The 288358-nt window shown below is 43.4% G+C and overlaps 14 protein-coding genes across 31 annotated transcripts in view; 7 read left to right on the top strand and 7 right to left on the bottom strand.

Moving 5' to 3' along the window:
* LOC125761255 (protein serrate) overlaps positions 1-55130 on the bottom strand; it is a 104642-nt gene extending 49512 nt beyond the window's left edge. The window contains exons 1-7 of the mRNA XM_049422208.1: positions 52997-55130; positions 31139-31256; positions 30735-30982; positions 4510-4564; positions 3601-3706; positions 3349-3497; positions 2351-2411 (exon numbers count right to left, since the gene is read on the bottom strand). Of these exons, the coding sequence (XP_049278165.1) occupies positions 2351-2411; positions 3349-3497; positions 3601-3706; positions 4510-4564; positions 30735-30982; positions 31139-31256; positions 52997-53062 (803 nt within the window). The 5' untranslated portion in view covers positions 53063-55130. The remainder of the gene's footprint in view (positions 1-2350; positions 2412-3348; positions 3498-3600; positions 3707-4509; positions 4565-30734; positions 30983-31138; positions 31257-52996) is intronic.
* Positions 55131-101176: 46046 nt separating this feature from the next.
* Positions 101177-106857, top strand: LOC125761277 (synaptic vesicle glycoprotein 2B-like). Of its 3 annotated transcripts, XM_049422265.1 has the most exons (6): positions 101177-101594; positions 101657-101741; positions 105349-105548; positions 105626-106040; positions 106106-106510; positions 106582-106857. In XM_049422265.1, exons 1-6 carry the CDS (start codon positions 101312-101314, stop codon positions 106748-106750), a joined length of 1557 nt encoding a protein of 518 aa, XP_049278222.1. In that variant the 5' UTR covers positions 101177-101311; the 3' UTR covers positions 106751-106857. The 3 variants fall into 3 exon arrangements, with proteins under 3 accessions (XP_049278222.1, XP_049278221.1, XP_049278220.1); XM_049422264.1 differs by lacking the exon at positions 105349-105548 and having other exon boundaries at positions 101179-101594; positions 101657-101941; positions 106582-106854; XM_049422263.1 differs by lacking the exons at positions 105349-105548; positions 105626-106040; positions 106106-106510; positions 106582-106857 and adding exons at positions 102019-102433; positions 102504-102920; positions 103007-103395 and having other exon boundaries at positions 101193-101594; positions 101657-101941.
* A 1584-nt stretch (positions 106858-108441) lies between these two features.
* Positions 108442-109358, top strand: LOC125761306 (uridine diphosphate glucose pyrophosphatase NUDT14-like). The gene is made up of 2 exons (XM_049422301.1): positions 108442-108750; positions 108819-109358. Exons 1-2 carry the CDS (start codon positions 108450-108452, stop codon positions 109259-109261), a joined length of 744 nt encoding a protein of 247 aa, XP_049278258.1. The 5' UTR covers positions 108442-108449; the 3' UTR covers positions 109262-109358.
* LOC125761267 (NADP-dependent malic enzyme) lies at positions 109343-114175 on the bottom strand. 2 transcript variants are annotated; one of them, XM_049422240.1, is made up of 4 exons: positions 113850-114175; positions 110567-111968; positions 110195-110489; positions 109343-110122 (listed from the first exon to the last, which is right to left on the bottom strand). In XM_049422240.1, the coding sequence occupies exons 1-4, from the start codon at positions 113867-113869 to the stop codon at positions 109959-109961; spliced, it is 1881 nt and encodes a 626-aa protein (XP_049278197.1). In that variant the 5' UTR covers positions 113870-114175; the 3' UTR covers positions 109343-109958. The 2 variants fall into 2 exon arrangements, with proteins under 2 accessions (XP_049278197.1, XP_049278196.1); XM_049422239.1 differs by lacking the exon at positions 113850-114175 and adding an exon at positions 113293-113336.
* A 2773-nt stretch (positions 114176-116948) lies between these two features.
* LOC125761287 (suppressor of lurcher protein 1) lies at positions 116949-137210 on the bottom strand. Of its 5 annotated transcripts, none has more exons than XR_007418092.1 (10): positions 137055-137210; positions 135141-135739; positions 121030-121178; positions 120725-120900; positions 119393-119558; positions 119114-119231; positions 118606-118695; positions 118187-118461; positions 117271-117403; positions 116949-117194 (listed from the first exon to the last, which is right to left on the bottom strand). XR_007418092.1 is itself a non-coding variant. In XM_049422281.1 (10 exons), the coding sequence occupies exons 2-9, from the start codon at positions 135364-135366 to the stop codon at positions 117288-117290; spliced, it is 1212 nt and encodes a 403-aa protein (XP_049278238.1). In that variant the 5' UTR covers positions 135367-135739; positions 137055-137207; the 3' UTR covers positions 116949-117194; positions 117271-117287. The 5 variants fall into 5 exon arrangements, 2 of the variants coding, with proteins under 2 accessions (XP_049278238.1, XP_049278237.1); XM_049422281.1 differs by having other exon boundaries at positions 120829-120900; positions 137055-137207; XR_007418093.1 differs by lacking the exon at positions 137055-137210 and having other exon boundaries at positions 135141-135851.
* LOC125761325 (uncharacterized) lies at positions 123025-129399 on the top strand. The gene is made up of 4 exons (XM_049422330.1): positions 123025-123160; positions 126998-127124; positions 127208-127389; positions 128093-129399. Exons 2-4 carry the CDS (start codon positions 127034-127036, stop codon positions 128096-128098), a joined length of 279 nt encoding a protein of 92 aa, XP_049278287.1. The 5' UTR covers positions 123025-123160; positions 126998-127033; the 3' UTR covers positions 128099-129399.
* A 6659-nt stretch (positions 137211-143869) lies between the features above and the next one.
* Positions 143870-145866, bottom strand: LOC125761321 (myosin regulatory light chain 2, smooth muscle minor isoform). The gene is made up of 3 exons (XM_049422327.1): positions 145677-145866; positions 144773-144909; positions 143870-144389 (listed from the first exon to the last, which is right to left on the bottom strand). Exons 1-3 carry the CDS (start codon positions 145845-145847, stop codon positions 144206-144208), a joined length of 492 nt encoding a protein of 163 aa, XP_049278284.1. The 5' UTR covers positions 145848-145866; the 3' UTR covers positions 143870-144205.
* Positions 145867-146264: 398 nt separating this feature from the next.
* LOC125761312 (uncharacterized) lies at positions 146265-147052 on the bottom strand. Its single transcript, XM_049422308.1, has one exon. It carries the CDS (start codon positions 146980-146982, stop codon positions 146269-146271), a length of 714 nt encoding a protein of 237 aa, XP_049278265.1. The 5' UTR covers positions 146983-147052; the 3' UTR covers positions 146265-146268.
* Positions 147053-148104: 1052 nt separating this feature from the next.
* On the bottom strand, positions 148105-151927 carry LOC125761314 (glutathione S-transferase D7). Of its 2 annotated transcripts, XM_049422315.1 has the most exons (5): positions 151681-151927; positions 151024-151622; positions 150493-150702; positions 148646-148787; positions 148105-148562 (listed from the first exon to the last, which is right to left on the bottom strand). In XM_049422315.1, the coding sequence occupies exons 3-5, from the start codon at positions 150690-150692 to the stop codon at positions 148248-148250; spliced, it is 657 nt and encodes a 218-aa protein (XP_049278272.1). In that variant the 5' UTR covers positions 150693-150702; positions 151024-151622; positions 151681-151927; the 3' UTR covers positions 148105-148247. The 2 variants fall into 2 exon arrangements, with proteins under 2 accessions (XP_049278272.1, XP_049278271.1); XM_049422314.1 differs by having other exon boundaries at positions 151024-151927.
* A 3639-nt stretch (positions 151928-155566) lies between these two features.
* LOC125761313 (glutathione S-transferase 1) lies at positions 155567-159818 on the top strand. Of its 4 annotated transcripts, none has more exons than XM_049422312.1 (3): positions 155567-155723; positions 155943-156100; positions 159223-159818. In XM_049422312.1, exons 2-3 carry the CDS (start codon positions 155966-155968, stop codon positions 159715-159717), a joined length of 630 nt encoding a protein of 209 aa, XP_049278269.1. In that variant the 5' UTR covers positions 155567-155723; positions 155943-155965; the 3' UTR covers positions 159718-159818. The 4 variants fall into 4 exon arrangements, with proteins under 4 accessions (XP_049278269.1, XP_049278267.1, XP_049278268.1 ...); XM_049422310.1 differs by lacking the exon at positions 159223-159818 and adding an exon at positions 158576-159165; XM_049422311.1 differs by lacking the exon at positions 159223-159818 and adding an exon at positions 157875-158458.
* Positions 159819-161437: 1619 nt separating this feature from the next.
* LOC125761308 (glutathione S-transferase 2-like) lies at positions 161438-162223 on the top strand. The gene has a single exon (XM_049422303.1). The coding sequence runs from the start codon at positions 161453-161455 to the stop codon at positions 162182-162184; it is 732 nt and encodes a 243-aa protein (XP_049278260.1). The 5' UTR covers positions 161438-161452; the 3' UTR covers positions 162185-162223.
* LOC125761252 (cadherin-89D) lies at positions 162203-192971 on the bottom strand. Of its 3 annotated transcripts, XM_049422204.1 has the most exons (11): positions 192079-192971; positions 169402-169718; positions 168762-169208; positions 168432-168685; positions 168112-168244; positions 164264-168043; positions 163814-164184; positions 163660-163728; positions 163388-163594; positions 162576-162866; positions 162203-162499 (listed from the first exon to the last, which is right to left on the bottom strand). In XM_049422204.1, exons 1-11 carry the CDS (start codon positions 192146-192148, stop codon positions 162445-162447), a joined length of 5994 nt encoding a protein of 1997 aa, XP_049278161.1. In that variant the 5' UTR covers positions 192149-192971; the 3' UTR covers positions 162203-162444. The 3 variants fall into 3 exon arrangements, with proteins under 3 accessions (XP_049278161.1, XP_049278162.1, XP_049278163.1); XM_049422205.1 differs by lacking the exon at positions 162203-162499 and having other exon boundaries at positions 162759-163287; XM_049422206.1 differs by lacking the exon at positions 162203-162499 and having other exon boundaries at positions 162763-162866; positions 163452-163594.
* Positions 182057-183476, top strand: LOC125761290 (uncharacterized). The gene is made up of 2 exons (XM_049422284.1): positions 182057-182234; positions 182305-183476. The coding sequence occupies exons 1-2, from the start codon at positions 182193-182195 to the stop codon at positions 183406-183408; spliced, it is 1146 nt and encodes a 381-aa protein (XP_049278241.1). The 5' UTR covers positions 182057-182192; the 3' UTR covers positions 183409-183476.
* Positions 192972-202976: 10005 nt separating the features above from the next.
* Positions 202977-286061, top strand: LOC125761263 (collagen alpha chain CG42342-like). Of its 5 annotated transcripts, none has more exons than XM_049422232.1 (16): positions 202977-204098; positions 242194-242273; positions 245707-245742; positions 246216-246251; positions 258398-258433; positions 258805-258876; positions 264363-264416; positions 266110-266289; positions 266365-266470; positions 266580-266668; positions 273956-274303; positions 274375-274578; positions 274660-274722; positions 283315-283395; positions 284572-284772; positions 284901-286061. In XM_049422232.1, the coding sequence occupies exons 1-16, from the start codon at positions 203444-203446 to the stop codon at positions 285057-285059; spliced, it is 2400 nt and encodes a 799-aa protein (XP_049278189.1). In that variant the 5' UTR covers positions 202977-203443; the 3' UTR covers positions 285060-286061. The 5 variants fall into 5 exon arrangements, with proteins under 5 accessions (XP_049278189.1, XP_049278186.1, XP_049278188.1 ...); XM_049422229.1 differs by having other exon boundaries at positions 274372-274578; XM_049422231.1 differs by lacking the exon at positions 264363-264416 and adding an exon at positions 261750-261818.
* The last annotated feature ends 2297 nt before the right edge of the window (positions 286062-288358 follow it).

Below are 288358 nucleotides of genomic sequence, written 5' to 3'. Positions count from 1 at the left end.
TAAATTAGCCAGAGCCAGGTCGACAAGCGAAGGTGCTGCTCTTTTTTCCCAGTGTTTATTTACGCGTGCGTGTACAACACATCCACAAGTGGTGTAACGCTGTGCTACCGGTACGACCTGTTTTATTAGCCAACAACAAGCGAACCATCCTCCACTCTCATCCTCGCGGCTGCTTCTTCAGCTACCTATTTAGCGCTTCATTCTCTAGCCCTATGCATCGCCTATTTGTAGCGTGTAAAATATTTACTAGGGCTATTGGATGTAATTTATGTTTCGGTACCACCCGCTTGAAACCCCTTCTGCTGCTACAGCTGCTAGTGAGAGAGTGCGGAGATGGGGCTGGAGCTTTTTTGAGTTAGTTTCATGTGAGGTACACGGTGTGTTTAAGCTGTATTCACCAAGGAATCACGGAATTTTCTGGTGTTCCTCTACCACAATTCCTCCACCCATGGTACGATCGCAGAAGATCATTTGTTTGCCGTTTCGAAAATTTACAACCATTTCGAACTATCGATTCATGGGTTTCATGGTACGGCAGGATCCTCCCTTCTTGGCTCTCCACCGGTAGGATACAATTGCCTACTGGTACCAGTAATTTCGAAAACCCAAGGAGACATATTCCGGTACACGATCAAACGACCGGTACAGCGCCATCGAGCGGTAGCGGCACGAGAATCGCGTACGGTAGTTGTGACCGTCGTGTCGTTCGGGTGTAGTATTTGTTTTTAAACTGTGCGAATTTAGATCGGCAACAACAAAAAAAAGCAAATATGCAAAACCGATCGGTACAAAACGGATTTTTCACCGAAACGCGTTAAACCATCTTCGAATATAATGCGAAGTAACGGAGAAGAGGACAAAATGGGGTAGAAGGCGCTGGTAGAGCTAACAAATCGTTGCTCGATTGTAATAAAATAGAAGAAAGAGCTAATTAGGGGAGAGGTACTATTTGCTACAAGCCGTTTTCGCTTGTTCGTTTGAGAAACAAAACACATCCCCGTCGATCACCCCGTTCGCAAGCAAAGCATTTCAAACGGGTTTTGAAAAACAATTCACAGTGCGATCACGACCGAGCTTTTTGTTTTTGTTTCTTTTTCTGGTCTACCACCGTCAATGCAAAAGGAGCCCACAACTGACCGGCCCATCCGTGCTCACAAGCCCTTTCGGATGGGATCGAAACATCGGCTAGGATTCAACGGTAATTCGCGTTCATTGGTTACGGCAGCTCATGGGGTGCCGACACGATCGCCATTCCGGCCCTACTTTGTTCTACTTAGGATCGCACCTCGACGACGCGATCGTGTCCCGATGGGGCATACGGTCTGGTATTGGTTATTTTTCACCCTGGACTGGAAGGTACCGGGTGCACGACCGATGATTGGTTCGAGGTTTTAAGGAGGTTGTTTTGAGTTTGAGAAACCCTCCTACGAGTGCATTCTTTCGTGTGGGAGTGGTGGTTAGACTTTGCATCGAACGGAAAATGGTACATTTGTTGCAAGCATTTGGTGTCGCAAAATTGCAAATGATAGAAATCGCCAACTGGAAAAGACGCTCTTAGAGGGATTGTATTGCAAGGTAATGCTTGAGAAAATATCATGCAATCAGAGTTATATTTGAATTTGAACGTAAGCCTGCGTTTCAGAATGTAATCTTGTTGATTAGTGAAGGATACCGATGTTTGTCGAAAGTTAAAAATAATCTTTCTTGAACAATTCCTCAGCGACCTAGCGACGGCTGTATCAAATGGAGATGAAGAAGTATTATTGCCTTTCGGAGTAGTCTTCAATTTTTTGTTAGAAGGAATGTATTGAGAAATCACTACAATCAGGAGCCCTGTGAGTTGTAGTATGAACTCACTACCTTCTTATTCTTCAAGGCTCCGGTCATGTCATTCGAATGGCATTGCACGACATCCTTTTTGGTCGGCCTCGTGGACTGAGATAGAGTGATGGCGTTGATACGTCTGGGTCTCAAGCGGCCGAAATCGATTAACTCTTCCACATAATAAAGTCTATCATGTCCAAGAAACCTCTGCACTATTTAATCAAATATGAGCTTAGGTTTTTGATGCGTTTGAGTGACAAGAAGTCTAACTTCCCGGGATAACGACGGGATGTCGTTATCTTTAGTTTTACGGCGAAGTCTGTTGTATGGCGTTTGAAACTAGACTTCTGTTCGACGTTCTGATCAGTTATCGCTCCGGTGTAGTTTTTGCAATTCGAACAAATCTTCGAATGCATCATAAACGAAGCAATACCGGGTTCACCCCAATAACTCGTATAAAAAATCGCTAATATCAGTCAACATTTTTATTTTAATTCATATGTTATAACATTCAAGTGGTACTTACTCGCATTCACCCGGCTGGTCACATTTGCCGTGTATTTGATCACATCCTGGCTTGCAGATTGCTGAAAGTGGCATAAGTCACATAAGAAAATGTAAGTATTGTGTTAAAGGGGAAACTTGGCGACCATACATCAACAGAAATAAAAAACGTAACGTATAAAACAAATCAGCGCAAGTGAAAGGAAAAACCTCAAACGTATCTGGTACGTGAAAATGAACCGCCCGTCTGTCTGGTGTGGTACTGGCCAGTGGAGCGATAACGCAGGAAAATGAAAGTAAAATAAAATACAATATAAAACCAGTGCCGGCCATCACTGAGTGACGTGCTGTAAGACAATGCGTGCAAGTAGAAAACATCACTGTTTTGAAACAAATAAAACCCCAGCGATCGGATAAGATAAGGCAGAGTAATGAAGAAATAAAATTCCAAACGTAAAGAAAAACAAAACCCCAAAATCGAATTTTCACCGGCGTTGGTAAACTTTAGTAACATTCGGTTTGGAGGTCGTTATTTGTTTGATTTTTTTTTGTTAAGTTCATTCCGGCGCATTCGGTTTCCCTTCAAAGTTCCATTAGTCTAATCTCGTGAACGTTGTCTTATCCACCATGCGAAAGAGAAGTTCCAAACCAAACGCACGTAAACGATTCGTTAAAAAAAGCTCGACTCTCGATCACGCGCTGGCGCTTGAATGCATCTTCATCGAAACGATCCTCGAACGATCGGTTACATAAATTGACCTTTCACATTGGACTGTTGCTACCGCGTTTTCTGTGAGATTTAGACATTGTATGGGTGCTCTCTTTTGGGGTTGGGTGATTCGTTAATCGTTCCATGACTTAATCTTGTGTAAATGATAACATCAAGCCGGTATGCAGGTTGGAACGTTTGTCACAGAAAAAAACGCTTTACGTATTCGAGATCTTCCTTAACACGACTGATGCTATGGTTTCGTGAATTATTTTGGACCTTAGTAGAGGTAAGTAAGTAGCTGTACATACCTTTTTCACAGTTTGCTCCCTGCCAGCCGGGAAGACACACTTTATTGCCCTGCTTTCCACAGGTATAATGCCCGAACTGGTCGTTCCTGGGCCGGCAGAACGTTGTACAGGTCGTGTTGTAGTAGTTGTCTGCGCACTGTACTCGTACACTGTAAAGGAAACAACAAAACGTTTACACATTATTATGCTGTGATTTATGATTTCGGTGAAAGTATTTTGGAGTTGATAAATTCGTCTGATTTCGCTACTTACCGGTACGTTATTCGTGCGCTCTTTCCTATATGGTCTAATGTATTCCAATCGTGCGACGGTAGAATAACGCCAGAAAATGATGTTTCATCAATAAGTCGCTCGGAAACTGAAACAAAAAAACAAAGCAAAACCAAAGGAAACGTAAACCACGGAAGGTTGGATGGGGTCAAATAGAAAAAGCAGCTTTATGTTTTTAATTAGCATTGTTGATACTTTGGTATAGTTGATGCACAAGTTACGCTGCCTTGAACCAGGAAAGGGTAGTATGCCTTCATTCTTAGTGGTAGTAGCCATTATTCAGCTCGACACAAAAGCGTCAGAAATCACAGCAAAGTGTGCACCAGAGAAAGAAAATGATAGCAAATGTATGGCACGATCCTTTGCTAAACATGGACTGTTACAAATTGTTAAATTGTGTGATTTTTTTTCTACAGCGATCGTGTAGTGATGGTAGCCAGGAATGGTTGGAGAATTGAAAAAAAAAAAACAGTCTACAACAACAAACAAAAGTGAAAGATCGTTATGCTAATTTTTAGTTAACGTCTGACGTAGTGCATGTGGGGGTAACACCACTCAAAGACCTCGATTAAAAGCTACCGTGCAGTTCGTACGGTAGCCCACAAACCAGGGATGTGGTTGAAGGTCCATCACTTGCACCTAACGTTCGTCGTTTGAGTTAATTCACACGAATCGACGGAACCGGCCTGCAAGGGTGGTGTGTTGTTTCACACATGTTTGAAGTACTGGTCCAGTCCAGTTATCATCCTCATGCAATCTATCGTTGTTTTACTTCGGCCAAGCAACAATTAATTTTAAAAAGGTCTTGGTAGAAATCCATCGCACCAAGGGATAAAGGGGCCAAAGTATCGAACCATTTTATATCAGGGGTCGTGTTTAGTGTATACTTACTTGAGTATGACTCGTTGTACATATCTAAAGCTTGTAGGATAAGTGTGAACGATTTCTGAAAGCAAAAAAAAAGAGAAAAGAATAAGAACTATTTAACAGATGAAACATGAAGTAGCGAAGCAAGCGTGAAATGTTTCCGAATCCGTGCGATCATTTTCAGCCACCTTTTCAGTCAGTCGCCTTCCAAAAACTATTCGGCGTTCCTACCGTGCTCCGAAAGACACGGACCCGCTGCAAGCACTTGACCGAAGTAGACCGACCGGAATGAGAATGTTTACGCACTTAATCGGGACGTTCTAGACGAGCCATTCAGCGAATGTGTAATGTTGGCGTACCAGGGTACGAAAAGATCGTGAGAATTTTTACATTAATGAGATTGCCACACATAATTCTCACACTGCCACCGGGGTGGACACCGGGCGTACAGACGGATCGGATGGAAAATATTTTCAGGCCGGACCCGGGCTTTTCTTTCGGGCACCGTCACTGCATTGCCATCATTAGAGCAGAAAAGAGACGAATTGAAACGGTTATGCTCTCGTTTTTCTTACCGTTTTGGTTGTTGTTATTTTACACTCCGGTTCCTATTTTGGTGATTTCACACTTTTCGACAATTGTTATTGTTACGACCGACCGGGCGTACATCGGTTCGCCCTCCCCGGACCCTGATGAATTACAAATCAGGCTGATGGCGAACCAAATCGAGGGAATCGAGAATGGTGAAACATGTTGAAGTGCTTCTGGAATTCTTGATCAACCTATGGATCCTGTCGAGTGGGGTCACTGACACACCGACGACAGTGGTACGGTGCGCCATCTTTTTTCTCTCTCCAAACTTTCCCTTTAGCCCGTTTCTCAAATGTTTCAGCTCGACGTTTGACCCAGACTCGTGTGCGGAGATACGACGACCGGCCATGCTCGAAGATCCTTGTTAGATGATAGCGACATCACGCACGGATGCGGAATGGTTTCGGAGGGCAAAACGGAGGGTGTCGAATTAATGTGATATTTAGAAAACATGAAACACTGTTCGCTCTGTTCCCCTACAGCTGTCGGTGTCCAAATCTCGATGGTATCAAATCGAACGATCACTCCGAACATCGATTGATCCGTCAAAAGTGGGGTGTTAATTTAAGAGCGTGGCTCATAAAAAAGAAAGATCGGGTAGCGTTTTTGAGAAATTCAACAAATTGACAAACAAGCGTGATCGATAAAAATCTTTCCAACGTTTTGTCCGCACGGGTTTATCATTTCTCGGCCGATGTCGTCGTGGTCGCACATACAAAACGGTTCAGCCCCGCCAAAAACCGATCGGTGAAACGTGCGGCGAGCTTAAACGATGGTGGCGAAGGCGTGCGGAAAACATATGCGAGATCATCATAAAGATTCATTCATAAAACGTTACCGAGGCGAGTACAGCGCATCGTGCGGCGCGGGCCAATGGCCGTCCATCGTTCATTAGATGCCGGTGCTCATTCGACGGAGCAGCTTCAGATGGGAGCACGGGGTGCTGGGTGCGAACTATGCGAACGACCGTGATCGGGTGAGATCGTCGTTTCCGCTCGTTATGGCACGTAGTATTCACACATAATAACTCAACACCCCGGCTTGCTTCACCGTGTGTAGACGTTGCACACCGTGGATCAAATCGCGACACCTTGGCTAATGTGTCACCGGCACAAGCTGGTAATCACCGGTACGCGTTCCGAGTTGTTGGAACTGGTGGAATGGTAGTGCAAAAAAAAAAAACAATACACTTAAATATGGTTGTCTACTTCATCAAACTACACCCCACCCCCAAAACAGATGGTTCCGCTTTGCCGTGAACCATGCTCTCCGGGGAACTCCATTTATGTCTAAAGAGTTGTCTCCACAGTGTCTCATCGCGTGATCTCTCACTTAATATGTCCGAGAAACCGGAGCGTACTAAGGGGGGTAAGGTGTGTGTAAACACGGTGACAGAACATCCGATTCGTCACCCATCCCGTGCACCCATTTCATCCCTTCATTCAGCCAAAGCATGCCGTTCTTCCTTCACCTGCACGAATGCGATCGGTTGCAGCGTAGGGTAAACCGCAATTTACATATCTTGTTCCGAGCGATACTTCATTCATACCGAAACCCCGGTGCCGTAGATCCGCGATGCCACCGGCGGTGTGCCATGTGATACACACTGGCTCATACACAAAAATGTCCGGAAAATGTAATTTAATTTGAATATAATATCTGCCCTTCCCGGCGCAGACCCCAACAAATACCTCAAACGCGTTCTATCCCTCCCGTTAAGTCACCATTTGGAAGGGTCACGTAAACGTTCCATCCCGCTTTATACAATGATCGTTTCGGAAGGCAAGGCGAACGAGGAAGATGCGGTTAGGATACCCTTTCTCGTTTCGTTTTGAATCGTTACGTCTCGCGGCACACGATAGCATCTAAGCGAGACCGATCTGGGTCTCGCAAGGAGCTTTTATTATGATTGAATTAAAACGGTTGATAACAATAACAAAAGTATTCTATTCTTTCACCTTCCTACAGCTCTTCGGGCGGCGCGTGTTCCCAGGGATTCTTTCGCGGGTTCTTCCCCATTTCCGTAGGGTTTTAGCTTGTGATCACTTGCCCTGTCATCATCATCATCGTCGTCGTCGGCGTCGTCGTCGTCTTCGTCGGGCGCATCGTAGAAATGGAAGGTAGTCTAGATTAATTTATCCAGCTCTATCTACCTTCCCCCGTTTTGGTGAGCTCGTGGTACATCGAAATGCCACTGGAGCGGATGTGCGAGCCTGTCGCACCGTACAAACATTATGACACTCGGGTGGCGGTCCGAGCTTAACGAGAGTATTAATTTATGCTTCCGCGCACGCACGACCGCACAATTAGTGCGTGCGCGCCCTTCCTTCGGGTGTGTGTGTGTGTGTTAGTGTGGTTTTTTTTCACTCTCCTGCAATGTAATGGAACCTTCCATTTTTTGGTGGTTAATTTTTGGTTGTTGCTGCTTCCTTTACGGGGGCACAAGGTAAGGTTCGACCCTGTTTGCATTTCATTACTGTAAAGCGTACTTTAAATAATTGGACTGTTATTGAATTGTTGAATCGAGCAGAAGCCGGATGCATTCTTTGAAGAGAATTTTCATTCGGTGTTCGGGCAGCATGAACAAACCCGAAAAGAAATGCATATATAGCAGGTGACGGAAGCACAATTTGTTTAGCATTTGCTTGAAAGGTTGTCCGTTTTTTTGGGGTTGCATCGTGTTTGGATAAAGTAAATGTTTTTTTTTCTTCTTCTGTCCAATCGTTGAAACATAAAAGAATTAAAAACATTCATAGTCAACGTTTGTAGTGATCTTCAAAAATTTGACCTGGATGTGGTCACTGACCACAAATTCTTGCTTCTCCCCCCCGGCTAATTTTCATCGTTGGTAGCTTCTGCTGCCAACATGAAGTGATAGCATTTGCGTCGAAAGAGGCTCGACGCAACATTTTGCAGCTCATGACGCACAACAACGGTTGTGAGTTGCGATATACAATCGTGCAACCGTTCTTTAACAACTACGGGAACGGACAGCTAATGTTTGACGTACAGCACAGCAAACGCGAACCGCCATCACCGATAAACGTGGTCTACCGAACGATCTATGAGCGCGTTTACCTAACGCCGAACGCTTTATCTCCCGCAGTGCGCGGATCTCGCATTTTATGCTGTGAAGTTAATTGGAAATCAAATGGCGTCCAAAGCGTCCCGAAAAACCGACTCCCCCCATCCCTTTCCCGAACCAAGACGATCAGTGTTGGGTGTGTCGTGGGGAGTATGGAGAGCATTCCGGGGTAGGACAAAAGGGAAACCGGGCGGTACGGTGGGTTGGATAGGCGTATCGTAAAAATAAAAGCTTAACCCGTCCACCCAGCATCAGGGCAAGATCTAGGATGATGAGGTTCTGGTTTTCATCATCATCATCGTTTTCCAATTCAACTGGCAGAAGAGATCCATCACCGGCGAGCGATCCAAACTGGACTCTGTGCACGACGGGCGGTAAACTGCCGCGCACAAACAAAGAACCCGTTTGTTTCCGTATGTTGTCTATGTCTTCCTGCGTTGCGTTTGCTATAGCTTCCTCCGCATCCGATGAGACGACACGATTGAGCATTAGAAAATCTCTTAATCAGCCCCAGAAACCAAAAACCAAGGCAGCGGGGCCCCACGTTCTATCAAGACCCGTAGGGGAATGGGGTTTGGGCTGTGTTCGATTCCGGGCTCACCCCCCGGGATGGGTGTCGTTTATATGGTTTTGTTTTCCAATCTACGTTGCGTAGCGTGTGGTTTGTGCGTTCGGAAAAGAGGGAGCAATAAAAAATGGGAGTACAATCACGATCCCGAAACACACGTTCGGACACGTTCGCAAACTATTGTGTGACCATAATTGAAGAAGTGTGGCCCGATCTCTAATCTTCATTGTTTGGTTTCGTACCGGCATGATCCGGATCTTTGTGTGGAGGGTAGTGGGGGACCGGACCGAATATCATCCCAAAACCGTTGAAAAGAGTAGAGCTTGGTCGGTGAGGTGCAAGCGTTTATGGGAAATTAATTATCGGACAACCAATTTCTGATCAGTTTATTTTCAACTTTTTCGATCAGTTGAAAATCACACTTCTTTTTCAAGCATCCAAATACGAAGAATTCCTAGCTTTTTTCTTGCTTAAAGGTACTTAAAAGTCTAAAAGCTTGATGTATAGCACACCGTGAGGTCTGGTGCTCGAACTGCTTGAGGACACTTGATCTGGCGTAGAGTAAAGAATCGAAATAATAAAATGCCGATCAAGCAGTACTCGCACTAATTTCCAACCAGAGCACGAACGTAAGCTTTTTTTAGAAACTTTAAAATAACTTCTCAGCCGGGCTCTCCCAATCGGAACGCTCTTGTATGTTTGAAGATTTTTGATAGCTGTTATTCACACTACCTTTGTTTGAAGGAGATTCTTTCACCCAAAAGTTTCGATGTTCTCCTTCTCCTCCGTACGTCGCACTGTCAGGGATGTTTATCTAAGGGCCCGTTTTGTTTTCAAGCGCCCTTTGAAGCTGTTTGGATTTCACTTTACGGTTGCTACGTGAGTCGATAGTCGAACGTCGGCCTAGCTGAATGTGTTGCCTATGAAGCACAGTACCGCAACCGTGTGCTTCACACTGCTATGGGTTTTGATTTATTAATCCGATGAATGAAAACGCATTCATAATGGTGATTTGACTAGCTTTTTATGAGTTTGATGAAGCCCCTAGGTTCGAAATTCCCCAAACGAAGCTCGGTTCAGTGATCTCAACAGTGGCATTATTATTCTACGCAAAGCACGCACATTCCACGCTAAAGTGTAATAAATGCTTATAACCTTATCGGCTGCCAGTGTTAAACTGGTCGAAATGTAAAACATAACTTTGTACAGTTTATGTTCAAAAATGGAACGTGCACAACGTCCACGCGGCTACCTTTGTCGTCGGTAGCGCTCCATAACTTGTCATTTTCAGTGTTGGGACACAACTAGATTTGGAGGGCAGATTCATGTGCTGTCAAATCGCAAGCGCAAAAAAAAAATGGCCGTACCTTTTTCCTCATCCCTAATGACAACCATTCTTGGACTTTGGAACGAGATTCCGGAAGGAGGTCACAAGAATGCCATCACTTGTCAACACTTTTAGGGCCACAATATGCTTCACCACAAATATGGATGGTTTTCCTTCGGTACTATTGCTCTTGCTACCGTTTCCTATCGACTGCAACATTTAACGGTTGTTGTGACCAGGTTGGAAAGTGTACGTACGTATGTTTGTGAAATGATTTATCTTTAATTGATATGTTCCGACGGGCGTTTTTCGGAAGGAACACAAGATGATGCGAAGATGATTCTTCTTGGAGACGGAGTCGTGAATGGCCGTAATGGCAGTTATGTACAAAATGGGCCAACGTATTGGTTTTGGAAGTGATAATTGAAGCCAGAAACCCATGCCAACCGAGATCCTTACGTGGATGCGTGAAATGTGCCCGCTGGTGTTGGATTGAACATGGTGTCGATGATTGGCGATAGTTTGTGTTTTGTCTGTGGGTTTGGTTTTGATGGTTGTAGCAAGGCCAACTTTAGCCTATCGGCATCGATCGCAAACATGATGGATTGGCCGTCGCGAAAAGCTGAAACCGTTCCGATAAAGGAAAGTTGGGCTGGCATCCCGCTGTGTTCCGTGCGCGCGCGCGCTTCGTTACGTCTTGTGCGCAGCCAAGTTAATGAGTTAATTAGCTGGTCACCGCAAAGTACTGCCGCGGTACGGTAAGTCACGTTCCTGGGCAAAAGTTTTCGATTGGCGTATCGCGTGATTTTAGATCTCGTTTTGATCGACGATCAAGAAGAAAGGTAGTGAACGAAGTACACACACAACAACAAAAAAACATTACTTCTCTTGCACCTAATGATAGAGCACATTAAGGAGGACCTTTCGGAGAAGCGATTGGATGAGAAATTCGGATGGCAAACCGGTGGGAGCTGCTAATTAACCTTTTTTTCACTCAACAACTGGTGTTGGTACATTATTCTTGTCACGATTCTCAACGAATTCGCCGTCGATCGAATCAGGACTATAAAGCGCACGAAGACGGATAATCCAGCTAGCTGCGTGTGAGCGAGCGCACACTGACGTCGATCATTACGCTCCGGTAACATTGGAGCTAAATCATAGACGCCGACGTACAGCCGCAGGAAGCCTTGAGCTTCCGGGCGAACTAGAAAGAAGTCGATGGGCGCACTATCCCTGAAGAGGAAAACCCGAAACCCATCGTTCCGAATGGACACGATTCTGTAAAGATCAGTGCAATTCCGCAAAGCGCCAAAGGGAGGTCCCATTAATGATCGGTTATTTATGAGCGACCACCGCGCGATCAATTCGAGTCCCCGCGCGTTCCTGTGGGACAGATGTTACCTAGGCCGGAATGAAGACGGGACGGACGGTGAGTAGCGAGAGACTTGAGATAAATCTTCAATTTGATCGAAGGCCGAATTCTGAGGCCTGTCGAGCCAGCGTAAAGAGCATCGATTACGAAACGATAATGATGGGCGTCTTTTTGGTGGTTTCTTTTCGTACGATTCCGATACCTTGCTAGACTATGGTCGGCTATCTTGTTAGTGGTATTCGACAGGGGTTATAAACAAGGGGGTTTTCCGTGTTTTCTCCTTCAACAGCAACCATCCTTGCGATGCAACCAAAGAAAGAAGCAATTTGAACAGGGAAAGTAAACCAACCAGTCTGAAGTCTCCGCTAGTAGCGAGATGTATCCCAATAATTATGATGCCTTATCTGAGCCGGTATCGTGCCCCAAAAATTCAAACTCCAAGCCAGGGTTGTGGGTGAGCGTCAATCGTTTGCGGTGGGAAAATAGTTGCAGTTTCGTAACGTAAACTGTTGATTGAAAATATAAAACAAAAACGTGCCAACAGCAAGGCGACCAAGCGGCACAATCGGACACCATTGTTGGTTGTGATTCAAACTTTCCGATAGCGCACAGAGTGAGGTTGGTAGAAAAGGGCTAAGCATACACCGCGTAGGGTAAGTGTGACACCCACCCCTTTGGGGTGGGAATCGATGAAACAAATGCAAAAGACATAAGGCTGGACCACAATCAAACTGTGCTAGAAATAAAGAAAAAAAACATCAACACAAAAATGAAATACTACAAATACAGCCGAATGTCAACAACATCCATCAGCGGTGACGCCGATACCACGCAATATCTTTTGTTTTGTGGTAAATGTCAATGCAAATCAATTTGGCGTCGGCGGACTTTTTAAACGTTCGTCGTCGGTTTTGAAGCGCTCGATCACACGGAATCTGCATCGATGTTTGGTACTGATTGTGTTCGTACTTTGTGCGATTGTGTTGCAAAAAGGGTGCTTCGCTGCCATTCGGTGTGGCGTTTTGCAGGGCGGAAGAAAAAACAGACATCCAATACGAGTACGGGTGGCAATAAATTAAACAAAAAAAAAACGGGTCGCATGCACTATGAAGACCTCGAAGCGGAAGAAGGAAGAATTATGCACGCCATCATTGACCCGGCTGTGTGTCACCGAGGCAATATGAATCGTATGTCTCCCTTTCGCGTCTAATCCCGCACCCGACGGTAATGTGAGAATGGCTAGAATGTTGCTATAAAGATCGGGTGAATGGTTTTTTGGGTGGTTTTCACGAATGTTTTCCATCCGTTCCATGCTCAGGAACATATTTTGTGTCGTGGTGGTTTTTATGTAGCGTTTTGTTTTTTATTTTCTTTTTTGCAAAGTGTTAAAAATAAAGATCTGTTTCGTAACGTTTTACCACCAACAGTCCAATTGGGCTGAAAGTGGTACCCGCTGCTTAGGAATGAAACTCATGCCGGGAAACAGAAAACCAGAACACACCGGTATAGAGTCAAGATACTGATGAACCGAACGCGTTTTGGGATACGTTGAAAGAAAACCGAAAGGAGTCGCATAAAATTTATACATAATTCCCGAAACGAATTTTCTACAAAAAAAACTTCCATAATGAGAACTCTTCTCCAAACGATATGGTTATGTGGTGGTGATTTTGGTGGTCCATCCCCGGTTATACGCACACCCGGTTGACAAATGGGTCAGTTTTGTGTGTGTTTTTGTTGTTGTTTGGTTGGGTGGAGAATGCATCTTAATTAAATGTGTATTGTTGAAAGCACCGAAATGGAAGAGATGGAGAAAAAAGAAACAGATCACCCGCAACGGGTCGAAACGGGATGAGATAGGATAGCGAGATGAACATAAAACAAAGAATACAGAACCATCGTCAAAGGAATTTGAACCAGCAGCGCGCTTTTTATCCATCATTATCGTCGTCCGTTATCGCGTTTCCCGAAGAAAGCCGAATCGGACGTTTCCCGTGCAACGAGGCGAGATTTCAATCTGTGAATCTCGCCCCGAAAATCGGTCGCCACAATCCGAACAGTCTCGCGCTGTTACTTTGCATGGTGGTGTTCCTTTTAGTTGCTCAGTTTTCTCTGGCTCTGAATTAAGCTTTAGTTTTTATTTTTATTCCGACGGTTGCCGTCGTTTATCTTCTGCTCGTAGGCACCTTATTGATTTATGTAAATTATCGCGATCGCCAAAAATCGGACACTTGACAGCAGCGGTTCCTTCCAGCCTTCTCCACGATGGCAACCGCCGGAAAGAGCAGCCACCGAAGGTAGCGAATTCGCAAAAGAATCATTTTAATTAACGCGAAACATTCTCCAGCGAGCTAATCTCTTGGGCAATGTTGGAGGTTTTTTTTTCGGAGATGGTAAGATTTTGAGTCTGCCCTCAGATCGTTTATTAAACGGCTCTTGGCGAACTTGATCGTGATGGAGGGCTCACTGGTGGTTTTGACGCTCGTTTCTGATCTCCGTTTGTGAAGCATGTGAACCAACCGAAAAGGTTGAAAGAGATTGAACGATCCCTTTTCCATTAGTGTTCCTGTGTGTAAAGGGCACGGGGTGTGTTTCAGTAGTATCGACCACTGGACAAACACCTTCAGTAGACAGGTCAATAATTTCTGCACATATACGCATTCCATTAAGCGGATCATGGTGTTGTCGTTTCTTAAGCTTTTTATTTGCAAGACAGACTCTCTACGGTGCGAATGAACAGCACACGGGAGCCAAATTGGGAACTGAACAAACCCAAACTAGTTTTCTCTCACGTAACCACCGTTCGCGCTCTAATCCTCCAATAATACCATTTAAATTCGTGATTAGAATACTATTATCCCAAATCAGACAGCCTTTTTGTGTTCGCATTTCGAATCGTTAATCGACGACGTTCTGGTTCTGGAGCTCTGAATAATCCAGCTCGCCGTTGATGAGCCCCGTTCATGGTTGTGAAATTTTGGGATGAAGAAAGGGGTAAACGAGAAGCGAGACAAAAGGCTGGGACCACCGAATAAAAGAACAGACGGAGCAAGAAGTCGGCGCTTAGAATCACTGTTCAACGGTTCTGCGTTGAGTTGGGGCATTGGGAGGGTTTTTTTCTGGATTGAAGTAGCAAGGAACGACGGTGCTAGAAAAAAAGCCCGAGTACTGGTAGTGGTAGTCGAAAGCCACCAAATTGGTGTATAATTTGATTTCTTTCACTCAGTCCTTCAATGACTGGCGAGAGTTACTTCCTGCCAATGGCCAAGTCTGGAGATGATTTTTTCATCCTTTTTTTTTGGTTTAGCGAACACAGTGAGAGAAGGTCTCCAAATCATGAAAAGGCGAACGGGTATAATGTGTTCGCATTATTCCTTGAAATTTGATTAATTCCCGATGCGTGTGTGAAATCGTTAATACGACACGATGGCTGCGAAAGGGAAGTGGTCTAAATTGGTGAGCACTGTTTTTGTGCACCGCTGCTTTTACGAAACGTTCCAGAACGGAACAGTTATTCTAGAGTCAGAAATGGTTCAATTAGAAACTAAACAGCAACGGGATCAAAATAGTGTGGCTTCACTTTGTTGAAGGTTCTGGGAATATTGGGCAATTGGTGGCCAAATGTGTGTGGTTTTTTGCTCCCTTCGCGTGTGTGGTACTTTCCAACTGTTTGTAGTCCAAAAAAAGGAAACAAATATTTTCCAAATTGCATCGCTTTCGATGCAACACAAAACTGGTAGGAAGTTGCAACAGACTAAAGTTTTTTTTTTGGGCTTTTCTTTTCACTACACATGCTGCGGTTTGGGAATCAATAAATTGCGCTTCTAAACGATAATTAACCGAAAAATTTGTTCCTGTGCCAATAATGAACCTTAAAGTGAGTGGTGAATAACAATAAGCACATCGCAGAAAGAGAAGGAGTAGATGCGAGCGTTGCAAGATCGGACACGATCTCATCACGATCGCACAAGACAGCATCTCCAGAAAGCGACCATTGGGCATTACGCGGGAAAAGCACACATTTGGGTGTTGGGTTGTGTTTCCCATTTTTTTTTGGTTACTTATTTTACTTTCTGTACTCCACCCTTTGCTTTCATGCACATCCGCCCGCAATGTGCGTTTCCTTCTTCCGCGAGAAAAAGCAGGAAAAGCATTTTACTTTGAGCCACATTTAGTGCCACAGTGCACGGCCATCCCCCCCCCCCCCCCCCCCAGTTCCTTCCTCAGCCGGATCAAATCCAGGCGCATAATGTATGCGATGGTAATTGCCACTAGAAGCCGTGCTGCCACTAACTGCATCGAAAACGCAGCATAATGTAAGCACCTTTCGCGCAGTGTATGCCATTTAGATGCCGTACGTTACCGTACTCTGTTTTGCGCTATGCTACGCTACGATTTCGCATAAAAACGAAGCAAATAAAGCAACCGCAGAGGGTGAGCAGGTTGGAAGGGTTGGTGCACGATGGATGGATGGTGAAAATATTAAAACACCATTTGGATTCGGTAACGGAGATCGTCCAGGTCGGGTAATACACCATAACCTGACGACTGACTGACGGACGGACGGACTTGCTGACTGGACCGGGCTGTCTGCGCAAGTTTTGCCCGCTTCCAACGGAATGGAATGATATTTATTTGAAAAATGATTGCTCTTTTGCGTGGCTCCCAGAGTGGCTTCCTCGTGCGCGAACGATGTAGTCACCATATCAAACCGCTATCGGCGCACTGATGCTGCTGCTCTGAAGCAAAGCTGTTGGTGTGATTGCGAAGTGGTGGCTAAGCAGCAGCATCCTTTCCAACGAACTTCCTTCGTGTGGATATATTCTGCACAAAATTAACCGTATTTACCGTGCAATTACAAGCGATTCACGACTTTCGCCTCGTTTGTTTGCGGACAAAAGCGAAGACTTTTGCGTGAAGCAGAACGACATCCGTAGAAAGCAATATCGGTATGACGGCCATTGGACACTAGTGTGTCTGGGAAGTTAGGGAGAACACACATGCCACAGTTTCTCGACACACATTTCGCGTCGAGTGGTTGCATGCAAACGGTCAGTATTTCATGGCACCGTGCAACTACACTTCAGCAGTGTTTGTTGTAATGAGCTAAGAAACAAGCATGTACAAACTTATAAACACTTCGCATCGAGTACGCTGCTTCCTTCACTCCAAACGCGGTAGTTCGTAATAACACGCGCCGTGATTGAAAGGAACGCTTTCTTCCAGTGTGGCTCCCTTTTTTTTGGATCAGGTCGAGACGGACGAACAGCAGTATGTGAGCAAAGCCAACCAACCATCATCTTCATCCTGATCCGGTACGTATTAATTACCGTAACGTAATCGTTCGTCTGTGTGTATGATCCTTCCCAATACCCTTGCGGATCGTGCGCTCGTGACAGGCAGCAAGATCAGGCACGCATAAGGAACGGTGCTGCGTGCTTCGTTCTTGGTGATCGTCCAAGGCTAAAGGATCCTCCCCTCCCGGGCGACGAACATTTCCGGACCATTGCCCGTAGTTTGCGTCCGGCGGCTGGGCGATCTGCTGGAAGGAGATCATCGCCACTTGTTTTCTGCGAGGCGGAGCTCACGCGATGTCGAAGAAGCCGACGGCAAATTGCTGCAAACCATTGCTTCTGGTCGAACCAGCGGCATATGGCACGACAAGAGTTGATTAGCTGTGTGTATGCGTGTGTGTTTGTATGTGTGTGTAATACATCCTCTCATTGAGGTTCTGGGTGATATCATGAATACTTAATGATCCTTACGCGGGATCGTGAGAATAGCCAGCCGCCCGAAGACGGAAGAGAATAATTGGTTGTCTGATTTACTTCGGGCTCGGTTTCGCACCAGATGCATTCCCTTTATTTGCACTGTTTCGATGTGTAGGTAAGCGTTTGGTTCATTTTTTTTTCTGCGTATGTATTAGCTACAAGAAGAGGCTACAGAATTTGCTAACCCAATCTCATCAGAAGATAGAAGACTTCAATGCGACTGCACACAACGAATGCGTCAGGAACTAACGTGAGGAGGATGTCTCGCGAATCAGGCAGGTTCCATTTAAGGGCAGTGGCATAAGTCGCAACCCAAATGGTTCCCCCTACCGAAGCCTTACCGGTGGAAAGTGTCAGTGATCTAGCGTGCGAAGGATATAAAGCTAACATGCGCGCGCACCCGGCGAAATGCAAATTTCTTTCGGCGCTACTTCTAAACACCTTCGCGTGCTAGCTCATGAATATGCACGATGCCGTGCTGTCGTCGATTGGCCCCCGGGGTTGCACCCGGGGCAGAACAAAACACTTGCAGCACTAGCGCTTTCTTTGTCCGCCCGAAACTCAGCTTTATCGAGTTCGGCAGGATCGCATCGTCAGAGTTGTCGCTTTGCAAATGGGAGGATGGAGTTACGGGATGATACATTCCGGTATCCGAACAGGAGGGTGGAGAGGGGAAAAAAGCGGTGGCAATGAAGGGTGGAACGTGATGCGCGTGCAGTTGCAGCTTGTCCGTGCGGGTTCAAAGGTAGCCCACGTCGCGCCCGGTATGACGACGTGTTCTTCGTGACGGTTGCCCTCGACGTTTGGAGCTGTTTGCTGATAGGGCAGCAGCCACCGTGCACGATCGCATGCAAGTGGGCGAATCATCAAAAAACCGTCACCGGGCCGGGATCGGGTGGAAGTTCCACTGGAGAAGGTTAGTAGCGAGCATGTAAAGAAAGCCGTCAGCAGGAAAGAACCATTCTGCAGAACGGGAATGATGTTTCCCGTTGTTGCATTATCCTTGCGTCAACCACTTTTCTTCTTCTTGCGGTTGTTATTGCCATTCTTTCGTACCGTTTGCTCAATCCCGAATGGTCACATTTGACCGCGTTTTTTGGGTTTTGTTTTTATTCCCCGCCAGACAGGCTTTCCACGGTGTATGATGGGAAAATAAATTTCTGTTAATCGTCTTGAACCATACTGCGCCAAGGAAAAGTGTAGTAAAAATTTTCTTCCTCACGAGTTTGGGGATGACATGTGTGTGTGCTTGTCTTTCGTTCAAACCATTCTTATATTGGGTTGAGATGTGGCGGCAGCATTACAAAAAAGATCCGCTACACAAAAGCGACAAACGAGCAAACAAACGCGAAAGAAAATGCAACTGCAAAAATTCTTCCAATTGCAAACGGCCAAACCGTGCCGATGCCCGGTTGCACGGAACACCGAATCATTGTGGCCATTGATACGCCAGATGTATTGTTTTTCCACGTGCTTTTATTTTGTGCTGGAACTGTTTTTTTTTCTTACGGAATCCCGAATGGAAAAACCACACCACAGGCATGAAGGCATAGAACAATTGAATGTAAGAAAACCGAAAACAACGATCGAGCATGTGTACTTGTTGCAAAACAGAGCAATGATTGGGAATGGCAGATCGGGAAACAATTCCACAAAAAAAAAAAATTCCGAACTCTGAGGCAGTTCAAAACATGCCATAAAATATAATAACACGGTTTAGTGCGGCTTCGTAAGGCATTGGTTATGTAGTCCTTTCTGGAGGGAGTAGATCATGATATTATTGTAACATCTTCATGGTCAATGTGGATTCAGAGAGCGGATTGAGGTTTCTTTTGTTTATTGCACCCCTGAGCTTACTTTTAATTTTAGCAATTTGATGGTATATTTTTGTAGTATATTTGTGAACTTTTAATTACATTGAGCTTACAGTAAATATTTTCTATTCATTTTGGACGCATTTGCTTTATAAACATAAGTTGTTATATTTAATTTTGTTTATCAAATATTTGGTCTGCATGTGCCAACGTTTGGTTTTTACAAAATAAAATATTAATGATCATTATTCACGGTTAACGTATTACAAATACGATATATATTTCAATGCCACTAGCCGTTTGTATCGAACTGTCCAATATTTAGGAATAAAGGTGAGAAAAGGATAATTAAAATGACCATCATTAGGAGCGAACGTAATCAGTTTCATGTGATTTTTCTTTCGAAAATTCCACCGCCGCAAAGAAGTAAAAGTGTGGTGTGGTTGATGTTGGCATTTTGGTCACTTTTCCCATTTCGGATCGATTGGAAGTCGAACCAAAGTCGAAAACGAGCAGAGGAAGTAAAAGTAAAGGATCGCACCGAACAGTGCTGTGAGGGAAATATTTTCAAATTGATTAGTATTGGTGTTGTGTTTGACTCGTACAACCCGTACCAACCGAGGCGGATGAGTTCGGCGACGGAAAGCTAAGACTTCTTGTAACGTTTTGTTGTTTGTCATTTCGTTCTCGTTGTCGTCCTTCGCCACTGCCACGGTGCGCGATCGCGTTAAAGATCGCGTCGCCACCGTCCGCCTACCGGTTGAAAGCATTAAATTGAAGCCAATTAAGTGAATCGAGTTAATTTATTCGGTTTCCTCCAAAATTTTACTCCCAGAAGTTCGTTTCTGTACACACACGCACATACACATACTACTCCACTTCACCGGCTGGGCTATTGGGCACATTGAGCGATTGAGTACACTGTTCGATTCTCGAATTCGAATGGTATGGCGATGGAATGAGAACAGTGTGTCCAGCATTTGCGCGGCTTAAAAGGAAGCAGTGGCCCGCAAGGATATGTGGCCGGGTGTGGGTGGCGAGGAAATGTGTGTTTGAATGCACTCTTCACAGAATGGAGCGTTTGGGTCGTTTTGGTACACTTTCTGTTGCTTATGCTAACATTGGCAGGACCTTTCTCACACTCAAGGCCTTCCCAATGACTGTGTTTGTGTGTACATACGATTGGGTTTCCCTTTGTATCTTTCACTTTGTGGTTCATGTTCAACTGAAACCATCGTGTTCGATGATTTGCAACACCGTCCCTTGCGTGCAGCACCTGTGCTCGGTTCTTTGGGGCATTGTGCTTCTTGAGCATTCCCGTTCGCATGTCAGTCAATCAGCCGACGACGACGACGACGACGTCGTCTTCGTCGGTAGTCGTCTGTCTTTGATGAAACGATCTCAGCCTCTCAGGTTTGGTTGCACCCGCGCGCCTGGGTTGGTATCTGCAAGCCCTTCAAAGCTTGCCGCTTGCTCTCTATCGGCAGGAGGCTGCAGCAGCTACCGCAACAACCAGCATCCGCTTCGCATCGGTTTCGGTGAGCTGAATTGTGAATCAATATGGAACACGCAAAGCGCAAACGAGTACAAATCAGACAGAACCGATCGGACGGGAGTCCCATTGTGTACAGGCATTTCTGCACCCCCGTTGCGTCGCTGCGCCTTTCACCCTAGCCCACAGCCAGGCGCTCTTCGGTGCAGTTCGGGTTTTTGGTGGACGTGTGTTTCGATTTAATTAAAAATCCATCTCCACAAGCGTACGGCGAATTGTGGCAAACATTTGAATGAATCTCAGCGACGGTTGGTTTATTTTTTTTTTGATAACCATCATTCCTTGGAATAAGTGAATCCCGAAACATAACCGCTCGTTCGGAATGGCCGTGTGAGTAACGCGCGTGTGAGTTTAGTCCCTAGAGTGAACCGTACAATCTGGTTGACGTGATTGACGTGTGAGATATTGATTTTGAAAACCCTATAATTGCCCGCTTCCCCATGTGAAGCTAGCGATCCGTGCGAACCCGGCCCCGAATGGTAGGGAGTGCTTTAATTTGCTCTGTGCGTTTTTTTTTCAACTCTTTACTTTATTACGGCAAACCGAGTGCAACGCCCACCAAACGGAGCAGGGCCGCGTTGGTGTCCTAGCCGCAGCGTGGGTACGTTTGATGTTTAGATGTGGGGATACTTTTTTTCTACTTCTCATGTCAGTGCGTTGCCCGATGTTTAGAAGAACAAACTCGGCCGCTGATTGACAGCTGTCACTTTGGGCAATCGGTAACTTAATCATAACCGTCAAAAGCTTTCCAATTAAAATCGGACCAGCAATGCGAATGCGGCGGTGGAAATTGCATCGTAATCTCGAGCGGTTGTGAATTTTCAAGATTGTGAAAGATTTCCACACTGGTTGCACTTTTACCCGATACAAGTTCAATTATCGCCACTCCGATTGCACTGGACAATTGCACAACGTGTTGCGATCCGTACGTCTGTGGTGTATCTATTGGGACGGTGAAATTTATTGGTGTGGAAGAAAGCTTAGCGTACGGTTTTGCTTACTTTTGCTCAATACGCACGTAAAATAGAAGAAGAAAAAAGAGAGATAAGTCTGCTTGTTTTCCAATCAAACGATTCCCTTCGGACCCATTTACTGGGCAATGCGAAACATTCGACATTCGGGAGTTTCACGCAAACGCCGACGGTGGTAAGGATAAGGGTACACATTATCATTTCCACTCACCTCATAAAGCTTCGAATGCCATCACACATCCGTGGTGTAATGCGATATCGACAGTATGATAGCGAGATACCGCCTGTAGCTGCCGTATCTCTCAGGTAGTGGTACGCGATAAAACAGGAAAAGAAATCCACATACATCCACAATGCAACCTGTACAGATTCATCTTTAATTTATACACACATATATATCTTCTGGATGGTTGCGGGTTGCGCACATTTTGCCCTTCTCCCTGTCCGATCGTCCGATGCGAGAAAATGCAATTAAACATTGCACCGTGCGATGTGATAAAATTATGCCTCCGCGGTTTGCCATTGCACGCCAGCTGGCGCGACCAGACGGCGCTCACACTGGCGACGCAAACCACCTGCATCCAGAGTGTGTGTGTGTGCGGAGTAGTAATAAGAAAAAAATTACTATCAACCAACATCGGGCAGTGTGCGGGAAGGGAGCGAGTTTTCTATGCTGGACTGGTAACAAACAATTATGCTTCGAACGATCGAACTGATCGATCACGTTCCCGAATCCCGATTGCCGGGCCAGTACGTGCATCGTGGTGGCGGTACCGATCCAGTACCAGTAGTTTCCTGTTACATATTTGTCCGCATTTGCCGTGTCAGTGTGTTGTTTTGTGTAACTGGCAAAGCTTCCAACATTGTGCGGTATTTAAAGGTATGGTGCCTGTTAGCAAAAAGGGCAGCGAGATACACGGTTCCACAATTGATAGGATAGGAGCGCGTAAACTTTGCAGGTGGTGTTAGAAAGTCAGCAATTTTGATTCGTAGAAGTTGTAATTTGACAGCTCAATAAATCGATTAAATTTAATTATTAAGTTTAATTTAAAAAAATATTCCAATAAATTTGTTCCACTTTAATGTTGAAGTTCAAGCTATTTGCAACTTTCAAAATTAAACGATAATTGCACTTTAATTCGACATTAAAATTAATTTTAATTCTAAAGTAATTAAAGAACCTTTCCGGCCTTGAGATTAATAGTATATCTCAGCGACTACTTACATATTAAATCACAACAAATAAATATGAATATAAATATATCATCGTGGCAATTTGTACTGGAAAACAATCGATTTGTGGTTGTTATTTGGGAGATGTTATCATTTATTTTGTATCTTTTGATTCCAAACTTTTAAAAATCAGTTTTAATGAAGCATTTGGTTATTAAAGTTTTGCTGAACATTTTTTTAAATTTACTTATTGGTAAATCATTTTACTAAAAATTTCGTAAATTGTTTAATAACAACAACATCCATCGAATGTATGAACGGTCACTAAACTGTGCAATTGGATCAGATTTTAAATCCACAAAGTGATTCGTTTTGCGCTTTTCAGTTCAGTATGTTCCCTGTATCCTATCTGTTGCAGAACGCTGTGTAACATTTACACCAATCGCCAACCGGATCGTCCTTTCACGTATCTCCTGGTTAACACAACGCACTCATATCAGTGTAATCGATAACGCAAGCGATCTGATAACCTTCGTTTCGGGACTGTTTTGTTGATGCAACTGTGCCATTTTACGTGTAGTTGTCTCATGTTCCAGCATGTTTCGCAGGATACATTTTGTGCCGTGAATCGGTTTTGTTGTGCGCCACTAAGTACGAACTCGAACAAAAAAACGAAGAAAACAAAAAAACACTTCACACTAACCTTCCCAAAAACCATCCCGCCCCAAAACTCGTGCCTTTCCGGTCAACTGGAGAGTGTAAATCTGTGCCCTGCTTTTTTTTATCTTGTGTCCACTTCATTCCATTTGGCTTCGATTGCGCGACCAGCGCGGGACGAAGAAAATCGTGCATGGAGACGACGTTCCCGGTCTGGAAGCGGGAAGAAACGGTCCGTTCTCGGGCGAAGGTTATTTCATACATTTATAAAATATCGATTTCGTTTCCGCTGTGCGCATTGCGCATCGATCGGATGATTTATCCACGCCGTGGTGCATATTGCCGCCGATCTTGCTGCTGCTGCTGCTGCCATGTCTTCGAGCGAGCAACCGGCAGAAGATCATCGAGCAGCAGCAGCAGCAGTGACCGGTGCCGGGTTTGCGTTGCAAGATCGCGAAATCGCTTACCGTCTTCCGTCCCGCTCCCGTCTGCCATTTTCAATTGCTTTTTGTTCCATTTATAAAATCATAAATAATGGACGATACAATGAAATGGTAATAACATTTACTCTCCCATTCCTGTTTATCACGGGCTTATGGGTTTGGAAACCTGGGGATGCTTTTCACCGTGGATCAGGCCCAGTGTGAGCCTGGCCGGACGGGTTTGGTCATCATCGAGGAAATGATCGTTTACTGGAGCTGGAGGGGGTGGGTTGAAAAGTTAGTAGAAAGAAAGCGGCGGAAATCACGCGGCCACAGAACAGCAAAGATATTGGATAATAACATTGATAGATCTAATAATCCACTCGCTTCGTTGCCGTTGTTGCGGCTGGCAACGGTTAGCAAACTGGAGGATTCTTCCGTTTTCACCGGGTACTACCAGGATAGGGACGACACCACGACGACAGTTTCCGTGCAACGAGAGTTTCGTGCACGGCCAACGGTCAAACGCCGCTGCATCGGCACGGTATGATCGTTCGTATTTTATTCACATCGTTCCGATTGGGTAAAGATTTAAATGGGAAGTAAATTACATCTTTTACTAGATCGTTTTCCCTCCCCGTTGTTCGTTTCGTTTAGTACTTTATTTTAATTAGAAAATAGTATAGTAGTCAAACGATTTCAATTTTTCCCAAGCGAATTGAATTCTCAGGATACACCAAATTTGTAATACATGGATTTTTAGAAAAGTGATTTATGAAATTTAGTAACAAAATGAGCCTATTGCATAAAATGTTAAACAAATAAGAAATAAATTGTTAAAAATTCATATTTGATTTATGTGGAAATTAGGGATATGAAAAAGTTTTTTCACTGTCAACTAAGGAAATAATAGAATTGGGTCTAATAACCTTTAAGCGAAGGTTGTGAGTGATCGAAAGCCTGTCAAACACCTTCGAGCCAATTGTTTGTTGGAGTCAGACGTGAAAGTGTCTCCAAAAGCTCCGTGTGCTTTACATGTGAGCTGACCTGTTTCTTTGTGTTTGTAAGCGTGGAAAAGCGATTTAGGATGATTTCGGAATCGCGTCCGGAGATAAATTTCAGTTGTGAGGAATTTTAATGAGACGAAATGTTTCGCTTCGTTCTCCTATCCAGAATGGCGGTGTGCGTCATCGGTCTTTACGCAAAAAAAAAACGTTTTCTCCTTATGCTTCCTTTCTATCACTCTTTACGCTACGACTCTTTCCTTCCAAGGTATGCTTCCAAGCACACGGGCACAACTCGACGCGATATTTTCGCGTCCATCGTTCGTCCGCTTTTTGCAATCTGTTCCTTCAGTGTTTCGCGATATTCGCCAGTTTTATCTGCATGAGAATTTTTGGCTTTTTGTCGATTTATTTTTCACCGTCCTACCGTCGTCGTCTAACCCGATCTGATGCTCCATCCGTACATTTGATAGCGTGAATGCACATGTGAAGTATATTCTCTCTCTTTATCTCTTGTTCTCTGTTTGTGGAATCGCGAGTCCAAATCAATGGCACATACCAACACTGTCAAGAACTGAAGGAAGCCTGCTTGTTAATTCTTTTTATTTTGGGGGGAATTAATCGAATGAAAAAAAACGCCCAGACACACCGATTCCCTTTCGATTTTTGTTCTCTTCGCACAGGTGATTGGATGGACAGGATAAGGGGAAAATGCAAGTCGAATTCCTGGTGCCGGCCCGGTTGATGTAGTGGCTGCCGTAGCACTGGAAAGTACCGAAACGAGAACTACGGAGAGGAAGTATATAAATATGTATTACCAAAGGAACCGATTTTCTCACCGAAAGCGAAACCATTTCGGGGCCGGGTAGTTAGCGTCGAGTGCTGCTACGGCCCCATTATATGGTAATGAGATTGCACAGTTGCAAATGCGAAGGGTAATAAAACCGATTCGCTCCAAAATAAACACCCGAGCGCGGCTTGAGATGCACGCCTTGGAGCATCTTCATTTTGCGGATCCGCGCACGTTCCCGTTGTGTTCGGTGCACGGAACATCCGCGATGCTGGAGCCAAATAAAACACTTATTAAAATCCATTTGCGATTGTCTTTATTGTCTTCGCCTGGTTCGAGTGTCGCGGGTTTGCAAAAAAAGGCGAACTACATGAGATATTGCCCAAATTAGGAACGAATTGAATTGTAATGCGCTGACAGTGTAATTTGTGTGACTTCTGTGTGAACTTTTCCCGAACAATCGAGTCCCGATGAATTGATGAATGTTCAGTCCACGCTCATTATCGATTTGATGACGATTGAATGATGAAGGATGATTGCATCCCTCATCGCACAGCAGGTGTTTGTAAGTGAAGATGGCATATTCGTAAACCATTCAACACGATCAAACACAACGTAAAGCACTCAAAAAAGATGCCACTCTCATTAGTCAGCAAAAGCGGAAGCATACCCATAGCCGGAGGGCAAACGAAGAAGCAGAAGGTATGGTTAGTTTTTTTTAAGGCAGGAAAACGAACACTGAAAGAATGTATTTCCTCCCGGGTTATTGCTGATGCTGTAATGATGTGACAAATGCTTATCAAAATCGTTGTATCGCGCGTGTTGCGGAAGGTTCCCGGCAATAAATTTGCTTCCAGTTTCCTTCCAGGCCGGTGTAAAGGATATACTTAATAGAAATATCTTGCTTAAGCTTATATGGACACACGGGCTCGTTCCGTAACGGTGGTATGGTTTGCGGTAAATTTAGAGATCTATCTTCGATCAAGCATGCCAAGCCAAGCGACCATACGGGGTAGGCAAATGGGATGTGCTTTTTTTTGTCTTGTTGCCAATGCCGGGTTGGAAGACGGGCACCACACACCGCACCATAGCCTGCGCAATAAGAAGGGATTTAATTAACTTCGCAAAGCTGCAGCTAGGTTGATTGCGGTGCAGTGGAAGTTTGTTTTTGCTGTTGTGCTATTTTGTTTGCGTTGCTTTGTTATGCCAGCACCAGCACGCGAAGGAAATTGAGATGTCGACGCGATGGTCGTATAATAGAAAATTTCCACACACACAAAAAAACAATCTCCCCGAAGCGGGTCCAACACAATCAATTGATCTACATTCGACGCTAGATCGTAGGGCGACGCTTGGTTGATGCTGATACTGATCATCGGTCGAGCTGGTTTTTGTCTTGAGGGGTGGTTTGAAGCAACCCGTGTATAATGTTGGGAAGCATTTAGCTAGCCGTTTATCGTTTGTAATTTTGTGCTGAGCTATGAGCTCTTTCGTTTGGGGGGCCAAGAATAAAATTATGTCCCCTGAATGGATTAGCCGGGCCCCGTTGGGATGATAGTATCGCTTCGATAGATGGCAAGTATCTACAGTGAAAAAAGAAGGTAAAGACGGCAAGAAAACTGTTGTGTTTTTATCTTTCTAATTACGCCTCACGGTGCATTTTCTTCTGGCGAGCTTATTGTTCCGTTAAATGGGCAAGCTCAATTTAGACCTTTCCGCTATTTAGTCGATCGCGCATAAATCATGCAACTTTTGTCAGCAGAAAAACAGCAGTATCCGTGAGGAGCAAATAAGAGCTGAACAAAAAGCGACCAGCACAAAACACTAGCTAAACAGGGTGGTTGTAGATATCAAACAACCGGCACCATCATCCGCTTCACAAGAAAGACTTCAACGGGTGGTATAGCGACGAAAAAAAAAGACGAATTGAAGCATAAAATATAGTTGCACAAAATGTGCTCAATCTGTTATCCGTCCCTTTTGCGGGTGATCTTTGGTAAAAACGGCTTTTGTCTTATCCGAACCACCCCTCGGGGTGTGCAACTGCAGTTGGCCCCAAGCACTTGGATGTAGGTGCTTGTATCCTACCACCGCAAAAAAGGCACTTCCTACCCTGTGGACTCTGTCGTTGTGCTTCTGTTGTTTGCTAATGCCATTCGTGATGAGAACCGCCGACCATCGTTTGATGAGTTGCGAGGTTAGAGAGCGAAGAAAAACGAGCACTCCGGATAAATTAGCTAGCCAGTCGATCAACGTTTCCCTTTGCCAGCAGCTCCAGCTACACCCGGAGGGATTGCGTTGCTTGCCAACCGATCGGGTCTCCCATCGGGCACAATGGCAAAACATTCTAAAGTAATCGCAAAAGAAACTCCACCCGTCTGTGGCGAGTTTTGCTTTCATTCGTATTCCGTTGTCGATTTGCAGCGTCAAGTCATGCAAGCGTTTCGTTTGCTTGGTTCGTTTTAATTTTACGGCCCACCGAACTGGTCAGCACGGTCCCGGCAAAGAGTGTGTCTTGAGAAATTAATAAGAGCGATCGCCAAAGCACCGATTATCCATTCTCCCGATGGCACGGGACGGTATGAGTAGTTGTTGGGAAAAAAGCAGCGGGAAGAACAGAACTGATGATGACGATGATGATTATGAGTGTCGATGACGATGAACTGACCGCCGATGGAGCAAAACTGATTACTGTTTTTGTGCTGCAGAAAAAATGTTACGCGTGACGTTGCTTTCATTTGTGCATGTTTGTGCAAAAAAAAAATAAAAAGATGTTGTGATGGGTATATGCAACTGGCCTCATCCGTTTGTTTTGTTTTGTGGTTATAAATAATCAATCATCAAGCTGATTTGAATCTTAAGAACATGGTTGTTGTTCAACTTAAATTTGTTAGCATTATTTCTGTTGTGGGGCAGTTTTTCGCAAAACACAGTACTATACGATCCTGGTTAGATTCGCATTTGTGCATGAAAATGCAACATAAATCTCCACCTGCCGGAAGAAAATTCTGCGCTTCAGTTTAAATTGACCCGTTGTGGTGTTAGTTAACCTTTTCGGTAGGAGGTGTCCGCAAGTTTTTCCGAATAAAGCAAAAGAAATATGCAGAAACAGTAAAGCAAAACAGCTAACATGACGAAACTCAACCATCAGCATCAATCAAGCTCCATATTCATCGCAACGCCACACAGGAGCTGCTCCCGGTCGAAACCGCCGTAGCCGCGGAGAGTCCTTGCTAACGTGTCGTAAGTACAAGTATCTAATTTGAATTCAATCGAATTCCAATCCAAAATCAAGCAATAGTGCCACCGAAAAAGGGCAAATGAAAAATTTGAATTGAATTCCTGCACCCGCACGGCAACTGATCCGACTCTACACATCAGCATAAGCCCCCGATCGTTGTGTGGATGGACAGTTGAGGTCTCAGCATGGTCGGGAAAGATCGCGACCAGATTCTCGCATGCACATACATGTTGAGTGTGTGTGTGTTTGAGTGTAGATCGTTGAAGTATGCTGATTAACTCGAGCAGAAGGCTGTCCGTTGTGGGTTCGGGAAAACAGAAAAACACCCTTGACAGATCGGCCAGATTTGCGGGCATTACGGAAGGTGTGCGGTACTGATACAGTGAAGAATTTATGGCACAGTGTAGGGCATCCCGCACAACCAGGGAGATGATTGAGACGGTTTCGATGGCGAATGCGGGAAAATATAGGCAGATCTTTAATCTACTTCGATGCCTTACCGTTCACCACTGCGTACTGCGTGTGTTTGCTGCAAAACGGTGCGACGTATATATGCGACTTTGACCGATTTGTGGTCATACCTGTGTGTTGCTACGAAGCGACAGTTACAGGGAGTGCTCGGGCAGCTATGATCGCGATCGGTCCATATCGGCAAGTCAGTCAAGTCAACGTGAAACGAGTCAATTTTAATGCACTACGATCGTTGCGCCTCCACGTTTAGCGCAACCGGCCAAAGGGAAGCTGTACCGAAAAAGGTTAAAACGAGCACGGCCGTTTGTAAAGTGGTGTGCAGGAAAAGTGTCTGCTAAACTGTTAATTTAACGATATTTTACATAGAGTTTGTGGTGGGGACAATTCCGATTGCCGATCTCCGTTGCACGGGTAAGCCATCTAAAACGTAGGAATATGATTAATATTGACAAAGTATCCAAGATATTTTCATTATCGTTATTGAGTGTTTCATAAATGGTGCGGTTGGTTCGATCGTGTCGCAGCAGATCTGCATGTGCTGCTGAGTGTAACATGACGCCGGGCAATCGCCATGTAATAGTGATCACTGTAGTCGAGCAATAAGTATGGGTGGTCTTTCTTTGGCAAGTCTCGGGGGCTGTGTATTTCTTTATATACCGTGCAGTGCAGATTTGTAATTTGGCGGAAACAAACCAAAAAAACGATTTTCTTTCCTATAAACGACGAACATGCGTGAATTCTAAGAAAGCAAACAGAAAAGAACTGAACGTATTAAACCCCTACACGCTCATGTTACATACTTAGTGTTCGACCAAAGCATCAGCATGTAAAGGAGAGAAAAAGGAAGAAAATATAAGGCATACATGTCAGCGATACTTAAAACCATCTTATCGCTTTTTTCAAGATAAACCGACTCATTCGCAGCAGTGTGCTGTATAAGGTACGTTTCGTTTATGCGAGCCCATTATCAAATCACAAGTTCCGATACTGTCAATTGCGTGTTTCTTTTTTCTCATGCCTCCTGCTTTGTATGCTGCATGAAGCGTTTCAATGATTTACATTCCTCGAGCATGCAAGGAACGGAAGAAAAAAAAAATACAACCAAAGAAGTAATTATCTGAAACATCGATCTCTGGCTTACAGGTGAATTGTAGATAGTTTGTTCTGTTATGTTTGCACCGTGTGGATAAAATGTTTATAAACCACCAAAAATCAAAACCCCACAGTCTCAACGATGCCCGATGTAATTCGGCCGCGCTCGAAACAAATGACTTCAATGCACGCAGTATGCAACGCAAGCGACGAACCCCGATTACGCTGTGGCTTTTTAAAGGGAATAATGTGGAAGATGATACAGAATGTATATTTCTGGCAAAAAAAATACTACGTGTTGAAACGTAACGCGTAAATAAAGAAGATAATGTTGGTATGACTCACCGTCCAGCGAAAGGTAAAGGGTAATGTGATGCCACCGACTTCCGGGTCAGTCAGGACGAAGCTCGACCCACCCAGGACCGGCGTGCTGGCGTTACCGAACGCACAACCATACAGACCGGACGGTTGTGGTTCCACGGCAATGGCTGTGGCCGGCTGTTTCAGCTGCTTTTGTTGCTGCTGAACGCTTGAGGTCGTGCCCTGATACTCCTTCAGGCACAAGCTGAACGCGGTCGCACATGCCGGACATCCTATAGTTTTTTGTTGTTGTTAGAGAAATGAAATGAAAATAAAACACCATTTGTTAGCATCCATAACGGTGGCAATAGATAAATCCCAATCGTTTCGGCATTGAGGGTAACCGCAAAACCACCAACGTGCGGGAGGATGACCATGCTTCGAGTTACCTGTCGTTTGGGTCTGTCGTTTCTCCGGTGGCAAACCGCAGCAGTATCCGGACAGTAGATGGCTGTTGGTGTTTGAAATCTCCAGTATTTGCAGTTCGAAGAAGCCGGATGAAGATACCTGCAGAAAGTAGAGGAAACACACACACGCGAATGGTAAAAGCGTACATTAGTAAATGTGAACATTCGAAATATCGGTTGGCATGAAATGAGACCAAAATTTGTACTGGCGATGAGATGATAGCGATAATAAAAAACCGTAAAACGATCGTTAATAAAACATTCAATAAGTGAGGCAAGCGGGATCAACGGTACCTTTGTTGAGCTTGGTTGGTGTTCGGTTCCCGTTGTTCCGTCGGCTTATCGCACCCAGTTCCATTTCATACGCATACACACTCACGCACCGATCGGTGTCTCCCAACGGGACATTTAAAAATGACATTAACTTTATTTTCTCTCGTCGGTCTCTCATCGTTTAAGGGTGGCAGTGGTTATGGTTTCGTGCATAAAGCAGTGTATCGTGATTATTAATGAACGATCGTAATGATCCGTATCTGCATGGCTTCTTCTCCAGCTGAATCCAACCCACCCGCTTGCTCGCATTTCCGTCTACCGTAGCGGTAATGGATAGCACGGTTCGATAAATAGCAGCGACTGGTCGAATTTTTTGGGGGCTAGCAACCGAAACCTCTCCATTGATTGAAATTGGCAACGAAAACATGGATTGAAAACTCTCCATGCGTGCATGTTACGGCACCGCAATTAATTAACAAATTAATTACCAATATTAGGCTTAATCAGCTTTACGAGATGCTCGTTATGCCCGCAGGGGCGAAGGTAGGTTTTTACTTTTTTCCTTAGCAAATGCCATGCCAGTTTGAAATCGATCCTTCAATCGGGGTTCGCTGAAGGAAAACGATCATACTATTATATCTCACACACGGCTCGTCCGAATCGCTTATGGCGAATGGAAAAAAAACCTTCCAATGGATGTCCTCGGCGGCAATAATTAGTGTGTTTACGGTTCAGCTTAAGGAACAGCCTACAGACGCACACCCTTTAGCTCAATTGTCAAGGTGGCGGAACTGCAGCAGCAGCAATCCAACAGAGCAGTATGGATGCCACATCGTCAGAAGATGACTTCATTCGTTGGGTGCAAATAAGCAACACAATAAGATGCTACATTTTGCGCATTCATTACCGCCGCAGATGATTTCTGTGTGGTTATTGCTGAATTTGCCCACAGTTGATGGAGCTTGTTATGGATGAAGCACTTACGTTAACCCGTCTAAAAGAACTCAACCCATTTACCGCATACCGCAGCCGAGCGTTCGGTTCGCGCTTTGCGTTCGTGGTATGGTTTGCATTGAAGTTTTTTTGTTTTGTTTGGTTGTTTGGCTTCCCGCCAAACCATGGGAAAAAATCAAACGAGCATGGTGCTACTTTCGCGTTTCAGAGGTCCCGGTGTAGAATGTTATTTGTTCACTCGGATGGAAACAAAATAGACGTTTCGATGGCAATGCTTCCATCCAGTACACGGTTCATCATGCGATCGGTATGCAATCATTTTCCTATTGTCAACGAAGGTCAAACGGAGCAACTTTACTGTTTTCCACAGTCGTTTACAAAAACCAAAAGCAAAACAAAAAAACATATCCAATGCGTGGACATACTGCACGAAGCAATAGAAAATAATAATTTTAAAACTATTTTTTTCTTGCAGTTCAAATCAAACAAAAAGTTTGGCATGAGAAAAAAGCTTTTAAAACCCCACAGATAAACGATAATTTATTGCACGCACACTGCAACAATTAGGTTGTGTGAATAAGGTATCGTTTTTTTTTTCTTTTGAAAAGGGTGGGAGCACTTCAAAACAACTGACGAAATTAATCGTTCACCAAGAAAACTAAATAAACGCATCTCGTAATTTTCCGTCAAATGCGATGGGAGAGCGCCCCGGAAACGCACTAATTGTAAGCGAGTTAAATCACTCGCTAGCAACGAATTTTGTGACCATTTTTTTTCTTCTGTCGTCCGAACAGTGAAAACAACATTGTCATAGCGCTTCTTACGCTATTAATAATAAATTCCATGAACAAACTGCGATTGTTAGCGGTTTGCTTTACGGATGCTTGGGATGAAACTTGGTGCGCTTTGCGGGAAAGGTTCTGAACGGAGAATCCTCAGCTTTGTTGTACGGGTACCCTCCCTTACAGTTCGTCTTCATGTATTGCTCCTTTCCATGATTTTGGTTCCTTTCGCATTTTACGCTTTTGCTTTGATTTGGTGTATGGAGTGAGTGTTGTTGTTTTTTTTGGTGGAGCAATTTTTACCCTCCACTCTCCTCGTTTCGATTTCCTTCCATGTTGGAGCCCAGGAAGAAGTTTAATTTCGAACGAAAAAGGTGACGCGAAAATGGTGCCCAAAACGACTTCTTCTGTAGCGTGTACAATCGTGTTCGGGGATGAAATTGCTGCCTACACCCCGTTCCCTCGTTCGGTGCTGTTTGTGTTGTGTGTGTGGAATGTCTCACCAGAGGAAAACTGAGAAACATCAAAGTGAGTCACTGTTGCGCTTCGATCGCTATTCACTCCGGATTTTTTTTTCTTTCAACCATGTGCTCACTACCCCTTATACATCGCTAGAATCCCGCGCGCTTATGAAGATCGTAAACCAGCAAGATTGCGAGTGTGTTTGTTGGTGTGGCGAACGGCGCAGCATGGGAAGCATCACAAGAATCGAGATATGTCCTGCCGGAGGTGGTGGTACAAATGCTTCCAGCCAGGCTCAGACCATACATGCGACACAATAGGTGAATCTTCGCGGCAATCACTTCCTCATATCCCGGTCAGCATAGTTGTGATTCCCAGCTGGAGCGCATGACGAGACGGTACGACACCTTGGCGACGAGCCGTAGACGAGTCGCCCCAAAAGCGTACCGAGCGGGATGATGCGAACCGGACAGGCGCATCAAGTGAAGTAAGCGTTAAATTGCTTCTTTCTTCTGCCACTTTTTTTACGAGCGCACACCATAACACGGTACTCTCTTGCTTACTTCTCTTGGTTTGTTTCTTTTTATGCTCATTTAGTTGCCACGCTGTTGCCCAGGCCCATACCTTACGCGGGCGACTCCAAAAAAGGGAATCAACATACAAAATCATTAACGCAACCGACTGTCTACGGGGTTTTTTTTTGTGTGTGTCTCCTCTTCCGCAACGTACGCGCAATCAAACTGGTATCTTCTGGCGTCGTCTTGAGTAGCGATCCTCACCCTGGAACGTGTACATGCTGTTGCTGGTAGCGCACAGTTACAGGGTCAACAAGCATCGTTTTTTTTTTGTTCTTCACCTCTGCTTCCATGTGACCGTGAATTGCGCGTAAACCATCGAATAGAAGTGTGAGGCTCAACAAAAAAATCTGCTACATTCCCGATGACAGTGACGAAAAAATTAACGCTAGAAAGAAGTAATTCCTCTCTAGGCGATGGGATTGCGTTCATTGTCCGAACCCCGGCGGGCCGGGGTCATAGATCACATTCGGTGAGCAAGAACATCGTAAAATGGGATGCGCCTTTCCAACAAACTCAACCGCTTTCGGTGTGTGTGTGCTCAGAAAACATTTATTATCAAGCTGCATTGCGCTTTGAACATCAAAATGGAACAGTTTTAAGGCAGCAAACGGTAGAGAGAAAACAAAAGCTACCAACTGGCTGGAGTTCTTTCTGACCTTGAGGTTCAAAATCATTTCGCATTGCTGTGTCCAGATGGTCGTATAAAACGGTCTAGAAGTGAACATCATAAGCAATGCAATTGCTTTTTCTTGGAGGAGAGTGTGAAAAATGAGGAAAGCGCTTACAAAACCGCCCGGGTGATGTAAAATGAAACGAGTTGCTGAGTAAATTACCATCCCTATCCCGCTCAGTACTGTAAATGTGTACCGGAATGCGCTAAATGCTTCATATCAGGCGCATGAGAAATCACCATGAGCACATAAAACACTCAACGACTGTTGCAAATCGGATATTTATTTGCACCCGAACCCAACGCTTTGAACTGGCAACTCTTGTGGAATGTGTTTTTTTTTCGTCTGAATTGCACATCGGCCTTTAATACTTTCTTCAATACTTCCGACTTCGTTCGTCTGTGGACTTGAAAACGTTGGAGCGCTGTACATTTATCCTGGTGCGGATCATGTTACATTGGCCAACTTATGGCCGTGCCAAAAGTGCAACGAATGACGCTCTCACGTCGGCCTGGACAAGCGTAGCATGTGAGGTGGGTTGATTAAAACAACGAAAAACTCCAATGCCCGAATGCCGCTTACTGCCCGGCGAGTTCCTCGATTTCGAAGATGCGTTTGCGCTGGCAATTGATTTTGCATATTTTTTCGTGTGACCATTCGACTTTACCGAATGTGATACCGAACTCGGTAAAAAGACTGTTTCTGTTTGTTGTTGTCGAGGGTCTCATAAAGCGAAGATAAATTGTACACACGTTCGTGCAGGACGTCGCCTCAGATTTCACTGGATGAAGATTCTGGAGCGTTTTGGGTGACAGTGGTCATTCCGCAAAGCTTGCGCTCACCACTCTGTGTTCGTGTGTTGTGATCTGAAGCTTTGTTTCCACAGGATTGCAATAGATGTTTTTCGTTTCCACGGGATCTTTCTTTCTCACCGATGAAGAGAAAAAGCATAAAATATGCTTCTTTTTGTATAAGAAGAAACGTGTGCTCTGTTCGCAAGCTAGTATCACATTTCGTACGCATGTTTTATGGTAGTGTGAAACGGTTATGACTGGTGCTTTTTATTTCTATCAACCGTTGAATTCACCTTATCTGTGTGAGTGTTTCATTGAAATTTTATGAACATTGTTTACGTCAAACGTACGATTCGTATGCTGATTGTTTCATATGGATCTTTACTTTGTTTAGCATTAATCAATGACAATTCGATTCTACACTAACAAAGTACTTAATATGCAGATATTTGAAATATTTTGCAATAATAAGTAGTGTCTTCATTTGGTTGATCAAGCATGTTGTGCTTATATGAATAGTTTTGATTCTTTTAAAGTGGGTCTGATTATTAAATTATTTTTCTTTCCACGATAGTTTGCTGCGAATTCGCCGCAATTCGCCGCGTATTCTACACGCTGCCAAAGTTATCGTTGAAAATAGTTAAAACTTCGAAGTTACGTCTCGGCTCTTTAAAACTAATTCGGTTTATATATTTATTTATTAGTTCCGATTAATTTTTTGTTATTAAATATATTTATAATATTTGGCTTTTTGTTCTGAGAAATTTCAAATGGGCTGTGTCAATATGAAAAATACAGTTTATTCGAATAAACGTTGCAGGACAACAGTCATCCATTAACCGCTATCCATATGGAGAACAATTAGAAAGACAGCCAGCCAGAAAGGCATATCGGAAGAAAAAATATAAGGCAAAAATTAATCCATCTTCACGTGTTGATCCATTCTACACAATTCAATTCAATCCACTTCTGCGATCACACTCCAATCGGCATTTGGGTAAAAGTGTCGGTCGTTTATGCTCGCGCACGCGCATACACACCTTTCGCGGGCCAAACAAACAAACACGGGCGCAAACAAGCCTACAAACAGACAAACAAATAAACAAACAACCATTTCCAATCACTTGGCTGCGCTGGTTGACCGAATGCCGTTCGTTCGTTTTTTTACTTCTCTCACCTGAATAGATCTGTTTGTTTGCCGGTTCAGTTCGGCACAGGGCACGCAAACTGCGCTCAAGTGCGCTGTTCAACGTTTGGAGTGCAAAATAACCCACGGAACCCGATGCGACCGCTGAACGCCGAAAGGAAAGTGGAAGAATTTCGTTAATTTTGATTGATTGGACATCGAGCACTTGCCGCAATGCGCGGTTCATTTTTCTTCCCCATTTTTGGGCGGGAGAAAAAGGGCAACCCGATCGAAAAGGGAGGGTGGTGGGTGGTGTGCAGAAAAGGGAAAAAAGGGAAAGGATTTGTAGAGCCGATGCGCCGAGGCGTATGCGATCAGTGCGGGAGATGTCAAATTTAGCATCAATTTTCCCACTCTCGGCGGCGGTCAGTTTCGGTTCGTCACGAACTGTGTATGTGCTTTGTCAAATCACACGCGCAGAACCCAAACCAGACCCGATACGTTTAAGCACACCTGGGATCGTTTGCGGGAAACGAGCGGCGGTGGGAGTGGAATAAATTTTCATATTTATTGAATGCTAACGATGCGATTATTACACCTTCACGTCGGCACCGAAAGGAAAGGAAATGTTAGAGAACGGTAAGACAGCAAAGCATTGGTTCATGTGGTGATTTCGACTATTGGAACAGGTCCGTTTCCATTTGATTGCGAATCGTGCGTGCGTGCGTGAACCCGCTTATGCACTCTCGGGGTGCGGGTTGCTCATGCAATTGAAATGGAACTCTCTGTCGCCGTCGAGTTCGAAATGAAATATCGAAAGTGAAAGAGCGTCTACAGCGCTGTGGCGAAGTATGGACAGGATCACGGCGCACAGCATTCGACCCTTTCCTGTGACGAAACACGTGTTCGTGTTTAATTTCTCGAAATGTAGACCAACCTACCAAGGATCGCCGCAAACAGAGCCCAGGTTTGAAGCGAATGGTCGAGCTCGATCAGCACGCGGATGCGGTTTTGCGATTCTGGTGGGCTAATGGAATGCAGGCGATCGTGCAGAGTGGCAAAGCAAACTCAATATATGCTAATCGAGTCTCGGGCTGCAGACTTACAGGCCCGCGATCAGGTGCCATTGGGTGTGAGAGCGAAAACCTGCCCGAGGGCTGGCATGAGCCAGGGCTGGGAGGTTCCCGAACGGCTGTCAGTTGGTTCCCACCGTGTGCAGTGTGCAGGTCGGCATGCCCTTGCAACTAAATGCACAAATCTATGTACACACATACACATGCGAGGGGCGGTAAGTTCAGCATTGAACTGGAGCGGGCTTGATGCTGTGGACGACGGAATGACTAAATCAATTTGTGAAGATATTAATAACCTCGTGAGTGACCGTGTGTGAATGTGAGTCGTGCCGTTTGCACTTGACGGGTTCGTTTGCTTGAGTGAAAACGTATTTATTATTAATTAACTCATTGCGATTTGACCATGTGTCGCCTAGTTGGATAATTAGAGTGGTGGATGAGGATCATTTTTCAGTTGCCCAATAAGCGGTACAGTTGGTTCATAATTTGAAATTAATAAATCAATTAATCAAAAATCAGTTACATGAAAAGCCAATTTCATATTTAAAAATTTCAATTTAACATTAAAGAACAAGAGTACATTTAAAAAAAATTTTAAGCACTACAAAATCTTCAATAGTACATCGTGGTATTAGATTTCCCATACCGCAATATCTACAAATCTCTCTGTCGCTTATTTATTGCACACCGTAAATTCCTTCTCACCGGGCAGTCGTTCGTTTAGTATTCGTTCGATTCCATAGCACATTACTAGATTGCAGTTGTATCTCTTTACCGCAAAATGTTCCACCTTCATCTAAAACGACATTGAGAACGAAGACGACGACACTAAACTGCAATTATGACGCCTAATCTTTTACCAGATTGGCGTAACATCCCGACCGTGTTCTCATTCGAGCTTATCGCAGAAAGGCACTTCAGCCCTGCAAGATTAGTTTACCACCCTCGTTTACTGAAACCAAACCTCTCTCTCTCTCTCTATTGCTTCTTCTCGCCCTTCCACTAACTGTACACAGAAACACGAGAATGGCCCAAAACACTTGCGTCTTGCATTGATCGTGCCTGCGGGAGACAATCGAGCTTCAGTTTGCCATTTTGCCTTGAAATCTTAGCGTCTTAGCGCTTGTCTTAGTGGCAGCTGGTTTGAAGTCAAGTCTCCCGAGAACCGATAGCGAATGGTGCGTGTTTGTGGGGGTTGCCCGCTTCAACGGCAAACGGCATTCCACACCGGCCGGTCCTCGGAAACCGCGAAAAAAGCGGAACGGAAAATCTTCTCAATTAATCAGCATCATCCCACCCGATGACCACTTACAGCCGCATCCCCATTCCCTGTAGGGGCGGGTGTAGGGGCCGGTTTTTCGGGACCGGTGGAGGCCATAAGGTTGATGGTTAATGTTGCTGTTTCAACCACCGCATCTATGCATCCTACCGCTGAGGATCGGGTGGAAATGAATCTTTTGACTGTGGCTTTAGATTTTACTTCCCCACTGCAGAGCGTCGCTGAATGGTGAAGTTCCCTTTCGAAGGGTGAAACCATCCAGTACTGCGAATGGAAGACAGATAGAGTGAGAGTGAGAGCAAGTGAAATAAAAAACGAAAAAGAGTGAACAGCAAGTGTACGGCAGGCCACCAGGGAAGGTTCGGCATTGCAGGGGCGCTTTGGTGCGTACTGTATGATTAAAATAAAATAAAACAGGAAATGATGCGATAAATGCTTTCTTCCAAGCAAAGCTCGCATACCAGCAGCGGGTATACCAGCACGATAGGAATGCTGTGAAGGGAGCACGAGTAAAGAGTCGCACCGAGTTAATATGTAAGGAGGAAGAAAGAGAGACTTCTTCAAACGTAGCGAGTGGATTGTAAGAATGCTAGTCAGCGCATCACAAACTTCGGTTTTTGGGTCCGTACAGTCCGCGGAAGAAAGATGCCGCAAAGCTTATCCAATGTTTGAGAATTTTTGTTGCTGTTCTTCATGTTCCGTTCATCGTGGTGTGTGTCCAAGATTTCAATCTACATATGTTTTTGCTGGCGTTGCGTGGCTTACGAGAGATGAAACCCGGTGCAGGTGCCGCTTCATCGTCCGCATGTGCAGTGTGCCGCAAATCGTTGATTTATTGAAAGCTAGCGGTATCCCCCCAGAAGAGGGCCGAGGGTACCATAGCAGATAGTGCAAAACAGTACCGTCTAAAAAAACCGGCACAAAGAAAGCACAAACAACAAGCGGACAAGCTAGGAACGATTCTTTGCTTACCAGCCGGTCAGCAGACGCGAGGGGTGCGCCATAAATAAGGGCTCTACGAATCGGCTCCCATCGAGCATCAGCGTCAGATTGGCTTCCTCTCGCTATCGCTTACTCACGACAGGAGGAATTAATAACAGGTGGATGGCGAATGTGTATATCCGTAAGCAGCATTATTGCACTGCTACCCGCACTATTGACCCGGGGTTGGTTGGTGGTTTTGTGCGAATTTTTCCTCGATTCGCACACTATTTGCCCGATCATCAATCTCGATCCGTTGCTGGCGAGGAAAGGAAAAACTATCCACAAATGCCCTCGAGGCGTAAGGTGTATGGTTAAGCTGGGGCGCGTTAAACGCACTTGTCGGATGGCTAGACTAACGAAGCGACGGATTTCGTCGGGGGTTTTTTTTGGCAGGAAATCACGAATTACCAGTACACAGGTGATCGGTTTTTATGGAGGAGCGATTTTATTGTATCCTGGATATTCACTACTACGCTACACACACCGCGGGGTATTTTCAACCCCCAAAAAACTCTGAAACGTTCACCCGGTCGTGAGCAAAAAGGTTGTTGGGCTGTAGCTTCCTGTACATGTTTGAAGTTTTCACTTCTTATGTGTGTCTTTTTTTTAAATTTTGGTACTTCAAGTTTAACTTCGAATGTCACCTTCGAAGTATTTCCAAAAAATGTGCATTTACTGCACGTTTCGGAGTCGTGCATTCCGAACTGATTAGCCTTGAGAGCACGTAGGTATGTCACAAAATTCCCAAACAAGGGGTTTAAGTAAAACCAAGACGATCATCGAATCCTTTAAGCTTCTCAAAGTCGCACACTGCTCCAGTGTGGAGGGAGTAGACATTTAAAGCTAAGAACATGCCGTTGGGAGCGGGCAAATAAAGCGTTCCTCACAGTACAGTGTGGTTCAAGTGCGGCAAGCAAGAGATATAATTTAAATGTAAAATACCCGTCAACGAGCAGAGGGCCCGGTAACCCGGTACGTGTGGTATCGCAGACCAACCAACTGCGCTCTTCATTTCTTATGCGATCGAAGCCACAAACCGGCGGAATGTCTCGCGGTATCCAAAATGGAACGGTTGCGATGGGTTTGAATGTTTCCGTGCGGGTGTTAAGAACGGTCGGGTTTTCGCTGAGTTCCGCCTAGAATACTAATTGAGTTTTTTTCCCCATTCCATCTTGCACAGTTGCTTCGTTCATCCCAGCAGCGATCCCACCTGGCAAGATTGTCGTGGAGTGCGTGTTTCTCATCAAGACCGTGTACTTGTGTGTGCTGGGTTTTTTTCTCCTCATTTTATTTCCCGGATAATCAAGCCATTAGTGTTTATTTATAATGTTATTACCGAGCGATTCATTTGCAATTTCTATGGCTGCTGTTCAAAGTGTGAAGTTAGTCGGTTCGTTCGTGGAATTCTCCATGTCTGAAGTTGTCTTTACGTTCCGTTGGCCAAACGCCAAGGATTGATCGATAGCGAATCGTGATGATGACTACATTAGGTGCATGAGAAAGAATTGCCAACGTTGGTGTGTAAAGTTTCGTCCCCACGGTGAACGCATTTCATATGACGCATTACGCATCGAAATGCAATCGCCCAGCAAAAGTCGACCGAGGGTTCAGTACGAATTGCACCCACCTTCGTTCGATTCAGAAAAAGGGAACAAACTCATTACTGCGTGTACCGAATGGAACGATCAGTTAAAATTAATTACCACTTTATTTATCGCAAGCAATAAAGGGACGAAGCAGTACGGAATCGAGTCGCCCATCAAGGGGGAACTTTCATTTCGGGGCTGTGGTTTTTGAAATCGGAGCGTACCGTTTGTAACCCTGGACAGAAACACACATCTATAAATTGAACCTCCCTCGTCCGAATAGAGATCGCGTTTTATAGTGTCCTGGTACGGTGTTCCAAATATCAATAAACGTCAAGCGACATCCAAACGGTCGCGATGAAAGAAAACGGAATCTTGCAGACATGCTCTCCCAATGCCTTGAGGCACAAAGTTCTGCCTGGTGGCATTAAATCTCGCAACCTCGAAGATATCGATTAAAATCCCATCCCGGTAATGATCCAAATTTCTGAGACTATCCAAAATCGTCAACAGAGCTCGTACGAGAGGTTAAAGCGCTCGACCGTTACGAAAGGAAGGTCATGAAATTGAGCACCACACAAATCTTCGTCCATGAGAAGACAAAAAAAGCAAATAAAACGTTCGTAATCGACGGTGTTATTGATTGGTCTCCCGGCGTGTTTTACACGCAGCTGTCATCCAGACATCCAGGGCGATGGCGCTCTGTAGTACGTCCCGTAGCTGTCACATAGATCGGATGGTGCCATGGACGCGATCAATAGTAAAACAGAGAAATTAAAATAACAGTCGATCGCGAGGTTCGATCCTGAGCTGCGGTGAAGTGCTGAGTGAGAAAAGTGTTCCAAGAAGTCACAATCACAGCCACAGCACTCGAATCGGACGAAGAACAAAAACACTTATTAAACCTGTATCTAGAACCTGTTCCTTCGGTGATTGGATCTTCTCGTCCGTACGATTAGTGCGATCCGTTGATGATCCACCGGACATGCCGCTCGAGTGCAGTGTTTTATTTGTACAACAATTAAACGTCAGCTTGAGATTGTTTCTCCAGCGGCTAGAGCGTCTGCGGTGTCAGTGGGAAAACGTATGGCCGAAGGATGGAACGTTTGGAAAACTAGAAATGACAAACGCGTCTCACGGGATGCCTTGGTGCGTGCTGAAACTATGAACCATTGCGTCGTTTGCTTTTTTTTGCTTTCTTATTTCAAATTTCTTCTCCTTTTTGCAATACATTCCATTTTCTTTCGATTATTTATTTCCCCCCGGTGGATTCAAACCCCGGTGACGCTAAAGCGGTCCTTATGTCGCGACAGCGTCAGCGGGAAGACAAAACACCGAACGCACACGCATGTCCAAGATTCCACCGTAATTGTGTACTTGGGAACAAGTGTGTACCGTTGTCCCGTGATGCCGTTTGCACTTTCGCGGTTGTGTGCAGCGTGCTCCACCGAAGGGCGAATGGTAGTGAGTGACTTTTCTCGCCATGAGCATAATTATCATCGACATATGGTGCCATCGGTTCCGCTGCAAAAATGGTCCCTGAGCGGTGTACTATGATCGCGGCACACACCGGTACGTGTGGACTGTATGTGTCCATCCTTTACTATGTTGTACTATGCAGTAGTAAGTCACTCTGCTGCATCCTTTCACTTTGATCCACGATGATCGAAGTGTTGTACGTCTGCTACATCTCGGTCAAGATTTATTATGTTTTCATCCATATTTTCCAAACCATATCGGAAAGGAAAGGTGATGACGTATCCGTTTTTGGGCTCCGAGGTTGAGGCGTTTCTTTTTCGACGTCCCTTTTCGCAGACCCTGTAACGATAGTACGCCCCACGAGATGTGTCATATTTCCTCGATCTGTCCATCCACTTTTTTTTGCTCCCTTTTGCATGCATTTGACAGCAACATTGGAGGGAAAAAAAACGCACAACACGAAGAAAAGAGAAAGAATAGAGAAAAAAGCGCAATCAAACTACGGAAACGCGTCTAGGAGTTCCCGTTCCGGCAGCAGTTTGGCGGACTGAGTTTGATGGGAAGTTGTCAATTAATTCTATTAGCTGCCATTTTTGGACCACTGATCGGTTGAACCAGTTTCGGACCATTTGGTCCGGACTCGACTAGCGGGTAAATGGACTGGAACTATATCACGTTCGTTCTGCGGTCTATTCACCGCCTCCTCACCATGATTGGGGTTCCGTTCCGCCGCCGGTTTCGAGCCATCGTAAATCGCTTCGGGTTCAACATTTAATTAGAGTTATGAATAATTCTGCGGTTGTTGTTTTTTTTGTTTAGTTTTGTTCAAGACAACAAGCTCGTCACATCTGCCGCCGCTGCCGATGTGGGTTGTAGAATGATAGTAAAGCAGGTTAAAAAGGGGGGAGAAAAAGTGCCACAATAAAACACAAGCCAAACAACAAGACCACTTTATGAAGGTGAAGCATCACCGTAAGTTCCCGTGGCGATCATCATCGTGTATGCGGCTCATCGTAAAGCCACCAAATTGTGTCCGGGCCAATTCAGGCCCCACGCTTTGCTTGTTTAACTTTCGTGCGTATTGTGTGTGTGTGTGTGTGTGTGTGGTTTTTCTTCTTCCCTTCCATTCAACGATTGTGTGATTGTTTCTTCTTTTTTTTGGTCGGTTGTTTGTTGAAACAGCATGTTGGCGTAATTTTTCAGCACCTCAGTTTTTAGTAGCTGTGAATTTCGCCTGATTTATAAACAGCTCGTTCGGGTGTCAGGCGAATTGCGCGGGTTCTGCTTACAGGGAAAAGATTTACGATTGCGCGGATCTGCCCGATGCTGTGTGCAGTGTGGAGCGCGAGCCGGGAAGCTGAATGGAATTCTATTTTCTAGAACACCCACCCACCCAGCGTCGGGTACGGTGCACGTGCTGATAAGAAGGGCACACGCGGCTACAAAGTGGGTGCGATTGTAGTTGCCGTTTTTTGTGTTTTGTTCGTCCCGGGCTAACCAGCCGGAATTCACTGTCAGCGAGCAAAAGCGTCTGGCCACTCGAAACCCAAGATTGGCCTTCAAATCTAGCTGCATTTATCTCGATGTGTTGACCCCGAAATGGGGATGGGTTTTTTTTTGGGTGTTTTCATTGTTTTTTCCTTTCCCCAAGTAGGAAAAAAACCCCGTACGGCCCTTTTAGCCAAAGAGCATTGCATTTCATTGTGGTCGAAAATTAATGTCTGTCTCCAAACGGTCTCCGGCAACAGCAAACGGATAGCCATCTCCGTTCTCCCATCAATCCGTTCGGGAAACCAAAGGGGGCATGGATTTGTGAAAATTTTCCCCCTTCGGTCAAGATGGCATGATTTATTTCCATCTTCATCATCCTTCTCGTCGTTTGATCTCGCATACACCCGCACCATCCCGGTATTTGCTGCGAGGGGTTAATTAATTCGGTTATCTTTTGACTATTTTCAGCCTCATTAGAAACGATAATTAATTGCGTTCGACCCGGTCGGTTTCCCGCTCGGATAGCGTTTTAACGGTTGTGTCGTAGGAAACAAAACAAAAAAAAAACAAACGGCGTGTAGAAACTTTTCAGCATTCGATTTGACCACCAGGCATAAACCGCGCGCCTCGAGCGATCGATTCACCGTGGATTTGGTTGGCGCACTTTGGTCGGCAAAAGGTTAGCCTTTGCCGTGGCCTTTGCCAATCCGTTCCTCGGTTACCACGGAATGCGACGCACAGTCTTGTGGGTTTATGGAAGAGAAGAAATAGCAACAGCAAAACCACAACACACTTTTCAAGCTCTCGAATTGTCGGAAGAGGAGATCCACCATCAATCGGGAGGCAAAAGCGTTCGATGCGATGAAATAAAACAAAAGAAGTGGATGGAAATGAAGGTAAAAGGAAGCCCCGAATGGGGACAGGAGATAAAGTTTAGAATTTTAAAAGTAGATGCAGAAAATAGAAATAAAAACAACAAAGCGTTCTTCTACCGACCGTTCGATGGTCCCTCGCAAACTGAACTCGCCTGAAAGCTCGGTGCCGTTTATGCGAAAGACCTTTAAATGATGCTCTTCCACGTTCGGTGCTGTTTAGGGTTAATGTTGTTGGTTCATTTTTTTCTCTCTTTTCACTGCGTTTTGCTTTAGTTAACAAAATATTTTGCAATTTATTCTGCAGGGTACGGTTTCCCTTGTGCCGAGCAAACGCGTTGTAGCAATATATTGTGGAAACTGTTCCAACTGATCCTTCCCGGTGATGCAGCATACCTTTTTGGCGACACATAGCACGGTGTGCGGTTATGCCGGAGCATCGGCAACTAACCCGGAGATCGTTCGGATTGGTTCAGAAATTAGCGCACATCTACTTTGCATATTGATTCTATCAATATTTTCCCTCCTTGGCGAGCGAATTGGCGCATTCGGGACCGCTTTCGCATTTGGTTGCCATAAAATATTCCCGCGGCCGTGATGTGATCGTTCGGCTATTTGTAGTTTTCGCTTTTCGACAATTTCATCCCGTTTCGCTTTGTGAAATGAGTGAACAACGAAACGAATGGGAGGCAAGACAACAGCAACAAAAAAAAACCTATATTGTCCAATATCTGGACGGGGCAATCAAACTAGAGACATCCGCACAAGACTGTAGACATCATCGATCAGGATGATACGCTATCCACCTACCATCGAACCAGACGTGGAAGATGATCGGGATGAGATGCATTTTGCATAGGACGGCGAGAAGAGCGAGAAAGAGTAGGATATCGATGAGAATTAATAAGAAAAAAGTAGATATGCACACTCAATGGTTCGCTCTTTTTTTTGTTGGTCCCATCTCAACCTTTACATAGTTTGGCGCGAGTTATGTTCATGTTTCGTATCCACTCAGGTGCGCCGTGCCACAACGGCTCAAGCAATCGACACACGAGAGATTCCAAATTGCATCTAATTAAATGAAATTTTATATCTTTACAACGCCTTTCGGCATCGAGACAGTTGAAGACTGCGTTGTTTATACAGCCATAAAACAGCAAACAAAACGTTAAAAATGCAAACGAAAACATCAGTGAGTCAAGGAGCCTGGCCGCCATTCATCGATCGGCAGACGGATGGGCCGATCAAAGGCTGAGTGATCGGTACGGGCGTGTGTGTTTTGTTATTTATTTTGATAACTAATCACCCACCAACGCGAATGCGGTTGAGTCACTCCACCTTTGGTAGAGCGATTTCGTCACTGAGATATGGTCGGGATGCTGCACTTAAAAAAAATTCGCATGCCAGCAAACAATACGGTGGGTAAATTGAATATTATTGTTAGGTCCTTCAAAATCAACAACTGTTACAGTGTTTGGTAAATATTTTCTATCACTTACTTACGAACCGGCACCATGATTCGATTTGAGATGATCCGTTTCATTAAGCAATCATATTCAAGGTTGCAGTCACTTCCTTCTTTCGGTCAAGAATGCCTCTAGAAGAAGGCGATCGATTTCGGCGCGATTGCCTTAAAAGTTATTCTTCGATTGTGTATCGTACAAAAGCGCAAAAGCAGCACACACGCACACACAGAATGCGAAGAGCGAGGGAAAAAAGTAGAACGAAGATTCTAATTAAGATAAAATTAAAACCGACACACGTAACAAACTAACACACATTGAGTGCGAGAGATTTTTTTTTGTTTGCGTGTGAAAGCGAAATCATCAACCATCCAACTTTTAGACCCAAGAAGGATCATACAACGGGAGGTTTTTTTTTTATTAATTCTTCCATCCGAAGGAGCTTGATGCAGAAACGAAAATATTCAATCCTGTCCCTTTTGCTTGTTCCTTTTCGCGTTGGTTTTCTTTCCATTCGTGAGATGCTGCTCCATAACAAAATATCGCGAAAAATTAAGTTAGTGGCCCCAAAAATCCATTCGAAATGTTTTGGTAAAGAACCAAGAAAATGAAACTTATCGCACGACGGTAGAATAAGGAGAAATATGGTCAAAAATTGAGTTTTGCACATGGAAGAAACTCAATCGTTTTGCTGCCTTATATTGCTTTTGCCACTTTGGAATGTTAAGGGGTGTGGAAACTTTGGAACTTTAAGAGAAAATGCTTTTTTTCTTATTCAGCCAACGGACAGGACACAATCCAAACATGAAGCTCACTCACACTCAGATTAATCAAAATAGGCTTCACTGGGGTAATGAGTCAACAGTTTTTTTTTGTGATTACGAAATTTAACACACTAACAGAAGAATAACGAGAAAAACATAACATCGGGTGGGAGAAAAAGAGCCAGAAGAAAAAAAACCCAAACCAACACGCTCCGATTTCATCATTTCGTTTGCGAGCTGGCTGGGGAGCATCAAAAGCAGCCCTCCGGTACCGGAACAGCCCTCGCATCAAGCCCACATTCGGTTCGATCGATGTTGTTCTTTTGCACCATTGGAATAAACTCGGGCAAAGATGATAATTCACCAATTCAATTAGTGCCGAATAATGAATCAATGGTGCTGTGGAGCATGATCTCATTATAAAATTATAATCTTTACACACAACAACAGTGGAAGGAGGCGAGAAAAAAAACCTCTATAATAAAGAGAACGGAGAGGCATCAGCGAACGCTAGTCTGGTGCGATCTCGATCATGGGCTATAATGCCACAATGCATTGATACAGCTCGATGTAGCATCCCGTGGATCCCGGCACGAAGGTTGCCTATTTATTTACCTTTTTTTTTTGTTCGTTGAGTGTTTGCTATCTGTGTAATCAGATCAGGAGCGCGGAAGTGAAGTATAGTCTTGTTACTTAGCACAAAAGAGTTAGACGATGCCGCAAGGGTGATAATATTCATGGCGCTCTTTTTCGGGTCGGTTGAAGCAAATTTTTTGGGAACTTCAACGGACAACGAAGGAAATGGAATGGAATTGGAAAACAACCAACCGAAAAGGTATTTGAAATAAAACCTACCGGTAAAGCAAACCGAATGTGTTTCTAATTTTTGTGCCAAAAAAAAAAATAATAAAACAAACGATAACATGCCGGCGCGATGGTACAAGCGAGGAACCTTGAAATGGAGCCCTATGCTTTATGGCATGATTGAACGGGAAGTGCGTAAATTTAAGCATCTCGTTGCTACAGTACGACACCAGACGGCGACAATATCACCGATCTCTCGCTTGATTCATCGATCACGGCGGTCCGGTGGCGTTTCATTCGATCAGCGTCGCCACTATCGGGCCCATCGAGCGTCGATTACCATCGCAATCAATATTTTACTTTTTAAACACAAAACGAAACAACAGCAAAAAAAATCGTATAACGAGTTAAATAAAGAAACAAAAGAAAAGCGAACTCTTGGAAGCTTTGATTTTGAGGACAGACACACACAACACACACACACAAAAGCCAGAATGACTTAACACAGAGGCTCACCGGTACGGATTGCACGATGAAGACAGGATGAGAACGAAGAAAAACCACTTTGTCCAACATTGTACAAACCTCCGTAAAGATCGACAAAATTTTCGTTTCATTTTCAAGATCACCGCGCGCTGATAAGATATTTAGTGCCTCCCGAAACCCGGGGATAAGCGAAGGTAAGCAAACAGGACGGCCAGTGTGGGCTCTTCGTGATGGTGCTGTTGGTGACACGATATAACAAAAAAAAACAGTCTCCCCAACCAACAACAGGCAAACCATCAAACAAATGAATCTCTGTCCAAAAAAAAGCAACCTTAAACTCTGAAGAAAAACACACGAATCGCGAGTGAAATCGATATCGCTCATCCCGTGCTTCACCGCAACATTCCTACCCCCGTTTCTGAACCGCATCCCGACGAAGGCTCGTGATGACGCGGGAAAAGACATTTCCAAACTCTTCCTCACCGGCTCCGATAGGACGCTATTAATCAATGCCTCTCTTAAGCCCATCAACCGGACGACCGGAATAATGGGTCGGAATCTGTTTGGTTTGGCTCGGAACCACCCGAACGAGATGCTGTACAAGTGTGCTAGAGGGTGTGTGTGTGTGTGTACGGTTTTAGAGTCTTCTGCCAGACCACCATCTCGTTTTGTTTTAGCTGTCGTCTTCCAGGTCAATGGTTTCGGGGATTGGCCGTTTCGATCCCACCATTCCGACTAACAGGCCCCTGGACGGGATGACACTCTCTTGGGACAATTAATAGAGCTATTTTATTATTTTATCCATCGAACTTTAGTGTCCTAACCTGTGGTACGGTTTCTGAGAGAATCACGGCTGATGTCATTTTCTAGGAAGAATCTGTCCGTCGTTCGGATTAGGAGCATTGCTGCCGTATTGGAAACACAGAAAAGTAGCCGTTCAAGATGCGTGGTAGAATGGTGTGAGTGAAAAAAGATTACCAGAGAGCAGGACAACGACCGGTTCGATGCGACCTGATCGCTTATCCACCAAAGGCACAGGGCAGACAGGAAATCATCATCATCCCCGATACATCCCGGCAAAGGAAGGAACGCAAGGTAAGCGTCGAGCGCTGGAACGCGTTCGATAGATTCACGGGACACGCGGTGGTGGACTGCTTTTAATTGGAAATCTCGCAACAAAACAAGCCGCGACCTCGACAACCCCTTTCGGGATTCTTTGGCGTTCGATTGCGGGACCGAGTGCCCGGGATCTGCTCACAATCGGAGCGCGAACATGAAGAGAGCGAGATACGAACCACTAATTAGGAAATTATTCATTATTTATCTGGGAGCTTGTTTGTGGTCTGTATTTGTGTGTTTGCGACCCGACCGCGATCTTCCGATCGCGATTTGATCGCTTCGTTTAAGGTGATCTGCGTTTTAGAATGGAGTATCATCGAATGGCTGTATGCATATGTGTGTGTTTGTGTGAACTAGAACACGTCTGAACATGATGACTTTCCAGCGAGCTGGACTGATTGTGCCGTAAGTCATCCTGGTGACAGTTCAAGCATGGGATGGGTGTATTCTGCCGAAGAGAACTGCAGTACAAAACGCAACACATAAAGAAAAAAACAACAACCCCACAGGGAGGAGGCTGCGTATTAGTGAATCGTTCATTTTCCTGCTAAAGTAAAATTATGAAGATCGTCTCGAAGCGCGATTAAGCGTGAGCCGGTGTTAATTTGATAATCGCTGCATTAGCGTCAGCAGTATCGGGAGCTAATTAATGGGTTTTGTTTGATACACCTTTAACGAGGTTAAAGCCTCTGCCAAGCCGTTCCAACAGCCTGTGTGCGATGCGAAATGATTTATACAACTTCTAAGCGCTAAGCGCGATGACGTGAGATTTGTTTGCTAAAAGAGCAAAAGCATCTTAAGGTTTTGCTTAAACCCCTCAAACAAAAAAAAAGAACACCCTAACGAAATTTGATCCGAAAGCACTTCCTTCTTCAAAGTTAGATGCTTTCGCATGTACCAATCGTTAAATATAGATGGACAGCCTTCGGCCACAATCGTTGTCGTTTGACCAAAGTCCCATCACGATAAATCACCCGCCAAAATCGTTTGAATCGTTCGTAGCGTTTCCACGCGGTCTTGGAGCTGTCGAAGGCTTATTGTTTCCTTCTATATTTTTTTGTGTGTGTGGAGGTAATTTTTTGTTTCTGTGTTAGCCAGTAACTCTCTCGTCATCTGGTATTTAAAGCCCTCGTGCACCGGTCCGCGACTCCAGCTGGGATTAATTGACTGTTTCCGGGGGAAGAAGGTCGGTGGGGGGGGAACTCAAACGAAGGCACATTAAAAAAAAAACAACAACCTCCGAATCCAATGTCGATGTCATCACATCGTATCACCAAAATAGTCACACGATTGAGAAATGTGTTGATTGAAAGGATGAATGGGAGACTATAATGGTGTAGTAAACTTTTTGTCGGTTGGTTGAAGACTGTATTTTTATCGAAATATTGTTAAAATGAGAATAATGTGAACACCACAAGATAAGTAGCGTTAAGTTTTACTGATGATGAATTGCTATTGCTATGCAAAACGAATCCAATATATCATTAATATAGAGGAACCTGTTGTTAAAGCTGTTGTTGTTAATGAGATTTATGAATCCATTTTCAGAGCAATCGGTGCAATGGCAGCTCTCCTAATTGATGCAATCTAAAATTAATCTAATTAATTAGCTTCGCTAGAGACGGGCTTTTCACTCGAGTGCACGATAGGATATAACGCACCGGCGAAGGGCCCATTCTGTGGCATATGACTATGATTAATTTAATGAAACTGCTTCATCCATCCGCACCCATCGTCCCATTATCCTTCGTTCGATCACTGTCCGGTAGTTGGGAGCCGACAGTTCGAGTGAAAATTGTCGAACAGAAACCACTAATTCAATTTAATAGTTGCAAGTGTTGCTCAATTGTTGCATGACTTGGGTACCACTCTCCACGTCTTTAGCGTCGTAAAGGAAAGGGTGGACGAAACATGTCAGTAAATCCATTCCCTATTTACCATCTCCAATCCAAGACCCATTAGCTGAGAGAATGGTATAAAAAAAAACAGCCCATCATCCGAACAAGCTACTCGAGCAGGAACCAATTTTGCGATTATTCGCTCCAAATCACTCTCTCACACTTCATTAATATTCAAATAGGGCTGCCCAGCTGTGGTACGCCGGCGTATATGGTACCGAACGTCCATCGGAAACCAGTGAACGGGAAATTGGTTGTAGCGAACGTCACTGCACCAAACGCTAAACGTGCCCGGGCGCATTCATCATCGGCCGGACAGACGAAACACGGGTGAACGAAGGTGTAATACGAGGATAAAACCTGAATTAAATATTGATAAGATTCATTGGCGAAAGATCACGCGGTGAAAGGAATGGGTTGGGAAAAGGGAAGCGAGAATCAGCGCCTCGTAACTGTTCAGCCGCACAGGTGATACACACAAACACACACGCGGCGGACGGGAGCAAATCAACAATTCCGAATGGTGTTTGAAAATTTTACTTTCTTATCCTCACACCCGCGGCCGCACTGGCCGGGGATTACGGCAAACCTGGGGTAGTTACTGTGGAAAAGGGGATTTGTTTTAAAAGTATGCGATCGATGTTTTCATTCCTTCAAGACCGTTGCGTCGCAGCCGTTGCGGCAGAAGAAAGAAGTGAAACAAAACGCTAAACACGAACGATGCCACAAGTGACGAACCTTCCGCGAGCTCGCGCGATAGGGTGACCGTGGGACCCGACGTTCCCTGTTCGATCGGATCGAAGCTAACGGGATGATCGCCGGACATGGCTTCGGGAGGCGGAGAGAGAAAAAAAAAACGGGGACAAAAGTCGCATACGAAGGTTGGCGTTTGGTTTGCTTACCATTGAGATCAGGGTGAGAATTACGACGACGACGCTGGTCCACGAGCGGAGGTCGCCGATTCCCATCTTTTCGCCTTTCCACGAGCGGCTTCGGCTGCGTATTGTGGCGCGTTGTTTTTCCCCACCTGCGCGTACCTCTGAACGCCACGCTACGGACGCGTCGGCGGCCCGCTGCTTATCAGGCGCAACCGCTGCTATTTTCGACCGCCTGTGTCGAGGTGTGTTTTAGTCGTATAGAATTCCTGTCCAGTGAGAGCGTATCACCGGTGGCTATAGTTACTGCTACGTGTATGCTTGCAAGGACATCGAGTGTGACAAGATCTTTCATCACTAGCACCGCACACACCCGAAACACACTACAATTCACTTTCACACGCCTGTGGCCTGTTGCGGGGGCCTCCCGTCATATTTTGGGGCAACCTTTTCTTGAAACTATGGGTGCGTTACACCGTTGAAATGCACCGAAAACCACACACTGGCAGACACTGCGTGTACACATGAAAAATGGCCTTTCACAATTGCACCGTCACCGAGCGAAACATTCCGGGTCACATTTGCTCACTAGCGCACTAGTCATCATGAATTATTCCACCGCGTATCACCACCGCACGCTGAAGATTCTGTTTGTTATCCACCGTACCCGTATGGGGGGGTTGGTTCCCCAAATCTGGTGCCTTATTTCAGGAACAGCAAACACAGAAGATACCCAACCACACAGAAACGGCACACGCAATCGCACTTCCAATTAACCAGCCTTCACCAGTGTAATGACACGAATTTCTTTACTTCAACCCTTGGATGGTGGCTACATTCGGGTTGTGGGGGGAAAAAAAAGTGATTTCGTCAAATAATTAGTTTTCCTCGTTACAGACACGTGAGTGTTTTGCATTTGTATCGCGATTTGTACGCCGGTGCGTCTAATCACGCCCCAGTGGGAGGAAAATCATAATTCAACGCCCAAGGAAAAGGGAACACGGATTAGCATGGAGAGGCAACGAACATTACAACAAACCCGATGCACGGAAATCAAATCACGATCGTCTCACAACCGCGATGCGGTTCGGTATCCCCAATTTGCCGTCGGCAAATCTCGTGGCCTGCTTTTTTTTATCTCTCCTTCAGACACTCTGCCACCAGTACGCGGGGCCACGGATAAACATACACACACACAGACACAAATATACACTTCTATAAAACACAGATGGACAATATGTTGGTTTTGCCCGTTTCCTGCACAGCCCTCGGGCCAGAAGGTCTTCTTCCTTTTCTTTTTATTTATTCGAACACTGCCAACACTTCGCTTCCTGCGATCGAAGATGCGCGATCAAGCAATTAATCCACTACTTTATCACTTCTCGCGGAATCCGACCTATCACTGTGGTTGTATTGATTTTTTTTGTTGGTGTAGACTTGGATTTCTCACCGGGTTCTTTTGCTTCGTACCGTTGGGTGACGTTTACTAGATACACTTTGCACAATTTCTGAACAAATTTTAAACGAGATCCACCAAAACGATGATCGATTGGGATTGCATGTAATATATTCAATTCACGTTGGAAAATAGCACTACTTTTCCTTAGACACTCTCAACCAGGAAGGCAGTATTCCAATTAAAACGAGTATTTTATTTAGTATCGATTATTGTCACACGATATGCTACGGTTTAGCGCGGTTCGAACACGTCTAAGTAAGCCGGCTTACTGTTTGTACATATACTATTTGTCACACAATTGTGCGGTTATTTGCCTCCATGGAGACACTGACCGCGGCTTTCGAGCCTTGTGCTTTTGATAACACTCCGAATTTTCACTCCAAAAATAGCTCACCACACAGCTCCGAACCGGACGAAGTATTCGGTGTGAGCTAAATAAATCTAGCGGATGCGATCTTTTCAGTGCACTTGACGCGCTACGTACGACGGGAACACGATGGACGCGAAACACGCACCCTTCTCTTCGACGGAACAACGACAAATGCGGAGCGAAAAACAACCCGCGGCGAAACTGATGCTCGGGGCGGTTAGAGTGAGAAAACGTGTTGTGTGAAGCGCAGGTATGTCGAACGCGCGTCGTTCGGGGTTGCCTCCAGCAATCGACGAGGGGCCGGTGAGTATTAGGAAGATCGTTACTAGTTCGTGATGTGTTCGGATGTAATTCTCGCCTAATGAAAGCCAAACAAAAATTTTAATTACACAAATAACCTGCTGTATGATACTACAGGCTTCATTCAATAAAATCTCCATATTTGATAAGATTATTAAAAAAATAATGTAATTAAACTAACCTAACTCGTCAAGAAATACAAGAAATATATTCTTGATGTATTGTAAAATAGTTAGAAAAAAAAATTTATTGAAAGTTTATGATTACAAACAGACATCTTTCAGATATCTCGTAAGTACTCGTATTTTGTTACTTGATTTTATCCACTGCTTTTGAGAAATATAGCGACGAACCCAAAAATATCTTTTTCAATGAGTTTGACAACCCTATAGAAGAGTGAGAATCGCTCTCGGCTCGTACGTCTGTTTGTCTCCTTCTTTCGTTAGTGATCTCACTTGCTTTCTCGCTTACGTACAAACCGGCTATTTACTCTCTCGCTCTGGCAAAACGAAAGGACACATTTCATGGGGTGATTTTCCTCGCTGGTTCACCGAAATCAAACCAAAGAAGGGATGAATTTTCCACCCCTATCAGAATCACACGCTTCCTTTACCCTGTGTCGCTTCAAAGTGCGTGTGCGAAAGATTTGTTTTTCCTGACCTACAAACATAAATATATATTTTCTTACTTCCGAACTTCGTCGCAAAACCACCCTTCTCTCTTTAATCTTTTGAACAACCATTACACCACCCTTCGGTCCGCAAAAGAATGTCCGCAACGTGTCCCTTTAATCCTTGTTCCGAAATCAATGGTCCCTAAGATTCGTCGCGCTGATCGCGTTCAAATGTGCCGGAACATTTTTATTTGCCACACGCTCCCTTTTCGTTGCGATGGTGATGCAAACCACACACACACACACTCCCCTGGAGTAAGTTTAATCCTCTTGGTTGACGGTTGACTATTACGGTGGTGGAAATTATTAGATCATTCATGCATTCTGGTTCCGGTTTTAATCAAGTGCCCTCGGGGAAACATTTAAACCACAAAGCGAAACACTTGCATCGGCCAACACCCTCGGCAAAAGGTAAAGACCCGAAAGGGATGTAAATTAGCTTTCCAAAACTGCAACAGCTTTTGTTCGCACCATTGCACATGTCGATTTGCTGGCGGAAGTGGAAAATGAAGTTCCACCGTGATATGCGTTATGATGGACTAGTGACAAGTGGACAGATGTTAAGCAGTAAAATCGACTCGCTATGTTCACTTCCCAGCCAATCAATCGATCGGTAAGCGGATAAATAAATCTTTACCTTCTGTCTGTTTGTTGCTTGATCAAAACAGATCCGTTAGAAGCACAGCACCGGAAGTGGCAGCTTTGTTGGGGGTTTAATTTTAAACAGACAATTGCTAGTTGAGTGTCCAGTAGCAACGGTCACGCTATTCCATTCATTCAACTGGTGCGTTTTTTGAGAACAGACATCGATTTGCATGTAATATGCTCCACTTTTTCCTTCCAATTCCTTTCGGTGTGCGTGCGTACGTTCTTCAGGTGCGAAAGAAATTCATTGAGAAAATGTTGACCAGCTTCGGATGTCTAGGTGTGGCAGATAGGGCGTATTAGGTGTAGTATTCTTTTTCTCCAATTTGTTCATCACGTCCTGCAAACCCGTCTGGAGATAATCTGCGTTGCAGTGGCTAATAATCCTCCACGGAAGCAGTTCGAATGATTTCGGTAGGTTGAAATTAGCGTTCCCGTTGGCGAGGACGTCCCATGCACGGCTTTGTTTGGTTTTTTTTGCCCTTTCTGGTCGCTCCGTTTTTGCTGGCAGTAGCCTAAAGGCATTTGACGTTCTTAGTGCCTGTTATTAGGTGAGGTTATTGATAGATAGAAGTAGAAATGACCATCGCAAAAACAGCACCGGCTGTCCAGACTGCAGAGCCGTTGAACGTTTTGTTTTGTTTAGTGGCAGGGGAAAAACAGACACACCAGAGGACTGGACTGGTAAACAAAAAACAAGAACAAAATTAAGAAACAAACTCGAGAATCCTACCCGCGTGGATCATCCATTCGGCGGTCAGGGAACAGGTTTTTTTTTGTTTGGCGAAACGAAAAGAAAATTATGATTGCGATACAGCACGAAAGCGGTTCGGAAGCGTAGCGCCTAAACCATTCCTCATTCAGACCTACCTAGGTGAAGGTGAAGGGAAGTTTTTCCTTTAAAAAAGAAAAGAAACATGTTTAAATACATCTTCTCGAAATCAAAACGGTGTTTCAAACGTACCGAAAAACGCACACCAGTGTACAGGGTAGAAATCCAGTTTTCAGGACTCCTTTTTTGTTGTGTTTGCAAAATCGCTTTAGAACGATTCATCATCTTTGCACAACTCGTCGACCAACAAACCAAACCGATTGCACTTTTGCAAGGCGAAAGGTAAGCATTTAATAAATCGAATCCACAAAACACAAGAACACGAAGAAGAGAAAAACAACCAAAAAAAACGCAACAAACTGCACACCAGCAGCACGCAAATAAAAAGAAGGGCACACAAAATTAAACTGCACGAACTGGGAGGGGAACGAGCGATAACGCCAACCGCTTTGGAGGGGGAGGATGGCAGGGAGCCACGAGTGAGGGAAAAAAGGGCCAGATAAACGGCAAAGAAAAAACAAACGCCAGATAACCGCTCGCTACGAAAAACTCGCCTTCACCGAGCGAAAGGGAAACAACGTCCGTTCGGATGCTTCAAAGCCTAGCTGCTGCTGCTGCTGCTGCCGGTTTGCCTGCGAAAAAGATGATCGGTTTTGAGGATCGCCAAGTATCGCGGGATTGCTTCCCATCAAACCGCATCACAACGGTCATTGCGCCCCTTGCCTGGGCTGGAGCGGTCTCCGGACCTCTCTCTCACCACAAGGGAGGAACCGTTCCGTCACGAATCATCCTCCCGTAATACTACATGCATCCTGCACCGTCGACCATATCGTCGACAAATGAATGAGACGATTTCCAGCGAAAAATCCTGCGAACCAGCAAAATCCAGTTTTGCAAGAGTTTTTATTTTTGCACCGTTTTCAAGCTCCGTTTCAAGCGGTTGTTTCGGTTTGTGGCAGATCTTCCTGTCGGCCTATTTGCTTGGCGGTACGCTGCACGGGAAGGTCGTGCGGAAAATCACGGCAATTGGCAAAATGTGAGTGTATGTGCCACTCAGCATGCCTCCCTCCAAAGCGGGGGAAAATGTTACCCCATTTTTGCTCCCCAAATAACGTCCAGAATCTCAATGCGGTAAAACACGCCAAAAGGAAGTTCTTGTTAAACGTGTCCTACGGGAAGGTTACGTTTTGTACGGAGCAAGCAAATTCCGTATGGTAGCGTTGGTTGCTTCGGTTGTGTCCGGTTTGTCGATTTGTGTCGTCCAACAGGTACAAGGGTAGGTGTTTTTTTTTCTTTGGGGAGAAGAAGTACCTAAAAACGGAGAGACAAACAAAAGTATAACCACAAAAAAACGCAAACATCCACGCGACGAAAAAATCGATTACTTCATTTACTCTCATTTCGTGCTTTCTTTCTCCTTTGGTTTATTACTTCACCATTAAACCACGCTGCGGTAGACGCCTTTAATGCTCAATCCGTAGAGAAAACAACAGTTCTTCCTTTCCTTCGATGAGTCTCCACCGGAGCGGTTTGGGGGGGACCTGGTTAAAGATTTGTTTAACTTCGGCATTGTGGTGTGTGCGTTTGTGTACCTTGCCGTTCTTTAAGTCCACCGGTGAGTCAAACGAAAAGTATGATAAAACATTCCTGAACGGGTTATTTGCGATCGGTTACTTCCAGCAAAGTAAGTTTCACGCTACTATCTTTTCCATTAGTCATGCTATTGAAACATTTACATCAGGTTTTTATTGGGGCCCGGGATGGGTACTAAAAAAAACACAACAAATTGGAGCACCAACAGTGTACTATCACTTGTTCGCACAAATGAACAAATAAAATAAAGACATATTTTCTCAACAAAATGGTTGGGCCCTGTTGGGTGATGCCTTCCATATCGATAGCTTTATTTTGGGTACTTAAGGTGAATTAATTTCTTAAAACATGTATGTTTGTGGGATTGGCCGCTGTTTTGGAGTGCACGGGATAAAATCAAATCTACTTTCATTTGTACTTCAACGGGTTGGGTTTTTTTTCATCCTCGGTCACTAGGGTGGTCACCCATTTGCCCAATGGATGGTTGGCTCGTGATTACGTTCCTTTCCTTTAATAAACTTTATTTTTTTTTGGAGACGTATCACGGGGTGAGGTGTTTTAACTTTATGTGTACTGTAACAGTTGAGCGGTTTCAAAATTCGCTTACAATTTTTTGTTTCTTTGGCGTGGTTAAAGTCCCTTTCGCTTATTTTCGACTTCACGATCGATGCACGCAAAGGAAAGGGAAAAGGAGCAACAAATAAAAAACCAAAAAAAAAAGAAAATGGAAAAAAAATTAAGCAGACCTACCGAACAACCGAAGGATGCGACCGCACAGTGACTTTATACACTTTGAAACAATTTTACGATTATGATTTTATTATGATCTGTGTGATTTTTATTGCATCGAGCCTAAATAAGCCGCTTCGTGCTTCGAGTGCCTTTTCGGATTTGACTCCGTTATGGGGTTTGTTTCATGTATTTTTTTGTGTGTGCGTGTCTTTGTTTCTTACTCTCTCGCCCTTACGGTATTTGAGTTCTTTATTGTAATTTTTCCAGTAAACTCCTCCACTCGCTGAGGAGGAGAAAACGGTACAATCGGTTCAGTTCAATTACGATCCACCGATCCGATTGGTACCGCTGAGGATTGGAAAAGGGGTTGAGCGGATCGGGGGTTTGTCTGGCTTTTGTCAATCTCCGGACATACACGCGCTTATGTGTGAATTGTGTGTAGTACTCCTGCTCCAATTCGATATTCACAGCTTGGGACCCTCGCTTGGCAATAAACGAAGAGAAACAGGTTCGAGGAGTTTTAATCTATTTCCCAGCCAGCGCTGCATTCGTTTATCGTTTATTGATGGCACACACATATGCATGCAATATTCGGTGCACCACATGATCGTCCCCGGAACTGTTCATGCTTGCACATGATTTTCAAAAATAACTTCACTGTAGCAATATTCGGGTTTTTTTTGTGGTCTCTGATCGAGTTGAAAGGTAATTTTATTTCGGTAAACTCGTGCTCCATTGCAAAAATATATTTCATCCGATTGCGGTTGTGTGTGAGCATGTGTGTATAAGTTTGATAACTCGTTTTAAATTTCGTCATGCTGGTCGCATTGTGAAAGGTGATGAAAACTGTAGGTGGTAGTTGTGAAAATATATTTTTTTTCGTAACGAAATATAAGCAAAAGCACAGATTATCATTGCTACAATTTAAACCGGACTTTTTCTCTGGGCCTGAATTGAACTTACAATGAAGAAAGAGAAAAAACAGCACAAGAAATATTCTCCTTCTTCATGTGAAAATAAAACCAGGGCAAGTCATATTTCACCTCAACCGCCAAAAAAAAACCTCCCCGAGTACCGGGTCGCCCGACAATTACTTTTATTTACATTAATACGCGCGTTTTTCGGGTGGGGAGAGAGATTGGATCGGATTTCGCCTTTCCCACAAGGACTTCTTGGCTATTCGCGAGTGTTGGTGTGCTTCGGCAACATACCCGCGAGCGTAACGGAACGTGCTTTCGGTCGTTCATCTCACACGCGGACGCAAATGAACCGCTAACGGTAGGTAAACCATTGCCACCCTCGTAGGTTGCTACTTTGCTGGGGTGGTGTAAAAATTCCTTACCCAAAAAACAAAAAACAAGAGAAAAATGGTAAAAAAGTTCACCTAGTTGCCATCTTTCCCCGAGCCGAAGGGTCATTCGCATTATACTGGCGCTTGGGCTGTGTGAAGTTCGGTGAACCGCGCGTGAGATGTTCCAATGACCCTTTTTTTTCGCACCCGATATATATATTTTTTCTTTTCTTACCACACCACAGTTGGGTTGTTGGTTTCTGCAACCGAACCCACCCACCTTGGGTGGGTTCCATCAATTAGCATAAGTGCCTGGCGGTAAAGTGAAATCTCGCGTGGTAGAGACCCCGCTCGGACGTGTAAGCCACACGGAACGAACGCGTTAAATGCTCTGCCAATGCTTGATACGGCGCTGGCCAAGGGGGTATCAAGAATGTTAGCATGAAATTCGTCGCAGAACAAGCATCAGAGCTAAAGCGTTTCGAATGGGGACAAGGCATAAGGGACCGCAGGAACTTTCAGAAATCGCGTATGACGGGAACCGATGTGCTTCTAAACGAACGGTCAATTTCTTTTCGTAGAAATATCCTACGTAAAAGGGAGGGATAGAACTAAGGGCTATTTTGGATATTCTTCTTATGCAAACTGTTGACCGCTGAAGCGAAAGAGCTAATTTCTTAAGAAAATTTTCACGCCAGAAAAGTTCCCAATCTTCAACTGCTTCGGCTTAGACAAGCTGAGCACGATATTCCAAACATCGAATCCCCTTACACGGTTCTTGCTATGACAGTATCAGTTCGAGCACCGTGAAAGGGCTACAGTTTCGCACCTTTTCATTTGTGTGTGTGTGTTTTTTTTTTTCTCTCTCCCCAGCTTAGGATAAGCGAAAATTGATCCTGATATGGGAACCTTCCCCAAAGCTCTAATATCCCGCGGTGGGTAAAGATCAACACCTTAAGCTCGTGATCAGTTTTTTTTTCCTTTTCCTTTCCGGTACGGGTACATTTTAATGTCTCAAAACTAACTCGCACTAATCTTAACCACGTTGTTTCATACACCAGTGTGTCGACGACGAAGACGACGAATATTATTTGCCAGTATCGGGCAGCGGTAATCTTAAACACCGTAATTACATTAGTTTTATTTTCATGCCCACTATCGCCCGGAGAGTGTCCAGGGTGGGCGGAGGTTTAGTCAAAAGCGCACTTCCAAAACCCCGACAGGCCACCAACTCCAAACCGGGGGGTAGTTTTGCTCACCCATTGCCAACTCTCATGTTGATTCATTGCACGATACATGGCAATGCGCGATGCTGAATGAAGCGATACGAAACTGTGAAACCACGCATATATACATATAGGACCCGGCCCGATAAAAGTGGGATGAGAAAACATTGGAGACGATCTCCCATACTCGCAACGCAAGTCCTGGTCGGGATTTAAAAACACGATCCGTCGATCGTGTGTTGATGCCGGTGGCATCCTTTATCTATTGTGCCATTTTACAACTAAATATTTGTTATTAATATTCCGTGCCAGTTGGTACGATTTTCCCCCTTTTCCCCCCTCCTGGGCCGTGGTGTACTGACTGATGAAGCGAATGAATCAAACATAAAAGAAGCGATCGAACGGATGCAGCAAATCGTGGCCATGCGAAGATGTGACACAATCTTGTCGTAAGATAAAAGCTAAAAAGATGAACACTTTGCAGTTGCACGACAGTACGATGGACCAGACTGTTGGCAATATTGGAGAAGAATTGTCGAGGAATGCAAGAATTTTTTTTTGGGGTTGTACTCCAGTGCGATGGATTTCGTATGGATGGAGTATTGCACAAAGTTTGGGAAATATAAATTAATATGCAATTAACAAAGTTCTAATAGTTAGAATTAAATGGAATGTTAGAATTAAAGATCTGAATTTGGTAAAAGAGGTTATGAAAAACATTCATTTTAACAGTAATTAGTAAATAAGGTTTTAATTTATTGTCGCTACAACTAGCTTGTTGTTGCTTTTTAATCTTTGTTCAGTAACATTTAAAATCGATTTGAACTTTATTAAACCAAATAACAAATCAGTATTTGCTTACTTATGGTTCAATGCTGAAAGCAAAGTCAACCCCCAGTCGCACTGAGCGGTGAAATGGAGCAGAAGAAAAATGTTCGCAGTGTAACACGATTCATATCGGATTTTCATCACGATTCACTTGTGACGTTACATGGGGTTGAGTTTTGTTCTGTTTTTCTTTCGTTTTTTTTTTTTTGGTGCGAGTTTGTAGTATTTCCTGCCCCCCATCGGAAGACGATACGGTCGTTCGCGCGCGCTTGGTGGCAGGAAAAAAATGTGCTACGCTAAGCCACAATTGGAGTTTGATCTGACCCGGCGATTTTGGGATCTTCACTTGCCCGTGCCCGAAATTCCACCGTCGCGCATCAGTTGGTGCGCGAGAAGGGTGGGGAACCCAGGGTGCCAGAAGCTAAGATGCGCGGTGGATGACATCGAACGAGTTGGGATGTTGTTGCACTTGTCTTTCTTATCTCGTGCAGCAGCTCGGGACCCAGCACGGAGTACTTACGGGTGCAACACGTTCCCCTTGGGTCGAAATATCACAGGCGCCAATGTGTGTACCATATGGCAAAAGCTTGCTCATTCGCTCCGGGTTCGCTATCAAAAGCGGGTAGTGGTGCAGCGGATTTCGGTCGCGGACGGTCGTGCACACACGATGTAACGCGATGGTGTCGTAGATCTTCCCCCAAAGCAACGCCAACCGCTCGAAAACGTGATTGAAGCTGTGGCCAATGTTCCGAATGGATCCGATTGGTGGATACTTACCACCTTCCAAGTGCCGTTTCCCGCAACCCGTGCGGCGAGTGGCTGGGGGGTTTAGTTTTATTTCTTCTTCTCAACCGCCCTTTCGAAAGGGCGAAATAGAATTGACCAGAGTTCGATTTTGCGCGTTATTTTATATTCCTTTCTTTCCGATGCCTTTTTCTACCTTCTACTTGCTTGACCTGCTTGCAGTGCACCTAATCAATGAGTTCAAATACTGTGACCGTTGTAAACTCAATCATACCGTACCAAATCTAGTTGCACTTACGATCAGCTTTTCACAATCGGTGTGAAACAGCCGCACAAAGAAGTAACCGCGGTGTACATTTGTTTTTTGGGCGATCCTTTCGGACCACCGTCCAATCCGCTTTCCACGGTGCGGGTTGCAACCGTTCGGAAACCCTCGCAACGCTTTTATTATCATTGCTAAGCCTTAAACGTGGCAAATTTCACATTCCGAGGCTGCACTTCGCTCATCAGAATCCACGGAAGAAACGTGGATTTTTTATGGTTCTCTCTCTCACCTTCTTAGTGAGTCGGATAGTAATCGAAGGCTTCAGTTCCAACTGAAATGACCTAGCAAAACAACGTGCTCCGTTGCTTTCCCGCTCCTTCTTACCGGCCATTTCAGTGTGATACGGTATAATCGCAATTTATTTCCAATATTAATTGTTTGACCCGTAACCCGTAATTTTCTACCGGTCGACCAGGCTGGTCGAGCGTTTCGTACGAGGTTGCGCGAGACCTCGATACGTGCTTCCAATGTTTTGGTTCGCATTGCAAGATCGCGCGAGTTCTTGCAAGTTCTCTGCAAGTAGCGTTTTTTTTTCAAACCTTTGCCGATACTGTTCAATGTCCGAACAAAAGTTAGCCTGGCAGTTGAAACAGTCATAAAAAGGGATTCGGGTGCAATGAGAGGGCGCGTTAGATATGAAGACGTATGGGGAGAAACGAGCCACCCAGAGCTTCATTGGAACGTGGAAGCAGTTGGTCATCGATCAGGGATCATCTTGAGCAAAAGCCCGGAATGGTATAATAGTGGTAACGGTGAGACGATATCGTTCACATGAACTTCTAGCAAAACCAATTCCTGCTGGTGGCAAATGGTGCGTAGAAGCACTAAAATTAACACTTGCTGCCGTCGTCGCTGGACCAGGACCTCGGAGATGGGTTTGCCATGCCTCAACGCGAATATTGAGGATCTGAAATTTCCTGAGAAAAGAACCCAAAAAAACCAACACCCAGCCTCAGCAATATCCCACTAACTCGCAAAGCTTCAAACCAAGCAAACCTCAAGAGTACCCAGCGATGAAAGAAAAACGTCGGCAAGGTGTTACGGGCAGGGGTACGGCAAGCCAGGCGTTCTAATGAAATTAAAACCAATAAAAGCCAGGAATCGAAAGCAAAATCATCAATAAGTATAGATTCTCACTAGCAGACCGTGAGGTCGCGTTCGGGGCAGAAGGCTTTTAATTCGTTTATAAACCCCTTAATAACATCCAAACCCGAACTCACTCAAGCACTGGATCTGACTTGAAGTCTGGCCAGAATGTCGGGGTAAAGCCAAGGAATGAGAGATTGCCAAGGAGAGCGATCGTGATGCTACAGAAAGAGAACACGTTGAATACTGCGAAAACAAAAAAAACTTATCCTCTTGTGCGATTGATATCCACCCAGCATCTTTCAAAAACGCGCGAGAGGGAGCGAATATCTTCGATGTATCGATTAAAGATCATTGCTGACAGCTTCTTTCTGTGGATGTTTCTTACCTCCGATCGTCAAAGGATAAGTTGGAGCGATGAACCGATCAAGGAAGCGTTGAATCTGGTTAGTGTAGGCAAGCGTTTGCTAATTCTCTCAAAAAGCAACTCTTCTCTACGACTTAGAACACAACATTAAATCAAATCAAATCAAGTCGGATACAGTTTATCTATTGCTTCGTGTGCGTTCACAACAGTCGTTTACAGTTTTTATGCTTCCTCGTTCTTCCTCGCCTTGCCTTCGATCGAGAAATGGGTTAACACTAAGCTCGTTTCGTGGATTGCCTTACATACATGCGATTCCACGATCGCGTTGTTAGGCCGGAGATGATCCTCGCGCCCAGCAGCTGGCTGCTGCATGCAGCCAGTGTAGCGAACACAAAGGACGTGACATGGATGTACCATCGAAAGAGCGAAAGAGAGTTACCCCAACCGAGATTGGGCTCCCGAGGAAGCAATACCTGCAGCAAGATCAGAGCATCATCAGCAAAACGGAATTCTGATTCTTCTAAAACGGAACGGCTTGTGGGCCCCGAGAGCGCACATATTTATGGCCCCGGTGGAAATAATACACCGGCTGCGGTCATAAATACCGGTGTGTGTGTGTGTGTTTTGTTCACACGCAGACCTCTAGGAGAAAACCCGTTTTTCCTTTGGCCACCAAGTATTCCAGCGCTTCCAGACCGGTGGAGATGCTCGGCGAGCCTGTTTAACCATGCGCTCCGACTGCAAGCATTCTCGCGGGCTTTACTTTCGGGCGTCCTGTTTTATTTTCCTGTTCGTTGCTTCGCTCACACGTTCACACACCGGGGGCCAACGAAACGAATGGTACTGGTGCTGGCCACACTGACCGCTCGCTGCAAGGGCACTACACTCCACGCGGGCCAAAGTGCATTGGCGCTGATGCTCGCGGTTCTCGGCGACTGCGTTTTTTGGCACTGATTCCAATCCCGGCGCCGATAACGATTTGATAAAGCGGTATGATAAAGAATTTTGGTCGAATTTTTACGGTGGTTTCCCCCGGCGGGGCTACGTGCTACTCGCCCTGGTGCATCTCATTAATTTTGCTTCCGTTTTTATGGTTTTGTTGGAGGTTGTTTTTGGAAGTGGTGTTGTGATTGCTTTATGGATGCTTCGTTGGTTTCATTGCTATTAGCACGCCCGCCACCACCGGTTGCATTCGGTTGAAGGAGTCAGATGTTGGCCGATGATAAGCCCGAACAGGACCTCGATGGTTGTCCTCGTCGGCAGACAGGGCAAAACCTCTGTCTCGGGATGCAGCAATACAATTATGTGCATTCGCCAATCGGTTCGCTTGCTGACGGGGTGTGGATTCGCACGATCGTTGGTGGACATTTATCAAAGCGATTAATTACGAGACCTATCGTATTGTACTGATTCCGTATATCTGGACATTGAGTGTGATATTGGAAGTATAAAAGGGACAGGCAGTTGGATTAAAACTAGTACTTGCCAAAACATCGATGAGTCATTCTATTAAGATAATGGGAATTGTAAATGATTCTGAATTAATTTCAACATTAATTATATTAAATTGTTATTCCAAGTTTAACACACATTGGGTAAGTTTAAAACATATTGTGTTTTTTTACTTGCTATTAAATTAATTATTTCCACCGAAAGACTGTGGGACACACGTAATGGTATGTAGCAAAATGTAAATGTACGTAAAATCTTCATACTCTTCATTGTGTCCTGCTGTTTCCTGTTTGCTAATCTGCTGCACTTATTGTGAGAAGCTCAATTTCACGTGTACTTCTGCAGAAACCTTCAGTGCAACCCGATAACGGCCACTATCCTAGCCGATCGCGAATGTTGCGCCGTAATTAATGTGTTGTCAATATGTTTACCACCACAGGACTGTTTAGGGCTGACCGTTTTGGTGTCGTAACGTTTGTGTGAGATTTTGTTGTATTTCTTCTGTTCGTCCTCGTATGCCGTGGGTAAAACAGAACTGCCCAGGGGCAGTGCCCTCTAGGCTGGGTGAAAAGGAAGGGACACACGCCACAGGATATCGAAATGCGCAATTGCAGTCGGCATGGTCCGGCGATCGGTTTGCTTCAAGATCACAATCAGATTGATTGTATGTATATGTTGTTAAACGTTGCATACTAGCATAAAGCCGGGTACGGTGGGGCCCGACCGTCGATCGATTGCACTTGAGAATGATAAACGAATCGAGATGGCGGCAATCGCGCAACAAGAACCAACATAACCTGCACCGGTACGAGGAGAATAAAAGAGAGAGAAAGAGAGAGCGAAGAGAACAGAACCTTCCCTTCACGAGCAGATATTTGCAGAGGTTACGATGTGGCTTATAAATGAATAAGATGAGAAGCTTGTGTGAGATAGGGAAAGAGGAGACAAAAACAAAAACAAAGAAAAAACCACGGACTTTATCAGTTTACATTCCAATTGAATGCCGCAGCCCTTCGACGGACAGTTGAGATGCGCGATGGAAAAAAGTGGCAACTGCATCCGGTTTTGTTTGCGTTCGTTGCAACCATTACCAACGGCCAAGGATGTTTCCAGATCGGCTAGAAAAAAATCCGATCGGTTGTGTACGTCACTCAGGATTGCGTATCGAACTTTTCAATGAAACCGCGTCCACGATCCATTCAATAATTATGTTTTCAAGGTAATCATCGGGCTGGGGCTGGGAGGCCGTAACATCGCGATGATGTGTCTAGTTGTAGCTTTAAAATCAATACCTCATGAGATCTTGCAAACATGGCGACTTAAAGAAAACTCCAGTAAACTGCGATATTACGGATTGTTAATTACAGAAGCTGGCTGAGAACTTTGCTCACATTAATAAAGAGAACAAAATGACTCCAATTCTGCAACAAGAACATTTAAAGGAACTCTCATCAATCTCAACCAACCACCAAAAAGGTTTGATCAATTGTTTTCGACGCAGTTTTAACATTTTCGATAAGTTTTTGTTTGAATGAATGTAGCACCAAAACGATCGCTACAATGTTGTTAGAATGTGCACTTACTCATTGGCAATCCTTGAAGTTCCGACATGACTGATGATCGCGTTATTAATTTTCGCCTGTAATCAGTCGAAATTTCATACTTTTCGGTGTGGAAAGCTGAAGAGCATCGAGGACCTCGGTATGCAGCCAAAAAAAAACTCCCCATCCATTCAACACATCCTTCTAGCCTGGCCTAAACGAGTCCAGAGTGCATGTTGTGTTTTTTTCTTGCTTTAAACATTCTTCCAATTTTCGGTTCCTGCTCTCTGCTCCTTTCGATCCGATTCCGATCAATGATCCATGATCCTTCGTATTTCGTACGCAAACGCAACAAACAAACCGTCGGCACCGTCCGTTGTTCTGCTCGTCTGGTGAACGGGTTTTCGGGAAACGGTTCTAAAATAAATTAAAATCATAAACGCTATAAAAGCTCATCAGAAGCGATGATGATTCTAAAATACGCTTACGCTCAGAAGGGGGTGTCCGTCGGAAATGGGTTTCGGGCGTACTTCCACTTCCTTTCGTGGCTGGCCCGATTCCGTTTCCCGCGCAGATGCAGTTGCAAGGAGCGGTTGATCTTCCGAAAAAATGAAAATACGCTGCACGACGCCTCACATTAAGAAGACCACTCTGACCAGCAAAGCGAGCAGGCAAGCTGTGGAAGAAATTGCCACCAACCGCAGATGATTTAGTCCAGTGCTCGGTGGTGGATTATTTCTGGTGCAACGGCTTGTGTATGTTATATGCAATATTTTGATCTCCCGTTTTCTGTGTTCGTTTTTTGTGTTTTAACACACCTTCCCGAAGGTGGTTGTGAAGGAGTCTTTAAAATGTTGATATTCTCGCACCAGTTTTCGCCCAACGTTTGTTGCTTTTGCGCCGTCCGTTCGTTCTGAAGGTAACGAGAGAATCAAACAGGCAAACATGGCAAGAGAATAACCAACAACATAGTAACTTCATCGCTTTTGCAAGCACAAGGTGCAAGCGGCAATCATAATTGCGAAGAGGAATCGATCGATGCCGCACGCTCGACGGTTGATTGTAAAATATTGCTCAACATTTCAGTAATAATCCGGACTGCGGTGCATCTTCTCGTTCGAAGGGAAGTTTTGCGGACACAATCTTTTTTTTTTTCTTTGTTGTTGCATGTGATAAAGTACTTCACTTTTCAGCACAAATCTCAGTAGGAGTGAGTGGCTCGTAGGCTCACTGCCTTCGAGTGAGTCCTTGCGTGATAGACCGGTAAGTTCACACGCGCCACATACCGCCACAACATGTGACAATCGTTTCGTTCGTAAACTATTACGCAATAGAGAACATTGTCATTGTGCTAAATTCCACAACGGGCCTCGCCGAAGTGAACACCGTACGCATGAATGAAGGTACGAGCGGCACAAGCGAATTCCTGCATTATATGCATCCGTAAATCCACCTTCCCAAGTCTCAAGTCCCAGGTAGTAGCAGGTTCCGCCATCAAGCGCATGCAACTCCTGAGGCAACGAACGTGCGTTCTCCCGTCGTTCACCACTTTGAGTGCCTTCTACACGATTCTTGTGAACCATTTCACCGGTTCACCATCTGCAATCTGCAAAACCCCTCCGTGTAATCCACGCAAGAGTTGTGGATTGAAACTGCGTGCTCGGTGGAAAACTGGCCTACCTTGCCGGCAGCGTTCTTGCGTGTTTTTCTTATTTCTTCTACTTCTACACAGGCGCTCTGACCTGTGCACCAGCGTTGGTTTGGGTCGAGTATATGGATGCAGTTTTTTTTGTGCAGTTGCGTTTTGTGTTTTTTGCGTAGCTGTTGTCGTTACTTGTTGCTTTGATTTGCCCAGCATGGATGATGCAGTTGCAATCGTTGTCGTCACTGTCGTGCGTTGATGTGATGCTACGTCTTACCTGCTAGACCTTTCCCTCTACACAGGTCTGCTGTACGTTTGGACTTGGTTCAGGTTTGAAGAGACACCTGTAAAGTTGTGAGGTTTGCAGAATTCCATGCAGAAGGGACAGACATTTTTAAAAAAGAATATTTCAATATCTTATATCAACATGTAATTTTTTTAAAGATTTAAATATAAACAGACAAACATAAAACTTTTATAAGCCTATGGAATCTTATCTGTATTTTTTTTAAATTTTATTTAAATAATGTATTTGAGAACATTTTTTTTTTTTATTCATAAAGAACGGCCTGGCCGTATTGCTATTTGAGAACATTTTATGAATATTAAAATAAAAAAAATTTAATGCTCATTTGCGATCAATATTTAAGAATTTAGAAAGCTATACGTACCAAACTGATCCTCGATAAAAGATGAGCAGTAGAACACTGTACTACAGCGTGTTGTACAATCGAACAAGCATCGGGAGCATCCCTTCCGAACAGGTTCCTTCACACGCACTCTTAAAGGGCAGAACATCCGGAATCTATCCTTCTGTGCAAACGTTTGAAACGTAGCAAAACACGCTTGTAAAACTCGAAATAAACCAGACACCATACAGTTGCTAACCATGACCAAGCGAGACTGCATCTTTCCGTGATGGCGAATATTGGGACAGGGTTAGATGCGCCGCGACCATCAAATGCAACGAATCACCGAGCACGTTGACGCACATCCTCTCTACCAACACAAGCACACGAATGCAGAAAACAGACATCCCCGTCCGATGGTTTCGATGGTTTGAAAGCGATGCATTTTCGTATAAAACGTTCATACGAACGATGAAACGGGGTAATGCGAAGAATTTACATTCCCGACGGCACCAGGACTCGTCGTGGCCACGAGACAACCCGAAGTGTACACGCGCGCGGTACACCAAATTAAACGGGAATCGGATTGTTATTAAATGATTATTATTAACCATATTAAAGAGACATTAATGATTTTTCCTGCAATCGTATTAATTAACATACATTTGTGAACGATCCCGTCTCCTGTTTTGCTTCCAGGTCCGACCAAACGATTGATACAGAAACACACACTCAGGGAAGGAAACGATTTGGCAAGAACACACGGCAAATCGAAATGATTGATCGAAGATCGTTATCATTTGCGAACCCCTGCTCCGATCGGTACAATCGGTTTGGCAGTCGATTCGCACTGCGCACTTCGATTGGCATTTTTGCGGTGATAGCTTGCATCGATTTTTCCTGTTTTGTGTGGTGAACTTGTTCCTTCTGCTTTCCGTTCCGAATACATTTCCGGCTTCAGCGGAGGGGAGTAAAAAAATACACACACACACACCCATCAACAATAGAGAAGAAAACTGCGAGTACTGCGAGTGAAAATCGCATGACGTTTTCGAACGGAATGTGTGCTGCACACTCAGGAACCGATCGATCCTGCCTCACCTAATTAGTATTTTGTGTCGATGCCGCCTTATCGGTGCCTGTGTGTCCTCGTGCCTTCGTTCCTCGTCTTTACCGTAGTTTTCGAAGGTTCGAACCCCTGCTCCGGCACCTGTACGAACCGATGCATGGCAGCGCAAGGAAAAGGAGTGTTAGCAGCAGCAGCTGGCAATCGGTGAGGGGGTAAAAAAGGGACTTCTATCTTCTCGCTGTCTGTTGCATCTTAAACTGCAGGCGAAAGGGGAGATCTCTGTTACATGGTGCAGCAGGACACACATACGCACACTCGTATTGGCGCGACAGGATGCCAACTGCATTACATTAATTGTGGAATTAATGAATTTGTTCTACGCTGGGCGTCGTCGTTCCGTTTCGTTTGTTTGCTGCAAGTGCTGACGGTACTGTAACCGAGACAAGGGAGAAAGAGATAGAGAGAGAGAGAGATAGAGCGAAGGGGTGAGGAGTTGGGCTTCATCTCTACGTCACCCCGTGGTCGTGATCGGTGAATGATAAGCGTGCCGATCACTGCGGGAAACCGGCTCATTACGTGGCGCGCCCCATCATTCGTCGGGTTTGGCCCGCAACTGGAGCAAATCGAATGGGAAAGGAATTGGTAATGCCAACAGCGGCAGCAACAACAACAAACTGATCTCAACTCAAAAAGTTGTATAAGAAAAAAAGTGCTGCTCTTTCGACAGTACCACCCGAGACGATCGGGATTTATAATCCTCATTTGGCCACTGACCTTCCGCACGGTTCCCATTACCTCACACCGCCGGCCACGGGAGAACCAAATAAAACAAGAACAAAAAAAAACGAATAAATGCTTCCCATTTGTGTGTGGGGTCGTTCTGCATCGAGAATCCTTCCATCCGGTGGGTTTCTCACGTTGGCGAGGGAAGGGCGCAATTTGCATTCATTGCTAATAACTTCAACTTCAGCTGTGTTAGCCAGCGGGGGTGAGGGTTTTCAAGTGCATACTTAAAGAGAAAAAAAAAACACGTAAACGAGCCGTTTTCCTTTTTTTAACGATCACTGCTTAATACACGATTGGATGCACCGTGCTCAGTTGCATGTTACGAATTTGTACACCAAAGGTGACCGGCCATGGATACATTTTCATGAATTTTCGGTTGTTTTGATGAGTTTTTCTTGTTCAGCTTTGAAGTTGTTTTCGATTCGATAAGAAACATTTGGTGAGGCGTAATAAAATTGGAACACCCTCTGAGACAGTTTTTGCTGCTGCTGCTGATGCTTTTACAATAAAAGTGGCGATTACGATCACATTGCGCTTTCCGAAAGTAGCACCAACTATTGGAGTCGGGGTGTACTTTCCGTTTTTATTTAAGTGTCCGTGTGTATCTGATAGGGCTCGTATTGCTGGTATAATATGAAGGACTGCCGTTTCGTTGCTATTACAGGGGTTTTCGAGTTCGAGTGGTAAAGTTGGACTCATTTGGGAATTTTTTGGTTCCTGGAAAATGCTTCTTCTTTTTTGGACCTTTGGGAAACAGTTGTGTTTGAAGCTTTTTTGCGTGATTCAAGAGTGACATTGTTGAACTAGTGTAAATTGAGAAAGCTTTGAAAGGATCGATTTTAATTTCCAAAAGTTCCTCTAAAAGTTGCAATTTCTAATAATACCAAACTGATTTCGATACAGCACTATGTTAAATTGAAAAGAATCCTAAAATTGCTTCATTGAGTTGAAATTCCTGGAGAAATCCTAGGTTTGAAAAGAATCCTGGAAACTTTTCTTGCTTTACATTGAATCGACAGCAACTTTCTGACTGCTTCTTTCAGCGATCTTGATATTTAGACGGATGCCAGATGTACCTTAACCTGGGATGTGGTCCACATGAAAAGAATCTGGGAAAAACTTTCATTATGAATGTTCCAAGTTTCAATGAAATCGATTACAACTTGAAAATGTTGCAGAATGTTGATATAATTGAAGATCTATCTCAAGATATTCCAATTAAATTTGAAGAGAATCAGCTAGCGTTAAGTTTGCCATGTTTGAAGGAAATCGATTACATCTTGAAATTCGAAAACCCTGTGTCAAGCAAAAGAGAGACCGAGAGACAGAGAAAGAGATGAAAAACTCATCCTGACAACGATGTATGAAAGTAAAAACAGGCAAAAGCAAAAAGAACGCGATCAGTACAATCACCCAAAAAATGCGTGTGTCCTGCAACTCCACAAAACAACTGCAGCCGTCATCGTTTAAGCAACTTTCGGACGCATTCTGGAGCTGGTTGATTTTTTTGTTGTGGCATGATCTTAAAAACGTCGAAAGTTTCATCTACATTCGATCACATTGAAAGTGAAAGGTAGCAAAACCATGGACCAAACCCATGCCAAGATTAATGCAACCAGGTTTTTTTTTTTGGGGAAGGGAATCTTTGTTCAGTTCGCTACATCTCGTGGCAGGATGTCACTTGGAAGTGGATTCAGGCGTAACAATAAAGGCTGCTTGAACCGCTTCGGTAAAGACGTGAATCGTGTAAACTATCATCAGTGAAGCGGGTGGAGACTTTACCTACCCCCATCACACCAACTGATGAGGTTGACCCAAAGAGGTGAACGTGCTGTGCACGAGCGTACACACCCGAATGGAATTGCAGCAAAAAAAAAAAAAACAGTTCACTTTTTACGTGATATTTCATTAGTTCTGTCTCGATCTCGGTGAGAAGAAGAAGTCGCAGTCGAAAGGAGCAAAAACAAGAATTACACTTACAGCAACAACACAGCAACAACAGCAAAACGGCTGCCCTCGTGCAAAAAGCCATCATAAATAACAGAACTAGACCTCTTCTCAGCAACAACATCATCAGGACGGTCGGCAACCAAACGGCAGCAGCAACCGGAGAAACAGTAATGGAATCGATCGAACAAGATTCCAACGACTCCGGTGCCGGTGCGCCCGTTGATGCATTTTGCTGTGCACGTTACAACCCAGGTGCAATCGAATGGGGCCGTTTTGCTCATATATCGACGGGGCAGGGTAGAGGATGGGTTCATCGCGCAGTATAGTACGGTGGGTAGTTTCCAGTACGGTCAGTTTACGATCGGTTCGGGTGGTGTCGAACGACGAACAACAAGCCAAACGGCGAAGAAAATGGAAGGATCTACCCGGCAGATTGTGAGGGTGCAGAATCACAACCTTTAACTTGCGCTGCACGCGAAAGCGAGTAGTTAACGGGGTACGCGAGGAAGCGATCACGATGCAGCACCGCGTCGAAGTATGATTATTATATTTTAATCGGATTATTGAAAGATTTCATTTGTACCAAGCAGTTCCGTTTGGGGGATGGGTTGGAAAGCGGCGACAGCCATTGGGAGGGGTGGTTAGTTTCTTCTTTCTTTCTTTCTCTCACTCTTCTGCCGCCGTCGATCAGGAATGGGAGCAAGGATGCACGGAATGGTAGAACAGAAACATAACACACACAAATACCCCTTCCGAGAGCCTTCAAACGATCGATCGGTTTCGCGAGCGTTCATTATGATGCGATCTTCAGCATCGCAAAGGTTTTACGGGAGAGACAGAAACGGAACGCAAAACTTCGCGTGCGCCTTACACAAAACGTTTCGCTGTGGCCCTTCCGAGCTGCAAATGCATCCAGCGAACGTATAATTTTAATAATAACTCTACCAGCACACCCAACCGACCCGGGACCGAAGCGGCCAGCTTCAGCCGGGCATCCGGAGAACCGAAAAGCTAAACCACGCCGTGGACTCGATCTTCGCTGCGATTCAGCAACCTGCATCGCACTCCGTTGCAGCCGCTGCAGCACGAGAGGGCAAGGAAATGGGAAGAGACACGAGAAAGTGGTAGATAACAAGCAATTACACCTTCCCTTTGGTGGTGTATAAAAATTTGTGTAATAAAGTTTTTACATACATCACTCCCTTCCACATACTCATACATGGACTCACCCCCTCACAAGGGAAGTGGGAGTAGGAGATGGTGGGAGGTTAACAGAAGATATGATGAATGCAAACAGCACTGGTAAGGGTCAGTACGGTAGGAATGGTGCCGTTTCCGGACCGAAACGGACTGGACTGCGTCGGTAAATGTGTGTGTGCGCCGTTTCTGCTCTACGGTGGCATTGCACAGTATGAGATTTTCGTTACCGGGCGCCGGACCGCCAACCACCCTCAAAAACCATCTTTTTTCTACATGCCAAACCCGAACCGGAGTGCCGAAAACGTGGCACAGAAACTACACTTAAAATAAACGTTCAGCTTCAAGTAACAAAACTCCGAGCACCCTTAAGCCGAATTGCTTGATGGCGAGCATGGGGACGCGACACGGGAGAAACGTGTTTCATTTCCGAGATTAGGATCAAAAATTGTCAAATTTCACCCGTTGCAAGACCCGGTGAAGCAACACCGAAAGGTAGGGAATGGCCAAAAATTAAAGCATCCAGCAGGATATCCTACGACTCTCGGGTGTTCTTGCGTTCTTTGATGAGCAACGCGCAGCCGCTGGGTTTTTGGTAGAATGAAAATTAATGACCATATCCCAACACGTCACGTACACGAGCAAAACGATCGGCGACCGGGTTTCCGGGTGGAAAAATAATGAGTGCGGACAAATTTCGTGGAAATCGAGTTCCTTTTTTCGTGTCCCTTGTTGCATCGCTTAAGCAGGTTACGGTGCGATGGGGGACAAAATGGGCTTCTCCACTGCATACAACTGTGTACGGCCGCATCTTCGGGGGTCTGTAACAGTACCCGTTTTTGTCGTTTTTGGGTTTTTTTTTTGTTTGGTTGGGTGGTGTTTTTATTGTGTGCATCGTTTGGTCACCACATTTTCGGTCGGCCGGTTCTGCTTTGTGCGTTTGCGAGTTAAGCACACTAATTAATTGCAGTCCGAGTGTAGTTCGCGTAATGCACCTCCCCAAGGGTGAAATTGGCAACAGAAGGGGACGATGTTGATCGGCCGTGCATGGATCATGCAGAGTACTGTCAACATTCTTGTGGAGGTTTTCTTTTCTGCTTCTTTGGTTTCGGTAAAGAAATGTAAAACGTTACCCCGTGAAAGGTGTTGAGAAGGATTCATTTCAAACAAAATGGAGTCATACTGTAAGTTGACTCGTACTTCTTGTATGTATTTGCGATGAATACTCTATTTTGTTTTTGCAAACACAAATACCATCAAAGAAAATTTTCATATTTTTGATATTGTACCTTATAATAGTTATAAGGTACAGGAAGGTGATACAGGATAGGTATTCAGTGAAACCATATATGTAAAACATATATGTAAAACATATAATTTATACAATGCTATAATTTTATGATATTTATATCACCATGTTGATAGTTTAGCGAGAGTGGAGCGATTTCAAAATATTGCTACCATATCGATCATGCCATTTATTTGAGAGTTTAGAGATTCCAAACAAAAGAAGAATTTCCCAAATTAAGTTCATCGCTGACTTATTGGGTAGGAACATTGATGCTTATGCTATTTCAGAACAAAATGTGGCCCAATTCCCACCACTGAACATTTTAAAAGACTTGACTTCGACAACTCGCGTTACGGATTGAACGACCCTCTTATGGCGATTTCATTTGAATTTAACGGACTAATGAAATATTCTGATTTTAACGAAGGTTCACCACAACTTAGACAACTGATACGATACCTTACACTATGTTGTAAGACTAGCTTATTACATATACATCATTATATGTATTACATATACATCCTATATCTTATCCTTATCTCGGTAAACGATATTGTAAGTTAGAAAGACTTGGTTATCTTTTAAAGCTTTAAAAAGGGCTTCTTGTGTGTAAATATAGCTGCAATAACGTAAATACAAATCGTATAAATAAAAACTTGAAACTTCAAAATAGGAGCACATTAGCATTCCCAACTTTCCCCTCTTAAAAGCAATACTTGAGCAATAAATGATCGTTGCGTCGTTTTATCCTGGTTGGAGTGTTAATTTTTACTCTAGCAAAGATCTGCGATATTGATTATATTTATAAGTACTTTTTGCACAAGTTATATTTCAACTTATCATTGTCGATGTTTTAGAGATCGTATTCTTGACATTAAAAAGCGTCGCGATGAAGCATCGCGCCAAGGCGTGTTTGGGATAATTAAATGGAGTATAAATATTTGTTTGGATGGATTTTAACTTTATTTCCAAATAGTTAAGTAAAAACGTGTGAAGGTTTACGAAACCACAGTAAGCTTTGCAGATAACACACAGCGATCTGATTTGGCAACCTTGAAAATCCTTATATTTGAGCCATGAGAAGTCCTTATGCAAAATATAATGGGTTGCAGCATTTGTTAAATAGATTAAAAGACGATTTGTTCATAGAGATGTATTGAGAATTATGTACAAATACAAACTTTTCTGCCAGATGCCAGAACGCATTGCATTCAGAAGGAACACGAACAAGATAAACCTTTTGAATATCCTCATGTATGTTGTTTAACATTAATAACCTCTCTCTCTATCTTTCTCTCTCTCTCTCTTCTTGGCTTTAACGACCTTACACAGGTCACACCGTCCATTTCAGGTTTACTAGACTTATTTTACCACGTAGCCGGATAGTCAGTTCTTGCTACGGGGAAACGGTCCGGATGGGATTTGAACCCGGTCCAGTTGTGTGAACCGGCGCCGTTTATCACATGCACCACCCCGTGATACATTAATAACATTAATAATAACATTAGCATAGAAGCCCTAAATTGCACATCCTTGAAAGAATGTTCAATTGTTGCGAAATGAAGTTATTATTACACATTATCTTGACATAATATTCTTAAGAATGTCTGAAATTTACCCTTTGTTGCACATGAAGTGCAGTCACTGTAAAACAAAACCATAGGTGGTTTTTATTTTAAATACAATCCAATATTGGTTTGAAATTGCATACCATGCAAATTAATTTCCATTTCCACCAGCAGCTTCACAATAAGCATTTAACGTAAAGTTCAATCGTTTAGTTGTACTCTTCTTACAGAAAGGATCACAAGAAAAATTACTCGTTTGCCAACTGTCGGCTAAGGTTTTCGTCCAACAAATCACTTAAAAACCACAATCGAAGTCTTCGTACGAATGCAGCTGCGCTGCGCAGCTTCTAATTATTGTTCGCCAAACTCGATTACCCATGCCGTTCTAATCGAGGGTCACCGATTCTAACCCACAGCCATTTGAAAAGACCCCCAAAATGGTTCGTCCATCCAATGGTAACACAGGGCAAAGGTACCAAAGGGTACCATTGGCAGTGTGCTTGATCATACGACCGAATGGCAATCGTTTCGTCCGTCCGTTTTTTTTTCGGTTGCACCATTTTTCCCGAACCCCTGTAACCTGCGGTTGGAATCAATCTCCGGTCCGGTTTTTTTTGGTCCCGTCCGATTATCGGCCGCGGAACAAATGGCAAACCTAGCGGTTGCACATCGACACGATTCCGGCAACGGTGGTGCATCCAACGCCAACGACGATCCCATCGAAGCATAATTTCTTCTAAACACTCCTGTAGTAGTCGATCGATTAGTGGTACGTTGGCTACCTTTAATGTTCAATTCGTGATTGAAAGCGATCGGGGCAAAAACCATGGGAAGCCGCACGTTACCATATGTTACCTCGCCCGGTTCGCCCTACATCTCCCGGTGGGTTTTGTTCCTACCGCCCAACCGTGAACCTCGACATACTGCATGATGTATGCAAAAATAAGAAAATGCACTCAGCGCATTCGCACTCTCCCGTCTCGCCCCGGGTGCACGTTGCCACGAAACCGTGGGGGAAGAAAACACAAAAAAAAACAGCCAATGTAAAGCTTTTGGGGTCGTTTTTCATAATTTCTTCCACGCTCACGTGCATTTCCCTACCGGCGGCATGGCTGTTGACGACGACCCAGACGATGATGGGTGTAAAGAAACGTGCAATGGACGTGCGAATGCGTTTTGTTTTACAATAAATCTTCAAACGCTCCCAATCGGTACGAAACCGGTGCCGGTGGATGGGGAATGTCTGAATGCATTGGCGCGATCTGATGCACTTTTTTGTGCCGTTGCCAAGTGCTATAACACACAGTCCAGGCAGGGGAGGGAGTTTGTGATCGTGTTCGCGTAGTAGCGGTGGCTTCCAACACGGGGCCCGGGATGCAGAAGGATTATTTATTTTGCCCGACAGTGATGGCGTTTTATGCTGCGTCTATAAGAGCGTTGGTTGATGTTGAACGGGAAAAGGTGCGCATTACACGGATCATAGCTGGTTGTACAATGTTGTGTACCCAATCAATCGCCCCGCGGTGGTACCTGGGGGACGGGTGTGTCGTTCTGAAGAAGGGTTTTTGGTTTTGTTTAAGCTGAGTAACCATTTTAGGTGTAGGGGCTAGCAAAAACGGGAGGGCTCTAACGACCGTTCTTCATCAAAAGCTGCGTACAAAAGCGTTGCCCGCTGGACAGCGTCATCGTGAGAAGTGTGAAATTTCCCTATTCAGGTGCTGAATGTGTTTTTTTGCATGGAAATCGCGGTGACCATTAGGTACGTAAATGGTTCTATAATTTTAAACACTGTTTCTGAGACTTCTAAGAAAAAAAAAACCCGTACTGTTTAAGAATCTTGATTAAATTTTCTAATACAAAATTTAATTTTATTTAGTAAACATTCTTAAATTTTGTTTTATAATTTTAGACATTTAGAATATTTTTCAAAACTCAATATAAGTCTTATTATTAATCATCTTTTGCAACAATTAAAACACCCGCACAATAAACCGTTTCAATGTTTAATATCCACTTTGAATGGCCAGGTGCGTTCAACCGATCGTACGGACCTCAAGCCTCCAACACTAGGCGCCGAAAGGATATTCGATCTTGGTGCAAAAATTATGGCTTCTCCTTTCATCCCTTGACACACGACAAGAACGCTAGCACAGGTCGGTGTTTTTATGTTTTTTCCTGCCGTTCCACTACCACACCGTCACTCAGCGTTGTACGTACGCACGTCGAGGTATTTGCTTTCATTTAATTTCTTTTCAATGTTTCCCTCCGTTTCCTGTTCATTTTCTACGAAGATCGGATTCCCGGCTCCGGGATGATCATTTGCCTGTTGGTTGTTGAAAGATTTATCTGCTCATTTCATCATCACCCTTACGCCGGGCAGGCGTGTAATGCCACGCAATGGAAGACGCTTCGAATTGACCGAAACCCACCAATCGGGGTACACGCTTTGCCGCATCCACACTTCGTCGACTCACTGATCCGTGTTATTATTTATTAACAACAATCTTTCGTGAATCGATTGCGAGTTATGATTTCATTAGGTTTTAATTAGCCTGCCATCCTCTGTGATGGCCGGTGCTACTCAATACCCTTCCGTTGCCCTTCGGTAGTTTGTCTAATAATTAAGGATTGTAGGTAGTCAATCATTTCCCATTTCAAGGATTGCTACCGACAATAAGAAGGAACTGGGAAGGAAAATTGGAGAAAAAAAAACATCTCGATTCCTAGCGCAATACGGTACGGTTCAACGGCATGATCTTTTGACGGATTACGATCAATGACAGTTTCTTTTTTCTTCCAAATCCGGCCAAATGACAGTCCAGACCGGGCATGACAATCATGGCCAGTTACCAATTATAGAAATTATTCCTTCCTCCCACAGGTTTGGCCGGCCAGGTCGACAGCACGGTAGCGCTAATTAGCAATTCTCCCAAGCACCCTCTTCAGTTCGGGGTTGGGCCCATGTTTTCCGTTCCCTTCATTAGGCGATTGGCACGGATTCACGACTCATCAAATTAAATAGAAAGAAAAACCCCGAACGTTACCATTGCCGACGACGGGGAAGAAACAGAAACCGGTGAATTATCAATAATAACACCTCCTAGAACGCACTCCGCTACACAAAACGCGGATGGCTTTCGGTTGCGTTCCACGCAATTTCCGATCAATTTGGTGAGTGTGGTTTGTGGAAGCAGAATGTGGAAAGAAAGAGAACAAAAATACATACACAACCGCACACAAAGAAAAGCTCCGGTATGTGACGGAAGGATGGACCGCTTCAAAATGCACGATGTTGATGCGGCCATACCAACGGACTTTTCACGTGCGAAAGGAATGCGAGCGAAAGGATTTTTCCCGTCTGGGCGGAGGGTGAAAAATTCCAACAGACTGGTTCGTTTTGTTCGCATTTCGAACCATGAGATTCGACGGTTCTAGCGGGACAGTTGCTCGAAGGTGTAATGAGCCGTAAAAAAATGTTCTGGTACGTGCGGGCCCAAATTCAAATCGCCACATACGCCGAGTACCGAAGAAACTACTGATAGAACAGTACAGAAAAGGGTTCAAGTACCCAGGAAATATGATTGAAGCCTAAAGCACGACCGTTCTAATAGAACAATGCGAACATAAGCGACCCAATCTGGTGAGGCTAGGGTTTTTTTTCTGGACGGCTATAAATTATTCCCATAGCCGATTTGGAACCGATTGTTCGACTAATTTTTCCCAATTAAAACATGCGTCTCACCGCAAAACGGGCTGGAGGAAGGAATGAAGGTTCGGGTCGGTTAAGGCGTAACTAGAGGGCACCAAGGTGCTCGAGACAAGGAAATCACAATAGATCGGCGGCAGTGACTTGCCCGGTTGCCGCGGGATGATGCCTTTCCGCTTGTCCCCGTACAAAGCTTGGTTGCCAAGCCGTTCTTAGCGGAAGAATATTACCCTGGCACCGTACACCGTACAAACTGCTACAAGCCACTTATTAGACGCGTAGCACCGTCCGCTCTCTGTTTGGCCATCCGACATCCGACAAGAGGTTCTGTTCGGCCACGCACAAGCATTCGGGCATTCGCAACGCTGTCACAACGCTGGCATTGCCAGCGAAGGCCAGAGGGCAGTGAAGCGCTAGCACGGTACCGTGACTGTGCACATTCGCGCACAAACTAACCATCCACCGACCAGGAACACCATCGAACGGGCCACATATTTATGCACACATCTTCGGGCAAGTTCCCAGTCATTCGGAGGGTCCTCACCGGCCCCCGGGGGGAAGAGTGGTGCGAGTGTCGCAGGAAGTTCAGAAACAGAAAAGTGAAGTGAAATAAGTCAAATTCGATTGGGATAATTACGCGGTTCGGGGTGGAAGATTTCTTCTCATGTTTTGTTACCCGACTGTGGTTTGTTGTTATCTCCGGGTGAGGAAAAATTGAAATTTATACGCTTCACCAAACCTCGGTGTGTTCGGGTAAGTATGCGGCGTGACGGAAGCCGTGATGGGTTCAGTTACCAGTGACCAATGACAAGATTGAGTGGACAACGCGTGTTCTGGTGCATGTGCTTGTGTACGCACAATCGTTCTGGAAAAAAAGGCAAGGTAAGAGAACCTGTGTGCAGCTAGAACCTATACGTAAAACCTGCTGCTGATTTGAACGTCGGACCACTGGCATCGATATCGCTAAACACGATCTCGGGACCCGCTGTCAGATCAATCAATCAAAGCAAACCAAGGTGCAGAGCAAAAAAAAACACACACACACACACAGAACCCTCGGTGAGTCTAACCTCACAAAATGCAAATTAATCAATTTGAGACTCCAAAACCCGTGCGGCAGCATCGGGCGGGAATCGATTCCAGAACCAAACCACCTGCGCGCAAAAACAGCCGTTAGCGTACGAGTTCGATGATGGCCCGTGCGAATGTGGAGCATCTCCCGAAATCTCCTACACCAGACGCCCAATCATCGGCGCAAGTTGTCGTGGCTGTTGTTCAGTAACCAATCAAACTGACCATCGTAAGCTGGTTGGTGGAGTTGCTGCGTGTCCCTTCGCTCGTAGCAGAAGAAGAACCGGGATTCCTTTGCCACAATCACTCCCCCCCCGGCGGACGAATGACACAATCGAGGGTGAGGTACCAACCTGCGAAATGGATAACAAAAGTGATCCTCGTTGATCAATCGAACTGAGCGTCTTTTCATTCTCTGTGTGTATGTGTGTGTGTGTTGTGCATGGCTGGTCAATGTGGCCATTCAATGCTCATTAACATATAGAGCTGATACATGATGTCCACGAGGGATTTCCAGATCTTCTCGCATCTTCCCCCATTCCACGCATTGGTGGTGTGAGAATTCTCCCGGATTCCACCAGCCGGCCCACCACGATCGTGAGGTCCGACGAAGGTTGATCAACTAAAATGTTAATTATTTATTATATTAAAATGATAATAACAGAGCAAAGAACTCACAACATTCGCTTGATGGACACGGGAGCGCATCAAGCCATTGTTGGTCGGCCGGGGCTGGTAAGTGACAGGTCTGTTGTTTTTGGAAGCACCGCAGGCACCGAAGCTAAGCATCCTCGGCTAGTGCTAGTGCTCGTTTACGGACCCAGATAGGGAACCGACCAATGGTACAATCACTCTCCAGCTCTCTGTTAGGTTCTGGCTGCTTCCGAGTGCCGGAAAACAAAAACAGAGAAAAACAAACAACACGCTGGAGATGTATCCAGCACAAAAGCGGGACCAGCCGGACAGTGGCCGGACAGTGCAGAATAACGTGGGACTATGATAATGCCGTGTCATCGCTGGTAACAAGTAAAATTGATTTAAATTTACGTCCTGTTTACTCAACCACCGGCCACGATTCGGCCCCGGGTTCGCTCGATCAATCTCGATCGGGGTACTTTGCATCGGGAATGGATGGACAGCATTTCGGGTGAGTAATCTTTCCGTTTTGGAATTCAATTTTTCGGGAACCAGTGGACGAGTGGCGCAGGATGTTTGAACCAACCTCTCCAAACCATAGCCGAAGAGGACGTGCAAGAATGTGCACCCATTTTCCACAGTCACAGATCATTGCCAGAGGGTGCTCGAGAGAGAAAGAAAAAAAAATATGCCGGTGGCACTAATAATAGCAACTAGTGGAGCTCCTGCTGCCAGAAATCCCTTTTTCCGATCTTGTTTCCCCACCACCAAAGAACTGTTGTTCCTGTTCGAAGTTTTTATTACTTTTATTGATCACTTATTTTCCACGATTCCGCTTTCGGGTCGTCTTCTTGGATGGACAGGTTCCGAGCTGCGTCACCAGTGGCATGTCCTCGCTGTTGGCCTGGGTTGCGTTCCAACACCGTCCAGAAGCCTACCCAACTGTCCGGTCGGGTACCTATTCAAATCAATTTTCATCCGAAAGCCAATAGTAGGCAGCTCACTCACTCGTTCCATTCTTCTACCCACATTTGGTGGGTAAATCGTTGCACAGTAAAGGGAAATGAGATGGTGATGCTTACGGTATCACCAGGAACAAAACACATGCCAGAGGGCGCTTGTTCTTGACGGAGCTTCAACCGATTTTGATTCTTTGCGAGATCATGGTTGATGGCCATCGAAAACGGCTGCGCATTGCAGGGAGCAGTAGAACCGAGGAGAAGTTATCCATAAAAATCGCACCTCGAACGTCTTATCGTGACCCGAGAACTCTCTCGAGGCATTTCACACCGCAATTCATCGCTTCGAGCGACTCAACCGGGTGTAGGGTTAAGGTCGATGGGTCGTTGTCTAGAAGTGAAATAAAAATATATGTCCACAATTAGTTGCCGGCAGCAAAAAAAAAAAAACAAAAGTTGAACGTACTGTCCGTGCGTGCACACACAGTGGCTCTTTCCTTTTTTTTTTGTTTAGCCGTTCATTTCTTAATCCCATCAATCCAGGCGACCAGCACGGACAGCTTGTCAATAAACTCATTCACGCCTGCTTACGAAAGTAATCAATAGGGTAACGCGGGCGGGTAAAAATTTAGCAACCGCACTAGTCTTGAGGTCTTTCGCTCGAAGAACGCCCGGGGATGAGACAGATCGGTTGTATTATATTTTTGGGGATTTTCCGCCCCCATCACTCGCCCTAGCCCTCCACTAGGTCCCCCCACTGTCGTCCGTATGCGGGAGTAATTCGTATGCATATATGAGGGAAATAAAAGGCACAAAACACAGAAAGAGGGAGAGATAAAATAAAAATCAATGTTTAAAAAATGCCGCGCTTGATGACAGAGAAAACTTTCTAATTGGCTTCGGCATCAAATATGGCGAATCTTGATGCACGACGGTCAGAAGCTTTACGGCGGGCTCTGACCGAGTGTGTGATAAAAATGGATGATTTACGGGCAACGTGCGACGGGGGAGGGGGAGCGGTGGAAACGTATTTCTACGGAGGACATTGTTACCCGCCTACATCGCGGATTCGGTTGGGTGAGAAACAACGATCGGTTGTGTACGATCGTGCGATCGGTGATGAGCGTAGGAGTTGAATGATGGTAAGGTAAGGGATGGTGGATGATGCGGAACGGGGCGGAAAAGCAATTATGTTAAATTGCTGATCTATGGTTATTGTGCGTGAATTATTCTACCCAGGATGGGAAATCGTCACGGTTTCTTTGAAGTGCAGCATTGTTAAAATATTCTGCTCGGTGTTTTTTGCGGTTTTGGAATAACAGCAAATGGAACAAAGACTCGCATTGTCATTCTAAATATTTTACCATTTGAATAGATTGAGAATTATTATAAGATAAATATTGTAACTAATAAATCAACCGTTTAGCACTAGAACTTCAAGACAAGTATTATTCTGATTGGTCCAATGTCTTTCAAGTCTTTCAAAATTGTTTTTTTGAAAAATGGAAGTTTAAATCATTTATTGCATAGCAGAAACTATAATCAAAAGTCCATAAAAATAATATCCAACAATTCGAAATTGTTTATTTAGTAATCATCTATAAATAAACGCAAAAAAAACGTTTAATAGTTCTAGTGTTAACCCCCCACCTATCGGAAAATACAACCGTTCTAACCTTCTCACGTTTCTTATCTTGTCTTTAAATTAAAGCCTTGCTTAAGCAAAAAGAAAAAAAATCGGTCTCATCCCCACAGGTCCACGAACTCTTTAGCAACATTTTAACGCTACTCATCCCGCGCGCGGATCCGTCGAACCTTCAAAGTAGAACAAATTTTCATTCTCGGTCGTGTCCCGATAGAGCAGATAAATCTCCCGAACCTTCCTCAACAGCAGTTTGATGCCAGCAGTTGCATGAGCGGGTGTCGAAAACGTGAACCGAATGCGCAACAGCGCGATCCGTGCCCTCCCCGTCCTACAACCGTACCAACGATGCACGCGGTGTTGCAGTTCGGATGCAGCGCAACGGCAACGTGTTGGACGTGCCACTCGATATGATGGCCTCTGAAGCGTACGGGCAACGAAGGGGAGAAGGCGATGGGTGAGAAACGGGTGGGAAAAGCGGCCCCAGAATGTTCATCGTTTTACGAGCAGCGAATTAGTGAAGGATGGAATTTGCTAGGAAATTGATTTTCACAACCGTGGCGGCAGTATCGTCATCTTCGTCGCCGCTTGTTGATGCAACAGCGAGAAAATTAATCGCCCCAAACAGGCGGGCAGGAAAAACAACAAAACAACAATGCTGGAACTCTACCCGCTTTCTCGTGATCTTTCGGTGTAACCTCTCGAAGCTGGGCCGTCGGTGTTACATTAGCGTTTGTGCCGTAACTGCAACGGTGTGCTGAACCGATGGTGAGTAATTCCGTAGAATGATCCTTTTTTATCTAGATTAAATCGTTATACGGACATAATACCGGATGGCGGTAGAACGGCCAAGGCGGTACGAAACTGGCGGGACTTATGACAGACCAGAAGCGGGAATGATGAAATGATGAGAAAACGAAAACCTAACACTATGGAAAATGGGTCCAACATGCAATTACATTGGACCATGCGGCGGCCAGTTGCATATGTGGGCAGCGGGCTTTATACGCCGGTGGCGGCAACTTTGTCTAGGAGCGGTAAGTTTTGTTAGATGTTTTTGGGGTGGTCGTAAAAGTTGTCTGCTGTTGTTGTTTGCAGCATTGAAAAAGATACAAGGGAATATTTTTTTGGCTTAAATTACGTTAGATTATGTTATATTATTGTAATAAAGAAAAAAATAGCTCTTGAAATATAATAAGCAATGAAGTAAATATTTTTAGTTAACATTTTAAAATGAATATTTTAACTTCTTTCATTTTTATTATATCGTCAAGCAAAATGGAAGATATGTAGTCAGCACGTTTATGAAAAATGAAAAACAAAATTAGTTTTCCTGAAGATCAAATTGTCATAACTATTCAGTTAAAGTTTCAATTCAATCTACCGACAAGTAATGAAATTACAGCCCATGAACTGTAAATTATTCATCGTGAAAAATTGCATTAATATGTTCAATGTTCAAACAGGGTTTCTTACACAATTCACTTATATTTGAAGCACAATTTTTCTATAAGCCAAATACCGACAAATCTTTAGTAAAATCTCACTTTTGTTACCTTGAAAGGTATGTCACTTTGTTAATAATTAACAAAAATTAAGCTCATTAGGCTTTTGATTAAAATATTTCTTCTATGATATTTTTCCATTTTAGGACCGAAAGACATTTTGATGAAACTGATCCAACTGATTGAAAATAAATGTTTCCGTTTTTAAAAATCACAAAAAAAATGATACAGTTTGGGGCTTCCGACATGAAATTCAAAAGAAAGCCTTTCAGTACAAACATAATTTAAATGTCTAGTAAATCGGCAAGCAATGTTGGCGTATTTTTCTAGTAAGCACTAAGCCCAAACGTCAACGAACCCAAAACGTGCCAATCGTGGTGCGATTAAACATTTACACAGCTCATTTCTCCGTTTGCTTTAGAACATGACCCGCACAAGGCACGATGATCCTTAACCTGTGCCAGAGTGTATACGAAGAAAAGACGCGTTCCACTTGAATACAGATGAGCACTAATCCCGTTCTCATCAATAAACGGCTGCGAAAGAACAAACAGTGCGACAATGAGAAACATGCGCAGATGAAGCGCATCACATCGTGCCAAAAAGGGTTTTGACGGCAAGCGCAAAACTTCTTTCGAATGCGTTGCCGGTCTATCGTAGCCATGAAATAGGCTTTCCTACGGACCTGAAACCAGAAACAAGGAAGCGAGCACGTTCTTTTGTTGTTGTTGTTGCTGCTTTTCCCTTCTATGCCCTTCGCCGTACATGAGCATGTGAACCATCTTCCGTGGGGCATGGCATCTTCAGCGAAGGAACCGAATCATTCAAATTAATCATAATAAGCGTGTCGAATTTTAATTTTCCCGCAACCGGTCGGGTAGGAGTATGTACAACAACAACAACAAAAAAAGGGTTCTAAGTGGCAGCGTTAGTTGGTGGTGGTTTGACTTTCGATCATCACAGGGTAGCGTCATCTTCCGGGGATTTACTCACGCCACGCGGGATCGGGTAAAGAATGCAAACGGAGCAGGAAAAACTAGACACGTTCCGGTGCACACTGTACCCCAGATTTAGCTGCTTTAGCTGTCAGAAGAAAAGAACGCAATCCCGAATCGCCGACGCTACTCGATTTCACTTGATGTGCGTTCCTGTTCCTTCGATTCATCGTTCACCGTGTGCTCGTGTTCGTGTTTGTTCGAATATTATTGATCATCCCGGGTTGATACGTATGGGAAGCATCTTCATTACTGCTTCCGTGACGCAGCGACTGAAATGAGCGAGGAAGCGAGAAACCCTCAAAACGTTGTTGGAAGGAAGACAAAAAAATAAGAAGGATAATGATCCCGCGACGCCTTTTAAGAGGTTTGGGTTCTTTGGGTGCTCCTTCCGAGACAGTGGATGGTGACTTTTAATTTCATTTCCCCCTTTTTGTTGCTCTACAGATCTGTTTCTATGTTTGGTGCTGCCTCTGAATTTTTTGTTGTCTAACGCACTAATAAAACCTTACGTTTACCAATACAATAGCGACCGGAGGTAATTGGTCTCACCTTCTTCACCTGCCCTCAGCCGGAATCTTCTGTAGCACATTGCTGAATGATGCAGTCGTTATGATAAGGTTGAGTTTCGGGAATGTTGAATCATGTTCCATCGATCATCCCGAAGTAAAAAAGCCCTTCGGTAATTCGAATAGTGCAAACGGTCTAGCGATCGCGACCGTACACATCGTTCGACTGTCGATCGAAACCGGATAGCTCGAGCCGATCGGATGTGGAGATTTATGGGAAAATTAAGATCAGCAGGTCGTTCGTTTGCTCCAGTTTTTCCAACCGGGTTGTTGCCGGATTTTCCTTAGGTTGCCCTTTTCCCACCCACCGCTAGGCGTTGCGATCGGCAAGCAATTAGTGGCGAGGCCGAGTTCGCGCGCACCCCTTGGCATTTTGCATCCAAGATTTTAATCCCAGCATCCAGCCGGTCAATCCATTCGCTTGGAAGTTGGTTTTATTTTCTCTTTCTCATTTCAATCAGACTGATCTTCAGCTTTAGCGTGTGTTTTTTTTTCTTCTCTTTTCTGGGTTGTGGTTTGTTGTTATAAATCTGCTTTTTTTGGGCCTGGTAGTAACTTGGGCGAGCGGAAGAAACGATTCCTTTCCGCTTTCGTTGTGGCGTTACGGGTTAGATTTTGCGTTTCTGTATTTGTTGCTTTTAACGGTCTGCGATTTGCCTTCCTGCCCGAAAACCTTCATCCGGGCGTCTTTTGCGCACATTGAAACTGGACCACTTATTTCCTCTTTTTCGGTGCGCAAACCTTTTGGGGGGGAGGGGGCTTTACATCCAACCCCGAAAATAAAACCCAACCATCGCTGACCGGGACGTTCTGGTGGGATGAATCCCGACAGCAGCCGCTTCCCATTTCCCGTTTGGCACCCGAGCGAAACGGATTCGGTACTCAAATTACCGTTTAATCTGCTTCCCTCCGCAGTGTGCTACCGTTTAATCGATCCTCCTAACCTATATTACATAAATCACCCCGCCAGAAAGCAGCCGAACAGCAATGCGGAAAGCTTACGCAGCCTCAACGCGCACAAGCCGCAGCTAATCGAAAACTAATTCCTCGCGCGATGCCTTCGCCGTGGTATTCGTTTGAACATCGCTAAACCCATCATACGGTTGTGGCACCGAACCACCGCAAAAACCACAAACCCGCACGTGGCCGCTGGGAGAAGATGATTTTTCACTGGGCGCAGGACAGTCGCGTGAACGAGCGCCTCCCGCCACCCCACGGTAGCACCTAAATCGAACCAAAACAGCCAAACAAAATCCGATCAATCAATCTATCAATCAATGGTGTTTGCGTAAAACAGGGTGGCCAGCCAGCCAATACATTTGGAATCGATGGAATACGGCCATCGTAAGAAATGAAAAGTGCCCTTCCTATCGGAACGATTCGTGCGGCTTTTGATGAGATTTTACGCGCCCCGGGTCCAAATCTCATCACCTTCACTGTTTGCGGCACCTAGGACTAGGCAAACGCGCACCCCTACCGGAGCGGATTCGAATGAATTTTATGTATGATGCGCGAATGATCTAGATTTCATATTTCACCGAATGTGGAAGGTTTTTTGGGCGCATCTGGCGCAAGGGTGTGTGCGCATTTGATGAAAGTGAGTGCGGCTTACGCCACGTTTCCCTCTCGGTAGTAGGTTTTTTTTCTTCGCTTATAAAATGCTTTTGTATTTTCTTTTTTTAACTTGATGAATATTTAAAAAAAACCTTCCCCGCAACATACACCGACAAACACTTGCGCTGGAAATAGAATCACAAGCGAATGAAGTTGAGTTCATTTTTTTGCGCATTTTACAGAGGGAAAGAGTTTCACTTTTTATTACTGCGCACATTATCGGGGCAGGTTATGTGCGAAGTGTACTTGATCGTCCTCTCTGCCCGGGTACACCGGATTCAGCTTGTGTGAAGATGAACAAGTGCATTTTCGACCCTGCTCGAACCGGATGATATATTCCCTACATTCGGAGCAGGTTGCCCTCACATACAAGGAAACAGGGGTTGCGCAACAAACAATAGGGATTAATTTAGGGTCCACAGTGTTGGGAGGTCACATGTGCGGTTTTGTTTTTTGTGTGGTACACTTCCTGTAGGGCGGACATGATAACAATTACGCACACCCTCTGCATGGCCGGATGTGTCCTGAGATTAATGACGGGATTAAGCGGGCGTCAAGGGGGTTGAACGAACGGGACCGTGGCTAGACTTCCGCCTTCCGCAATTTGGAAAACGAACAAACGGACACTTAGGGATGAGTTATATGCTTTTCCATTGTGGTATACGTAACGCTAGATGTAATTTAATCATTTTGATTTTCCTGCTTGAAAATGTAACATTTTCTTATGGGTGGATTAAGGGAAAAGCCAACAGAGCCCATCGTTTAACCTGGACACGGATGGATCGGGTAACAGTTCGGGTTGAAAAATTTGATACAAAGCTTTGTGATAGTGATGTTTGCTTTGTGTTGTGAATAGCTCTTTTTTATCTTTTATATCAGCCTTTAAATCCAACATAATGAGGAGTGAATGAGTTTTCGTGTTTGATTACATGTCATGTAGCTGTTTCAGGCTTAATTTGAAATAGTTTTTTTATGCGTTATACCATTGAAGAGGTTATATTAAAAGATTTATAAGATATACACTCATAAATCAATCTATTTTGGAATATTGTGTTAATTCTGTTTAATACATTAGATTTTTTAAGATCCCGATATTAATAATAATAGTCGCAGGCTCTTTTTTAATTTTCTCGAAGGATTTTTTCCTATATGAGAAGTTAGAGAATTATTTATATTGATTATTAAAATTGATATTTAAAATACAAATACCTTGATGTTATAGAATACATTGGGTTAATGTGAAACGAAGGATTTCAACGATGGCGTTTTTTTTCAATCAAACAAGTTAAAAATCATCATTTAATTGCTTATTTAATTAAAATATGACACAGATCTGTCCATTATTGGTTGATCGCACACAAATTAACCATCGTATATTTACGTTTACTACAATAAATTTAATATCTTAATTTCCAGCAATAACACTGAGCGAACACTAAAAAACCAACGAAAACAATATTACAGATACGAAATTTTAAATTACAAAATAACTGACACAAACCATGTCGCCCCAAATTGCTGTACTCCCGAATATCAACCGATCGAATTTTTAATCGATAAGCGAATCGGAGCACATTAAAACCAATAATGATCACTGTTCGTTTAACCGTACGACGTGTTAATGGCCCAACAGCCTGCAATCAGGACCGGACCCGTACAGGCTACTTGAAGCAAACTTGCATATGCAGATGATAACATCATCAGTAAACAAAAAAAAGGAAGCAGCAACAAAAAAAATCACCAATGCATCGCTAAAGTGCGACACCCATTATGCCGCCCCATGATTGCCTTTCTAATGAACACATTGATGTGTCTTTCGTTTGCGCTTTGGTCCGCGCTTGATTAGCGGGTATCGTGGGGTCCGGTCTTAATTGAACGTCACCCGAGGACGAGATTGCATTTTAATTGAATTACCCACAAATTATCAATTTAACAGCCCCCTCCCCCTTCGCCCCGCAGGCCGTCTCCATTCGGCGATGGAGGATGGAGTGCGTCAAGCATATTCCATGCGAAATCACTACACGGAAAAATGCCACCGGTCTGCGATACCGGGCTGTCCGACGGTGCCCGACGGTGCTTTTCCCAAGCTTCCATCCTTCATTAAGTGAGACCCGGTGGTGAACAAATTGCTGTCAAAAATGGACAACCTATGCGACACACACACACTACGGTTGGGAGCAAAAAATCAAAACGCAACGATAGCCAACCGCAAACGGAACGAACAAGCACCCCGAGAACGACCGGATGGTGCATCAATAATTGAGCCCGCACTGGTCTCCCAACGGTTGCCTTCCCGTAGCTCGATGCCTACGGGGCAAAAACCGTCGCCAGCTCGCGCGATCGTGGGCCGGGATCGTTTCGCACACCTAAACGAGGGTGTCAATTTAGCGTCTTCCATGCTCATCCAACCCCTCGCTTTCGGTTGTGGTACAGGTGGCCCAAGCTCACGGAATGCCCTGAGCAAGAAGCACGAACCTCGATCGAGCGGTGCGATCGAGCGAGAGAGAGAGAGTGTGATAGCGAGAGGAAAGAAAGGTGGAAAAAAGCGTGAATCATTTAATAAGACATTTTACCTTTTATTGACCGATTGCCGTGCTTGGGGCTGCATGGTAGCATGGCTGCTGGGATGGGACAGGTGCACGAAAACGGACAGCACAGGACGCTCTCGTTTTACACACCGGCCCAGAGAGTTTGTGGTTTGGTGTGACCGCAGGCAACGTAACAAAACGCCGTGCAAAAGGCGTACGTGTGGTACGGCTTCCGCGAGTTTTGCCATACCCGGTTTGCTGCTTTTTTTCCCCCGTCTTCTTCGGCTGTCCCAAGCGACAGCATAAAAGTGAACCCTTCGGTCCAGTTCGGTCCAGCAATAGGCTAGGCGTGTGCGTCTGCGTGTGTTCCATGGCGGTGGCAGGGGACGAGTTCGTGCGAGTGCACAAACAAATTGCCACTCGCGCAAATTTGGCCCTCCGGGGCAAATGGCAAAACGGTCCCAATGCACACCGCGTGCACTTGCACATTCTACGCGAAAGTCGAGCAGCGAACCGTCGGGCATGAGGGGGCTAAGTAATTTGCTGTCCGCTTTACACTCCGCATCTTGCTGTCCCGCGCACGAGCTTAATCGATTATCATCTAAAGTCGATAGTTAACATGTAAATTCTGCGTTTCACGTCAAGCAAAGGGATGACTACTGCATACTACTATGACTACTACCTCTACTACCTGTCCTTTGATTGCACTGCGTCCTACGCCCAGGATAGGTCGCACTGGCGATCGAACTGTGAACGACGGCTGGGCGCCATGAGTAGGCACATAATGATGCGACAGGCACACACGAGACTCTGCTCAAATGTGTCAGAATGATTCGGCAAATAGTTCACGACCACTGCCAATTAATTTGAACGAATGGTACGAATAAAATGCTGCCAACTTTTCTGTTACGTTTGCTTTTGATTGCTCTTCGATGGGTTAATGTGCGGGGCAAAAACTAATTAAAGAAACAAGATTAAATGTATTAGAAAATGTATTAGCAATTTTCCTATTTGCACTTCCTAATGCACACACGAATATAAAAAATGAAATCCTTGGAAAATTTAATGGAAATTAAAATAAGGGATGAGAACAGACAGAGCTCTTGTTTTTGGTGTGTTTTTCAATTATGTGTTTAAATTTGTAATTTTTCGATAGTTCTTTCGACAGATTAGCTTTTCTGTTTAATATAACTGATCCTTTGAGTTTAATTTTAATTAAAATTTAAATTAAATTGATTTTTTTTAATTCTATGTTATTGCATACTTTGTACTAATTTCAACTTGTCGTCCATTCTTCGCTTCCATTAACAGTTTTGATTTGCTTGTTATTTTTCTACAAAAATTTAACAAAGTAAAATTGCTTTTTTATGCTCTTTTACTGTGGTATCTTAAGCTGTGATTCGCTTAAGCTAATCATTTTCTATTTATGTTTATTAATGCTGTTTCTATTTATATTCATTTAAAATATTTTACATTCTTGATTGTTGTCTTTAGATTATCATTTCTTGTCAAGCTGTTAATTAAAATATTATAATATTATATTTGTTGCTATTGCTTTCCTCTACTATTCCTTTTTATTGCTGCTCCAATCAATAATTTATGATTTTTCGTACTGTTTTATGAATTTGTCTATATATTTATTGTATAGTTTAAATAATTGTACACTCGTTTGTATTCTGTTATGTTAGCATTTGCAAACAAAATATTTTTTATTTATTTAGTGTTATAGTTTTATTCACTATAAATCTTTTTGGTTACATAGTTTTTTTTTTACTTTATTTATTTGCTGCTCTGCTTAACTACCTTTCACAATTCGTTATCGGTTTCAGCTTGCATTTACCGCATTATTTTATTGTATTTTTTTTTTTGTTTTATTTAGCAGCGTACATTTTTTATGTGATTTGTTACAACTTTTTTCTCAAATGTGTGCTTATGTGTTTTTTTATATTTTCACACCTAATATCCGAAACATGATAGAACAACAGTAAAAACCTAATCCACCGCAATTAGTATGGGAAATGAATGAAATTCCAATATTATGCGCATGAAAACGTTTACATAAATCCATCACGCGCAGTAATCGTTGGAGCTGAAAATGGTAACAACATTAAAACATTGCAAAGGTTAATCGCATACCAAAACCGGCTTAGAAACCAGATCAAACTCCAACCAACCTTCGATCGCTTTTCTTTCTCCTTTCGGCTCCTGAGCCGACCCAACCTGAGAAAGGAGGTTATCCAGGCATCATGTTTTCCATGCGATCGATAACATCTCGCTTCCTGCGAGACGGGAACCGCTGTGTGCATTCGGTTGCGGTTGCAGCGATGAGTTTGCAGTTCCAAAAACCGTCAATCGGCTTCCCGATCCTGTCACACGTACGTCACCGTTCGATCGTGGCATCGTGCAAAAAACCGTTGAACGCAAACTGCAACAAGTGCATTCGGTGAAGGTGGAAACCTTCCCTGAATGACACAGCACAGACGTAGTGATAATAACGTACTCAGTTACTGTGGGCTATCAGACCACAAAACCAAAAAAAAAATAAATAAAGAAAAGATGGGAAACGGTACACATGAAAAAAAGCAAGTCTCCCTTGCACTACCCGATCGAAGAGAAAAGTGCATCATTTCGTGAAATGAATAAATGAATATTTGATTAAATATGCGTTTTTCGCTTCAAGTTCAACGGCAGCCGTTTGTGGCGAAGGGCACGCAAAAGTGGATCGTAGCTGGGTGGCTGACTGTGCCGTTTGTGCAAGGTTGAGGCTAAAGCGAGGATGAGCAAAACACGTAACTAACACACTACACACTCACTGCCAAACCTCAAGCTGCAATCACCCCTCGTTGGGTTTTGGCCGAAAAGACGCTCGGCTCTACAGGGCAACAGCGCAAAAGAAAGATAATAAATACACATCCGAAACGTTCGTCCTCCCCGCCCCAGACAAGGGTTGATCCTGCAATCCTGGTGGCGCACCGTACCTTCTTGTGTGGACGCACATTGACGGATGAGATCCATCACCGTCCATTTTGTATGACGGTCGGACGGTTTCGTTTTCGCTTGGTGCCCGTTGGAGGGCCAGTACAGGAGCCATTGCCAAAATGTTTTCGTTAGTCCATTTCGGCTAGGGCATTGAACTGGCCATGGTGGGATTGTGGTGGGAATGGGACAGGCACCACAAAAACCGATGCAGGGGTTGCGGAAATAAAACTGAAGTGAGTTGTTTCGGCCGGTCAGTTGATGATCGGTTGATGAGAAATTGGCACATTGGTGCTGTTTCGGGTTGAAGAATCAACATGATTATGCATGATGATTTTAGGCACTGGAAGGTACCAAAATTAATGAACGTTCACGTGAAATGGTAGCCAACTGGTGCCAACGGTATATTGGGATGCATTTTGTGCAAGAAATTAATACATGCACGATACTACACAACAACACCATCACCACCATTCTTCGTAGTATGTTTTGTGAAGTTAAAAATTATTTGTTAACTCGCCACTTCTACTTTTACTCCCCTAACCCGTTCTGCCCTCTACCGATGTTGGCTAATCATTCGCATTGATCGTGCAAACCAATCATACGCTCGACATCATTCCTAGCGCAAGTTATTCTGAACGATTCCACCTGGGGGACAGACCTAGCGCAATAGGCACAGGCAACGGTTGTCGATTGTCTGCTGTCGTGTTTCTTATTTGTTACATTTAATTTTCATATCTCTTCGCGAAATGGTTACGGCATGGCAGCAGAATCCGCGACGAGGATTCCCCGGGCGGCATTCTCAGGAATTCCTCCTGCTTCCCCCGAAGCACGTTATCCTGGATCCGGTTGAGGTAGGATTTAGATAAATTACCCACTATTTATGAAGTTTTCATTATTTTATTATTGCCAACAGCCTCCCTGGGTGATGTACCTAGTGGTGGACAAAGCTGAAGGAACGCGTACCGAGAACGTGCCCGGATACACACAGAAGAAGAAGAAAAAAAACGTTGGCTCTGGACGACGAAACGATCGACGATGAGGACGATTGCATTTCGTTCGCTTTGATTGGTTGTGAGTAAATATTTGCTTCCCATGTTTCCATCGTCCATCGCAATCACCACCCCTGTTCCCATCAATCCTCACATCATTCACTCCCCTTCCTCGGTGCATCGATTTATTTCAAGCTTGTGGCTGTGGTTCTTTAGTTCGTTTTCATTTTGCCATCCCGTTTGCTTCACTTTGCTTAACATTGCCCGATGTATCTGCAGATTTGCCGTTGTCTCCGCTGTTTCTGATGCAGCGTAGACAAGATCATCAGTAACATTGATTCTGTCATCGCCGGATGAATCGGGATCGTTGGGAACAAAGTTGCATTCGGCACAATCAATCCGAAGCCTAACGTTTCCGGCATCGAGCAAAACCGTTCGTGGCATGTATGCTGCTCGGGGTTTGTGTAGGACCTGAAGATGCTAGTTGCTACATATAAGCCATCCCATCGACCCCCACTCATCCATACCTACGGTAGGTTATTAAATGCAACACGAGTGATAATCACGATTATGAACTGCTAACCGGTCTCGTTTAAAAAAAATAACCCAGGGAGGAGAACGTGGTAGAAATCTTCCGGCAAAACCGTATTTAATCGTAGCTTATGCACGTGCAAACTATTTCACTTATCACGCGATCGCGTACGGCGGGGCGGACTAGTTGTGGGATAAACAAATCGCTTGAAAGTGCAATTAAAATAACGACTCCTCCTTGTTGCAGTTCCGCAGACGAATTTAGATTGGGGGGTGTAGAAGCGTAGAAGTGCAAAAAAAGACGTGTGGATGTGGATAAATACATAACAGTATGGAAGTTTTGAAGTATATTTTAGGAAATAGAAATCTTTTCTTATATTGAATGTTTTTCGCAACAAAAAAAAAATTCTAGATGGCCACAGTGATATAAAACGTCTCTCACTCACTGATCAAGTTATTACGCAACCCATCGTCCATCTTGGTGACACAAAACCCTTCAATTCCCAAGACGTATTGAGTTGGGATTCTCACGATCGTGTTCTTTCCCCGGCAACCAACTCCGCACAATTCCATTTGACCCAATTCATTTCTACGCAACCGTTTTGCTTTTGCTCCATACTCAGTTCAGTTCCTTCAGGTTTTCTTTACCATTCTTGCTTAACGTTCTGCTTACGGTTTCGTATCCGTTCATTCTTGACTGAGGCTGATTTTTACTGCAGGACCCCATTGTTTCGGCCCACCCATCGAATGGGTAACAAACAAACAAAAAAAAAAGGCAACGGTCCGGCAGGTGTTGTCGTACGAGGTGTCCTTACCATATAAGTCGTGGCCGTTTCAACGTGTCGCCATCCGCGTCGCCAGCCAGTTAGGTACGGTAACTCAGCTCCAGCTCCAGAAAACGAACCGATTAAACGGGCATTCGGGAAAAAGGAAAAGGACAACGAACGATGTACAGGAAATAAGAGCAAGGACATAGAAGAGTTGTGGGTTCGCATGTATGTGCATCGGAAACTAACGGGTTCATATTGTTTGGAGTCCATTTTATGTCCATTTTTGTGAATGAACTCCATAAAAGGGTATGAGATTGTGCATCGTGCAGTTGCTACAAGTTGCGCTTCTGAATGTTTGGTGACAACAGAAATCATAACCTGTTCGATTCTGGCAGTTGTTACGCACCAAGTTACCATTACGAAGAAATCTCTTTTAATATCTTTCAAAGTGCAAAATGATAAGATAGCATCGAACCCTACAGTTTGAAAAACGGGTCCAGAGTAATATTATCCGTTTCGTGCGATTTGGGTCATCAACACATGGTCAAGTGTTTAGCGTAAGCACCCTCGAGTATGACACTGTTGCACTCTAAGCCCGCGACCCTTCATCTATGCAATATGCTGCAAATTAGGGTGCGTCCGCAGAAGGGAGTAATCGGGACTTAAAAGCCCGGATGAAGAAAATGCTTCCGAGTGTCACAGATTGCGGAACAATAATTCAATTACGAGTCGTTCCCATTTCCCCCTCGGACGGAAGTACGTTAATCATCATTGAATTCCCTTGAAAATTCTCCCGGGAACTTTGATAAACCAACGGAAGTCTAGAACAGATGTAAAGTGGTTCCTCGTTCATGGATTTCGACGACTTTCAAAACGGACGTATGTATTTGCCTGAGTTTTCTTTTTCTCCGCCCACTTCATGCGAAGGTTTGCGAACACTGGCAACGGCTTCTAACGGCGCTGTAAACACCATCATCACCACCACCACCAACGCCACCGTGTTCCAAGACGTGGAATGGCATGACATTAATCGACTATCAGCGGAACACACCGCATCCAGGGCGTTATGATCGTGAATCGTGCTGTGGTAGCAAAGGGTTTCGTCCCATCGAAAAGGGCACGATTGAGGGAAGTACCAGTACCAAATGCACAACGCCAAAATGCTACCATTCGCCGTCATCTTGCTCTTGCTTGTTTCAACGGCATCTCTGGAGCTCTTCGTTCGGTAGCGTTCCTCATCCCCACTAGAGAACTGTTTCTATGCAAACCGATTTCTACTATTGCGCCCAAACGATCTGGCCGCTCTCTGGATGCTGCACGGATTCGGTTGTATGGCTTTTGGTGGCCAATAATCGTCCACACAGAATGGAGTTAGCGCTTTTCGCACCGACCAGCAAATTGCGATCGCCAATGCAACGCTACAGTGCATCCAGTTGCCATGAGAATTAAGCCGCTGCGAAACAAAAACAAACGCTCTGGGAAGGGAATCTCGGCCGGCTTCTTGGAGAAGGGTACAGATTTCTCTTGTAGCAAATGGAAAGAGGCCAGTTTAGTTTTGTGTACCAGTCAGTTTTCAATTCAACCAGTCATGGGTTAGCTGGAAATACATGGGAAGAAAGGGATGTTCGGCAGCGCACAACATTGCTGTCATCTAAAGGGTTCCCGACACGCCTATAAGCGGATCGTACCAAACTAGATCGTTTTGGTTGTGAATCGTGAAGGGTTATAATGAATGAGGAAGCTCACATTTACTTGCTTAGGGGCTGCTTAAGAAGTTAAGGGACAATGACCAAATTATACAAACCAACTGCGGTAGCATTTGGCGATCGTTGAGTTAGGCGGAATCGTTCTTCGGTTGTACTTTTCACCTAGAACTGATAGTGACATCGTGCCCGCAATTTAACGACATCATTCCGGAAAGGTTATAATACGCTTATCGCGCAGCACGTTGATCGTCATCGTTGTTTGCTGTGATTCCGTACCGTCATTCATCTGCTCACGGGCCGGTACGCCTGACGGTGCAAATCGACCGCCCATATACGCCGCTGATAAGCTCATTTTTTAACCATGATAGTACCGCGCAAAGCTATTTACACTTGCGACTTTAAATAATCGCAGTCTCATCTGCTAGTGCCAATGTACGGACACAGCAGGCACACTTAGTTCCGCTTCAGTATCACACCGAGACGGTCAACGTGCACGGAAGTTCTAGCAAGTGGTAGCATCTCGTGATAGTGACCTACTCATAGTAAATGGCGCCATCAGCAGTAAGCATGGTGTTTACGATAGAGAACGCCAAATCGCCCAATTCGCTTGAAAAAGGACAAAAACCACCGGACGGGCACAGCTTCGACGAGGCACTTGAGCTGGCTGGGTTCGGCAAGGTACAGATCGTCCTTTCGATCCTTGCCGGGCTAGGCATGATGGCATCGATCAATGAAGCGATGGGAATGAGCATTATCTTACCGGCTTCCCAGTGTGATCTTGATCTGGATGCTGGGGAGAAAGGCATTGTTGGTGGTGCAGTGTTTCTTGGTGAGATTGGAACGATTTGTGCGATGTGCGAGTGTGTAATAATGCGTATACGTTAACAACAGGTACAATGTTTTCGTCCTACTTCTGGGGTTATCTGGCTGATACGAGGGGCCGTCAGCTGATCTTGAAGTATGCACTGTTTATGACCTCGTTCTTTGGTGCGATCTCATGTCTTGCGACTGGATTTGTGTCGTTGTTGGTGCTTCGATTTTTGACAGGGGTCTGTGTGGCCGCCCCAGCCTCTACGGTGTATGCTTACCTCGGAGAGTTTACTACACCGAGCAGACGCAGTCAAATGCTGTCGTTTGCTTCCGTTTGGGGAGGTGTCGGAATAGTCTATGTGTCATGTGAGTCATTTCTTCTAACTGCGCTACCTTTGAATATGACATCATACAGTGATCGATAATGATCCTCCTGATTTCAGTGGTTGGCTGGTGGATACTTTCGTACGATTGGGTGTTCGTCATTAGTGATTCGTTTGAATTCAAACCATGGCGATTGCTGTTCATCGTCAACACTTTACCCGCCTTCTTGAACGGAATCGCCTTCTGCTTCTGTCCCGAGAGTCCCAAGTTCCTCGTGTCACAGGGTCGTAATGAGGAAGCTCTAGAAATACTGAAGAAGGTCTACAAGATCAACAAGGGCGTCGATAATGCAGATGGATATGAAGTAACGACCCTTCGGCTAGATCCAGAAGATATGATCGCCCTAGAGCGAAATGGTGACGGCTCTGGAGGACTGTTCCGATCGATGGTACAGCAGACCTTACCGATTGTGAAACTACCATATCTCGTGTACTTCATCATATGCTGTGTACATAACATTGGAGCTTTTGCTATGTATGATGTGATACATTTGTCGACGAGATATGATCGTTTCTAATGTGCATTGTTCTTCTAAATTTTTCAGTTACGGCGGACTTGGGCTATGGTTTCCCGAGATTATGAACCAAGTATTTTCCCAACAGACCACACACGAGGACAGGAAAGTGTGCATGATATTGCAGAAGAATGAAACGCTACCAATTGTGACGGAATTTGAGATCTGCGATGATGAAGTCAAGATCGAAACGTTCCTCTACACGCTACTGCTGGGTGTTATCGGTTGCATATACGCACTGATCACATCGGCCGTACTGGGCAGAATCGATCAGAAAGTGATGATGGTATTTAACTGCACGGTGGCCGGAATATCCGGTATCGCGCTCCAATTCATCGCCAACTCGTACGCAGTGGCAATACTATTCTGTCTCGAGATAGTATTCGCCGGTTACTGTGTGCTGCTGGTGAACGCTAACGTGGTAGCCATTTTTCCCACGAACGTAAGGTAGGGGAAAGGCGTCCAAAACGCAGGCGGTGCGTTTCATTATCGAAAATTTGATATGTAACGAAAAACAATTCTTTCCATTTCAGAGCAATGGCAGTTGCGCTAACGAACATGATTGGGCGGTTAAGCTGCTTCGTAGCGAGTGCTGTGATAGGGTTGCTGATCCTACAAAACTGTCCAGTCACGTTTTACATGCTTTCCGGTTTGCTGTTTCTATGCGCGGGTCTTACATTTTTGCTGCCAAAAAAGTGACACCACAAACATACGCACGAGTGTAGGACTGAACAGGTGGACTAGTTTAAGGTGCAAAGTACTTAATCGTATTATCATTATGTAAATATACCTTCCACACACATTCCAAAGTTCACTGTGAAGCATGTCGCAGCTTTGATCATGCAAACGACTTGTTACCCAGTTGATAGGGGAGCAATTGCTAGTGTTAAAAAATAAAAACACTGATAAATTATTGTATAAATACTTTTTTTGTGCCGTTTTTTTATTATTGGGTGTACAACTTAATATCCGGAATTTGACGCTAGATGTCCGTAGTAACAAAAATGGTGAAAGCTCGAATTTTATATATATGTCATTTTGAAGCTACATTTGACAGCTATCAAAATCAGTCAACAAAACAATTTTATCTTGTGTGCATCATTATTATATTTCACGATGAATAACTTCGAAAATTGGAGAAAAAGACAGCATTTGCGGGAGGTTCTGTTGGGTCATTTTTTTTGCAAAGAAAACTGCTACGGAAAGTTATCGTTTTCATCTGATCGTGACTGGGGATGAACACAATTAATACGTTTGAAGCGTGCCATTATCGAAAAACGCCCGGAATATGCGACCAGACACGAGGCTATAATTTTTCATCACGACAATGTTCGGCCGCATGTTGCAAGACCCGTGAAAAAATATTTGGAAAATAGTGGATGGGAAGTTTTGACCCACCCGCTTTATAGTCCGAACCTTGCTCCGTCTGGCTTTCATTTATTTCGCTCGATGCAAAACGCCCTCACCGGAATACGCTTCACTTCAGAGCAAGATATCCGAAATTGGATAGATTCGTTTTTGGCCGGCAAGCCGGTGCAATTTTTTTGGGATGGAATTCATAAATTGCCTGAAAGATGGGAAAATGTTATAGCTTCTGACGGGCAATACTTTGAATAAAATATATTGTAAGATTTCTCCATAATAAAGCATAAAATTTGGCTAAAAAAACCCGGTTTTTAAGTTGTACACCCAATAAGTGCACCATTAAGTTCGCTTCGCTTTATATAATTACTTGATCATGTAGTTGATTTCTTCTTTCCAAATTCGTTTCTAGCTCATTTCTGAAACCTGAATATCACAAACTAGCTGCTATATTTACCACATTAAGCTTTTACGGTTACTTATATGTCTTGATAAAAAGTAATAAAAACTTCCACAATATTATTGTTCAAAATAATTTGTTTAGAAATAGTACAATTCTAATTATGCTCAACACTGAAACAACTGCACTTTGCCATTAATTCGAATCGTTCAACAACTACCTAGGGACTAACTCATCCAGAAAATTATGCCGCTGAAAGTCTAGAAAATGTAACAATCCAATAGTGCAAAGTAATTTGTACCTCTGATTCGGAATAAATTGATTACATACATTGATAAGAAGGAACAAGTCCGATACACAATCATACGCCAGTACAGCCCTCAATAAACTGCGATTGTGAACGTTTTAGTTTAAGCTTTGTCGGTTGGAAAATGCTGCAGTGTGATCGTAGAAAGTTCGGAACTTGACGCTCCATCCATAGGGTCTTAGGGTTTCGAAACGTTAAGATAAAGAGCGTTATTTTTTGTGTAGTTTTTTTTTATAATTTATTCGTTCTGTACCTTAAAGAGTACATTGAATAATCATCTTCGTTAGTTTAGGTAACGTGACCTTAACCTTGTTTATTGCATTCACAAGTGCATTATTTATTGTGCCATTATGTTGAATGAAGTGTTTTATTTCGTAATACTACACTTTAACTAGCATGGAAAATGTAACACCCCACTCCGGTTTGCCTGATTCGGAAACAACTGTACCCAAACCCCCCGACGGACACAGCATAGACGAAGCACTGGAGCTTGCAGAATTTGGTAAAGTGCAGATCGTCCTGTCGATTCTTTCCGGTATTAGTATGATGACGGTAGTGAATGAAGCGGTTGGTATGAGTATTATCCTGCCTGTTTCGCAATGCGATCTACGGTTCAGCGCATGGGAACAAGGTATTCTTGGAGGATCAATGCTGCTTGGTAAGTATTTTAATTGATTAAACCATTCAAATCTATTGCTTAAAGAACTCATTTTTTCTCAAGGAATAATGTTTTCGTCCTACTTCTGGGGCTATCTGGCGGATACGAAAGGTCGTCAGCTGATCTTGAAATATACCTTATTTGTGACCTCGTTCTTTGGTGCGATCTCATGTCTTGCAACTGGATTCGTGTCGTTGTTGGTGCTCCGATTTTTGACAGGGGTCTGTGTGGCCGCCCCAGCCTCTACGGTGTATGCTTACCTCGGAGAGTTTACTACACCGAGCAGACGCAGTCAAATGCTGTCGTTTGCTTCCGTTTGGGGAGGTGTCGGAATAGTCTATGTGTCATGTGAGTCATTTCTTCTAACTGCGCTACCTTTGAATATGACATCATACAGTGATCGATAATGATCCTCCTGATTTCAGTGGTTGGCTGGTGGATACTTTCGTACGATTGGGTGTTCGTCATTAGTGATTCGTTTGAATTCAAACCATGGCGATTGCTGTTCATCGTCAACACTTTACCCGCCTTCTTGAACGGAATCGCCTTCTGCTTCTGTCCCGAGAGTCCCAAGTTCCTCGTGTCACAGGGTCGTAATGAGGAAGCTCTAGAAATACTGAAGAAGGTCTACAAGATCAACAAGGGCATCGATAATGCAGATGGATACGAAGTGAAGACACTGAGACTAGATCCAGGAGATGTGATCGCTCGGGAGGAAAGTGACGATGGCATTATAGGACTATTCATATCGGTAGTAAAGCAAACCTTACCTATAATTAAACTACCATCTTTGGTGTATTTAATCGTATGTTGTATCCACAGCATTGGAGCTTTTGCTATGTAAGGATCATCTAGAGTGAATATGCTATCGAAGCTATTTTCTGTACCTCTCCTTTCTGTTCCAGATACGGAGGACTTGGCTTGTGGTTTCCCGATATCATGAACCATTTATTCGCTGCAGATGCAACAGTAGAGGGGCAGAAAGTTTGTGTCGTACTGCAACGAAATGAAACTCAAACGATCGAGGATGAGTTATGTAATGATGCAACGGAAACTTTCCTATACACAATGATATCGGGTGTGATGAACATCATACAAGGACTCGTCGTATCACTGTTGCTGGGAAAAATCGATGTACGAGTAATGACACTATTTAACTTTACTATTGCTGGGATTTGGGGCATTGCACTGCAGTTTGTCACCAATTCGTACGCAGTGGCAATATTGTTTTGTCTCAAAATAGTGTTTGCCGGGTACTGTATAGTGTTAGTAAATGCAAATATGGTGGACATTTTCGCAACGAAAGTGAGGTATGTTTTTAATTGAATAATTGTGCACAAAAGGTACAGATTAATTGTTAGTTTTCTTGTCATGATTTTAGAGCGATGGCTATAGGAATAGCGAACATATTTGGCCGACTGAGTGGGTTCGTAGCGAGCACTTTACTGGGACATTTGATGCTTCAAAATTGTGAAATAACGCTGATCATGTTGGCTTCGTTGATGTTCGTGTGCTCAATATTGACATTCCTTTTACCTAAAAAACGATAATCTTTCAAATGTTATGTTCTGTAGGCATTCTTCATATTTAATAAATTTATTATCTTTAAAACCAAAATGTTTGTATTTGCAGTAAAACCACGTGAAGGCAAACCGATTTGAAAAATTCAAATTTCATTTTATTATTTTGTGTGGGCAATACCACTGTGCAGTGAAGCGTTCGACATTTCTCCGAAGCGTTGAATTTTTCGAAGCGTTTTGAACCAAGGTGAGTAGGATAATTTTTTTTTGTAAAAATTTTGTTTTTTGTTCCGATAGTTTTGTACAGTTTTGTTTTATTCAATTTTAAATAAGAATGCTTGAAATGTGTTCTAGAAGTACGTGAAAGAAAATTAAATTAATTATTATTTCTGACATGTTTTCTATATTAACCTTGTGAGAGACTTGTCTTGACTTTTGTTACCCCGTGCCTACATGCTTAGCAATTGTCGCGTTTGCGAACGCGACAATCGTAGCACAGTTTTCCCAAAAAATTTTGCGACTTTCGGCGCGACTTCAAGGTTGTTTAAGTTTTCTCGTGCAAGGTTTGTTTATGTTTTCAATCTGGCCGGTAGCGGGAAATTAATTTCGAATTAAATTAAATTAATTTAAACAAAGAAAATTATAATAAATAGTAAATTTATTGTTTTGATGAAGTTGATGAGAAAGGCAAGTTTTTTAACTCCAGTGACGATGTTTCAAAACAATGGACCATCAAGAAAGCTCGTGGCAGGATACTGGTGACTCCTGTGATACAAATAACGGCTGTTGCTAACAGTACCGCAGATTTGTCCGTTTTGTTTTCTTGTGTGTTTAACGCTGGAAAATCTTGTTGTAATTTTTTCCGGTAGCCAGAAAGAATTGTAACAAGATAAATAGGTGAACGAAGATGTGTTTGCCCATCGCGTCATACACCGGGCAAAATAGAATTGGGATCGACAGCTTCGAGTAGCATAAAGGTAAAAATCTTCGAATACGGGTAATCAAACGTGTATGGCTTTTTTCTCATTTCATGACCGTCACCGTACCCTCAATATACAGGTATTCATAACCACGATTCCAACACAGCTTCCAAACTACCATCAATATACAGGTATTCATAACCACGATTCCAACACAGCTTCCAAAAGGGATCGAACACTGTGCTGTGGACTATCTAATATTTTTTAACTCTATTTTTTTAATTCTAATAATTTTTCTAATTAATTAATTTAATTAATTATTAATTAATTATTAATTAATTTATCTTGTTCAAGCAAGTTCAACATACAAGTAATAAATTCATAAACAATGCAGCCATGCATTTGTCCACGATATGGGATTTTTGTTTTGAATTAACAGTGATTCTTCTGTTTTAAAAATAATATTGACATTCACAATAATTATATACAAATTCTGCGTACTTTTAAAAAATAAATAGCACTCGATTTGTTAATTTAATTTACAATATTTAATAACACTCAAAATATTTAATTTTTTAATTTGTATTAGTTTACCTTGGTATCGCCATGTTTACCTTGTTATTACAGAAAACTGTCATGGCGTCAAGTCGCGCTTCGAATCGCGATTTTTCGCTGAAAATACACGTATAGCGACTTTTCACAATTTTTTTTAAATGGAGTTTCGCAAAATTTTTCTGATTCGCGTTCGCAAACGCGACAATTGCTAAGCGTTTAGAGCCGGGGTTATGTTTTTTGTTGCGTTCGTTGTTATGTCAATAATATTTATTTTTCGTTATTACTTCAAGGACGGACTAGCATGTTTCTGCAGTAGTCCTGCGAGAAATAGGGTGTATTTGCAAGTGTTGAAACGGTCAATCATGAATAATATTACCAACATACATTACGGTCCGTTGCCGGCAGATTCACCATACGTGAAACCATTCCGCTTCCACTACACGCAAAACGGGAAGCAAAAGTCGTGGGATCTGTTGAAGGTGCACGATTCGGTTTCAATCGTTATTTTTAACATTACCCGGAAGAAGCTGGTTTTCGTGAAACAATTCCGACCTGGTATATATTTCTTTTCGGATTTAATTAAGCATTAACAATAACTTACTTCCACTATCGTCTTTTGGCAGCCGTATACCATGGCATCATCAGCAGCGATGGAGTGGAACCGGGCGACATCGATATGGCGAAATATCCACCGGAAATTGCCGTCACGATGGAATTGTGTGCGGGCATTATCGACAAACCTATATCGATAGTTGAAATCGCGCGCGAGGAAATTTTGGAAGAATGTGGCTACGATATTCAAGTGGATCGTATCGAAGAAATTATTCGTTATCGTTCCGGTGTCGGAACATCCGGTGCGGAGCAAACGTTGTTCTACGCGGAGGTTACCGATGCGGATAAAGTTCCTGCTGCCGGTGGTGGTGTAGACGATGAAATGATTGATGTCGTCGAATACAGTTTGGAGGAAGCGCGAAAGCTGACGGAAAAGGGAACGGTGATAACTAGCCCTCCATCGTTTCTGTTTGGTGTGCTCTGGTTTTTTATGAACAGGGCGCCAAAGAACTAATCTACTGTGATATAGTGACACCTACAGATGCATCCATAGGATGCCGAATTTGCGAAAGCAAATAAAATGTAATGCTTCACATTCTCCTTCCAGAGCATTTATCTGTGTCTGATAAAACGTTTCATTTTATTGCAATTATCGAGTACCGAAACGTTTTGCTCGGTAAGTTTTTCTTATACGTTTATTTTACTTTCACAACAAATGTGTTTGTGTGGCAGCGCGGTCGTTTGCACATCAACAAGAAACCGGACGAATTCAATTAAAAACAAACAGTTGCTAGTCGCGGTCTTTCATCTAGAATTTTGCTTCCTTGTCTGAATTTTAAGAGATTTTATCTATAACGGACCGTTTAACCTCGTTTCCGAGTCCGGGAGCACTGTGGTGAGACATTTTCCAACCAATCGTACAGATTTAACTCTTATCGTTAGGGAGTGGTACTTGGTAGGTTATTATGTTAAAAAAAGGAACATCGTTGCAATTTTCCACTCTCCATGGTGCCGTCTATAATCCAGTTTCCCGTTTCCAACGAGGTCACGGCCTGCAGGATGGTAAGTAGTAATAGACTGAACGTGGCGGCATCGGCTAACACAGAGCGACGCGGTTAAAATAAATAAATGACCTAATAACGTTGACAACATAAATACTGGTGGAAACTGATGCAGATGGAAATAAAACTCCCCATTGATGGTTCCGCAGCTTATGCCTGAAGCTTGGTCGGGTTAATTTCCCGAGTTTTCGCTGCTTCCTGTTGCTTCGGCCACGGCCAGGTAACGGGCATGGCGCTCTCGTAGTTGTAGTTGTACAGGTGCGACTCAATGTACGACTTCTTATCTTCGGGTTCCGGATAGGTGGAGGCGAGACCTACAGAAACCGTAACAAAAGGTAAAACATTACACCACGCAATCTCGTATGTACGCTAATCTCTTCTCTTACCCTTCTGATATGCGTAGTTTGTAACTCCGACTGCAATGTCCATCGAGCAATCCTTAATGGCACTTAGCGGAGGATAAAGCGAACCCTTCTCCAGATCCGCTTCGGCCACGTGATCCGCGACGACTTGTGCAGCGATGAGGAACATATCCTCCGGGATGTGATGCGTGCCGGTAACGATGACACCCAGTGCAACACCCGGGAAGATGTACGCATTGTTACCCTGACCGGTGATGTATGTCTTTCCACCATACTTCACCGGGGGGAACGGTGATCCAGAGGCGAAAATACAGCGACCCTGCAACAAAAAGATAATAGTGCGATACAAAAAAACCCTTCTCTGCTGTGAGAATATCGGTAACGGATTATACGTACCTCCGTATTATCGTACGCTGCCTGGGCCGTACATTCCGCCTTCGAGGTGGGATTGGACAGAGCGAAAATAATTGGCCGCTCGTTGAACTCGCCCATGGCCTGCAGAATTTCTGGCGTAAACGCACCACCCGCAGCCGATGCACCGATCAACACCGACGGCTTAACCTCCTTCACCACATCGGCAAAGTTCTTCATCACACTGTGATCTTTGGCATAGTACGCTTTATGCCCACCGAGCCGACCCTCTGGGCGGCCCTTGGCCAGCAAACCGTCAATGTCGAACATCCAAATCTTATCGCGTGCCTCCTGCAAGCCAACACCCTCCGCTTGCATTGCTTTCACCACCAAATCGGCAATACCGACGGCAGCTTCACCCGCACCGAGGAACAGGAACGTGTTCTCCGAGATGCGCTTGCCCGTTATGCGCTTTGAGGCCAGTAGTCCAGCCACGGCTACCGATGCCGTGCCCTGAATATCGTCGTTGAACGTACAGTACGTGTTGCGGTACTTGTCCAGGAAGCGGAAAGCATTATGATTACCAAAGTCCTCGAACTGGATGAGCGTGTTCTGGCCGTAACGCTTCACCACAGCCTGCATAAACTCATCGATGAAGTCATCGTACTCCTTGCCCTGTACGCGCTTGTGCCTCAGACCGATGTACAAAGGATCCTCGAGCAGATCCTTGTTATTCGTGCCAACGTCGATCACGATCGGCAGACACTGATGCGGTGGAATACCGGCGAGTGCCGTGTACAGGGCCAGCTTACCGACCGGAATGCCCATACCACAGGCTCCCAGATCACCCAAACCCAGAATACGCTCACCATCCGTAACGACGATCGCACGCACGTCCGGTTCCGGCCAGTTGCGCAGTACGTCGTACACATGACCACGGTCATTGATCGTCACGAAGAGACCGCGCGGTCGGCGATAAATCAAGCCAAACTTCTGACACGCCAATCCGACGGTGGGCGTATACACGATCGGCATCATTTTCTCCACGTCCTCCGATATCAACCGGAAGAACAACCGCTCATTACGATCCTGCAGATCGACCAGATAAAGGTACCTGTTCAGATCTTCCTGGTAGCGCGAAATCGAAATGCGGCACAGCTCCAGCTGTTCCTCCTGCGACTTAAACCGGGCCGGCTGCAAACCATGGATGCCGAGAATTTGACGCTCTTCCAGCGTAAAAGCGAGACCCTTGTTTAGGCGCGGATCGCGCAAATGATCGATGCCCTGCACCATCGACGGTACGATTATGTCGCCCGTCACCTCATGATATTCGCGTGCCTGGAGCGATTGCACCGCGACCGAAGTGGCCGCCTTCGTGATGGTTTTCTTCGGCGATGCAGTTCCGACCAGTGTCCGCAATGCATCGACGGTCTGTTTGGCGTTCAGGCTAGAAACGATAAGAGACAAAGAAAACATTCTCGTTAAATTCTGCTATTACCGGATCGAAAATTCTTAAAAGTAACACTTTTCAGTTCGCTGTGTTGCCCTTGTAGGCGAATTCTAGAATCGGCAACACCTCGAAACGAACGAAGGGCTTGACCCGCACCAGAAAAAAAAACGAAAACCTTGAGGCAGGTTCGACTCGGATACGCGGAGCAATGGTTTTTCCGCTAGCGTCGTCTTTGTAGTGGGAATCCAAATAATCTGTCTTACAATTTCTAAGGTCGAGGTTTACGAAGCGACTCGGAGACATATACAACGTTCCGTTCATCTGTTCCCGCTTGCTCTATTTATAGGCCGGTGTTGTGTTGTGGTCGACAAAAGCACTGTGTAGCTAATCGAAGTAGGTCCCCCACGAAAATAGATTCCTTTGCGAAGCGAGAAACGCGGATCAAACAGGGTGACAATAAGGTGAAAAAGGTCTCCCAATGCCGTAACGATGTTGCCATTTCAGCTCAATGTTTGCATAATCCAGTGAAGGGATAGTTTTCGGTGCAAAACTTGCTAAATCCGGACATCCGTACGACCGATATCGGAGCACAATGAAGACAGTCGTGAGGATGGACAAGATGTGCTAATATCATTTATCAATCGTTCGCACAATCAACTTATCGCCCACTTCACGCTATCAATTCATTCGCTGGTTTCTGTCAAGGGTAAGTGACCTTTTTTTTCTTTTTCGCCATGTAAATTATCGATCGAGGCCATCATTCGGACACCAGAGCACGGTTTGTTTACTACGATTGAAGGGATAATTTTGAGCCGCTTGTACGCATGTGCGTCGCGGACACTGGATCGAAGCAGCTGAGAAAGATAAAACGTTCCACCAGGTTGTTAGCTGTTCTATGCGATTGCCTCTTCTTTCAAGGTCATGTGACTGTTGTCACAGGGCAAGAAACGTTCAGCGCATGGGAGTTTAACTAGCGCCCATATTCCACGGAAGATTGGAGCACGGATGCAATTGTAGGCGAGCAATTTTCCCATTGCTTCGCATTACGGCTTTGGCATATCTTTATCAGCACGTTCCACGCCAGTGGACCGAAATTGGAAGGTGTTTTTTTGCTCTGCTTCAATAGCAGCATCATCGCTCACATGACAAACACGTACAGCGGCCGTAGTGTTACTCATCGTCGTCATACCACCAGCGCTCGCTCGTTGTCGTTTTTATCATAACTGCTAAGCGTTGCTGTTTTGAATCATTTTTTTCCACTCGCACTGTCGAAGGTATCACGTTGCAGTATCAATTAATTCAATTGTATACAAACATTTACCGCCTGACATTACACTTTCCTGCCAGCATTCCCGTCTTCTAGCACGGCAGCACAACGCACGTTTCGATAAAAATAAGCTCGACACACCACGTTTTCTTCTTTTTGCCAGGCAACAACGCATCTGCCATTTGTGTGCTGTTGCACTTCCTAAAAACCAAGTGGCCAATCCGAGTGTCGATGGTTTGTGGGGGTTTTTTTGCACGTTTAAGTCACACACGCGGGGGAAAATTGGATACACTTCAATCAGTTACGTCATCCTATTTTCTCGTGCACCGGATACACACGCACACACACACACACACATGCTGGGGAAGGCCAATCTGCGAGCGTTTCTTTCTTTTCCAACGTTAACCCCCGAAATGGATTATTCTTCTTCACCATTCCAGATCGGCAATCGCTTCGCACGCTTTGTGATATACGCTGCGAAACCTTTTCCCATCCGGGTTGACGTGGAGAACGGAATGGGTACATTGTTGAATCCTTCGAACTATTGCATCCGTGGTCGCTACGATTACAAAACACGCGTGAACGTAATGGGCAAGTGGTTCTGTACTTACATAACGCTTCGAGCCTGCATTTTATCGTCCTTTTTCGTACGCGGCGAGCGTGTGAATTTGTTGGCAAAGAGGGTTTTGGCGGCGGACCGTGCAGCTGCTCCCGAGTATTGACCGACAAAAGCTTACGAGGGGCCTACGAGCTCGAATCGCGTGACAGCACTCCGGACGACAATCCTTCCTTGGCGTTATCCTGCGACGGCAAACCAGACAGACGACCTACGACACACAACCAGAATGGCTTGGGACCAGACTTGGCACCCTTGTTTCAGAGGCAGCAACGCGTTTGCGGCTGTTCGTTGCTTCGTTTTCTCAACGCCTGCTGAAGTCTCGCGGTTGAGCGTACCACTCGCGAATATCGTGCTGTGCGAGAGAAAATAGAGCGACTGCGGACGCTGGATGAGCGGATACGAAATTTGCCAAGAGTATAAATGCTCTCGCCGATTCGATAAAATATCCCACGTGGAATGTGGTACAATGTGGCATGGCAAGTGGAACTAAGATAATTTTTGCCGTATCGCTATCGTTTGTAACCCCGTCACTAAATGCTTAGCAATTGTCGCGTTTGCGAACGCGATTAAAATTTTGTTTGCCAAACTCCATGCAACAAAATTGCGAAAAGTTGCTAAAGGTGTATTTTCAGCAAAAAATCGCTATTCGAAGCGCGACTTGACGCCACGACAGTTTTCTGTAATGGTGCCCAGGATAATTAAATCCTGGATAATTAAATCCTAAATCAAAAATTAAATCGGTTGAGTGTCATCAAATATTAAAAAGTTTGAAAAAAACGAGTGTCTTTTTATTTTTTTTAATACGTACGTGTTATATATAATTATTGTGAATGTAAATGGTGGTGCATGTGATAAACGGCGCCGGTCCACACGGCAGGACCGGGTTCCAATCCCATCAGCACGGTCCCTCCGGGTCTAGTAGAAAAAAATTAGTAGAATTAAAATAGAAGAATGGCTGTTAATTCGACAAAAAATCTCGTGGACATTTCCCAAAAAAAAATCTATAAATTTGCCAATCTTCTAAGGCTAAAGCCTTAGCTTTTGTTTGAGGAAATTTAGCAAAATTTTTAAATTGATGTATTTTAATGCAAATTTGTTGAAATAAGTTTTTTTCCATTAAAATAATGCTTTAAATTAAAAAAAGAATAAAAAATAATTTAAAAAAATCAGTTTGAAAATGTCATAAGGCTATAGGTTTACCATTTTTTCGAGCAATTTAGCAAAATTTATAAATTTGATATTTTTTTAATGCGAATTTGTTGCAATAAGTTTCTTTTCATTACAATTTAGTAAAATTTATAAATTTGATATATTTTAATGCGAATTTGTTCGCATAAATAATAATATAATCTATAAAAATAATAAATAATAAAAAAATCTATTAATTTGTCAATCTAAGGCTCAGTCTTTTTTGAGTAATATTAAATTTTTGAGTATAGTATTCTTTTTGTCAAAGAAAAAATTGAAAAAAAATTAAATGTTAAGATCAATCTTTTTAACTGCATTTTAAGCTAAACTTCATCATCTTGCAAAATTTAAATTTATTTTGCTTTTTCTTTATGAAATTTGATTTTATATTCCAAGATTTAAAGACCCGAATGGTTAAGAAATAAACGATCATGATCGTCAGAGTTATCATATTATAATTATTTTATTATTTGTTTATAGTTTCGCAAAATACCAGGGCTGTAAAATATTAACAAACGTATTTTTCAGTAGCATACCTTTAGCCCTGGAAAATTCATAAAAAATATATTTCAGGCATTTGTGAAAAAAGTCGGCTGGAGGTGATCAGTCGATGATCGTCTTTAATGCCCGTCAGCACGTTAAAGTATCACAACGCTTTATATTCCCTTTTAGCGCATAATGCAAGTAATTTGTAACTATAATTTGTCGAAACCCCTACAATTGAAAACCTATTACAAAATTTATGCGGGTGCATGTTTGTTAAAATGTTAAACATGTGCGGGTGCATGTTTGTTTTGTTACTCGATTTGTACATAGTTCTAAAAACTGCAGAAATAATGGGTTGGTTTGATTTGTTTATAGATTTTCTTATCAATTTTAAACTTGAAAACGTATCATCTTCCAAAATAGAGGATAATAAGCTGGTCACGAAAATGCGTGCTGCTATCATGTTCACCTCCCAGCCACTTCTCACTGACGTTCTGCTACATATTATCATCGTGCGATGTATACAGCTGCAGGGTGGACATTGTTTTGGCTAGATGATAAAACAAGTCCATGTACGCACGACAGTAATCGGCAAACGACAAGCATGTTGTATGTGCGCGGTGATAAAAATAATGAATTGCCGGCGTAATAACCTGTGGCATCGTGGTGTAAAATATTGATCGTATTAATATGTTATCTCAAATTCGCCGAGCGCCTGGCGCGTACGTCGGGCGCGTACGAAATATCAGATTTCTCGATTCATACATGATTTATCAACACGTCGGAAAAAGGTTTAAGATAGCAGACCAAAATCGTCTTTGATTGATCGTTTCGCGTGGGAAAAGTGTTAATAGAATTAATGAAAAAAAAAAGATGTTACTGAGGAGAGCCTGCAGATATCGAAATAAAAAATATTAGGACCCTATTATGCAGCATTAGAACCATTAATTATTTTGTACTTTTGATTATTTTATTATCTCTGTTGTGTTCTTAATTATCTTTGTTGTTATTAATTATCTCTGTTGTGTTCATGCAAAGACATAACATAAATTTCGTACCTCAAATACCTCCTAGTGGAATCGTGTTCTCACGTCCTTTTGTTTTTGATGAAAGTTAACATCACAAGTATATTGAAGTATTTCCTGTTTTCTCAAGTTTCTATTTTCTCAAATATTTTGATTTATTTTTTAAGCTTTCAAAATAATTAACTGATTACAGAAATGCTTTTAGCAATGTTTTAAGCTACTGAAATTAGCAATACTCTTTGCTAGCCATATGAATACATTTTTAGGCATGCAAAGGTTAAACATTGATTTAAAGAAATTTCGATGGACGCCCGTTATTGTTACGGTGGATTTTTTTTTAATTTATTCGTGAAAAACGGGGTTTCTTTTATATAAAAAGTGCTTCTTATGTTCAGTGAAATTTAAAATCTTTATTTGTACAGTGTAAAAAGTTTCACGTGTTCTAACATTACAATTGTTCATTCATTCATTTCTATCATTAATAATATACATTAAAATTATTTTCTTTTAGAGTAGAATGCTCATGCACAGTCCTTTTCAAAGATTCGCTTGACCATTTTCATCATTCGGTTTTCCATATACTTTTAGCGAAATTCTGAACTATTTATTTTATGCATGTTCACAATCCACACAAGCGCCTGTTGAAAAAAGAAAAAAAAAACAATCAGTACAAGGTCATTAGATTTGTTTTGCTATTTTTTATACTTTATTCACCGAAATGTGCTAGAACATCAGTCTTGACGAAATTTTATTAACTTGTAGCTACTAATGATACTAATGATGATGATTTTTGTCAGGCCGGTAGTTGAGGAAGCTGCCGTAAACAGTGTAACCGGGTACAGTAAGCCTAGAATGGTAAAAGAGACCAACACACGGCGGATTAGGTTATGTGGCTCACGTATTTGTTTGTTGGTTGAAACGGTGAAGCGGCACGAAAACGAATAAACATGTTTGTTTGTCTGATATGGTAGAGCTGTTGAAAGCGTGAAGGGATTGTTACTGTTCTCACGCACGACTTGTAACTTCCGTTAAAATTGTGCATCGAAATGAAGTATAGCATATGGAAAATGTTGACAAAAGATTCGTACAATAAATAAAACTATCAATTAAACTGCATGTTTGTTTTCTAGTAAACATTTACGCTTTGAAAGATTTTTTTGTGCATTGGAATAAAATGTTACATAAAATATTATATCGCAACAGTAAATAGTACAGCAAGTCTTTTTTAAATAAAAACTTTACATTTACTCAACACAATATGAAAAATGAAATTTTTGGTTTGCTTGTTTGCATCACGATTCACACTAACGCTCGGTGTTTAAAACTTCGCCCAAAGGTATGCAATATATGAACACGGCGAAATTGCTCGTGAATGCGTAATGTCGCCTAAAGTTATGCAATGTTTAAACACGCTTCGTTACAGTACTAGTTCAATGTAACGTTTAGACACACAACGAAAGCAAACAAATTATTTTGAAACGCAGCTAAATTTACACATTGATAAATAATGAAAAATTATAATATATTCATAAATCGTTCAAATTATTCGAAACTATATGTGAAGGCAGCTTGCAAAATATTGACACAATACCATTTAAAAAAAGGACATAATGAAGTCAAATGTACACACCGCACAGCCTGCCGGCGGCACTGGTCGTAGTGACCTTGCCAATCGACGCTTCCTCGATCCGCTCCGTCGTCTCGATCTGTACCGTTTCGAACGTGTACAGTGCCCGAAACCCGGTCCCATCCAGACGATCGTTCGATGCCATCGTAATGCGAAAGAAACGGCCATCCGAGCGTACCACAAGCTCACGCCAGTTACCACAGTACATGGCGTATTTGCGATCGCGCGTGACAAAATTAGAAAACTCCACGTAATCGCTGGCAGTGTCCTCGTCGCAGCTGAAAGAGAAAGCGTATCGCAGGCATCAGGTTGAACGACTCGCCAACGAGGATGGCCACATTTGCATGTGGGTTTTCCTTTCTTTTGAAACTCTTCTCGTACCAAAACAGCGAGCAACAATGAGGCATGCAAATACTACTTACGGTCGTATTCCTTCGATGTCGAAGTATGTGAAACGCACGTGGACGAAATCGTTGGGTCTGCCGTGAAAGAAATAGTTACAGATGATGTTTCTGTTGATGCAAAACAGATGGAAGAAAGGGAAATAGATTGTGAGGAAAATAGATAGCTTTCTCTGATATCATAATTATTAAGATTTTAAGAAAGCTGTGCTCTTTCTTTCAAACTCGATTGAATTCTATCAATAATTTTGTATTCAAAAGAGAACTAAACTACGCATCTTGTGATGAGTACATAAAATTACGCATCCGTTCATATCTCCTCCCGAATAAGGTTAAACCAAAAATGTACCATGACGAGCATAATGATGGCATTTTGGTAAAGTTGACAGCTGCCATCATCGCTGGCAAACAGCGTGTACACGCATGAATGACAGCGTATTTACTTCGTTAGCTTATCACTTAGCGATCGTGTTTCAAAAATAGCTGCAAAATGAAACGTTCAATACCATAAACAGAGCGTCATCCTTACCTTGGATAAGCTCCGGGGAAGTTCGGTGACTGAATCCATCCTTGGCTGGTGACGTTCCGAAAGTAGTGAAAGGTGCACTCAGACTGGTTCGGTTGATATCCGGCAGGTATGCCAAAATCTGTTTGTCAATTTTTCCGAATTTTCCCATCAATAAAATGACCACAGAGCAAGGAGGGGTTGCGAGCAGAAGGAATGAAATAAATGTTATTGAATATTGAATTTTTGAGGAGTGTACCATTAATCATGTGGCGCTGCATTCGTGCTGGAACGGTTACGCACTTGTGAGAAAGAAAAAATCTCCCGTAAATCCCTTGTTTTCCGTATTGTTGTAGCTGCTGCGTAGTTCCAGCAGTAACCGTGGACCGTCGGAAAGTATCGGCTTAGGAAGTGTGTCACCGCAGAGTGTTTCCACCAGCTCCTCGCGGTCGTTAACGATGTAGTAAACCTGCAAAATAGATTGACATCGTTTTATCAAATGGCTGGTGGGTAGCCGCGTACGTGCTGGGGAAGGGTGGGAAGCTTGGATAACGCACACAAAATTGATCCAATTTGTTTTTGGATATCTCCCTGCTGGAAGTATGCCTTCGAATTCTCATCGAACCAGCCACCAGAGGGTGTGGAATACAAATGGAATGGTATTGGAAAATTAAAATTCATACACGGATATCCTTGGTCGGTATCGGTTGTAAAGGATCATGAATGATGTTGATTGTATCGTTTCCAGCTGGTTGAAATTGTTTTTTTTAGTGTTTAATATTTCCCGGTACCTTTAGGTACATCCTTCATATGAGAGTTCCAAAAATATCATAATGCGTGGTTGGAGTATTACAAACAGTTTTAATATTTGCCGCGATGGAAAACGCTATTAAATGGAAATTTATGAACAAAAAAATCCTAGAACTGAACTGAAAGTTGTTTACAAGAAATTCGTTTTATTAATTCAATAATGTGAAACCTTCGCGGGATGTTATTTTATTTTTTTTAATTAAACTTATTAAATTAAATTTTTAAAATTAAAATTAAAAAATAAACTATTTTTTTTAACTATTTAAAGTGCTTTCGTATTCACTTATTTAAATGAATTTAAATTTAAATATTAAAAAATAGTCACAAAACATTGCTCATTCTATTAATATGTTCACTGAAATGTGTAAATAAAATGTTATACAAATTTCACCGATTATGTTTGTTCCGACGAATCGATGACAAGAATATGCATAACATCTCCCAAGTAAGTACCCGTGTCAGCATGAATCAATGAAACAAGTGTCACGCCCTACCTGTGCCGCCGGTTAGCAATGAATTATACAGCAAACTTTTCCCTCTGTCACGTTAAGTGCAAGTGTGCCGTAAATAATGAAGGTTAAAATCACTCGACAGCCAGCACGTTGTAGCGCGGGACGGATCGTTTATCTTTACCACGGTCGATACGATGCGCAAGGTGTGTATCTACTACCAAACGAGCAGGGAAGTTTATCATCGAAACCCACAAAAGCGGCTCTTTGCCGGTGTTTCTTTACAACCCAAAAACCAAATCAACTTCCGTTTTCCACTTTTTCCCAGCCGATTGTGTCACGCCTTTTGAAATTAAATGAAATTGACTGAACCTACCAGACGCGTGGTAGCAGATCGTTGGTTTGGCAGGCGTTTGGATAAAAGACAAGAACGGTACGATGCCACACCGAAGGAATGGTATGTAAGTGAAAATTAATTACCATTAGGATATCCGTGTCACCGCATTCGGTTGGGCCAAGCTTCGACGGAAGCCGGAACTCCGAAAAGATGATCTGTGGAGAAAGAGAGCAAAAGCCCGGGATTAGAGCTAGACAAATGGGGACCAAAAAAGCAAACACACCCAAATGGTGAGGATGGTGAGGCGGTTTCGAAAAAGGATTGTCGAGGGAGTTGCGGCTTACCTGAACACGTTCCGCACCATCGCCCACGAACTCGTACAGCTGGCACAAACTCGATGGAAACAGACCGGAATGTTTCGAATGGGATGGTGCGATACTGCCGTTCCGGATGCGACTTGAGCTGAACACTACTCGATTGCAGCCTCCAGTTCCTAGATGAAGAAACCAACGGGCAGATATGGAATCCAAACAATTAATGTACAAAATGCTTGCCTACACCGATTTTCCGAATGTGAATGAAGATGGCTAATTGTGTATTGTGTGGTATTATCATAGTGTTTCAAAACCCATCCAAAACTGCCGAACACAGCTCCGACAAACGATTCTTACATCTCCGTAAAGGTTCCGTACAAAAAAGGGGTGGAAAAAGCAAATTTTACCCTAACAGAAATTGATTTGCTTAGTAGATGATAGCGCCTGTCACGTACCAAGCACCAGGCGCCTCCATGGGTATAAGGCGACCGTTCTAAAATGGGGGAAAATCCAAATCTCAAGAACCGCATGATTTTTGATGCGCCAGCTTTCGTAACTGAAGCAACATAAATTGTATGTGAAGGATTTTGCCAAGGACTATGATCTATTTTCTAGGCCAGTGCTGCCGATAAAAGCGTGGCCATAAGCTCTCTTACAAGGTAACCTATTTTGTGCTAGGATAATCATCGGATTAAAATTGAAACGCACCGGATAAAAGCGAGCGACAGAGAAGGTTTTTCGGAACAAAATTTTGGGAGCAGAAGTAAAACCTAGCGAATTGGTAGCGATCATGTAACTAGCAAGTAAGGGAAGGGACGGTTTTTGCTAAAAATAAATGATCGTGTTTTTTTTTCGCCTCACCTCTCATCTGTGTATCCTGTTTTGTGGCTGTGTACTAATCGACCATGTTGTTATCGGTGTTACAAAACACCGATAAGATGAGCAACAAGCACAATTCGTTAAGGGAAGAACGGGAAAAAAAACTCTCGTGGAACGTGCTCGCAAAGGAATGATGGTGGATGACGAATGACAAAGAAATAAACAAAAGCCCTATTTTTAGCGACCATGTACAGCCAACAAGCGATAATGGGGTACGACCCTGTCTACGCTTGTTGAATGTTTTGCTAACAACGGTACACAGTAGTGATCGCTTTTGCGTCATGATCCATAGCAATTCGACCGTGAACCATAAATAGAAATAAAAAAACCATTCACCTAACTTAAAATTGGTTTTAATGATGCAGCAGCGATCGGATGTGTCATAATGTAATCATCGTAAACCACTTTATACGATGCTCATTGTACTTGGAACAATGTGATAAAAAAGAAAGCGGGAGGAATGGGGACCGTTCTAGAAGTGCTTTGAACTTCACATTGGATCTCACGGTCAATCGATCGATCAAAACAAAGGTAGTCGAAAAGCGGGTGGGAAAAGGATAGCACCAGCCATTACGGGAATGTCAAACCATTTCCCAGAGGATCATCGTTCGGTGATCGACGAAGCCACGTGCGATATTTTTAAATGTGCATTCGATTTTGAACTTTCCCGTACCACTCGTGTTTCCCTCACCAAACGTTTCCCAAATGGTGGTGGTGGTGGAGTTACATTCCATTGGGGATTTCCTACCACACCAACTGTTGCCCATCGCTACTATCCTGCGTCCTGTGTGCTGATCAATTGATGATGACGTGCGCGCGTATTGGCCACTGCGCCATCACAAGAGAAACACAGCGACGAGTAGTAAACGTACCAGCCCGAACGCCAAAATGGTGGATTCGTGTACGTGTTCGGATCTTTCTTCTTTGGGACCGGTGTTCGGGTTTTCTTTTTGTCTGGTGGATACCGAACTGGTGTGATCTGGTGGTTCGGGTTTTGGCAGTGATCATTGTTTCGCTTTCGGCGCGTTTGCAAGCGTTGGTGCGAGTAGGTAAACCTTAGTACAGTGCACAAAGAGAACCAGCTTGCTAGGCGGTGGATAGAGAAGGTGAGCAAAGATCTTCCCCCATTCCCGAAAACTCCTCATTTTCTACCCCTGGCGCTGGGAAGTCTACCAGAGCGCTGGTTATTAAACCCTCACCAGTAACAGCCTAATCAGTCTTGAGTTATCTAGCACCACGAACAGTTGGCAATCCGGCAGCTGCTAGCTGAGTATTTGAATCTGTAAGCTCACCAACGTTTTCACTCCAATTGCGGCTGATCATGGCGGACTCCGTTTCCATCTCGGTTGCCTCGAAGGGGAGCTTTTCCATACGCACACACACGCAGGAGAGATTGGAATTTTCGCTGGTGGGATTGTGATATATAAAAGTGATGGAAGGGTTTTGTGATAAGGGACTTCTAACCGGCCCTCGCACCAACCCCGGATGGTGATGAATAATTCAAGCTAGGTGGTGATGGTGTTCTCCGTGGGATGAAGTAACAGGCAGATGGAGGAAAACGCTTCCTTTCGCGGGTGCTGTTTGGCTTCTAGTGAATGTGTGCTGTGTGTTTCCCTTTTTTTTGCTCGATATCATCCAACCGGAAAAGGCTGTCGTGTTTTTGATCCGATACTGTCGACCGTTTTTAGTGACTGACTGGTGGGATTTTTGTGTTGACATTTTTTTGAAGAGCGCCAACAACAAAAAAAAAACAATATGCTACAAACATGTTGAAGAGGAAATTAAATGTTTTTTTTCGGTCCTCAGTGTAAAATCATGCGATAGGTGCATTTCGCTTCCTGTTGAAGCTTGTGATGGTTTAAATAATGAATAATTTTGTTTTCCTTTTTTACTGAGTACAATATCCGCGCAGTAAAAACCCGTTGATTTGTGATGTTTTGGTTGGAATTTTTTTTCAGCTAAAAAGCACATTTTTCCTGCATTTAGTCAGTTAGAATTGCTTAGAGTTGTTTTGCCATCACTAAACAAGCCACCAAACATAGTACAAACAGACAAAACGGTGATAAAAAGTGTTGATGTATCTTATCGATTATCAATGCGTTTATGTGAATAAGTCCACTTCAGTGACACTTTAACAAAAAAAAAGACAAAGTGTAATCACCAAACCAAATATCTTCCACCAGAAATTGTGCTGTCAGACGCAAATTCGAGCCATTTCGGTGGTGCTAAAAATAATTACCCCTTGTCGCAACAGGGGTGCGTTTGTACTGAAGTTTTTTTTTCTTTTCGCTACGCTCTTGCGTAAAGCGCCATACTGCCCGTTTCCCGCTCTTACCATTCATTTCACCTGGATGCGCACTCCGCCTGCCGGAAGCCTTCTTCAGCAACAGCAACAAAAAAAAGTAATACTCGTTTAGCGTAGTTGCGCATCATCACTCTCAGCAAAAAAAAAAAACCATTGGGGACCCAGTGGGAGCAGGATTATCTTTCGATCTTGACTTACCGCTCGCGAAGCATCAGACGGCATTTAGTTCATGCACACAGGCCCCGCACAAGAAGCGGCACGATTTATGAGAACGGTTGAGCACATTTAAAACCGGGACGAAACCACTTGTACGCTGCTCTGCTGCAAGTGTTTATGCCTTCCTCTCACAATTGTGCGCATTTTATGTCTGGTTCATGCTCAGCACTTTTTTTTCTTACTTAGCCATTTGCTGGTTTGTTTCGTCTGTCTGTGTTTCCCCTCGAGTGACACTTGAAATTCAGCAGCAGCAGCAGCAGCAGCACACATCCAAAGGTGACATAAAAATAATTCCTTCACATCGTTTCCGACCCCAAAAACCGGGTGTTACCGGTGAGGTATCATCGATACGACTTGCGTCCACTGTCCGCCAGGTTTTTTGGGGTTGGCCAAGGTGTTTTGGCATTGCTGATTTGGGGGTTGCGTTTGCGATTCTTTAGCCCTCCCGACGCTTATGGCGGATGGGTTTAGGAAGGAATCCTTGTAATAGGACATCCCAACCCCCCCCGGGGGGTCTCACCATAGACGGTGGAAGAATATGTTTATTTTTGCCCGCTGCTCGTTATTTCTACATCATACACACGGAGAGACAAACGGAGAGCAAAGAGAGGAAAGAAACAGCTTCCCCGACAGAGGTTTTCCCTCAATGTTTGTAGCTCGCGGTACTCAGAAATCGTTTTACGTGATTTTGCCAATCTTTCAACCAGCTGGCTGGCTGGCTGTGAGTGTGTCCTTGCCGGTAGGCTAGAGGATCGTTCGAAGTGAAGATAAAGAGAGAGGGATAGAAAAAAGAGGAGAAAAGCTCATTTGAAAATGTAATAACGGGGTTCAATTTTCACGCCATTCTGGCAGTGGGTCGTTTGCTTGCCGTTTTGTACATTGCCGGGTGACATAAAGTCAAATGTAACTGCACCGGGAGCAGATTTTTTTTCTTCTTCGCTTTCTCTTCTCGTTGCCCACTGTAAACTAAAATGATTCTGGCGCTTATATTGCCTTTTGCTCCTGCTACCACTGGAGGAGGAAGTTGTGTTACATCGAAGGGTTGTAAATAGGGGTGTGCAATTCGAGAAGCCCGAGAAGCGTCAAGGTGTCCTAGAATGAAATGGACATTCTGCAAGTGATTCATCACCCGGTTTACTCACACTCAACGAACCCCCCAAAAAAAAAATAGTCTAAACGGTCGGTAGTAAAAATGTGGATCCTCGCGTTTACGAGCATACAGTCGGTCAAGCATGTCACTACGAACGGTAGCATATTTTTAAAAATAGTTTTCCCCACCTTCCCGACCAGTGCTTCACCATCTGGGCCACTGAAGCCATCGCCGCGACAATAATTGGCCTAGACTAGACCTGCTGCAAAAAGCCGAGAGGGTGCCGTTTGGGGCCAAATTGTGCAATGCGAAAAATGTTACTTCAAGCCACCCCAGTTGCAACCGTACCCCAGGTTCTGATGCGGATGCGCTTTTTTCGTTTGTTTGTTTGTTCACCAGATTCTTCTTGCTTTCATTTGCTCGGACGATCCGGTACGATCGAATAACTCAAGCCACTACCCCAACGTGCTATGCGTGCCCCGAAAGGTCGGCCCGTGGCCGGGCAAATTCTTTGAGCGTTTCGGTGCTTGCATGGTGTTTCTTTTTTGCGGTATTCCTCGAACCCACCCGGTCGATTACGCCGGTAGTCGGGACGATCAATTACTACCCCCCCCAAAAAGGGCAACAGCCATCGTATGCCGGTCAAACGGAACCATAAAGGGTGGCATGGGTGTGGGTGAAATATGTTTCATCCCACCAACAAAATACAAGCGCCAATTTATGGAAGTACCCACTGCTGTGCTTGTAAATATTACCAACACGAAGATATGGTTTCCGAATTGGCATATGTTCATGTATCATAGTTTTGTTTGGGTGTTTTTATTTTACGATTTCCCTTCCTTCGAGTACGGGTTTTGCCAAAAGTTTTCTCCGGACTTCGGTCTCAAACATGGGCTACGGTTCAACTGGATGGGGTGGTTTTTTTTCCTGGGCCTTCCCAAACAACAAGCTCTTTGTGGCATAATTATCACACCCCTTTACGCCACCGTGTAACTGTAACGGAGCCGGTTTACAAAATGGCAAACATTTGGCCGTAAATATGTAGCATTAAAAAGCTACAATTACAACTCGTTCCGTTTTCCGTCCAGATGACCGGACACCGGGCTCCGTAGTCCGGTGAGCTTTTGTAATTTATTTCGCAAAATTTACATGAGGAGCTTCCGAAACTCTTTTAATGGGGTTTGAAAAACGTTGCCAATTGGTTTCGCCCGTTTAGCAGGGATAAGGGTTGTAACTGGCACTGGTTTGATGATGGAAATTTTCGCTCCGTCAGCGCATACATCATCACGTAAATTGTAAAAATTACTGTGTGTATTTTCACTCAATTAGTAACCGTTTGTGTAATTTTTCCCTTTGGATATTGGGTGTTGTGGATGGTGAAATAAATTAACCGCGTGGAAACGGATACGAATGATCACTGGAAATTTGTTTTTATTTTCACTAAATTCAGAATTTAGTTCTCCATTACTTATTTACTGTTTTATCTTTTATCATGCAAAACGTTTCAGTAACACCCGTAACAACACAAAAACACTCAACCGAAAATGTTCAAGTCGCATCTGGAAATGATCGGAAGCTACGAGCCCATCAGCAAGAAGGCTCGCTTCTTCAACACCTACCTTAAGTCGCTGAAGGGTAAGTTTTGACGTTTTGGCATCTTCGCAAAAGAAAAAAAAACACCCTCAAGCTAATTGGAGTCCCAATTTGCCCTCCGGCAGGATCCCAAGACATCATGGCCAAGGAGAAGCGCAGCTACAGCTCGTCCTTCGAATCGCAGAGCATCTACAGTGACTCGAAATTCGCCTGCGAAAGAGTCAAGTCGCCCGGCTACCACTACAACCCGGTCAGCAAGGACACTTATGGCGTTACGCCGAGAAAGATCAACGCACGCGATTTCACCGTAAGTGATCGGGGTTGAGGGGGTTTTTTATGTGTTCGTTCCGTTATCATTTGGGGTCACATTCGTCAGCCTCGGTATGTGAGAAGGTGTTCATACACAAAAATAGACTGACTCGTTAACAAAATAGAAGATGGGCGAGAAAAAAAAGTCTGTTTGGATCAGGGAGTTATCGTAAGGTGGCTAACGAGATGACGATGTACGACCCAACCGCCTAAAAACTGTCTCGAAGGAATGCGTTCAAGGTGACAGAAATAAGTTCAACACACACATTCGAGTGGGATTTTATTTTTATCAAACCACAAACATAGAATCAATTCCGTTTTTTTTGTCAGCTAAGAAAATGGCGGGTTGTGAAAGATTTGCAATCTAACGTTAAACGAGTGAAGGAGCAAAGGCACGTGGAAGCGGGCCGTGCTCGGACGGGTTGTCAGTCAAAACTGTGAAAAATGATCTTTAGCAAAAAAGTTACGATTTTCAAGCCAAGATCAGTTTCCCGGTACCCAATGAGAGAGTTTGCTTTTAATGGGACGGTTGAATTGTGATCTTGGGTGTTTTATTCATCTCCACCACACACCACTTCATGCTGCTGCTCAAGTTCATTCAACAAAACATTCGAGTGATAATAGCATCAATTAATTTTTGGTTTTCTTTTTTTTCTTCTTTTTCTCCTTCGTGTCTTGATTAAATCTTCGGGATGGAGCAGCGCTAAACATCGTGTAGCAGTAATATCTTTTTGTCTTAATGTGTCCCTAAGTTCTTGAACAAGTACTACACCAAGAAAACAAAACAAAACAAAAAAAAAACCAAACAACAAACATCTACCAATGTAATGATATAGATTTTAACCTTCGAATGACAGAAAAAGACACATCACCAGTCCGAAACTACAGACAGGCACACCGGTACATCTACAAGAAGAAAAAAAATCCTAAAAGAAAAGCACAAGCGCTAGATGTTGATGATTAGTGAGTATGAAGGTTTTTTTTCTTGTGTGTTCCTCTCATGAGTCGAACCAGGGCTGACTCGTGTTCCCGTTGTGCGAATTATGACGCAAAACGTGACCATTCCCGGCGGGCAAGTACCCATCGAACAGGGTGGAAAGATCAGCAGCCACACACGCGCCGATAACAACAAGCGCGGCGAGTTTCTATTTATGTTTCTCGAGAAAGTTGCAGAACTAAGATACTGCACAACATGAACGCGCACGCACACACACACACGTACACGTACAAGGACGGACGAACGGCAACACACTTCTAACGAACTCGACCTGTTAAACAGCAGAACATGCAAAATTCGATGTAGAAAGGAATGATTGAAAAAGAAAATTAAAAGACGACAAACAACTGCACGGACTAACTATTTTCGAACAGCAGCATGAAACCAGATAACAGCTAGATAACATCGACAGCTAGATAATCTACAAGATCCCAAGCAAGCGTTTCAATCGATCGTTCCCAATATCCCGATCGAGCATTAAGATCATCACCATCTCGGGTATTGTGGATACTGTGGACAACAACAAAACATCTAACGACATCTTTCGAGGAATGGAATGGAAACTCCCAATGGTAGTCTGCTGGGGATGCGAGCGTGATGTGATCATCGAAATGGTAGATCGGAAATCTAGAGTCACCCGTAGCGGAATAGCCAACAATGTTTCTACCGGAACAGCTAGAAACAAAGATAACTGACCAAGACATACTGAGCAAACGACGAGCAAAGTGCGCATATCATATCGAGAACAACCAAGAGATCCATTCGACCAGCTGGGAAAGGAAGCTGGGTAATTGCGCGAAACAACCGTATATCCTGCAAGGAATCTCCCACAAGAACACACACACACTTACAAACAAAACAACAACAAAAAAAAACACTATATTTTTCTTTTCATTTACCATTATGTGTAAAATATTTTTTCTTTTATTCGTAAAGTCAAGGCTGTATAAGTTATGAGAGCGAAATGAATAAAACAAAATAATAAAAAAAGAATAAAATCGTCGAAACGAACTACGAATGTTGTTTCATTAAGCTTTCCTTTGGCCTTTCACCCTTTGAGATTAAATGTTGAGCTATTGAAGTCGAAGTCTTGCTGAGCTATTTAATATTTTCAGCTGGTTGCTTATAAATGTGAAACCGTGGAGTCATAATTGAGCTCAGCTTGAACGTTTCTTACGCCTTACGACTATTGCAGCCATTACCACCAGCTCCGTTGTGTGAAAAAATCCCAGTTTGGAAAATAATTTACACGATTTTTCTTCGACAAGCGTATACTAAACGATGGCCTCATTAATGGAATGGTGCTCTAACGAAAAAGGTTAAGCACCGCAAAGGAAGCATTCACCGATTCTTCCTTCATTTATGTTGTCGCTCTGGACAAATGTTGTCTAACGAAGGATTTATTCTTTTTTTGCCTTCAAGCATTAAGTGCTACGACGTGCAATTATTTTCCAGCACACACATGAATGATACTAGAGGCGTGCATGTACGCTTCACAGCTTGAAGATCCCTTGTAAATTGCAGCACATATGTGCAGCCGAATGGATTGGAATTATGGTGCTTTCTTCCATCAACTACAATCTAGTACATCAATAATGATATCAACATTCAAAAGGTAGCAAGTGAATATGTTACCAGCATCCGGCAGGGTAAAAAGAGTAAAGTAACAAATCGCAACATGTTAAGGTAATCACTTTATGAAACTCGTCATATGTCTACATACATTTCGCTCCGACCGACCAGAAGTTTAAAGCTAAGCCTGTTGCTGCAAACGCACACGGCTACCTTTGCGAAAAGCACTTTGCAGCATCAAATATTCATAATGTCAATGTTTGCCGGCGAGCAGAAAAGAAATGATGGAAAGAAACTTCGGTTGGGTATATGTTTGAGTACTGTATATTTCTTTTTTTTTGTGTGTAGTGGTTTCTTGCTGTTACAGTTGATCGATTGGACGTCGAAACGTTCACCTGATGGTAAATTTTGTTGCTGCCTTTCGTACATAAAGTTTGTTTGGAGTTAGAGTACGGCATGAAGAGCGAAAGTTGGTGTATGAAAAAAAATGAAAAAGGATTTGAAATAATTTTTGGTAAGACATATTCTAAAACTGATATAAAAAAATGAACTCTTCTGCTATTCTGAAAAGCATTTTCTATCACTCATCTATCATTTATGAATTTAGCTGTGTTTTTCTTAAATTATACTTTCAACTGGTTAACAAGTTCTGTGATTGGGATAAAATTCTTGATAAAATCCTACGAACTCTGAACCTATCTGGTCAGAACCATCCATAAACGACCCGAACCGATCGACCCGTAGATAACTACAAGTAGGTTCAGTAGGTGCAAGCTACCATAAGCGACTCCGACTCGTGGATGCAACGAGTTCTGGTCGGAACTACTGGTGGAAACTCTGGAGTGGATTCATGAATCCACTACGACTCCGACGTATGAAAACCCGATTGAACTCCGGGAGAAATCCGAAGTTTACTCCGGAGTAATCTGCAGTTGACTCTGAATTACTCCGGAATTGATACCGAATTACTATGGAGTTAACTCCCGTGCTGTATGCAGAGTTAACTCCGGAGTAACCTCCCGTTTTAACTCCGAATTCAACATCGGTTAGTGGCTGGGCGCAGTTAGTTGAATTGTTTTTATAACCACCTCATTTTATTCATTTTTCACTGCAGTTATCTATTTTTTAAATAACGTGTCCTTTGTGTCAAGAAAACTAGTCATAGTACATCAGTAAAAAAAAAACAATTTGAAATAACAAAAAGACTATTATTCTAAAGCAATCAACGAACATGTCGATTGTAATGGTATCAGATGGCGCAAAGCTCATAATAAAATCTTTTGCACGTGGCGCATCAATTCCCACGTTCATTCCCACATCACGTACCGACGGAGGTCACCTGAAACGATTAACCATTTTACACTCCACCCAAAAACCGTCACCGACTAAGAACACGACCCATCCCATCCCGGGATACGGTGCACCAATGCGATGAACATGAAACGATTACGGCAATAAGGCGTCCCGGGGCAGGATATTGTGCCGTTTGGTGGCTCTGGTCGGGAAATTGTAAAGGCGTGCAAAAGCTTTCTCCGGTTCCGGCAAATGGTGTACCGGAAGCGGAAATTTGATAGCACCCGCCGCTGTACCGCTGGGGTGGTCGATGCTAAACGTGGCACGTGGTAACGAATGGTGTGTAGAGTCGGACTGGAAGGTTTTATTGAATTGCACTACTAACAGCATTACTATTGCCTGGTAATAGAGTTTTGTTCCCAGTGGCTTAGTTCATCCGATCGAGGCGTTGCTGAAGTTGGTTGCGCGGTGAAATAAATGAAGGTACAATGCTGCATTATTTACATGCACTTTAAGGATAAATAGTTCTAAAATTGTGTAAAAAAAACATTGAAAAGCATAATTATGAACTATTTAAAAATCTTCGAAGAATAACAGTGTCTTTGTTCAAAGTATTCCTATAATTTCAGGCTTCAATAATGGACAACTTTTGAGAACATACAATGTTCACAAAGTTCGAAGAAAGAAAGCAGAACAATTGATGGAAAATTTCTCATCGGACTATCAGAAGCCAGCTCAAGCTTACAGGACACGTAAGGATAAATGCCCTTACAATGTTCAATATTCTGTAGAACAGAGATGTTCTTAAAACTTTCCTTATTATAACCGACAATGGAAGCAAAGCATATCGTAAAATATCCCCTTCAAAAATCGAAAGATTAAATTTAAGCCTTATTTAGAAATAAGGAGTCTTCTTCATTCGGGCGATGAGTTTCTTTAAGGAATTGTATTATGAATTTTTAAGTATCCTAAGCACCTGCTAAACTTAACTATATGAAGGATCTGTTTTGATATAAATTTTTATGAAGTATAAAATATAACGACGGGCCTGAATAAACAAATAATCGTTTTATATCTAACAACAACCCGTAAAAAGGATACACATTGATAATGATGAGACATAGCAGATGAAACATTCATCTGATGACGGGGTTTAGATTGATGCGTTTGAAACTGCAGACATACACTGAAAGCGAAACTGTTTGATCGAAAGGCCACCTAATGAAATCGTAATTACTTGCCATTTTCTGTGACCAACGTTCGGTTCGCTTCCGGCCCTTCTCGAGATGAAGCTGTGTTTCATCTTGTCAAATGATCTTTCCCAGCAACGGAAAAACGAAAAACAGGCGCACACACACACACACACATTTGCCCTGATGGACATTACCGGTGTTCGAAACGAGCATAATCGAACTTGGTGACAAATGGCACTGAACCTTTTTTTCTTCGTTCTTTGGTTTGTTTTTGGGAAGGATGTTCTGTAGCAGCACACCCTGAAGGCCAGCTGATTCATATTCTACCATCTGTGTCGCCGGCGTGTGTCCAATATATAGCACAGGATGGTGGGGCAAAGCCCGGGGGCCAGGTCATTTCGATAAGTGATGCCAAAGAGCAGGAAAATAAGGGGAAACCAAACTCGGACGTAGTTCGTGATGCCGCTGGTAAATCGATTATTTTCCAATCGTTGTCCATGATTTTTTTTTCTTCTCCATGCTTTCTGGGTGGGCTGTGTGTGGGATGCTGTAGGAATCATTTGCTCACCCAAAATCGACCATCGATGGAAGTTAGCGTTAGTGGTAACGTTCATGATTAGATTCTATCGTAGAATTCAATTCAGAATCGTTTGGAATGATAACCATCCCACCGAGAGGCTTTTGACATCGAATGTCCAAGAACAAGCGGTGTATGAAATCAATATTTTTTAGCTTCGTTTTGTTGGAAACTCAAAAGACATCGGTTGGTTGCATAGGCTGTAAGGAATTTCGTCTGTGAACTAATTAGTGCACGGGTGTGGATGATACGGGCTACTGAAAGCTACATGCCACAGATCCAGGCCCGAAGCAATGCGATCGTTTGATGTATTGGTTATGCTACTGCAGCTCTATTATTCTTCTGACCTGGCTGAGACGATAAGCAGATCCACCGTGAGGATGGTACGTACGTTCTGCAGCTAGAAGAGCATCGAGTTCTTAAGCTCGCTGCCAACACGGGATGGGTTAATTTCTCGCCAGCACCCTGACAGTACCAATTAATCTTGCTCGATAGTAGAAATTATGCAGCATTTATCAGTGTGTTCGCTTTCAGGGGGGTGGGTCGAGGTTCATTATGCTGGCTTCAAAGGACATTTCTGCCATTGACATTTGCTATCCATGTATGGTGCTTTGATTCCTCGGATCTTTTTGTGTTGCATATAATCATTAACAAAACGGTGAATAGAATAGTGAATGGGAAATATTGGCCATAGTGGATTGTATTTGCAAGCATCATTCAAAGACAACAATGTTTGGTACCATTATTAGTAGTGCAATTAATTATTTAATTATTCGGTTATTTGATTCCCCGTAGGCAGCCTACGGAAACGGAAGACATTAAAAAGAAAGCGAGGAAGACAAACATAAAAGGAATTAAGCCCAGCTCAAACACTCTCCCGGGCTTTGCTTTCTTCACCCGGACGATGTAATCTTTTGTGACACCTGTTAGGAGACAAGTGTAATGAACTTTTGCCGGTAAAACTTTACAATAGGTGACCGCACGGATGCGGAAACGGCGAAAGTTTTCGTTTGCCCGGGTGCCGGAAAGTGGTTGAAAGCGTTGTCAGACAAACTTTCCCAAACGATCCTTATTTCCGGCTAGGTCTAGGGTTATGCTTTTCCATGAGGACTTAGTGTGACTGTGTGCGTGTGTATGTGTGTGTAGAAGCGTGTGTTAAAAGTCAACAAATTATAACATTCCCTGGTACAATGTGTAACAGTACCGAAAGGAGGGATAAAATGGATACCTTCCCAGCTCTTTCGGAAATGGAGTTGGCTGTAAAATCGTACCCGGGGTGAGATAATTAAGTGCGATAAAATAAATGAAATGCTGGAGGCTTGCATACATTTGAACTTTGCTTGTCCCAGTGATGTATGGTCTAGTGTACGAGCTCTAGTGAGATGGAGTGGGTGAGTTGTAATAGATTGAATATGTCTGTTCTTTTTTTTGTTAGGAACGAACTTGATGTGAGTATTGTATGGGTATTAAATTGAAATAAATAGGCATATGTCTTTTGGGGAATAAGATCCTAAAGAGTAGGAGAAAATACTATAAAAATTTAGAATGCGAAAAAATCACAACGAAACAATTCTAAAAAATCAATTTCTTTTCAGTTTAATTTTTAAAAGTTTACCTTTAAAAAAACCTTAAACTTATAAACACATTTAAGCATCAAAGAAAGAGAAACAAAATGCTGCAGTAATAAAAAACCCCCGATTTTGCTAAAGGAAAACTATTACTTTAACCCGAATAATAAACCTTAAGAGCATCAAACAAAAGAGCGTACATCCTCGACGAATCCGACACTGAAAGACATTAAAATTGAGGAGTAGATTTAAAAGAAAACTTTTCCCACTTTACGATCCTGCCGTCGTATTCGCAACCCGAAAGAAAGCTCGCAAGCAATAAAATACAGACGATAGAATGAAGTGCCATTTTCTTAACGGATCCTCGTTAGCTACACGAACCATCCTCGCCCCCACCTTCCCCCGGGGGGATTGAAGCGCTCACACTTCCATAAGTCGCATAAGCTCACATTCGCAAGTAAAACTCACATCGGCAATGTACCTAGTGTACGAGCAGACGACTAATCCCTCTCTCGGTCGTAAATGGCACGAACTACGCATAAGGCTTACCTTTTAAGTGCGACCTTTCGCGCCCGCTGCTCGCGATCGTACCGATCGGGCCGACGAAATCAGTGGAAGATTTTCCCGCCACACCAGACGCACCAACGATGGCGTTGGTATTCATTGGTGGATTTCCACCGCTGCCACTGCTGGTCGTTGTTGTCTGCAGTGGTAGCAGCAGCATCAAGTGTAGCATGAAATTCGTCACCTTTACTAATTGATGAGCGTGTTCCATTATCACTGGCGAGCGTTTGTCACACGGGGTAATGCTGTCGGTGTGGGTTGGGGGGGCTTGATTAGACGCTACTCCGAAGGCTTCGGAACTAACCAAACCAGGCCAAGATGCTCGTATGTGAGTAGCGATGCTTGTTCGTTGGCCACTAATAAACCCAACAATGGGTGTCGTACATTTTATGCGGCTGCTGTTCGTTCTGCTGGAGAGCTCTTGGTTCGGTTGTTTTACACAGACGAAACAAACCCGGCCAACCAAAGCCGTGGTTTGGTGGATAATTTCATTCACTTTGGGTTGTAGATTACACGAACGAAACAAACCCCTTACATGACTATATCTCTATTCTAGTGTAATACTTCTTGAGTTGGAAAGCAACCTTTGGTTGCGAGATGAAAGCGTTCGAGAAATGAGGAAAATGCATAATAAATTTGTTGTTATAGATTGGTAATTGCATCAAAGGTTGATGAAATGGGATATTCTTAAAGGTAGGAAAAGAGGTAGAATTTATTAAAAAAAGGGAAGCTATTCTTCTCTGTTTTTTCTTTAATACGCTTTGTTTAAATAGAAATGAAGTTGTTAAATAAAATTGTGTAATAAATATTGAAATTTAAACTTATAGCAATTTGATTTCAAGGAATCTTAGATGAAACTTTTTTCAAGCATGTGTTTTAAATGTTTCTAAATAAGTGTTAAATTTTACTAGAGTTTTAAGAAATAGTTTATTTATTTGTGTTATTTCAGAATTTTATTAATCCTTTGGTTCTATTTTAAAAAAACTACTTGTGTTCATGTAAAGTATTTAATAAAGAAAAACAAAAAAATATTTCATTCACCACCACTGGCAAGTTACAAAGTTATTTGCGACGCTGTAAAAACAGTAAATAGTTTACACTGTCGTCCGTGGATCGTCGCCTTTCCGCATTATTGCGCTGGGCCTTTGATGTTACCTTTTATCTACATGAAGCTATTTTTTTCCTTAGTAAAACTAACATAATTTTCTATTGAACCGTCGATGGTAAATTGCATCTGGCTGTGTTTTACTTTTTTTTTCTTCTACATTTCAACGATAATCCACACGCTGCTATGCAATTGGCAATCGCGTTTGATACGATACAGCTTGATAGCGTGATCCATTAATCATATTATGCTTTATGCTAATTAACCATATCCGTCACCGCATCATTCAGCCCGTGCTGATGATACACATCGTGCTAATATGCTTTTAATTTTCACCTCATTCACATTGCACTAACTGCACCTAACTGCACGATACACTTTCGATGCAAGTTGTTTTATTACTAGCCGCATCCGCACAAATGGCACTATCGGGTCGGTTAGAATCACGCTAGATTTAATTAACATATTACACGAAACGAGCTGCTGAAGCCACGGAGACAGAGACAACCCACGGTCAGGGACCAGACTGGCATCCAGCGAGTGAGCCGTTTGATCTAATTTGCATCTCATAAACAAGTTACGATGCGTTACGAATAGTGGCAAAACACCGGCATTTCCAACCGTAAACTTTTCATCATTTCTTTCCAAATGTACAACACAAACGCTTTCTTCGTGTTTTAACACTTTGATCGTAACCGGAAGCTTACGGGCAAAAAAAAAGCTTTGCGTTTGAAATTATGCCACATCCGGTGGTCGGTGGCACACCGAAAACCGAACGAACGGCTGTAACCTACGCTACGTCACACGAAAACACAATGTAGAATGGGGCCGCGTAACCGTTCCGCTTAAAGGTAAACTAACCTGCCAGATAGCAGAAAGGACACTACCGACAGTATCAGCATCCTGCTAGGCAAGGCACACGTTCCAGCTGTGAAGCTTCGGCACGCTAGCTTCGGCACGCTAGCTTCGGCCCCCATTCGGGTGAAGTTCGTACGCTCCAACAGGGAAAAGAACAAACATTCCGATCGGTTGGTCGGAACGACCGGATGGTAATGGAACGGTGAAGGATATGACTAAGGGAACCAAATTCCGAGCAGCAACCGAAAACTCCCCAAAAAAAATGCACGATACACCACACTGAATCTGGCCTGTTGTGAATCGCAGAGCCCGTGCAGAGCTTGCAACGCCGGATAGAGTTTTAATCTGCACAGTTTGCACTCGGCACTGCCAAGTGGTCGACCCCGCAGGTTGTGGAATCTGGGGTGCAATTTTTCAAATTACTTGTGTGGCCACGATTGGAAGCACCGTATAAGCACTGGCGTGTGTGTGTGGTATGTGAGCATTCGTAATGCAGCTTAGAGGACTTTGGTTTGCTCCAATCGGGTTTTGGAGTTCGGTACCACCAGCCCAACGATGCATCTGCATGGTACTGGCTATTCCTGAAGGAGATAAGTTCTGGCAACAAACAAACATTCTCATGCTCAATATCGGAAGCAGGAAGCGTTGTTTGGTGTACGCGTTTGGTTTGGGAAAAATGACTCGTTGTAGCATGGAAAGTGATACGCAGCAATATGGAAACAAAATGGCCAAAAACGAGTTTCAGCACGAGTGTGGTTAATCAAATGCGGCGATGGAAGAAAGAAAACTGAAGCTAGAAATGGGTCGGTTACTTCCGGGTTAAATCACCAGGCTGCGTTTTATCATTGATCATCCAAAATTCGCATAGGTAATTCGCATAGGTGTGGGAATATGAGACGAGTTTATAATTTCATTTCACCTTTTGCTCAACATTATAAATGGTAAAAGATCTATTGTACGGTTGGTGTAACTGGAAGATCAAATTATGTTTCGATTGAAATTTAATACACTAGGGGTTTTGTGACTTTACAGCTTCCTCTCTAGCTTGGAGCAATCTTCCTAGGCATTATAGCTGTTGATATTCATATTGCTTTTAAAACCGTAGTTTCACAAAAACATGGTGCTTTAGCTTCCCAATTCCCAACAAAAACCAAGCGCAACGAGATGAAGTTTCAGAAGAAAGAGTACTAAGGGGACCAAGCGTATATCCCACGTGTAAACTCTTTCTATGAAACTGATCTTATTTACCAGCCAGGGTAAATTAGAAGCTAATGATGATAGTATGTGTTTGGTTGGCTTTAATCCGTATGCGAAATAATTGCAACACGTTGTGATGGCTTATGCAAACAGGAATAGGTATGGTCCTTGCTGCTGGTGTTATTATCTTTTCCAACAAATGCAGTTCTAAAGTGGGGCACAAAAAAACACGTTATCCTTATTGAATTCATTCACCAATGTGTGGGTAAGTATGTAAGATAATATGCAATATTGTGGTGTTATTCCTTTCTGCGCTAGTCTCTTCGCGTAGGAAAGGAAAGCCACGCAAAAACATTAAAAAATATATCACACAAACCGGATGTAGGTACAGGTGGCAAAAAAGCATATTCCCCGTGTTCGGCACACACACACCCAGGAACACATCGAATGAAAACGATTCAATTTTCCGCGTATTTCAATTGTGCTCGCATGAGCAATAAAGTAAACTTTACGGTCGCCACTCAAGTGTTTGTGTGATGCGTACGGGTGCCGTTGGTTTTAAGTTTTTGAAGCCGTTTCCACGTTCCCGGGGGTGGTTTTTGGTTGTTTTACTTTTGCTGATAGAAAAAAAAACCAAACAAGAAGAGAAACATTGCACAGGAGAAAAAAACAGAAACACCACACGTTACCACTCATCTGTTCCATGTTTACGTTTTACGTGGAAGTTTACGCAGAAGTTTTGTGTTTGCTTTCTTATGGTTGTGCTTTTCCTGGCCCAACCCTACTCCTTCATACCTTCGCCAGAAGCAAAAAAAATACATTACATTTATTTTTGTTTTGTTTACTTTCAATTTTGCTGTTTTGTTTTTGTAATGTATCGCGCACCAAGCTCAAAATATCGTCTCAGTACGATTAAGCTTCCCCCCGTGCAGACCCCTTTTTCGTAGTCCTGTTTTCTTCAATTTCCGTTGGCCTACATTTGCTTCGGTTAGTTCATAGCTTACGAAAGGAAATTACAGCTTCTTCCGGGTGTGTGATTCTTTTTTTCTTCTCCCTTCCCCTCTTTTTGCGTTGGTTTTTATTCACGTGCTGCTGCAACATCTCTCGGCTAAAATGTCGAACGATGGTAGGAACTTATCCAGTGTTCCGACACGAGCGTAGTGTTTTCTCCTGCCTCTTTTGGCAAACAGGCAAGAAGTGAATTTAAAAACTATTCATCCGTACAGCTTGGATAAGTGTAAAACGGTATGGTTAGCATGCTGAGAAACAGTTTCTTGCAATGCGATGCAACATATCGGCCATCGTGTCGGATCTTCCTACTTTCGGTTGATTTCTAAGTTCTGATTTTAGTTACACTGCCTACAAACCCATCCAGACACATTTCGTGGATAGGTCCGACAAACCTATGGAGGATATCCTGTCATCATGTGCCAAGGGTAGTGAAGATCATCGGCAGCAGTATATGCTTTGCTTTTTTGGCGCCCGATTTCGATTCGGAATCCCCCCCCCGTCCCAGGAAAAACCTGAGCAGGCACTCAACTGCGAGTTTTAGCTCGGGATAGAAGGAAACGCCACGCCACGCCACGCTCCGGCTGCCGTCGCGTGAAATGAGTCGAAACGAATGCCAAACGGCATTCGCCTGGGACAATGACAAGCGCTCTGCCGACGTTTGCTTGAAACGGTTACCCAAACTGCCTGCCGGCATCGACGACCATACCGTTGCGATTCTTCAACTCCTTGCTCCTGGTTTGATTTCTGGCTGTGTGCAGCCATGTGCAAATGTTACTTTTTCACGGCCGATGACAATGGGCTTTCGGTGTTATTGGTGCACAAAAAAATAGAAAGGAAACAGGATTTCCCCGGACAGGAAAATGGCGCGGGGGAGCACACTTTTTCGGGTGGCATGAAAGCAGCTCCAATGTTTTTGGGTGACGCTTTCCAGCTGAATGTGTTCCCGCATGTGTGAGGTTGTGTGATATCAGAGCTGAAAAACGAAGACCCCCGCACAAAAGACACTTTCGTCGGTGTCGTGCCCGGAAGGGCTTGCAAGATGTCTGGTTTAAGGTTGGATGTTGTGATTTGCTTACGCGGTGCTCCGGTCCTCCATTGTGCCGCTACCTTTCATGCTACGCTTTGGCTTTGTACTGTGCCAAACTCACGGCAAAGCTCTGTCAGCGAAATGGACACGTTGAGACAGCAAACGATGGCAACTCGTTCTTCTGCAGATCGTATCGTCCCGGTTACGGGATGCTCACCCGGAAGGTGCAAAGCGTCTGCAATTCATATGTATGCGACCATTCGTTAGTGTTTGGCCATGGGTGCGTGCCCATGTTCAAACGAAAAACGTTCTGTACGTGCTCGGCGTGAATGCCAACCATTGCCCGTGGTTACCAGATCTTTTTCTTTGCGCTCGCTTCCAAGCACCCAAGGATGTTTACCTTCCCGGAGGCGGCCAAACTGATGAGGGCGAGTTGAGCTTTTTTTTTGTTGCTTTCTCCGTTCGTTGTACGTGTGTTGTTCTACATTTCGTTTGCTGTTGCGTTGCTGTTAAATTGCAAGGATTTGAGCAAAAGGATACACACGGTTTGTTAGCTTCCTGGCCACCTTCTAATGGGGCAGTGAATGTTTTGTGTTTCTTTGTTTGGAATTTATCCACTGTGAAAAAAAAGGCACGTGTTGCTCTGGTCGAAAATCAACGAGGAAAAATATTCTGCCGTGCAGGGAAAACACGTGATGGAACAAATCAAAGTTTTGCCCAGCTGGTGAAGGACTACTTCTTGCGGCTATACATGAATTCCTTTTTTTTTTGTTATAATCCAAGTCCAACCTTAATGAGGCAACGGGTTTCATTTAAATCCCAACAAATGTGTCGTCGCACAAGTAATATCTGCTTAGTGGAAATTAAAAGTCCCTAGGCAATGAGTGAATTTCCGTCAAGGGATGAAGTTTTCTAAAAAAATTAATTCGTACAAGACAAAATAAATCCTTTATTAAAACCAACTTTCGCTGAGTAGTTCACATTCATTCCTGGATGTGAATTGTTGTCTCTTCTAAAGATATTGCTAAATTCCTGCTGCTCATTCTGCCGTATGCTCATAAATTGCATTCAGCTTCTTTTCGATGCTGCATCGCCGATTTCTGATCTGGTAAATGGAAGCCATTTCAATGCGATTGCTTCTCAAATCGTTGTTTTTTTTTGTTCACTGAATCCTTCCGATGTTCAATGGTAGCCCGGTGAACGGTGTCCAGATATTTTATCCTTTTGCTTGGATTTGTGTAATGAATTATGCGACAACGCGTTGACTTTGTAGAAAGGGATAAACCATTCTAAGCCTTTTACTTGGAATGACCATACGTAACGTTAAGGCAAGGTTACCACCATTGGTTATATCATTCGGTTCAGCGAAAGTCGCCGAAAATATCCTCAAGCATGGTGAACTTTTCTCAACACGAACGAACCAACTCCAAACACAGGTGGTTTCAAAAACAGTCCTACAGCTACATTGGTCAAACATGGTTGGGATGAGTTTTTTTTTTTGCATGGTTTTGTGAACGATTTGGAATGTTGGAAAAGTTTAATGAAGCAACATTTTCAACAAGTTCATCATGAAAAGCACGTTACAACCCACTGTTGTGTTAAATTCTAATTCAATTTACCTAAATTAGAAAACATTGAAACGAGAGAAGGAAATGGAATGACCAAACCAGGAAATAGTTCAAAATATAGTTTCGTTTGAATATTGTTTAATTAAATTTAAAATGGAACTATCTTTTAATTTTCACTTTAGAAAATTCAGAATAATTATTAGAAGGGTCAATTTTTAAACGACACACCTGTATCCAATTCAAGACGGAATATTCACACCGTATGACGGAGATCCTGGCAGATAACTTTAAGCAAACAATCACAAGATTAGAACCATCTGAAGATGTTTTACCCAAATGAATAAGAAAATGAAAGTAAGCATTCCTTAAAGATGATTAATTATTAATCTCTTTTTAAGGGGAATGCTTCAATCAGACAGGGAAATAAAGCGTTTTTCAGTGGAAAAGCGCATTAGGATCAACCAATTCAAAGCCATTCAAATGGCTGTTTTGATTTGCTTTACAAGTCATCTAAACAAATGCTTAATTTCATGATAAAATTGACTTTACCGAGGAATTTTCTATCTCCCGCCATTTAACTCTTCCCGTTCCCATCAATTCTTCACCCCGACATTCCTCCACGATGCATCTTCTTTCGCTGGCCCATGGGCAAACATCTTAATGGATGATATTTTGCCGGTTAACAACATTTCACCAGCATCTTAAAATATTCGCCAGATCTTTCATCTGGTGGTCTGAATTCGTGTTTAGTAGCGAAGCGATTTTCCCCCCCAAAAAACCCGGTACGGAACGACTCCCGGAATCACTGACAGAAGCGGTTGATTAATGAACTTCGCGGCATACTGCCCTACACTGTCCATGCTTGGCGCTGGCTTGTTCACTGCCAAGCAAATCTCTACATCCAGCGAGATATGCGAGGCTAGGGTTTACGGGGTTAAAGGAAAATGCTTTCCTTGGAAAGAAAATTACCATCGGTACGGTTTCAAGCGCAAAAACCCTCCCTCGTAGCGTTTTCCCCCACCGGGATGCTGTCCCTTCTGCAGGGTATGACGTTTAGGGGCCAATTAAAGTTCGCCCGCTGAAAGCATTTCACTGTTTTCCTTCACCAGAGTTGTGATGCAAGAGTAAAGTTTGTATTTGATTTTGATTTTTATTTTTTTGCTTCCAAAGTCATCTCACTGTCTGTACTTTCGGTGCATCCCGCCGTTATGTGGTTGAGTGGTGGTTGATTAAATGCATTGCAATGTGTTTGAAATTATATGCGATATTTTGTGATTTGATGATGGCTATGATGATGGCAGTCGAGATAAATCAATCAGTCAAATTAAAATCGTTTTTATTAACAATCGCTGATGGATAGGGCAAAAAACATTTCGAAAAGCCAATTGAAATGCATTTCAATTAATCTCAAACACAAAGCAAACATGATAACTTTCACCGACCGGTATCGTTCACAATATGTGGGACGATTTTATCATGGACGGTCAGGTTACGCTTTGTAGAACTAATTACCTTTGCCGGGAACCACAAAACCAAACACTCTCGGTTTGGCTTAGAGTAGATACTCCATTACCTGTAAGTGGTAATGGTTCCAATGATGGCAAACTGTTCTAGTGAAATGATATGGAAGAATTAATCTACCATTGATATCGAGGAGGGATCAAATCATATAATTTTACAAAACAATTGTTCAATGATTTTCAGTACTTTGTTGTTTAAATGGGATGTAAAATTAATTAACTGAAAGAGCTGTGTGTAATATATGAAGAGATGGATTGTAATAAATTGTTTAATTATTAAATTATTTCATGTTAACAACCTATTTAAATTTTTTTTATTTAGAGTATAAATTGAGAAAAACAATAAATACTTTTCAATGAGTAATATTTAATTTACGGGATGGATGGATAATTTAAAAAACCCATTTGTTTACAAAAAATATTAAAGCTTGTGGTATAATTTAAGTTTATTACCAAATGACTTTCCCGGCGTAATGAAACTGCTTTCTCTTTTTTTTGCAATGTACCATAATGGCAGCTGACCTTTCCCTCGTTTGGATGCACTTCAATGCAGTACATCTTTGCTGTAACTTGGCACAGTCTCCCCGTTATGAGTTCTGTCGCATGTTTATTGAAATTCTAACCTCTTTTTTTTTGTTCGTTCGCATGTGAAATAGTGCTTTGTGTTGCTGCGTGCGCATCGCATTCCACCTCAAACAGTAGCTGCGAAACTCTCGTTCAACGTTCTTCGGTCCCTGGTGGCCGAAAATGCCACTCCGGCAGCATTACTTGTGATCTGTCTTCTGAAAGCCGGATATGTTTTCCGCGAAATCCATATAGTCCAGCTTTTCCAGCAGCTGTCCTTCGTCGTTTAGCTGCGGGCCGCGTGTGATGGCAGCATCCGCTACAGCTTCTTGCGCTTCGCTCAGTGTGAATCGATCACCGTATGTTGTTATATCGTGAATAAAACTACAACACAAAGAAAAAAAACAAACAGTTAAAACGGAAATGGATGCTGTCTTCGAAAAAAAACCCATTAAATAGAATCAACTAAAAATACTAAACAAAGCAGTGGAAATTCGAGGCGGAAGAATCGAAGTTTACTTTTTGTACTGTTTCCCATCCAGCAAACAACAACCATTGCTTGGAAAATCGCCCGGTTTGCCTCGAGGGGTAATATCCATTTTGGGGTGGCAGGCTTAGCGATCACATTTCACCAAACAACTCCGGCGAAGCAAAAGTTTTTTAATTAAACCCCTTTTTTTCTGTACCGCTTTTGGCAAACGGTTTCGCGCTCGACCTAATTCGTCGTATCGACCAGCCGTTTCGCCCTTTTGCCACAAGACGCTTACCGTGCCTTCTCGATGAAGCCTGTGTTGGCCTTGTCCCACATACGAAATGCACCGACCATAACGTCTTGGGGTGCTAACCCGTTGGCACGTTGCAGCATCAGGAGCAAGAACACGTCCAAGTTGAGTGGTTGCACTACCTGCAAAACATAGTGAAAATAGTAAAGCACCACGACCAGTGGCTAAGAAGGCAAATTTTTGGGAAGCACTGAAAAAGTCGGTCGGTGAATGCAAGCTGGTAAATTTACAGATTTTAATTGAGTTCATGTAATGGACGAGAAGAGTTCCGTTTCGTTTTTGGTAGTGGACAAACAATGGTCCCTGGAAGCTACCAATTGCAGAAAGGTGCTACAATTTATTCTAAACCCGTCTCAACAGTTGCTCTCACCGTTGTATGCCGGTTGTGTCCGGAGATTATTTGAATTTCAAATGGATTCATTTTCCACCGGTTTACACTACCGGGACCGGGGCATTTTACGAGACCGAACCAGCACCGTTATGGAGCGTGAGTTGTAAATGGCAAAACGGAAACTTCTTTCAGACTATGCTAATGACGGTAATTCTTGCTCATTTGTTTCTTTATCCTGGCCGGTGAGTGAAAATCAGGTTATAAGAAGCCTTTTTTTTGCTGCACACCGTGGATGATTGTTGAACGCTGTGGTACTGCCGTTTAGATAGTGGCTTCGTTAACATTTTGCTTGTTAGTGTAAAAGTGGCATCCTTTCACATCGAATCGAAAGCGATACGTAGCTGTAGATAGGTGTACATGTTTTCAGAGCAGACTGTTAATTTGAAGCGTGCTGACTTTTAAAGTAAAACAAAATCTTGAGAATTTCTTAGAGAGAAAATAGTTTAGCCAATTTTTTTCGCACGTTTCAATTCTTTGCATTATTATTTAAACACTTACCCCGTCGAACATTTGATCAATGTCGTACTCGGATTTGTCCACACCGAGCGTTAAGAAGGTGTTTTTTAAATCCTGCTCACTGATCACACCATCACCGTCGAGATCGAACAGACAAAATGCTTTCTTCAGCTCGTACACCTTCGGTTGGTTAAGATCCTTCAGAAAATCCATCACTTTCTTGAAGCCCTTGGGACGGATGATCGTCGCTCGTTCGTGCACTTTTGACGCTCTCTACAGCTAGCGGAAGGTGTTTTTATAGTTTTTATAGCATCTTGGAAAAAGTGATCGCGAATCTTCGGTACTGCACCTGTACTGGTAATTCTGGAGTAGGAGAAATAATGTTCATCAAACCACAAAAAATCGTTCTTATCAACATCTGTTTGCGGTTCGTAAATGATCTGATCATTGGAGAGAGAGAGAGTGTACGCAATTAAGATGTTTTTCGGATTTAATTAGACGAAATTCTGTGCCACGGCTGTTTATCGACAGCAGTAAATCAACATTCTATGCATGTGTATGAGAGATGATGTTTATTAGAGTGTAATGATATAAATTCTTGGCGACTTAGTTGGTAAGGTGACGTAATGATGAATCAACTTCTTGCTGCAGCAACGGCAGCAATGGCCTTCCGTTCGGTGGCCTCCTTTACTACGTTGTTTAGTCGCTGGAAACGATCGATCGCGGTGTACAGGAATTCAGCCGCCCGCTTTACCCGCTCGGGAGTGACCTGTTCCCCCACCGTTTGTGCAATCTCCTGAACCGTATCTTGAGCGCCGGTAAGAAACTTTGCATTGCGGAAAGACAGCGTACAGAATGGGGTGAAGAAACAGGTCAGCGATGTTAGAATCGTACCGAAGAACAGTACCCCAACGGAACCGACCAACACCGACACTAGTCGGCCAACGAACGTGACCAACGAACGAGCACTTGGAAGCAGTGTGCGCATCGAGCTAAGCAGTGACGGTGAATCCTTCTCTACCGTGGCCGGAATGAGAAATCCTTCAAATCCACCGGTCGGAATGGCAGCAAAAGCGGTACCCGCATCGAACGGAGCACCACCAAAGTAGGGCGTCGCTGCATAAGGATGTCCGGTGTACGAGTGGACATACTGCTGGACGGCATCCTGTGGCAGAAACTTCTGGTACAGCGATGGATCGTATGCAGGGTTTTCCAGCTGTAAAGGTTTCTCGACCGTTCCGAGCGGTTTAAGCGCTTGCTGTTGCGCTTGTTGCGATTGTTGGCCAGTTTGTTGTTCGGACTGGGCCACTGTGATTCCGAACAGCAATAGTAACACAATGTACGACATCACCTTCACGACACGGGTTAACTTTTCGGTCGGTAAAAATCACACTTCTTCAAGTACTGCACCGGTCCAAGGTTCGATCACAACTAACGCGTGAATCCAGCTTAACCTTGTCGTCTTATATGGAAGGATCGAGCAGCTTCTCATCTTGGAACCAAGAAAAGAGACACACATTCCTGGAAAATTGTGTGAGATAAAGTCTCAGAAGGTGAACTATTTACATTGGTTTGCAATTAGCTCTGACCAGCACCAGAAATCGCTCACAAATGTTGGTATCACACAGTGCAAAAGCATCACCGGAGAAAAGGATCTTAGTGAAAGAGTGAAACAGGAGACCAAAAACAAAACACAAAACAAAAGCAAAAGGTACCCGTTACTATCTACAACATCCTGCCCGAACAGTGATAATGTGTCTAATGGGCTTTCGAAAATCCATCATTTGCACTACCACGTCCGGCAGATCCTGGTTGCAGGTGCAGTTTGACGAAACCTTCGGAATTGTTTCACTACAGAAGGAATGTGCGATAACACCTCGGCAGGTACGCTTGAAAACCTTTCCGTCCGTTTTAGATCGTGTCCTTTTCCCATGTGCCATCCGTTTGCTGGCATGATCGCCACAGTGTCCCTTTTTCCCGTTTTGGGTTTGAGTGGTGTCGAATCGCACCGTGTTTGTTGCCCGTCGTTGTCCGATTTCCTGTGCGTCCTGGAGCGTCAAGTGTCAAAAGCATAATCGGGGTGCAATATTGAGTGTGTTGACCGTAAAGTTATGTTTGCAACCCGCTCGCACGGTGATGCTGCGTGTTTTCGACGACCAGCTTCAGTCATTCATTTGTCATGGACAGAGAACTTTCTCTACTACCTGTTCACGGTTTCATACGCATTTGTTTCATTCTGACCTGCGTTGCAATGCGAGCAAAGTGGATTATCTTGTAGGTGTGCTAGTTTGGATGGATTTTTTACGATCCTTTTTTGCATTCTGGATGTACTTTTTATGTTTGTTGTTGTTCTAAGAAAACTTTAGGATCATTAGAAAGTTTTCAGTTGCTTCGTCGATAAGGTTCTTATTGTGAGTTTTCTCCAATGCATATGTATGCGAGCATCATTTTCCACAAATTTTGTCCCACATTGTTTGATATGATTTATTTAACAAAATATAGCTTTTAACAACAAATTTCCTACAAACTAGTGTCTAATGACAGATTTAGTAATCATATTGCGAGCTCATCGTTTTATTGCTTATAGAAAAAAAGGTTCTTCAAATTGGTGCTTTACTGTTTCAGCTTCGATCGAAACAGTCCCGCTAACGTTTCGGCACCGGTCTCGTTGATCTCTTTGTAACCGTGCCCTTGCAGCTCATCCTTACACTTCTGCAACCAAGCCCGGACACGTGCATAGGGATGAAGGTCAAACTGGAATGCTTCAATTTGCGACACCGTCACGCAAAGCGCAATGTCCGCTATCGTGAAGTGGTTAGCCGCCGACCATTGGTACTGTTTCAGCATTGCATCGAACCAACCGAGCGCTTCGGCTAACTTTGCCTTCTTGGTTTGGTCTAGATGTGCACCGAGCTGAATGGTTGGAAACTGTTTAGTTGGGCAAAAAAAAAAACGGTGAATTACATTTTACACTCAAATATCAAACGAATAAAATCGTCCGGTATACTTACATAGTAATCGACCACCCGTTGGTAGAGTGTACCGAGATCGAAATGCAAGCGTTGATCGACAATGGCACGGGAGCGAAAATCTTTCGGGTAGAGATTCTCGTCCTTTCCGTAAGCTGATACCAAATACGCTAGAATAACTCGACTGTAAAAAGAAAATTTAAGGTGGGATGGTTTAGCTTAAAAAAAATGAAAGTCAAAGATTTATTCAAAACAAAATTTTAATAACATTTAGTAAGTAGTGATTGAAAAGATTGTTAAAAATCAATTTGAGGAAGATAAAACATTCTAAAATCCCTGCAAATCGTATGTATCCAGCATAGAACATAAACATTCAACATGCCCAAGTATTGAAAGAAATGGAGAAAATTAATTATTTTTGTAATCAGAAGGCATTAAATAAATCATATGCTTTACATGAGATTAAAATCCCATGTAAACCGGGGCGGCCCGGTGGTTTTGTGGCATGTGATAAACGGCGCCAGTCCACACGGCCGGACCGGGTTCAAATCCCATCCGGACCGTCCCCCCGTAGCAAGGACTGACTATCCGGCTACGTGGTAAAAACAAGTCTAGTAAGCCAGAAATGGCCGGCGTGACCTGTAAGGTCGTTAAGCCAAGAAGATGAGATTAAAATATTGAAGAAAAAGTAAATTTATGAAATACAAAATCAAGAAATCTTTCGCCTATTCACAATAAAATGAAGCTCCGCCATCAAACTTGATTACAGCGTTTCAATAAATGTAATCCATTGTATACGAAATCAAATAATCGTTATCATTGTTACTGATTGCATTGCGTTGTTTATTCTTTCTTGAGCAATTTCATAAATTGCTTTATTAATTTTCAAGTGTTGCGGCATTTCGGCGTATTGTCAGCTTCATAGGGCTGAAGTTTGTGCAATATTCACAAATAAATTGTTTTTATATCAAAGTATGAATAGCGAGAAAGTATACCTTCTATCGGTATATTGATTTCTTTTTTTTTATCTTTTAAACACTTTAAATAAATATTTCTAGCAATATGCTCTAACTCAGTGTACACATCAATAACATCTATCTTTTCTTTACCCCGCTGAAGTACCTTCCATTAATAATGACGCATTTTTCAGCACGGAAAAATGAATGCGGTCAACTCATACCGACGATAAGTACCAGCAACTCTGATATGACGGCTTGTGAAGAAATTATGTTCCACACGCACGCAACGATCATACTTCATTCAGTGACACGCAGTGACATTTTCAACTGTTCGATAATGCATTAAAGTTATTCCCATTTTCCGCGTTGAAAAGAACACTGCTTCAAAGCCCCCGGGGGGGGGGGGGGGGGGGGGGGGGGGGGGAAACATACACACACGCACACCAACAGCAACTAATGCCGACAGTTCATCTTCATTGTGTCCCGGTGTGCACGTGTAAGGATAACGAATGGGCATTCCATTAATAATCATTTACAGCTGAGATCTTCGAATTCAAAGCTCAGCCGTGGGGGAAGTTCTTCGAATTGTACCATTGATTTGCACCGATGTTTCGTTTTCCCACGCTTACAGCACCCATTTAGCGACCTCGCATTACGTGCACTGCCCGAAATAGACCAAACACGCGTAGGTGAAAATCCAATAAATACGCGCACTGGTTGGAAAATGGAACGAGCCCGAAAAAACATGCGAACGCACACACAGCGATAGCAGCAATCGGAAAATGATAAGAAAAACACCACTACCTTGTACGGGGCCAAGGTTTAAGGTTTAAGCTCGCCCTTTTTCGAGTGGTTCACAAAACAGTCTACACACGAAGATGGAGGGAAGTGGTTGGTAAAATCGATACACTCGGTGAGGTTTTTGCTTACCTCTCCCACAGTATCAGCCCGTGATCGTCCAGCGTCGGTATGCAGTGCTGTGGGTTGAGTTCTACAAAGTCTGGCTTTAGCTGTTCGCCTTCCATGACGTTTAGGGCCTTCAGCTCCAGCTCGACACCGATCAGTTTGGCCAGCAGCAGCACCGATCGGCAGGGTGGCGATGGTGGCACATAGTACAGCACCGGTGTCATTGGACCGCGCCTACAACAGATATGATCGAGATTAAGTATCAACAACGTGGTCGTGGCTAATTACACTTCATATTCCGACGAACGCTTAGACATCAGAACGCTGGCTAAAACTGGAACTCCACTTAAAACTCTTGAGTAAGGTGAGGAACTTACGGGTAAAGGAAGGGAGCGAAGGATCAACAATACAAGGATTAAATTAACGACCGCGAACGTTGCTATCGTTCTGGCTGGGTGAGAGCAGAAACTAAAACACGAGCATGTTGTATGCACGCACGCGCCCGGCTAATCACCCAATTAACGCTACCGATTACACCGCTTCCGGCACACTTACTTGACAAATTTGGATTGGATCACGGCAACACTTTCGATGCAGTTACCCAGCTTGACGGTGTTGGTGGTTTATCGGTTTTCAACGGTTTTCAAACCCTGCTGTGAACCATCCAGCGTTTGCACGTTGGGATGGGCGCCGAGAAACTCGGACGATTTGTGGCGGAACGCTAGCCGTCGTCCAAGGTTTGCCGTCCTACGCTATCGGCACTCCCAGCCAGCAATGTTACGCATCGAACGTGACACCGTAGTATTCTCCGCGTGTATCGTACACCGAGAAGCCGAACAAATACCAAACCGAAACGGCGCCAGTAGCCTTGCTTTCGGCAAAAGGTTCCCGGGAAATTTAGTCAAACCAGCCTCTGGTCAACAATGCAGCAGCAGCAGTATGTCCACCGTTTCGTGAATTGTTGTGCTTGAGCTGTTTGCTAAAATGTAGAGCTACCCTTTGGGGATGGTAGTGCTGCTGTTGGCCTTTGCTCGTAATGGCTTTGTAGGAGAATTTCCACTCAGCTCCTGAAGGTTCCTGAAGGAGCGCAAGATATTTCCGTTGTGTCACAGCAACCGCGTATTACTTGCCGAGTCTTGGGCCGTTCTGGAAAGCTACCGCAAATAACTTTCGTGAATACCGTCCACATGCACCAACGCAACACATACACACCACTCGCCGGACGATCTAGACCTGGACTGAATGTGGACACGTTGACTCTAGCGCATCTTTGTCGTACCACCAGTTACGACGCGATTGCAGCTAGACAAACACTGTTCCCGGATGGTTGAAACCGAGCGCAAAAGGAATCGGGTTGTGCACGTGCATGCAATGTATGGGTACGGGGTAGCCCCAGTTACCGATACCGTCCCATCATCCCCAATCCAATGAACTAAACAGGGTTCTCGAGCCCTGCGAGAAATCAGTGCCACCGAAGTACCGTAGTAGTACGGCACGGGCCCCCCGGGGGTGGGATTGCAGTGGCGGGACCTGTTACTATGGTACGGTGTTTTGTTATGGTACCTCAAGGTTTCGGAATCCGTTGCCTAGGCGAAATGGGTAGCAAACCGACGTTTGCAAACTGTTCGTCATCGTGCGAAGTTGACGGTTAGCATGTAAGATTTCCGTGTGTCGTCACTAGTTTCGCGTACACTTACCGGTACTGGTGTAGTATAAGGAATTTTTGTTCATTTTTTCATAATTCTCATATATATATATTGGTGTACAAAATAAACAAATTTTTTCCTGTACATTAGTTCAATATTGTTACAGCAAATAATTCCAATCGAGAATAAAATAAATAGCACAATTTAAATGTTCTCCTCTTGTTTCTGTACAAATCGATTGAGTACACAAATTTGCTAACCTATTTCTTATTTGATTAACTCAGGTACAGTACAGTGTAAACAACCAGTTTATGTTGGTAGGCACAACCCTAAACCTCAGCCAACCACTGTTCTTCATTACGTCACTAAGTTCCCGTCCCTTCTGCACTTTGCACCTCTACTGTGCCTTCACACTGGGTGCTGCAGAGCGGTGTACGAGTGCAAAATTGTGATAATTATACCGCTGGTATGTAGCACCATCTCGTGCAGCCCTTGGTATCGTGATAGGTGTTTTGTATAAGGTTTTGTTTCGGAAATTGAAGTTTATCAACAGTAGCCGACCCACAATTACTTGCGGTGCAGCAATGTTGCATTCATGTTTTACGTGCACAATGCACTTGTACGGCGAACGCTAGTGGAATAGTCGTTATAGAATAAATGATGAAGCCAATAGAATTTTAGATAATGTTGTTATTTTTGTTTCGAATAGAAGTTGCTTGGTCATCGTAGGATGATGCAGCAACGCAAACAAATGCGGTTAGACGCATTTGATCGTGTTAATGGAGCGTGGGGGTATTAATTGTATGCGATCGTACGATGGAAGAAATTTCAGCAAAAACGATAATGAACATGCATGTTTCCTTGACGCTGCTGTATGAAATAGTCTAACGACGTACCATTTTGCTGAGAAATGAATCATGAAACGGGGAACCGGAATTTTCTCTGAGTGTTCGTTACTACATCGCATTTCATGCTGTCATGAAGTTTATTTTTTATTTTATGTTTTATGTTTTTTTGGATTTGCTTTAAATATTTTATCATTATCTATATGTATTACATATTCGTTATAAGATTTATCCTTTTTAATTTATCATTATCTTTCATTATAAAATTGATATGAAAATATTACTGTGAAGAAAACAAAAATTGTTAAAAAATCTCAAAACATCAACAATCACTTATGCGATCTTTAAATACATTTTTTACTCATAAAGATATTGATTGATATTGAAGTTTTGTTTCACCGACTAAACCTATTTCAATAAGGCTACTCATACATTTAACAAGTCGTTTCTAAATTATCGTTTCTCTCGTATTATTAAATCGTGAATGTAAATATTCATTTACTACACCCTTTATCGTGTGTATTACAATAACCGGAACATCGCTCAAACTATTGCGTGACTTTTGCACCACACCGTACACGAGTCGCTCGAGCGGTGCAATTAGTGTAACGTATTTCTGTTTGTTTCGTGCTCTACTTAACACTGTTAGGAACTTTCCATTTTACTTCCCTTTTTGGGGTGTCTACGTGAGGTCAGGTGCGCAAGTTTCCAACCAGTTGTCGGTCAAGATGTGAACTAGTTTCGTCCTTGTGTATAATATTTAACAAATCATGAACCCTTTCCGAGAACAGCTCCAATCAACCATTTTGTTGCTTTCTTTTTGTGTTTGAGGTGGATACATTTTTGAAATTATTTTTGAGTAGCGATAGTTAAACGTAAAACTAATTTTTAAATTAGTTAGTTAAACGTAAAAACTAAAGATAGTTAAACGTAAATTTTAATATAAACTATGCGACAAGGATTACGATTATACACTTGGTTGTTTTTAATTTGCTTCATTTAACTGTAATAATTGTTGTTTTGAATCAGTCACAAACAATTTTTAAATTATTCGATTGTTGCATTTAAATTATTATTGCTTAACATGAAATTAACGAAGAGCTAATTTTAATCTGATTTAATCAGAAAAGCTAAAAATAATCTTTGAACTCTTTTCCAGCCAATACAAAAAGGTTGATTTTAGTGGTGACATCTATCGGAGACTAGCAATACTACAGCAAAGACATCATAGAACAAATTAATTGTTATCAGCATACAACATAAGCATAAAAACATGCCGAAATCCTTTGTGTAATAAAAATACAATAATGTTTAAGCTAAATTTAAAAACATAAAATTTTATTTTTGTAATCGTTATAAAATCATAAATGTAATTCGAATCACCTTTCTTTACATTACAATTTGTTTTTAAATATTATATTTTGATGTTGTGCTTCAATTGTGTTCCGAATTATTATTTAGCTAAGGATAATGCCGTCGAATCTGTTCATAATTTCCTGATATCTTTTTCAAAACGCGATCCTATCACCAACACCGGCGACGCTTAGCAAACAGTCAGCATCCGCCGGCTAAATGATGAGCTAACATGCCGGCAATGACTTTCAATTTTTCGACCTCTCTATGCATGTCCGGGTCGGTTGTAGTTGTTACTATAATATGATAGTTTGAAGAGAGAGAGCCAAAACAGTTTGAATCATTCGCCTGAAACGACAAAGTCATCGTCCCCCACGATGTTTCATGTAGGCAAGCAAACGCAACGGTAGAAGCAGCCGCAAGAATATGAGAATGGCGTGAGGCAAAAGAGATCCCCCACAAAAAAAAAAAATTTCTGGATGTTTCGCGTGTCGAATAATCATCGAACCTAAACATACTCACACTGTTATACCATAATGTGGGGATGCTTTTTGGGAGGGAATTTTGGGACATTCACAGTATAGGTATGCGTGGCGAATTTTACAACATAGGATACAGCGTTACCAACGGGCAAATTGCAATTGCACAGTTCACTGCACTGCACCCTTAAGTGGTGTATTTTCTTTATGATTGTTTGAAAATTTTCTGCAACGAAGCACACATTTGCTATGGGTCAATATTTGAAAACCATCTTGACTGGTTGTTGGGTAGGATGAGAGGTCCGCAGCTCTTACAATCGGCCATGAAAACCGGCCGGCAAATGTTTGAATGTGTTGTATAACGCGACGCGATGCTGCCGGTGCGAATCGATGCTCCACAGATACGACCAAACGGGGAGCGAATGCTACACTATGGTGTAATTTTATTCTTAATGTAGTAGACATAATATATAATATATAATAAAAGGCATTCAGCATTGACTTCATATCATTTTACAAATCATATATTGACTGTTTACAAACCATGTTCAAGAAAAAAAAATTAAACAATTTAAAATATGGTTCAAATCAAACAAGAAAATAAATTACTATTAAAGCATGTTTGATTCATTCAGGTAATAAAACGATCGCTCAATTATTATTATCGATTTTTTAAAAGTTTTTTTTTATAACAATACTTTGACTTATGTTCAATATTTGTGGCCACTGTTGATTCACCCTATGAACCCATTGTGCTCCATCTCAGTTTGCGTGTGCTCGCAGCAAGCGTCGGTCGTTTATATGTTGCCCGACAAGCCATTAGATCGCGTATTACTGTCGAAGTCTTCGCTGGTTGAGGATCATCGTCGCAGCAACCGTGTTGCCCTCCGTGTGTTATTTGTCAGTGATTGCTTAGTGTACTTTTTTGTGTGGTGAGTGTGTACGGGATTAGCTTGGCTCAGCAGAGGGAAGGGAACGAGATAAATCTCTATCATCCACCGTAGAACATTCACGACCGTGCGTGTGTGGGTGTGCTTCTGGAAAAAAACGGCTAATCATTGTGAAAATTATATTCCATTTATCGTGAACGTAACAGTGATTAGTTGAAGTGGCCAAAGCAATAATTTCTATTCGATTCGATTCGTCCCCAGAGTCTCCAACCCATTTCATCGCAATGGATTTCTACTACCTACCCGGATCTGCCCCATGCCGTGCCGTGCAAATGACGGCAGCCGCCGTTGGCGTTGAGCTGAACCTGAAGTTAACCAACCTAATGGCCGGTGAGCATATGAAGCCGGAATTTCTGAAGGTAGGTCTGAATGGTTTTTTTGGGAAATTTTCATTCGAACAGCCATCATGGTTGTCTCGTCTCGTTTTTTCGTGCGTTTTTTTTCAACAGCATGTCTTTTCCATTTTGTGTGTGTGCCTGTGTGTGTGTGTTTTTCCTTGATATAACACCGAAAGTGTGCCATTTCAGGAATACAATCAATATCATTTCCATTTGCACTCATTTTCACTTTGGTTGCGTGTTTAGTCGTCACCGCAATTAAGAAGTTTGTCGAATGAGTCGAACGAAAAGAATCGATGATCGTAAAAAGGGAATGGTCGTTAGTGACGTCGGCAGGTTTTTTTGTTCTTGTTTGTGGCTGTTTCCATGCCAACTAGAGGCGAAACATCGCCATTTTGGATTGTTCAAAACGTTCGTTTGATTGTAACGAATCAATCGCACCTTCATCCGCCATTTGTGTTCGCATGGAATGGAGGAGAGATCCATTTTAAATGTATGGTTGCGAAAAAAAAGCTAATGCAAATGCATGCCGTAACGGGAAACGATGGAGTTCTCCACTCCTTCTTTGTGGCCAGTACGATGGAGACGCCATTCATTCGTGTAGCTGTGTTAGTTCAAACAGATTAGCAGTGGGCACGATTTTTACATCTTTTCGCCATCCACCATCAAAAGAGGGAAGCAATCAACGTTCATTGAAAATGAAATCGAATCGGGAATTCGCTTACCAGCATGCATCCGGTTAGGGAATTCATGATACTCGCTACATGCTAACGGTTGTATGCTGCTGAACGGTTCGTTGCTTGCCCTACTACCCAATTTTCACATTCTTTCAAAAACCAAGTTGAACCCGCAACACTGCATTCCGACGCTGGTCGATGAGGACGGGTTCGTGCTGTGGGAGTCGCGTGCAATCCAGATCTATCTCGTCGAGAAGTATTGCGCCCACGATCCAACCCTCGCAGAGCGTCTGTATCCGCAAGATCCGCGTCGCCGTGCCGTCGTACATCAGCGACTGTTCTTCGACGTTGCCGTACTATACCAGCGGTTCGCCGAGTACTACTATCCGCAGATCTTCGGCAAGAAGGTGGCCGGCGATCCGGACCGGTTGCGCTCGATGGAGCAAGCCCTCGAATTTCTCAACACCTTCCTCGAGGGTGAACGCTTCGTAGCGGGCGGGGACGATCCAACGATCGCCGATTTTAGCATTCTGGCATCGATCGCAACGTTCGAGGCCGCTGGCTATGACTTGCAGCGGTATGAAAACATTCACCGTTGGTACGAGCGCACCAGTGAGATAGCACCGGCTGCTGATAAGAATTTGGAAGGAGCTAAAATTTTTGGGCGTTACTTCACAAACAAATAAGTAGCCGAGTAGCTGCTATTTGCTTCCACTGAATACACAGCATCCTGATCTCCGTGTTTCTTTGTGTTGCAACAAATCAACGTCATTGCTTATCATGTTTCAACATATTTATAGTCTTTTTTATACCAATTGGATGACATAACGATGCCTCTTATCTTTAACTTCCGCTTAAAACTCATGCAGATTGCACATTTTCAAAACTGTTCGAGCGTGCAATGAACTGTGCCTTCGTTTGTTTGTCTGTTTGTTTGTTTGTTTGTTCGTTTTGTATTTATTTGTCGTGTAATACAAATTAAAGTTCCCGTACAATAGATGACTAAAGCACCAACGATTGCTTTGTTTTTATTTTTCCCTTGCTTTCCTGTTACTGTTGATTTGTATGTGTGTTCGTGGTTTGCATACTTCCAAACTTCCCGACCATACCTAACCTAGATTAACCCGCAACACTGCATCCCTACGCTGGTCGACAATGGATTCGCCCTGTGGGAATCACGCGCCATCTGTGCTTATTTGGTGGAGAAATACGGCAAGGACGAAAAGCTGTACCCGAAGGATCCTCAGAAGCGTGCCGTCGTAAACCAGCGACTGTACTTCGACATGGGTACCCTGTATCAGCGATTCGCTGATTACTACTATCCACAAATCTTCGCCAAGCAGCCGGCAAACGCAGAAAACGAACAGAAAATGAAAGATGCTGTTAGTTTTCTGAACACCTTCCTCGACGGACATAAGTACGTTGCCGGTGAGAATCTCACGATCGCAGATCTTACTGTTCTGGCTACGATTTCGACGTACGACGTAGCCGGTTTCGATTTATCCAAATATCCGCACGTCGCTGCATGGTACGAGAACATCCGCAAGGAAGCACCCGGTGCTGCGATCAATCAGGCCGGAATTGAGGAATTTAAGAAATACTTTGAAAAGTAACTCCAATCACTGAGATGGCATACGGGAAACGGTACGCGTACGACGTTTAATGCACAATAACAATAAAAGTTGATTTTCTTCTTGTTTAATACGGTTGTTTAATTTTGCATGGAGTTTCTTGCGATGGTTTATCCTGATCCCCACTCGTAGTCCTCGTTTTGATGAAACGTTTACTTCCTTTGCACCTTCGTAACGAACTTTCGCAGCTAAACCCACAACACTGCGTCCCGACACTGGTGGACAATGGATTCGCTTTGTGGGAGTCTCGTGCCATCATGTGCTATTTGGTGGAGAAGTTCGGCAAATCAACGCACGAATCTCTATATCCAAGCGATCCACAACGGCGAGCGATCGTTAATCAGCGGTTATATTTCGACATGGGCACTCTCTATCAGCGCTTCGGTGATTACTATTATCCCCAGATCTTCGAAGGTGCTCCTGCTAACGAGTCGCATTTCGCGAAAATTGGAGAAGCTCTAACGTTTCTCAACACATTTCTCGAGGGTGAGCAATACGTGGCGAAAGGAAATACTATTTCGTTGGCCGATATAAGTATCTATGCGACGTTAACCACATTTGAGTTGGCAGGGTATGATTTCAGTTCGTATGGTAATGTACAAAGATGGTACAAAAGTATGGCCGGTTGTGTCCCCGGTGCAGAGACCAATCGTAGCTGGGCCGAAGCAGCAAGACCATATTTTGATAAGGTTAAACATTGAACGATAAAAGGCACAATATGTTAGATCATGCAAATAAAGAACACACAAGTGAAAAGACATGCTTATTGTTAAACGTACGCATAGCACTGTTTGTACTGTTTGTGCACTCGTAACGCAATTCGATACTGTTTTAGCTTAACCCTCAACACACGATTCCGACGCTGGTCGATAATGGATTCGCCCTGTGGGAATCGCGCGCCATCCAAATCTATCTGGTAGAGAAGTACGGCAAGGATGACAAGCTGTACCCGAAGGATCCTCAGAAGCGTGCCCTCGTAAATCAGCGACTGTTCTTCGACATGGGCACACTGTATCAACGGTTTGGTGATTACCACTACCCACAAATCTTCGCCAAGCAGCCTGCTAGCCCCGAGAAGGAGGAGAAAATGAAGGAGGCGGTCGGTTTCTTCAACACCTTCCTGGAGGGACACGACTACGCAGCCGGAAACGAACTCACGATTGCTGATCTGAGTCTGGCGGCTTCGATCGCCACCTACGAGGTGGCTAGCTTCGACTTTACACCGTACCCGAACGTTGTTGCGTGGTTGGCTCGCTGTAAAGCGAACGCCCCCGGATACGATCTGAACCAGGCCGGTGCCGACGAATTCAAGGCAAAATTCTTGTCCTAAGTTCGGTGCTACCGCCTTTCTCCGATGGGTCCAGTGTTTGAATGGGAGGAGGAAATTCATTGCAGAAATAAAACACCCAATGCCTTTCAAATAAATATAAATCTGAATTTTCTTTTCTTCCGCTGTGATGTGCATTTCATGTGGCGCGATAAACCAACCCAGAGAACAAGCAAAGGAAAGTTGAGAAACTGAACGGAGATCGGAATGCGGCTGTGGCACGCTAAGGGCAAACAATCTGTTCCATTCCCCTCCACTCCACAGGTACGACCACGCGTTAAAACTAATTGAAACAACGCGCTTGTCGGAGCGAAATTCCGGTTTTGCTCTCGTTTTCTTCTCCTTGGCCGTTTTAAGACATGCTTTTGCATCATTACTTATTCTCTTGTCCTTCACGTGACGGTTTTAACGGTATGTTTCACTCGTGAGTCAGTCAATCAATAATAACAACAATGAACCAAGTCAGTCGATATTAATCAATAATTCAAAGAGAAGATGGAACAAAATTGTCATTGGATTGGAGAAGAGCTACAGAAGCCTGATAAATAAAATAAATGATATTGCATGTTGTGTAACGATTTTTCTATGACGACTTGTATATCTAGCTAAGCTTACATAATAACACTATGAATTGGCAGAACTCTTGCAAAAATTCATAAAAGCTATCCATTCAAATGTTACAATAATCTTTAAATAACTGATAACGTTAAGCCAAAATGTTACCAAAAGCATTACACTACAAACATTATTCTCCAATTGATGACAACAAGTTAAAATTACATTTCCGTATGCTGCAGCAGCACTAATTACTACCAAACTATTTTTCAATATAATAAAAACCCAAACAAAGACACAGAATAAATCAATTTTGACTATTATATTTAAATTTTCCTGAAGTAAATATGTCTGCCAACCGGTAAATTTTCAAACGTTCGTATCAAAATTCAAATGAAATCAGGCTCATAACTTAACGAAACAATGCCATAAAACATTCGTAGCTTAACGAAAATATTTCAAAATTATAAAATGTGTCAGTTACGAGATTAAAAATACGTCAATTATTTCTAGAATTTGAATATTCCATTCATATTCCTTCCATACTTTCGTATCACGTATTTTTCAAGCTGATTTTTAACATTTTACTGGTTACCGTTCGTTCATATAAAGCATTTTGAGCTAACGTCAAGCACGGACGATGCTTCGGATTATAGCAGCACGGATAATCGAAATGTTTCATACATCTTCCTGGTTTGAACCGATTTCACGGAAAACCGTTGGAAAATGTTGTTTAGTTTACATTTATTTCGGATTGCGATACCGATACAATAAGACTGTTATTACATTCTTCTTATTTTCGAAGTTCACTCGTAATGTCGCAATTAACATCTGCTCAATGGCAAATAGTCTCGATGTGCAAAAAGAGTTTTTTCAGAAATCATAAATATTTTGAACGACAGTGGCATCATAATTTAAAACAAAATCACGAAAGAAACACACCAGGTGTAATTTAATTGTTGTTGATAAAACATTTAAAAGTCTTGTGAGTTAATACTTTTGAAAACAAAAAAAATCCAATGAGTTGCATTTCTTGCTAGGTGGTGAACTTTTAGCCTCAATGATACTGAGCACTAGCCAGGTGTGATAAGACGAACAGATGTTAACAATTAAAACAAAATAAACTCCGCTTCATCGCATACTACTAATTGTTTTATTTGTTTTGCGTATTTTTTTCGCGATAATGATTGCACTGTTCAAAAATTCTATAAAAAGCACGTTGCTTATTCTACCAAGCGCTAGTTGTAATCTCCGTTCATTCAGCACGCACACCGTGATCATCGTAATGTTGGATTTCTACTATCTTCCCGGGTCAGCTCCATGCCGGGCGGTTCAAATGGTGGCACAAGCGGTAGATGTGAAGTTAAACCTGCAATACCTCGACCTGATGGCAGGTGCTCATCGGTCCGCCAAGTTTACCAAGCTTAATCCACAGCAGACGATACCGACGCTTGTCGATGGTTCTCTGGTATTGAGCGAATCTCGTGCAGCCCTGATGTATCTTTGCGATCGCTACGCTAAAGATGGGAACGATTGGTACCCGCGGGACATCATTCAGCGCACCGCTATCAACCAACGACTGTTCTTCGATGCCTGTGTATTATATCCACGATTTACGGACTATTACCACCCACAAGTGTTTGGAAATGCTACTCCGGACGCCAGGAAACGTGTAGCCTTTGAACGATCAGTGGAGCTTCTGAACCGCTTTCTGATGGAACATGAGTTCGTGGCTGGTTCAAAGATGACCATCGCTGATATAAGTATTTTTGCTACGTTGACTACCGCCTGTGTGTTGGGGTTCGATCTAAAACCGTATGCTAATGTTGATAAATGGTACATCACTATGATCAGCTCATGTCCAGGAGCACAGATAAATATAGCGGGAGCCAAGGAATTTTTAAAGTACAAATAAAATGATAGAAAATACGAGTTAATGATTTAAAAAGTTAATGATGAAGCGTAGGCTTTTAGTTTTATTTACACAGTCTCTTGCATCTTCAACACGACCAACACATGGTGGTCCATTATTGAGATGTGGTGGTGGTACAGCTCACTTAGTCTAGCTTAAAAACGAATCAACAATCGTACAATGGTGCTGCGCTATTCCTCTGGCTCACCCTTATGTCTAAACTGTACAGTGTAGTATGTCCTCCCAGGAGGGTTCCCCGATTGTCATAGGCTCGTATTGGAAGTCAACGAATCCTTTAGCGAATCTTCATAGCTATCGCTAAATGGGGTTTTCAGAAATAAGAACACTTCATGAAACAAATGCGAAGAACATATAGCTAAAAAACTGTTGTTACCTATTGTTTCCTTCGTTGCTGTGCTCCGGGACCGCTTCGGTACTGATGTTGGTTACGAACTGGCGATGAAAGTTCGGATGGAAGATAGAGCTCTTCAGGTCGGATCGATTGATTACCGGCTGTATGTCGGCACCGGTAATGGGTCGCGTACTGCCCGTGGTGTTGTTACTGCTGCCCAGACCAATCCGCGACACCGTACTACGAACACGCACGTCCTCCGCCGACGTGTTACTGCTGCCTCCTCCGCCAGCTCCACCACCGGCTCCGACACCGTTCGGTAGTGGTATTAGGCTGTTTCGAAGAGGGAAATAGGCAATGGTAGGATCGAAAACGGAAACGGAAAGGCATTCGGGCGCACAGGGAAACGAGTAGGGAAAGATTAGTTGTGACTTGTGGCTCAAATTGGTAGTATTATCGCGAAAGTTCATAACAGGCGTGCAGTATTTACAAAACAAGAAAATGAGCATTTGATTGAACACCTTTGCCCGGTAAGAGATTAGTAGATCGTATGCAACGGCACGAGGCAATAACATCATTTTTAAGAATGAAGTAAATTCCTCCTGCACATGGTACATCATATCACATATTATTATGAATTACGGAAAAACGTATAATCACGTTTTTAAAGAGTGTTAGTGCTCTTCCACCACTTGAAGATAAGTAATAGAATTTATGTTGGATGGAGGTGCAGTATTTTCAATATCTTGTATATCTGTTGATGAAATGGTGTGATAAGCGAAATTGATGGAGAAGTGCAATATGAATGAGGTGCAATGAGCTGAAACGTTCAATGAGACGCTACTGATACTAACCGTCTGTAGCGCGCACATGCAATGCAAAGAGCCGTAGCAGTGCCGCCGGCAAAAATCAATCCACCTATTACGACCGTTGCCAGCTCGATACCTTTCATGCCAGCCGCATCGTACGAGTGCGGCTCAATCGAATTGACCGCTAGTTCGGTAAGCTCGATGATGGGTAGGTTTGGTTTCAGATTGGACATGTCTAACCGGGATAGTGACCTACAGGAGGGAAGCAATGGTCAGTACACTCTGCACAACATGAGTATCGCACCTTTTGACATTACCTCTGCAGTTCGGTCATTTCTACCAGTCCGTTGGTCTTACGATCGATGGCATAAAGGTAAAGATTTGTTCTGTAAAAAATCATGATCATAATAAAAGAACCTTTCCAAAGAAGAAATACAAATTTTTGTAAATGAACCATAAAAAGTAACTCACGCATCATCCACTTTGGTGTTGGTTTCAAGAGCTCGTATTCGAATGTCGTAACCGGTAGCGGTGCTCAAACTTGACGAGATCATCCCTAATTGCTTTTCGATGTCTACAGGCAGACCGGCTAGAATTAAACACACTTCCTGGTGCGCGTGCAGTACGTACACGAACACGTTTGCTATAGTCGACTTGCCATCATCAGCACCCTCACGATCCGTGGCCTTTACATCGAATCCGAACACCTTCTCCTTGAACGTTGCTAGTGAGTTTAGTAATCGAATTTGTCCCGTGAGCGAATCAATAGCAAACAGGCGAGCCGGCTCGTTCAGAAGTGAGTAGCGTATTTCACCATTGCTTCCTGCATCATCATCAGTGGCCTAGGAAATAAAGTAAAGAAGATCATTAAGACCTGTCCTATGTCAATCCTAGAAAGCGATCTTGGATCGTCTAACTTACCTCCACTTTCATGACCGCGTAACCATAGTTCGCTGTGTCCGGCACGACCGATATGATTGGACCGTAGTTGTCCCGAAATACGGGTGCATTATCGTTCACATCCACCACCTTGATCATGATCTCCACCTCGTTATCGTACAGCCGATTGCTTTTCCGCTTAACCGGGTTCTCCAACGCGTACAGCACGCTGGGAATGTTGCGTGTTTCGCGCTTTATCCTCTGCACACGGATACGAACCTCGTACGAGTCACGCTCCTCCCGATCTAGTGGTCGTAGCAGCCACAGTGAACCATTCCGTTCGTCGATGCGGAACTGATCGTCAAAGGTGTCGCCCACAATTTCCCATCGGAATGGATCGTTGGTGTAACGCTTCGAAAGCGTTACATTGAGTACAATACGTGGTGCGGGATCATTTTCACGCAATTCGATCTCGTAATATTTGTAAGGAAAGAGTGGTGGTTTATCGTCAACCGGTTGCTTCTGAAGCGCATCTCCCTGCAGATTTACGATCAGCAGCGCCATACTGGAACGTGGTGGTGTACCAAAGTCGGATGCCACCACGGTCACGTTAAGATGCTCGTATGTTTTCCTATTTGTTTCGAACGGTGCAAACTTTGAAGCCGTTGTCACAACGCCATCTTTTGGATCAATGCTAAACTGCAGCACATCACTCTGACCGGTGAGCGAATAAATCACCAGCCCATTTCCATTCTCCCGAAAGTCACTATCTCGCGCCATTACCTGCTTGACAAATGTTCCTACCTTGGCATTCACGTCAAGATATGCGACGTACACTGGCAACCGTTTAATGTTGTTCCGATCACTTCTTAGATCGTCGTACGCCGTGAATTCGGGACTGTTATCATTGCGATCCATCACGATCACCTCGACGTCTACCATGGCCGAAAGCTTGAGATCGAAATTGTTGTCCGAAGCAAGCACCCGGAACCGATAGGAAGACACCATTTCGCGATCGATCTCTCCACTTACTCGTATCGTGCCGTCCAGCGGTGCGATGGAGAACGGTATCTTCTGGTCACCCTCAGTAACCAGCATGTACGTCACATTACCATTCATGCCGGTGTCCTCATCGTTCGCTCGCACCTGGCCGATCTTTTTGCCCGTAATTGGATATGATCCTTCGTCAACGTTGAAAGTGTACCACTGTTTCTCGAACACGGGCGCATTATCATTGACGTCGTACACCCGGAACTGCACCTGCAGCATATCGGACAAACCACCAACATCCTTGGCGGTGATGTTTAGCTTTATATCGCTTTCGGGCAGTAACCGGTTCGCTACTCGTAATTCTCCATTGTTACGATCGATTTTAAAGTAGCTTACACGTTCACCACTGTTAAGATCCGTTTGGCCAACGACTTCGTAAAATACCTTCGAGTTCTTCTCAAAATCGTCGTCATTAGCTGTAAGTTTGAAGATCACTTTACCCACCTCGACATTTTCGGGCAGAGCAAACTTCAGCTGTGATTTCTTAGCAACCGCTCGGGTATTGCGTCCTCGCTGTCGAACTTTCTGTTTGTATAGTTTACGGCGCATTGTTAGTTGTTCTCGATCAGCAGTTCGATTAACCATAACCGATTGACTGTCATAAAGTCGAGGCATCCCAACATATGGAGCGGACTGGACCATTTCAAACAAGCTCTCCACCCCGTACGAAACGCGGCTACTCATCTCCATTAGGCTTGCGTCAAGAAACTCAGGCAACACCTCCGTCTCGATCTCGTCCAAATACATCAACTCTAGATCACTAGTGTTTTCGATCATTTCGCAGCGACTTTTACGAAAGATAGCGATTCGTTCAAACACCGGCGCACAGTCATTTACGTCCAGTATGAGGATCTTCAGTTCCACCTCGGACATCAAGTTGTCACGATCGGTTGCCATCATTTTCAGCGTAAGACTTTCTATCTCCTCACGATCGAGCTTGTTGGGGCCCATAAACAGGATGTTGTAGTGTGGTGTACTAGAGTTCCCAACTCCATACTCCAACTGTTTGTGGGGACGATAGTCAGGGCGTACTCTCGAATCGCCAGGATCGATGTTAGCAATCTGAAGATTGCGGAATATGTGTGCCACCGTCTTGTTGTAGTTCGAAAGAGTCGAGTTGGAGAACTGAGCTACAAAAGAGTTTGATTCTCCGGACAGTAGCAATTCGTATTCACTGTTCGGCCCGGCCGCATCCAAGTCGGAGATGATGATCGGGTTGTTCAACACAATCTCCGTCCCAATCGGAGAATTCTCCGCTATCACACCCAGGAAAAATGGTTGATTAAAGGTTGGTGGATTATCGTTCTCGTCCTCGACCACTATATGCACCTGGTAGATACCGGCAAAGGTGCGTTGCTTGTAAAAATATTCCGCAATGATTGTCACTCGTATGACATCTTGCTTCTCTCGATCCAGACCCTTGATCGTCATCAGCTTGCCATCGTTCGTGAGGCGTACCGTATCCGCTACGTCATAGCTGTTGACAAGGGAGTACTGAACACCGCTAGTGGGATTTCTAGAGTTTCTGGCCTTTCTCGTACCGTTACCAGCTGAGCTAAATACCGCATCGAACGTGACGAGTGGGTACAAACGGATTAAGTTTGACTGGCCCGAAACGTCACGTGTAAATCTACGCGCGTAACGAGTGCGGTTTTTTCCTGCATTCAACTGAAACACTTGCCGATCGCCTCGATTCTTATCACCACGTACCGAGATCAATGGAGGTGGTCCTTTCTCGTCTGCATCACATTGCTCCTGGAAGTCCTGGAACTTGAGCTGCCCAATCATGGTGTTTGGTTTGTTCTCTTTTACACGGAACTCGATCGGAGTTGCATTAGTGCCTCGCAGTAACATGAAGTTGTGCTTTATTACGTGTATCGTGACGTTTGTCACGATGATCTTTTCCAGACTGTTGTACGCTTCCGGTGTTAGCTGTTCCACATTCTTACCAGTAGAATCAGGCAAATATGACACTACCGTTTCAAACTCATAACATCTTCGATCAAATTTCTCCATCGATTCGATCACTGTCACAATGCCGGATCGTTCCTCAATCGCAAACGGTACTCCTTCGGGATAGGAGTGTAGCAGATCGAAAAATATCTCTTCGTCCGAAACCATATCGAAAGTAGTTCTTATTTGGCCAACCGACGACCCGATGGCAGCATCCGCTCCTACCCAAAACTCGTAAGGTGCTCCGATGAACTCAATATCTTCGATGGACTGACAGACGATGTCGATCGTAACCAGCGCTACGTTGAAGCGAGACTCCGAAGGATTCTGAGGCTGGTCCCGTGCTTCAACGAAGAATGCAATTTTTCCATATGTAAGCTGTTCCGCCACGCGAATATCTCCCGTATCCGGATCGAGCTGGAAGGGGATGGCAAGGTTCGGGCGAACGTTTTTGATGCTGTACTGTACCTTCCCGTTGCCTAGGTCGTCTGGATCGATTGCTCGAATTCGACCCACCTTTGAGCCGATCGTGGCATTACAGTGCGTTTTGAACTCGTACAGTGTACCCTGCTCGAACTCCGGTGTATTGTCGTTAGTGTCGAGCAGTGTGATCTCCACTTGCACCTTGCCATAGTTGCGGCTGTGATCGTACTGCTCAATCCGCTCTACAGCGTGGACATTCATTTTCAGCGAACTGCGCTGCTCCTTATCGAGGAAGGTTTCATCTCGTACCACAATCCATCCCGAACCGTGGTCAATCATGAAGGCACCCTTCGGTTCCTCGTCCATTAGGTAGTAGTAAAACTCTGCATTCTCTCCCTGTAAGAACAGTACATTTCTGGTCAGTCGACAAATGTGTCTAAAATCTTCACCCACGTTCAACGTACCTGATCTCGATCGATAGCATTCACCTGCAGTATACTGAATCCTTTCGGCAAGTTCTCGATGATGGAGATGTTGTACAGATCGACCTCAAACTCAGGCACATTATCGTTCAAGTCGATCACCTCAATCTCCACACTGGTGCCGGCCCAGTAGTTCAAAAAGTATTCATTAGGAAACAATACAAAGAATTAGAAACTTTTCTCACCCTTTTTCTAGTGATATGTTGCTATGATGTATGAACATAGGGTCATAATAATTGCCTTGCCTATTGTTGCCGACGAAAGTGAAATTACGTCCTACGCTCCCATCACTCGCTACTTACCGCGCAAAAGCACTCTTAGTCGGGTCGTTGATCTGCTGTGCCTCAATCTGCAGTGTAAACGTATTGTCCGGCAGGCTTTCGCTGTCCAGGTCGATCTCTTTCTGTAGGAATAGTACTCCCGTTTCCGGTGATATCCAAAACAGTTGACGCTCGTTACCGGCCACTATACCGTAAACGAGCGTTTCGTTCAACGAGTCCTGATCGAACGCCATGATCGGTGGCTCAATGTAGAGCGGTATGTGAATTGGTTTGCCCTATGAATTTAACACGGTGAGAAACAAACGTTTTAAGTTTTCCGACCACTTTTCGCCCCGTTCGTTAACTGCCTACCGTCAGCGGAAAGGACTCCTTGATGCGTGTCCGGTACTGGGCCCGGGTGAAGATCGGTGGCAGATCGTCCACGTCCCGCAGGTTCACCCGGATGGTGGCGTTAGCGGTGCGGGGCGGATTGCCACGATCGCTCGCCACGATCTGTACGCTCATCGAGCGCCAGCCGGCATCGTAGTCGAGCGGTCGCTGCAGCACCAACGATGGCCGCTGGGAACCTTCCAGGCGAAACGGAAAGTCGCCGCTCTTCATATGCTTCGCCGCTAGCGCATACTCGAGGTCGGAATTCGGCGTGTTTGGCTTATCACGATCAATTGCCTTAATTCTATTAAACACCACCGTCTCAATTGGCGTTGATTCGTCGAGCGTTACCACGTACGGTAGATTGATAAATTCGGGATCATTATCGTTAATATCTTCAATGTAAACAGTAATTGTAAAAAATGATGACTGCTGGCCGTTGGTGTGTGTGCACGAAGTGACCAATGTGCGTTAGTGAACCGTTCCGGTCGAATGGTTTGCGGGTTGTGTATCGTGTCATGCCGATAGTAAATGGGACCACAGAATGGGAGAGAACAAAAATAAAACATGGTTAGAAAGGGAATCAACAGCGCGCGATCGTGGTCCGATTGTCGATCCTTACATTGTCCTGTTTGGCGTTGGTTGTTGAAGTTCCACTGCAGAATACGCTAAACTTAAGGATACTCTGCGGATCATCGGAATCGACTAGACTGTCCAGGCTACGGTTGAGGATGACACTAACGACCGTGCTGTTAATTTCCTTCAGCTTGAAGTACTCGTAATCACTCGAATTCTCCGTGCGTGGTATCAGAATCGAATTGCGTGGATACGCATACAGTGAGACGATCTCGCCACCCACTGGAAAGTCTTCCTTTAACCGCAGGAACTGAACACCATCCGATTTGGTGCGCAGATTACTTTTCGAGTACAGTTTACATGCTGTGAAAAGAGAAGAATAACCGATTGAGCACACTTAAGTCTTATTTTGCTCTAGAATTGAGGAATTCGTCTAACAACTATATCCAGCCCAAATCAAAATGCAGATGAACCGGTTTTCGTGGGATTAATGTGATGGTTTAACGGTCAACATTGCGATTATGTGTATGGGCCCATACAGGACGGTGAAATATGTTAATTTAATTGGCGTGCTAGTTGTTCAAGCTCTTTCCCCCAAAAAACGACTTGATAAGTTGGAACTGATCGAAACCTGTCCCGTTTCGGTAGTTCGCTTTCGTTGCTTAATCAAGAGATATGTCTCGACCGGGCTATATACGTTTTATGGCACTTGTTCATTCTCAACTGCTGTCCGGAATGGTCAGCCCATTAGAAAACGACAAATCGATGCCTCAATTCGAACGGAATGTCTCTCGATCTGGTTGCGCGTTCTCACACATGTTTGTATCTTTACAGTGTGGCATAAATTAATATTAATTAACTCGAAACCATTCATCAACCTCGACGTCAGCTTCACGTCTTACCTTGCGGATAGTCACTAACTACCGCACCAATCACCAAATGATCGGTGTAGAGTGGAGTGATAAAATAGGAAGAATAAAAACAACATCGAAATGGTTCGATATTTTTAATCGTTTGCTTGTCATTAGCATTATTGAACAGTTTTTCAAACTGACTAAATAGCTTTTTTGCTTCTGCTCCTGTGGCGCAGTCTAGAACATGCTCCAGTTAGTGACCATTTGTAGGCGCCATCCAGTGCATCGTACGACATTGTCGCAATCGCAACTTAACGAGCGATGTGGTTAGGTTTTGTCCGCACATAAAACCATCTCGGCGTTCAATAGGGAGAGAAGAAAAATAAAAGTGAAACAATGCGCAACACTCACTATTAGGCGAGCAAACGCAGCCAGCAAACTGTCGCTCCACCTTCCGCACTATCGTCACTTTCTAAGTCAAACAATTGTTGCTCACAAAACGACCGAACAAACCGTTGGCCCACCCTTTCTTCCTGGCCCAACAACCATTCTTGTTCGCTGGGAACGGTAATAATGGTAAAGAAAGGCATAAATAAAGCAAACCTCACTACACCACCAAACAAATGGGGGAGTCGTCTGCGGAGCGATACGCTGCCACCCCGCTTGTACCCGGTTGCTTTGAAAATCTTCCACGAGAAGATAAATTAATCCGACCAAAAACGGTGCAGGTGCTCGTGCTTGTCATTTTGCGGCTCGTTCCCAACCGACAACGCGTTGGGACGCCTTTTTAGTTCATTACGATTAGCAGCTGATTAGGGCAGTAACGGGTAGTAACAACCCCTGCTGGTAAAGGGTAGTATTCGCTTCAGCTTTTCTGATCCAATTGGTTCGCGATCATGGGCGATCTACCAGCGAGAACACAAACTCACTTTCTATCCAAGGCATACGCCGTTCGCGTACAGGGGGTTAAGAAATCTGGTAATGCTGGTTTGCGCCTCGGCAAGAAACTTAATTTCTTCAGAATGATCCATTAATCTGATTATCTTACTGACGGAAATACACTCATCGGGCGGGGACGCAATTCGGAGAAACCCAACCCAACTTTATACCTCGAAAAGGGTGTATTTCTTGGGAAGAGGTTCGAATTTCCTACCAGCTTTCCAAAGAACGATGGAAGATTGATTCTCTGCTCGTCAAACTCGTTTGTCCGCCCGTTACCAGTTCTCACCCTTTTCATCACTAATCATCTCATCGCTTTCCTATTAGTTCATTATCTCCGTTGGCGTTGGATGCCTTTTGAATGGTTGCCAGTAACAAGTTATTCGACAGAAATGTGAAGCTATTTCTCGATTTCTATTTCCCGCTTTCGTCGCCCTTGACACCCCGGGTGGATTATGGAATCCTGTAAATTCATCTCTCCATACCTCCCCAAGTTCATAGCATTTCCAGCACTCCTTGGAGCGTATGTCTGCTCTCGACACCAATTCCGAAACGGGTTAAAATATTATGCAAATTAGCATAGGAAAGTGAATTCAGATTCGTTTCGAGCTTCGATCTAAATTAGCACATGAAAGTGAAGCTTCCCAGCGGTGGGTTTGCCTTTTGCCACATTAGCAAACAATGATCAATTGCGATGCGTGTTGGGAAAATGGGGCTCACACTCGCACACACCCTAATGAGATCGTCTTCGGTAGCAAAGGAAGGAACGACAAAATATTGCAAGTGCGTTTGCCGGGCCGCTGTCATCATTGTCGCTGATGATGAAATGGTCCGCTAGTTTGCAGTTTTGTTCCAAGAAGGTCTAAAACCCCATTAGTACTACTGGCATTTGCTGGTTCACTGTTTGTACCTACCTGTCTGCGATACACGCGCCTCGCAACATTTTCCAACCCATCGAGCATGAAAACGGTACAGAAAAAGCATATCGCTACATATGCGCTCTGGTGGTCGTTCTCATGGGAAGGATGAGCCGCGGAGCGGTATTTCACACGGGCGCAGGTGATTTCCATCGCTGCAAGCAATTCATTAGGGTCTGGTTGGTTAGGCGCAGCCCAGGAACTCAAACGTAAAGCACATGTGAATCCGACAGGAATGAGCTTTTGACGCTGTGCGCCATTTGCCGTTTCCATGGATCATGTGAGGAATGTGTGGAAAAAATGAGATTGTGCACTACTAGAATGCAAACCAGTCAAACAGTGAAGGCTTTGAAAGTGAAAAAGTGTTGTTTGAAGAGAAGGCTAGACGGAGGGTGAAAGAAGAAAAGGAGTGGAAGGAAAGGATGGTAGGCTGAAAGAAAACTCTCGCTCATTTCAAACAGTGGAACCAGCAAATGGTGGAACGGATTTTTATTGTTCTCACCCTGTTTCATACTGGCATCACTGTGTGACCTCATCCCCTTCATCCCCCACCCGCTCCCACAATGTGGTACGCGAGGAAGTGGGAAGCCTTTTTTTCTCTCTCCGCTTGGTGATATTTTGCGTCACTCCCCGCGGGAGACAAACTCGGCGAAAATGAAAGGAAAATCTTCTCGATGGAAAATTATGAATATTTATGAATTATTGTGTGAAGCTGTTGGTGGCTGCTTGATGCTGCTTGTGGCAAATGCGTCCACTGGGAAAGGGGCAAGTGAGTGAGGCTGGGTAGTGGTTTACTGTGGTTTTGGGCTCCCACTGCTGTCAGCGATAATGAAGCGAAGCTGACGCTTCTGCGGGAAAACGCTGACGATGGTTTTCCGCGACGTCAAACTAAATCACAAACAGAAATGCGTCCGAAATAATACGTGAGAGAGAGATGGTGTAGCGGTTGGTTTTTGTGTGGAGCGAAAGAGTCAGAGTTGGATGGAAGTTTTCTCTTTAACGCGATTTTCCCAACTGACGGGTGCGTACATTGATGTCGTTGAGAAAGGGAAAGGCTTTTTGCCTGCTCGAGTTTGTGTGCCCGATGGCTATGGGTTATCAGGCCATAGGTTTGCGACATACACACACACAGTACCACACAGAGGTTATAGCGTTCACCCTTGCAATGGGATGCTGATGTGTACAAGGCAAACAAAGCACAAGGCACACGGAAGCACGTCTCTATTGGCTTCACTTTCAATGTGTTTGACGGAGTGGGGGTTTTTGCAGAATTCATTCTTAAGGAAATTAGCTGATGCAGATGGGTCTGATTTACGCTGTGCGGTGCAGGTGAATAGCTGGTACCGGGCTAAACTAGGGCAGGATTTACAGGCAAAGCTCTAATCCCGGGGGGCATTGGCGAGCGTTAAATATACGCTGTAAGTCATTTGGGTTTTTTTTGTTCCTATGAAGGAAAATAGAATAAGCTAAATGTAGAGTAAAGAAATTCAAAGCATAATTGCGTTTCTTATGATTAGCTGTATTTTTTCTATAGGGACCTTAGAATAAGCACCTAAAGATAAGTTTTGTATAGAATAAAAATGAGTTGAATTGTGCCTTACTGAAATAATATAGAAATTTATTCTTGAAGTGCGCAAGATTTCCACAATAACTAAATGAATGCGATTTTTTTGGGAAAAAATTATGTTACTAAACCAGTGAGGTTTCCTTTATTTGTTGCATTGAAATATTTATTAATTTAACTTTATGGAAAGTGTAAAGTTTAATGAAAGCTTTCGAAACCTTTTTTTTATTTGAAGCGGGATGTATGTCCAGTTTGAATTTAAAAAAACCTATATATTTGATTGGATGTAATAACTGTTATCCTAGCCTTGAATACTCCCACCCAAAATTCCACAGACATAATTGTAATTATCCTAATTGAACAACACGTTAGGCTGAAAAAATAATTTCTACAACACCGCATATATTTGTGTAGTGTCGAGTCTTGAGAGTACATTGTCAATTCGGAAATTTCCAAACATACCCACAGTTACTGCCCACTAATCTAGATTGTTGACCCGCATCGCCCAGTGCGCACCGCAACAGGTGGCAATTAATGGTCCGCCCATTAGTCCGTTCACACTTCCTTTCGCTTGGAACCGTGTGCTGGCGTTCCCTGCTAAACCGTAGTGCTCCTGGATGGATGCTGGATGCTCCATAATCGATCAACGACTTTAATAGTCCACGCGTCACCGCACAGCCCTTGCGGCCCACTTACAACACCGGTCGGGGTAATCAATCAAAATTCTTCAGGAACGATGAGGGGATTTTTTTTAAACAACTACCAAACAATAATGTAACAGTGGCGTTTAACGTACAGTTTTTCTTTTTTCTTGTTGTTTGACTTCTCTCCTGGAAACCCTGGGCCGAATGAGGTGCATTTTCCACTGGGAAGAGTTTTCTTTTTTAATTTTTGGGTGATCCGATGGGTGGTAAATTGAAGAGAAAAAAAAGATCAGCCTGTATTTCCCGCTCAAAAAAACAAAACGCTTTACTCTATGCGATGATGTGACCCAGTTGTGGTAGCGTTGTTTCGCCGTAAAACAATGCGCCGGTACTGCATGCGTAAGGTTGAAAATAATCAAATTTAATCATGCCAAGGAACCGCGTGTACTTGAAGCATGGAGCTATAACATGTGCTCGTTTCGGACCCGAAGAAGGTTTGCAGCTTTCACCCAAAAAAAGGTTGCAACTGGGTGCCGACGGTAGTCAATTCGATATGAGCGACCGTGCATAATATATTTGGGATGTATATTTGTGGGTAACTTTCATCCCAACATTTAACCTTGATCGTTGTTTTTTTGAGGGTTGCACTACAGTACGGCTTCAATGCGTTTCTGTTAATTGTGGAAAAACAGTCCTCGATCGTTCAGTTCAACCGTAGAGGTTAAGTAACGTTTAGCAGAACTACAAAGCAATGTTTATGGTTATGCAAATCTGTCTTTATCTCCTGAACAATGCGTACAATGATGCTTACATAAAGCAAATTCTTCGTTGCGGAAATATGTAAATTTGTCCACTATTATGGTGTGTTTCTTTAAATGTGTAAAGCTAGCGCTTTAAAGGCAGAAATACCTATACTCTTGAAATTGCACGGTTGCATTATCATGAAATAAAAAAAACACTTTCTTTCCCATTTTTCATGATGCGTTTGGACATCGCCCCTGGAAGCCCCTGTGCGTACGTTACGGATTAAGATTAAATACCGATAAACCGCTATCCGTATGAATGAAAGCGAGGCCCAAAGAAAAAAGAAAAAAAAACATAATCTAACACACACACACTGAAATTAGCAGAAAATGAATGAAACCTCAGGAAGAGGGTGTTATTTTATTCGGGAAGACCAAGCGTGTAGATGATATGATTACCCTGCTCACTACGCTCTATTAATAAACCTCCCTCAACGCTGTGGGGTTCTGTTCCCTTCAGCCTAAACGTTGGATTACAGCCACAGAACAACAGTTTGAACAAAACGATATCAAACGAACGAAATTGGGATGTTATTTCCGAGTTTTTGGGTTAGCAGCTTACACCCAGTGAAGTTCACCGATGGTTAAGAAAACTCCCATTCCCCGTCTCGCCGAAGAGGGTGAACGTCGAACGGAGAGGAAAGAAAAATATTTGCCCAGCCTAAAACGGACAAAGAAATAGGAGAAGAAAATAATAAGAAATCCCCCTCCCTTACGGGAAAGCCACCAGAAGAAACAATACAACGACGCAACACACAGCTGACTAAACTTTCCGCCAGACAAATAACTCAAAAACGCAACCCCATTCGGCAAAAGAAAAACTCCGGCAGAGGATCGAGTTGTCGCAAGACACATTTCCAGGGCACTTTTCGGCCGTACGGGACACCGGCTCGAATTGGCTGGAAAAATGGAAAGTGGAAGTTTTTCCTTCATCTGCCGATGTGGGAGAAGGTCATTGTTTTGTTTGACGCCGCACTGGCATGGCAGGGGGGAAAGAAAAACACATCCCGGACCTGGGTTTGGCGTAAATGGGGGGTGCTGCATGCGCATAATTGAAGTTGCGTGCGTGGGTTAACGAGATGGTAGGCTGTGGAGTGTCAAAATATTGTTGATTGGGTTTCTCTTTCACATCCCGGGCGTTCTCCGGGTCTGTTACGGTGTCAATTGTGTGGTTTACACTCGACTCGTTGTAAATTCATGCAGTGCTAATGAAGTGTGCACGGGAGGGTAAAACCGGGAACCGCGTGAGTGTAAGGCGGCATATAAACTTTCGTGTCTTCGGTTTGGTAAAATAAATAAAACGAGTAAGTGATCATGATGAATTTGTCAAAAAGATATTTTTATATACAAGCAGAAGTGCTCCTTTTTAACGATACAATCTGGAGAAGATTTTGACGACTATTGAGAGATTTTCTTGAAGTTATTGACTCGTAGTTTGATTATAAAATCTTTTGCATGAAAAGAGTTGGTTCGAATGGGATTCTATCCTGTTGTGTAAAGATCGACATCGTTTTAACTATACTAAAGATCTCGTCGAAAGAGAATACTAAAACATTACAGGGAATTGGAAGACTTTGAATGTCTTGGTCTGCAATTTCTGGAACTTTTATTTTCATTTACCCATAGCTAAATTGTCAGTCTTGCTCTTGCGAGAATGAATATCACTACACCAAATTCCCCAATTTTGTAAGTCAGGCTTTCAGTTTAATAATTCTTGTAAATTTTTCCCAGTTCTTCCAAAGTTAGCACTTAATATTACCTGTAAGAAATTGGTATTACTTAACCAGAAAATCAATTATAAGAGAATACTTAATTTAGTCGCCTTTAAGTCCTATTCATACCCTATTTCTTAGAGGTACCTTACGACTTTGAGTCATCTGAGCATCTTCATTAGATAAATTAATACACATGTTTCCTATGTATACTTTCCATTTTTATAGCCTACCCATCCCATTCGTTATCGATAAAGTGCAAACCCATTTTATTCTATATTGAAGATAAATGGGCAAACAATTCTCTTCCTCTATCAAAATTGGCAATTCCACCAACGACCGAAAGAGACTGAACGAAACTGATGTCGCAATACACATCTTGCCCCGAAACTGTCGCTCAAGTATGAATTCACTTCCCATGGAACGTCACCAGCATGTTCAATTAAAGGACACTCCCCTGGGGTGGAACGGTGGAGGTTATTAAAATGCTACCAACCTTCTACATGCCTTCCCTTAGCGTTCGTTCCACAAGCGATGCTGTTCTCTGTCTCCGTTCACTTTGTCTCCGTCTCTGGACATGATTTACGATTCGGCTGCTGAAGTGGCCACGAATTAAAGGTATCCCGGTTTGTTTTGATGGGCAAACATTAGCGCTTAAGTGGCTCGGGTCACCCGGATGGTTTCGTTGGTGTGGTGTTTGTTCTGGTTTTTTTTGTTGTTACTCTGCCTTCTACTATTTGTTTCGTACAACACGCGGGCTGGCTTTAGAAGCGTCTGCATCGTGTCCGCCCGGGCGGGCTGATGACGGGCGGGAATGCAAACAGTCCCATTCGCAACGACGCCCGAGGGAATAACAAATATTTTTTTCCCCAAACATTTCCTTATTCTTTTCACCCGCCAAGAGAATTGGAGTGTTGAGGTTGAAAATTGTTAAGTGCCGGCTTGTCAGCAGTAGTACGACAATATCTGGTACGTGTTTCGGTGACATGTTTAGTGTTTTCGAAAAGGCGAAAAAAAGGGTTGAGTGAACACCGACCACAAGAAAGAAAATGGATAAAGGGCTTAACCACTGTCAAGGCCTTTCGGATTGTTGACCCTTCGGAATGCACTTGGGTACGCGGGTGGGCAGGCAACATTTCACGCCACGATGACAAGCGTGAACATTAATCGAGCGATTAAACACGATGAGCTTAATCGGGCATACAGGATGACCAGCGCATTTTGTGTTTTTCGTTCAACAATCCAAACAGCATTGTTTCGTTGCGCGAATGAGAACCATGGATTCATAACGAACCTCGAAAGTCAATGAGCCAGGTTGACTGTACGAAATGAGTTCCGTTAGGTTGTGACTGGGGTACAGAGGATTAATCCGCCCGGGATGCAGTTCACAACAACTCGTGACAAAAGATTAAACATCTATCACCAATTCCATCGACTGACGGATGAATAACAAGCGATCATCGAGCGATGAGAAGAAACGGGACATCATGTCTATAATCGCTGCAAACTCGAACATACAGTGTATGTGTGCGGGAAGCTTTTGTTCCAGGGAATGCATCTTCGAGGTGCCCTGGAAATTATAAGACGATTTTCCTGGCCTTCCCCGATCGGACTGCAATCGAAAACGGTACCGTTCGTTTTGTGCCCGTTCGATATCGATCGAGCTCGATCTATGGTGCCAATTACAAGTTTCCTCTTTCCTTTGCTACATTTGTTGCTGGTTGAGATGGAATTGTTAGCTGAGCATTTTGTTTGTCTATGTGTGAGCGCATTCTTTACACCCAGCACCGTAATGCGTAGGCAAACCTGATTGTGTTGTTCGCTCTTGAATCAGCTGATTAACTCATTTCATCTGAACGAACGATTTGAATTCGATTACGATTCGGATGTTAAGCTTTAAGAATGGTGTTAAGCAAAAAAAAACAAGCTTTGGCTTTTTGCAATGAGCTGTATTTAATGTAAGTTTCTGTTAAACACGTGTTGTTTTAACTGTGAATATAAATTATATACCATTAAACGAGCTCACTTTAACACTAAACCGATTACGTGGAAATATATTGCCAACAAGTTTGAGAAAATCGAATATTTAATACCTACACGATTTTTGAAATTTCTGAAATATTCTGAAACGTTTCTAATAGTTTTTTTTTTACAATTCTACAGTTACAGTTTTTAGAATTTACTAACATATTTAGCGATCTATTTGTATATTAAAGGAATAATTATACAGACAGATCTTCAGTTACAGTTTTTTTTTTTTTTAATTTAAAACGTCATTTTATCATTGATTTTTCGCCATTTAAGCATTACTACTGTTATTCTTAAGAATTTAGTAGACAAATTCCGGTGCGGCTTGCAAAATTGGATTTTTTAAAGCGTTCCGAAAAAATGATTGTAAATAATGTAGTGATTGTAATGATATTATTTTTATCAATACGGTCAGGACGTTCTACATGAATAAAAAAAGATTTTATTATGTTTATGTTTTGAAAATAAGGATCACGCTCTAAAGCATGAGTATATCTCCCATTAGAACAATTTTAATTTCCATTACAATTCCAAGACATTGTGTGTTGGCATGAAAATTATTTAAAAATTGTTATTTTTTCAGTCAATAAATTTGTCTTAAAGCCTAGCAACATTTCTAAATTAAAAATTGATAAACAAGAGATACTGCACTTCTATCTCTCACCACTTTAATAGAAAGGATAGCATAAACTTATTGTTTACTCCATTCGGCTACATAACGGAATGAAGAGTTTATAAAGCTTCACACATGATGATCGCCTCACCACACATCCCAGCGTTTAAACCACGAACGCTGAAGGGAAGACTACTATTACTTAATTTTTCAACACATGAGTGGACCACACTGGTACGTATGACGTAAATACACCACCGTTCGATCAAATCATCGTCACGATCATCCTAAAACTCACGTTAGACAATAACTTTATCCTCCGCTATCATACGCTCCTTTCTCCATCAAGCTTACCGGCCGGAAAATTCCTCCCAGCGGTTTCGATGGTTTTAGTTTCGTTCGAACCGAATGTTAAGCTTGTTTTTCCATGTGCGATCATACGCCGACCCAGTACAGTGTTGCGATGGCATAACAATAACATTGGCCGAATGCACCGGGAAAGAGGAACAACAAAAACGCGTTATATTTATTCGATCAATGGTCCAACCCAAAATTACAACAAATCGGTGGGTGGAAAGAAAAACAAACTCGCGAAGCCCGCCTCGCACGTACCCGGCCAAGTGTGAAATCATAATTTCGTGTTTGTTTGCCGTACGTTTCCATCGCACTCCTGCCAGGTCCGAACTCGTGCGGTCTTTTAGTGTGACGTGATAGGTTTTGCTTTGGTTTCGATTTGTTTCGTTTTGTTTTTCGTCTGCAGCGGTAACGAGTAAAGGTTTGTTTTTGTTCTTTCTGTTTATTTGTTTTTATTTAATTTTTCCATAATTTTGGTTTTTCGCTTTTTAATCGTGCGCAGTTACTACGTGCCGAAAATCGCATTAAACATACGACAGGACGGTGCCCTTTCACTCTCCGCCGTAGGTAATGGATAAACATTTCCCACTAATATGCACTAAAATCGCATCTTCGAGCAGGCGAAAATCAACCAGTGGGTTAAGTCAATAGTAGGTGTTGCACAAGGGTTTTACTTTCTTCTTTTCATTTTGAAGTAGCGGGCCTATTTGAAATCGATTACCAGATCTATCGACAGAGAAAGAAAGAAAACAAAAAATACGACGAGGTAAATGGCGTTAATGTGTGACCACCACTCGGGCTGGGAGGGTTTGGTACACATCATCGACGTAGTCCAACGCACGTGCCGTACAGTTGCATCAGAGGATCAATCGCTGGATGCTTTCGGTTACGGGCAAAATCGTGCAATCGAAAGTTTTTTTTTGATGACCGAAAACACATGCAAAGATGTGTGTTAAAATTAGGGAAATTTGTAGCAGTTTTCAAACAGATATCAATCAAATTGGATGCAGGAAGCAAATCGGAAATGTATCAGACCGTTTGGATGATTATTAATGTTGCAAAATTCCGGTACGGCATTAATCTAACCTTATGCAATGTGGGCCATTGATTCCAATAAATCTCGCCATTAATTTGCTCTTTTAAACTGGTAGACGAAACTTTCTTTAAAGAAATGTTTATACTTTCGCAACATAAAATATGATTGAATTGCATTAGAAAGTGAAAAGCGAATGTGTAGTTCTAATGAAGGCATTTATTTTGAGTTTTTTATTTGATCTCTTAGGGGAAATTCAAATGTTCCAAAATAAGCTCAAGCCTCAAACTAAACTGAAAATCGTTGCTCCTACATCGCATCAACAATGATAACTCTAGAAATTGGTGTATGTCACGCATCATCCCAAGGTTTTATGAAGCATTCTCGCTTCTTCAAGCCAGACGGAAGACTTGTTCTTCTGTCCATCTCTAAAACACACCCATTACCCTTAGACGGAAATGATGCCGGAAGGGACAACTGCAGGCTCTCATTTAAAACGTTGGCCCTCCCACCATTAGTCTATCGTCTGCACAATTGTCAGAGGAAATCAATGTAAATTGTTCTCCTTCCCCAACTGTCTACGAATGCACAAAAATGAGCTTTTGTTACGAGCTAAGCAATATACGGCAACCGTTTTGCTTTCTTTCTTACCTATATGGGACTTTTACGGCCTGTTTGGAACAGTCTAAAACGCTCTCCTAATGGTTTCGGGCAAGGATCTAAAGATAAGATAAAACTGAATGCTTCTGTGTGCTCCACACAAAAACTTGGAGACGTGGAATTATTAGCTCACAGGGATGAAATAAAATGCTTATCCATCTTCACTGTGCACAACCACAAATCGTTGTTACGCCGAGGTCTTTAGGGTTATGAGTGTTTTCTACCTTCGTGATGGTAGTAGTTAATGTTCTACCATCAGATTGAGTGTTTTCGAGAACCAGTCAGCTCTCGCATTGTTTACACAACGAAACACACCATTATACACAGAATCATCATCGGTAGTCATGGTTTCGGGGATTTAATGTTGGATGAAAATAAAAATAAACACTACCACCCTGTGCCGGGGAGAGGTGTAAGGGGGTGCCTTTCTTTCTTCGCCACCCCCAACAACAATTTACGGCGCAGGGACGCTTCAGTGATGATTATTTGCAAACAAATGCAACTAGAGCAAGATTACTGACATGCGCCAAGATGACTTTATGGTGGCAGAAAATTACGTGAGCTCTCTCAGCGCGCTTGTCAGCTGAACTTGACATTGAAGGCGCACTACGAACGATCGTATAAGGGTGATAGTTTTTGGTGAATTTAAACGTTTTATAAAGAATTTATCCACTACAGCTATTGAACTTCATAAGCAGCTGATCGTAACGAGCAGGATGAGTGAAGGTGATATACATTTCAATGATCTTCCTTTCGAGGTAAGCAATACGAAATTAACAAGAGCAAAGGCGATGTGGTGACAGCACTTTGTTATTGTTTCCCCCATAGTTGATGTGTGAAATCTTGGACTATCTGCCGCTAGCGGATATTAAAAATGCCTCGATCGTGTGTCGACGTTGGAATGCAATCATCTTCTCGGAGGTGTACATCCATCGGTTCCGGTTGCAGGTAAATCTCGACCACTCGCTGCCAGTGCTGAAGCAGATGGCACAGCTGCTAGAAGCAAGTGATCGCGAGTACTACAGTGTGGTACTCCGGGCGAACCTTGGCAGTCCACTAACGGATGCACGACTGCGAATAGTGAAGCTGATGATACGCCTGCTGGCATACCGGTCCGAGTCGCTGTACTTTAACATGGCTGACTTTAGAATTGAATCGTGCGTCTCCGAACGGTTGCTTCGTGGCCGCAAGCTGCAGGTCATCGACACCCGCGCCAAGTACATTCCACTTGGGATGGGTTTGAAGGAGTCCATGCTGGCCGCCATCTGTGAGTATGCAGTCGATCTGGTTGACCTAGTAATTGCCGAGATGAACATTAACAACCCGAAGGCACTCGTGCCGCTGTCTTCACTGAAGCATCTGAAGCTACTGTTGATTAGCGATTACTACCCGTACGTAAAACCACCGGAACCGCCGATCAATCTACCCAACCTGGAGAATCTATCGCTGATCAAGGTGACGGACGAATCGTGCCACTACTTCCGGGTGGATAATTTAAAACGTTTCTTCATCCATTCTACCGGTACGGATGCACCGCGCACGATGGACTTTATCACGCAAAACATTACCCGTGTGAACCGCTTGTGTCTTCACTTCACCGCACGATCGATCCAGGCCGATGTGATCTTTGGATGGCTTGATCGATTTCCTAACCTGCTTGCGCTGGAACTTGCCGGCGTAGCACTTCCGGTCGATGTGCTGAAGCATCTCAGCTCGGCGAATCGATTGCAGAAGCTCCTCTTTGTATCCTGCCATCTGGAATCGGTACAGCTGGATGGGCTGAGCGAGAAGCTAACCCATCTTCGACTGCTCTGCTTCGATGGATGTTCACTGTTCCACAAGCAGTCTGGGTTTCATCCGATACATTACGACGACATTGAGGAACTACGACAGATACTTCCGTGCTGTACGGTAATGTTGGATTACGACTGATAGCTAAAGCATGCTACACTTTCCCGTTCTTTCGAGTAGAATAAACACATCATTCGTCAAAAGTTGTACGGAGTTCGCATTCACATTTGTCTATGTACGGGAACCACGTTGGAGGAATGTTGAGCAGCGTCGTGTAAGAATTTCTTCTCAAGCATCATGAAAGACATACGACCAAAAAGAAATCCCCACCACCAGCAGCATAGTTGCATACAGACATAAAGAGAGTAATCTCCTGGAACACTTCTTTGTGGTGCGATACAACACACAGCTAGCTACCTTGCCACCGTAATCGTGTTACGGAATTTAAAATGCAAGACTCTTCCTTTCACCTGCATCCTGCACCCGGTACCCACTAAACAGAAACCACATTCATCTGACGGAGATGAACACTAAAGTGGACCACAAAGAGACATCATCCAGTAGTATCGCATCCCGGTACTTGCACTTGACGGCAGCATAAAAGCTTGCCATCCTCGGGTGATGTACTCGGGCTTTTATGGATCGGGCACTCCGGAGTACCATTCCGTTTTGAGATGCACTTTTTGTTCTGTGCATGATCCTTGGCCCGATATGTCGCCACGGTTTGAAGTGAATCTTTGCATGCGTTTTGTACAAACGGCGAACACATAACACGCTCCGTGGCAATCGAGTGGTGATAAGCAGGCGGCAAATGGGACGAAACCCGAGGCAAGCAGGTATGCTCATGTTGCCGTACGGTATGAAGTTGATTCTGACGCTGCTTTCTTCTTTGCCCAAAAGAAAGAAATTATGTGACCATCTCGACGAAATTTCCGTCTGCTGTACGGTTTTATCTTGCCGCTCAATTTGCACCCAGCACGTCGGCTACGTCAGATGACGGAGAGTGTCAATTGTTGAGGAATTGTTTCTTTGTACTCAAATGTATGTATTTTGTGTGTGTGTGTGTATGCTTCAGCTGCAATTCACTTCCGACAGAAGCAATACAATGCAGCAACATAAAACTGCAAGCTCTTTACGGGTTTCGATTTCAGTTTCCACATTGAATGGAAATATGTGTTTTGTCGTTTGGTTGCGTTCCACAAAGGATTATGTTTGGTGTTGGAAGATACATTTGCTACACTAATGATGATGCACGTTATCGAACACAATAAAAAAAAACATGGCAAACTATACATACAATGCGCATACATACGTTTCCGTTTGTTATCATTTAAAGTGATGACACTTTTGCTCTTTTAAGCTAAAGCTGTTTAATACAAAATATGATGGCGTTAGGTTTTTTTTTACTTCAAGCTGCATCAAGTATTATTGCAGAAAGTTTTTTCTTCTCCACTACACATTATGCGTTAATGGCGAAGGAAGAATCAGCATAAGCGTGAAAAGAATTGCAGTACCATTAGCGTGTCCACAGAGGGAAAATCGTTTTGTTTTGTGCTACTTTGTGCCCTTCGGCAACGGGAGTTTTCCAGCACAGCCTTTAACGTCATTCCGGTGAGAAATTATATTCCTTTTTCTACCCCAAAGTCTTTCCACTTTCCGCACTTTAATTACAATGGACGTTACAGACGTTTTCTTTCTAATGGATGGTGCTAGGGAGTGAACCGAAAGGATGTGCAAAATATAAACGTAAATGAGCGCAACTTTGCATCCTTGATGATGTTGTGTGTTGAAAGCAGCTGCACACACAAAAAAAAAGATTAAATCCCAAAGTAAGATAACGACCAGGAGTGAGAGATATGTAGCTAAAGGGAACACACCCACACACATTCCTGGAATGGAGGTTCGAAATTGAAGGGCCACACCATCAACGTACCGTCCAGACAGACGATCGGTGAGCGATGGGTTTTCATTTGCCCGTCCAATATGTAGGTCACCAGGGAATGAGGAAAATGAATGGGAAAGCAATATGTGATAGAGAGAAAGGGAAACACAACAAAAACCAGGCCCACGCCTAACGGTCCTGGACCGAGGGCAAGGGATTCGGTGAGCCTCCACGTTTTCGTGTGAAAACCCTTGAACTGTGTGGAGGGAAAAACCGGTCACAGTCCCGGTCCCGGGAGGTAGAACGCAGGTGGGTGAGGCGGTAAAAGTGGCAGAACCACTCGGAACTCGGATATTTACACCATACGAGCCTGTTGATCTGCGATGTTGTACGGACCACAAACTGGCGTCTAGGGTGGATGAGATCGGAGCTAACCTCGCGTGTCCATCTGCTGCCCTGGAGCTGCCGTTTCGCCCCGCTAACCTATCCAGCTAATTCGTTCCGATGATGGAAAGAAATCGTTACCGCACACGGATGAAATGTTACGTGCATATTTTTTTTTCGCCTTCTACTCGTTGTCCTCCTCTTGCGGGCCCTCCTTCACCTGCAGCATCTTCCCCCAAACCACGGATGCTTACTTAATCAAGAATGTTTGCTCACCAGTACCGGCACTGAGAATGGAAAGGAACAATTCATTCATCACGGCCGTACATCATGGCTAATCGCTCCGATGATGCTTACCGTTTCGGTCTGAAATTCGCCGAACGGATAGAGTTCCCCAAAAAAAGGAACGAAAGTTGCGAAAGAAATGGCGCATCATCTATTGACGTGTGGAAACGAGATATTGGTAAGATGAACCACAGTGGCCAACATGCCGCCCTGTTAGGCAAGTGTAAACTGTAAGTCAAATACTCACATCACAGTTACGGTTTCACTTAAAGGTCTCTATTGGCGCTTTTCAGTTATGGTTCTCGTTTGCGTTGGTTTGTGCTATTTTATGTTCCTCTTTTTTTTTGAGTGGAATCTCTAATCCTCATTCAAGGCAATAATTTTTCCTTCTCAGTTTTTTTTTTATTATTTTATTTATCTTTCTTGAAGTCTAAATCGGGGAGGTGAAACACATCGAGAGTTTGTTACAAATTTCGTTATGTACATAAATTTAACCTAGTTCTTTTAACGGGCGAAGATGGCGAGTTCGCTCATTGCATTAACACTGTCAGAATGAGGAAGTGTTTTTAATTTTCTCCATTTTCCCATCGCCGGGTCTGGGGCCGAATTGCGTACAGCGAAGGTAATGAATTTCGGACTCTCCATGCTCCCCATGTACCAGTGTTTATGTTTCGGGTTCGCCTTCAGCCCAAAATGACCTTTTGTCAGCTTTCATTTGTCACCAGAAGTGCTGGTACGGTGGACAGTTGACCACTTGAAAAGACACCGGCACTGTGCGTAAATTACTCACACGCGAAGCTGTCCGGTCGGTTTTGTTGTTTCGGTTGTAGTTTGTTGCAGGCAAGCAAGGCTTAGTTCACCCGTTTATTACAAGGAGAAATGGGTTGAAATTTGCCTGCAGCTTTTGCCTATGCTGATCTGTCGGCTTTGCGGTTGAGCCACAGTTGGGACAGACCCCTAATTAGAAGAATCGTCTTAGGCAAGCAAATAGAGGAAAATAAAGCGTTGAAATTATGAGATGACGTTGCTGGGATTGGGGTGCAGCTTTCTAGCATGGCTTCATTTTGTATTCTGTGTTTGCAAATTTTGTTCCATTATGGGTGTGTTGTCAAATCAAGTTGGTAAAATGAATAAATTTGACTTTTTTTTTGTCTTAAAGAAAGAACATCTTAAAACTTTCAAAATAAAAAAAATATCAATTGTTAGTTTTTTTTATGTGTAATCGATAAATATCTCATACTTCAGTTAAATAAATTTACAATTTCATTCAAATGCAATAAATTATGTACGATAATGGATAACACGATTTTGATTAATTTGGACGCAAAGTATACACCTCCTTAAGAGGCTCAACATTTAAGAGAATAAATATAAGGTTGTGTCCATTTCATGTTTATTGCTATCGTATTAATTAAACTCCTCTTAAAATAACTTTATTGTCAAACTCGGTCTTAAATTAAAAATAAAATCTCGAAGCCACACCTACCACCACTTTAGCCCGGGAACTTCCCATCACACTTTATCATCTTATTCCACCTAGTTTCCCATTTCCATCTAAACGCTATCAAAAATATAAAAAAAACCGCACGCTACGCGATCGTTAACCTACCGAAAGCGATCTCAAGCCCAAAGTGGGCTTACTTTCCTTCACTAATTAGCAGTGTAACTTGGCAAGAGATGGCGCCCGGCAATGTCCCAATGTCTTCATGGTCGGTCTTTGAAGGCGCCAAACAAAACCCAACATCACACCCACACACACACCCACACAAAAGTGTGGCGCATTAGCGGCAAAGACGTTTTGCGAATTTCGTTTGCTGTGAGATTAAAATTTTTTGGACAATAGAAACAAAAGGGAGAGTGGATGGAAATGGTCACAATTGCCCCTGGCGGAGGGGTGAGGGGTGTGCCAAAGGGAGAACGTAAGAAAAACAAAAAGGAAAGTATTTTAATGTCGCTCACCAAAGTTTTGCAAGTGCGTTTTAGGTATGTGCGGCATACTCTATCGCCTGGTGCGGCTTCCATCTCTGCCACCTCGTTAGAGACAATCTTCGTGGTTCGCAGATAAGACAAGTCGTGAACTTCTGTGCTTTGTTGTGTAGCAGAAACCTCACGATGTGAGAGCGAGAAAAGCGTCCACTAATGGGTGAAGGTAGGTAATAATGGGTAGCAGCAGACAATCGTTTGTGCAGGTGGGATATGTGCAGAAGTAAGGATGAGGTTTTCATTAACCCTACGATGGTTCAGTGTTAGTGGTGCAGTTTGTGACAAATTTCCCTACCCAACCTCATACAAGGGATACACACTGGATGAGGCATACACCTTTAGCATATGTGTACGTATGTGATACGGAGAAATTTCGCTCCATTTCACCAGCTTCCCACCAGCCACCAGGGGGAAGGCGCTTTTCAGGGTCGAAAGTTGCACTTTGCAATTTTTTGTCCATACACAACCACAAACATACCGGGGTTGGGCCGCTAGAAAACACCCATCCCCGCTGTGGAGATAGAACTAGTGCCCCGGTGTGAGATCAGTCGTCAAAGACAAAGGGAAAAATCCATAGCTTGTGAGAATGGAAAGCACCCAAGAAGGCAGCATAATGGATGGGAAGGATGGGAGCAACCAACACAATACGCTTCATATCTGTAATTATGAACACCTGTCTACGCCTCCATACACACCTTCACCAGATACATTCTGTTTCGATCGCTTCCCTCTTCTATGTCCTCCACTTCGCCTTTGGCCATAACCACCGATATTGACTGTTACCACTCGATCGTGGTAGGATGCCCAAACCGACCAACTTGCTGGAAATCAATCATCGCAATCTTAACTTTCGCCAGCTTCCGTCTACCCTTTGCCTGCTGCACTGATGGTACTTATTTTTATCCATTCTTCATCACACCGGCTGTACCGAACGGTTGAGACGCAGAAATATGCGTACTTGTGCGATTTTTGTGCTTGCTCTGAATACCACATAGCATAAGCCGACGACAGCACGCGAAGGAGGGTCTGGTACATAATGGTATACGACCATCAACGAGCAGAGCAACTGCTCGTACTGGTGTTCTTAATAGCAGACCATCGTTCTAGGCGGGACGTGTTGATTGTTTTATGGACTAGCAAGCACACAAGCACATGGTTTTTGGGCAGAACGGGGGAAAAAATATTATCATGCGAGTGCGTCAGCTGACGTGCAAAGGAGATTTTAAATTAACTCCAATGTCGAGAGCATCAGGAAGAGAAAATTGGATTTATTTATGAGCTTGCAATAATATATATTTTTATTAGTTTCTCTATAAAGCAATGAATATCCAACCTCCAAGGTTGATTTTAAGAGCTACATTTAAAGTGGTTTTTTTACTTTTAAATAGATTTTTTTGTGTGTGTAGTGAACAGCATTTTTGCTGTTGGAAGATTTTAAACAACCACTTGTAATGCTTAGTAAATTCGCATCAACCAAATGGTTTAAAACGATCAGTAAATTATTTAAAGACAGGTAATTTGACACTAAATTGCTCAGAAGTACGATAAGAAAAATATTAAATATTTATCTATTCTAGTGATATAAAATGTTATGAAATTTCGTTTATCTAAATTAATTTTCTAACCAGATGATTGTTTGTCTAATATAAAGATTCAAGATTCAGTCTTGAATTAAAAAAAATTCAAACATAAAACATAACGGTAAATAAACATACACATAAACATGACGGTAAATATCTCGTTAAGAATTAACGCATCTTTCTATTCTCAAATATCGAAGAGGATTCTTTGATTTACGATTCTTTTTGTTTTTCCACACCATTAACAAAAATGATGATGTGGTTGACATAAACGTCCTTGATGTAGTTTTGTCCAACACGTAAATGTATGTATGTGTACAAATTATTTGTTTTTTCACAAGTTTTGTAAAAAATAATTATTAATTCTCTGACAATTCAAGAATCTTTATTATTAAAGAATCCTCAATGATTCTTAATTCTTTTTTGTACGTCAATTTATGATTTCATTTTATGATATGAATATGAAAGCACAATAAGCGTAGCAAAACGCTACTAAATACAAATATTATCAGCGATTGTAGATCGATTTTCCTTCCACTTTATTCAACCATTATCTTCCGACGAATAATTCTACTGAAAACTGAAGTGTTAACTACATTTACAGTGAATTAAAACGATTTATTTATCACGCTTGCACCTGTTCGGTCCATCAACTGCTGTTTCGGAACCACTTTCGGAAGAATGAAAATTAAAGCAACAAACCATCTCCGGCAGTTTTACGTTCGTTAGCACTTCCACACGTCTGTCCCGCGATAGGCGTACGACTGAAAACAAAATCTCAACCGTCCGGGTCCGATCGAAAGTAAACTTCATGATTAGATGTAATTGAATTCGTAGGTGCGTCCCTGTAATTCTTTTTTGTATCCCATCTTTCTGCTGCCGCAAGAATAATACACGAGCAACGTAAGCCAATGGCCTTCTCCAAGGAAGGAATGGAACATGGAACAAACCGTCGGAAAACTTATGGGGCCAATTCCGTTACAATTCCACCCGGAAGATGGCAGATGGAAAGTGTAAGCCGCGCCACTGGCCACTTCGGGAGAAAGTAATTACTTTATCACCAGATACGGTTTTCCGCCCATCGATTAAAAGTAGAACTACTCAGAACAGAAGGTAGCATAGAGTGGGTCGGAACTGGCGTGAAATGGGATCCTTTAATATGACCCCGCACTCGATACAATCGATTTGCGTAGCATATGATCCCATTTTGGTAATTGAACGCGCGAATGATAAGACCGGTGCAAACAAACAAACAAACACAGTGATATGATTGGAACGGTCTGGTGGAAAGTTTGAGTAATGAGGATGAGAATGATGATGATGATGGTGATGATTGTGCCTGGGCAGAATGAAATGCGTACGATCAGCGTAGAATGGTTCAGAATGCCGGTTCAAAACGGTGCACCCCGAAATCGAGATGGTTCGTTGAACTTTTGTTTGGCCGGTTTTATACCATTTCGCGTGGAACGCCTTCAGTGCGGTACGGTAAGCATCATGCGCTATCGGGTGCTATTTTCCACCAAGGATGTTAATAGTTATAGCTTCGGGGGTGTTTTTTTCTGCCATCCACCGCACAACAACAATTGTACGAAGGAAACGATACTATCCTGTTTCTAACTGCTCCATGCGATGCGCACTTATGGCAACGACTTTCCCTCCTCCTGACCTTACGCTCCTGATGCTCGGCAGCAGACAATCCACCAATAATAATAAAAAACCGGAAAGGACAACACGTTCCGCATTTTATTTTGATTACATTTCGTGTCGGGAAGGAAAACTTTGCACTCATTTATCCATCGCCCAGGGCACCTTCCCTTCCTTCCGGAGGGAGTAGAATTTCCCACTTGGTAGAATGTCTTCATTGAAGATGGGGAGGTCGGAAAAATTCGGGTTTTTGAACGCGCTTTGTATTGTTTCACCATTTCAGTTTGCAAAGGGTCGTCTGGTAGTTCGTAAGAAAACGATACAAGGAAAAGGTGGAGTCAGTAACTACGCGTTCGTAGTGAAATGCCTGCAAGGGCTAGGAAGATCATTTGCAACAAAAGAAAAAAGGGGGACAGTGGAAATTGGTACGCGAATGCTCGGGGTTCTGATGCATGAAAGGAAAAACACTACGTCGTCCAATACGACCGATATTTCCTTTGTACGCCCTTCGTGTACGCGCAATTAATTACGCACAATTTATTGCGCGTTCTTTCGCAACACTGACAGCGTCACCGTCACAGGACGCAATTTCCAGTAGTGCCATTGGCCACTGCTCACACTCGCAAGTGCCAACTCTTGGAGGGCTGGATCGGATCGGATCGGCACACCCAAAATGGGTCGCCGTGCCAGCCGGTTTCGGTCTAGCTCCAGCATCCAGCTACCATCCCCGAAAGGCGGGCCGGAAAGGAAAATGAAAGATAAAAACAATTTAAGAGAAAACATAACAGTACCGGAATGGGGCAGTTGCGTCTTGATTCCGGTCAGGGAAGCAGGAAACGTAGCCCGTAGCACCCGGTTGGAAGTTACCAGAGTTCCAGCCTTCCAGACGATGGCGGGCCCTGCATGACGGGCACTGGATGAAAGGAAAAATGTGACACACTTACGATTGCTCGTCCGACCGACCTACGACGGTCCTGCGGGATCGCGCTGTCAAGAACTGGTTTTGTTTTGCAACCGCTTTGCAAAGTGTGTCCCCAATAGAGCGATACTAACCTTGATTCGGCTTGGTCACGCCAGCTAGGAGCAGCAGCAGAAACACGGTGATCCTGCTGATGAACTTCATGGCGTGGAGAATTTATTGGACGTGTATGCTGCCACTCAACCGCTCACGAAACTTTTTCGCCCTTTACGAATTTATTGAATATTTTTTTCAGTTTCACGTTCTTTTCTACCTTATACTTCTTTTATTTTTTTTGGTATCGTTTGCTGTTCCAGTGAACAAGTTAAAACTAAACGCACTCCTAAGCACTATTTATCCCTCCCTTAGGTTGGGACACTAATATTGCACTTGGTGTTGCGGTTAAGCTCAGCTTTCGATTGGTAATTTCTCCATTTCACTTGCCAACTTCCCGGTTTTGGCAATAGGTTGCGAGTTGTTGCACCTTCATTAATGCCATATTCAAGCACTTTTCCCTTCCGAACAACACTAATTTTACACTTATCTCATCATCGCGTACGACTACAGATCAAGATTCTCTCGCGGTTTTCAAGAAGCACACGCCAGACACAAGGGAAAAAAACAAAACAAAAATACAGCACTACGTTAGCTTTCGGGTACCGGACACCGGTCGGTTCGCACTTTGCCTGGTCGTGAAGTTAAAAACACACTTTACGCTTAAAACCGCACCACGATATGCCACTTTTTCACCAAATCTCATCGAATCGCGATGCGATCGCGTAATCTGCACCACTTCTTGATTGCTCAATCGACGGTAGAAAAGCTGGCGAGCGCAACAAAAACCGATTTACAGTGATCGTTTCGAGGGCTTTTATTTTGTGGCACACGTGCACAAACGAACGGCAAAGGGTGGAACGGAAGGTAAACAGGTAAATCACGCCACCCTATCACGCACACTCTTGTTGTGCCACTTCGAAAGGAAGTTGTTGGCGCGTCCGATCGCTGCGATCGTCTAACCGCGAATGCAACGCTCGTACGCCGGGCAGAGCCTACTTTGCCAACCACCGGCGATCAACTTCCGCGAGTTGGTTCGAGATGCTGCGAGAGTCTGCACGAAGACAAGAAAAAGCCTTCGCTTCGCCATGAGCCTTCGCGCGAAAGTCACTGCACGAAATGAAGAGAAAGGTGTAGAGAAATACTGCGGGTTTGGAGAAATGGCTCGTTGGAATGTTGTCCGCTCTCACCGGCTGTGCTTTTGCAGGTTGAGGTTGCGAAGCAGGTGCCACAACCTGCGGGAAAAACGGGCCGATGTAGTAACGTAGCTTTTTATGTCCATTTTTCTCACCGTTGCTTGCGATCGTAGTGAGTTAGCTTTTCCAGCCACGGTCGGAGTGATGAAGCTTTCTTCAGTGGAAAGCTCTTGGGTAGTTTTCCGTTTTTGGATACTTCTTGGCCGTAAAGCTTCGATCGCAATTTTAAGATATGTTTTGTTTGGAAAGTGTCTTGGATTTTAAAACTCATAACTAAGGTTAAAACAAAGAAGAGTATTTAACCACAATTGATCATGTATTGATTTTATTTTTCGAATAAAAATCATGACTCCATCTCAGTTTGGGCAAATCAAGATTAATATTTCTCTGCAAACTATTTAAGCAGGTTTAACGATCTAGGGGGGCGGTCCGGTTGGGGCATGTGATAAACGGCGCCAGTCCACACGGCCGGATCGGGTTCAAATCCCATCCGGACCGTTCCCCCGTAGTAAGGACTGACTATCCGGCTACGTGGTAAAATAAGTCTAGTAAGCCAGAAATGGCCGGCGTGACCTGTAAGGTCGTTAAGCCAAGAAGAAGAAGAACGATCTAGGTAGTTCGGTGTCATTCTATAAACCTTCCCAAAACAGCCTATATCACAGCCTTTTGCTTTCAGGGTGTTTATGAACTGGAATTATTGGATAGACTTGCTGCAATACTGCAGAAGACGTCATACCGAAAAGTAAATAGGATGAATTTAGTTGATTAGTATAGCTCTACAAAATATGCATCATTCTTTAGTCGATCGGTAATCTAAGCTATTGATGAGTTCGCTCATATAAGCTTTGGGTTTAAGCAGATACTTTCATCCCTCTGTTGAGATATCATCCGCCAAGATATACGTTTAAGTTTAATGTGTGTACTGTGTCTTCTTTAAACTATATACAAAATTTCCATTGTACTGTTTGGAGTATGGACATATCCCCAAAAAAGGTAGTTTTACAATTCTGAATAACAAAAGATCATCCGTGAAGAATTTAATATTTATATCGATCTGCCCTCACTTTTGTCTTGAGAATTTCAAGAAATTTCCCGTTGATTAACTTTTTTTTAACTGAAGGTTGAGTTTATCGTATATAGGAATAGTAGAGCAGAAATATTTTACTGCTTTTTCTTGCACACATTTGCTCTGAAGTTTGAAGAGCTTTTCACATGCAAAGAGAGAATAATTAGACATTTTCCGAACGCTCCAACGGAGTGACATTTTTGCACAATAGTAAATGTCTGAAGCCAAATTAATGGGTTCAACAAATTTAACTGTTCTAATTGTGTTTACTAGCACCAACAAGGAACCTTTCAGCCGTCGTCTTTACTGCTTTGTTTGAACATCGAAATTATCAAACGTGAATCGCTAACAGAACTTCCGCACCACAGTACACTTCTGCTCTCCTCTGTGTCTTCCAACTGTCGTGCCAGATTGTCATAGCGCGTAGAATAACTATAATTACTTTCCATTTTCGCTGCCATTTCGTCGCAGTTGTTTTAGTGTTTCCGTTCGGTTTGGTTGGTTGATGTCGCAGGAGAGGACGGAAATAAATCGACAGCTTTCGAGAATCCCTTCCCCTCTTAGGTTTCCTCCCCGTCTTTTCTTCTTCTCTAGCGTTTGGTTAGGGCTAGGGGAGGAAAACCCCTGAACTTCTGCTGCAGTCCTGTGTCCTTTGGTCGTGCTGCATCGTTCCGGTGACAGTTGAATATTTCTTTAATGGACTTCAAAGCTGCCAGCTACCCAACCACGAGCCCCTGGTCTTATCCTTCGCTGTAAGACGAATTAATTGCATTGTCGTCTGAATGCAAATGAGGTTGATCTAAGTTGTTCCCAGCATCCAGCCCAAGTCCTTTGTTGCCCGTCGAGACTGTGAGCGTCCCGGCGAAAGGGAAATAACAAACCGCTCCCGTTCGCTATTTTAATGGAGGAGAAATTTGTACCACCTTAGCTTAGAAGACAACTTCAAAAACCAACGCCAGGCGAGTAAGTTGATAAACGCGCCAGGGCAAAACTCAACCGGTTGGTCGATGGGTTTTTAAGAGCACAAAGGGTGCGCAAGCGAGAAAGCACTTTCCCGCACCAACGATACTTTTTTGGCACTGCCGATAAGAAAGTGTTTAAGAAAGTTTAAAATTTAATTAGCATACATGTGCTCTATCTGTGGCACGGGAAAGAGCAACCGGTACCGGAGCAGTGCCGATACGGGATTGGCAGTGTGGGAAATGAGCCGCTTAAAATAAAAATTATCACGACCTTTACCTTGGCCGGATGTGTTTTGCAGGTCGCTACGGTAAAGCCAGTGGCCCCCGAGGGCATCGTATGTCACTTGCTGCTGCTGTAGACGAATACAATTATAGGCGCACCGGTAACGAAGAGTTATGGTACAACTGCTTTGGATTAGAAGCGTCTAAGCTGGTTCCGCGGTGCGTATGTTTAAGTTTTTTTCTCTCTCACTTACCAGACACTTCTCTGGAATGTGTGCAAATTGACAAACAAAACACGGTCAGATATTTAAATTAGTCTATTCAATAAAGAAGACTAAAAAATAGAAAAATGTTTTTTGTAGATTAAAAATACTTTGAGCAGGTAATATATTTTTTGAATATCTCATACTGTTCCCAGAAGAAAAATTTTAAACTAATGTTGAAGCATCGAACTTGAGAGCAAATGTTATTATTCACATTTTTTTCTTGGCTGATTAAGAACTCCAGGTCGTTTCAATATTTTTTTTACCACGTAGCCGGGACTGGCTACATGGCTACGGGGGAAAGGACGGTCTGGATGGGATTTGATATTTGATCCTGTAGTGTGGAACAGGCGAAAATAAAATCCAATCACGATCATTCTCTTGTGTGCAGATTTGATTATCCAGGTCAAAGTAAGTTAATTTAAGAAAGTCACAAGCAGTATTACAGAATCATCTAGAATTGTGAAAGGAACAATATTTGGTATGTAGTGCTTTTTTATTTATGTCTTTATTTACTAATTATTTTATTTATGAAGCTGCATGTACATTTTTCATTTTAACTTTTAAGTACTTCATCCTACAAAAATAAATACTTACTTAATAACGAACATCATTTTGACCAACCCAATAAACGCCACTCTCCTAGTGTCCTCTCATCATTTTACTTGTTCTTTAATGTTTCTTGGCGCTTCGCATAACGCTGCGGCTTAGGACGAAACGATGAATTATGGTGATGATTCTTATCCGAAGACTGAAATGAGGGGCGATAGCAGAGAAAGCACTCACCAAGCGCAACCGAAGGAAGTTAACTTCAAGTCCTTTGAATACATGTCCAACCGTTCTAATATGGTCCGGAACATGGTGCGGGCTAACAGTTTGGTGAAAATAAAACTGCGCATAAACAACCGTACAATCGGAAGCACGGTTGGAAGATGAAACCCGACATACCCGGCACCGTACGCACAAACACCCCTCAACTTCTCTACTCCTTCCCGACCTTTCCATTCACCAAATTTGGGAGCAATTCGCAAACCTGGTACCATTTTCTTGCTACCAAGAAGACAAGAAAAACGGAACCACATTCGAATGATGTTGTTTACCGCCATCGCATGAATGTGCACTCCTTTCGTTGGCAGGATTGGGTGGTATAGGGTGCCACGTGCCCAGCGGGTTTTGTTAGGTCGTCACCTCGAAACTAGAGATGTGCAAAGTGAGTAAGTGTGAGATAGTGAGTTGAAACGATGTATTGAACGAGTTTCGTTCACTCACCACGAGGAGTTTTAGCGACTCTTTTTTCACTTACTCACTCACGAGTGTAAGCATGTAGCCGTGGTGAGTCGAGTTGCAAAAAGAGTAAATACGTGAATTGAAACGAAACGTTTGATACACATGATTCGAAACGGAATACATGTGTACAATACCCAAACTAGCAGGAAATGAATATTACTGCTCGCTCAATCCTGTATAAGCGAACAAGCGGGCTAGCCTGATCGGCAAGGACATGAAACGGGATCCGCCTCTGTTTAGAAGATTGGCAAATTTATAGATTTTTTTACGTTTTTATTATTTTTTATTCCTTTTTTAAGCATTATTTGAGTGAAAAGAAACTTATTTCATCAAATTCGCATTATTATAAATCAATTTATAAATTTTGCTATTTTTTTTAAAATAAAAATAAAAAGCTAAGGCTATAGCCTTAGAAGATTGCAAATTTATAGATTTTTTTTCAATTTTTTTATGATTTTTTTTTTCTTTTTTTATTTAAACCATTATTTGAGTGAAAAGAAACTTATTTCAATAAATTCGCATTAAAATAAATCAATTTATAAATTTTGCTAAACGTTTCGTTTCAACTCACTTTCGTTTGAACTCACTCGCACATCTTCGTTTCAACTCACGTATTTACTCTTTTTGCAGCTCGACTCACCACGGCTACATGCTTACACTCATGAATGAGTAAAATGAGCGAACCTTAATTTATACGTTGATGCTGGGTTTTTTTATAACTCCGAAATGAGTCGAGTTAAACGAGCTGACTCCTAATATTGATAGTAACGAATAAATCATTCACTCTGAGTTGATTCACTAAAAAGAGTTGTTATTCTCATCTCTACTTCAAACAAAGACGCACAGGATTACGTTTGTACCTTATGCGTTTCAGCGCCTATATACGCAGCTCCCACAGAAATGGCTCCGAGCGTCAGGTCAAATGAATTATGATGAACGAATCGGGTGGCCAGATGGGCGGGCGAAGGCTCCCGGCTGATTGCGCTGATATATCCACATTTGATCTTTGTACCATACCGGATTCAGAATGTTGTTTGATATTAGTGTAGATATCCTTCCACCTTTTCGATCAGCGCTGGCAGGCAAAGAACGGAAGAATCGGTGACGATGGGGTGTAAACCATTGAATAGAGTCTAATTATGCGGGTAGGCTATTTACGATGTTGGGATTCTTTCGCTCTGCGTCGCACACTGAAGTGACGGTGCCGAATATAAGCGACTATAATTGAGCGGCTTGTTGGCCGCACCACACAATTGGTCTATGGGAAAGCAGGATGCGTATGTAATGTGCCACCCTGACGGAGAACACAGCAACGGCGTGCGGTGCAGCATACTTGTGTGGTGGGATTACTCGTATCACCATTCAGTCCCTCCTCGTATTCAAAGCTAAACCTCGGGTTGAAGAATAATGATTTGGGCAGCAGGAACAGGCAAGATAAAATCAGCTCGGAATCTTTCCCGCCACGTAAAGCCAGCTGGTCAACACGAAACGAATCCGGAGATCCAGCGCAGGCGGTGTCGGAAACGCAATGGAGCAAGTGGAAAACGTCAAGCAATCTCTTAGTCCGCCCGATGTCGCCGTTAATTTAGTCCACACGATGGCATCAATTGAGAGGGAAGTAACCACTTGACGTTACTGAGAGAACGGCGTACGGTTCCGTGATTCAATCGGGCCCCTCGGAGAACGCTTCTTCAAACGCGCTCAAATCGTACGCACTAATCCTCTTGGTTGAGATCTCGGCGATCGCGCGCAACTGATCAAAACAGATGCGACACCGTACCGGCACAGGAAGATACGGTGCAAGCAGCAATGTGTTTTGGGAACTTTTGATCTTCTCTGGTGGTTGTAGGAAGTGGTACGAAACGTGTGAAAGAGAGTCGTGGCAAAGGGCACTGGTAAAGGTTCGTATGTAAAATTGTACGGAGCGGTACATGAAGTGAAACACGCCTTTTTTGTGATGGCTATCTACCATGGAACAATTTCCCTTTTTACAAATTAATCCAAATAGACTTTGTTGTTCGTACTTAGGGACTACTTCTCGGAACAAATTCTAACCCCGAGAACGGGGTCTGGTTTGGTCATAAACGGCTCTATCAAAAAAACACTTTCCGTAAGGAGATTACAAAGAGAAACTTTGAATTGATGGATTAATGGAATACTAGAGAGTGGATTTTCCTAGAAAGACAAAGATACATTTTCAATGTTGCGTAATGGATTGTTAGGTGAAGGTTATGTCACTAAAATATACATTATCCATGTAAACAATACACGATTACTTGCGTACAACGATGCAAAGCGTAATAATCAATACAAAAATCCATCAATCAATAAACAAAAAATTCTTTTGCGGTTTCGTTCCACTATTGCTTTTATTCACTTGTATACTCGTTTTTTTTTTGGCCGAATTTTCTATTCATCAATCTCCTGCCTCAAAAGCTCACCATTCATCGTAAAGCCACAAAAATCCCCATTTTCGCTCGGTCACCATCATCTCCCTTTGAGGCGGAGGGGTTGGAGTTGATAGAACACTTTTTATCCTTGATTTTCACTGCCGCTGAACGCTGAAACGTTTTTGGCCACAAATTTTCATCCCCATCGCTGATTATTTCCCGTTTGATAGCGTCGTTAGAATGGAGTTCGCGGGCACAACCAAACAGCAACAGCTACAGCGAATAACCAAACATGACGGCGGCCTTCAGCACTTTTGACCAATGACTGATCATTAAATTCACACCCACTTCCTCCCTGATTGGCAGCTATTGAAAATGTCTCATCAGCGCTTTCCTCAGCTCACCACCAACATTGGAGAATTGGTGTACGTGTGCGTGTGCTATAAATTTTCGCATAAACCTTGAACTTTCAGCGGTATCCGTCCGACCCCCTTTGGAAGGTCCGCGACGAAACGCTACGTCCTTCTGGTGACATGTTAAAATCTCCATCCCATCCTCCGAACCGGAATGGGGCCGGTCGGTTGATTTGCGTAAGTCAGGAAATTGAAGCGAAATAAGACCACCACTTTTGGGGCCTTTTTTCGCCGTATTGGGGACGCTGTCTTGCCTTCGTTTCGTATTTTATGACCGGGTTGGTCTCGATGCTGTGCGAAGGAGTGCAAAATTAAATCAGCCATGCTAATCAGTCAATCGTAAATGAATTGAAAGAGCTAAGCAGTAATCCTGAGCATAAAACAGATTTTGTTTGTACTTTTGTCGAAAAATATATCCATTATTGTGTTACATATTTCTTTTTATATTTCTACAAACAATTTGCATGTCGTCAAGCATGTATTGTACACATTTTATTTTGTTTACAAGTTATAAGGATATTTTAAAGAAATATTTAATTTTTAAGAATAAACTTATGTTGTTTTATTTTTTTGTTACCAATTTATTAATGCTCATTCAATTTTTAAACCATTTTAACAAAAATCACTTTATCAACTTAATAATGAATGCATCACAACTATTTAACGTACCACACAAGCATCCTGTCCATGCGAATGTATCACAAATATTTGTTCAATCAGAGCTCTAGCATATGCAGAGGAAGATATGCTCGTCACAAGCGGCTTGGCAGCCCATCGTTTGTGCAGTAGCACATCAACATTCAACGTCGACCCTTCATTGGTGGCGCATTAGGGCTTACTTATGGGTGCATAATTAAGCGTAAACGATCCAATTCTATGGACTGCTGTCAACTATAACGTTGATAAGCGCCCACACACTGCCAACCTGCAGCCACGCATGATGAGCCTAACTTCATTCTTTTGATTCTTGTCTTAAACAATCAGTTCCTTTCAATGCGTTGCAAGACCTACCTCGTCTAATATCGTTTCGTACACACGCACACACCGAGGCTGAGAGAGAAGTGAAGAAATTGCATCAAAAAGTCAATGAATCGTACGATACGATGTCGAGCTTCTCCGCATCGCCTTACCGTTCCGAGCGATTAAAACATGGCGCTTGTTGCATCTTCCGTCCGGTGCTGGAGAGATGCTGTGGTAATTATGCGCCTCAGTTGCATCTTCTCCCGGTGTGCAGCAGATCATGACATCCCGTAGCATTGGATTGCCCCCGTACTGCTACCAGATTATTCTATACAACTTAATCAACACAGGGAACATTGCATGAGTTAAAATGCATCGTCGCGTGCGAAATATGTTAAAGAGTTAAACTTGAGAGGATTCTAAGTAATTTATATAAAATAATTTGTAGAACATTTTCCCTATTAAGTTTTAATTTATGTGACTTATTTCTTTACACAATTTTTTACTGGAACTTATAATATTTTTTTCATTACCCATTAAACATAAAAAACTTGAAATACGGTACATTTTCCATCATATTTAAAGCCCTTTTAAACATTCGCATGATTTTGATGCAATTTGTAATGAACTGGCAGCACTGCTACACGCTCATTGCACTCACAATCGTTCGGGCTCTCACGCTGGTTCCCTTCGTTGTGAGTGCAGCTTCCGCACAACGATGGGTGAAGATAATTCAAAACGATTGACTTTTATGTTTGAATTTTTCCTTTTTGGAAAGCATGCCCACTTTTAGCGTACTCCGGACCCGTGCGAGATTTAGCTTACTGCTTCCCACCGAGATAAGGGCTGCCGTTGCGGAAGGAACGAACGCGACAAGAACAGATCGAAAAACACAAAAAATGCAAATTGAATGCTGCAGGAACACGCGGCCAACGTTCGACCGATGCAAGGAAATTGCGCTACGTTCGCTAGGGCAGAGAGCAAAACGTTCACCGCTATACCGAGCTATCCCTGGCGCGAAGTAAAACCCTTTGCCTGTGCCACCATCCGTCGAGAATGCAATGGAATGGGAAGGGATTGAAAAATTATCAAATTACATGCATCTTTGCACCGCGTACTCACCTTTTGGGCTGGCGATCGAACGATCGAGAGAGGCGAAAGGTACAGAAGACAATTTCAAAACGAAAAAACAAAAAACCCAACCCATGGAGAATCGCTACAATCCAAGGGTGCTCACTGATCCTGGCCGATATCGATGCCTGTGAAGGAAGAAAATCGGTGTGTGGAAATTAAAATATTACCTTTTGGCTGCCGCATCGCAACCGTGCCGGTTACGAAACGTTTCGACATTTGCCAGGGGCGATGAGGTAGCAGCAAGCGATGATGCTAAAAACGATTGGAGAAACAAATAAAGAAGAAATAAACTGTTTGGAGCAAACGGAGCGGAAGTGGGAACAATGGGAAGGAAATACAGGCGCAGTTTTGGGACAAACTATCGCGGCAGAGGAACACCATCGATGATTGCTTTCTGTCTTCTTGCGGCAAGGACACGACGAATACGATCACGCTGTCGATGGAGTATCAATTAAGATGATGGTTCGGCTCGATCGGTAGAACACTGATCTCGGCGAGTGATCTTCGAATGACATGAGTTAGAATGATGCTGTTTTATATATTTATTTTTAATGGAATGTAGAATTTAAAAACACATTTTTAATGAACTAAAAAAATCCTCATGCACATATTCATGAATGTGAACACTAAAGTAAATCAAACATTTATGAAATTTTTTATAATATTTTTTTAGCATTACATTGCACAATCTCTTCTGAGGCATGAGTCGGTGGAAACAAAGCAAATTGATGATTTGCTTTCATAAGCATAAATCATGGCCATGGCCAATGCGCCACGGCTATAGTTCGCAAAACAAAACATAAACCCTACGCAAAACGAAGCTGTGAGAACCATTTTCCCGATCTGCTTGACGATGAGTGTCCCTCGCTGTCCGGATATGAACAAATGCGACGGAAACAATCGGGCTCTCACGTATGCTTTTCTCGCTTATTCCACCGCACGCGGAGTGAGTCCGCTCGGTGAAGTTCGTGCCGAGTGAGCGAGTTCCAACAGTTCAACCCCCAGCTGGATTCGTGCGTGAAATTCCTGTTCGAACGCAAGTTTCATTCAAAACTTCGACCGAGAAGGGTGCGCGCGCTAGCGTCGGGAAACCTTTCATCGTAGTGATTTCGCGCCCACGAAACATTGTCGCGATCCGGCGAACCGTCGCGTATGACCGCTGATGGTGTTTGTTCCATTGATAGTGATTACCCATCGCGTGAAGTTTCAGCTGCAGTGCTAAACCTAAGTGGCGGTGTGAATAATTGTGTGCCCAATTATACAAGATTGCAACACGTGCAGCGTCCGCAATCGACGCGGCAAAACGGCGGCGTGAGCCGAATGAAGGTCCGATAATGGAAATGGTTCTGTGTGTTGCCGGTGATTCAGTGGTGCGCTCAGTGTCGTGCATTCCGGCCTTACCATCCACAGTTCTGGTGGCTTTCCACTTTCCCGGCGTTTAGTGTTTTCGGGGCAAAAGGTGTGCGTGTCTGTGCGCGCGTGTGTGTGTGTGTGTGGCCCTCCCTAATGCAAGATGGCAACAATCGCAGCAAACGCAACGAAGCGCAGTCCGGTACGCGATTCGGAACCGCCACAACGTGCGATCCCAACGGGTGAAGTGACGGGTGGGATGGAACCGCTAATGGTGGGGGTGGGGCCGGGGTTGCCCGAGGGAGCAAACGCCAAAAAGTGCAATGCCAAAGTGAGCGGTGCGTTCGGTCGAAGAAAAGGCAGTGGCAGTGGGCTCGAGGGGGGCCGCAATGCCAAACCGTCCGGGTCGGTCCATGCGCCCTCGGCCCACTCGCTGATCAACTACCTGTTCTATCTCATGTGCATCACCGCGCTCGGAGCTACCGTGTACTCCAATCTGCGCCAAACATACGTAGAGGATAAATTAAGTAGTCTAGTTAGTATCGAAGACCGGCTCAGCCTGCTCGAGGCTCAGGTGAGCGATGTATATAGGAGGATCACGCTGCGCAAGATGGATGCTGCGGCGGCGGCGGCGGCGACGATGGCGTCCGGTATCGGCGAACAGGAGGAGGAAAGCATGTCCGACGTAGTGCGGAAGATTTCGCATCAGATCGCCGAACTGCCGAGGATGCGACGCGACCTATCCGCGCTCAAGGTATCGCGTAAGGATCGACAGGCCGCTATACAGCAGATCGGCAATGAGTGCATGTGTCCACCAGGTAGGTGATCATCGTTGTGACCTTAATCTCGCCCAATTGCTTCAATCAATTCCAATCGGTATAAATATTTAAAATGGAAAAATCAAACAATCGCTGCGCGCTACAGCATCCGTAAGCACTTTACTAAGACACGGCGAGATAAAATAAATCAACTACCAAATTAGATATCTTTCGAGAAATTAAGTGCGCTGGCCGGAAGAAACTGGTTGTGTGCAATCGCTCTTACGGACGTTCTTGTTCTGAAACAAAAGGATTGTGTCCGGTTCGAGAGCCAAATGAAACCAATTGCCGGCACAAAATCCAGCGAGCTGATAGCGTTGCTCTGATTCGGACGTCTGTTACCATGAAAGGGTTCATAGGGGATGGAGCCAGAACGGTCGAAGTTCTAATCCATTTGTTTTGTATCCTCGTCAATAGAAGGAAGTGGTGGGAGTGAGCTGTTATCCTGATTCCTCTAGCTTGTATGAAGTGATTTTATCTTCCGATAACCGGTTAAAGAAACACCGGACATGCTAGAAGACAAGGAGGCGAAACAATTCCAAACAAAAGACACTATGTCCGGTGCCACGTACAAAGCGGCCATTCGTTGTTTATCGTATCCTTGTCTCTTGGCAATGTGCAAGAAATAGCCCTGAACCCCAAGGATGGAATGGACAGTATCGGGGACTATTAGAATTAATCACACTTATTAGCGCACCGAAATGGGAAGGACGGCAAGGACTGGCCAATCGAACTGAAACCGAACCGATTATCGTGTGTATGTGTGTATGAAGTGCGACGAGTGAAGAGAATAGAGAAGAAAAGTGTCCATTTTGCCATCGGACACGACTGTCATCGACAGCCGTTGTTCGTATCGTTTTGCTAGGGGGTTTCCCCCACTCCAGGTTTGGTGAGTGGTGGAAAATTGATTTTTCCTCAAACAAAGAATCATCCCCCAGCTACCGTACGCCATCAGGAGCAGGTTTTATCTACTTTTGTTTCTTTCGTTCGTTCGTTTCATTGCATTCACGACGGTACACGCCTGGGCCTGGGTCCACTACCATCTCGACCGGAACATGCTTACAATCGAGTGTTACAATTCTAATAAATCAAATTATCCGGAAACGATCGGAACGGTAGCGCTGGGGTGCCGAAAAACACAAAGGGCAACATGCGTCCGACAATGTCCTTCCGTTCCGATCTCCGGTTCCCGGATCGGACAAATAAACACACATTGTCACCCACACTCACAACAACACATAAATTTCTTTCGCCGGAGTTTTCGGGGTGTCAGGATATCCGGCGCAGGATGGGATGGTTGGCTAGTGGACGCAACAGTCAATGCTGTAGACCCCGCTAGACGAAAGCGAAATCTGCTAGATGCTGGCAAGGGTATGTTGCTGTCGCTTGTTCTGTGGTGCACGTCCCGAGACATGCCGTTTTGTGTGCCGTAGCGAACAAAAATCATCCCCACCATACTGGGCAGGATTCGTGCAAAATAAGCACTCAATCTTCTAATCCAATAAAACCGGCGACAGACTGAGGCACGATTGCACCGCCGTTACTGAGGATTCAGAGAACCGACAACACTGCTTACGGTGGAACACCTTCGGCGTTGAACCGGGCAGGGTTTTTGGTTGTTGTGCGTTGTCAAACATTAGAGGTCATAAGACGTGCATTACAGAAGGTGCAGAAAGCGAACGGTGAAACATTAACACGAACGTGATACAGCGCAAACAGAAGAGAGAAGAAACACCAACGGAAGTTGTAATGAACGATTAAACGATTGGCAATTTTGTGTATGCTTTTGGATGAAGCTGAAAGGAATAAGAAAGTCGATCAGTATATAATTCGACAAGGGCTACGAAATTGGAAATGGGAAATTTCGATTCGTAAGACAAGCGTTTCCTGTGCGTGATCGATCGAGAATCATTATGGATTACCGGAGGACAGATGTTCATTGGATTTTAAATTGTTTTTTTAATTTTAACATTTATAGAGAAATTATTTGGAAAACATTACAAAGAATCCCGCTACTTTACCTGAACGTTGAAGTAATAGTTTACAAGTGATTTTTACGCTATAAAGAGAGATCTTCATCTTAGTTGACTAGTTAGTTTGATAGTTTCTTTCATAGATAGTTTATTACCTATTTTTACTGATTACAATTAATTTAATTTATAATTTTATTTTATCATTTGAATTGAACTGTTTTTGTAAAATATAAAGCGAAAACATTATAATCCTGAAGTTTATTTCTTACTAAATCTATTGTTCAACAAAAATGCCTTAGTAGTATGTTAATGGTATATTTAGTTATAATATTATAGTTATATTTTTTATTGCATCATCGGAAGTGCTTGATGAACACTTAGCAAGATTTTTTATAATATATAATATATTGCTGATAAATTCTACCCTTCATGTCAAGTCATTCCTATAAACTAGAAGAATTTTGAGAATAGCAGTCATAAATTTCGGGGCGGCCCGGTGGTGCATGTGATAAATGGCGCCAGTCCACACGGCAGGACCGGGTTCAAATCCCATCTGGACCTTCCCCCGTAGCATGGACTGACTATCCGGCTACATGGTAAAATAAGTCTAGTAAGCCAGAAATGGCCGGCGTGACCTGTAAGGTCGTTAAAGCCAAGAAGAGAGAGAGAGAGTCATAAATTTAATTTGTTTTATTTATGCGAAATTAAAGCGTAAATTTAGATTAAATCAACTAATGGTTTGTTTTATTATTTTATTGTTATTGTTTTAAAACTAAAGTTTTGATTTTGCTGTGTAATAATCAACAAAGATTTTGTAAAATTTTAATTCCCAATTAAGACTTTAACTTATGATTAAAAATTATAATTGATAAAAATTGTCAAAGGAATTCGGCATCAGTAACCCGGACAACTGTAAATATAACAAATTTTGAGTTCTCTCAGTGTTTTTTCTTGTATCATGTATCGTTATAATAATAATTTCAATGTTGTTTAAAAGTCTTAAACAATCTCGCGTAAGACATTAAAAAAAATCCAAGCTGCTTTCGAAGCACCCGGAAAGATTAGATCACCAATTTAGACATCGACAACTTTATCGATTCGTTCCCCTTTTTGCACTGCAAAACCAAACCATCAGCTGGAGAAACGGTGGCCATCATCGCTCTACGCCGAGCGTGCTGAGTGCCGTGCGTGTACGGGGCGGGTCTAGATAAATCACAAGCAATTAATCAACGATAGGGCAGCGAGTTTGCCGCCACACAACTTTATCTAAACATCAGCATCACGTGCGGTCGCGAGCCCTTTTTCTGCCGGCCGAGATGCGTGTTTACGTTTAGATTTTTGCACCGAAAGGAGCAGATAATTTAGCTAGCTTTTTTTAATGTGTGTGTGTGTATTTTTTTGAGAGTTTTTCTAGCCATCTTCTAGTCTGTTTCGCGCGACGTGCACCTGGCCCACTGCTTAGTTCACACCGAACGTTGCACCTAAAGTCCGGTGGTCCATTGGGATTGTGCATAGGTGTTGGTGATTGAGTTTGTTTTAGCTTCCACTTTTTTTACACACGTTCGTAATTCATCTCCTAGGAGTCTCCATCCTTTCCGGACGAACTTCCGTTTTTTTTTCGGGGCTACCAAACGGTGAATCAAACGAGCTGGCAGGGAGCTGTGTTTTCTGCTGGTTCAGGTTTCCTGCCACTGCATACCTGATTGTTAACTTTTACGTCTTTTTGTCGGCCATTTCGGGCCCTTGTTTTTCATCGGTCCAACCGTTGTGGAATGGTATGAACCGCAACATGCCTGGCAGCTATTCGACGACGAACTTCCGATCGAAACACGGTCCACATTCGAGCACCCGTACCATGTGCTAAAAGGGTAGCACTTCCGCTTTCGAAACCATGCTCTGTGGCAAATGTGTGCTAGGGCTAGTTTGGCAAAAGGTGGTTTGATTTTTTTTTGTTCTTGTTTGGATGTTGTTGTGATCGAGTAAACCGACGGCCGCTTTACGACACCAACGAGCGTGTTAGCCCACGGGAGATCGAACCAATGAATGGACAAACCGTTACCTGAAATGATTGGAATGAAGGTATTCGAGGTATTGAAGGTCCCATCGAGACCGGACCAGCCAGGAAAACGCCAACAAATAAAAGGAATCGTAAAACGGAACCTCAACGTCAGACGAAGAGTGGCAACATTTTCCCTATTGACCAGTAGATCGCTTATAATGGTGACGAAAAAGTGTTGAACAACTTTGTACCCTTCACGGTAACACAATGGTGATATAAGGTAAGGTAATTGGAAAGGAGGAACACGAAAACAAATACGCTTTATGAGACAAAAGTTCACAAATTGGATGGTTAGTTGGTAGCTGGAGTTGCTGACAAGAGTGCTGACATTAAATTGCTGTCCCTCCGATTTGGTTATCTTTCCAATTTTTTTTGGAACATAGATAACCTCGCAAAGGGCAAGGTGTAGACAAGACAAATCATATTATTGGCTCCATTTAATTATTATCATCATTTTAATTATGGACAACCGCGTTGGCCAGCGGGGTATCGTTGGTATCGATTGATACAACTCACATTGAACAATGACCTTCCGCGCCGTATGCTGTGCAGTTCTTCATAAAACAAATGATCAACTGGGTTGGTTTAAATTTAAAAGGTTTAAAGGTTTTATAAAACCCCAATTTCGGTAGTAGCGTCAGGTGTCTTAAGTGGAGAAGTATCTGAGAGTAGACTGCAGAAAGACCGGTTGCCCGCCAGCATCTTAGCGCGAATTTCAGCATCTATGTTGCTATTCTTTGATTCAAGGAATTTTTGAAGACTTTAAAACTGAGGTCACCTTTCTGCGTAAGATAGGATTTGTTGACAGAAACGATTGTGGTTTCATCGGCAATATGGTTTTTTTCCTCTTCAATCTTTAATCCGCGGTTTTCCACCCGTCTTGTCGTACCTCTGATAAGCATCCACTACACAGGAGAGGCGAACACCACTGATGTCTATGTCATCAGGATATCCCGGGTATCTGGATTGACTCTTGGTCCTCACTGTTTTTACCTCTGAGACGCCGGATGTGCTGTTTATTGCTAGATTGATTGTACCATAATTATATATTTATAAAAATTAATGTGATTTAAACAAAGCGTTCCACTCAAAATCTCCTGTCCGGAAGATGTAATGTTAATGTTTTTTTGTCCAATCACAACAGCTTACTGTTAGACGTTACACGACTGATTCAGTGTATAGAATTAATATCGCAACTACTAATAAATTGGCATTTCAGAATACATAACACAGATCATCCTTTAAGCTCCCACTCCTGGTAGTATTTTTTTTTCCAGACCAAAGTACACACCCATACGCCGGTAGTAACATTGTTACTAAACCATATTTAATATGAATTACGTGCAGTGCTGTGCATAAATTTTTCCACCGAATGCTCAAGTCAACACCGTGTACGTCCCATTTGCAGTACGCAAATTGCAAATACCGAGCTCATACTGCGATCACCACCGTACCCCCTCACATTAGACCGATGTTTTGGGTGGAAAGGTACCAGTTCGGAAGTGAATGCGAATGTATGGCAAATCATATCCATGGGCGGTGCCGGCCACCAATACACGGTGGGTGTTTGTTTTTTTTATTCGACCGGATTTACTGTTTTACATGCGGCGCATGGTTTCTGCTGCTACAACCCGGGCACAACCGGCATCACTGGAGATGTGTGGTTCCGAGAATTTGGCAAGCGAAAGCGAATTTGCCCCGTTTGTTTTTATTAGCTTCTATTTTAGTATCCGTCCCGGCCAGGGTCCTGCTGCGCGCCAGCTAAGCCGAAGTGAACAATTCAATTTGCGTACCGAGCTCGAGGGTTGCCGGTGGGGAATGTTTTTTTTTTGTTGTTGCTGTCTGACGTTTGTCCACCCGAATGTGAGGTCGACGAAGCGCTCAATGATGTAAACGATCAACCGGCAAAATCCGCAGTCCGACCCGTAACATTCAACATGCAAAATAACTTGCACTGGGAAAGGAAGTGAAGCTGGGAGTTTATTAACGGGCCACAACAACAACAACCGGCAACGGGACAGCAAAAATCGCATACTTTATGAACGACTGTCAAACCAGGTTATCGTGGTACATGCGGAAGGATTTCCTGTGGCCATATAATTGAACATTGGTCCGAAAAAACCCCTTCGCAAAGGTGGGGGAGGGGGGGGGGGGGGGTACCAAGACCCAAGACCTCGTCGGATTTTGGAGTAGCTTTGTTTGTGAGTACTTTTTTTTTTGGTTTGTTTGCCTTGTATACTGTCCAACACAGTACATGCACATCTATCTTTGGTTTCGTGATGTTTGAAGCAAAAACAATGCCATTTCAACCCCTAAGGCTCTTTAGAGGATTCAGTGGAAAAACCTCGACAAACGACAAACAGCACGGTTTAAAGGGAAACACGAAAATGGGAAAATGGAGTTGAAGGGAACAAAAAAAGGATGACGACCTAAACTCAGCGGGTGTACATAGTATGGGAAAACAAAAGCCCACCAGCATCGTATCATTGAGCTTCCAAAACTCTCTAGCTGAGGTTTTCTTCGAATGCAAAAGAAAATTGAAAAAAAAAAACGCCACGGTTACATCTTCAGACCGGGTCCGTGTGAATGTCGCGTTCGATGGAATGGTTGGGAAAATTGTGAAGCCAATTCATGGTGCATTGAACTGGTTTCTTTCTTTCTTTTTTTTTGATACCACGACTAACTGCAGCACCAGGACATTCGCGAGCTGAAGCTGAGCGTACTTATTCATTGGCGAAAGAGATGTCTGAAATGGCTTCTTTCGGTGTTTGACACCACTTGAATTTAGTATCCCTTCCCCCGAGACAGGTCATGACAATTTCGATGTTAAAAATGTCAAAAACACTTTAAACGGTATAGCGTTACACTTGTACTTCCTTTTTTTCGGACATGAATACAACGCAGAAAGAAAGCAAAACGATTAAAGGATTTATTTTGAAAGCGTAAACCACGGCTGTCTGCCCAACCAGATCCTTCTCGATTGCTTCTTACAATTGCTTCCCCTCTTTCAATCGACTCCACATTTTTACCCAGCGCCTGATATATTCATTTGCAATGTTTGCAACTCCACGGGATGATCCATGGCCATGCTTCTCCACACTTGACATGATCGTTGGTTGGCGTGCTGCACCATCTCGAACACGGAGTATAATTTATGACGCTTTAATGAGTGTCATAACGTATTTTATCGCCTCAGAAGTGTATTTCTGTGCACCGATGAAGCTATTTATATGACCGTACGCACAGGGCGTTTGCACAGGAGTGACAACTACATCTTCCCTTGTCACTGAATTCACCAGTTCCTGCCCGGTACTCGCAGCCGAAGCTGGAAGCAGTCGCATGTGTTATTAGCCGTAATTAAACGTTTATTTTATTTTCGTGCTTTCAGTGCTCTTTCAGGGCAGGGAATGAAATGTTGTTGCGTGTTGCGTTGCCAATGGATTCAGCAACGTTCAAGTTCTTCTCGAGGTTCCCTCCCGGTGGGTTTCCAGCGTGTTGGTACTGAATTTAACGTGCAAAAGAAATCCTGCTGATTACTGCGCAAAAATGTGGTCCCGAGTCAGCAAATGTGAGTTAAATGGACGGGGCCATTTTGTTTGCCTCCGCCCAATGTTTGCCGCGTCCTCCCAAACTTCGAATGCTGATGAGTTCGGAATCGTTTTGTTCCTTTCGCTGGTTGTCGCCGCCACCGTGAACCGGCTCTTCATCGTGTACGTCGCATCTTCCAAACACAACAATCTCACGTCTTCACAGTGGAACCAGTTTTAACCTTGCGGAAGACCTCCAGTGCCAGGCAGAGGTAACCGGCAGGGTCAGAGGGAGATGGAGAAAATTGCTTCCCGTGTGTGTACTCGGTGTCAAAACAAATCTGAGTGTGCCGAGAGTGCGAAGAATTAAGAAATCACACATCACACAGCACCAGTTGGTGGTGCTTCAGGTTCCGTGCTGGAGCGAACGCTATGAGCTCGGGTGCCCTCGTTCTGGAGGACACCGCGGCGCGCCTTGAAGTACACGGCGGGCGGTGTTGATGAAGATGATGATGATGATGTTGTTGCTGCCACAGTTTGCTGACGAAGGAAGTTGATAAAAGTCCGCACACGTACCATCGTACGCGTTAATGTAATCGCCGTCAAAAAATGTTGTTTTGACGTGAGCTGGATTTGACCCTCAGATTGGATATGGAAGCATTCGTCCTTTCGCTTTGTACCGTGGCCCGGTGCACGTCTGTCGGTGTAAATGATCACACCAGTTTCCCCACAGCTACAATGAAACAGTTCGAGCTGTACACAGCTTTCGTTGCGATGACAGTACGGAGAAAACAACATTCACCCACGGCGACTACAGTTCTCGTGCCAGGTGTGGGATGCTGCTTTCCGTGACAAATCCTGTATGGTCGCGGTGAGGCGGAGAATGGCGAAGCAGTAGCGCGCACTTTCTGCGCCGTTTGTGTCTAAATCCTAGACATTATTGGACGGTACTTACTCTTGCAGTATTCGCTACGGATAAACAACATTATAGCCTGGTATTACCAGGCTGACATCAGTGATTCCGATTGACATACATTTGGGTGCCTTCGTTGGAAAATGATTATTTATCACAACATCACTTAGTCTATATTAAGAATAGCGTATACATGTATATACGAAACTGGAAACTAAATGAAGTTAAGCTTGTACATTAAAAGGAGTACTTTATTTATCAACCTACATCTACACCTTGAAAGCATTCCTTGTACGTTCCTCGTACAATATTAATTTAACTGTAGTAAATTAGTATAAAATATATTATCTCAAAAAATATTTCCAGTAACAAACAACTATCAGTTTAAAGGCATCCTGCCTTTAGCTCGAAGCCGATGTTTATTTTTAGAACGATTAAGTAAACGCCCCAAAGAAATATGGAAACATGGAAACATTTCAAAATGGCTATAGAACCGAAGATAAATAATGGCGCAAAAAAGATGCCTTATCTCGGTATCTCTTCCATCAAACCCAGCCAGATGTATGTTTCCCTTTTTTTAAGACTTTTCCATCCAAATAGCGGCAAGATAGCACAATTCTCGCCAGCATTGACTCAAATTGTGAAACCGTAAAGCGTTATCGATTTCTCGCTCATCATTTATCATCACTCAAACATATCCCACAAAAGGTTGTACTGCATCTTCTTCGGTTATCTGGCTCGCCCTTTTTGTTGACTCTCTCTCTTTCTCTCTCTGGAACTCGAAAAAAAAATCCCTAGCGCAAGCAAACCCCAAAAAGCAAATGGACCTTTAGCCGTAGCCGTCCTTTCCGCAGCAACGGAACGTGGGCCGACTTTTCACCGGCGATGGTGGTAAGATAAACAGCTCGGTACAAGGATCTGCTCTCGCGTGCGGGGATGGTGGTGGAATATTTTCTTGTGGAGTGGAAACACACATACACTGTTTTGACCAAACCGTAATTTTCCGACCCGAGACTGATATGTGGGTGTATGTCACACTATTTACTTCTGTTTGCCGTGTGTCGCAACGATTGGACCTGAATGGTTTTCCGAAAGAATTGCAAAGGACTTTTTTTTCGAGCACGCTAGAGTACCATCGTATAGCAAACGAAACCGCAAAGTGGCACCAAACCAACATGTCACGGTTGAGGGCTACTTGTCCGAGGGATAAAATAAACATTGCCTTGACATGGCCATAACCAAGCACACACGCACATATGCTCAAAATACATCCAAACGACATGAGCCGAACGGCTTTTGAATATATCTTTACGGTGCGAAAACGAATGAAAGCTGCGCTGCGTTAGATGCCACCGAAAAAAAAACACACCTTCTCCCGAATATGACAGACTTCATTTCCATCGGATTCTGAGTGGTTTACAGTGCCTGCGAGAGGATGGCATACGGCCCGGGGGTACAATGGAAGTAATATGTTTATTCAGTTACGGCTTTCGGGGTTTTTTTTTTTTGAGAATACCATGTGTGACACAAACTCAAGGGTTCGTAACACCGAGCGACCTACGACCACCCTTGAAATGTCACAAAAGGTTGTGTTTGGTCTTTCCTTGGTGAGTTCCCGAAAATTCCGTCGCCCGAAAAAGCCTCACCACCCCAAAACAAAAGTTCCCCGCGGGCCGGTATGACTTCTTCGGGATGCTGACTCTTGTCCAGAAAGCTCCCAGTAGAAAGCCTTGGTAAAGAAAACTGGAACTGGAAAACAGTCACGCAAACTCCCGGTACAAGCAGGGAAGCGGCACGTTTATTTGACATAAATTTATCTATAAACATGAGGAATGTAAATAGGAGCGGGCATCGAGTACAGGTCAGGATGGCCACCCTTTCTTTTTTTTTTTGTTGCTTTGGTAGGTTGGAAGTAAACGGAGACGTGTTGGTGATTCGTTGCACCGAAAGCAGGTGAAGCCGACTTGGGCTGTGGTAGTCGAGCATAACAAAAGTACCTCCGGGGCACCAACTTCAACTCTCCACACGTACACACACGTGAACTGGTGGCGTGTGCATGCACTTACTCATTTCTCGGTTGATTCTCGTCTATGCGCTACTGCTGCTACTGCTGCTGCTTTGCGATCGCCTTTTTTCTTTATCGCGTCTCGATGCTAAGCGCTTCCTGTGTGGTCTCGGCATGTGCATTTGTAGCGGCATGTGCATTTGTACGAACCGCCAGCCCAATATCATGATCGTAAGCCACTTGCGAATACACGTACACGTTTGCTGCATTCGCTTTGAAAACTCCGTTACGGCACATTAGGAAAAAGTCATAGAACAAAGCATAAGCCAGTGTTAGAGTTCATATTCTTCTGCCACATTACTGGCAATTTGTTACGGATCCGTGCGTGCCCGCCAGTAGTTGGTAAGGGCCCGGGGAAGCCCATGAACGCGAAACAACAGAATGCCTTTGGCCAAGTGGAAAGGAAATGCTCGACGAGTGGGCTGCTCCACATAGACTGCGGGGGCATACGGGCGTTCGGGTGCTGTTGTTATGCTGCCTCCCGAACCCACCCACCCAGTGGGTGGAAGAGGAAAAGAAGGAAAAATTTAATAAATGGAGCATCTGCACCGAAACCGACAGGTTTGGCCCCGAAGGATAGTACCGAATGGTGGTGGCCGGAGCTCGATGTGCCGTGGCAGCTAGCGGCATTAGGTTCTGGTGGGCGAAGAATGTATGTAAAGAGATGGCAGCAAAAAAAAAAAGGATAAATACAAATGATTGTACTTCGGTACCGTGTGTGGGAGAAGATCTGTTTTTTTTTTGCACTCTCTTATGTATCTACGGGTACTCTTTCCACCTCTGCTGTACATTTATGCAACATTCATGAGACACGCGCGAAAGGAAAATGCTGCCTTTGACGGATAAAAGTTATGCTTCGATCAAACAGATATTTCTTCATCAAATTATGCTATTTAAGTTCATTGCATCTGTTTATGGCATTTACTTGAATGAATTAAGGGAATTGGAATTTAAGGTATGAGCATTTGTTGCAGCTGTATAATCATTTAACATCTCCACTACAGCTGATGTTTTGCTTGCTCCCTTCCCACCAAAAGCAATTCCAATACGAAAAAATACATTTTATGTCGATTTGGTTGGTAATGGTACACGGGAACAAATAGTCCCATTCCATTATAATAACAACAAAAGAAAACCTTTCCAAGGTGAAAAAAATACAATCTATGGTTCCCTCGAGTGCCATATAATTTTGATTCGCTTTTCGCAAATTAAACGAAACCGACGATTTCAGTAAATTTCCGTTTATGCTCCATGTCCAAAGACGCTAGCGACAAACGCCCGAGGGCTAATTTAGCTTGCTTGCAGTATATTTTCATCTTACGAGTCGGAGGAGAGATAATCGGCCAGTTCGGTTCGATTCATGGCCAGCCATTTGCCCATTTATTGGACCTTTGGTTCACTGTGCCTAATTGGTGCGCAATGTTTGATGTTTCGTTTTTGGGCACACTGCAATGCATACGATGCTTATCGCATTCGAAGGAACAATCGTAGCCATTTTGGCCGTTCGGCTGTAGGCTAATGCTTTTCCAGAGATGCTAGGATATCATCTTATCGTTCATCTTCCTTTCCCTTCGAATTCGATACTCACCAGTCCGAGGCGACTGAAATGAGGTGGAATTGAAATGCAAAGCCATTCCAAGGCTATTCCGTTTGCTGTAGGTGGAAGAGTCTTGTTTTTCGTCTAGTTTTGGGGGGTCTCCGCGCATCCTTACTGGTGTGCTGCTACCGTCACGGCCTACCCCCCCAAATTCGTTGGCCTGGTCGAACATTGTTGCTCTCGTTGTGCCCTTCGTCACGATAATGGAATTTCAATTTCCTAGCAAAATGAGCTCCGACAGAAGCTTGGAATGCTTGGCGTCCGTTTGATCCTATGGCAACCTGTTTTCATTATTGATATAACAAAAAATAGGCAACTGCTCTTGGTGTTGTTCATCCGCTGCAACCAAATCTAAGCCGCGTTGTCGGTGAACGTACCGAGGCAATGGTAGGTCCATTCGTTTGGCATTTTCTTCTCGCCGTCTCGAGAAAGCTCTACCACAAAGTTCAAAGCTAGCGAAGCGTTCCGAGTGGCCCGGGAAGAGATCCGCGTCTTACCGCGTGCTATCGTTTCGACGGGGACGGGAACAAAGCACAAAGACCCTGTCAAATGATTTCGAATGTTTTATCTTGTCTTCGACAAGATTGGGTCGTCGACTTCCATCACTTTGTGCTGTTATGCTTTGTGCCAGAAGCTTCAAGTAGCTTATCTATCATAATCCGCCACTTTGCCCGGCACCCGGATGGTTCGGTCGCAGACGCCGTGTCACATTCCATCTATCTGTCGATTATTTTCTCATTTGCATTAATTTCTTCAATATGCGCACGGCGAGCGGGCGCCCGGGACTGTGCAGGGAAGATGGCCAAACAAAACCATCCTTTGCACAGCAACCGATTGACATTCTAAGCGGCTTTCAGAGAGTGTCACTGCATTAGAGTGCTTTTGCGTTCGATATGGAAATGGAAAAAGCGAACCGGTACGGTACAAGCTTTCCAACAAAACGGACACTGTTGCCGATCAGCATCGAGTGTCGAACTGTGGCCAGAAGAAAAGCAGCTTTTCTCCAGAAAACCCCCGACGCCTACCAAAACTTTGCCAGTGCTCTGCGGTAAAGTTTGCCAAGTTTTCGGTCAGCTTCCACTGTCAATCGCGACAAATCGAGCCACTCGACAAGACGACTGACGATAGGAACGTGAGCTAGGATCTTAAGCGAAACATTGGCTTTTCGGATTGTTTTTCCTCCCCTTCGCCCTTTCTCTTTCGCTCTCCATCGCACGATGATGATTCTTTGCAAAGTGTCATCTTGGTAACAGCTTGGTTGGGTTGACGATCGGAGTTTGCTTGCGCGATGGCACGTCTATCGGCACAACGAACATAAAGAATGTCCTTTGAACGTCCCTACTCGTGTGCGTGTTCCAGAGAACTTTCGCTTCATTCAGCTTTGCGTTGCGAACTGGTTTGCAAATGTCAAGTGCGCGACTCGTGGGTGACAAACGGGGTCAAACGGGAATTGGCCAGTGGTAACAGCAAACGAGGCAATATTTTTCTGCCACCGTTTCGTGCACGGGGTGTGCTAAATCTTGTGCCGAGACTTTGTCGCTAGCGGAGATGGGAAAAAGTTTTTAACAGGACAACCTACCCCCAACCAATGGGTTCCCCTTTGGGAAAGAAACTGGAGCGAAGATAAAGTTTGTTGCTCTGTTCAGTTGTTGCAGTGTGCCAGCGGCAGATCGGCTATCCGTTTGAAGTTATTGCATCTGGTACGCTCACATCAAATAGATTGCCAACAGTGTCGACCAACAACAGTCGATGACCACTAAGGGGAAAGTTTGCGCGTGAAGGGATACAGAATGTGTTTGAAACGATTTCAAATATGGGATGCGTTTTTTGGGGTTACCCTGACCACTGATAACCACTGTGTCACTAATTGCGCAATTCATAACGCATTCGATTGCTCGGTGCACTGAATCCTCTAATGAGGTTGTTAAACATCGGAACACCCGATACTCGGCGTGGGCAACATTTCCTCCACCTCTGTACAACGATCGACACAAAAGCCTAACCGACCGTGGACCTTGTCAACGGTGGTTAGTACTTAAAGGGACCCATTTTCAGAAATGGGTTTCGATCGATCGGAAAATCTTAAAACTTTTCCACTCTCGAGATGGTATCTTCATGGAAAAGTTGTGTCCGTTGCGCGGGGGCGGGAAAAACTTCCTATTTTTCCTTCCCCATTTGCATGACCTTCGTGTAGGCGGTTGGGAAGTTGGTGGTTTTTTCCGGCAAAACAGACATGGGAAGACTTTAAAAGAAATTAATGAACCGCCAACGGTTTACCAATCGCTCGAAGGACGAACATCGTACAAACCATCAGCTTCCATCGGGTTGGAAAACGTTCGTTAGAAAAATAACCAACCCAAAAACCTAGGGGAAGCAAATGGTGAGGAACGGTTAGCCCACGCAAATGATACACACAAAATGACGTAACGAACTCGGTCACTTTCTTTTTACTCAAAACGCTCCCCGCAGAGGGAGTTTCATTTACATTGAGTAAAGTAAGCTGGCGCTATGGGCAAATATCGATGTTCTTCAAACAAAACTGCACGCACACACACACACGGAACACATTGCCACAGAGGAAGCTGTTGTGTTTTCTTTATTTTCAGCAACGAGGCGTAAAGCGGTGAGGTCGACCACCAGCCACCACCATCAAACTGGGGCTTGGGTGGGTGGAACAGGCGAAAACCCGGCCGCGCTGGACGAAAGCTGGTAGAATCTGGCCCGGATGGTACAATTACACGACCCTAAGCGCTCAAATGAACTGCACGTCCCCGGACGAGACAGGCTGCAATCGTTGCATCGGATGGGTAGAATTCGTTGATTGTGCCTCAATTATACGTTGATTATTCGGAGTTTCTCCCCCTTCTTGTTGCAATTTGCGTGACGGGCGGTTTTTTTTGAGGCAAAAAAGGGGTGAAAACAGGTTCGAAAACAAGGACTTGCAGGAGCCTTGCTTTTGTGTGTGTTTGTGTGGCACAACGGACACAGCAAAAAAGTGGCTTCCGATTGCTTGATGGTGCTGATTGCTTGATATTAACGAAGGTTTTATATGCAGCACACAAACGCATTACAAGGCTTGTGTGTCGATAGGTGGCTAATAATACATTTGCTGGCAAAACCCTTTTAGCACATACACACGCACAGTACCATTCACAGTTGCATATTTTCCTCGTAAGGGTTTAGCTCCCTTTTTGAGTGGGTATAAATAGCATTATATTTTGATGTGTTTATGAATGAGGAATGGAATGGAAATACAGCATGAGAGGCATTATTTATGTGCTGTAAACAATTATTATTGTAGGCTAAGAAATTGCACGTACCACAGAAGACGATAAATATTTATTAAACGACGTACCTATTGGAAAGTGTAATACGTGATGAAACGCTTACTGACAAATTCGCCAAAGGTTTGATTCGGTATTAAAGTTCCGAAAAAAATAATCAACACAATGTTTATGGATGGATAAAATCATAATTTAAAATTTCGTAATGTTCTATTTTCGATATGAATATTTTTTTTTAATATTAGCTTGTTCCTAATGTTCAGTTAACATATTCTTCGAAGTTTTCCAGCTTGCAGAATATACTACTCAGAATGTATGTTCAAAGCAAAGAGTTGTTTGATTTAGAGTAAACTCTAAAAACATTCATGAATCTTTGATGATTTGTGAATCTTAAACAATGCATTAGTTTGGAATTTTTAATGGTTTAAGACCTACAATAAAGATGAAATAATCAAAGAGGTGTTTGGCACCATATGTGAGGTGTGCCAGGAAATTCAATAATCTTTAAAGAGTCATAAATTCTCAAAGATTTATGAATATTGAATCTTTGAAGAATGATGAATCTCGTTTCAAGAGATTTAGAGCCATTCATTCGATTCAAAGATTTATTCAGATTCATTAGATCAGAATCATCCAACGTTAGTTCCAACTGTAAAATGTTTAAACCAGAGACATCGGCATCTTTGTGCGAACCGGAAAATCATCATTCTCCTGTGATTATTCTACATACCAAGCCAACAAAAAAAAACTCCTATACAAACACACCCCGTTCACGATACAATCCATCACGGAACATATTAAACATCGGACCGACATTTCAATTTTCCGTCCGGTGTTCTATTTTCGAAATCAGCATCACATTTGTTTTTCATTGCTTCCCTAAGCCATCCGTCGACTACCTTTCCTCCACGGTCGGTTCATTGAGCCTTGCTGCTCGCCTGGACCTTGAGCAAGGTTGGTTGGCAACCGGGGGGGAAGCGTTGTTTGTTTTTTTTTCGTCGTCAGATTTTTGCCCGTCTTTGCAATCGAATGGATGAATTTTCTTTCACATCACTCGCTGGCAAATACGAACGATCGATTCGATCGATCACTCAAACTGGCTGCTGGTCCCGGTGCTGGAAGATGTATTTCCATCGAGAATAGAAAGAGAAAATTGCTTTCTAATGAGGTTGGCATGGAAATTGTTAGTGTTGCACATGACGTTGTTAATTGTATTAAGCTGCCCATTAAAACCCGTAGGAGCTAAATGTGACACGAACGGAACCAGACACAGGCAGACAGGCAGGCCGAACGTTCATCGGTGTTGGTATTGAACGGACTGTATGCGGTGTCATTTTTCATGTGGAAAAACGATTTCCCCGAGCAACATGTTGCACATGGTATCATCGCGCTGGTAAAAGGCATAGGTAAAAACTCGGAAAGAGAAATATACACCCTGTCCATCTCATGTGACGTACAGTTCGGAAAATGCTATTGCTCCGATATGGAATTTGCCAGACGCAAAGGAAAAACCCATCTCTTCTGTGAGTCGGGAAAATTGAATTTTGTGAAAATCAATGTCCTCGTATTAGACAGCTTTTGGCCATCGGTCGTATCCGGTTTAGTATTGTCCGCCCACGAAAATCTGCCCACCAGTACAGACGAGTCTGTGTCTGTGGATACGTTCTACCAACGACGTCATTATCATTATCAGCGACGGCTTGTGTCTACATTACGATCGTCCGTGTCTACAAAGTGTACGTTTCATCTTAAAGCGAAGCACACGCTAGATATGTTTCACCTGACAGTTGAATGTTTCATAAGGTTGGGCGACAAAGGCGAGCAAACACTTGTGGGGGTGTTTGGTTTTCGATTCCACTCCTAGCTAACCGCTAACCACGATCAGAGGTTAATATGACAGAAAAGCGGAGCCAAATTTCATATCACATTAGTCGCAAAAAAGGGATCCACGCACACACACACGCTTTAGCTCGAAGAGGATGTTAAAGGGCGAAAATTTGCTTCTAAGGTTTCCATTCAGTTTCAGCTTTCGAGAAACGAAATGATTACTAATAATTGCATCGATACTATAATTATCATTCGAGCTAGCAAAGGACCACGACCACTAGACGCATACGTTATAGCAATGGTTTTAATGTTAGAACGATCTTTCGCCTTTCGCGTGGCGATATATGGTAGCTTTTTGTGAAATGAGAGACTAATTGAACGAAATTTAATGACCAAAAATTGGATCCTTTCGCTAGGACTCATGGAAACAGTTTCTCTACAAATCTACCACACAGTGATACAAATTTAACATTAAATTTTGCGCTACCGCTTACACTGACTGTAGCAGAAAAACAGCTATCTAATGAAGTTTCCATTAATAATCAGCATACTTATTGTCAAAAATATATCCCCAGCGTGTGCAAACAAATTCCCCAAATCAAATATTCTCCCCCGGAGGCGACGGAAGTTACTGCTGGCGTCCAGATGCCCTTCATTAAATGCAGTGTGAAATTCGATTTCCCGAACTTTTTGCACCACTTTTCCTTTTCGTAAAACTTCCACAACAACTGACAGAAATTGGTTGGTGCTGAAATTGCAGGAGCAGAAATAGGGATGGATGGATTGGAAAGTGACGCACACACAGAGCTCGCTCCCCTGAGAGGCGGGAATTACAAACATTTATGATAATAATGCATTCCTAATGGGATGGTAATGATGAAATATCTATGCACATAATCAGATCAGAGCGTGTGTATGTGTCTGTGCGATATGAGTGACAGTCGCAGTCCGACCGGAACGAACCGAACGCGTGGAGCGAATATATGCGCGATCGAGGGTAACCATAACTGGAGACAAATGTGGGTTTGATGGTAATGCCAACTTTATCTGGATCTCCATCCATTGGCTAACAAGCGAGCAACTTTGGTATAATTCTTGTTCGATTCGGTGGCGCTTATCAGTGACGTGTGCTCTCTCACAGTTTTTGGGGCGCGAGATTGTACGCTGACGTTGATTGTCCTTCGTTTGTCGTTCCGGCAAAGGTTATAAATATCATGCGTCCTGCAATTTATTACACTCATTTCGCTTCGCTCATCACAGCACCGATGTGTCCATGCCTTGCCGTCCATGCGCTATATTTGTCCGGGGCGCGACATTCTCGACCACCGCAAACGACCACAGGACAACCCACAAGGGAACGGTTGACTGAGGGTTGTTGTGCTCGTTCTCCAGCAAGGATCCTCACACGTCCGAGCCTTCCGAGCACCATCACACCATGCAGAGTGAGTGAGAGTGTAATAAAACCACAGAATAAGTGCACAAAGGGTTCACCCGGTACTGTCATCCTCTCATGGTCATCCGTTTGCGAAAGGATCCGCTTGGGATATGTTGCCGGAAAACTGCTTCAGCATAGCGCAGTCAATCCTTTCCCCAGTATCCCCGGAATGATAGGGTGGTGATAATTTTCTGGTTTTTTGAATTTTGATTGAGATTGTCGTGCTGGGTTGGACACCATCGTACCGGTCAGTGCTGGGAAGATAAACAAAATCCGGGGGAATGGAAACCATTCAGTGTCGAAAGCATTCCCACTCCATCGCTTGAAGCACTTGAATGCAATCGAATTTCGATGAAAATGCAAATACATGCACTCCATCACGGAAGACCACTTTCTGCAACCAAACCTGTGGAGCAGAGAGAGAGAGAGAGGAAAAAGGAAGTGATAAGAACCTAAGGGGGAAAGAAGTGGGAAAACGGATGCCTCCGGGAATGGGTAAGAATTCCCGGGTCCGCAATCGAAAGGATATTCCACATCCGTTGTGCTGCAAATGGCAGGTTTGACTATCAAAAGGTGTTTTTTCCCTCTATTGCTCTACCAGATCTCAACCACTCTGTCATGCTTTTCCGATCTGCGGACAGTTGAGTGGATCAGTTGAGTTGCTCTCTAAGTCTGCTGATGTTGCTGCCGCTCTTGCTGCTGCTACTCCATCTCAATCCCTTCATCGCCTATCTTATTCACGGTTGGGCTGATGTGGACCATAAAAAAGCGGGGAGTTGTATAAAATTCGGTCGCTCGATGCATGGGACGTGTATACCCTTTTCACGTCTTTTGGGTGTGATTCAATTTCCGGACGAAAGATTTTCGCCCATTCTTCCACGTCAAGATCGATCTGTGTTCACTCGGGTCGGTAACACGGTAGTTAACTAACCAAGGAATCACAGGTACGTGGATAGCGCTGACGACGCCCGATGTCACATCCGAATGCAAGTTGACAAATGAGTTTCGTCGATTTTCTACAAATTAATAAATAAATCTTTCCGGTTCACGACGACTAGTGGAAGAACAAAAAGAAAATACACGAAAACACCAAAGATATTCTGTGGTTTTGTTAGTGGAGAGGTGTTACGGCACGTATAGAGCACCTCACAGTGGATCGTTACTACCCCGGCCCAGAACGTGGTTTTCCATTTCCACGGACCGTAAACTTTGTGTCCACGGGCGCACATTTATCATTTCCTTGTCTCGCGGGTGTCGTAGTTTTATGGTCGTGAACGTGACACGTTCGGGCACCATGTTTCGTGGCAGGTTTTTCCCGGTGGCAGATTTCACACATCCAAGACGAACATTCGGTTGGGTCCCGAGGATATGATGGGGACATATTTCCTTCATAATGGAAATGGGATTGTGCATTTTCTTTGCGGGGGGGTTTTCTTTATGGAGCTGAAATGTTTTCCCATTTTTTCCTTAATTTGTTTAGTTTTAGTGATTTATTTAATGTTACAATCTTTTTACGATCTTGGCCGATGTTGAAAGCATGTTGGGTGAATTAAAAAAAAATCCGGAAAAAATTTTACACCACAGAAAAAAAATCAAACAAAAGTTTTGAAGAACTTTAACGTTTTGATGATTCATTCTTTACGGTAAAACTGATCGTAAACAACAAGCCGTATTAAAAGCATCGTAAATAATCGCGCTGTTGTGGGAAAGCGAGCACTCTGGTGAGTTGGTTGCATGTCTTTAGTTTCATGCTGCAAATAAATACTCTGGCAATGTCCTAACAATAAAGTGTTTTACCTTGGTGCACGCCTTCTTGACGGCAATTGAACATGAAATGTTCGATCTCATTAGTTAAACGTTTCGTGCCGAATCGTCTGAATCCGTGCACGGGAGGGGAACAAAAAATGCACATGCAAACGCGTTCAACTCTTTGCGTCATTTGTAATTTATGTCCGCCGAGCAGGAGATGCTGGAGAACTGTCACGCACCAACCAGAATTCTATGCCAAAAACGATCACCCAATCGGAGAATCTACGACGAAGAAGAAAGAAAGAGAGGTTGGTATGAATGGAGGAAACAGTAAGAAAATTTAAATTTTTAATTAAAACATCTGGTCCGGATGTTCGGTGCATTGCATTGCGAACGCCACGTTTAACATCAACACCAATGTACCGTCGGTCGATTGTAGAAATGGTTCTTCAATGGAATGGTCGAATGTTTTTATTCAAATTAGCACCCTTTTTCTTTGGTACGCTTCCCTGTACGCGCTGTAACTGCTGCTATCTTAACAAATCGGGACTGTTGATGTTTGCATTGAACAAACGCAACATTGTGCACACCTTACAGTGCAAGCGGCGTAAGGAAATTATTCTGATCTCGATGCAGTTTTACAGATGAACGAGCGCCGAAGCATACCGCTAGCAGTATTCGCTTTTTTATTTATGCAAATATACATTTTCCCCACACTTTATTGTGCTCTAGTATGCAAAGATTTCGGTCCCTTCTTGCTATCTGCACTTGGAAGATGTCACGAGACTGCACCGAGCAGTCGCACCAGTGCGTTTTATTCCCAATTCACCTTATATACCGTGCACGTGTGCGGGAAAAGAGAACCACACAGAGAACGGAACGTTGAAATTGAATAAATAATTTTCTCGTTAACGTACATGCGCGAACCCGCGTTTCAGTGTTTGGTACAGTGTAATGAAAAGTTACTTGCATGATTGAGGGGCTTTTTTCCCTTAAGGAACGCTCCCGAGGTTCTACCAACCACGAAAAGGGACGGGATACCCATTTACGGTTACCATCTTAATGTTTTCACTTTAACGTAACTGCCAATGAAATTGTACAACTGCAAATGTAAAATCTGCAATACATTCTATGAACTTTATTGAATTGCGTGCAGGTTGACTGTTAAAAACAAAAATTGCATTCCGTACACTAGGCGCTGCTTGATAAAGGCACAAAGACTCCATCGTGTCGTTGCTTTCAATGGAGACACATTAGAATTCATGTGGCATTGAGTCTTGATTTTGTTTTTGTGTTGCTCTAAGTTAGGAGAGTTTGGCTCGCTTGGGTTAATGTTTCGGTTAGTTTAATGGAGCGTTGGAACCATTTCGTGGAAGCGTTTTTATAGTATTCGTTTTACATTATTAGTGTTACGAGAAAATGACATTCAACCTTTTAAACCTAACCTTAAAAACCTTTGCAATAACACTTAGGAGTTGATTTTGGAATGGAATGGACGTCTAGCTTTAATATTCGTTTCAGTTTATGGTAATTTTTGGCAATGGATTGCCATGCCTATGCATTAGTTGGAAAAAATATATGAAAAGAGAACATGAATAAAATGTATCATATTCCATTTTGAATTTTGAAATATTAAGTGGTTGAATTATTAAACTGCATATTTTTGAAATAAAATTATGATTTTTGGCTTAAAACATTTTAATTGAACTTTTACTGTATTTCGTATTATACAAAGTATATATTTTTTTTTTTTGTTCGGTTATAACGGCCTGGCCGTATCAAGACTTATTTTACCACGTAGCAGGATAGTCAGTCCATGCTACGGGGGGACGGTCCGGATGGGATTTGAACCCGGTCCCTGCCGTGTGGACGGGCGCCGTTTTTCATATGCACCACCGGGCCGCCCCATACAAAGTATATCTTATTGTCGAAATTTTAACCTTAAAATCAGAGGTACAATTTATGTATGGATATCACTATGGTACAGAGGACGAGTTTATATATGATGAGAGGGGATCCTCTGAGGATGAAAGCGATTTATCAGGAATTTTTAAAAATATCTTCTTTTAGAGAAAGGGATAAGCAATTAGATTTGATGACAATATTAAAGAACAAAATTGTTTACTATTTACTACTATGCAACATTTCCATGAAATCAAATTTCTAAAATCAAGGGTGCAGCTGGAAAATACAGCACTTCATTGTAAACTTTACCCGAAGATTATGTAACATTTCGTTAAAAAGTTACAACCCAAAAGAGAAGGCAATGTCAAAGCGCTCCGAGCGAGAACTGAAAACTTCATGCTCCATTATTACGAATCCATGTTTTCTTTTTCAAACTAGTAACCAGTACAACTGTAAAACGGTTCATTAAACATAAACATATTTAAAGTCTTTGAATTTTGACGTCTTCAGGGCAGGATATTTTCAGGGCTTCACGTTTTTTTTCCTTTTTAAACATGATAAAACATTAAACACTCGATTGAATCGAAAGCAAACTAAAAATAATTTGAACTTTTAATAACTCAACGCAGGAAAAAAGGCAGTAGGAAAAATATAGAATGTTTCCATATAGGAAACGATAACAATAGATTCAATTTTTGTCTTTAAATTTAAAAAGATCTTTTAAAAAATCCAAATTTAATATTCCTTTTTTGCCGCCGGAGAGTACCATGGTCTCCTAACCAAATGCGTATTAAGCGTATGATAAAATACGTGTTAAGCGTATGAAAACTGTTAGGCAATTGTTATTAACGAGATTTTTTTTCAGTGCAATAAATACATTTATTTGATGCAATATTAAGCAATAGGAATTGAACAACAATGCTATTTAGATCTATGTTCAAAGTGACGTTCTGATCTAACACGCGAAAACAGTACAAAATAAGAAACTAAAACCAATTCACTTCATGAAACGATCATCAAACATCTTACTAGATCACCTTCCAAAATTCACTCTACCGCCCAGTGGATTAATTCCAGCTCTCCATCGTTCATCGTACAACGCCATCAGCAAAAGCGATTCGTGCTAGAGACTTTTGATGCGCTAAACAAATCCATCCAATCTTTACACGCCACCCAGCATGCAGATATTGAAGTTGGCATGGCTAATAATCACATAAATATTTGGGGATTGCGAGTTTGCCAGCGTTAGTGCATACCGTATCATTCCGTAGGCCTCCCGCAGAACGATACGCCCAGGGTAGGAAAAAGTTTGGACGCTCTCATGCTGACCATCGTCATTCGTAATGCAAACATCCGTCCAGCGCGTCTATGGAATTCATTGGAACAAGCTGCGGGAGAAACAAAGTTAACCATACCGAGGCAAGAAACAAATCAAACTCTTTTACCCAAAACAGATGAAACGAGCGAAAAGTTTCCAATCAAAACCCTTTAACGTTTCCGGGACCTCCCACGACCATATGAGAGATCGCTTCGAACGCCTCTTAAGCGAATGTGTTAAAACAACGAGCGGGTGCAATAAATACTACCATCCCTTGGCACCCTTATTCTTCCGAGCTCCCCATTTCTTCCAAACTCATCACAAATCCACGGGTGGTTTTTCGTTTGTATTGGGGCTTCCTTTCTGCATCTCGCAATATCCTTCGACACGCACAACGCTTGATTGATTTCATCGCATTTTAGGAGGTTAGGAAAAATGGTTCCCCATAAACAGTGCACCCAACCCTACGGTTGGAAGATGAAATGTTCCAGGAAGGTGCGCTTTAATGTTCAATCTCACAGGGCTTCGAATTTGCTTCGGATTGTAATGGATGGCATCAATTAATGAGCTCGCCGCTGTGAAGATGACGCTCGTTTCCCCGCTCTAATGTCAACCTTGTTTACTTTCGGTATCAAATGTCTTGTAAAAGGCTCGAAAATTGCTTTAATGCAGTTTTTTGTTGGTTTTGTTGGTAGCTACATCACTACAGCAAATGCACATATGTACATGTGTGTGGTCGGTCGGAACCCAGCTGGAAGCGTTAAATATTCATGGCCAAGTGGGAAAATCCTTCGGCGAATCGGCGATGGTTGAGCCTCGGTCGCATAAATAAATGCGCGTGTGAATGCCAACCCGTCGGGAGCATAAATCTAACCAGCCTGACGACGGACGGAAGGAAGCTGGGGGGTGGAGGTTGAAATTTGTTTATTATTAAATCTATGCACAGCTGGTCCTCGGTTCCAATCCACACAACCGCACCGTTTCCGTGTGCAGCAAAGCAAAAAGGGCAAAAGCAATCCACCATCCGTAGAGGAGAGAAATGCGAATTGCTGATGCGCGCGTATCGGTATTTTATCACTTAGAGGAAAGTTAATCCTTCCACCAAGTTCCACAAGCGGTAGACCAACGTCCCAGCGTGTCTTCTTTTTTTGGTAATGGTGTAAGTGTGTATATACGACACTTTATGCTGCCACATGTGCTCGGCTTTTAATATTTCAGCGACACTCATGAAACCAATGCCATGTGTCGCGGATGCGAGTTTTGGTGTGTGTGTGATTATAGAATAATTTTAATTCCTTTTCCCCGTTAATGAGCGTTTCTCGCTACGGAAAGCCGTGCGCCACTCTGTTGCGCATGGTTTGCAACATTTTCCGGTTGCATAAGCACGCCACGGGACTCTCAAGCTGGTGGATAATTGTGCAAAATGGATGCTGGATGCTGGTTGTTGCTACTATCAGTGTATTTGTAGTGAATAAAAAAAAAGAAATCTGCGTACAGAGCGGCAGAACACGGCACAAAGCACTCCCATCCCTTTCGCAAACTCTTTTACAAGCCATGGCCATGATCGGTCAAACCACCCGCAGAAGAGCGCCGAACGGAATCCCGGCCCTCGGGTGTTGCTATGTGATTGAGCAATAAAAGTTTCGCATTCTGGTCTGCCTTCCCCCGTGAAACTTCAAAATGGAGACGCTACAGCGCCACGTTGCAAAATGCAGCTCTGTTGTGGTCCATTCGGCTTTCCCGCGCCGTACGGTAAAGCGTTTTGTCTCGTCCTGCAGTGCACACCACAGACGGCCACAATATTTGTGTAAAAGCTTTACATCCCTAAAGCAGTGGGAACAGAGCAGGGCGAACGAACCGACTGCAATGTGGTTGTAGAGTTTCGATCAGGAAACGGGCGCTTTACAGACACCAAAACCACATCCCCATCGACTGGGTTTTGGGTGGTTTTAGTGGGGCACGGAGGTTCATGATATCCTTGACGGAGTTCCAGCCAGTATCGAGCAACGGGTACGCTGCAGTCACCAGCCCAACATCTCGAAACGGTTGAACAGTTGGCATTTCGCTGTGGTTTGTGTGCGTTCCGGAACATTGGCGATCGCGTGCTGTTGTCAGGTAGCGCGACGCTCAAGACACGTTCACGCACGCATTCGATCCTGTGAATTCGGGTGGTGCAGCAGGATATAAAGGCTGCCGGGGGGGATAAGCCATCGATGAGGTTTCAAGATTGATGTTCGATGCCGGGCACACACGGCTCCCAGTTTGCACACATTCGCATTCTTCCAACGCAAGTGGGAAAGTGTTTCACCGACATTTAAACACACAAAGCGCGCGGACAACATCAAAGTGAAGTCGGACTGAACGGAACGATCGTACGAATGTTTTCTCGGGCGCACACGCAATCAGGGAAGATGTGTACCGTCGCTGGACGATAGTGTTCGCAATGTTCGAACATGTTTATTTACAACTCAACTCAGGCATCGAATTGCTCGTTGTCTTTATTCTGCTGTCCGTTTCCCGGGCATGGCATGCCATCAGCTGTACTCGTTTTGTGAACGTTCGGATAGAAAGGTACATAACCTGGTTTCTGGTTGCTTCGGGGTTTTGTTTGCATTTGTTTCGGTCACTGTCACTGTCAAGCGTTTAACGTTGTAGCAAACCATTAAAGTCATGCGTGGATGCTGCAGGATGAGAGAGTTTCTGATTTCATCTAGCTTTGGCGTAGATTTTTCGCTTTTATCTGCCAACTCGGACATCGTTCTGGTTTCTGTTCAAAAAGACCTAGACTGAGCAAAGAATGGTTTGAATTATTTCGTTTCATCTAAATCTCACCCACCTCAATCAGCATCTTTTTGAGCTTTTTGTATAGAACCATACGGTTCGAATTATTCCAGATCTGTTCTAGTTCTATTTAAACAGAAATCAAATCAATATCCTACAATTCTAAATAAAACCGGAGACTTTGTAATACTTGTAACTCTGTAGTGAATAAACAATTTATTGTGGTCTAAAATTTTAAAAACATCAAGAATGTGATATTATAATTAGATGAATTGACAATTTTTATCACAAAATAATAAATTAAAACAATTTCATATTGTTATGCTTTGCAAACAAGTTTTGATATTATTTACTTGCTTTCTAGCATGATTTCCTGTTCTATGAATAATAAAATTCAAAAATAACTCTTCTTCGAAGCGAAGATAAATCTTCGAACCCATCTTTACCGTGTGTGTGTGTATATTATATCCACAAGCCTTCCAGCAAACTGGTCGCGTTAAAATGCTTTATTTGCTTTACCTTGAAATTGATCTTCTGTCAGGCCTTTTAAAAGGTACCGGTTTTTGCCACGCAAACCCCCGATTTGAAGTTTGTTTAGCCGCAAGATCATGTTAATATGCTGCTGCTGCCCACACGCTTCTCTACCGCTCGGGCCAAAAACCTGAGCAACACCGAGTTCACACACATGCACATGGCGCTCCATTTAAGTGCCAGCAATTTATCAATATTTCTGCAAAGTAAAGAACGTAATAAAAATAAAATCCCCCCACTTTTTGAACCAGATCCATAGCTGGCAAAAACCTAATCCGCGGCCATCCTCGACATCTCTAGGCCCGTTAATGGGATGTCTGCCTGCCATTCCACGTTGCCCTGGGTGAGATGCAGTGATGCAAAACCCGGTGCATCTGGTCGCACTGGAACGTGATTGAAACCAGCGAGAGTTCCTGTCTTCCCGGGGTGTCCTGCGTGAGAGACAGCTGCTGATACTCCGTTTGCCAGATTGCTTGCACGATGAAGGCATTAAAAAACAAACACAATCCATTCGCTCACCTTTTTTGTTGCCCCACCTCGCCTTGCGTGAGTTTGGAGACCCGACGATGGTGCTGGGAATGGGTATCGGATCCAAGCAACAAGACGCCCATAAATAATAAAACAGCGAAAATCGTATGCATAGAGTGAGAAGTGATCTGCGTCTAGCTAAAAATAACTGCACCAAGAGCGAAGGACGAAACCTGAACCAACGTAGCTCCAGCGAACGGAAGAGCCACTGCGCCCTTAGGGAAGTGAAGCTCATTTTTCGCTTCCAGATCCACACGGTTCGGCTGCACTGGATCTCGGATCTCGCACCGGTATACCGTGCAGCCATGGTCTGTGTTAAACGATGAATATATAACAAATAAAAGAAAAAAAAACACAGCGCTAGAAAAGAAAAATAACAGACACTAATAAAAATAGCACTCAGCCGGGCGAATGGTTTTCGGTATGTTTTATGGTTATTGGGAATGCCCTTTGATACACGGTCCTCGATTGAGACACTTTACGGATGGTGGGTACGGTAGGACAGATCTACACATGCCCTTACCCCGAACGGGCGATCGCATCTGCCTCGTAAATAACACTGTTATTCTTAATTCATATTTCCTCGCTTCAAACCCCACAGTTCCCGACTTTCTTCCGAGCTGTTATCTCCTCAACGAAAGGGTTTTGAATGGTTGGAAGTGAGTTTTTATTGTACACCAAACCATTGTTTTTTTCCCCCACACGAAAAACCGGTTGAAAAATGTGAAGAATGTTGGGAAGTGTCAACTGTGGTTTTTGGGGGTGATGGAGAATTTCTGTTGAATATGAAACAGATGCAGCATCAACTCGTTCGCGTGAGCCATCGAACAAAGGGAGGGAAATGTATATGCAAGCATAACCTTCATTTCATGGCAATTTTTCGGAGTAGATTTATCCCGTGTCAAAGTAACCTTTTGCGGTCAGCCAGCCGGTGGGATGTTGTGGATATACGCTTACATGGTTGCAGTATCGACACCGCTTCCAGCAAAACGAGAAAGTATCCAATTTCAATCTCGTCAACCCGTGTGTGTGTGTGAGACGGTGAATATCTTTATCCAGCAAAAGGTGTCGCGCAAGAACCGTTCGTTGGGAGATCAAGCGAACGGATAATCGTTTCGAAAGCGAGAGCAATGCAGCTGTGAAGCAGAGTCAACAGTAAAACATTCTTATGACGGGTACAAGGTGATATAGGATCATCAGGAATATTGAGCAGTGTACGGACCACTTGAAGGTGAACTTAACCCTAGTGATATCGAGAGCATTGTAAGCTGCAGACAATCTCCAGATCTATCCGCTTAAACCATTGTGTTGAGGTATTAAATTTCATTGATCGTTCCGTCGTACGTTATGCCACCGTTGACACACTTATTACGTATGGCATTGGCATACGCTAACATTTTCCAAGCGGCCATTAGATTGAAACCATACCAAAGAGAGAGAGAGACACTCGCCCCTTGCCTGGAAACAAAAGCGGCAAAGTTTCGTTTGGGTTTGAAAACTAATTTCTCCACTTACAAACACAACCATCAACCGCTGGCTGAAGGATAGTAAAAACAGTTTTTGTACAGTTCATTCACGTACTCACTCCATTCCGTCCTATCAGCGTTCCCACTTTCATGAACTAGTCCTTATCGCTGTGGGTCGAAATGGTTCATTTGTTCGATGCCGACACGGTACACAGGTTGGGGAAGTTTAGACGACTCCGCAATGTTCCTCGCCCAAAGCTTGCGGCGACAATCCGGCATATGCCGGCTGACGGTGATGGGTCAGGGAAAAGTTTAATGACTCATGCGCTTGAAGCATAAATTATGCCGCCATATTACTTCGCAGGTAACGCACCGCGCGGACAGGTTGTCAGAGGCAGGTTTGGGCGGCACGTAGTTAGATTCGTCACACTTATTACCAATTCATGACGTGTAAGAAAGGTTGATGAGGTACCACCATGCACGAGGTGGAGGTGAACATCGCCAAACGGTGTGAGAAAATCGGAGAAAATTTCTGCTCCTTCACATTTCCTGCAGGAGTTTTCTCAAGAAGCCGACTGCCACAAATGAAATGGGGCTTACATTTACTTCACGTACATGTGGGTGCGCACTTCGGTGTGGAAAATCGTACGGAAACACGATCGATAAGGGTAGGTGAAAAATAGTGCCCAAAAAAAAAACAGCACAAGAAGTTGGGGTCCCTTTTCCCCATCTGGCGCGTGTTTCGAAGTTATTGCGCGCTTCGTGCAATGGAGAGATTTCAGCGCCTATTTAACACATCTTCAGCAGGAAGGCCGATGCCGGGATGAATTCCAAACAGCGCGTAGGGAAGCGTAAAAAGAATTATTAGTCTAATACTCCAAACGCGTGGTACGTGAAACGAATCGGAATGTGCTGGTTTTTGCTACTAGCCGATCCTACTGACAGACTGACATCCTCTTCCATGGCTGTATATATCGGTCGAACCATCAACCCAAAACAGCATCCTTCTTGAAGCCGAATTCAATAACGATTAATCTGTGTGATCTCACCAGAGACAAGCGTATTTTTGTCACCTTCTACTACGGAGCACAACATGGAATGACTATGGGGAGAAAAATTCTGACATTCCCAAGATTGGTGGATTTTGGGGCGGGATGGCCAAACAAAAAAAAAAGTCACCCAGTTGACACGACAACACTCGTTGACAACTACTCGCCGGAACGTGACAATATTTCGGAATTTATTATTTCCTTCCCCCTCCGGTGGGACAGAGAGCCACAACAAAAGCGAAACCTTCTCCCCAATCAGTGTCATTCAAGTCGTGACCAAGTCGTACCATCCCTTCCTTTTGGGATATCCTTTTTTCTCGCAACTTTGCAAAGAAAAAAAAACTCCCACCGGGAATGGCAACAACGAATGCAAGGGAAACCAAGTGGAAGATGATCGGCAGGAAGTCAACTTCGAACCATGGTTCCGATAATAAAATCAAACAGTATTGGAAAAACATTCCCCATGTCCCACTGCCTGGTCTGGGACCTTCTGTATTTCAACGTCAAACCATCAGTAGAATGTGCCCGTTTTTTGGAAATTGTACGAAAGTCGTTCCGTTCTGTGGCAGAATATAATTCGAGTGGTTCGTCCGTGCTGAAGACAAACACTTCGCCACCGTCAGCCAAGTTCGGTTCAATTTTGTGGTTGGCAAGAGATTTATGTGTTTTTGACCCTTCTTCCTTTAGGTTGCCGTTTTCCTTCCTATTTTCCGAGCTGTTTCCTTCCTTCCTTCCAAAGGGGAATCCCTGACCATCGGTCCGTAAAGTTTACTAGTGAACTCCAACATTTTTCACCTCTATTCCGATTGTTTCCACACTCCCGAGTGTTGGTAGGAAATCTTAACCGCCACGTCGAACGGTTTGCACCAAAGTATACGAATGCTGTATTCCGATGATGGGCGGTGGCCCCTTCCCAAAAACAAAAATCTCGTTGAGCGAAAAAGTTTTACCATCCAGCGCAAAACGACTGAATTAACCGATTCAGATCAACGGATTTCACTTGCTTTTGCTCTTTTTTGCGTTCATTTTTTTGTAGCGAAAGACCGATCCCTTGATCCTAGTGTAAGAAAGGAAATGGGTAAGCGTTTGTTTCTTGGTTTTGCTTTTTCTTGAGTTTGCTACAGTGACGCAATGTTGTTGGTTTGTTGGGACAAAACAGTTGGAAACTTTTTTCTCTGTATTAGATCGCCTTTGCTAAAATTGTACTCAATTTGATAAGGAAAAAATGGTTTTAATCAATTTTATGTAAATTTTGCACCACTTCGTGTCTGATAATTTGGTATAAATATTTAAAATTCGATGTAATGTTTTGCTTTTTATGAAACTCTTGATTTTTGCTTCCCTTATTTTGTCCATGTTTTCCTTCATCACAATGTGCTGATTTTGATTAAAGCCTTAGGGAACGATAGGAGCGAAAAGCGTAAGAAACTTTCAAGAACGAAAGTAACAAACAATATTTCGCTGATGAGGATAAAGCGGTTAAATTAGTTCGCTCTTTTCGAGTTACACCGTGTTTGCCGTGCTGTGTAAAGGCACCGACTTCAGCCACAGTGGCTGGAGCAGCTCTGTTTGTGCTGCAGAAGGTTGCTGCGGTTTTAGCTGTTTGGTGGAGTTTTCCACATTTAGCAACACGCTCACCCCGGTACACGTTTGGCGCTGTGTTTCGGTCGCCATGATCCCGACCGATCGAGCGAAACGACCACGCGCTAACGTAGAATGTGCTGTAAATCTAATTGTCCTGATAATCGTTAATTGATCCCCGGAGAGATTACGCAGCCGAGCATTATTCCTTTCCTTCTTCGGTGCGCCGGTTTCTTTGGAGCAGTGAAAGGAGCACCATTTCGCGTAGTCTGGTGCAGGTTTGACGTTGGCCACAAACGACAAAACTCAGAAGACAACACTCGCTCGTACTGGTGAAACATACCGATCTGTCTGGTGTTTATTAATACCGCGCGAATACCGGGTGTATAGTGTGGGGCATATACGCGTTCCGAGCTCAAGGGATACTCCCCGGGAGTTGACTACACCAGTCTTAACGGTCACCAACCGGTGACGACAACGATTACACCGGCGACAACATCGGTCGGGCGCGACAAACAGTCGCCCGATGCTACTTACTCTACGGTCGATACTGTCACTACACCGCTTCTGCTGCTGCTGGTGGTGGTGGTCGAATTGCTGAATGAAGAAATATTTTATTACTTAGCAGATAATTACAAACATGCTTCGGATTCCATAATGCCAAAGGGTTAACGTTGCCTTCCCCGAAACAGAACAGAACACTACCGAATGTAACGGACCTACGGGTACGCTGCGACATTCCGCAACGAAAGTCGGCATTCGAGTTTTAGTTGTGAAAAACTTTCACTCCACCGCCAACCAATGTTGGTTAGTGGTTAGGTGAATATGAGTTGCGTTTGTCGAGAGGTATGGTTTATTTTTATCTAAAAAAAAGTTCTGAAAAGATGCTGCGATGAGGCGTAGTAAAAGGATTTTATATTCTGTATTCGCGTGCGATTTAGGCGGAAGTTTCGGAAGCTGTCTTTTATGGCGCTTTCGGAAATTGCGTACTATTCTCCAACGACTCTCCATACATCTGTGAAGCTAGTGCTAGCACCTTATCATATACAAGTGAGCTCTAAAGATAAATATAAACCCATTATCGAGGTGCTTCCGAGGGGTAGATTTATGAGCTTTAAATGGGACGCCACTTTGGTGGTGCTCCTTGAACGCACGAGCATGGGAATGTTATTGTACGTTTCTCCAACGATAGCATCCTTACACCACGAAAACAATAGAGCGTCATCATTAGTCCTTGAGTTATCTTAACTGTTCCTTTAGGGTGGAATTTCCCCCATTTCAAAACACTATTGTCCTTTTTGGGCCCTTCCTTGTTCCCCAGAAGGAGCAGGAAGGACCTTTTGAATGATTATCTTACCGACACGAGTGTGTTTCATTTTCCACTCATTTTCTCGCTAACGATGTCACCCTTAAACCTGAAATGAGGCAAAAGAAAATACGACAGCTTTTGGCGAAGATATAAACCTCCACCCACCGCACTGTAGCGACTCGCGAGCAGTACTCACCCACGGTATAGGGGAGTGTCTGTCTGAGTGCTTCACGGTTTTTATGGACGGCTTTCCCAGCGCGCTTGTTTATTTGCTGCCCCTTTTTTTGCTGGCAACCATTCTGACTGATGGTTTTGGTCGTAAAACCGCCAGCACTAGAGACTCATTAGAAATTATAACAGAATTCCGTTCGGCGGAAGTGAACTGTCACAGATCGGCGTCGCGAGATGGCGGTGATGGGCGATGGTTTCACAAGTGTCAATTGCACACCACATAAGCACCAAACGATGTCGTTCCAGGGCAACACTATGCTTTGCTTATATAGCGCACAGCAATACGCGCCACTCTTGGGTATGGAAGTGACGGTATTCAACCAACCTACGCAGGGTGATCTACAGTACGCACGAGGAAGGAAGTCTGATTATTATTACAGCAGAATATTTATGAGCTTTCGATTCCACAACAAAATGTGGGTGCACATTCGTTCCGGTGAACTATTATTACACGCTTCCGATTGATCAAATCGTAACGATCAATGGGCCATATTAAGCATCCGCAATAGGGAGCGTATTGTTGAGGGTGAGTAGAACGCCACATCAAAATCTGATGTTTGGCTGTGCTGTAGATACTATTCATCGTTTTGCCTACTTCATTTGTTCGGGAAGTTTCCCTAAACCTCGGCATGACTCAAGACGGGCAATGGAGCGTACCAAATAGGAACCAATTTTCTGTCTTCAAAATCTCCTCGATCATTCTAGTTCTTCTACCAGGGCAAAGAGCGATCGCTCCATAAAGTGTGGCGGTGGTGAAACCATCCGAGCAGGATGTATCTTTCGACATCTGCATAATCTCAATCAAATAAATCTACATTTCGGCTGTCGTCTGGCAATGTGCGGTGTAGCATGTTTCGCCTTGTTGCCCATGGTTGCCATTTTGCCCTACTGCGGGTGCGATTTTTTGCCTCATTTCCCGCCAGATACCAGCGTGAAGGAATGGAATCCGATGCGGAATGATTTACTTAATACACTTCGTTTCTACCGATGAGCCTCACTAGGTGGTACTCGGCGGTGGGGCGCTTACCCGTATTCGTATTGTTAAGCGTCTGTATGTGAAGGTCGCGTTTAACCTCTCCAGCTTTTTCGTGTTGTAAAGCAGTGTTTGGAACAAAGTCACAGCCAGCGGGAGGTTTTTGGAAGAAATGGGGAAAAAAGAAACATAAAGCCAGCCCAAAAGCCTTGGAACGCTGTGAGGAAGTTGATTGAATCTTGAAGATTCTTTGGAGCTGCTCCGCGAAATATGGTAGCCTACGGAAGATTTCTATTTTACGGGTGTACGACACGTTTAAAGAACACTATGTGCGGCATCAGAAATATGGATCTAGGTTACATCCTTCCGGTTAAAAGAAGGAAAGCCGAAGCGTAATATGATTGCCTTTTTATTTAAATTATAATCATAAGGAGGTATTCATTGAACGTTTCTGGGGTGTGCTCTGCAAGGTGAAGAAGTAATATAAAATGTTAAATGTATTTTGCATGCAGCTGTCTTCTTCAAATCGCTCATAATATCTACGTTACATTCTCAAAAATGTGTATTTGATTTATGTTCAGCAAACATTGCCCAACCTCCAACATGGTTCTCGATGTTTGCTTAGGACGTAATCGGGCGAACTAAGAAGAATGGTTTTAAATGATGTTTTCTTCCCACAAACTTTGTGCACTCTGAAATGTACCTTTTATTTTTAAGCTCTTAAAAGCTCACCTCACAAAAAGACATTTGTTGCGCAGGCATTACATCCTTCGTCCTTGTGATCCCAACGCAAACCGGGCGCGAACCGTGTTCTAGGGTGAATCATTTTTCAGTGTTTATGAACCTTCAACATAAAATGCCGCTCAACATGAACCGGTACGCCAATCATTCACCTGTTCATGGAGTTTTCGTATCGCATTGCTCTTGTTTAAAAGAAAACATACAAAACTAATAGCAAACGGCCAAAATATTGCTTTCGGGCACCTAGAATCGGGCGGCGAAAAAACTGAAAGCAGATTGATGTGAGACGATTTTTCATCATTTCCATGTTGTGGGAAAATGGGGGAAAAAAGCCACTCGTTTATTGCACCCACAAAAATCATATTGCTGGACCCAGGAATTGGGTCGATCAGATGGCAAAATAGCGTAGAACCAATTTCCGTCAATGGGCAGCACGCGAGAAAGATCTTTTGTCGCTCGGTCGATTGTGTCTCCATTTGAATCTTTACGATTTTATCCCCAAATGGAAAATGTGGGGTGGTTGTCGTTTTTTTTTTTTGCTGTCTTCACTCTATTTCACTGCTAGTAGCGGTCCTGGTGCAGTAAGGATAGGATCAAATTTTAGGTAAAGTCTTTTTTTATCGTCCTTCGTCTCGCATAAGGCATCACCATATAAAGCAAGATTCATCGTCGCTTATAGGGCAGCCTCCCCGTAGATGCCGTAGGTGGAATGCGTCCGTAGGGCGCGTGAAGCGATACTTTATTGGCCGAATTTTTATCGACAGTTTTTCGTTGTTTGTCTGCCCGTTTTCAGCCTTACGATAATTTATTGCCGTACGAAACGCCACGCAACTGCTGTTACGCTTATCCATCCCGGAAGGCTCGACCCGGTTGCGTGAGCCTCACACCACAACAACATCAACACAAAAACCACCACGTAAAAGAATGAAGAACGAACAAAAAAAAATAGCAACCAAGAGCGATATAAAATTCTCAGCAAGGGATCAGATGCGACCGGTGGAATGCGCCATTGTGTCGGTGAAATAATGATGTTACGCAAAATGTGTTTTCTTTGCTTCGCATTCCGTGGCCATTTTCTCTCGCAGTAAATGATGTTTCTCGGCCTTTGGCCGATTTTTGGCAATTGCTAGAATTATTACAAAATTATTTATGAGCCCTAATGGAAAGGCCAATGCTAGGGAAAAATTGCAGGGAGCTTTTCACCATTTCCAAGCGTTGGATGGGAGCAAAAAGGATGTTTGAAATGGATTGTGTAAATAGCAAAATTCAAGCGACTGTTAGCTGATTTCAAACGATCTGTTAAAATCGTTTGCAGTAAATCGTATTTTTGGATGTAAATGTAATTTTCGAAGGATCAAAAGGACCACATTGCGCCATAAATTTCAATCTAAATTGAAATACAATCTACTTTTAGGAATTATTGGAATTTCAGCTAGGTATCTTTATGCTACATCATGTTAAAAACATGTTTACCACCAAACTTACCACAGCGATTTTCTTATTGTTGCCTGATTACAATGCTACAAGATTTTGTACCACCACGAAAGAACGTCAATTTCCAGCACCAAATGCTGCACCGTTGTACTAAACTTTGAAAGCATTCCACTGTCAAAGTAGCGTTCCGCTTCACGCAATCCCTTGGTGTCATCATCTTCACGCTAGGGCTCGCTTAACCGTAATTTATCCGTCCTTGCAGTTTGACATCGCACATCGGGATTCCAGTGGCCAGAGTAAAAAAAAACAGACACACACACATTCTCCACCCTCTTTTCGACTTCGATGCGGGCAGATGAAAAATGCTTATCGCAAAAACCGTTCCACTAATGGTGCACAATCAACAAATTCGGTCGACATCTGTGGGGAAAGTTTTGGTCCATCGGTGTTCCACACGTTCCGTTTTGCGTTCCGTTCCAGACGTTGGTTCTTCCCTTTTGGGGCACAGGTAACGTGCACGTGAAAGGTGTTGGAAGAAAAGTTTTGCGTTTTGTTTTTCGTTGTTTTTTTTTGTTTTGCAATCACCATGAATTCACCCTCAAACCGCATCCGGTGGAGCGTACTTTGTTCACGTCGAAACAAAATTGTACGGGGCAAAACTTTTTTTTCCACCCACCGTCAACGTGCGGCATTATTTGTGTCCATTACCTCCCGAAGGAGAAGCAGCATTGAAAAGGAAGAGAGTCAAAGTTTTTACGGTTGCACAAACAAAAACAAGCGAATTTTGCCGCGCCCAGCTCAGGGGTGCACCACAGATGCTGCAGATGCGCGATATGAACCGGCCGGGAAATAAAGGCAATCGTTCGGTTCGGTTCTTTTCGCTATATGTAGCAGCGAAGAAGGTAACTATGCAGTGCACCGTTACAAACTAAAGAGACGAATAATAGATGACAATGGTGCCTTAGTGGCTATCAATGGTGGTAACCACTCCATCAACGTTATGAGTTGATGGTTAAAAATGTACCATTTGGTGCGATTCCTAAGTTCTTTCCTTTAGTACCTTCAAGTCACTTCAACACTCCTCATTGGGAATTAAACTTTACCTAACGCACTTTATAAACTCCACTCTTATTTAAAACATCTAATAGGATAAGATGGGCAAGCAGTGGCCCAACGGAACAGCGAGAAAGACAAAGAACGATAGAGATTGTGTGAAGGAGTGAACCAAAGGCAATAACTAGATGAAAAAAAGCCCCAGAAACTCCAAAACGTTTCTTCACTTCGAGCCTCCAAAACTCCTGCAGGCATTTACGGCCCAACCGTGTTGTTTCGGAAACGTCTCTAGTGATTTAGCGAAATTAAATTAAAATCTTCTTCCGTCCTCATTGACGCACGACTCGGCGGCACAGGCAGGACAACCAACCGAAACTGGTTGTGTGTTCGGGCGTGGATGGAATGGCAAGTTGCTGCTTTTAATAAGGCACATCCCTTTTATCCTATCTACCCGTAGCGTGAACGCACTACGTCAAGGAAAGCTTTGCACACCGCCGGCGACGATGATGTTGATGGTAATTTAATCAAATTAAGGCACTTTTCTTGGCTCTCATCTGGCATACTGCCTCACGCGGAAAAGTTCCAATTTTCTAGTCCGGAACTTGGAGATTCGGGTCAAACTTGCGCGCCGCTCAGTACGAGCTGCTCTATCAATCCAAAGCTATCACACCGAAGAAATGACCACTTATTAAACTAAATTACAGAAAAAAGGAGATAATCATACACTTTCTCATCTTTCGAATCTTTTTCTTCTGTCTCATTGCAGGACCTCCCGGACCACCTGGGCCACCCGGCAAAAGAGGGAAGCGTGGTAAAAAAGGAGACCCCGGCGATCCGGGCGTTGAGGTAAGTTCAGCTCACCGGTGGCATATGTTTTTCGGACTCCGTTTCAAACCTCAAACTTTCGTATCCTTCGCATTATTCGCTCTCGGCGCATTACCGTAGACCCAAGCATTCGTCAAGATCAAAAAACCACTTTTCACAGCATGTCCAGCTGGGGGTGGAGGAGATTTTCAGAAGCCCAGAGAAGTTGACTGACGGATGTGGATGATCACGGGGACAGGAAATTTCCTCCTCACACCCCGTCACATCACGAACAAAAGCGTAGAACAATTTGTCTTTTGTGGTGCAGCTGAAACAGCAGCAGGTCTTGGTCTTATCTTCACGCCTGCGGGTGCGCATGTGAACCGCCTCGAGTAATTAATTATAGTAAATTACACGGTCGTTTGTTATTTTAACCTCCACCCGGACACTTTCCAAACTTGGTAACCGACCACGCGGGCACGATTAGAGTGACCTCGCGCAACGTCACGGTGAAGTGGAAAGTCAATAAAAAATATCTTTCTATCGCTTCCTACGCACAAAATGTCACCGATGCAATGGGGGTTTGCAGCATTATGTTTGATTGTTTATTGTGGAGTTCCCGTGGAGCTATTTAATCTCCAATTCAGCTTTTTTGAAATCTAGATAATATTATAAATTGTGTGCCTGAACCGGATGATATTAATAATAATTTGATAAGTAAGTAGGTAATGTGCAACTGGAAAGACCAGTACTAAATATTTGGTATGGTATCTAGTTTCATTCTAATTTTTTAGCAATATTTTTAGAGTTCTCCAAAGTTATTGTTAGCCAATGTTTCAAGGTTTTTAAAAGCAACTTTCAATAAATAATACGTTACTGTATTTGATTACATAGAGGAAACATCTTCGTTCTCTCAGACGGAATGTTTACAGAAACTATTTGCACCTTCAATGCATGTGAGTGTGCGGTTTGTTGCTCCTTCCACTCTGCTAGAACCCATCAATTACAATTCCGAAACTATCCAACCCTTACCGTACCGTCTATCGCACCTTCGTGATGGCCAATGTGTGTGTGTGTGTGACTGGGGAAAGTTTCACAAATAGCTTCAACCTTTACCATCGCTGTGGATGCACATTTCCAGTGCAATGGTATTTATGCAAACTTGCATCCGTTGTTGTTTTCCCTTTTTGCTCATCCTCACGTTTCGGATGCGATAGTGAATATTACAATCAAAAAGCTGAGATGCTTCCAGTCGCCAACGGATACGTTCCACCTGTTTCGTCCACCCCAAGACTTTGGCCCGCAAAAAAGCCAAACAAAACTTTTGTAATTCTATCATCTGTTAAACAAGTTGCGAAACTTTTCAGCATTTCTCGCAGTGCATGCCGCTGACACACGACGCTGTCGGTGTTTTTTGTTGTTGTTGTTGTTGTTGCTGTCTGGGTTGTTGTGGAGCAAAAGTTAGGAACCCTCGAGTAAGATAGCTTAGAATGAGATACTGCAACGGGCTTAAGATGTTTGGCGGTTTCCAACCGGGTGTAGGTGTTCGTTTTGCGGGATGCTTTTATTATGCACTCTGGAAAAACTCATCAAATCTCCAGTTCCAGTGTGGCCAAAACCTGGGGTAGATGCCGTACTGTCTTGCGGCGTCGCTCGGTGGCATAAAAGTGTTTGCGATGAGCACTTTTGCTTCACAAGTAATATGCATCGGTTGAATGTTTTTCAAAGCTATTCCAATTCTAGCTACTGCCGTTGAGTAGCGTCTTTCACCACCCGAATGTTCTGAGTTCCATCGTGGTACTGGGGAGGGATATTGGGTAGCACACTGTGGTTCCTTTATCTGCACTGCCTTACCGCAAATCCATTGGCCATCGATGGAAAACTCTAGTCGTAGTTGAGAGCTCTGACCATGTCGTACCTCCGGATGATCCTGACAGCACACTCCTGCAACCGTTCGAAACCAACGAACCTGGCAAGACATTTCAACTCATGAAAAGGTTATGGCCGGATCTTTCTGCTGAGCGAAGCGCAAAAACCACAACGGAGACAAGACGTGTCGAAGGATGAATCCGGAAGCGGATGTTGAAACTTTTATTAGCCAGCTCAACCGTAACCCGATCCGGAGAGCCGGAGGAAATTCAGATCGCCTGCAAACCTCCTCATCCCTGTGTGTGTGTGTGGTGGCCACACTCGTTCGTTGTTCGCTGGCTGTACGATTCGTGTGCGAGCGGGCACATCATCATGGAGCTATTTACTGGCAGCCAGTGAACCATGCATCACTAAGTCGAATGAATCTGGACATACACTTTTCGACGCTGAACCAGCACGATTATCCTCGACCGTTAGTAGCCAGTGTGCATGAATCATAAAGCTAAATGATTGCATTTCGGAGGGGGCAGCAGTATTCTTTTCTTGTTGCTAGTGTGTCGAAAGGTGTCAGTGGATTAGGAATTGAATCGCACGGTACGAGCAACAGCCATAGGCATTGGGCGAATGTAGCGCCATGCAGCAACATGCAACAGCCTGCCGAGCAATAATCCTGTGCTCAGCTTGTTTGAATTGCGGTTCGACGTAGATGAAACGAAAAACACAACGACAAACCGAAAGAGCTTCAATGGTTCATAAAGTGTGGCTAATTCATCGTACCATACATGAACGACAGTTCGACGATCGTGCTAAAGTTACAATTTGCATTAGCAAAGAGTGTTGTATTGTTGGGATGATAAATTGGATTGTATCGATTACTTTGCATTTTGATACATGGTTACAGTGTTTGGTGGATTGGAATTTCGTGTGGAATTTCGAAGGAAAGAGAGGATTTTTGAAATTTGAAAGAAAGCTCAACTGTTATCAATCCATTCAATTTTGGTAAGCTCTATGCAACACATTTCATCTCTCCTTGTCCAATCCCACCTAAACCTCTGTGAGTCGTCCTGAGTGCATTTTTAACTTGTTAAATATTTAAATTCGTCCAACGCGAGGAAATTGAAACTCAAATAAAAACCATTTTTATAGTCGATTCCATCCAACTGCCATTCGTAAATAAATAAAAGCTAATTTCAACCAAAAACATTCATAGTATCGATCAGAAACTATCTCGTTTCACTGTGTTATTGTTTCAACTATCAATCTCAACCCGTCCAGCACGGAAAGCTGTTTCGATTATTTATTGTTTTATAGCCAATTATTTCACCTTCGGGCTAGACCGTTCCACCCGTTTGATGGATTGTCCGGTTTGATCACCTTTATTAGTGTCAGTGCCTGTAACGTGTTGAGTGTGGGCCCGTCGCTTTAACGATTAACATCCGTTGCGCGTGTGTGAGCAATCTGGGGCCCCATGTGGTGTATCCTTTTCATGTGCGTTTTATTATCGAAAGTCGGAAAAGTAACAAGCGCAACACTTTAATGCTGTATGTTAAACAAGCAAATTAATCAATTCCGCTCTTCTCTTTTTCTTTCTTTCTTTCTCTTGCAGGGACCCACCGGTCCTCCCGGTAAAAACGGACTACCGGTAAGTGTGTACGCGCGTCACTTTTGCGATGCAGAAATTTGGGAACAAGGAAAATGCAGGCAAATTAATTTCACTGAAATCACATATTATAATTGCTTGACCAGTAGGAGTCACCACTGTACCTCAATATTATGATTTATCTTTTGTTTGCACTCCTAGTAAAAGTACAATAGCGCATTATGCTTTAACGGTTGCTCATGTTCCCGGAAGAGAAGCATGAAAAATTACTTTAATTTATGCTATAATTTAATACTTTTCCACCTGAGTTTGTTCCATACCTTGCCAGCATTGTTATTGCTAGATTCTGAAGCCAAGTGCATTATGCTCGAGTGAAACATCGGAAATTTAATAGGATTTCATTTTTATTCATCTTTGTTGCTCTTTTTTTCTACATTTGCACGCTATTTTTCAACTATGGTCAACACATTGCATGCACATCAATATCGATGCATCTCCCATTATCTGCACTGCAGGGAATCCGTGGGCCGAAAGGAGATCGAGGACTTATGGTAAGACATTCATTGATATGAGATATTAGTATAATTTCAATTTACTGGCTTTTGCATTATGGATATTGTAAATATTTAGTTGAGTATGTTACGAGTATGCGTCTTCACATAATTTATAATATTTTTTTAAAATTTATTTACATTCAACGAAACTGCTTTGTCTTCATTAATATTATTCATGCATTTACGAATTTATGTACACAGCACAAGCGATCGAGTCGAATCTGGTCGCAATACATCTACTTTTGTTTAGTGAATGTTAATTTTCAAAAAACGAAAGAAAAAAGTATAGAATTGTTCGGGATTGACACGTGCAGATCCATCGTTGCCTCCAGCTAGGAATGCCCTAAATTTGCTAGAGCTGCTAGTTCCGCGTTCCCACGACACGATGTTTACCTTGAGCGGTTTCACGCGCCCGAATTCGAATGGTTTATTTATTGTTATGGTGAATGATTTCAAAACAATCACTCCATCCCGATCGCGCTCGATCGAACGGATCGATCAACGACGGTACACACACGTTGGCGGTCTGCTGCTAATGCAGCAATCCCGGTCCGTTTAGTCGGGAACGATTTCACCAAAAAGAAATTCTTCGGTTTTCGTTTGTTGAAACTAATGCTTAAAACAACAAAACTCAGTGTGAACCGCGTTTGAAAAATTCGGAAAGCTGCAACGAAAAACGAGTTTTGTTGCGGTGGTGGTGGTAACTAAACGCTTATGGATCTAGATCAGATAATGTGCCGAGAAATGCGGGTTGAACGTTACAAACATACGACCGGCCCATCAAAACAGAACGCGAACACCGTTCGCTTCAATGTCCGCATAGGGAACTGGATTGGTATCGTTCTCGATTAGCCCTTGCACGAAAGTCAACAGTGCATCGATCGGATCTTCAATGACGCATAAGTAAACAAGGAATAATTGTTATCGTGTGCTGCTTCCAAGTGCGGCTGCGTAAGATATGTATGAGTAGGGTAGTTGGGAGAGCAATTTATTACAATATCGGACCAAATCGCTGGCGGCCATTTGACGGTCGGCCTTCGGAAGCTCCTGGTTGCAGACGTGCCACGTGCTATTATGGTCAAGATTACGAAACCCATGTCTCACGGGGAAATTACAACTACTGCAATCGTAAATTACTTGCACCCGGCGATGGAATCCGACACGCAAAAGCATACTGCTTTCCGATGGCACTCCACTATTTGTCCGGGGTAAGGAATTATGCTGGTGCGAGAAAAAGTCAAACAAACCCGGCATGTTACCAATATCTTACTTCCGTCCCGTTCTCATTCCTGCTATTGCGGTGGCACAACGAATGGTTCGATGCACTTACTGGTTAGGTGAACGATGTCCTTACGGACAAAGCCATCCCAATCAATCGCTCACCACGAAGTCAATCGAATCGGGCAATCAGTCTCAATTTCAATCACTCGCTCGCTGGCTAGGTACAGGAACACAAAGTTCCTGAAGCCGTACGGTTCTGCCCAACGCCAATGGCACGAACAGCGTGAAAAGCCACAGCTGGAGCTCTGGACTCCATATCGTCCATATCGTACTACGGGAACCTAGTGACAGACGGTTTATGTACGCACAGGACCAAAGGTTCAAAAGCGATCCTGACGGATGGTCAGTTGCATGTAGGTTGATGCACTTTTTTTTCCTCCTATTCGCAAACAGCCTAATGTATATAGCTTTGAGCCTCTTCAGTGTCTCTCGGTAACGGCAGAACCCAAGTAATTGAATCTATGCCTGAGCGAGATTTATTTCGGTCGTTTCTTGTATCGGCTCTCGTGCACGGTGACTCGCTGGCAGCTGGAGCAAGTTTGATGCAAATTTCCGTCCTGAAACTAGCCTCAACCAGTTTGGTGGTCATTTTGGGGGCCAACGGCTATTAGTCGTAGTTTCTCTTTCTCGAAGCCCATTTCAAGTCGTCCAATTCGTTTAGGGGGGGTTGGCTGAATTTGATGAGTTATTGCGTCGAAATGGTTTCACGTCAGTTATTTGTTACCTGTTATTTATCGTAAATTCTGAAATGGTTATTATTCACCTGGTAGAATTTTAGATTTCCACCACGTTGTGCAATGTGTTCAACGTGTGGACAAAAAAAAATGCTAAACGTTTGCAAAAGTCGTGAGTGTTTATTTAAATATCTTGTTTATACTAACTATTCAAGCACTATGGCCTATCTATTCTAGATGAATACAAACAAAAAATCAGGTGATTATTTACCCGATTCGAGATTATAAAAAAATAATCAAAGTATACATAATAAATAAACATAATAATAATAAAATAAAAAATAAACCAAAACAAAATAAAAATCCACTATCAATCCAGATTCCGAATCAGCTTCTTAAATACTCAATACTAATTCAGGAAAAAAGTCCCCCCAAAATTGAAAGTATTTACCTAAATCATTAGTGTCCAGGTTTGAAGTACTAGAATAGTAAATATTTTTTAAACTGTAAAACTGTGTGCCAATGTCCTGTGTCTTTACGATACTGCGTCAACCATTAAACACTTTTTTTGTCATTTCATTTTGGTACCCATCAATTTTACGGATTTTCTTAGTCTGTACCTCGCCCGTGATGTAGTGGCAAACAACGCCAAACCCTTCTGTAAGGGTATGAATACTAATTTTCGTCCCCAGGTTTTACTCACCCCAAAAAAATGTTCCTCCCTTTTGTTAGGAATGAAAGGAAAGCTCCCAAAAATCCTTTCTTTCGTTGCGAAATTTGCCGCACCGGTGCGGAAGTAGAGAAATGAATTTAATGAACTTAAGTGAGGATGTGAAATGGTTACGTTTTCTCATTTCCGCCATCGTTACGCGTGCTTGAAATTATTCAATTGTGTGCGATAAAAACGCCTTCATGCATGGATAATCTAGAGATTTTTTTAAAGACACTTTTATAAAAAAAAATATATCTACCACAAGTTAAAATAAAAGATTTAGTTTAGATGTTCTACAAATTCCATTAAGTTTAGTATGCTTCCAAGTATTAGAAAAATCAATTGCACTGGCATTTCTGCCATGTAATGCATTCCACGAATGAATCACTTACAAGCTCGCACACCATTGTTCATTCCCTTTTGTTGCTCCAAAAATACGCTACCATCCAGACACCGGGCATGTTTTTCTACCGTTCCATCTATCTTTCCTTTCCTTCTTGTTGCCCCATCATTGGACCATTTTTTGCGCCCCGAAAGTGTAGACACTTGTGTCTGTCGGACGTGTAGCATGTTCGGCGGGCAGCATGGAGCATGTTGAAAATTCTGATTTAATTTCTTTTCTTCGCTTCGCTCTCCCCAAAACATCAACCCACCGGTCTAGCCGAAAACATTGTTCTCCCGTACGCCATTCTCGAACGACACGCGCATTTGATCGGTATCAGCTTAATAGATTTTTCTCTAGTGGTTCGATTTCTGCTTCACATCTTCGAAGAATGTGTGCCCGGAATATTCACGCGATAGCACCATAAGGGACAAGGAACAGAAGCAAGCCAGAGGATGCTGGATGTGCAGCAGCAGTAAGAGAACAAGTTGCCACAAGTTACGACGTCTACGAAGCGTGGTAAAAGTGATGTCCTTTTATAAAACGTTGGGTTTTTTTGCCCCCTCTTCGCTTAACGTGTGTCGTGCGTGAATGTGCCGCATGCACATTGGGCTGCAGTGCCACCAAGAATACTAATGATTTTGCCTATTTTCGTATAGTGCGCTTCTGGTAGTCTGTAATACTGATTTGTTTACACTACTCCCAGCGAGTGCACAGCTGAACCTGAACCGCCGGTGGGTAGACAGACGGGTGCGTGTGCGAGTGAAAGTGTATTTCAAACAAAGCCAAGCTCTATAAATTAACTGAACCTCGGCCGGTCGGTGTTAATCTGTTCGGCAAATCTTGACACTGCGCACCGTTTCGCCGAAGGTGTCCCGGAATGGTACGAAATGGTTTGTCACCCCGGCTTACGATGGGATTACGGTGGTGACAGCCGATTCTTGGATGGGGCAAACAAGGGGGGACGGATGGCCCGACGGATGATTAATCTAAGCAACGATTCCGAATAGATCGTGTCGTGTTGAGTTTTCCACTCGCACCCATGCCTGTCACCCGGTAGTGTTTTCCAGCCTGCTCACAAAACGCACTTGGTGGCTTCTTGGTGGAGTTTGGTTGTATTGGGTATTTATTGTGGCCACCGCATTGTTGACATACATTTCTTGCCGCCAGTATTTTACACACCCTATGGGTATGCGAAGGATTCAGGTCTAACTGGGCCTAAATTATTGCCTACAATACGATCCGCTGACAGGCGCTGACAATGGGGTATGTTAATTCCCCGTTTTTCCCTTCACTTAGCGCACGGCAAATCATTTGAGTGCGAGTGGTGGATGGCAGGGGGTAGGTTGGGACGAGAAAAAAAAACGTAATCGGTTTTCCGTCCTACACCACCACAGCCAGCCAGAGCCAGTGTGATAGATGATGATCCTACTCCGACAGCGGCTTAGTGGCGTTGAGGCGTAAGTTTTCTTCAGACTCGATAATTCATCATCACCGTCGAATCTTGCTGCTAAAGGGCACGGGCAAAGTGACGGTGTGAAGGAAACACTGAAAAACGAAGAAAATGATCAGCATCCAGCGCCAGTGGTGATGTTTTCCGGGATTGGTAAAGTGTGACTTTCTGTGACCAGAGTGTCCAGACAGCATGGGCATAAAGATAACTTCAGACTGGGAAAGACATTCAATGATAAGAATGCATTGGTCGCCTTCGTGCGCTAGAACTAGACTATAGTAGAGAATGAACCAAAAACAAGGGAAAAGAAATGGTACAAACGGCTTAGGAAAAGCGAAAGAAAAATAGTTTCCGCTTAATCTCTAATAGCCAATTATGCAGTAGAAAGGCGTAGCGAAATTGCAATTGAATGAGTAGCATGTATGTGGGTCGGTTTGTGGTAATGAAGGTGTCTGCGTTTTTGGGGCCCGGGGTGCGGGGAAAAGTTTTTCTTTTCCCCAATTCCCTGCCGACAGAACGATAGAACACACAGTTTGTCGGAAGGAAAAGTGGACGATTTTCCTGAAGGTTTTTTCCTTCCGACAGTCCGATAGCCATGTTAAACTCAGCTTCGGAATTTGTTAGAAGCGACTAAAAGATAGAGTAGCCTCTGTTTTGCGGGTTTGCGGGTGTTTTGCAACCTCCGTGACCATACGTTTGAGCAAGTGCATTGGTAATGTATCGTCACACACTTACTTTTGCGTACGATTTCCGACGAGGTACTTTTCCAGTCGCTGCATCGTTTGTTCTCCATTATCAAAGTTCGCCACTTTCCAGCTGCTGGGGCGAGGCGGGGCATGTGAGCTTATGCTGCACGATTGCATGCAATAGATATCCAGACAGAAGGGTATGTACGATCTGTTCTTGTACTTCGTACCACGCTCTTGCAGGATATATGGAGAATCCCAATCCAAAGACACGGGGTGCTTTTGGCCAGGACAAATGCGGAAGTAGAAAATTTGTTCTACGAATGCTACTTCGCTACTTCCTTCTGCAACATGCCAAACTACAGAAAGACTCCCACACCATTCAAACAGAAAGTTGAAACAGAAATTATTAATACACGACACCGGCAGACTAATGTTTGCAGACAAATCGGTCGCTGCAAGACATCCGAGGGACGGGTGGTCGAGGGTATCGAGGGAAACAAGAAACATACATCAGCTAAGCAAACGTTAGCACTTGCAGGAAATGTTTGCACGGGAAAATAGAACCTGAAAACTTACCACCCACACACCACCCCACAGTGTACGCGCAGTGTTTGCACAACCCCACCCCGGGGGGGGGGGGGCATTTCTCTCGAGAGCTTCGTTGGTGTAATTATGACGATTTTAGAAGGTGGAGTGGAAACGAAATGCTTTGCAAATGGGGAAAAATGGCAAAAGAAAAACTTTCCACAACATAAAATAATAGTTTTTTTTATTCGTCACACTCCAATCCCGGTCAAAACCCGTTTGTCGCTTATCGCTTCTTTTTTTTAATCAAATTACATGATTCTCTTAGCATTGGTACGGTGTGCATTTGTTTGCCGTCGCTGAATGTAATGTGACCGGCATGGATGAAGAAAAACATAGTTTTCAAACAACAACAGCTGGGAAACAAAACTTTAAGCAGTGGTAATGTTCACAAAACACCTTTTACATTTTTGATGTGAAGTGGACAAACCGTTTTTTTGCTATAAAAGAATCTTTATTTCATATATTTTCTAAAGCAATAGAATGAATATCGTTCAACTGTGTACGAAGTACACTTAAAGGTAACACACCGTATAGTTGGCCAACAATCACCCTTTATACAGTATGTATAGAGTGGCACCTTTTAGCACAAGCTAAATGTTTCCTTATTTTCACTTAATCGTGCAAAACCCCCCCGTGAGGGACCCAATTAAGAGTTTTGTTATGACGAGAGTAGCAGAGAGCGTCACCGGCACAACCCTTTTTGGTTGCCACTGATCCTAATAAGCTCTTTACCGAGGGTGTTTTCCCTCTCGGCCAATACAAAAGCCTTTCCTAGCCTAACCGTACAAGGACTTGAAGTGAATGGATCCTTTTAGTGTGATACTGTACTAGGGGGCTGTTGTTTTTTTCTCTCTCTATCTCCCTCTCTCTCGCTATGCTAACCGTTTGTGTACCGTGGCGTGCAGGAATGCAAAAGGACGTGAATGGATCAAGTCACTCCATATACGCTCACTTAAAAGCCGACATCCTTCATGTGCCGTGTGGTATTATTTCTTCCGCGACGTACCACTTGACCTGCACGTGGCCAAGCTTAAAAGAGGCTCCCTTCAGGTTATGGCAACACTTCATTCCTGGATAGGAAAAAGCTCGACCGGGGTAGGGAAAGCTTGGCTTGGCAGATGAATTGCCGGAGGCAAATAGGCATTCTCGTAAGCATGAAAAGTCAGATTGCATAAATGCGGCCCGTCTTCAAACGTCCATTAGCCGTGAGCGGACTCTATATATGGGCGATTTATTTTTTTGTTGTTGTTCTTCTCTCGCTTTCCCGTGTTGCTGCTCAACAAGCATCACTCGGCGTCGGAAAACTTTCGTCCTAAAGCACACTCATGCACCAGTACGAACGGGAAGGATCACTCTTGACAGCTTACCATCCGAAAGCGTTTCTCCTTTCCGGACGACTGCTCGCCGAACATCGCACAATCCCGTGCCTCGACTGTGACGAACTCAGGCGCAACTACACAAACAACTTCTTCGGTCGCACTGGTACGAACGTGTAACGTGTCGCGATCCAGAAGATGATGGCGCCTTTGGGCTCAAGCTGTAATCCTTCAAAAAGCAAAAAAAAAGGTTACCATCCTTACGGCGACACTCTTCGGTTGGATTGCACATGCATTTGCCATGTCACAAGTGCTGCTTCCGACATTGTAGATAATTGCTGATAAATTATTCTCACCCGTTGGGCTCGAGAATGTGCAAGGATATGTAGTTGGGACAGGACTGTCGTTCGGTAAGGGTACACGCTAGCAACAAATTCGGTTAGGTGAACGTATGCAACAATTTAATTTCAACAATGAAAACAAGTACCTCCAGTAACGGGGTCTCGGGTCGTGTGTAGAAACTCCTCCCTCGAGGGTTCTGTGCTGTCTGTAGCATTTACATGCATTTATCCTTGATCCTTTGGTCCTCTAACTTCTTGTCTAGCGTTCACGTCTATATGTGTACGAAAACAAGTATGCTCGCCCAAACACGACACGGACTCGCCCGGGAAAGGACCTTTACTTTTTGCACACAAAGTACATACTCTGCGTCCACAAACGATGCCTTCAGGGGCTTTTGCTGCAACGTGAACCAGAAACGCTGGCGTACGGTTTGCTACCTCTGCCACTAGACACAACCATACCGAACCGCAGTTAAGAAATGGACGAACACGAAAAAAAACCTCACCCTCATCCCTTGATAAACACCAACCAAAAAAGGGAATGGAATGAATAGCTAAATGTGCGAAATATGTAGAAACCGTTTGTCTGCATTAAGTGCAAAATTCTTGTACCATCCCGCGGATCTATGACTTCTAGCATCCGGTAGATGCCCCCAGGAGAGATGAAGGCAACCGGTACACATTTGCCCTGGTGTTGAGTTTTAATTTCTACACCAAGCACACCAACGCCTCAGGAATGTACAGGACATGGTGCAAACTGTTTCTCCTAATAAATCACCAGCCGGAACCGGCGGAAACCAGGGACATAAAATTGTGGATTAACAGTCCAGCATGCTGGAGCAGCATGTCTGGTGATATGGTGATGACGCCCAGAGGATAAAGTATGTATAAACATCCACGGCAGACAGCGAAAGCACGACCGCCGTACAACAACAAAAAAAAAACATCGCTCAAAACATAACACAAAGACAAAAAGACAGGAATTAGCAAAAAACCGTATGCCACGGTGCTATATTACCTTTTGCGTTGCCCTTGCCTGGTATGTCGGTAAAACAACGGATAAGCTGCAATTGTCTGGTGGGCGAAGACACCTTGGGCTGGAAGCTAAATTTATGTTTCTCCGGTACAAGAAAAACATTAAGTTGGATGGGAAATTTTTTGCAACATTTTGTACGAACTCTGACACCGTATCCTTGCAAAGTACCGAAGAGCCTCGAGAAACACATGAAGAAGTATATCATTTCATAATTACCCAGTTGGTGTAAAACTGTGCGCCGGTCGGTGAGCTGCCTTAGGTACTTTTTGTGGACTACCGAAATTGCAAACATTATAACCTTCGTTTGCCCAAGAACAGCCAATGTCGTGCACATTCCGTAAGGTCGGTCAAATGCATATGAACCTTACTGGCATGCACAGTTCGACCATGCGACCATTATCTTCCGATGGGTGGGACAGCTTACGCCACGGAAAACAAACACTGCAGAGGAAGTTTTTGAGAGGGAAATGGTAACGATAGTTTTTCGGAAAACCTTCAGTGTGTAGGTGTACACTTCGCTGATGCGCCTTTTGGACAGGGAGAAAAAAACATACTCTCAACTTTACCCCTTCAAAAAAAAAAAGGTTTATTAACCCGGCAGTAGTCACTTGAAGGACGAGCTTCAATGAATATACCTGTCGGAGTAAAGAACTCACCCCATAACTATCAAGGTGAAGTGGAACACTATCAAAGGGAAAACTTTTCAATAAGCTATTAACTCCGGTAGATACTTTGACGTCCCAGTTTTTCTATGTCAATAGATGGCTATCATCGTCACCAGTACAAGCATCAACAGTAGCAAAAGGTAAAAGCAGCGGCAGCAGCTCGCTTATCAATAGCTATTATGTACTGATGAAAGCAAAGATTGTTGAGGATCAGTAACAGTTGCCCTATGATACGAGCTAGTGCTAGAAGCCAACCAAAATCTTACCTTCCCAAAATCGCATCCCGGCATGGTAAGGCAATTCCTCCAAATATAAGCTTTCATCAATGTTTAATCCTTCCAGTGCAATGTTTTTAGGGGAAGGCTCTATGTTCTTTTTGTTCAGATTTCATTTTTCTGATAATAGCGCAGAGAAAACTTAAAAGCGCTGAAGTTTTCAAGAGGCAAAAAAGGAAGAAATAAATTTATATATGATCCAACTGAGGGGAAAAAAACAGAAGAAACCATGTTTTATTTTTAGTGCTATAGGTTATTACAATACCAACTTTTTGTGTTAAAAGTACCACCGAAGAATACTCACTTTTCAATAATATAGCAAAACATACGCTTACGAAATAAAAAAAGACACCAACAAGCAGACGGTATGCAAAGCGGCCAACATTCTTCCATTGTTCAAATCGAAAAACTCATCCCCATCTTCACCGGAGTTCACCCAGTAGCATAACAATTGAAACAGGTGGAAGGAGTAAAACAAATTGAATTAAATTAATATAAATTAGAAGAAGCTATTTGAATAACGTTTATCTACACTCACTGGGAGGAGGAAGAAGCGAAACAAAAAAATCCGCACCCACTCGCAGTAACTTTTCCACCCGGAACACCCTGGAGGCTAACCGGTAAGATCATTGATGGCGGTAACTTTACCGATAAACTTTATCCGAATCAACCAAGCCTCAGGTAAAAGCTGGGACCGTTCGGATGCGGTATGCTTGTTCGGTTAAATTAAACTCCATCGAACTGAAGTTATTGGGTTGGAAATCCCTCAACAATCCGCTAACCTCCGGGTGCTTTAGAGCATCCTCACACTCATCACGACCACTCCACCGATCTATTGCTTCTGTCAATATGACCAACGATGGATGGAGCTTCACTTTGGCAGTAGCGCACGGTAGCGTACGGTACCGGCGTAGCTGTCTATAGAAGGCAGTGGCTTTAAACCTTGTGTTTTGGTAGCTCCCATCGATCGGGTAACTTTGTGCTTTATTTTTCCGCTGCGTTATATGCCTCCTAGCCAGCCGGTTCCCTCGAGCAAACATGGCTCCTTGTACATTTCAACACATGTTAATTCATTTACCGAACCGAGCCGGGAAGGTAAATACGGTTTTCCTTTCGACGTACTTTTCAATCCCCCCCGGGATGGACTGAAGACTGCTTTCGCCGGTACGGGCACAAAACCACAACAAACTCCCTGTTTTGGAAGCGGGTCAGCTCGGTGCTTCACTCAATCAAGTCAACCCCGGGTCCATGGTGATGATGGTTTACTGTTTGCATTGGCATCACGGCCCACAGAATTACCGGGCGCGTACCATAATGAAACGATACGCATTCATATCCGAACACTGGTGTGTACTTGCTAAATTTGACTGATCTATTTACTCTGTGGGTTGTTTCGGTCCGTTTTCCGTTTGTAAAGCTTGTGCCTCGTCGTGCTTTGGGACTTGCAGAGCCATCAAACGGCATATATTCCGTGCTATAAAGATCGATTTTGTGAATATTGTGCTGTAATTCGTGAGAGACACGTGCCAATCGCGTAAGTTTGAAGGCTGATTCAACTCGCAGAAGCCCCGGAGAATGTTTATCGTAAAATAGACCATTCGCAAGGATCTACATATTATTGGCAGTAGCGAATGGTTTCCCATAAAACTTGATCACTGTGCAATGGTTTTTGGTTCGACTCGTAAATAAGGCACACAACAGCCACACGCAAGCCTGTAGCTTTTGAATTTAGACACCAATTCGAGGTCATTATCGTAACCTTCACGAGTTTGGGAACAGGTGCCATAAACACACGTCAACCAAATGCGCTTCCAATAAAACGCTGCTCTCTTGCGTAGGATGTTGAAAACGACACGAAATTTCCATTTTATGCTTATCATTATAATAATTCTATATTCAAAGCCGCACGTGAACCTCTTCCCACCGAAAACGGGTGGGAACCATTACCCAGAAGCCACTTGAAGTCGAAACGAATAAATGAAACGTCAATTTGCACCTCATGATGGGCGGACATTACGTTTACGATTTATCGAAACCCAGCCCGATGCAACCCGTTGGCTGGCAACGAACGGTCTGCGATACCTGTCAGAGAATGGAGTGTTTTGTATACAACTACCACTAACTAGTGTGTCAGTTGGTGTTCATTCAGGATAGTAATCTTTCGAATCCATCACAGGCATAACTCTATTATAGTTAGTGTACCTGATATTATCTCTTCCTCTCTCCTGTCTATACGGGTTACGTCCTTCCACATCACTAGCCATCATTGATCCCCTCGTGGTTGATGATCCTTACCGGAACTTGCAATAAAAAGGGGGTGAACCCGGAAAAGTGTTTAAATATACTTTCACCACAGCAAAATTGCCTACTCGGTCTGTTAGTGAACTGGCAAAGACTAAACGATTCTGGAAATTGGCTGCGTTCCCCAGTCTGTATATTCATCATTCTGGCGTTTAAGAACAGTATGCAACATCCCACCAAGCAGCGAATGCAACTATCTTCAAGCATGATCTCGTTTTGTTATTTATTACTTGGAAGTTTATCTTTCCTACGATAAGACATCGGACTCCACGTACGTGGGGAGTTCCTCAACGAGGAAGATGACTATCCGGCTAATCGAATTGTTTTTCTTCTCTTCATTTCTTCACATCTCCTGCTGCTCACCTTTAACAACAACTCTATCCGGATGCGACACTGCTATGCACACATGGGCAAAACTCATCCTCAACAGGGTCCGATAGGATTAGACGGACCGAAAGGCGAACCGGTAAGTATCTCGTGTGTGTGTCCGAACAAGCGAAACCAACCTCCGCCCCATACAGACACGGTTCGTGTGCGTGTTGCGCTCCACTGCTGCATTGCCTTACCGACCAGCGCTTCCCACACGGCCACAAACTCATTTGTTTGCATTTCGTTATTTTTACGCTCAATTTATGCTGTGTCTAATCTAGTCGGAACTAGTCGTGTACACGGATACTCGACTGAAAGGCAATACCGTGTGGTGAGGCAACCGAGTACACACGCTCAACGACACACACACAAAAACACACCGGAACAGGACGATTCAATTAAAATGTTGGTTTTCCTTTCCCTTTTTTTTGCTTCCTTTCTTCCCCCACAAACAACTCACCGTTCCAGGGACGACCGGGTGACAAGGGCTCGAAAGGTGAAGTTGGCACACCCCCGATAGACGTGTTCCAGACGGTGAAGGTAATTTATCTAAGCACCAATTGCTCATTCCAGCATTTTTGGATGCTGGATTGGTGTTTTTCTTCCATACCTTTCTTCCTTTCTTTTTCTTTTTTTGTTATTCTCCCTTCGATGGTTTCACCAACATTCTGTCCGTTGATGTTGTCCAGCATTTTGATCTTTCAGGCATTCTACATTTACGTGAAGCAGCACTACCGAGCGAAGCATCCATCACTCGAGATGTTACTGATAATAATTTGATTTAAATTTTTCCTATCGTCCACATCCATTGCCGCACGCTCGGGGTGGTTGGCCCGAGTGCAAACAGTTGTCCCGCGTCTAAGGCGAACACCATTTTGGTATGCATGAATCGCCTCAGCATAACGCAAACCCGTAATGAAACGTAACGAGCTCCGGAACACTCTTGGAAAATGGTCGCCTCGGGTACGGTCCACAGTGTGGATCGGACAGAATGCAATTCCCATTCAAGCATCCTTCCATGGGAAACGTTTGACAAATCGTCTGTTTGATTGCTCCGTCCCCGGAGGCCTTTTCCGTGGTCAACACTGTACTGTGTCGCCTTACAGTGAGTGGATTAAGCCGTATACACGCAGGCAGTTGGGGTTAATTTGAGAAATGTCTCTTGCACCATCGGTCACCCCGCCCAGTGTCATGACCTGTCTTTGCGATGCAATCGGGCTAAGTCTATGTCTTTGCAGTATGCATTCGAAGCCAGAACGTGTACGATCCGATGACTTATAATAACCGAGCGATAATAGTCTCCCGGCAAACAACCGACTGGGTATGCATTGGCACTAACCAGGCACGTTGGAATTGGATTTTGCCTGGTACAGGCTGGGGAGCTGTGATTTGATACACACCTCCTTGCGGTGACGATACAATACAGACAAGCGATTTAGTTCATGGTTGTACGGGCACACTATCTGTGTAGCAAGCGTACGCAGATGACGATGTAATTATGATTAATTAATTAGCCAATTGTCAGGCATTCTCAAGCTCCCGCTTCGATAGCTCACTTCAAAGCCTTTCCGAGGATGGGTTTTAGAAACTTTGGAGCACACTTATTGAACCAAGTCCGCAAAATCACAAAACCGCCGGGCCAATCTTAAGTACACCCATTGAATTCTTTTCACCAGTCGAAAACGACTTATGAGCCGGCTAATCGATCGCTTGGTTTGCTTTTTATTGGTTCCATTTTGTGGTTAGACCAGCACGGCCATCAAGCGGCGTAGTTTGCTAACACAATGGGCGATCAAATTTAAAGATAAACGTCGAACCGGGAGTACAACTCCATCCCCCTTGTGCCCAGCACTAATTCGAATGGAAAATGGCTGCCAGCGACTACGGGATCCACTTACACAAATGAAGCAGCACTCCTCGCCTCGTCATTCTTCGTGGGACTTTTGCTCCTCGGTTTTGAAATTTGCTGTGGATGTTGTTGTTGTTGCGCGAATCAATGTCATCTTAAGTGGAAATCCGTGCCGCTATAATGTAATCCATTGGGCCGGTTTTGCATCATTGTTTCCAGCGCTGTGGCGCAAACAAGGAATCGGTTCGCGAAACACTGAATCAATTTATTAATTAAGTCCTAGGCGAATGTACACTTTGCACGCGACGCGTCCCACCCACTACAGACGGGTTTGAACTACATTAAACAGATACACTGCAAAATGGACATCCCTGCTTGGTGAATAATGCTTGGAAGCGCACACCGTTTGGAAGATATCCACTTTTCCCAAACTTCAAATTCTCTCCCCCGGGGGGTACAAGCGTAGGAAAAAAGTAATTTAATTTTTCAACATCCCAACAACATCCCTAGCGGGAAGAGATGCTCTATGCTGATGAAAACTCGTTCACCGTCGTTCGTACTATGGTGGAGAAGGCGAGTGATCTACACGCTGGGTTTCATTCGCTCCATTCGACATAGTTCCCCAAAAACCAACGGCACGGACATTCCTCCTCACGGCAGCGCAGAGTGGGTCAAATAAATTGACCAGAGGTTACAAATCGGACGGAGCAAAGTCAATGGTCGGTAAATGGTCCGAAAAGGAACAAATTAAATTTCATATCGTCCGGCGACATTTGGTCCGACGACATGTGTTTCACTGTTTGGTACGGTGTATTTCTCCGCATCATATGAAATGGTCACTTTCCAACATACATACACACGCAACAGTGCCGGTCTGATTAGTGTGATAACAAGAAAGAGAGACAGACACATCCGTATGCAGCGTATGCGTATCGTGATGAGTACTTGCGTGGATTTCTCTCTTTCTTTCGTGACATTTGCTTCCCTTAAAACGTGTTTTTTTAATGCAGCAGAGAAAGAATGACCGCGACCATCAATCCAATGGCAGCATAAGGGGTGGTTTGTGGAGTAACCCATGAGTGTAGTCATTTATGTAAAATTAAATTGGAAATTGTTTTCTTCCTTCCTTTCTGCATCTACCACCGACTGTTGGAGAATTGTTTCATACCAATGTTGCGCCATTATTTCCCACGGCGACCATTGTATGGACAATCGCCCAACAATACTTAGACGTTCTGTAAACGTATTTGTGCATCTTTCGCTTGTTTTAATAAAGGTTCCCATTTACTCTCTTTCACAAATCCCATCATCTACTTCGAACATCGCCGGTGGTTGATAATGTAACTTTTTTTCTTTTTATTTCACCTCCTCACATTTTACCGCGGCCATCTATCGCTTCTACATGTATCCTAACATTTTCCAATCCCCCATACTTCCCATGCTAACAATCGATCGGATTCGCTTCATCGGACCAAACGCACTATTTGCGAATGGTTTGCGAACATGTGCAAATCCACAACATCAACGCGGACGACGCCGTCACCATTCATCCGGACCCGGGCAGGGATTAAAGCGATCCGTAACGACACTACGCGGTGGCTCGTTAGGTTACGCAGAAATCGTAGCCGTGAAGGTATATTGCTTTGGCTATTTTGTTTAGTGTGTTGCCTTTTTTTTGCTGCGTTGCTGGTTAAGTTGGTAGTTTGCTGTGTAGTAGCTGTTTTTGTATCTCACCTGTTTCCCAACACACAACGGGCTCTTGCTCCAAGAGAACCACCGTACCTGTAGCACCGCTAATCCACCGTATCTGTAGTTATGCTTTTTTTCTTTTTTTGCTCTAGTTTTAGTCTCTAATGCCTGGGGTGTTGGTTTTTATTTGCATGCCCTACACACATTCGATGTATGTCCCGCACCCTATTAGATTGCCGCCGATCGTGAACGTGTGCAGTTCCAAAACCGTGGTTGATCGGGTTCGAAAGCGGATTAGCATGAGTGGCCGACCCATCGGCCAAAGCATCAAAAATATGTACCACTCGCGTGTTTCCTTCGTTCACCTTCCGGCACCAGCACCAGAATGGATGCGAATCGAAAATTCCCCACTGGATGAGAGCGACCGGGATCTGTTGATCTGTATTTTCCTGTTGGAACTTAGTTAGTAGCTAGTGGTAGCTTTAACGACTTGCCTTCCTGTGGCTTTATCCTCTGCTCTGCTTCATCATCATGGTGTGAGTTCCTGTTTTGCTTCCCGTGGTCTGACTCTGTGCAAAAAAAATAAAACAAGAGAAAAATGGGTAAAAAAACGAACCAAACCCAACAAGCTCCATCTAGTCGTTATCTTTGCTGGAGCCATGCTTTCATCTGGGATGTTGGTAGCCGTTTTGCTATTATTAAAATCCTCTACCCTCTGCATATAGCGCACGGGGAGGAAAACTTTAGAGGAGTGCTACTTGCCCAGCTACATCCGGCGCAGGAAAGTTAACCAGAAAGTCGGTACAAAAAAGTCAACAATGTTTCGTTGCTTGCGGCCTGCACAGTGTACGGATCAAGCGCCGGAACTGGGCGAAAATCGTACCTCCAGATGGGCACGGTATATTATAAAAGATAAAAGAGCTTATAAGTATATTTCTTGTTTCATCTACCGGCAATATTGTTCGTCAAAAATTATTTCTTAACAATCTTCAAAAGCACTCGGTACGATTATCTCCGAACGCAACGTTGGTTCGGGGCTTTTTGCCGGTACCGTACTCTATTGTCCACTATCCACTCGCGCTGTAAAGCTAACCACATTAAAGAGTGCATAAAGTACGGATTTAATACTAAGCAGCATCTCCGACCAGTCTCTGGGGCTCCATCTTCAACGTTACGCTCGTTAAACAGCGCGCAACTGGACATCGTAACTTCCACTCAAGGTGCATCTACGATTTTTCCTTTATGATACAAACCACGGCAAATGTAGTGGGTCAATGCTGAAAACATCCCCACCCCGCCCGTTTGGGAGTAATGCTTTCCCAGCTGGGATAACGTGAAAATCATTTCAGATGCCGACCAAAGCAGCGAATCGATAAATTTTGAACCAACGGCGACGGTAGAGCACTTCGGTCGAATGTCGGAATGTCGCAAGAACAACGCATACGTGTAGCAAACAAACTTCCCGTAGCATGAGACATAATGCATGTTTGTGTTCACATGTTCTCTCGTAGTTCGACAACAAACCCCACCGGTAACAGATTCGTTGACCGAAGTGGAAATGGTTTACCCGGGCTAAGAAAACACGCCACATCCATTTTCCCAAGGCACATCACAGTGTCCAACCACTCTGCGGGTTGGCCTCTAGAGCTGTTGTTTTATTGTATGTTTTTAATTAAAAGCAATATTTTATTAAGTTTTTCTTTGCTGGCCCCCCTGACCCTGTTTCGTGCCACACCGATGCTGGCATGAAGTTCTTCGTCCTGTTTCGTTATATTCTGGTCCATTTATTGGAACCGATCCATAGAATCATGTCGCTTCCATCTGGTTTATTTTGTGTTCTACACTCCGGTCACATTCCATCACTTTGTTTCGTCTTTGCTGTGTGTGTGTGTGGGGAAAATGTGTTTTTTTCTCTCCTAAAGGTCCTGGACAGTACATGTTTTTTTTTTGGTCACTGCTAGAGCAAAATGTTCAGTTTGTCTTTTGGGTAAAATTGTTTTACTTGGTAAGGTGGACTGTTATTACCCGGGATCTGGTGTGTCTGACGCTTGTGACGTTGACGCACAAGTGGGAAAACTTTTTCCCCCACATTTCTGTTTCTACCGCAACGTAAGCATTATTTGGCAAATATTGAATTTGACATTCGTAACATGGGTCGAGCATGGTCGACTGTAATTTGTGCCAAACAGCTAGAAATTAGTTGACATTTATTGGTGTTACACGTGGTTAAATCTTCCACATACCTCGAACCAGATTTCCACGGAAGGTTACAATGTCAGGAAGCAAACGAAGGTGCCAGCTTTAGTGTGGAAAATAGTTGGCGAAATATTTTTTCATCCACTGTTCGGTCATTTTGTACCTATGTTTTGTTTTATTTACATATTTCCCTATGATTTACTTCCCTGTGCTGATCACCTCGCACTCAATCGTTCGGCACCAACTTTTGCACTCCCGTTACCTTTACAATTACCATCTGGTTCTGTGTCAGGATCTGCAAGCGGCCGGTCATAATGTGTCCGCGGCAAACATCATCCAGCTGAAGGTAAGTTGGGCGCTTCCATCAATTCGTGCGCTCGGTTTGGTTCATATTGCTAGCGATTGTGTGCTTCATCAAGGTTCGCCCTTACCTGCAACATGCTTCTGGTACGAACAATTGGCCTGGGATTCTTTCATCGCGACGGGAGTTAAGGTTTCTTCTGGCGTTTTTTGCAAGAAACAATGAGACAATTAGAATTCATAATTCGGCGCATCGGTATGCTAAGGGGATCGAAAATAAAACTATTTTGAAATTTCATGCATCTCAAACTGATCAGTCCATCCACTGCATTTCGTATGTAAAAATCCATATATCCACGTACCTTCCACCAGCATCATATCGAAACATTTCAACCTCATTTGCCTTTCAATTTCATTTCGTCTGTACCCATTGTGGTAGGTGTCGGTCGGTTGGGGTTATTTGTCTTTTCAATTTCATAAATTGTATTTCCCAAGATGAAACATGCTACTCATCCCCACATCTCCGCGCATTCCTGGACACATTTACAAACGACATTCATTTTTCATCCACCCTTCATTTGATCCGAGTATGGTCGCGCTGTAATGGATACGACCGAGAAGATTCCATTCTCGCATGTGTGTAGCAAAGCTTCACGTCAGACCGCTCCGCGAGAACGAGATGGGTTAAATTTGACCAGCTTTCTAAATCCTATCCGTCCGTACAGGTGTGTTGATCCAGGAGCTCGCTAATACCCTTATCCTTTCGCCCAGCAGTGATAGCAGGTCTTTGCATCTATTCTTCACCGTGGAAAATAAAATACACTTACTCATGCATGCTGCATGTTTTTGCTTCGTAGAACCATCTTACAAAGTAGTAGTGCAACCGTAATAGTGTAGCGTTTGTTCTTGCATGCTCAAGTGGGCACGCAAGCTGAATGGTACTCGAGGCTCTTCGGTTCACGTGGTTGCACGAGGTTGGAAAGGGTGCGTGTGAAGGGATCGTGAGGCCTTGCCTTACCCAATCTCGGCGACATCCGAGATGAATGGTTGGACGGGTTAGATGGATGGTTTGCATCACTTCCAGCGATGTACGATAAGGCGTACGGGACCGAAACCGAGCAGCGGTGACAGCGAGATGTATTTTGAGAGCAAAAGAAGAGTAGAAAAAAAACACACGGATCAGCTACCGGGTAAAAGGGAATGTAACCCAAGTGTACCAGTAACAAGAAGAAAAAAACATACTAACAACCTTCAAGGGAACAGTCAAGAAATGGGTTTTTGGTTGGAACACACGTGCCCGCACGCTATCTACCGTCAAGTGGACAAATGACAGGTGATGCTCTTCTCAGAACGGGGAAGGCCAGCTACCACCGTTTCGCTACTACAACCTATCCAGGTTGTAACTGCGTTGACATTTTGTCATCTCGAACAAATTGTACATCCGCCGGTGCCAAGTGTGTTCGGGCACGAACCGTTTTTGGGGTGCCGCTACCAATACTGCCCGCGTGATGAAACATGTCCCGTACCGTCCGAAACACCCATCAACCCGTCCACCTGTTCACCGTACGTAGAGATGATGGTTTGTGGTTTGCATTGAGATGTTCTCGTACGGTTGGGTACTCTTACGTCCCACTAGAACCGGTCAAGAGGGCTTATGAGCTCGAGTACCAACACGTTGGCGTGTCCGCTGTAACCAATGGGTGCTTCGTTCACTAATTTGATGCCGTGATTCTTTCCAGGGTGAACCGGGTGAGCCTGGACCACCGGGACCTCCCGGTCCCCCCGGTACATCCGGCACAATCGGTCTGGACGGACGTCAAGGACCGCCGGGTGATCCGGGACTGAAGGGCGATCCTGGTCCGCCGGGCGAAAAGGGCCCAGTCGGTAATCCTGGAACTCCCGGACTGCCGGGCGCAAAGGTAAATGGCACTTGATAGCGAGTTCCAACAATGTTAACTATACTGATTAATTTACCGAATTAACTTACACGATAGGGTGACCGAGGCGATAAGGGTGATCGAGGCCTAACGACACACTTCAAGGGTGATCAATTCCCTGCCGGTATAATTGAAGGTCCACCCGGACCTCCAGGACCTCCTGGTAAGTTGATGTTCCGTTGAGAAATTTAATGATCTCCCATTTTCTGATGATAATTTAAAGGTCAAATTCTCTCCATTTGTCTAAATTATATTAATCATTTAATTCTCAGGCCCACCCGGCGATAAGGGTGATCCGGGACCAGAAGGACCTCCAGGACCACAGGGCGAAAAAGGCCCACGAGGCAAACGAGGCAAACGAGTAAGTAAAAGTGGTTTATATAAAACGGTTCAATTATCCACTTTACAAACAAGACGTTGACTGACTGAAAGACAAATTACCTCCGAAATAGTGTAAATATGGTTAACTTCAGCACAATCTGTCACTTGTTATGCTGCTTTTAAAGTTTCCTTTACTAACAAACCTTCAATGTAGTGCTTATATAAAAAAAACCCCGAGCACGTGTTACTAACATTAGATTGATTGATAGTTTGTAAACAATATAATAGCGAATGAGACTTTTTTCCTTTTTTTTTGCACAGTTGTGCATGATGTATCAAAATTCGATATTTTATTTTTCTGCACCAAAATAAAACACTTTCCATTCGGTATGCAAAACGTAAAAGCTATCATACGAAACGCATCATCCCGGGGAAAAAAAACCAACAAGGAAAAGTGAAATACCATGCTAGCCTATCACCAAATCTTTCCAAATCACACATAAAACAAGATGAAAGAGATAAATATCATTCGAAAAGGCTTGCACATGGCGCTAGAATTGTTGTGTTTTGTTTGCTCCATTCTCATTTGCGGGTGGGAAAAATGGGACCCAACACATAAAAAAGCATCCCAGGCCCAAAGCGACCACAAATGCATCGCATGGAGGATCGTTTCTGCTTCCAGCAACACGAACGTGCAATCGTATGCGGAACGATTTTTGGTGCATGCTCTAGCATAAAAGCTTGTTGCAAAATAAAAACAAAAGCAACCGAAATAATCACGGACACCGGGACCGGGATTGTTCACGGGGACAGAACAAACATGGCAATGGTTGTGCAGTTGGAACGTTCGTTGGAACGTTTTCACACGAGATTGTTGCCCGTGCTTCCCGTGGGCCATCCCGTGCTGACAAATATTGCCTTGTCCCGGTGGTGGTAAGGTTTGGGCAATAAAAATTGTATTTAATTTAATTGGATTCCTTCCGCCATCACCGGCGGCCGGCAATGGTTTTTGGGCCTTTTATTTGGGCATGTTTGTAGATGTGTTTTTTTTGTTGTTGTTGGTACATGAGTTTAAAATAGATGGAGAAATATATATCTTCGATTTTATTTTTCAACACTCATTTGTTGGGTTTTTTTTATTGTCCATTTTTTCTTGTTTTGAGTGACAGAAATCGTCTTTTGGTGTTCTTTTTTCGGTTAAACCATTGCATGGAGTTTATCGGTCCATCTAACAGCTGATATCTGACACCCTACTTTGATCAATGAATTCCACAACGTTTCCATGCGCATCCACTAATAATGAGATTCCACAAATCACGCCCATTCTGTATCTTCTCACATAAGCTGTTGGGGTTCAACGTTCACCAACCGTATTCACTTCTTTCGATGTGCGTTTGTGTATCTTTTTACCATGTTTATTAGAATCTCAGCCATCAATCGAATCGAACAGGTTTTTTTTCTCTCTCTCCTTTCGCTCGCATGCTAACAACATCAAAGGACCTTTCAATCATCACCATCTAGCAAAAGAATCGTTGTCAAGCTTGTACCCACTGTCCATTTTCTTTCGTCCAAACGTGAGCATAAATTACATTGGATGGCACGGTACATCATTAATGCATAACCAACGCACCCTCAGCGGATGGTGCGATACAGTAATCTGGTTCGCTGTTTAATCAACGAGCTAGTTCCTTTCCATGTATGCTTTCGGATGCGCTTCTTCCATGCGTCACTATCTGATGTTTTGCTCGCTAGATTGTTAAAGCTCGTGTTACATGATAAACATCATCCAAATAAGCTCACTGTGTAGCACGATGCTACGTGTGTAAACGTTCGTAACAGTGATTTAGTCGTTTCGCGAACGACTCGTTCGAAGAACGAGTCGTTCCAGGAGCCTCCCACGAGCGGTGGAATCAACGTTCTTCTAAAACGGCAACTGCACACTGTTCCATTGAGATATTCAGGTGTGGTAAAATGAGCTAAAAAGAAAGAATAATTTTGTTCTAAATGTAAAAATAAAAGACAGCAAGGGTGTCGCGTAAAAAAACAAAGCCCAACCGTTAATCTTTACAAATCCCAGTAATAATCAGAATAATCGAAAGAATTGACTTTTTTGAATTGACGCTTTGGATGTAGATCTCTAGATCTTGGAGATCAAGTAGACGTTCTAGGTCATGGAGATTATTGTAGTTTTTTTTTTCAAAAAATTGGTGTTTTGATCTACATCTCTAGATCTTTGGATCTAGATCTCTAGTACTTGGAGATCTAGAACACGTTTTAGTATTTGGAGATTGTTGTCATTTTCTATCAATTTTATGGTTAGTTTTATTGGCAAACATTGACAAATTTTCTAACACTTTTAAACGTGTAAAAAAAATTGATCTGTTTGAAAAGATTTTGTTATTGCGAATGATGAAATTGGCCGCTCGGCCTATTGGAGATGAATTCTATTAGATTTGACCACGGAACAGCCATGCGTTTTTTTTTATAACTAAAGAAAGGTTTTTGTAAATTTTTAGTTCAAAAGTAAACCCAAAAAAGTAAACCCAAAAAAGTAAACCCAAAAAAGTAAACCGATTCAAAAATAAAGAAACTAAAAAAACAATTTTTTTGAATAATTTTCAACAAATCACAGTGATACAATCGCTTAACAAAACGGCAAATTAAATTAATCAAGCAGGTCAGTCCGTATTGAATTAAAAAAAAATTATCAAATGCAACAACAAAATACATTATTCTACGTGAAAACGTTTTATCGTCCATTTTGAAAAACCATTTCCATCACAGAACCAATTTGATAGGTAATGCTGAAAAATACTCAAATTTCCTCTAAATAGTTTTACATATTATTTCATTCCTTTCCAATCCAACTCCATCGTACTCCAAAAATACACCACCATCAACCAACAACTTTACTCGATGAACCATAAATGCAGGCTTGACCGAGTAGACCAATGCCGGAATCGGAAAACAAAAGCCATTAAACTCGTTCGCGACACCGGTTTTGCTGTGTCGGAAATGGAATGTGAATAGAAATTCCTAAATGGCGGTATGCTCCCACACTGCCACAAGTGGAAAAGTTTCGGTTTTGTTGCGTTAAAACAAATTTCGCACTCGTACTCGTACTCGGTACAGCGCGTATTGCAGGGCGTTGAACATCAATGGTATTAAAGTTTTCACTTGCAATTTCGGAAAATGGTGAGAAGAGTGTTTTTTCCTGCAAAATTAGTGCACCGGAATTTACCACCCTGGCCACCAAATACCGCATCGAATAATGCACAACCGTTTAATCTACCTCGTTTGCGTAAAGCATTCAGCCACCAGATGCAACAATGCACCTGATGAAGCACAATGTGCATCGTTCGATCGGTGCAAACGTGTGCAATTATGCTGCTCGATGGATTTGCCATTCAAATAAATGTCAAAAGCAGGGCGTGCGCTTGGGTGAGTTTATGATCGGTAATATGTATTGTGTTTCGGTTGTTCAGAGTTCTGATTAAAAAAATCCACACACGGTTTTGGGGATCCGGAAAATATTTACACCAAAAAGGTATACAAATTCAGCGTAAAACTATTCTCTTTTCGTGATAATTATATGGACGCAAATCACATTACTTCGTTTTCATATTGAAACCGTACAAATCGCACATTGGTCAATGGAAATCGAGAGATTTAATTCGGTTCGAGAAAAAAAACTTAAGTGCGATTATGGTTATTTATTGAATTGTAGTTATTGGTTTGCTTAACATAATTAATTTTGCGGTTACAATACGTTACATGTCGCGCGCGACATTCATCATGACGTATGGATTCCTATGCTCATCACACCACAATAGCGCTACCTGCACGGACAACCTATCTTTTGGCCGTGTGTGTGTTTTTGATGTTCAACCGTGTATTGGTTTTAACGATATGATGCTATTATTTCAATGTGGATTTAATAAAATGACCCCTGCACTTTGTAATGGCCGGCGTTAGCGTGCAAAAACCATACCGATGAATGTCACCGTAGATAACGCAGTACAGCAAGTAGCGAAAGTATCACGAGAACAACAAAAAAGGACACACCAACTACCGGAACAAATCCGCAGAAACCACTAACGATTGGTAACCGCACCGGCCATAGCCCTAGTGACAGGGGTTCACTTTTCGATCCATTCGCTACCAGTTCCATCCCGCACCGACAAACTATCTATTACGAAGCATCACGAAACCCCATTCAGGGTGGGGGGTCATTTCCTGTGCGGAATGTTGCACTGTTGTGAGGATTTATGTTATCAATAGTGTTTTACCAATTTTCGCTGCGGCGCTTCGATCCCGAGCTAAGTGAATGCGAGTTTGCTCGAAATACAAAGCATAAATTACAGGCACAATATGGCCATATTGGTGCATTGTGAACCGGGAGACCGGGGAGAAGAATGTTCGCACCAAGCGAAGGATCGACCTGAAACTTTTACGCACTGGTCATCGATTCGCTCAAACGCCATCGATAAATTTCCTGCGGCTATGATTTATTCAATTTTTCCCATTCATCTCATCGACAAGCACGCGGGAAGGTGCTTTGTGTAAATCCTGGACCCGCAGGTTGACCCCCCCACCCGGGGGAGGGATCGATGAGTAGGATGAGTTGAAGGGTAGGAGAACCAAAAAATGGTACCAAAAAGGCATCTATTTGTTACTTTTTGTCGTGGTGGAGGTTCGTAACGATCAGCAAACGGTAAAGAATAACAACACACATTTTCAACAACCTCAACTTGGCCCCACCAGCTCAACCGAAAGTACTCACCAAACCCCCGGGGAGGTTGAGAGTGTTGACGGTGACGGTGGTTTTTACGTCGGTGGACGAAACGATGGTTTAATTTAACTCATCCCATACGTCCTTATCCTTTCCCCCGCGGGTGTGCAACATTGAAACAACGCTCATTAGGCGTGAAATCACGTAATTTGTGAAGTTGTCGCATTGAATTGCTCCTTCAGCTTCCCACGTGACGTTTTGCGTACGTGTGCCGGTGCGATCGATCAAAATTTCGCGGAAAATCGTCACTTATATCATTCATTACATTTCGCTTAAAATGTGCACTCGCGATATCGTACAATTTATTTTCCTTTTCACATGAATTTCAGTCAATCATAATTAAAACGAGCTGCAATCGAAATCGATGCCGCTCCTGCCATATAAATGCTAAAAAGAATTACACAATGTAATTCCGCTCATATTTCAGCCGAATTTACATACACGAGTGATTGTGCAGATGCAACAAATAAATTTTTCTGGATTATTTTTTGCTGTGCTTTTTAACCTTTATACGATCACCATGAAGTCGAATTTCATGAACGAAAAAAATCTTCCAATATTTAACTATAGCAACAAAAATCAATTCAAAATTTCTCTTTTATTAAACTGAAGCGTCAACATTCAACTTCAACAAATAAAAAAAACCCTTGTGTTTTTGCATTTCTTGCGCGAGTAAATATTGACTGTAGCAAGCGTACACTATTTGTCCATTTTCAGTGAAATACAACAAGCAAATGGCGTTTATACAGAAAAGTGTACAATTTTATTGATTGCCGTTTCGTTTTTTTGGTTGGTTTAATAACAGCTTTGCTTATCAACTGTCTATCGAATAAGAGTTTTGCTTCTTTGTATGATTGTGAGATTTTTTTGTTTTGTTTCTAATCGCTAGTAGCTGGTAGTATAATTTTCTCCTATTTTAGGACACCTTTTGCGTAGCACCTTGTAGTCGTAGCCCTAATCCTCTAGCTTCCCTCCGCCACCTTACCGACGCTTAAACGCACCTGTTCTAACACACCCCGAGCAGCACAACAACAAACTCGAATATCCCTGTTCGAGATCGCACATGCACATGGGGCGCACATGGGACACGAGTCGTTCGTCTTGTTCCTCCATTTCAACGAACGACATGTAGTGAAAAAAGCAGGTAAGTGTAGCACCATCCAAAGAACATGATTCGATGTCTCCGCGCACGCTGGCATGCTCGTGCCCCACTGACACGACGCACATGACTCCACCATCAGCACTCGCACTAGGGAGATAAATGTTGATGGTAGCAATTTCACGTCACCCAAAGAACAAACAGCACTTTAGCACCGGGACGGGTGAAATGTCTTCGTAGAGCGGGTCTTCCGTTTTGCAAAAGCTGCAGCGGGAAAAAGACACATTCGATTAACGGTTGACAGCATCACGTGGAGGACGTAACGAGCCCGATGAGACAAGGGATGTACGGACCAACAGCACCCGCCACGGAATCACTCCGATCGTTCGCGTTGTTGTTCCATGCAGCCGTGCGCGATACACGATTGTGTCAGCGCCATGTCACGGGGTTGTTGTCGCGCATGTTGTTGAAAGTTATTTTCGCCCCTCGAATCTCGAATCCAACTCGGTTCGGTGGCGTCTATGTCTGTTGGAGTTTGTGTGTAATTCGTGCGATTTCGGTACCATTCGAAAGTAAATGCGATTGTGTCGTGCGTAGATTAATTTCCAATCAAATTATATTGCTTGTTTTAAACCTTCTTTATACTGAACACATTGTCTATGTCTTAATTTTTGAGTGCTGTTTTTTTATTGGAGTTTAAATCAACGTAATTTGGTATACAAATAGTATCTCTTAGATTACTTTTTCACTTTTATTCCTAATTTCGAGATATTATTTGATATTGCTCTGTCGTTTGTTGTTAAATGCTTTAATTAAAGTAGTAATTGTAACGTTTTGTCTTTTTAGATGTTATTAAACCTGTACCCGACTCCAACACCTTTCCCTTGAAAATATATCTGTAGTTAATACATTCGTATAAATCCTTTAGCACTCGCATTCTTTCCTCTGCACCCTTCCCTTGACGTCCCTTCGGTTGACAAGCGATTAAATTAATCTTTCACTTCCTTCCAAGCTTTATTTATGGTTATTAGTGTTTACCTTAATGTGCAGTACTAAAAGCCTTTTAGTAGAACGCGTGCCATCTGATGTGGTTTCGGTACGATTCGGTGTCACGCTGTTGTTTGTTGTTGGTGACGTTTGCGAATGTGGTGACAGATCGCACACATGGCGTTGGTTGGCCTTGATGAAGCGGTGTAGGTTGCTTGGCACTTTTGGTTTTGGTGTGTGTTTTTTTTGTGGCGGTTTAAATGCTTTTTTTTGTTCTGCTTCGACAATGATACACGCCGACGGTAGCGTTTTAACGATTCATAATAAGCTCCCGACTCTGTAATGGCGCAATAACTTGTATCGAAGTCATTCACCTCAAAGTAATTCTCCCTACTCTCCATATTCCTTTCTTTACGGTGCAACTTGCTATACACAAACGCTCACTGAAGGGCCCCGGAAAGGATGATGATTACGATGAAGCGACACTGACGCAGTTCCGTGGTCCCGTTGGACCTCCGGGCCCACCAGGACCACCGGGCCGTGATGGAACTCCCGGCAACAAAGGCGAGTCGGGTGAGGTGGGAGCACCGGGCTCGTTGGGACCGCGCGGACTGGATGGAATGCCCGGTGAACCGGGCATCGAGGGTCCACCCGGACTGCCAGGCTATCAGGGACCTCCCGGTGAAAAGGGAGATCCAGGAGATATTGGACCACCTGGCCTTATGGGTCCGCCTGGATTACCGGGCCCACCCGGCTATCCTGGAGTGAAGGGTGATAAAGGCGATCGAGGAGATTCCGTAAGTATCGATCCGATCTGTCCGAGCGCATCTTGCGACAGGCTTTAATCGTGCTTGCTGTTTCCCAGAAGTTCCGGAAAATGCGACGGCGACAGGATCACGAAGGTATGGCTGACGAACCTTACCGGGATGTGGTATATGGACCACCGGGACCTCCGGGACCGCCAGGACCGCTTGGCCATACGGGACCACCGGGACCGCGTGGTTACGATGGCAAGAAGGGTGATCGAGGAGAGAAGGGACAGAAAGGCGAATACGGACCGATGGGTTTACCGGTAGGAGACATTTATTTTGACGTGGGTGTGTGTGTGTTTTAGACGTAAAATCACCTTTCGTTTTGATATCTTTCCACTTAGGGTCCGATGGGTATGCGGGGAGATTCTGGTCCAGTGGGTCCAGTGGGTAAACCAGGACATCCGGTAAGTGTTTGGAATTCTCATTCACAAACATATCAGTAACTTAACATTAACACGAATATGTGTGTGTAGTTGTTTAAGTTGTGGTTTTTTTTTCTCCTATTCCTTCATGATCACTTCAAAAATTATTCATCCTTCTAAATCCACTACTAACAAATGCTGTATCACAAATGCCACATATTCGAACCATCCTTCATATGTTCCTTTTTTCACTTCTCTGTCTCTTCCTGCAGGTCTGGGAGTATTAATAAGGCTTTCTAATACGCTGACTTATCATAAAATGGAATCGGTTTGACAATGTTACATTTGAAGCTTGGTTTAACAACGCGAAACATTATGTTCTAGTGTTAATCATACCTCTCAGAACAGGATTATTTAATCGTACACGACAAATGCTGACCTACATCATGATGAGATTTGGAATGAGTGCAGCGCGAACTCTTTAATTTCTGCAAAAGCTTTCCGTTTAATTACTTCTAGATAAATGTTTGCCTAACAAATGCGGTGTTCGATATCAAGCTTCCTATAACTTACAACATCCAAATGCAATACACTAAGGATGTATAAGACATCCAGTTAGGAGTTTGTTTATTCCTATTCATTAAATATCTCCTCTAAAAGGCATTCATTTCTATGCTCCAAAAAAATCTTTCGTAAAATCATCTAAACATTCTAAGTAAAAAAAAGGTGAAAATAAAACCAAAAAACCACAAACTTTTGAGTGAAAAGAAAGCATCAGCCCACATCGCGTGACTGTTAAATGGTTGAAATTAAGAAAATCATTGTAGTATTTTTTATAAATGTTTACATACAAATGCGGTTGGTAGCGTATGGTCTAAAGCCGCAGGGCAACAAATGAAGTCCACAAACAGCGAAAGGAAGCATTCTACAGGCATTTAGTTTAAATCTGCAAAACTTTCGCGCTACTCCAAATGTTCACTACACAAATTGTTGCCAATGTTGTTGGTAGTATATTGCATTTAGTTTTAAAGCTGTCTACACTTCTCCCTTCTCGTCCCGTGTGTGAATTGAGCTCGATTGCTTACTCGATTTGTACTATTTGTCCTTGCTCCCGAGAACCGAACTGGTTCCTCCGTGGCGTGTCCGTGTCATATTTGCTGCAAACTGGTCAGTTAATACGCAAAATTGCCTTTCAAACAAAATGCACGTGCATGAAGATGAAATCTCAAAGTGAAGCAGCTAAATTTGATCTACAGTTGGCGTGCCCTCAAACACATACCCATACACACACACAAACACACATAAAAAACACGTAACATACATGAGCAAAAGCAGAACTTAAACCATACATATCTCCCATTCAAGTTTAGCGGAAAATCGGAAAACGAACGGAAAACGGAAGAAAATTTAACACTATACGATATACATAGCAACTAGTCTGTCTTTTTACTCTCAACACTTACCTTTACTAATGTTCTAAAAACCTACGAATGCAAACATAACTAGCATGACATGTTCGAGATGTATCCGGTACTTCCCATCACACACTTCCTCACAAGTTCGTGCGCACGATTCCATCCATACTCAAAAATACCTCCTCCAAAACATATTCCCCACACATTGGTTCCCCGTAACGTCCCTTGGTGCCAGTGTCCTGTTAATCTAATCCTGCTTTATCATTGCATATCTTCATGGAATGGGACTGCTGCAGCAAGGACGTTGTTAAGAATTACATTTCAAAGGGTGTGCGAAAGATCCACAATGAAATTTAGACAAAGAAAGTAGAGCGGTGCATATGGCAACACAGACATGAATGTGTCCACATGTTTGAGAAAGCTCAGCATAAATGTGTATTTTTATTTAATTTCACTCAAAACGATGACGTATTTTCGGAGCAGTTGAGCATAAGCCGTCGATGTGAGAGTAAAAAAAAATGGTAGAAATTCAGTAGATAGGATCAAATTGTAGAACCGAAGGCAGGCATCCATCAAAGCGCAGGAATTTTGAGAAGCAAAAGAATGGAAACATAAACTAAACGGTAAACTCATCCAGCACATAATCAATGTACCGTGTGACATCCGGACGACGTTGCCAATGACGTCCACGTAAAGGGCGTGTAACATCAACGTGACCTTCTTTTACATTATGTGTTTTTCCCCCCATTTTTTGGCATTACGTCAATCAATCTGTTCCGAAAGCAGCTAACAAAGTGACACATCCCGTGGACGAAATACCGGCGCTTAAAGCTCCGATTTGAAAGCTGCTGTCAAAAATCGTACCGAAAAAAAAAACATGGGAAACCAATCGGCAATGGCGCATCGCTTTAACCCACCATGATGGGGTAACCATCTTGTGTGTCTTCTTGCTTTCCACAACTTCGAAGAACGAAGACACGGCAAACGTTACAGCAGTCATCAACGAACCGACACGATTTCGTTATCGATTGGCATTTGATTTTCATCTTCGACTCATGATCATTTGCTACACCTGTGCCACGGTTCAGTGATAGTGTCCGTACCCTGTGCCCTATCGGGGGCTACCCTCTACCATTACCCAGCCACATGCGCAGCCGGAACATCGAAAGGCACATGTGTGTGGTGGAAGTGTTATTATCACTGCCAGTGAGCCGGCTTGAGATTTCGGTTTTTTTTTTTTTTGAGGACGAATCTGTTGAAGGGTCGGACTAACGTCTTCCAAATCACTTTCTCTCAATGTGCAAGAACCGATGCTCCAAAAAAAAAACCCCCAGGAAGATGTGTATCGAACGTATGAAAGAAAAGGAAAACCTTCGCTACTTTCGAAGAAAGATCCGATTTCCGAACCGTGTCCGAATCGTTGGTCTCTGCAGTGTCTGCACCAAGCCGTTTGATTAAAGTTTAAAGGGTTTCTGCTACTTCACTCGTTTCTTACTGTACGGCTACTCTGCTTTTCGTCCATACCGGTGACCGGAAGAAGCTACTCCCAGGGACCGATGCATTCAGCTAAAGTTTCTTATTGGAAAATCGCCGCACATACGTTCGATATGTATGTGTGTGTGTGTGTGTTCTTAACGACAAACAAAAACATACACCAGAAGCGGCCACCACTTTTCGATCAGGGCCAAAGCAGAATGCCAAAGCTTTTCCCAGCCAGATTTCATTGAATTTTCCCCACCCCGCACCGGTACCGGGGTTCGATTTCCGTTCCCTTCCGGAAAATGAAGCACACACACACACAGAGACCGTGTTTCAGATTTGCGATCGGATCTCATATAGCCAGTGAACTGAATTTGATGTTCAACTTCGCCGAGTTGGTTCATCCTGGCGCTGTGTACAGCGGGAAGCAGCGAATGGTAGTGGCCGGGTGGTTGAGTCTTTCGGAAGCGGAAGCATCTTGTTGAAAACTAATAAATATTTGAAGCAACGTTTTGCCAGGTTTCCCGGTCCTTTCGAGCGTACACACGAGCGAGATCGTGAGACGAACAGAACGGTTAGTTTGAAGTTGCTAAGCACCAGCAACGAGCGAAGGTTTAATATTTAACGATTGCTCGCCATCGCTTGTGAAAGGGCTTGCTTTGCGCGAATTCTCGTCCATTCTGGTCTGGGCCGACAAAACGGAACTCCCGGCTAGAGTGCTTAGCGAGTTGATGTGGAACATTTCTAATGACATGCTGAAAAAGAGCTCTCCGTATAATCTGAGCCATGTATTTCTTATTTCATTTGTCAATTCATCTAAAAATCCTTAAAACTTCTCGGGGTCCCTACAACATTGAACTTGGTGGTCAGTAGAATATGTTTCAAATATTCTCTATTATCCCATGTCCCTCTGAACACAAGAAAAAAAAGTACAAGAGGGTACGGAGTATTCGGCAGGGTTGTAATAATACCGTGACCGAATTTTATCCTTCAATTACCGCATTCTTACAAACCATCCCTCGCAAAATCCTCGCGTCCGTTAAATGGAGCATGGAGTTTCCCTTTTTTTCCCCACGTTACACATTTTCTTCCCTCATCAAAAAACCGGTTCACTACCAATTCCAGCCCCCAGAATACTGGACTCGGGGATTGAAAAATGTCAGATTGGATTCGATCGGTGGCAAGGTGATACACCACTTGTACCACTCAACAGCCCAACCACACAACACGACCTCCGCCGATCCCGGATACGGTTCGGTTGAAAAGTTGGCAAACATATGTTGGTAATAATTGGCTTCGATCCCGGTCAGTCGTAAATAATTGGCTATCCAGGGACTGAGAAATTGAGGGCTCATTCTAAGCGCTTATGTATAGCGCAGCCACACTACCGGGTGCGTGTCGACGAGCCTAGCACCATGGATTGGACGCCATATTTATGGGATGCTGGAATCTAACGTTTGTGGAGCGTGCAGATTTGCAGATTGTGCTGGAAAGTTTTCGATTTTTGTGCGGTGAAACGTGAGCAGTGGCATGGAAAGGATAAAAATCACCCAAAAACAAGAAACATAACCCGGAATACCAATCACACTCTGGACAGCTATTTTGTGTTGCACACAACACAACCGTACATATCGATGGGTCAAGTTGTAAGTGAGCAAATGTACGGTCACCATGTGGAATTGTATAAAATAGTAATTAAGCTATGGATAGTTTATCGGGTGGGCAAATGTTATTTGCCAATGCAGATAAGATCAATGGACAAAAAAAAGTACACAACAACCGGACACTGTTCGACAGAAGGTACTCACAAAACCCCGTTTTGCAGGTGAAGGTTGGAAATCCCAACAAGAAAGGACTTCGTAAACTCCGTTCAAAAAATACACCCACACACAGATTTACTGTTTCACAGGTAGATAATGAATGGGAAAGGAAAATAAAAACTAACCTGTCAAGAAGCAAATGGACATAATTTTTATAGTATACAAAAGCCATTGTAAATAGCTGAGAGTATGAATGAAGCTAATAAGAGAGAAAGAACGGATCCCGAAGAATCGTGTTACTTTAGAGGAAAAACAAACAAAAAAATGGGTGCAAAGTGTAATGCAATGGAAGGAAAACAAACACAAACCACAGTCCAAACCGATGCCAAAACGAGTTAAGCAAAACACACCAGTAAATAGGAGCAAAATTTAAGAAAACAAAAGGAAGCAAAACCATGGTTATACATTAAGTTCATTAACAAAACAATAAATAAACAATGGATAGCAGGAAGTCTGGAAGGAAGAAAATGTAACATCTACAATGCATGTTGGTGTTTGGTTTTATTTTTTGTTTTTCGATTAAAGCAAAACGAATGAAATGCATGTAGGTTATGAAACTTCTCGATGAAAAAATAGTTTTACTAATTTTACATATTTTAATGAATCAACATTATGGCATAATTTTAATTTGCTTCAATCGATTGCTTCTTGGGAAATTGTCGCCTAGTTTATACTAACCTTCATTTTCACCTTTCATTTTCAATCATAATAATGTGTTGCAACATATCTCAACCTATCAGCACCTATCTTATACAATACCTTTGCTGATATATATTAGAAATACTTTTGCATTCTGTATAGAAAAATGCATCGAATTTCACACGCCAATTAACACACTCTGCAACGGTACAAATTCATGCTAACTTGTCACAATGTGCCACTTGCAACATGTTCCAACATCATCCATTTTCCAGCTAGAGCAAACACCATTACAAAGCCTCCCATCTCATGCGTAATGCAATTAAAATCAATTCCGACAGATGATAAATATTTAACAACAAGCTCACCTGCCCTCATCTAGTGGTACTAAACAATATTGTGCTACAAAACAAGCGCATCCTTACATACTTAAAAAGTGTTTCTCAACGAAAACCCAATTCATCCAATTCCGAATCAAATTGTTCTTCGCCCTTCGTTCGAATAAATGCTTCAAGTGTAACGAAATCCTTCTTCCCCTAAAGCGTTATCCTTTTGTCAACGAAATGCTTGTTTTTTTTTTTTTCGTTCGGTGTGAGCACTTGTTCTTCTCATTTCCCTTTCCAACACTAACCATCATCACTTGTAAGAGATCAATTGAAAATCAAATTAAATGCTGGCTGCCTTCGTATCCCACATCGTATACACATCCCCAAAGCTAACCACAATAGCCTTTCGATTGCGTTTGCGATTGGAAAATCTTTTGCTCTCGTTCTACACTTGGCTGAAGTATTCCGCTTAATGTGGTTCCTTTACCGATTCACTTAAAAAACTGGGGACCGTTATTGAACGACTGTAGGGAAAATTGGAAAACACTCTCATCGCGTGAAGCTGGCAGTGAAGTGAACGGCAGGAAGTATTGGTAGAAATCAAAAGAAAGTACAACTGAAACAGGTCCTGTTTTATAAAGAGAGAAGACGTCTTTTTCCTCCAGTTCCAGGATGACTGCATTTGCATCAATATTGCTTTCTACGTCATAGCGCTTTACCTTCTTCCGGTGCGTTTAATTTATTTTCTCTGTAGAATGCATTCTACTGAAAATGTCAAAGAGCTAAGATGCAATAAATACTCCGTTTCGTAGCCTATTCGCGAAATCATCTATCATCGCAGAAAGTATTGAAACGTGAAAAAGGACGTCTTCCGTTTTGTACAAACGCTAGTACCAAAAAAGTAACAAAATTCAGCTTAAAATCCCACAAGCAATTCAATCTAACCGTATCTACCACCATCGAGCAGTAGAAGATGTTTTGAAGGATTGAAAATTATTTTGGTAATCATTCGTTTCCTTTCGTGTACCGTGATTATCCCAAAAGTGAAATTGCGAATCCACCTTTTTTTGTTACCATTTTACTAACTGCTTGAAAGGAAGCTAAAAAACCCTATACTTCTCGGAAACATTATTATCCTGCTGCCAGTTGCTTTCCATCATCATGTAATACATTAGCTTGCAAAAAAAGGGGTATTCATAATGAACTCAAGCATGGAGCAAAAAATAACGAAACAAAATTTCAATTCACGATGTTTTATTAAAATACAGTTAAAAAGCGATTGGTAATCTAGCGAGCAAAAACAGAAAACCACAAATCGATTGGTTTGTGTGTTTAAAAGCATTTAAAGTTCATCTCACCTTCAGCGCGATGTGATCGTGTCGACTAACGCCAAATCGTGCATTAAAACGGTGGAAAATAATACAATAAGTACGACAGTGTAATGAAAAACCGCTTCAACTTCCATGCTACGCTTTTCCACCTTACCAAACACGCACCAGCCAGAAACGGGCTGCACCATCCATTTGTACCACTCGTGAGTACGTGGTCTGGTTGGGCACCGGAAAAGCGCGTTTAATTAGAATCGCACGCGGACCTGTAGCATCCTCATGTACTAGTACGCCTGGATGAAGGCAATCGATGAGGCAGAACGTTTTCAGGGGGCTTTTGGGCTTCACATCCTTTCCATTACCGAATCACCCGCTTTCGTCTGCCCGTTATGGCTACGATGCATTCGAGTCGTATGAGTTCATTCCACTAATTTTTCCACTCGGTCCCCAAAAAACCCTATCCCACCTCGCACCGAACGCTCGCTTTTTGCTAACTCATTTAATTGAAATTATATAATTAATGAAATGAAATGGAATTTTAAAGCACACAGTCCTTCCACCATCATCCTCCTCCTTATCTGCAACTTTTCCATCCCACCCACCGCACGAGTATTCGACCCTGTACACAAATGTTGCCAATGCTAAAAATGGCTTCTTCCAAAACATACCAAACCTCTCATTCTGCACTTTTCCCTTCTTCGCTCGGGAGCATATCGTTCGATTTTAGGCTTTTGGAAATGGTCCAGTTCAGTCGTTCGTGTTCGGATACTGTTTTTTTTCTCTCTTTCATCTCCTTTCATTTCCGACCCTCCGTTTTCCGACCAATTTCCCGACTTTTCCTCCCTCCTCGAAAAATGGTTGGCGATTGGAGGTTTTTGTTTAATCAACCGAACGGAAGCGAACGCTTCGCCGGGACGGTGGATGGAATGCCGGCGAGGATCAAGGATATCCTTTCTTTGTAAAGTGTGAATATACTCTCCTGTTGCCTACCGAACTACGGTAACACCACCTGAAAAACGTTGTAATTAAAAGCGTAAACTTTTCTCTCAGTTCTCCTCAACGGCTACTCGCTTCCTGGAAGCTTTCCCGCCGATCTGCTGTTTGTTTCGAATCGAGTTTGATTGAATGGATCTTATTTATCTACTGGTTCGATTTTTCCCTCCTCTCGAGGCATAGTTACACAATGAAAGGATGCTGCATGTGGTGCAAATGGATGAAATTCTTCAGCTTTACCGGTGAATGGTGTATAAGTTTACATAGGAAAATAGATTTCCTAAAGCTATATCCTTTCTGCTCGATTGCTTCCATCAAACTCATCATGTTAAATAATTAAAGAAAATCATTTCGGACAACAGACAATGGACACAATAGGAGACTTCCTATTGGACGCAACACTTTCCAGACAAAACCGTACCTTGAGCTTTACGGCAGTTAGGTACACCAACAAAAAAAGACTCAAGCTTCCGCAAAATATTGGTGGTGGAGTAGTTTGTGTGTGTTTGATTAAAAAAACGACTCACTAACTTTGTTCACCTACAACACACTTGTTGAGTTATAATACTTTATTACTTTTGTTTTTATTTTTTATTTCCGAAACTTTCTTTCCTTTCGGGACTCTTACCTTTAGGGACCGCCGGGACTGGATGGTATGAAGGGCGCACAGGGCGAAACCGGCAACAAGGGAGAACGAGGCGATCCGGGACTACCCGTAAATATGCTCAACTGTCTCAGTGACGTTTGCGAACGGATGGTACCCTCCACCCCCGTCCACCGCCCATCCTAATCTGGCTTGTAGAAGTGTGCCGTATATTCAGCTGTGCAATGCATCAGTCAACGATTCTTTCCCAACTTGCAACCTTTGCATCCCGGATGACTCGCATTTCACTTCACTTTTCATGCATTTGCATCCTTGCATCTATATACCTTTTCGGCACAGCGCAACAAGAGCAACCACGGTGAAAGTAATTTAAATTAAATAAATTCACCTCTCCATCTCATCCAGTGCCATCCAGACGCATAATTACACATTCAACACACATCGCGCTCATCTTGCTTTCTGACTTGGGAGATGAAAATCATCCAATGTAAAGTTACGAGTGGAATGAAAACAGCTGGCATGTGCTAGTGAACAGGCAAGTGTAAAGCAGCATCAATGGAACAGCTCCCGTGCAGCTACAACGCTGATAACATACTTACCAAACATCGGAACGAGCCATCTTGTTACTTCTTGGTTTGTTTTTTCTTTTTTGTTTAACGACCCTTTTTGCGTATGTGCCTGTAAGGAGGAGGTTTCATTATAAAAGTTTTGTAAATAAACGCGCATAAAACAACCAACATACCAAGTGAATAAAACAACAAACAAAAAAAAACATAACAACAAGGTAACACATATTCCATCACATTCATCCTACCTATCCGCTATCGGAGGGTTTGGAGTTTTGTAATGTGTCTCTCCCTTTGAAAGTTTGTTGAATTTTTATGTCTTCTCGTTTTGCTTGTCTTGACTGAGGGAATTCAATTTTAGCCGTTTTTATGATACACCACCCATCCACACTCGTAGCATATTTACCATTTTATTTCGTTCAAAGATTCCGAGTTCCTCTTCTCGTGCTGTGTTTCAATTTCCTATCGCATTGAGGAGTTTCATTTTCAAGCATGGAGTGTAAATGAAACATTTCAAGGTTTTTTTTTCCACAATCATCAAAGCTGTTTGCCGTACAGGAATGGAAATAACTTCATTTCAAGAAGATGACATTATGCTGTGTGATTTATACTAAAACCAACATACATACATCCAGCATCCGGTGGAGACATCCGGACAAATGCAAACGGAACGGATGCCCCCCAAACAGTGGGACCGTGTGATGACGCATTCTTTCCTTAGGGTACGGATGGCATTCCCGGCCAGGAAGGTCCTCGGGGGGAAAAGGGTGGTAAAGGCGATCCGGGTCCAATTGGAAAGCGTGGCCGTAAGGGAGATCGTGGCGATAAGGGTGATCAGGGCGTCCCTGGGCTGGATGCACCGTGTCCCTTAGGGATGGACGGATTACCACTGCCAGGATGTGGTTGGCGTGCTCCGAAAGTGGTAAGCGAATGGAATGGGATGCCCAACCACTCAAACAATTTTCATTTTTTTTGACGATGACGAACACAATGTCCTTTGCTAATAATTTGGCTCTATCTCTCTCCCTTTCTCTCTCACACACGCTTTAGTATCAGGAACCGATCTTACCATCACCACCACACAAGGACTATCTGCCCGACGTGACAGGCACTGAGAACGAAAGTGAATATGTAGAGGAAGAGGACGATGGAGCACCGGAAACTGAGGACTACGAGGAGGAGTACGTAGAGAACGAAAACGGAAACTGATCGAACGGAAACAGGAAACTGCTCGCCAGTACATTCTTCCGTGGTGTGAAAAAGATTTTAAAAAAAGCATTAAACATCCCGTGAATGTGTGTGGATCCCAAAATGATGGACATGTTTAATTTTACCAACAAACAATCAAAATTTCTCTACCTGTTTTGGCTGCATTTATTTTCTTTTGTGTTTTTTGGTCGATATCCATTTTTCCCATGCAAGTGATGTGGTTCGACTTTAATTCTATTATTTGCCGTGCGTTGATTAATTTATTTCGATTGCCCTGTGTGACCGTATTCCGATGGGCATTCTAAAGCTCTGGGCAAGCTCAACACAAAAACCGATTCCGATGTGCAAAAAGGCCAATGTATGTAAATGAAACCTGCAAAAACCGATGGAAGGATGGAAGCAAATGGAGGGAAAAATAAACTTCCATCTTCCATTCTTTCCCTTCCTGTGTCAGCGCCAGCGCGAACACGAAACAAAACGTGTGCCTCGAAATGATAGATGTAAATTAATTTAAGCTACAACAATCCGTATCAGATTTTTATTTTCGCTGCATAATTTATGTGTGCACACACACATACACACGCACACCGACACGTGAGCATGCCCGGTGTGTTCCGTGATTGCTCGCGTCTATGATTCATTTGCGTACGTGCGCTACATTATAGCAACGTGGCAACGGTTGACATTCGCCCATCAGTGATAAATAGTAAACGAGGTAGTTTTAATCAGCTTTTCACTTTCCCCCACCCGATCGGGAAGGTAATTTGCCGAAGCTTGTGTTTTATTTGTGTATGCCCAGTACAAGTTTGATGATCGTTTAAGATATCGCAAATATTTGCAGTTTGAGGTTTTCGAAATCGAAATGATATGATTGTTGTAAGAAAAACGAAAAACGATTTTCCTAGCAATGTAATTTAAGTATGGAGATAAAATTATGTAAAAATAAAACAGGGTAAAATTGCTATTGCTATAACGTGTGTCATATTCACACCCTTTATTAAAGTGTTGCGTTTTAATTGTTTGGTTTCTATCTTGGCATGAAGTTAATGTTGTTTCTCTCTCTTACTCTCTCCGGTTGGTGTAACGACGCTTAAGGTTATACTGGCTATTTATGGCTTATTAGACTTACTTTTACCACGTAGCTGGATAGTCAGTCTTTGCTACGGGGGACGGTCTGGATGGGATTTGATACCCGAGTCTTGCTGTATGGAAACGGCGTCTTTATCACATACACTACCGGACCGCCAAAAACATTTATTTTTACCGTTTTTAAATTACTCAACCTTCGGGTAAAACATCGTTATTTACATATAAAACACTTAAATTTGTTGAAAGCTTAAATTCATTTAAAAAACAGAATCAAAAACCAATAATGAAACATTTTGTTAAAAAAGTAAACCGACCAATTTTCAAAATGTGAAATTTTTCAAAATACCTTCTTGGCGCCTGCAAGATATGCAATTGAAATACATTATTTTAGCTCATCCACCTGCAAGTGAAGAAACAAGCGCATGTTCTATTGACAAGAATAAAGTCAATGAATTCTAGTCCGTTTAAAATATTTTAATATTTTTTTTTTTTTTTATACAATACGATTAATGAATTTCCATTCTAATGTTATGTCGATTGCATACACTTTAGGCGTAAACGAAAAACATCGATTTTTAACTTTCGTTCAATCGTCCGCATGTTCCTATAGGTACAGCCGTTCTGTTACATACCGTTTTCCAGTATTTTCATTAGTAAGATTTCTTGCCTTAATTTTAAGCATTTTCTGAATTTGTGCTTTAAGAAAACAATCTGTGGATATTTATGACCGTACGGCGAAAATCCAACGAAAAATCGATAGCATATTACAATTTATTTTCATGCTAAAGTTTCTCAAACTATATTGCTCGTTATGATTCCTCTATTCAACGTGTTTAGCATAACTATCAACTTTCTTTTAATTGTTTCACTAATAAAATTGGAATAACCATTGCTGCAACCAGACAAATTTTACAACCAAAAACTTATGCAGTGCAGTTACACTACCAACATGTGTACCAAATGCACTGTTATTGTTTAACCCGAATAGCTGAAACACACTTGTCGCAAAAACAATCAATTGCCCTCCAAAACGCAACCCGTTACACTGTGTAATTATGACCGGTTACAGGATTCGCGTCATGAGGTTGTGGTTCATCCTGTTGCTTACACAAATCGTCCACGGCAATGGCCAGGAATGCACCAGGCAATACACCAAATGCTTCTTATAATTATGGTCCTTTGCTGCACTCGACCAAAAAACAAAAAAAAAGGAAGAAACTGACAACAGGAGAAGCTCAGAAGCTGCTGCACGACTCATCAACGATTGAGCGGACTCGCGTTCTCGTGGGCACAGATAAAAACCTAAGCGAAAGTAAAACAACGAACTATGCAAGAGATGCGAAGAAGGAATGTCGTTTCGAAACCTGCCAATTATGCCAGGACGCCTGTGCCGATGATGGAACGAAGCGAAGCCAATTTCCGGTCAACATCCACCACGCTCCACGACAACTCTTGTTCAATCGAGCGCATTTGACGAACCACCAAATTTCCATCCGTACCGCCATAACGAAGAAGCAGGCTTCAGAGACCATCTCGGACATGCCCTTGTCGATTTATTACTTAGGGATCATTCAATTATTACGTAACACTGGAAGTGGGGAAAGGGTGGAGTTACTGGCAGCGTTACGATTTGTTACACAGAGGAGAGGTAAGATTAGAACTAAAATTCTGAATTTTTAATGCTTCCTTGAAAACTATCGGCTAAGGAACACAAGATCGATAGTGATCGAAGATAGAAATTATTGTTCGACTGTTTCCTATCGTAAATTTCCCAATGATCGTTCGGTAAAAATCACCAGAAACGATTGTTTGACACCAAGAGTACATTAAGGCACCTAACGGACAAGGTGTTGTATTTGTAAAAAAAAGGATCGTTCACGACCGAGTTCGTGATCGTGTTTGTGAAGGCTGGATTCCAAAGCTCACCTTTCGTTTCCGGCGTGTCACCCTCGTCTATTCTGTCACAAAAAATGTAAGAAGGCTTTTAACAGGTTTTGTCACGCTAATGGACCTGCTGGATAGCCGCTCGCGTTACGTAATAGTTGAATCATCCCTAAGTACAAAAACTCAGCAAATGCTGCGCGACACGGCGACACACCAGGACACCAGGCAGCGTGATGCAGAGAGATGCAAATTGAAATGATTGCACCGGCTATTTCCGGCACGGTTTATCGTGCGAATAATGAGCGAACCATGTTCTAAGAAGGGAA

Source organism: Anopheles funestus, chromosome 2RL, assembly GCF_943734845.2.
Source record: "Anopheles funestus chromosome 2RL, idAnoFuneDA-416_04, whole genome shotgun sequence".
Lineage (NCBI taxonomy): Eukaryota > Metazoa > Arthropoda > Insecta > Diptera > Culicidae > Anopheles > Anopheles funestus.
The sequence above is the reverse complement of the archived record's forward strand: the minus strand, read 5'-3'. Positions and strand labels throughout refer to the sequence as shown.

Coding starts and splice junctions, on each gene's coding strand:
- LOC125761263 (XM_049422228.1), top strand. CDS start 203,444: ATGGCAACAATCGCAGCAAACGCAACGAAGCGCAGTCCGGTACGCGAT. Junction 261,819..266,109: donor CAGAAATCGTAGCCGTGAAG/GTATATTGCTTT, acceptor GATTCTTTCCAG/GGTGAACCGGGTGAGCCTGG. Junction 266,290..266,364: donor CCGGACTGCCGGGCGCAAAG/GTAAATGGCACT, acceptor CTTACACGATAG/GGTGACCGAGGCGATAAGGG.
- LOC125761277 (XM_049422263.1), top strand. CDS start 101,312: ATGGCGCCATCAGCAGTAAGCATGGTGTTTACGATAGAGAACGCCAAA. Junction 102,434..102,503: donor AACATTGGAGCTTTTGCTAT/GTATGATGTGAT, acceptor TAAATTTTTCAG/TTACGGCGGACTTGGGCTAT. Junction 102,921..103,006: donor ATTTTTCCCACGAACGTAAG/GTAGGGGAAAGG, acceptor TTTCCATTTCAG/AGCAATGGCAGTTGCGCTAA.
- LOC125761308 (XM_049422303.1), top strand. CDS start 161,453: ATGATTGCACTGTTCAAAAATTCTATAAAAAGCACGTTGCTTATTCTA.
- LOC125761312 (XM_049422308.1), bottom strand. CDS start 146,982: ATGTCGTACATTGTGTTACTATTGCTGTTCGGAATCACAGTGGCCCAG.
- LOC125761325 (XM_049422330.1), top strand. CDS start 127,034: ATGTTCAAGTCGCATCTGGAAATGATCGGAAGCTACGAGCCCATCAGC. Junction 127,125..127,207: donor CTACCTTAAGTCGCTGAAGG/GTAAGTTTTGAC, acceptor GCCCTCCGGCAG/GATCCCAAGACATCATGGCC.
- LOC125761267 (XM_049422239.1), bottom strand. CDS start 113,321: ATGCTGGCAGGAAAGTGTAATGTCAGGCG. Junction 110,490..110,566: donor CAGCGTACGATAATACGGAG/GTACGTATAATC, acceptor TTTTTGTTGCAG/GGTCGCTGTATTTTCGCCTC. Junction 110,123..110,194: donor AAACTACGCATATCAGAAGG/GTAAGAGAAGAG, acceptor CGGTTTCTGTAG/GTCTCGCCTCCACCTATCCG.
- LOC125761321 (XM_049422327.1), bottom strand. CDS start 145,847: ATGGATTTTCTGAAGGATCTTAACCAACCGAAGGTGTACGAGCTGAAG. Junction 144,910..145,676: donor TTGATCAAATGTTCGACGGG/GTAAGTGTTTAA, acceptor TATGTTTTGCAG/GTAGTGCAACCACTCAACTT. Junction 144,390..144,772: donor GGCTTCATCGAGAAGGCACG/GTAAGCGTCTTG, acceptor TTTGTGTTGTAG/TTTTATTCACGATATAACAA.
- LOC125761287 (XM_049422280.1), bottom strand. CDS start 135,366: ATGGAACACGCTCATCAATTAGTAAAGGTGACGAATTTCATGCTACAC. Junction 119,232..119,392: donor AGATTTTTTCTTTCTCACAA/GTGCGTAACCGT, acceptor ATTGACAAACAG/ATTTTGGCATACCTGCCGGA. Junction 118,696..119,113: donor TTCCCCGGAGCTTATCCAAG/GTAAGGATGACG, acceptor TTGCATCAACAG/AAACATCATCTGTAACTATT.
- LOC125761252 (XM_049422204.1), bottom strand. CDS start 192,148: ATGAAGTTCATCAGCAGGATCACCGTGTTTCTGCTGCTGCTCCTAGCT. Junction 169,209..169,401: donor CCAACGCCAAACAGGACAAT/GTAAGGATCGAC, acceptor AACGGCCAGCAG/TCATCATTTTTTACAATTAC. Junction 162,500..162,575: donor AGCAACGAAGGAAACAATAG/GTAACAACAGTT, acceptor AACCCCATTTAG/CGATAGCTATGAAGATTCGC.
- LOC125761290 (XM_049422284.1), top strand. CDS start 182,193: ATGAGTGAAGGTGATATACATTTCAATGATCTTCCTTTCGAG. Junction 182,235..182,304: donor TCAATGATCTTCCTTTCGAG/GTAAGCAATACG, acceptor TTTCCCCCATAG/TTGATGTGTGAAATCTTGGA.
- LOC125761306 (XM_049422301.1), top strand. CDS start 108,450: ATGTCAATAATATTTATTTTTCGTTATTACTTCAAGGACGGACTAGCA. Junction 108,751..108,818: donor CGTGAAACAATTCCGACCTG/GTATATATTTCT, acceptor GTCTTTTGGCAG/CCGTATACCATGGCATCATC.
- LOC125761313 (XM_049422309.1), top strand. CDS start 155,966: ATGGATTTCTACTACCTACCCGGATCTGCCCCATGCCGTGCCGTGCAA. Junction 156,101..156,920: donor TGAAGCCGGAATTTCTGAAG/GTAGGTCTGAAT, acceptor TCAAAAACCAAG/TTGAACCCGCAACACTGCAT.
- LOC125761314 (XM_049422314.1), bottom strand. CDS start 150,692: ATGACACCGGTGCTGTACTATGTGCCACCATCGCCACCCTGCCGATCG. Junction 148,788..150,492: donor GGGCTGATACTGTGGGAGAG/GTAAGCAAAAAC, acceptor TTCTTTTTACAG/TCGAGTTATTCTAGCGTATT. Junction 148,563..148,645: donor AACGGGTGGTCGATTACTAT/GTAAGTATACCG, acceptor CCAACTAAACAG/TTTCCAACCATTCAGCTCGG.